At 47.4% G+C, this 234,993-nt stretch overlaps 8 protein-coding genes across 25 annotated transcripts; 4 read left to right on the top strand and 4 right to left on the bottom strand.

Annotated features, from left to right (window-relative positions):
- Window positions 1-3,012: 3,012 nt before the first annotated feature.
- On the top strand, window positions 3,013-6,717 carry LIF (LIF interleukin 6 family cytokine). Of its 3 annotated transcripts, none has more exons than XM_075109889.1 (3): window positions 3,013-3,105; window positions 4,872-5,050; window positions 5,174-6,717. In XM_075109889.1, the coding sequence occupies exons 1-3, from the start codon at window positions 3,087-3,089 to the stop codon at window positions 5,609-5,611; spliced, it is 636 nt and encodes a 211-aa protein (XP_074965990.1). In that variant the 5' UTR covers window positions 3,013-3,086; the 3' UTR covers window positions 5,612-6,717. The 3 variants fall into 3 exon arrangements, with proteins under 3 accessions (XP_074965990.1, XP_074965989.1, XP_074965988.1); XM_075109888.1 differs by lacking the exon at window positions 3,013-3,105 and adding an exon at window positions 3,862-4,602; XM_075109887.1 differs by lacking the exon at window positions 3,013-3,105 and having other exon boundaries at window positions 4,517-5,050.
- Window positions 6,718-24,513: 17,796 nt separating this feature from the next.
- HORMAD2 (HORMA domain containing 2) lies at window positions 24,514-47,228 on the bottom strand. Its single transcript, XM_075110316.1, has 12 exons — window positions 47,140-47,228; window positions 46,131-46,275; window positions 44,722-44,785; window positions 43,664-43,700; window positions 42,372-42,392; window positions 41,601-41,627; window positions 40,191-40,258; window positions 37,183-37,334; window positions 36,354-36,607; window positions 35,396-35,504; window positions 34,229-34,293; window positions 24,514-25,140 (listed from the first exon to the last, which is right to left on the bottom strand). The coding sequence occupies exons 1-12, from the start codon at window positions 47,188-47,190 to the stop codon at window positions 25,036-25,038; spliced, it is 1,098 nt and encodes a 365-aa protein (XP_074966417.1). The 5' UTR covers window positions 47,191-47,228; the 3' UTR covers window positions 24,514-25,035.
- A 3,484-nt stretch (window positions 47,229-50,712) lies between these two features.
- LOC142064838 (acyl-CoA dehydrogenase family member 11-like) lies at window positions 50,713-70,440 on the top strand. Of its 3 annotated transcripts, none has more exons than XM_075110313.1 (15): window positions 50,713-51,119; window positions 54,514-54,746; window positions 55,383-55,482; window positions 56,404-56,521; window positions 57,334-57,476; window positions 57,576-57,725; window positions 58,254-58,348; window positions 58,624-58,723; window positions 60,242-60,382; window positions 61,201-61,293; window positions 61,712-61,819; window positions 66,979-67,150; window positions 67,400-67,466; window positions 67,769-67,941; window positions 70,328-70,440. In XM_075110313.1, the coding sequence occupies exons 1-14, from the start codon at window positions 50,820-50,822 to the stop codon at window positions 67,893-67,895; spliced, it is 1,947 nt and encodes a 648-aa protein (XP_074966414.1). In that variant the 5' UTR covers window positions 50,713-50,819; the 3' UTR covers window positions 67,896-67,941; window positions 70,328-70,440. The 3 variants fall into 3 exon arrangements, with proteins under 3 accessions (XP_074966414.1, XP_074966413.1, XP_074966415.1); XM_075110312.1 differs by lacking the exon at window positions 70,328-70,440 and adding an exon at window positions 68,012-68,299; XM_075110314.1 differs by lacking the exons at window positions 66,979-67,150; window positions 67,400-67,466; window positions 67,769-67,941; window positions 70,328-70,440 and adding an exon at window positions 64,940-65,620.
- A 2,467-nt stretch (window positions 70,441-72,907) lies between these two features.
- On the bottom strand, window positions 72,908-154,642 carry MTMR3 (myotubularin related protein 3). 9 transcript variants are annotated; one of them, XM_075110305.1, is made up of 22 exons: window positions 154,467-154,606; window positions 153,792-153,835; window positions 153,584-153,701; window positions 122,351-122,428; window positions 117,215-117,295; window positions 116,745-116,834; window positions 115,415-115,531; window positions 107,977-108,059; window positions 105,443-105,609; window positions 101,498-101,594; window positions 99,861-99,974; window positions 93,131-93,336; window positions 92,776-92,907; window positions 90,616-90,727; window positions 89,277-89,472; window positions 87,488-87,673; window positions 85,892-86,062; window positions 84,713-84,858; window positions 82,628-84,044; window positions 80,073-80,183; window positions 79,457-79,545; window positions 72,908-75,474 (listed from the first exon to the last, which is right to left on the bottom strand). In XM_075110305.1, exons 5-22 carry the CDS (start codon window positions 117,215-117,217, stop codon window positions 75,303-75,305), a joined length of 3,609 nt encoding a protein of 1,202 aa, XP_074966406.1. In that variant the 5' UTR covers window positions 117,218-117,295; window positions 122,351-122,428; window positions 153,584-153,701; window positions 153,792-153,835; window positions 154,467-154,606; the 3' UTR covers window positions 72,908-75,302. The 9 variants fall into 9 exon arrangements, with proteins under 9 accessions (XP_074966406.1, XP_074966404.1, XP_074966403.1 ...); XM_075110303.1 differs by lacking the exon at window positions 153,584-153,701 and adding an exon at window positions 127,733-127,805; XM_075110302.1 differs by lacking the exon at window positions 153,584-153,701 and having other exon boundaries at window positions 154,467-154,642.
- Window positions 154,643-164,862: 10,220 nt separating this feature from the next.
- Window positions 164,863-193,985, top strand: ASCC2 (activating signal cointegrator 1 complex subunit 2). 2 transcript variants are annotated; one of them, XM_075109869.1, is made up of 19 exons: window positions 164,863-164,969; window positions 167,906-168,001; window positions 169,099-169,257; window positions 169,603-169,773; window positions 171,328-171,457; window positions 174,127-174,194; window positions 175,861-175,971; window positions 176,897-177,009; window positions 179,066-179,140; window positions 179,699-179,806; window positions 181,085-181,153; window positions 181,881-181,955; window positions 182,213-182,399; window positions 182,990-183,204; window positions 184,839-184,958; window positions 188,484-188,708; window positions 190,446-190,560; window positions 191,125-191,201; window positions 191,722-193,985. In XM_075109869.1, exons 2-19 carry the CDS (start codon window positions 167,921-167,923, stop codon window positions 191,888-191,890), a joined length of 2,268 nt encoding a protein of 755 aa, XP_074965970.1. In that variant the 5' UTR covers window positions 164,863-164,969; window positions 167,906-167,920; the 3' UTR covers window positions 191,891-193,985. The 2 variants fall into 2 exon arrangements, with proteins under 2 accessions (XP_074965970.1, XP_074965969.1); XM_075109868.1 differs by having other exon boundaries at window positions 164,882-164,969; window positions 167,902-168,001.
- Window positions 193,986-195,000: 1,015 nt separating this feature from the next.
- Window positions 195,001-198,246, bottom strand: UQCR10 (ubiquinol-cytochrome c reductase, complex III subunit X). The gene is made up of 2 exons (XM_075109905.1): window positions 198,069-198,246; window positions 195,001-195,273 (listed from the first exon to the last, which is right to left on the bottom strand). The coding sequence occupies exons 1-2, from the start codon at window positions 198,207-198,209 to the stop codon at window positions 195,226-195,228; spliced, it is 189 nt and encodes a 62-aa protein (XP_074966006.1). The 5' UTR covers window positions 198,210-198,246; the 3' UTR covers window positions 195,001-195,225.
- ZMAT5 (zinc finger matrin-type 5) lies at window positions 198,247-216,060 on the top strand. 5 transcript variants are annotated; one of them, XM_075109902.1, is made up of 7 exons: window positions 198,287-198,334; window positions 198,762-198,883; window positions 203,200-203,432; window positions 205,133-205,195; window positions 205,426-205,506; window positions 212,057-212,168; window positions 215,814-216,060. In XM_075109902.1, the coding sequence occupies exons 3-7, from the start codon at window positions 203,306-203,308 to the stop codon at window positions 215,941-215,943; spliced, it is 513 nt and encodes a 170-aa protein (XP_074966003.1). In that variant the 5' UTR covers window positions 198,287-198,334; window positions 198,762-198,883; window positions 203,200-203,305; the 3' UTR covers window positions 215,944-216,060. The 5 variants fall into 5 exon arrangements, with proteins under 5 accessions (XP_074966002.1, XP_074966004.1, XP_074966001.1 ...); XM_075109901.1 differs by lacking the exon at window positions 198,762-198,883 and having other exon boundaries at window positions 198,247-198,334; XM_075109903.1 differs by lacking the exon at window positions 198,762-198,883 and having other exon boundaries at window positions 198,249-198,334; window positions 203,231-203,432.
- Window positions 216,061-221,392: 5,332 nt separating this feature from the next.
- CABP7 (calcium binding protein 7) lies at window positions 221,393-229,364 on the bottom strand. The gene is made up of 5 exons (XM_075110369.1): window positions 228,623-229,364; window positions 224,807-224,950; window positions 223,217-223,329; window positions 222,485-222,638; window positions 221,393-222,364 (listed from the first exon to the last, which is right to left on the bottom strand). Exons 1-5 carry the CDS (start codon window positions 228,729-228,731, stop codon window positions 222,237-222,239), a joined length of 648 nt encoding a protein of 215 aa, XP_074966470.1. The 5' UTR covers window positions 228,732-229,364; the 3' UTR covers window positions 221,393-222,236.
- Between the last annotated feature and the right edge of the window lie 5,629 nt (window positions 229,365-234,993).

Raw genomic sequence — 234,993 nt, 5'->3', positions numbered from 1 at the left:
TTGCAGGGGCGCTCAGGGGACCCCACTGCCCACCTCATGCTCCTGCCCCCTGGGAAAAGCCACCCCATGGTGGGGCTGTCCCTTGGCCACGGTCCCCAAGGGCACTGCTCACCCTGCCACGGCTGCAGGGTCCTTGCACCTAGCTGGGATGGAAAGCAGCAGTGCGCCTGCCTGTGGGGTGACACCCGTGGGGTGACACCAGTGGGGCACAGGGACTGGGTGAGGTGGCCCTGGGTCAGGGAAACATCATGTGTCAAAGGGGAATTCAGCCCTTGCTGTTATTCAGCCCTGGGGTGGGGGGCACTGGGCTTACCCACCCCTTCCTCAGCACCCCCTCCGGCAGGGCCCCCCCCCCCGGCGGGCCCCCACCCCAACTCCGGCTCTGGCCCCAAACCTGTGGGACCCCCTGAGGGCTGCTGTGACAGCTGAGATCTCGGTGTCCCCCCGCACGGGGACAGCATGGGCCGAGGACCCAGACGGGACTCAGACGGGACTCGGCATGGCCGGGATGGGATGGGGATGGGGTGGTCGGGGGGGCAGTTATGGGATGGATATTGGGCCGTCTGGGGTGGAGACTGGGGGGTGGGGGCGGGAAATTATGGGATGGGGATGGGGCAGGAGGTCCTGCATCCCTGCAGTGCTGGGCTGGGGAAAGGACGAGGCTGGGATGGGGCTGGGAGGGGGGGCAGTTCTGGGTGGGGATGGAATGGGCGGGGGGGCAATTCTGGGATGGGGAGTGGCCAGTTCTGGGCTGGGGCAGCAGGGGGCAGCATGGGGACAGGGATGGGGCGGGGGGGACAGTGCTGGGACGGGACGGGGCAGAGGGGGCAGCTTGGCGGGGGGGGGCGGAGGGGCAGCGTGGCAGCGGTGGCCTTGGGACCCCCTGGGCCTGTGCCCACGTCCCTGGCCAGGCTGGCGGAGGGGATGGTGGCAACAGCAGGCAGCATCGTTCAGCCGGACAGGGCTGGTGCCTCCTGCCCAACCTGCCCCCCAGCTGCACTCCTGAGGCCCCCAAACTGGGGACACCCCTCCTGCGCGCAGCCCCCTGCAATGGGGAGAGCTGGCTCCCCCCACCCAGCCCTTCGAGGTCCCTCCTTGGGATCCACCGGGACCCCCCCCCGATGGCGCCATGCGGCCACGCTCCTGCAGCGCACCTTTCGTGCTGCCCATCCCCATGAGACATCGACACAAGATCCACGCAGGGACATTCCCACTACCCAAGTGCTTGGGAAAGGGGATTTTTTTCTTCTTGGGCATCATAGGGAAATCTCCCCCATCCAGCCTGCCCAGACCAGGGATTCAGGTTTTCCAGCTGGAGCATCCTTCCCTGCAGAGGGGAAATCCCCCTCTCTATCCCACCTAGAAAATCTGTTATAAATGAAGCCCCAAAATCCTGCCCAGCTCCAGGATGTGGCCTCGCCCTGGGCAGCCCTGGGCTGAGCTGCCCTAGGAAATTCAGGGAAAGGGCATAAAACTGATGGCAATGCCTTCACACAACCACCTCCCCAGGGACATTCCCCAGTGCTATTGATTAAGAAACATCAATTCCTCAGGTAATTAAGTGCCACCAGGCCACCAGACAGCCACCAATACATGATGCACTGCTCACTGTACCCCAATAAAACCAGGCATGAGGCTGCAGGGGGGGTGAGACAGGGCTTGTCCTCCCCCCGCTCCCCATCCCCATCCCCACTCGCTGGTGGGCATCCCAGTAAGGCAAGACTGGGCTGAAATGGACTTTGGCTGCCAGGGCACCATTGCCAGTGGCCGCGCTCAGGAACCAGGCTGGTGCCCAGGGTCACCCATGGGGAAACTGAGGCAGGTGGTGACTACATGACTGACACACCCCCAGCACAGGGGGGTCCTTGTGTGTCCCCCTCCCCAACGTTACCCCTGCCATGGGGCACGGCTGGGGTTGTGGCCGCTCTTGCATTACTGTTCCTCGACTGTCACCCTGGCAGGTTCACGCTGCCAGCACAACCAGGGCACAAACTTGCTAAACCTGATTAAAAGTTTCAGCTCGGCCGTGCCCCTGGTGAGAAAAAATATATACAAGATAAACAAAAATCTCTTTAACCTGGCTTTCACCCAAATCAGGGACCAAACAGCCCCGCAGCATCCCAGTCCTACTGGACCCCCCCACGAGGGTTTGAACCCAAGCTCAGGTGTTTGCTCCCACACTGGTTTTTAGCACCTTGACAACCATCCCAGCACCCTCCTGCCTGCACCCTGCCTGCGCGGGCAGGGGGACAGCCCCGCAGCCGGAAGGGTTAACCCTGGGGGGCCGGTCCAGCCTCTCCCCGCTGGGTGGGTTTGTCCTTTTTCCCAGAGAAAACCCACCCATTACTTTTAATATTGTTGCCCAAAGGGATAAGCTACTGGCCGGGCTGGGGGACGCCGATGCCACTGCGTCCATCCCACTGTGACCAGGAGTCCCACACCCTTTGGGACACCACGCTGCTGCCTCCCCGCACCTTTTATCCTTCAGAAATGCCAAAAAAACCCCAAATCATATTTTTCCCCTTATTTTATTGACTGCTCCGTCAGCCAGCGGGGAAGCCCCGGCCCGGAGAGGGGGACCTGGGGGTGAAAGTGCTTGCGGCTCTATGAGTCACGGGGCCGGGTGCTTGCCATCATGCCTCAATGCCGCCGGCACCCACCACCCCCCGCAATGCCCCCAAAGCCCACGTGCCGCTCCTCGCCTCCCTTGGCGGTGGGGGATGCTTTAATTCATATTTCCCCCCCCCCCGCCTTCCCACCCACTTCCCCAGCACCTCCCCGACCCCATGCGTGAAAAAACACAAAACCCACAATCCCGGTGACATCAACTTTATCAGAAGTTTATTTCTAAGAATCATTCAGGATTTCCAAAGCCCTCGACTTCCTGATTTCCAGTTGCAATAGAATTAACGATAGTCGTGCTGCTCCCCCCCACGTCCCCCCCTCCTCCCCTTTCTTACAACACAGGCTGGCTGCCGGACCGGTATATAAAAACCCGAGAAGTCCCCCAGTATGAACATGAATTTCTGAAAACTTCCTCTGCCAACACCAATCTCTGTTAAGTCACTCCCAGGACGCAGCTCACAATGAAGTTCGTGCCGGCAGGTAAAAAAAAAAATCAACTTTGGGGAAATTATTTCCCCTTCTCCCCCCTTTTTCCCTCCCCCCCCCCCGCCTTTTCCTGGTGATGCTCGGGCACAGGCGGGTCCCGGTTCGCATCCGGAGCGAGGGCTCCTGCGGTGCCGCGTCCCCCCCCGGGATGAGCATCTCTGGGAATTGGCAGCAGGGAGCAAAGCGCGGCGCTGGCGCGGTGCAGCCAACATCTGGACACTTATATAACTGGAAAAGCTTCCAAAAAAGAAAAAAAAAGCAAGGGGGGGAATCTTTGGGGGGGGGGGGATTTTTTAGCTTTTTAAAAATATTTTTCCCCCCTCCCGCTTTTCTTCCTCTGGGTCTCTCGATGCTGCGAGCCACCACTGCGTAGGGAGTACTGGAGGGATGGGGAGGCTGCCAAGTGTGGGAAGGGGGGGGGTTCGGAGGGAGCGGCCGCCACAGCAGCATCAGTGCTGGGGGGTCCCATGGGGCGGCACTGACCTGGGACCCCTCACCTACCCAGCCCTTGGCTCCTGTGGGTGCTCAGCCTCACTCTGCCCAGCTGTGAAATGGGCAGAAGGCAGCAGCCGGGGGGACGCAGCGAGAGGGGCTCTCGGGGGGCGGGGTGCATCTGTGTCCCATGGGAGCACCCAAGGCCTTGGGGTTGCGGGGAGGAAGGGTCACCCCGTCCTGCGCAGGAGGGGAACAGCGGTGGGTCGGGGATTGCAACACGCCCAGGTAAGTCCTTTCCCACCTGGGCAGGGTAAATAAAGAAAGGCTTGGATTACCCGGCACCGGCGGCACGTCAGAGGCGCTGACAAGTGCGGGCAGCTTCGGCGTTCGTCACAGCCCGGGGACTTCGCCTGGCAGCACCCCCGCGGCATGGCACGCGGCTCCCTCCCTGCCGGGGCGCTGCCAGCGGCAGCCCGGTCACCCGGCGGCGGGGTTCCCCCAGGGACCCCCCTGGGGTACCCTGCCCCGAGGATGCAGAGCACGGTAGCAGGGCTCCGGAGGTTGTTTGGCCTCCCTGAGCAGGGATGCTGGTTTAGGGGCGTCCCCAGGGATGGGGGCTTGGAGCACCCCACTCTCACTCTGTTGACAGGAGGGGGACGCCAGGGCAACCCAGCTGCCGGCGGCTCAAGGGTCCCCTTGTTCCGTGTCCAGGGATTTCCTGGCCGGCATCTCCGGCAGCTGCAACGTCTCTCCCTGGGGTTCCTCGGCGCTGCGCCCACTTTGCAGACAGGGAAACTGAGGCAGGCGGTGGGGCCGGAGGCAGGAGGGAGCAGGGACATGCCGAAGGCAGGTTTCCTTGCAGGCGCCCCCGCTGAGTCAGCCGGGGCCGGGGTGGGGCCTCGCTCCAGCAGCGCCCAGCCGAGGATAACGGAGGGGAAAGCGCTTTGCATATTTGATTAAACCCAACAGGTCGTCACCGGGCCGGTTGCGAAATGTGGGAATGCCGCAGGGCACCCCACCGGGAAGGGAGGCGGGGGAGCCCCTGCCGGGGGGCAGGTGAGGTGGATGGGAGTGGGATGGGAGCCTCAGCATGGCCGGGATGGCAAAGCGGGGGATCTGGGGGCTGCCAGCTAAGCCAGACCCCCACCCAAGTGGGACGGGTCCCTGCTCTGTCTGCACACCCTCCCCTTGGGTGCCCGGGCCTGGGGCCATCCTCGGGGGATGCCCTGCACCACGACCTGCTCGGGCCATTAGCGGCAGCACGGTCCCCACGGACTACCACTGGCTCGGTCCCCGCTGTGACGCCCGCCTCTCTCCCCGCACAGGCGTCGTGCCCTTTGTAGCCCTGCTCCTGCTGCAGAGGCGGCCGGTGGCCGGCCGGGCGCTGCTGGTGACCGGCCCCGGCTGTCCTGGTCACAGCTTGTGCCGCTCCAACGTCCAGGAGCAGACCCGCAGGCAGGTCGCGCTGCTCAACGCCACCGCCCAGGACCTCTTCAGCCTCTACGTAAGTGGTGCTCGGGGATGGCCACTTCACGGGGTGCGTGAAGGGGGAGGGATGTGGAGGCAGCGGCAGAAGGTGGCCGGGAGGGACAGGGGACACGGGGGTGACATTTGCCTCTCCCCCCAGCTGAAGTGCCAGGGAGAGCCATTCAGCAGCGAGACCGACAAGCTCTGCAACCCCAGTGGCACCTTCTTCCCCGCTTTCCGTGTCAACCGGACGAGCGAGAGGAAGGAAGTCATGGTGGCCATGTACAAGCTCTTCGCCTTCCTCAACGCCTCGCTGGGGAACATCACACGCGACCAGGAGGAGCTCAACCCCACAGCCAAGGAGCTCCTCGACCGGCTCCACAACACCACCAAGACCACCCGGGGTCTCATCTCCAACCTCACCTGCCTCCTCTGCAAGAACTACAACATCTTCCAGGTGGATGTCAGCTACGGGGAGAGCTCTAAGGGCAAGAGCACCTTCAAGAAGAAGCAGCAGGGCTGCCAGGTGCTCAGGAAGTACGTGCAGGTCATTGCCCAGGCAGCCCGTGTCCTCCTACCTCATCTCAGCCCCCTGTGAGTGCCCACCCCGGCTCCTCCGCGCCCTGCCCAGCTGCTGGTGAGGACGGCCGAGGCAGCCACACCGTCCCCCCACCACCAAATGAGACCCCGAGCGCCGCTGCATCCCGACCTCCCACCTTTTTATTTATTACCCCAGACCCTGTGCTGGCCCCATCCACCCTTTGGTAATTTATTTGCCCCTTTGTGGGGTGAATGTTGTAGCCTGGTGTGTCCTGAGCGGAGCAGAGCTGGGGCTGGCATCCAGGAGGACGAGGCAGTGCATCCCTGGTCCCAGCAGCCAAGGTGATGCTGAGGCGCGGGCTGGTGCTGGGACGCACCTCGTCTGTCCCCATCCTCCCATGGGGTGTGGGGAGCTGTGGGTGCTGCAGGGGGCTGGCAGCAGGGCCGGACTCTGTCTCTCATGGCCTGTCTCCTTCATCATGGAGAGCAACCTGATGGACATCCTCGAGCACCATCTGAATGCCTTCACTTCCCCGGGAAGAAGGATTGGGATGAAGGACGCCGGGATGCTGCAGCTGGCAGGAATGTGGGGATGCGGTGACACGCTCCCCCTGCACATTTTGGGGCTGGGGTCCCCAACAAGGAGCTGAACTGAGGGTACTGGGGTGGCTGCAGCGGCTGGGGCTGGGTCCCGCCGTCTCAGGCAAGGCCACCCACTGGGGATGGAGCGGCAGCTGCCCACCGGGGAGCATCGTCCCCCAATGCTGGCACAGCAGGGCACAGAGGGCCCATCCCTCCCCTTTCAAAAAGTGCTTTTCCTATGGGAACAGCTCTGAATGTACTTACGGCCAAGGGCTGGGCTTTGCACGGCCAAATGTGGCCCCAGTGCGGGGACTTGGGGACACGGGAATGGGCCCCAAGGCGGTGGCAGGAGGCGCTGGCTCGCTCCTGGCACCAGAGTGGGCTGCAAGGGTTATTTATTGCCTCGGTGGAAAGCCCAGCGTGCACTGAGTGTGCTGACCTGACTTTTAATAATGCTATTAACAATAATAATTAATAATAATTAATAATAAGAATTGTGGTAATATATATATATAGAATTCTATTTAAATATTTATTTTTTTATACTTCTTTTCCCCCATTTTTTTAAATAAACCAACAGAAACACACCGTATTCAGTTCCTTTTTGCTACGTTCCCTCTGCACTCACCCTCAAACACCTCTTCCTCCCCCGAAACACCCTCGGGGCTGCCCCAAAAACCCCTCAAGCATCACTGTGGGCTGGGGGTCACTGACCCCTCTCCCCTTGCGCCTTCTTCCGATCCCACCTCCTATGGGATGGATGACTGTGAAGTAATTTTCCCCTGGGGAATGCTTAAACAACACTCCCAAAAGCACCGGGAGGGTACGGCGAGCATCATGGTGCACTGGGCATCGCGGTGTGGGGACCATCAGGTGTGAGGCGCACCATGGCGTGGGGACCATTGAGGTGCAGAGAGCTTCGTGGTGTGGGGACCATCACGGCACAGGGAGCATCGCGATGCAGGGAGCCACACTCTGGCAAATGTGGTGGTGCATGGGGTTATGGGGAGATGCTGAAACCGGCGGGGAAGAGGCAGAGGGAGGCGAGAGAAGGGGGCGTGTGTGCGCAGATAAAATCACAGACACTTCCCAGGCAGCCCTGGGAGAGGCTCAGCAAAGCTTCACCAGGGCCAAGACCACCTAAGGCTCCACCAGTGCCCCGGTCCTCCGTGAGCGTCTCACATGGGGCTGTATCGGTTAACAAGAGGCTGATTATACAGGAGACGTTGGAGTTGGAGCAGGATGATGAAATTTTCCTCCTCCTCCGGAGCCCTCGGGCCTCTGGCCAAACCTCCCAGGCATGAGACAGCAAGCGGATGAGCTAAGATCCTGTGTGATCATCTCTTGTGTCTCGGAGGAGCCCCGACCAAAAAATCATCACAAAAATTCAAAAGTCCCCCCAAACCCCCTCTTTCTCTGCCTTGCCAGGTTGTGCTGCTTGGTTGTGTCCCCAGGCCCCAGTGGGAGGTTTCATGGCATCGGTTTGTCCCCAAAACGGCACTACTGCCAGCAGCCTCATGCCATTGGCAGCCTCGTGCCTCGCCAGCAGTAGCGGCAGGGGGAGCAGTGCCCAGCTCCAGCCCCACTGTCCCTTCATGGGTGCGAATGAGACCCAAAACAGCGCTGGCTTTCCTGCCCCACGGCAGAGGCAGCTGGGGACATCCCTGGGTGCCGCAGTTGACCCCTGGGTACGGTGTGGCTTTCTGCCATCATCCCATCCTGCCACCAGGGAAGGAACCCTGGCTGTCCCCTGTGCCACTGCCCTGGAGGGTGCCCAGGATTGCAGTCCATTTCTGGGCCCCATTTCCTGCCTGCACCATGAGAGAAGACGTCCTCAAACCAGTAAAAACCCCTCCAAAACACAAGGATGGGGCAGGGCACGGCAGCATCCTCCCAGGGGAGAGCTCCATCTGTTTGGGGTGGGCATCGTGCAACAGGGTCAGGTCCTGCAGCACATGACAGCACCATGATGGTTTCCAGGGTCACCACGACCCACGGTTGGGGACACCTGGGTGTTCCCATGATTATCACTACTGGGCCAGTGTATGGCCAACATCTCATATGCTGGAAGTCCAGGGTTGGACACACAAGCTGAGCCTCTCTGCATGTAAATATCCACATCTCATCCCTGCGAGGGACATGGCAGGTGCCCAGGGGTGCCATCAACGTGCCCCTGAGGGCTCAAGGGGTGGCAGCAGGCCAGGGGTTCGGGTTGAGCACTGCAGGGCCGGGAACGAGGTCCTGCACAGTGAGCGCAGCAGCAAGGAGCTGTGCACATCTGGATTTCTCACGCTTGCGTTCAATGTCCCTCCTCAACCAGATGGCAAAAATAAATAAATAGAATAAATCAGAGCCTCCTGACATAAATTGGGAACTCACGCCCGGGCTCTGCGTTTCATGAGTCTCCCTGGAAGACAGTCAAACGAAGGCGAGGACAATGGGTTCACTTCTCCCCAGTGTCGGGTCATTCCCAGTTAAGGCTCATTAGCAGCGGGCGGGGGATTAACTCTTCCTTCCCTGGAAACGCAGCTCCCACTGAAGCATGGATGAAACTCTAAAATCCCCCAAACCCCCTCCTTCACCCTCCCATGGGGTTCCAGGTTTGGGGCTGGAGGCAGCTCTGGGCTCGTGTCGTTGCCTCGGCTCCCAGGAGCCAGGACACGTCACCCTGCACCCAGCGGACGTCCCACACTCAGGGGAGATGGAAAGGGCTTTCAATGACCTCAGCCAGTGGCCGATCCCACCCAGCCGGTGCTCAGGGGAAGCGGCCAGCCCCGTGAGCCGGACCACAAGCACCAGGGGGGGTGGAACCGCCACTGCGCTTCCCTGGTGGGACCAGCAGGACCCCGTTAGCCGTTTTCCCTCGGCCCTAAGACCAGAGAAAATATTTTGGCTGGGGTGAGAGCCAAGGGGGGCTCCGGGGAGCCATTTGTTGTAATGGGAGCAATGCCTGCGCCCCGATAACGGCGCAGTCTGACCATCGGCACTCCCCGCGTGGCGGGTCAGCGCTGCCTTCGGGGAGTGCAGTACGTGAGGAGCTGCTCCTGCCCGCAGTGAAGTCAAGCCTGGGTGTGACTAACTGACCTCAGACCTTGGCCCTGCGGCGCAGATCATGTGCTAACTGACTCCGCGTGCAACCCAGCCGGACGGGTCCATGCGCTGCCCTGGGGCCACTGGCCAGACTGGACTTGCCATCCGCGGACTGCAGGCACGGTGCCGGGGCACCGTCAGCTCTGCGTACCCCGCGGGGTGGGCGGCGGGTGCCCTGTGCTGCATCCCCAGGGCCCAAGATGGCACAAGCATCCCAGCCAGGGCTGACCCTGCAGGCAAAGCCAGGGGTGGCAGTCAGGGCATTCCCTGGAAGATGCTAGCTGGAGCATCCCGCCTGCCCCTGTGGCCACTGGGGCTGGGGTCGGACTCCCTGGTGCCCGCGGCAGAGCCCCTTCCCCACCCGGAAGGTCCTCCCAAGGCTCAATATTTAGGAGACACATCAGGCCAGTAACAGTCTCCCCAGCAGGCCCCTGACCCCAAGCCAGGTCCCAGCAGGCCCCTGAGGAGGGGAACATCACATCCAAAGAGCCAGTGGCTCTCTCTCACCGTCTTGGGCTGGCTGCTGGCCCGAGCACGGAAGAAGAGCTGAGCCCATCTGAAACGCATTCGTCCCCGGGCACTGTTGCTGCAATAGCAGATGCTTCTCTGGGTCCCCAACCACATCACAGCTCGACAGCGCGGGAACTGCACGTTCACATGGGAAGAAACAGTCCTTGCCCTGAAGAGCTCAAACTCCTAATTGGAGACCAACCGTAACAAATAAATAAGACAATGGGCTGGAGGCGAGATGAACGCAACCTCTGTTGCAGGACTCGGCTCCGAGAATCGCCTCTGTGCCTGGCGGGGGATTTGGCGCAGGCCAGCAAGAGCCGGGGGGGGGTGGGGGCCAGATCCGGACCCCCTGGCGGAGCCACTCGCTGTGTGACATCGCTGGAGCTCGGGGCTGGCTCAGGAGCTGGATGACACATCCCCAGTGGTCCCCCGAGACCCTTGTCGGCAGCTTTGCTAAGAAAGTGTTCAGTCTCGCAGCAGGAGAGCTTGGAGCGGGGTCAAATCCAGCCCCGGTGGAGCTGCTGGAGGGGGTCTTTCCTTGCTGCACCCCAATTTGGGACTGGCTGGGGAACACCCCTATGCCTTGCACAGGGCTTGGGGGACCCTTTTCCATCACCCTCCGTCGAGGACAGGATGTGCTGCCTTGTCGTTCACCGGGAGTGATGCGCAGGGGCTGACCCAGGTATCTGATGGTGGGGGTTATCTCAGCACAGCTATCGCCCTCAAACAGAAGACGGGGAAACTTCCGCGGCCCTGGGTGCTCTTGCCACTGATGGAGGAGCCTCGATAAAACACTCGGCACCCCAACCAACCCTGATAAAACGTGCAGTGTGCAGAGCACCAAGCCAGTGGGGTCGGAAAGGGAGCGAACACCCTTGCTCTTCCATCGCTGCTCTGCTCGGGGTCTCAGGTGATGAGTCTCCCTTGCAGACCACAAGTCCAAAATGTGGGAGGACCTTTGGGGCTGAAGCTATTTGAGGTGTATCTGCTTAGCAAAGGCATTTCAGATGGCCTGAACCTACATAGCCCACGGCCAGGGAGGGGAAAATCAGGGCTCAAGGGGAAGATGTTACCCAAGGAAAGGGATGGCACTTGGGGAAGAAGCAGAGGGCTGGCAGGGGTGAATGTTTGGGAACCAAGCCCCGAGCAGGCTCCCAGAGGAGTGGGCATCACTGGGAGAGACCCACCAGGATGGTGGGGATGGTGGAGAAGTACCAGCACTGGGACTGAGCAGGAGCCGTGGCAGACCCCTGTGGTCCCCAGAGCCAGGGCAGCACGCCACAGCCGAGTGGGCACATGCCACTGAAGCCCACTGCATCCCTCCTGCTGCCACAGCTTGCAGTCGCTGGCCCTGGAGAGCAAAGGGAGTTTTGCCATCTTTGGCTGCACGTCAGCATGGCTCCATGGGAAGATGAGCCCCTGCTGTCATTTTTCTCACCGATAAAAGAGAAAAAGTGAAAAAATAGCAAAGGTGGTGGAGATTCCTGGAGAAACAGATAAAATGCAAAGCAGAAATTTCTTTTTATGTTAGAGAGATGGCAGAAGAAACCAGCTGTGACTGAGACGGAATCTGTCCATCTCCGAAGTGTCCACCTGCTCTTTGCTCTCCCCAAGCTCTCTGACCGCAGGGAGCGGCAGCACCTCCAGCCCAATGGCACTGCAGGAGAGAGGGAGACGTTCCCAGCTAAAACTGGGGAATGCTCAACCCTATCGCACCCTGTCCTCCACCTCCACCGCGTGGCACCCAACCCCAGCAGGACCCCACTGCTGGGAACCCCCAGCCTGTGGCAGCAGCAGGGCAGCGATTCAGCCCTGATGGGTTCCCTGCCGACCCCGCCGAGCTCGGCTGCACCTCCCTCAACCAGGTGCTGAGCTCACCGCAAAGATGCCAAGCATCTCCCCTGGCTTTAGCTGCATCTGGAATACTTTTTAGGGCCAGAACAGTTGACAAGTTTGTTTATTGCAACAAAATGAAGTGCATTGACAGTGCTACCTGGCACAGGTCACGCTCTCCTCTCCCCAGCGACTGGTTCTTTGAGTCTCATTTCCTAAGAAAACAAGGTGTGCGTGCAATCCTGCCGGGCAAGCGTGTGCGGGATTTGACTAAGGGCCCGAGGCTCCAGAGATAGGAGGTTCCTACATGCCTTGTGAAGACAGGAGCCGGAGAGGAGCAAGCCCCAAATGAGCCCCACAGCAGCAGGGAAGCTGCAGCATGAACCCAGCCTTTACCAGCCACTGGAGACTCTCCTCTGCAGCTGGGGCGCCGCGAGGCACGAACCTGCCGGGAACAACACGCCTGACTCATTTGTCTGCTCCTAGAAAGATTTCTGCCTACTTTTTTCCCGGCCTGGCATTTCCCACACAGGCTCTGCGCATGGCTGTGGGGCAGGGAGGGCAGTGCCGGGTGGGCGAAGCCCGTCTCCTCCTGGCATCCGTGGTGCGACGCCTGCCAGGCTCCAGGATGGGACTTTCCATGCAGAAGCTGCAGTTACCCCACCTCGGTGCTGCTGTATGGCAGCCTTGTGGGGGGCAGCAGTGGCTCCCCCCAGTCCCCATCACCCCGGCACGGCACCACCGCTCCCCAGGGCACCAGGAGCCGCAGCCCGTTGAGGACCATGTTTTACCATCCCTGAGGGCAAAGTGAAAGTCTCTCTCTTTTTCCAACCCTGCTGCAATTAATATTAAAGCAGAGAGGACCAGCCCGGCTCCCGGTGCCGGCGGGGAGAGCTGTGCAGCCCCGACCCCGGGTGCATCCTCGCGCGCATCCTCGCATGCTCGACTTGTGGCCAAGTCCGGGAGGAAACAAGCCCCAGCTGTGCCTCTTCGCAGCTACCGTGACCGAGCTCTTCCCTCAAAAGGTCTCGGACAAGCAATGGGAGGGACCTGCCCCGTTGCCCCCGAGCCAGGGCAGAACCAGCTGCACTTCACGGCTCAGAGGTGCAAAGTGCAACAGGCTCCTCGCTCCCCACCCCGAGCGGGTGGCATCGCCGTCCCGCCGTCCCCCGACCTGTTCAAAGCAAAGATAGCGCAGGTCCCGTCCCACATCCCCGGGGCCAGTTTCGCACACGGGTCTGTTTATGTCTCCGCGTGTCGGCCCGCATCTGTGTTTATGTGTATGTTTCCGTATGTGTGCGTGTGGCTCTGTGTGTGTGGTGGTGTTTCTGGGTGTGTATGGGTGTCTTTTCGCATCAGGCTTTCAGCTAACCTCTTAGAAAATGAAAACAAGCCTGGAAGCCTGGCAGCTGTTCCCTGAGCCCGACTCCAGCACCGCTTCCAGACAGACAGTAACCGCAGGGCTGATGACCGAGCACACACGCTTCCCTTCAGACCTTAATTGCGCCGCCAGATATTCTGAAACAAAGGAAATTAAAGACTATACTGATAGCAATAAATATGTCACGGGAGCAACAAGAAGCAGTCGGCTCCCCAAGCATCTGGGAACTGTCCCTTCCCAGTGGCGGCGGTGGGAGAAGGGGCTCGCAGAGCCGCCGGAGCCCTGGGCATGGCACCAGGCTTGGCTGGGATTCAGCTGAAAGTTGGGTGGGCATTGGCAGCGCTGCTGACCCTGGGAGAGGCCTGGGAAGGCTCCAGCACAGACGCAGGCCGGCGATGGCCACGTTGGATTTCTCATGGAAACTTGCATAGGAACCTGCCAGGTCCCAGGATTTTTTTCCCTTGCCTTTGCCCAGATTTTCTCGAACCACCTCCTATGATTTCCTCCAGCTGCCTGCACACAAATGCTGTGCAGCAAATGCCCGGAGCGAGCCGGGAGGAGACCCGCCGCCGTTGTCCCAGCGGGCACGCGGCCGGTGGCATCCAGCCAGAGGTAACTGCAAAGCTGGGGGGGCGGCAAGGTCTTGACACAGGTTTAGGGTCTGAGCTAGATGGGGACCACAAAAATGGTGCTGGAGGATGGGAGAGCGGTGTGAAGCAGGGCTGGTGCAGGTAGGTTTCAAAGCAGGGATGAGTGTGATCTGGCAGCGACCGCAGCAGCAGCCGGCAGGACATGGGAACCCCTCTTCCCCCAGCTTGCGGGATGATTTGAATGCTTCAAGAAAGCCCTGACCCAGCCGGCACAGGAACCAGCTGCCAGAAAGGATGGAAAAGCCCAGCGCTCACTTAGCCTCGAAAAGGTGGGGTGGGAGCTGCAGGGGCTGCAGTAGAGCAGGGCAGAGCAATCTGTTCTCTCTCTATGGAGGGTGGGTCAGGAGACCATGGGCTTCGACCACAGCATGAGGCATTATGGGGAGTTTTTCCTACAGCCAGGCTGGGGATGTGCTGGGTTTGCTGCCTGGTGAAAAGCCCCAGAAAGAGGCAGGATGGGGATGCAGAGCAGGCAGCTCACTCCTGCGGAGGAGTCACTCGCCACAGCAGCTCCAAGCATCGGTCCCCAATTCCACAGACTTTCTCCCAACCTCACCCTCCCGGCCGGGATGTGCAGCTGGTTTGGTTGAGAGCGGGCAGAGGTGAGAGCCGCTTGGAGACAGCCAGGGTGAGGGGTGCAATTCAGGCAGCAGAATGGGCTTGCTGGTCTAAATCCCTTCTGGAGCCGGAAGGATTTTTTGGCATCTTTACAGCAGTGTCCAGCCTATTGTGGGAAAGCACTGAGCGCCAGTCATCACTTTGCCTGCGCTGAAGGCACTGTCACAAGGCTCGCAGAGAGGGGCTGGGGAACCAAGTCATTTTTGGCTGAAAAACATCTTTTCATAACACCAGAGGAGGAGGGAGCCAGCTGGGCAGAAAATACAGGCAGGGCAGTTCCCTAGAAATATCCAAATTCCTCCAAAAAATAACCTGAGGTAATAGCTCTCCCCACCCGGCCCTCCCCAGGCCCCACACGCACCTGGCCAACTCGCCAGATTCATCCCATTTTTGTCTCCAAAATCCCCTTGCTCTCCTGACCCTGCTGTTCACCCCTTTGTGGGCAATTTCTGCCAAGTTCCTTTGGAGCTGGTCCAAAAGGCAGCGAGGCAGCCAGGGTGCCCCTGCAGCACCCAAAGCCTTTTTTGCTGATGGGCGCATTGCTGGGGCAGCGTTGGAGGGCAAAGGCGCTGCAGCTTCCCTTCCCGGGAGCCAGAGGGGAAGGAAATGCTGGCCGTGGCTCACACCGCTGCCAGGAGTGGTTCGACATGCCGGCAGCCACTTCCGCTGCTCGGAATTGCGAAGGCGCTTCCTTGGGGCACCGCGGGCAGCTGGCGGGGAGGGCTGGGTCACCACGTGCACGCAGGCAGCAGATGCTCCGTCCCAGCCCAAAACGCCAGCCGGTGATGGCCCACCAGAGCCCCGGCGCACAGTGGGACACGTGGATGCCAGATGCAAGCAAAGCCCCGTGGGGCCAGCCCGCAGCCCTCACTGCAATGTGCTGGGAGACATCCAGACCTGCTCACGAGCTGGTGCTGGCACAGTTAACTTCTAGGCCCTGAGCCCAGTCTAGAGCCCAGGATTTTGATCTAAGCATGAAGCACATCAATGTCAAGCCAGTGGCAACCCTGAGGAGCAGGGCTGGAGGGAGGCCCTGTGTGAAACCCTACCATTCCCCGGAGCATCTCAGCCTTGAACTGCAGTTGCTTTGGGGGAAGAGTGGAAGAGGTGGTTTGGTGCTGCCCACCCTCGAGACAGGGAGAGCTGAGTGTCCGGGTCCCCGAGGACGACACGCCGCACTGGGAGGAGGATAAGAGGAAGGTAGCTTCTCCTCTTTGACTCTAGACGGGAGAGCACTAGGAAGCAGAGCAGCTTGGGTGAGGGGAAATCCAAGATCCTCTTCCCTCTTTGCAAAGCTCTTTGTGCATTTATGTCCCTGGGTAAAGCGTCTAGCCCGAAAGCCCAAGGCGCAGAGCCACCTCGCTCCTGACATACCAGGGAAGCCACTCTACCACTGCCTGCCGCAGGGCTGGACCTGTTCTGCCCCACCAATGGAGCAGACTGCGGCCCCGTGGTCCCACGCAACCCAGGGATTTCCATATTCCCCTTCTTCTTCCCCAGGTGAGTCTCTGAGAAGGAACTTACCACCAAGAACAGACTTGCCTTGCTCCCAGCAAAGGGGAATCTGCACCCTCGCTTTGCTTAAGAATTTGCTCTTACTCAGAAGGCATCAAGGCTTCTTTGTAACCTCCAGAGGGGCAGCTGTTGTGGCTGGCCTCCCTCTTCCTCCCGGCCCACGCAGATGGGTTAGTTCCTTGCAAAGAGCTGCCTGTTCATGTGTTTCCTTAGCAAAGGTATGTTCCTTGGCTGTGGGAACAGCAGCAAAAGAGCAGGTGGGCCCCCAAGAATGAAGAACGTTTTTCCCTCCTTTCTCGGCTCAAGTAGGTCAGCACAGCCCTCCCTGCATCCTGGAAGCAGAAGGCTGGACCTGGGGGAACTTTATCACCCTCCTTTGCCTGTCTGCTTCAGAAAACGCAGGTAGATAAGGCACAAAATTCTGTTTCCCCCAAGTGCAGTGTGGCTCCCGAAGCACCTCATGGGAGTGTCCTTCCACTAATTCTCCAGGAGACAGTTTTTGTCAGCAGAAAACCAAGTTTCTGAGGAATGGGAAATAATCACCAAAAACACCTGAAGAAGACCGAGAGCTCAGACCCCCAAACGACTCCCGTACGTTTTCACTCCATCTTTGCTCTGCTGTCATATGCCAAACCATCTTCTTGCCCACCTCTCCCCAGCCTCGCATCCACCCCGATGAGCCTGCCCAAGGCAGGCTGTGCTCGCACGGGGCCGGGCAGGCACAGGGTGGCCCATACACACCTCCCGGAATGCTGTATACACTACAGGATTTATGGGGATCAGCTCCTATCTCTGGGATCACCAAACCCAAAGAAACTGACTCTGTTTCTCAAAGGCTGCAGAAATACTGAAGTCAGCAAAATTCTCGTCCTTGCTGCACCAGTAAGTGATGGCTAAACCTTATTTTAGGTCAAAGGAAGACAGGGATGGCCAGATCAGACCTAAAGCCCATCCACCCAGTCTTCTGCCTCTGGCAGTAACTCACACCAGATGCTCCAGAGGAAGGTGCAAAGCCTCCTCGGTGCAGAGACGCAGAATAATCTGCCCATATTTGACTTCTCATCATCCCATATAAGGGCAGAGGAGCAAGCCCACTGGTTTTGCTAGTCCAAAAGGCCAGCATGACGTGGATGGATATTCACACCAGCTCATTCAAAGACCAGGATATGGGGGGAAACGTCCCTCTATAGATAACAGACAAAAAGAGATGAAAGACTTCCTTTGGGGTGATTCAGAAGAAGAGTCCATCTCTGCTCTGAATCATCCTGGGGAAGAGTTGAACTCTTCATTGACCAAATACGGAGATTAGGGCTGTTGGCCTTCAGCTAGACCCCTCAGACACCTCAAATTAGGGCGAATACACCATCAGAAAGGGTTTTGGCTTCAGTGAAACGTCCCTCTATAGGGACCTCTCTTAGATGCCTCCCTCAAATATAAAATGTCACCAGAACACACAACTAAGGTTCAGATCACAGGCGAAAGAGAGACAGCATCCAGCAAAATGCTGAATTCAGAAAAACTTCATTTCCTAAAGCCCTGCTTCACAAGGCTTTCTAGTAACATTCCAGATTAACAAAGGAAATTCTTAACAGAAGTCAGAAATATCAGCAACACCAGAAACCCAGAGAAGCATCTGATAACAGCGCCTTGAAGAACTGAGATCTCTGCCACATCACTCCTGGCAGAGCTGTGTGACCTCAGGACAGTCACTCCCAGTTTAAATTTAAGCTTCTCCCTCTTTACAGCAGGAATAAAGATTTTCAACCTCCTTTGCAAAGAACCCTGTGATCTGCAGATGAAATAAGTACTGATGGATTAATGGAATTACTGTCAAAAAGCAGAGGAAATACCAATTGCAAGACGCTGAAAAATCCAAGTCTGCCCACGGGCAGCATCTCCTGCCACGGTGATGCACACGGGCTGACTACGACACAAGCAAAACCCTCATGACGTAACAAGGAGCCCTCGGCACGTCACCGTAAGATCACAGCAAGTCTGAACAACAGCCACAACGCTTCAGTCCAACACAAGTTTCCTCAGCTCGGGAAATCCAAGCGGCAAGGCCCTTGGATTGAAGGCAAGTGACTTCAAAGGCATCCTGACATCAGCAAACCCACCCTTCGCGTCTCCACCAGCACAGGCCCTCATGTTGCAGGTTTGCGGAGTTTCACACACTGTGCTCCAGGAGCAATTATCAAAGCACTTGAGTCATGAGAAGCCTCATTGACTGGTGCTGAGTACTTCCTTTGTCCAAAGTGGAAGGATGCCCAGGCAGAAATATCTGACTTTCACATCTAACTCTCTTTCCTAACAGAGCTTCTTACACAGCAAGCTCTGTTGCTGGGCTATAGGGAATTTTTGTCCCGGGCTTCTTGACGTTATCCTTTTCAGACAGAATATCCTGACTCATGAAGCCGTGACGTTGAATATACTGCTGTGTAAGGCCTGACACAATTAGATACTTGGCACTGGCTAACTCCTAACCCAGCCAAGGAGAATATATGCATTTTTGAGAACGCAATATTTTTATTTTCTACTTTTAAGAGGAGGGCAGAGGAGGGAAGCCTTAGCAATGCCTTAGTAATGAGGGTCACCCAAATACAGTCAATGTCTCCCACTGGATAGTTAAATAAGTGAAATGGAAAAATAATGGTTTTCCCTTTTCCTTTGCAATCAGTGGCCAAATATGCTGATTCGCTTCCGGAATGAGCAGCTGCCAATTTCAGAGAAGAAAATCTCTTGTAGCCAAGTAGCTCAGCTCTTACATGCTCTCAAACAGCCTGGGAAAAGGAAACCCGGCCAGCCAATTGGCTAAATAATTTCTGAAAATAAATAGGTAACGGCCCTCCGAAACACCACCGACATGGCAAATTCACTCGCAAACTGACGACTCTTCTAAGCAGAAAAATTACACATCCCTGTCAAAGCTTTGCTCGCACTTGGACCTCCTTCACAGAAGCATCGTGGGTTGACTGTGGGTCTGTTTTCCAAGTCACCCGAAGCTTTTAAGCACACAAAGCTTCCCAAAACTTTACGCAAGGAGCAAGCATCTTTGGATGCGCCCATCTGGCCTATCCAAAACATATAGAGATGCTAAGAGTGTTTGGGTTTTTTTTTTTTTTATATTCTTGCCCTAAAGCCTCAGGTTAAGCTCTCTTTGCAGTACTTTGAAAATAGAAAGTAAAGGCTGCCAGGTGACTGGCCCAATTCTTTTGTTATTTCAGTGTAATTCCACTGCATCAGCAGGGAAACCAGGTAGAAGCCAACCAACCACAAGCCAAAGGAAATATTTGGTTGTGTACAGGCAGCTACACCTTGTCTAGATGTCATGCTTACCAATACCTTCCATGCGTCTGAAGTCTGCACTGATTCAGAACCTCTTTACCATGGAATAACACCAAGATTTTTTGGGGGGAGTTTTGCCTTGTGCTGTGCTACAGCTTCCTGCTCCTCTTGAAGTTGGTCTACATGGAGGTCAGTGCCAAGGCCAGAGGTCCTGGCTCCTGCCCCACAGCCCCTGAGCTTGTTTTCACCATTCCCCTTGCACCATCGCTATCCCGTTGGCCACAGGGTGAGCCTGGTCAGGCAAAGATTCTGCCTGAAAAGTAACCCCACAAACAGGTTGTTGACCTAAGTTTTCAGGAGAACAGGCAGGGAACGCAGCAGTTGTAGGCTACCTGTGCTCTCCCTTCCCAGCTCCCTCCTTAGGGGACACAGCTAGGAATCACCCAAGCCCTGCTGATGCCTGATCTTATGGCCTAGTAGGGATGATCAATGGCAGGTAATTGCCTCCAATGGACAAGATCCAGTCTTGAATAAATGTAGGGGGAAAGATGCTGGGACTGGAGAGCTGTAGCAGAGGACAGCTGTAGATGTGTGAGCAGAGCTCAGCAAAGGTCTCAGAGGCCAGGGTAGAACTACAAAGGGAACAAAAATAACCTTTTTTTTTGCATATAAGCGGAGTTCATTCACTCTGGAAATACTGGTCATTAATGAACTGCATCCCATTATGCTGTTTTATTAATACTGTGGAAGCATCTAGAAACATCTGACAAGATCAAAGCCCTGTAATGGCATCTCCTGCAAGGGCTGGTGAGATGTGGCTCCTGCCTGCAAAGGCCAGCAACCTCTAAGAGGGACGCAAAGAGTGGAAGGGAGGCAGTCCTTCAGCAAACCACTGCATGCCCCTGCTGGGGCACATGGAGAGGTCTCCCGCATCCCAGTGCTGTGCGTTACCCATGGGGATATGCAGTTTCAATTTGCTGGTTAGGCTGAACTTTTAAGAAAAAGTATTCAGGGACAAAAAAGCAACTGTCCCCCGGGCTCTCCTGACCCGCAGCTGAATCTCTACCACCTGCTTGGGTTGACATTCACATTTCTGAGGCTGGCAAAGGCTTGGGTAGATTCTAGCCAACTCAAAATGCCACTTTGTTTTCTAGAGACACCATTTTCCTGTGTTTTAGACAGCCTTACCCTCTGTTACTGAAAAAAAGGTCTGTGATTCAAGGTCAATTTACTGCACAAAGGACTTGGTTTCCTGTTATCAAGCCTAGACTTTCATCAGAATAAACATCCCCTCACTGCACGTCCTGTAAAGAAATACAAGTAATATGAACAGAATATATCATGACATGCTTGTAAAAGAAACCAGTACCTTGTATTTGCCTACCACATCCCCCTTCTCCCACCAGTAAGTGCTTTCTCAAAGTCCTCCAGGCAGGTCTTGGGTGCTTTCTTGTAAATAGCAGCAACAGGCCTTGAACCTTCCTGAACTATGCTTAAGGGTGCGTCTTCTCCATAACAAAGATGCCCTCCTTCAAAAGGTGTTAAATGCAGAGCTAAATCCATTATCTACTCAGACAAGAAAACAAGACGCTTGCACCAGCAATCTTTAGCCCTTCCAAAACAAACCAGGCAAAGTAAACAGGGACAGTTGTATGATTTGTGTTACAACCAGACCATAGGATCACTGTGTCGAATCCACGGGTATTTTACAGCTAGAGCATCTTAATCCCTACTTCCCTAGCATATAAACGACAAACTCCACAGCAAGGTATTTAGAAGATGTCACAAGGTGGCCGATCGATTCTGCATTAGAACAGTAGGCCATTGATGCTCCAGGAAATGCCATACAGGCATGTCTGGCACACAGATACCCAGGGCGGTGTTTCCTATGGAAAACTCCTGTGAGGCTTTGGAATTTCAGCCTCTGCTTAAAGGAAAGATATATATGTGCGCCAACCTGACTTAAATTAGCCTTGGAAACTGCTTATGAAAAATGTGCCAGCTCAGATGCGAATCCCTCTTGCTTACCTGCTGATGACAACAAAAGCCTGATGAAATTTTACTCACCCATTAACAAAAAAGACTGTCCAGCGACACATGTGGGTGGGATTCCAGGAGGGTGACATTATGCTTTTGGCACGACGATCTTGGCCCCCCAGCACGGCAACGCTGTGGCATGACAAATGCAGGCACTCCACTAGGGCAGGCCACAACCACATACTTTACCTGCTGACTCAAGAGGAAGAATGCAGAACCTACAGAAATTAAAGTTCCAGCCAAAATCCTGAGATGGTAATCTCGTAGATTCTTCAGGTAAAGATTTATGATTAGAATTATACTCATGAAAATACTAGCTGATTTCTAATCACATTTATAGCAAGGTATATCCAAGCTATTTCACTGGTATCACTTCAGAAACCTACTGGAGGAAAAAAATGACCGCTTAGCTCATTTTGGATAGTGTTACAGTACGATTTTTGTATTACCACCATGGGTAGAGGTCCCTCCACGCTCCAATGAAATCAATAGCAAAACTCTTAACCCTCCTGTTTTAAGTGTGAAAGAATCTTCATTTCTCCTACTCCCATGTCATGTTTCATTTCTTCTCTCTGCTCTCCTCCCAAAACTGAAAGCAGCAGCAGTCAGATCAGATGATTTCCTAGATCGCAGGCAGCAGTGGAAATCCCGAAAGAATCCTCAGTTTTCAGGTGAAAAACGTATGTTGACACCTGTCCATAAGATTACTGTGCAGTACCAGGGGCTGGGGTTATTTTCTTGTTGAGGACAGTGTATTTAAGGATGTGGTTGAGACAATGCATTTTCCGTTTGACTTCAGTTTGACTTTCAGTTTGAAACAGAGATACTACTCTTCTTGTTAAAGACTATCCCAGAAACAAGGAACGATTTTTAGAAGCACCGCCAACCTGGTTTTGGCTCGGCAGGTTAAGGATATCCACATTACATCTATTAAAAAGCCTGTGGTCACGATAAATGAGAAAGGGTTCCCCTTCTTCACTGATTTTCTGAAAAACCCTGTGAAGCATTCACTTTCCCCTTACGGAATGTTCCCAATATTCTGGTTTTTTTAAAGCGGCTTGTAATCTTAATTGTTGTTCGTATCTTTGGGAGATCAAAGGGAGGATGTCTGTGATTCTTTGTATTACTCACTGTTGCATTAGCACAAAGATCACATATTCATTTATTTTGGTTTAAGAAGTAACAGTCTCCTTTCACTGCACGCACATAATTACTGTAAGCATTCAGGGGACTTGCCAAATGATGCATGGGGGAGGAGGAGAATCTTTGAAGAAAATTGTTCAAACGTAATTTAGTTCACTAATTGGCAAGGGACCGTTACTAACGAATTGCTTCTGTTTTATGTCAGTAGTGAATCAGGTTGATGATGTGTAACATACATTAAGTCAGTTAATGAGTATTAACTAGAAATGCGACTGAAACACAAGAAAAAGGTTTTTTACCTTTTGCTAGCCAAGCAGAATTGCTAATAAATAAAAGGATATGTGTAAGTGGCTTATATGATTCCAATCTGCAGTGGAAAGACTTTTCTTAGAATCTGATGGTAACCACAAGTTTGTGGGAAAGAAAAATCAGACGCTTACTGTGGCAGTTCATCACAAGTTACTTTATTTCTAACTGAGCCTGAAATGAAAATGACTAAAAGTCATTACCGTAAAATAGCTGATTAGAAGGCAATGTGAACTGAGACAGTGAGTCTCTGGCCATGGCTACAAGACCAAGACATCATGCAGCCAACTAAGCTGTGGATTTACTTCGCGGTGTCTGTGTGCACACTCTTACTATGTGGTAACACAAGATAGCTTACTTCACTTTCATTGTGGGACAAGACACTTTGCAGCTTCCAGCACGCACCAAGCAAGCTGGCATGCCCCTAAGCCTTGCGGTATCGTGCGTATAGGAGAAAGACTAACTTGAGTAGCCATAATCACAGGCACATTTGATTTTCTCCCTACACGTACAACACAACCACATGACAAGGCTCTGGGTACAGGCAGGAGTCAGTGGGCCGAAGGAATATGGAAGCCACACAGGCTAGCAGTGCCAGGGCAGAGCTTTCAGGTCAAGGCAGGTCCTGAGCTGTAGCTGTTCTGTGAAGAACACAGGCCTCCCATGGATGTGCAGGCGTGAGAGCAAATATCATTACAAAATCTGGGTAGAAGGAAGATTTCTGGTTTGCTCTGGCATGTGAACAAACTGGCTTATTAGGCCACAGGTGCAAAAAATGAGAACACAGGACTGAAAGTAAGGATAAAATGGCGAACTCTCGTGTTCTGCAAGCTTTGTGAAATAAGCATCAAGCCACGAAACCTGCCCGACACTGCTGCAGGCTCAGGGACAGTCAGTGGTCTGTCTGCCTTGGGCTGGGTAAGGACTGCTGTGGAATTAGCATTAGGATTGCAATGCATTACTCAGCTACCTGGAGAAGGAGGTCGACTGAGCATCTAGGGGTGCTCAGCTTCAGCATTATCTCTACCCAGTCAGGCAGTTCTAGCCTGGCTTTCAACTCTTTCAGATGGCCAGCCGGAATAAAAGCACAAGAGAGAGGCATTAATCCCCACCTTTTATCCAGTCAAGGGAAGGTCACCGTTTCAGCAGTGAGGAAGGCCCCTGATGTACAGAGCCAACCTCAAGCATTGCCACAGCAGAAGACCTCACCCTACCAGTGGCGACACGGAACCTGCTGTGTCAAGCAGTAGCATCAGTGGCTGGCCGAGGTCCTTCAATCAGATGCCCTAGGCACTGCACTATGGGTCAGCCACATGTCAAGCGATCCCCACTGCTTTCTACAGAGCTTGCTACTGACATACACCAAGAAAGAAACACCTTATGTCCAAAACCACTGCTTCAGGTCCTGCCCCAAAATATCTTTGCTGCATATCTGAAATGTCAGGTATGCTGCGACACTACTGGGTGCACATTACTCTGTGTACTCTAGTGCTTTTATTTCCCCGTCACCAAAAGACTGGAACAGTGCAGGCGATCAACATTACATTGGGAAGAGAGTGTACTACATTCCCTTCTTCACTGTTTCATACTGCAGCATCTCTTTTGTGAGATCTATAAAGTAATGCAAAGGCTGTTCCCTGAACATCTTTTTGAAAATGTCTAAGACCAATGGAGACCATTTTGCTCCTCCCACTCCAGTAACAGCCATTAAGACTTGACAGAGTTCCTGCCAGGCACTCTACACCACACAAAGCACCACACCTTTGCTCCGAGGGACGCAGAATCTTTTTCTTTTGTTGCTGTTGTTCTCCTTACCTGTATTTACAACCACACGGTACTTTTATTAAAGTTGGGTTTTAAACGTGGTGTATTTCGACACAATTTATATCGCACAACTGTCTAAGCCCCTTGGCACATGGTGGGATGCTGTTTTAGAAATAAGCTGATAATATAGTCATAGCAACACTACTTGCAGAGTCAGAAAAAAAAACATCCAGCACCAGCAGAAAATGTGTATAGATTACTTTATCTCTGTATTCAGTATAGATAAAAACCCTTTGAAAAAAAAATCTATGCTCCGGAAACAGTAGATAGGATGAAGTTAAGCACAATCTAGTAACTCATGAGACTTGTTGCTTGCTGGCATTGATACCTCAGAGAGTTCATCTTGAAATAGTGCCATTATATATTGATGGCATGCTGGCAAAGGACAGTCCAGCCGCAGAGGAGGAAATATAGCCAGTGAGGGGGGTGTCAGGGAGAGAGAAGGAAAGAAACACACAGACACCATTCACATGGAATCATAATCAACTTCAGAACATGAAACAAGTGCTGTTGGTTGACATCATCATGACAACTATGGTGCTTGCTGTCTCTTTGCAATCCCGAGTTCGTACTAGACAAATAAATGTGCAGAAATATACGTGGTCTGTGGAAGAGTTAGATATTGGAAAAGAGTAAAGGTCTTTACTAGTCAGAAGACAATGCAAACTCACACCTTCCAAAATGCATTGTGTGTCAGAATGAACTTCATTTCCTGCCTTCCATAAGCAGCTTCTCTGGTTCACTGACCTTCCTTTTCTTCTTGGGTCCTATTACCTCTTCCTGGCTAAACGCAAAGTTCAGGCTGTTTATCTGTAAGAACCGTCAGAAACAGTGATCATTCTCATGGTACAAGCCCCTGCTAGATGAGTCAAGAAATACAACATCCAAAACTACAGTAGTTTTCCTGGATCCTCTTGAGTTTGTTCAGTGTGATCCTAGTCTCCAGAAAAGCAATTAGGCAGGGAATCAAAATTGGAATACTGAATGGAACTGGGACTGTAAGATTTGTGAAAGCAACAGGCTTGGCTTCAGGGAGAGAGAATGGTTTTGGTGGGACTCATTTCCCCCCTGCTGAAAGAAAACATGAGGAGCAAGGAGACCTCTGAGAAATACAATAGCTTACAGGGCATAGCTTTTTTCACCAACCTCGGATAATCATAAAAGCATGTGAAAGAAGGGGGGCACATGTCAAACTTGTGGTCACTGGAAACAGCCTTTCAGGAGGAGACATACAGTACCTCTATTTGTGTGTCAGGGAAATTCAACACAAGTTGATCCATCTCAGACTTCAAAGTCTAGCTGTGAGTCTGCAAAAAAATCCTAAGCAAAGCAAGCTTTTTTCCCAAGGCTTAACTTCCCTCTAGAAAGACACAAACCTCCCTCAAAAATATTCAGGGGCCTACAAACCAAAAGGTTAAAAACCACAGAAAAATATATGTTAGAATATAAATGGGTCAATGGTACAGGCAATTCAGACAGACCACAGAGAGGTGGACAGCCAGAACAACAGTTGGAGCGTTGGCTGTGCCAAGTGACAAACTCACTCACGCTCGTTATCACATAACATATTTGCATTTTTACAATAATAATCTGGAGCTACAGAGAGTAACGTGTGTTTTTGCCCACCCAGAAGGGACAAAGCACACAGTCTAGCAGCGTAACCTCTCTTGCTCTCACTGGAACTGAGCTGCAGGGACACATCACTGCTTCAACTCTGCCTCCAACAGAAAGTTCATTTGGGTGAAAGTAAGGTGAATGAAGAAGGAAAAGAGTGCTAAGTGAGTTCCTGCTCCAAAACAGGAGTACCTTACTCCAGTTTCACCATAAAACATGAGGAATCCCCTATCTGAAGCAGGATAAACACAAGGAGTTAATAAAGAGCTATTCCATAATGCATCATGAAGAAAAGCACAAGGTCTCCAGATTACAAGATGTGGTTATTATAGAATTCCCCACTCACGTCATCAAGGCTTTCTTTCTATCTGACCTTGGTATGAGGCTTCAGTAATCTCTACATAGTGATGGTCTTCCTAATGTGTGCAATAATTCCGATTGTGGATTAACAGCAAAATAGTTTGAAACAACCTCACTTCGCCTCTCTATCGTGTTTCAGATTGTTTTTCCTCCCCTCTTTCCTCCTCTTCATTATGAGCAACACAATATTGCTTAATGCAGAAAGGACAATTTCCTTTCCACAAAAACAGAGAAAACAAGAATCTGCCAAAGTGGGACAGGCAGGTTCTTAATCCTGCACACAGAACAACACAAAACTTCCAATGCTGCCCAAGGGCGTATTTGCTCGAGGAAAGAGCAGTGAGTGGATCTCTGTGTTACAGCTCCTGACCTGATACCCAGCTGTTCAAACTGGCATTTTAGGCAGCTATTTACTTCCCTCTCCCTGGCATCGTTTTAACCTGTCTGCTTCCTTTCTTGAAGTAAAGGGCCCAGAGCGGGGAAACTGCATCCAAAAACTCTCCAGTGCTAACACAGCTGCAGGGTTTGTACCCTGTCCTGCTGGCCACACAATAAAGCAAAGTGATGATCTCCAGTCTCCCAACCCCCAGTCACCTGAATTAGGCAGCTCTCCTTCTGTTTTAGCCTAAACCACATAAAGAGAGCATCAGCTGGAGTCGGTGCTTTCATTTCCTCTATTGAGGAATGGATGTTCTGCAGCACGGGAAACTACTCAGTGAAGTTTTTACCCCTTTGCTCCTCCTCTGAAATTTTCTGCATGGACAGGATACTTTTGAGGGGGGAGAAAAAGCCACAACGAGCAGCTGCTCATGCAGAGTCCACTGTAACTCTCCGACAGTCGTCCTCCTCTTTACCACAAGCAGTACAACCACCTAACAGGAACCTGAGACGACTGAAAACATCTAAGCAAGCCATCAAGGACTCTAGACAAGCACCATTCCTCTGTTGAATGAATAAGATGTCAACTCTGTGAGGTATTTCACCAAAGCCAACATGTCCTGTCCTGCCCCTGCCCAGCACAAGTTGACGTAGGAACTTAGAGCCAGTAACAGACCCCAAGTCCAACTTCCAGGTCCCGTCCTTAAGCAAACACTCAAGCTTCTTCCCCAGAAATGTTGCTCTAAATGGGATTAAGACATATCCTACCTATGTTTATTTGACTTTAACCAGAAAGTAAACCTCTTAAACAGTGTGGTGAAAAGCAGGAAATCCCTCCCATTGACTAAACATACAATCAAAGCCTCCAGAAGTTGATTAATTCTAATTTTTCCCAGGTACTGGGATGCTTGACTTAGAATAACTGATGGGAGAGCTTGTGCTATACGAATGTTGGGTTCTTTTGTCTTACACAACCACTCCAGGCCCTTGGCTCCACTGATGAGCCAGGTGCTATAAAAGCACGTAGGACAAGGCCCAGGCCCTTGCACGCTTCCCCTGCAAAGGGACCGCACTGACAACAGGACAGGTGGGACAAGTCCAGATCAAGTAGCAAGGACAGGAACAGACCCATGGCCTGCTGACTCTGAGCCCAAGGTATAGTTCTGGGTCTAGGTCATAAGTGTGAATACACAGTGAATTTGCATCTCCTGTTCTACAATACTGCACTACATGTAAAAATGTAATACTTTGCCTCACAGTTCTTCTGTGAAAATACAGCTAACTTGTGAATCATACAAGTGTTACTAATTTCTGGCATAAAACTAACAGGACAGCTGCACATTGTCTGGAGAAGATATCAGGCTAAAAATAGATTAGACTTAGATTAAACCTTTCCCAAGGCAGACTGGTGCAGAATGAGCAGACCACAGCTACACTGCTATTCTTAGATAGACAAAATCAGGACCTAGTTTTGTGCTCTGCAATTATCAATCCCCAGTGTCCCCATGTATTCCGGCCAAAAATTCCCAGCATAAATCGAAGCAAATTTACAGCTCTTCTGACGTGTGTTTTGCTTACCAAGGCATCCTACATAGAAAAGCTAAATTTGCACAAGAGCATTCGACTGTGTCCCTCTTTGTCCCTGGCCTGCCCCATGCTGAGGTTTGGCACTTGGCAAATTTTATGCCCTCAGAAGTGTTCCCTTTGTTAGGGAGCATTTCGTCTGGTACCTCATACCTACTCTGACAAATTCAGAAGCACATCCATGTCTAAAGAAGTCCAGTTCCATCAAGCGAGCCAGAAGAATGAGGACTGAGATACAAGACTTAACTGCTGTAATAAGGCAAAATGATCCTCAGGTGTCAGGGGACATCTATCATCATCAGGAAACTTTAATCAGAGAGAGCCAGTGCCTGATGGATCCGGTGATTTCAGCTGCAGCTGACATTGACTCAATAGCACAGCAAATGCTTGCCACTTTCAAAAATCAAGCCAGTGACTCTTTAAATTGATCCTCTGAAACCTGAGGCATCCCCGGTGAATGGCCATTTCGTTAAATGGGAAATTCCATTTAACATAAGGACAAATTTTTTTTCTACTGCGAGGGTTGATCAAATACTGGCAACAAGCTGTCCAGCGAGGTTGCGGAGTCTTCATCCTTGGACATATTCAACATCTGACTGGACAAGGTCTTGAGAAATCTGCTCCACTTCACCCTGCTTTGAGCAGGTAGGTTGGACATGACGGTCTCCTAATGTCCCTTCAGACCTCAGTGATTCTGCAAAGGCAGCACGGTGGTTAAACGCTCAATGCAGGGCTCAGCACCAGTTCTCGGATTAGTTTCCAGTAAAGTGATTGCACTGGCATCAGTGGAATTAATCCTGATTTTTAATCTGTACAAGTGGAGGAGAATCATGCTGGCTAGCCTGAAAGCCAATTTACACAGGTGGAAGAATGAAAGACCCTCACTGTGGTGCTTCTGTGGAAACTTGCCACATTTTTGTCCCCAGGAAGCCATGCCAACACATCACTGACTACCACTAGTCCTCTTCCTTTTCCATAGCTCGCTGTTAAGATTTTTGACATTCAACGCAATTTCTTTTTCCGTGAACTGGAAGTCCCACAGGTCTGCTCTATACCTCATGTATTTTGTAGCATCTAAAGGACTAATGAACAGATTTTTCCAGAGTCTAAAAAACCAAAATTCTTCAAAAACACCTGTTGAAAAAATATGTATCAATCTCTCTCCTTAAAATCTCTTTCAGGGCCCTCAATCACACTATACACTGCCGTGCTGGCCATTTTGATTGCCAGATCACAATCCAATACGCCTCCCAAGACCAGAAGCCTTCCCCCATAAGATTACAGCATCATAACCAAGGAGGTGAAAAGCAACGGACACGCCTTCTGCCTACTAGGCCGCTACCCAGCTTAGTCCCTCATGGGATATTAGATCTGTCCAACCTTAATTTATGCAGATTTCTCTAGGGGGTCTGGTTGCTAGCATGTATGTTATGAAAAGGCAGCCAGCACGGAAGCTCCACGTCTTCTTGCGGATGTCCCTGGGGTAGCTGTCAGGGAAACTGAGGGCGGAAGGGTTAAACCTCCCCAGATCTGCGGGGTGACGGGCCTCACCTCTGAGTGAAGAGGTCACTAGGAAACTGTTTCCTACACACTAGACAGGGATAACTCATGCAAGAGATGAACGGCCCCACGATACAGCTAAGGATCTGACGTGAATTGAGAGAAGCCAGGAATTTCCTGACCTCCCTGTCTCACTCCTCCCAGAATGGCCTGAGCTCACAGGAAGGAGAGATGCAAGCTCATCTCTGAATCTTTCTCTCTTCATTGTTTGGGTCTGTGTAGCCTCAGCTGGTTTGGAGGAGAAAATGTTCTGGGAACTTCTCATCAGATACAGCTCTCTTGATAGACAGTTAGAGATAAACCTTTCTTTTTTTTCTTTTCTGCAAAAGTTCAAGATAATGACATTGCCACAGAAAAATGCTTTCCTATTGCTCTGCAAATGGCAGGCTTCACCCTTCAACTGCTTTCTGTCATGGCAATTTTAAAAGTGGTTTGCCTGGGAAAAATCAGACAACAAAGGTCTTGATCTCCAAGCTGTTATTCTGCAATTGGATCCACTTGCACTGACCTTCACTTTCAGACAGAAGCCGCGTACAACACGGAAGCTCCACAAAGGCACACAAATCTCCATCAGGGTGCCCAGGGCCCTGGGCACCAACAGGACACTGATCACTGGCACACATGGCAGATCTTCCTCACAATGCGTCATCCGTGAAAGATTGTCTTCACACTGACTTCCACCGCTGATACAATCCCTTGGAGAAAGAGAACGTGGCCAGGTAGCCAAGTCTTCTGCATGGGAGCAGCAGCTGGAGGCCAGACAGGCTATCCTCTGAGGTCTAAACCAGCACTGATTTACAACATTTAGGAAGGAATCGCTCCCTAGACACCTAACTTTCAGACATCTCCAGTTACGAGAGCTAATCCACATGGCAGGAGTATGCCTACAGCAGGCAGTGAATCGCAGTGCAGAGACTCCTGAGCTATCATTGATCCCAACTGATTATGTCTACACAAGGCCAAGTGTCATCACACTTCCTCACATCCCACAGCAGCCTAGGAGCACAAGCACAGCCAGTCTGGCAGCATAAGCAGTCTCTGGCCCTAGCTAATGAAGCCAGAAACTTGGGAGGCAGAACAGACTTGTGCTGTGCTGATATGGCCACACCATTTCCAGCCCTGGCACAGGCTCGGTCAGGGGCAATTCAAGGCTCTGCACGGCTGCTTCAGTGTGCAGTGAGACCGTGCTCTAAGGACCACCCCAGAACTTCAGCCCACAGTTTCCTGATGGGAGATTAAAGCCTGCAGAGGCGTCCACATGGTCAGGTTTTACTCATCCTCTAGCTCTGTTTCATTCCAAACTCATTCCACTGCAACATGTTTGCTTACAGGAAGACAAAGCTTACCAAAATTAATTTGCAGGACAAGAACATTAAAGGATTCACAAAAGGATAAAGGATTGTGCTGAAGAAGTCAAGAATTCATCTTAAGTTCACTGTGGGACCCCATTCTCGTCAGCAGATTTCTATAAGCTAGATCAATGGGCAGCAATTCCCTATTTTACGCAACTCTTCACAACTCCTAGAATGCCAGTGGAAAGTAGCAAGACACATAAAGATAGCACACTGGGCCAAATCCTTGGCTGATGCAATGAGAGAAACTCTCCTCAAGTCAGCAGAGGTAGGCTAATTTACATGCTGGTGTCTAACTCCGGATGATTAAGTACAGAGATGCTTTGCTGGGAAAGGGCAATCTCTCATTTGATCCTAAGTATCATCAATCATGAGATTGCAGATAACAAGCCAGTTGAGTACATGTAAATTTTTCTCCAATCTGAAAAGCCCTCTGTCAGAGGCTCTCCATGGACATTACTAAAGGCCAGTTACTGGACAGGAATAGCTGCTTCTTTTTTGGCAGATCTGCATCCTTTGCCTCTCCCATGTCAATTAGAAAAAATAAGCCTTTAACACTTTCATTCCTGGTTTTCCTGAAGGGCTATAGGTCAGGAAGATAATGACCAATAGTCAGTTCCAATAGCACAGTTTTTATTTTTGATAACCCAGGAACCAGAAAGATTATAGCGGTTCACTTCAGATGAAGAGAAGTAATAGGCTCAGCCACATTTCCACTTGTGACTGCGGGTACCATTTCTGAACTCAGCACTACTTGAATATCAAATCCTTGTACAAATACCAAATTCTGGGACACTCCAGATTGTTTTAGACAGGTCTGAAAATCTTGGCCTGTATGTTCAACTGTACAGAGAGTGCTTTAAACCCGAGTCCCTGAGGCACTGGTCCATGGACAGCTGAACAGCTAACACTGCCACCAGAAGGGCAGGTCTCCCCCCCCGGACCCTCTTCGCCTGTTCCTTGCTGCCCAGTCTTACCCACTCCCTTACAGTGGTGCTGCTCCATGAGCGATTGTTCTGTGAGCTAGTTCAAGGGGATCTTCTTCTTGTGGAATCCTAACGCTTAAAGTCACGCACTAGTCTAGACTAGCAAATCTAAGGAAGGGGACATGTCTGCCCAATAAAGGGAGACCTCCATGGCCTGGTCTAGGCTGTTCCCCAAAGCCCCTCCACACACCAAGCTGATTAAACTCTGAAATCAAGGAAAAGACAAGTCACTTTGAAGACCTCATAGCTCCTTAAAGCAGAGAGCTTCTCTGAACACAGCTGGCAGTTGGAAAATGCTATTACTTGGCTGTACTGTAGTCCAGATAGCAACAAGGTGCTCTCACTCCCACCCCAACAGGCCTGCTTCCACCCATCTTACCTATACTTGACCCTGTTAGATAATACCCGACTCACACTTCCCATCCACCCAAGCTTATCCTCAGTTCTTAAGACAAACTTCACTCACCAGTTTGGCTTCCTGATTCAAGTGGAATACACAATGGTCATTTGTTTTAACTACTTCCCTCAGAAAAGAAGGGAAAGTCCCTCTCATATGGAAAATACTGTCAAATTTTTATTAGCACTGGCTTTACAATGAGGATCTGCACTTTTTAGCGAGTGACTTGACTTTGTTTTTCCCTAAACTGACTGAAATATTAGCCAACTTCTAAGGTATGATGGTTTAAAAAATAGTATCAAACAATACATTAAAAAATCCCTCTGCCATGCAGAATCTACCAGGCAGAGGGTTTGGGATTATTTTTTTTCAGGTCTTTGGACACATACAATGGATAAAGTGACTCTTACATTTTTCAGCAACTAATGCTGTTTCCACCACCTTCAGACACTCTCACTATTGCTACCGTATTCTAACGAAATTCACATGCTGCAAGAGAGAGGTGTCTGGTGCTCTGCTTACAATTGTGACAGACTCGAAAGAATGTCAGAGCATGAATCAGTGGGACAACCACGAGTTACAAACAAAAAAGGCTCCTGTTTTCACACAGACGACAGCATAAACAATGATCAGAAGGAAACTGGAGGATGTGACACAAAAAAAAATGTGGTTAAAGTTTGAAAAATACCAGCCTAGGCACAGAAGTTCATTTCTAAGATCCAGAGTCAAGGCAAATACTTCACAGATGCCTTTTGAATGACATGTTAAGTTGTAGTCTCCAGTTGCTGTCTGGGTTAGACACCCTGGGATTCTTTTCAACAGAGGCGGGGAAAATTTTAGTAGCAATTTCCTACTCTCATTAACTTATCCTGTAAAGATTCACTTTCTGAATGTTCAAGCTCACACAATTTTCAACTAATTTGAATGGAAGGAGGATCAAGTGGCAAGTCCAGTGGTATTCAGAGATTTGCCCAGTCACTGAAAAAGCCTCTGCAGAAGCCCACGAATTGGAGCCCTGATTCTGACTCAGGGTTTGGCCTGGGCAGCCTTCAGGATGGAATTAATTTCACATAATTTACTTATCTAAAGTTACATGTCTGGTCTACCCTAGTTATTTGGGTTGCCCCAACAACCACTGAAAAAGAGATCAGCACCTCCAGGGGATAATTCTTCCTGTCCTAGAGAAGTAGCCAAAAAGGGATAGGATCCAGTAAGTACCTGTGACTCACATGTAAAGATAGACTGGAAGCAAGAAAGGAGAAGTGAAGACCATGTTAGGCAACAGACAAACACACCTTTCAAACCTAAAACAGGGTGGTGATTTCAGAAGCTTAATCCAAAAATGCACACAGGTAAGCCAGCCTGGCTGGGACACTGATCCGTTTAGTCTGCACATGTAATTCACAACTGCCAGCTCCAGAGGAGAGTACAAAATTCTTGTACTGGATGTATGAAATAAGCTGACCATGGAAAGTTTCTTCCTAAATGCTTCCAGTCCATGCTTATATCCCTATGCCATAATACTTTGTAGCCTCTATGTATTTTGATACTGCACAATAAATCCATTAATGTTAGTTGAACCCTGTGCCATCCTAGATGACATAATGCTCCACAGCAATGAATTCCACCTTGCCTGATGCATCTTAGAGCCACTAAAATTTGCTCACCTGCTGAGATGCCCTTGAGCAAGGCATTCCACCTGTCTCCTTTGTTTCCAGCTTCTTCTTTCCACCTACAATCCAAACATCAAATCAAAACTAGCTCCAAAGTTAAAACCCTACATTTAATTGGGAAAAAAAGAAAATAAAAAGAAAAATATCCAGAAGCATGACTAAACCGCTGTAGCAAAATCCCATGCCTGATCTGAAATTGTGTAGTTTTTGCTCTTAGGCTCTGCCAACACTGGCAGTTTATTCCTGGAAACATAGATTTTGGAATAAAGTGTCATCTGAATGTGCAATATGTCGTCTTGCAGCAGCTCCTATCACTGAAACTTAAAATCCATTTTAACCTGGTTTCCTAAGAAAACAAAGCTTATGTCTGCATGTGCTCTGTCCAAGTGGGTGTGTGTACAGGGAAGGAGGGGAGCTGTCCCCTGACTATTGACCTTATTAGACAGTTTCAACAGATTTTGATGGGGGGGTCCCAAAGCGCCTCAGTTTCATGAAAACAGGCACTTGATTAGAGGAGGAAGATCCTGTTAATATCCCCACAGTGGGAAAGGTGGCAGTATGAGTTCACCCCTTATTAGTCATTGGAGGATCTGCAGTAGAAAGACCTGAAAAGGTGAATTCATAGGCAGACAGGCTTCTTTATTCCACTGCTTGGGGATCTCAGGAATGCTATTTACCATTTTGTCACTAGATGGTATTGTTCCACAGGCTATCTGAGAGCCTCAAAGGTCAAATCCAGCATGGTATATCAGAAGATAGGTTGACTGAAGTGAGAGAAAAGGCTTTTTTTCATGTATTTTCATGCATGTTTTCACATATGGAAGTCACTAGCAAAATTAAACTGTAACATCTAAAGGAAAGAGCTTTGGTGAAATGTAGATAATGTAACTCAGTATTGATGAACTGTGCATTTCCTCCATATCTGAAAAAAACCTGCTGAGATAAAGAGGTGGAAGGATATCGATAAAAAATCAAATGTTTCTGTTAACAAAGCAAGCATATTCAACAAGCCCCCTATTACAGTTTAATCTGATCTGACACAAAATTCAAACAGCCTGACAAAACTCTTGACCCATTTCACAGTAAGTGAGAAAGCCTAAATATTATGCTAGGATACAGTCATGAGCACAAGCTCCTTCAGTTTTGAAACTGGGCATTTACCTCTATCTTGAAGGTAAAAAGAAGATGCTGCTGTTTTCCAGCCTGGATGGGTGTCACTTTTGGCCTTTCCACACTCACTTGAATCTGCTCTGACAGGGAGAGGGTGATGCTGTAAAGCAAATGATGCTTTGTCTTAATAGCATAACCTAAAAAAATATGCCAAGGTGGTAAATCCATAAACCCAGCACTGATAGGGATGAGATTTTCACAGCTCCTCAGTGTCCAGGCCTTCCTTCTCCCAAGCCTTCAGGTCTTTTGAGAGAGAAATTTTCTAAGAAAAAAACACAATTCCGACCTAAACAGCTTCCTATCTTTGTGAGTTAGTTATGCTGGGGTTTATTCCACTGACCACCTAATATTAAACCACCAAGCCTGAGCTACCAGTCCAGGCTGCTCCTTCTGTCATTTTGAAGAGGTACCACATGAGGACCATTCATTCCAGCCTACCTTGGTGTCTAAGGAAATTACCTGAATTACCTGCTAAAGAGGCCTCCCCCTCCACTAAGTGCAGAGGGGTGCCTAGAGAAATGAGGCACAACACACAACTTTTATATGGCTAGAGGTGAGCGGAAGGAATCCCACCTAACTACACAGCGGAATATGGCTCAGTCCTGAGGAACGCCAAGTGGAAATATGATTTTCTCCATTTTGTGCATGTTTGTGTATAAGTGTGCGTGTGTGGTGGGTGTGTGCACACGCATGTGTCATGTCTCTCTGTACGATCACTGCCCTCTTCTGGGAGAATGTACGAGACTCGGGGAGTCAGTGGGTATGCTGGAATGAAATTCAATTTATGTCCATGGACTTCCAGCATCAGCATTCAATCTGCTCTAGCGCTGATGCCCTACACAAGCCAAAATCCTTCTTGAACTAGGATTCTGTGAAATGTTCTTTAAGAAGAGTTTTGCTAGACAAACTCCATTCCTCCAGCAAGAGCTGAAAAGAGCTGTTTCTATACCTTTGTGCTCCCCTCCTCTTCCTCTTCATCACAGTCTAACCCTTGATGGGAGATCTCAGTAGGGCCATTCTTCTGGATCAGGTTGCATTCAACTGTCCCCATTCTTTTCTTTTCAGTTGTCACTCTCACTTTCATGAGGTGGAAACCAGTGGAGACTGACCCTACTTTCAGGTTGACAGGATCGCCATCAAACAACAGGTCACCAGAGCTGCCATCTTCCTTAAAGCCTGGGGGCTGGTAGTCTTTGGGAGTTACTGCACAGGGCGAAAGAACCCACCAATGTCAGAGAAATAAAGTTCCATCTCTCCTTAACCTCATTTATATAGAACAAGCGTTTACCAGCCTCAAGTATCAACATCAACTATTAAAAATATTCAGGGGGTGGGGAGGTGGTTAGGAAGAAGGAAGAGAATGCAAAGATAAAAAATGAGCTGATCAAATGTTATCAGGGAGCTCAAAGAAATAATGACTTAGGATGCTAAGATACCACTAATGTGCTCAACTTTCTGGAGCAGAACCTGACAAATGCAGGATGCCTGCTCCTTGAAAAAAAAACAAGCACAAAAACTGTGAAGGAGGAGGATGTCTCCCTTTCACACTGCACGGCTGTACTTCTTACACAGATGTTCAGCCCTTTCTTAAAAAGAATCTGCCATCCCTGTGTGTCAGAAGGCTTTACCATGTTTTACACCATTTCTCACTGTTATCAGTTAACAGCTTCTACCATTTCACCCTTCTATGCTTTACTTACTTTACAGGGGCTCATGATTAGCACAGAAACTGATGGAAATGGAGTTTCTCCCCACAGCACACACTGTTCTCCACCTACCATCATTGTAGTAGAGGAGTTTCATGGTCAGAGTAATGTCGTTGGGAAGCGGCCCCAGGTTTTGCATTAACAGGTACAGTTTACGGATCAGGAGCCTGCCGGCCTGTTTAAGGTCCTCGCTGCACACCCCATTCACAAAGTTCATTTGGTTGCTACAAAGAATAACAGATTTGTTTTCCTCAGTCATGAATATTCACGATCTAATTACAAATACAGTGCACCCACTCACTTGTCTGAAACAAAGCTACAATGCCTTTATGTAATTTCCAGATAAACAGGGAAGTGAAACAGACTCCAGGGATGGGGTGGCATCAGCAAAACAACATCTCTAAACTAAGAGGCATGGCATTTACATTTGAACAGACTTTGTAGCTGGGGCAATGGACCCCATTATACAAATGTCATGACTCACTTGTTTGAACATGATTAAATTGGATCAAAGGACCATAAAACAAGTGCCTTTCACCTAAGCAATTTCAGGAATGAGAGGAATGAGGTGAGAATCCCATATAAAGCCGATTAATCACAGGGGCTATTTTCAAGTCCATTTTGCAGTTTGAAGAGAAGTGAATGGCATGTTCTCACTTCAATTCCATGTAAGAAAAACTAGCTCAGAAGCCCATTTTTCAAAAGTGACTAAGGGGCATTCTTCTCACCTCCTTCACCCATGCAAATGTCAGCTGGCTAGTCTAAGCAAGCAGTCTAGACTGAGATAAACGTCTAACAGAAGTGGGATGAATCGCCCTCTGGAGGAGTTTGTTTCTTCTGACTACAGAGGTAGATGAGATGAGCAGCTCAGATCAGCCTGCTAACATCAGACAGCTGAAGATGGACTAGATGAATCACTACGTGACTAAGGAACCTAAACTTCCTGAACTTTCAATGAGAAGGGTCATCAGAAAAATGCAGCTCCTCCTTTGGAAGACAGCTGGCAGGTGGATGACTATATACAGGTGGGATGGTGCCTAACACAATCAAACAATCAAAAGCAGTAAATAACCCAAGAGAGCAGAGAGGATCCCAGGGCTGAATATGACTGACTAAACCACTGGAAGGAATGGCTTTGTTAAGACTGTTTTCCCCTTCCAGGTGAAGCTTCTTGGCTCGTAATGAAAACCAAGCGGCTGTTGAATGGCTTGAATTTGCAGGGTATACAGGGTATGGTTCGGTAGGCTCCAAACTGCCAACAGCAAAACTCTGTCCTGAGCACACTGTGCTATTAGATTAAATCTTGTGTGTTCAGAAACATACATCAGGAGAGAGGACCAATGCTGGCAATGCCTAAGATGGAGTAAAGAGAAGGTAGGCCTTAGGCCTTCTCTTACACATCATCTTTATAAGTCTTAGGATTAGCGGAATAGAGATTGTAAGGGGAAAGAGTATAAGCGAAAAAAGAGATGAGACTTCCATAGGAATGAACAGGTCGAGTGCTGGTTCAATATGGGAATAACATTGTGGATTTGATGCAGGAACATGTCAAAAGGTAGAAGCTGAGGAACTGAACCTCTCTGAAGGACTGGGATCAATGGCAAGGAACTCCTCCAAAATCCATCTAAAATAAGGCAGAGACCATCTAGGAGAAAGTTTCCCATTACCACTCAGATGCAATGATGCAGACCCACAAAACATCTCTACGGAATGATTAACTCAGAGTTTGCACATGACAATAAACCTTGCAGGTGTATAAAAGCAGTTTTATCAGCTGAAGGAGCTGATAGCAAAGATGACTCAATAGTCTGATCAATGCCAGAACATCAGTTTACTAACGACTGCAGGCACACACATGATCCTGTGATAGAAGTGTCAGTCACTGAGGAAACAGAACAGAGCCCAGGAATCTGATGCCACAGGCTTTAAAGCCTCAGACCAGTAATGAGATTTTGACAGAGCAGATATAAACACACCACCAAGATTACTTAGCCTCTTGGCCAGTATGACAGACACCAAGGGAGGCTGAGTTCCATTTGGGGACTGCTGTTATTTCTAGGAACTAATGAGCTCTCTGAGTAAGGCCAATTAAAAAAGCTATCTATCTTCTTTCGGATCCCAAAGCTCTCCTCTTTCCCTCAGTGTAGTGAGGACAACTGACAGCAGCTTCAATGCAGAAACAAGGTATAGTCCACGCTCAGACACAGTTCAGCTTTTCCCAACAGAAAATCACTTTGCCACACACTACAAATTACTTGGCTGTGTTTAGAGAAAGAGCGGCAAATGGCACACTCCTGCATGTTGTGGAGGAGTTTCCTGAGGAGCGTACAACACAGCAGAGCTCTCTCTTGCTGTACAGGCAAGTTCCAAGGCCCAGCAATCCATCTTTCACCAATGGCAACTGCAGAAGCGAACTAAGACCAGGTTAATAATTTTTCTTTGCTTTGGTTACAGCCAACAGCCTTTGGTAGTATATATTTTAAACTACACAGGACCATGGCTTACTAAACACAGCTTTAAAATATCTAACAGACAGACAGAGTCAAAAAGATGCAAAAAAGCTGCTGCTTCCTGCCAAACATTTTGCAGCATCAACTCAGGCATCATAAGTGAAAGTTCTCTCAGGTCACCCATGCAAGACTGCTCAAGCAGAATACACGTATGCAAATGCCCAAGGAGAAAAATCCTGGGTACAGGAACATGATGAATGGGATCAAACCTGAAAAAGCTCCATTTGAAAGCACAAGGCTGTCTTGTAGAAGTGGAAGAACACTCAGTTGAGACAGCAGCAAGCTCAACAACGGTGCCGGTTTCTGCATTGCTACCCTGATTAGGCACCATTTCTATAAATGGCCCTTAACTTGGTTCTGGTGCACGTTAAGTGCCTCACTGTACTACCTACCAACATTTTTACTCATCGGCTCGACAGTTCATATCCTGTAGGGCAACTGTCCTCAACTCTGATGATACAGCTGCTTAGCAACTCAGACATGCTCTAACCATAAAGTGCAGTTTCTTCTTATTGCTTCAAGAACACAGTTTTCACAGTGCACTTCTGAGAAATAAAACTGAACCATTACCTGATGATGTCCATCTGGGGCACCTCCTTTTTGTACTTGAATTTGAACTGATACAGTTCAGTCACTGTCTAGAGATTTAACAAGAGAGGGGAAAAGGAGAAACAGGTCTCTGTCAGTAACAAGCATAAAGACACGTACTGAACTTAGCAGTGTCCTTTCACAACTTTATGCCAGAGCACAGCATTAGTTTAATGACATGACGACAGCTTGCACGGGCTTTGGCAAATTTTAACAACCACAGCTTACCTAGCACTGAAAGAATCACAAAAAACCGACAAACTTCCTGCTTCCTCCTTCCACTTCCTCTGTGGGCCTGACTCCCCAGGCTAAATCTCTAACCAGGCAGCGGGGCCAGCCAACCATCACAAGGTACTTATGTCCCCCTGTACTAAAAGGAAAAATGCGAGGTTTCCCAGCTGACAGAGTGTCACAGGGAAGCCTGGCCCAGAGTTCGGTATGGAGAGAAGGGCCTGAAGGACTCTTCCTACTAGGATATACAAACAACACTGCATGGGCAAAAGTTTCCGAATTTCACTGGTCTCAGAGTTTTACGAGGGGAATGAAAAAAAACCTACGTGATTTTCCACTTAAAAAGAAAGGATTCGCTATGATTTTAGAGAATAAAATAATTAGGAAGAACAGACTGCTTTACCACAAGACAAAGGATCAACTATAGTCCAATTCCATGCCTATAATTCACTTTTTCCAGAGGCAATGAGGTCAATTAGTAAGAGTTCAGCTGAGCCCTTAACTCCGAGCCTTCCTTATAAATCCCAGCCTTGGTATGGACTAAACTCTTGCTCTCTCCCCACATGCTGAGGTGTGACACAGCATAACTGTACTCAGGTAAGCAAAGATTGTGCAGCCGTCTCTGTGCCAGCTCTGTGAAGACAGCATGGATGCAGAACCTCGCTCACATATCATGCCACCCAGTCTGCCTCCACTGGCTAGTTGCAGACGAAATAGAAACACAACAGAGAACACTGAAAGGATAAGTAGAGGCACTACGTAACATATACATCCCAGGTCTTCTCTCCTAAACCTCTCTGCCTGAAAAACCAGCTCTCTTTTCAACACTATTGTTAAAAAGATGGTTCAGAAAATAATTATTTTGAATTTCCCATTTTTCTCTTCAGGAGAGAAAATCAAAAATTGCCAAAATGCCCAGTAGTTGCCTGTTACATCCCTGCCTGAGGCCCTAGATGGGCCCAAAGCCCAGTGCCTGGTAGGAGCGTTTGATCACAATCCAGCTCACTGAGCTGTCATTCTTGAGTGAAGGCAGAAGAAGAGAAAGAGGGTCACCAAGCAGCTATGTCAGGGTAGAATTTAAGCCTGCAAGTCCAGTCTGAATACAAATCTACTCACCCATGCCTTCAGTTGCCTCAGAGATTAATTAAGACTCTTTCTTACCTCCGGTTCCTTGGGATTGGTGTAAATCTGTTATAAGAAAGCACAGTGAGGGCATTCTCCCCATGGATAACTTGAACCAGTGAAAAGTGACTAACAATGATATTTTCATTTTACAGCAGAGATTGTATTACCTTTAGTGTGGGATCAGAGAAAGGAATGGCTGAGAAACAGCCTTCCTCTATCAGCAGTCAATACTTACCACTTCAAAGACAGGTAGAACACGCTCATCTGTGTAATGGGGGAGGAATGAGGTTCATTCCCATTCCCATTCCAACCCTCACAGGCAACTATTGATGCCTGAGATTTAACTGCTCAGATTATGTGCGGAATAGATGCATAACACAGCTCTTGGTGCTTTACAAAGGAGCAGGGCAAAAGACTTGCTATGTAGAGCACCAGAGTGTGGTTTCTTCAGGATCAGATTAATAAGGAGGACTCTTCTGCAGGGGGAAATGGAGAAGACGCAGCAGCTTCCAGGGGTGGAGGCAAGAGTTTGAGGGAAGCAATGACACGAAGCACATGTAAGTGCTTCTAGGAGTCTAAGGATGCGTGTAAGGCCTCAGTCAGGATTTTGACATACTGAGAAAAATATTCCCACGCAGCCTAGGAAGTTCATATTTACCATATTTAAGAAAGGTCACCGGTCTATTAAAAACTACGTACATTTGACTTCCCCTTAAAAAAGGCACAAATGTGTTAACAGAGCCTTGACTCCATATCTCTTTCAAGCAGGGTGGGGGAAGAAAGAACGCCTTGCATTCATTTACTTACTGTGAGGACAGCAATGTGCAACTGAGTAGGGAAAAACAAAACACAAAATCAAAATCTAACCTTAGAGGGCAAGGAAAAGAAAGACCTCTCAAAATCCAACTGCCTACACATGGTGAAGGAACAGATACATTCGACAAACTGAATTAGAAACCTTCATGCGGATTCTTCATAGCACAGCATCAGCAACACCTAGTGGCCAGTTTGCTTGGCTTTACTTGCAGTTTCCCAAGAAAACAACTGCACGCTCAGACTTCTCTCTCGGGACTCTTTCTCCGAAGCCTATGCCAATTTAAAACTCTTTTAGAAGAGCACCCACCCCTGCTGAAGACTAATATTTGCTCTCTGCTATGAAATTCCCCAAAGGTATTTAATTTATCCTATAGCAAGAAAATGTATATGGGACTCCTTTTGAAAACAGTCCTAGAACATCTCCATTTTCTCCTTAATCGCTGTCAAGTAACAATTAATTTATGTCTCTCATAAATAGCAGAGTACTAAACACCTCCTAGAACTGTCAGCAAGCAATAAACTGAGTTCACAACATTCTGAATTATCTTATGCACACTGACAGTTGCACTGATGTACAGGAGCCCATCTGATCATCAGCGCCGAAACCAACACCGCTTCATCTGATCTGAATGAGAGTTGGTTTGATGAACAGAGCTGATAGAGATAACAACAGCTGGTGCTTTTTCCTCTGCAAAGTAGTTTTCATGTGAGAATCAGCAAGGAATATGATTACTTACCAGCTGATTTTGTCCTGAAACCAGTTATATACCTTACTTGATGACCTACTTTCCAAAAATAGTAATAAATTCTGAATGCAAGAGAAAAGGTAGGAGGGTTAGAGAAGTTGAGAAGAAGGGAAAAGACTAGGGGAAAGGCGATGAAGAAAAGCAGAAGTGTGAAACAACCTGTCTCAGGAAAACAGGGATGGAGATCAAGATCTAAGTTCTGACTGGCAGTGTCTCTACCCACATGTTAGAGAACGCAAACGTAGAACACAGAGCAAAGGGAAATCCCTTTCGGGCTGCAAATTAGTTCACACACCGTCTACAGGCAAGTTTGGAGAGCAACAGCGGTCAATAGTTGGGCTCAAGGAATAAATTCCCAAACCTCACATGTATATACTCCGGGCAGGGTCTCCCCCCGATCCCACAGCTGTGAACCTGTGTTGTGTGCATGCAGGATCACTAAAAAAATACACAGCAGGAATGGAAAGATAGTTTTGTCCATACTTTATGAAGAAATAGGAAACTCTATTAAAAAAAAAAAGAAGTTAAAAAACTTACATACTGTCTCTCCAAAGCATCAAAACAACCTTGAATCCTGCCAGGGAAAAACATGTTAATACTAACCAGCAATATTTATCTCCTCATCTGTAAACACATACACATTAGATACAGTTTAAAGTGCATTTTCTTCTGGACTTAAGACAACACAGTTAGCAACACTTTGGGCTTGTACAGTCCTTTTCAGGTCAACCATCATAAAGGCGTTTTGCTGCCTTTTGCATTGTTTGTACTTCTAGGGCCCTATCCTGTCAGCCTGGGCCCCACTTACATCCTGACAAAGACACAGATTCAGGGCCTGAGGCTGGCTCTGAGCGGTTCTCTGCTCACTGCTCTGTTTTGGCTCCCCAGCCTGCTCTCCAGAGGCTCTTTCCCCACCGGCAGTGTACTACACAGCTTGGCTGAAACTTCAATCCAAACGCAGCCTGACATGTCTGGTCTTGCACATTTTTTGTTTTCATCTGATGCACAGTTTACAGCTACAGACTTTCTCAAAGTAGCAAATATTATTTGAGGTAGCGATGGTCAGATATTTACTCTCCAAGTCAAAGCATGTGCAGCTAGGTATCTCCTTAGCACATCAAAGTCAGGCTCTCTGCTTGTTGGGAACATGCCAGCTCAAATACATCCTAAAGAAAGGTGTAGGGTACTTAGACACACAGTATCCAGAGAGATAAAATATTGTACATACTAAAAACCAAGCTAAAAAAATCCCTATAGAAGTGAAACAAGGGAAGACTAAACAATAACAAAATCAATCTCATTATTTTCTTTACCCTCTCTCTGTACCTACGCTGCCTGTGTGTGCTCTGGGGCCTGAGCGTGGCCTCACTACAGCCAACACTTCAAGAGACCTTGAACTCACATGATCTTGGTCAGCTAATTCTGTTCTGCTTACGCACAGGGCCAAGCACTCACACTGCAGCAGTGGGAGTAGCTCTGGCACAGTCGATAGTGCTACTGGGCACAATACTTTCAAATTCAGGAAGAAGAATGTGAGGGGTAGATGTCTTGCTATTCAGCACAATCTTGTCTTAGTTTCGCTGTTACTCACTTACCACTTGACTATCTGTAGTGATCCCAGACAGCTTTTATCTTCTCGGAGAATTTTTAGACAGAGGTCTGCAACACCAGATTTAGCACACAGTTACAATCCTTATCACAGCTGTTGGGCAAACACTGAAACTAAGCCAGTTGCCCTCCCTTTTTTGGATAAAATGCGTTATCTGGAGGTCCTTTCTGAGCGGAAACATTGGTTTTCCACTGAGTCCCAGGTGGGCTGACACAAGCTTATTGCTGCATTTTCAAATGTCAAGACTTTCCTCAGATGCTCTGGGTCCTCCCCAGAAAAAGCAATAGATTTATGGCTTAATTTCGAAACACGAGCAGCTTCCATCCGCTCCTCCTTCCTCTTCTTCACTCCCATCTATTCCGCCATTCCCTAACAACACCTTCACTTCTGCATTCAGACTTCACCAGCATCTGGCGTGAGGTAAATGACTGTGCTCGCAATGAACTATTTCTGTTAAAATTTTCCAAACAGTGCATTCTACCTCTGTTTTCAGGCATTCAGAATGGCCAGAGGAAACCCATCCTGCAAATGAAGAGGCGAATCAATAACATTTTAGGATTAAACCAAGGAGCCCTCAAAGGCATGAGCAGGCCAGATGTTAACATTCTAGATCAAAACAACACTTGAAAGACCTGACGTTTTATTAGAAAGACTAGTGGCTTTTCAGGGTTAGGTGATCAAGAGCCAATCTGGGATTTCCTGTGCCCTCAGCCAAGTCCACAAAGTGCGTGTGACCCCATGTCAGGATAACTAATTGCATAAGTAAAAACATGGAAACAGATGGGAATGCACAGAGACATTTACACCCTACTACCACATCTCGAATGAACATAAAGATGTTGATGAATCAGAGCGTCCCTAATTCTTGTGGTCTTAAGACAGGACTTTGGTCCTTAAAGTCCTTTTTTTCCTTAAAATTCTCATTCCCAAGTGCATGGCCTTAGGGGAGATAGTTTTCAGAGAGAAAAAAGCCTCAAACAAAACAAACAAATCTACTTTCAGTCTCGCAAGGAAAGCTGAAAATGTGAAGCTCAAGAGCTCAAAAATCCAAAGGAAAATAAAACATACCAATCAGAGATAATTTTTTAAAACATAGTGACTTTTAAGTCAATCTCCTGACTCTGAGACCTGATTCACAGGCTGGCAATACCAAGGAATTATTATAATCCAGAAGAAACCCTAAGAGAAAAGCCAACAGCTCCACATTGTCTTCTGTGCTCTCTGTCTATCTGATGCAGGACCACTGTCTGCACTGACTTGAGAAGGCCTGTCAGCTAACTTCCTAATGAACTGAACTCATATGTGTATGAGCAGCTGGAAGCTAACATATAAAGCAGATTATAGGTAAAATACAGCAAATAGAAATAAGAATTCAGCACAAACTGAAAGTGTTACCATCTAAATAGCGCGTTCCGTAAGAGCTCTCTGGGAAGAGCCCTCTCATGTATGTTATACAGGATACAGAGATGGCCAAAAGTCTTTTCACCAGCACCACAGACTGCTGCTCAGTAACAATTTTGTTGGGGAACAACACCGGCTCCTGAAAAAGAAGGGCAAAGCCAAAAGTAGCACCATTTTGGTGTAACACGGGGATTATATTTAGAAACAACTCTCAGCAAGTGGAAAAAGAAGGTAACTTAGAAACATAATTTTAACATTTCTCTCATCTTCATATTACACAGAGAATATTAATGTCTAACCTGGGTGGAATTAAATGTTTTAAGTATCGTTATTGGTAGATTTGGCCTGATTTACTCAGAAGCAGACTGCACTGGTCATTCCCTCCCCTTTTATCACAGCTGAATGTTCCCACCCCCTCCACGGCACCAATGCTGGCACTTAACAGACAACCACCCCTAAAATTAAAAAAAGGTTATAGTTTTCTGCTACCTTAGCTCTACAGAGTTAATTCTGGAGTCAAACAAGTGCCAGTGCTGGGGTGGCATTCACCACAGTACCAAAGTTCACTGCCTGCCATAGCTTTTTTCGAGATTTGGCAGCAGACCAAACGGGCCAGCACTGTACATAGAGCTAGTCTTTAGAGTGATTTTAGCACAGAGCTGTAAACAGTATATGCCTATGACTGGAGCTCACGTAAATACTAAACACTGTGTGATTTTGACATGAACGATCTCAGCGGAAAGTATACTAGGTTCAGTTCCTCTATTAGTTCGTTGCTTTTCTTCCTAATAAAGCTTTGTGCACACCTAATGAGCCTACATTTGTTTAGTCAAATACATGTCAAAGCCCCGTGCTGTACCTTCCTGGACTCACCAAATTGGAAACAATCCAACCAAGAACAGTGAAGACCCCAGAAAGTGTTCCCACCTCACCAGGCACAGGAGTGCCAGATTCAAAACTAAGAGCTAAGATTGCCAGTACCATCACATTTCAAGTTTTTTACCTTAGAGGACTTCTTCTTTTGCCTAGTCTGTAAAAGCTGATGGGTAGCCATGCTGCACTTCAAAGACCTGCCTTCCACTTGTAATTAAAACCTGGAAAAAACAAAAAAAGACATGAGACGCCTGAAAAATACAGAGTCGTTGCTATTTCTTATCTTCCTTAAACTAAGAATGAGGTTCTTCAGCCTTATTCAGGTCTAAAAGCTAATTGCCAGTCGGGACAGCTAAAGCAAACCAAGGATACTCTATGGCACTGTCTGAGAGTCTGCAGAGTGAGAAAAACTCCTTATTCACTGGTCAATAGTGTTTGAAATTCAGGGCCACAACTCTACCTGGTGTCAGCTGGTGCCACTTCAAAATGTATTTCTCATATTCCAAACCACAAATGTTAATTCCTACAACCATTAAAAACTGTGAAGGGGGAATGTGAAAGAACTGGAAGTCTGCCAACAGCAGCCAATATTTTAGCAAGGGTAAGCAGGAAACGCACTAACATCAATCTTGGCCAGAATAAAGGAATACTTCTTCTGAGACACCTTGAAATTAAAAAAAAAAAAGGGGGGGGGGGAAGGGAAATCCACATTGCTTCAATGAAAGTAAGCCTTGTTAGACAAACCCTGGTTAAAGAGGAAAATCTTTTTACAAGAATGGAAAGCTGATTGATAAAGGCATTAATGTGGACTTTTCACACTTTGGTGAGGCGCTTGATTTAGCACCATCTGACAGCTTGATTAAAAACTTCCATTAGATGGAATTAACAAGGCACACGTTAACTGGTTTGAAAAATGGCTCCCTGGGAGATCTCAACATGTAGTTGCTAACAGGGAGACGTTAATGAAAGGAAACGCCACAAACAGGGCCCCAGAGGAGCAGTGCCTTGTCCGCAGCTAGTCAATATTTCTATTAACAATTAAAATAATAACATAAACACCGTGGGTTGACTGAAATCGTGATGTAATGCAGTGACCAGCTTGACTTTTATCAAAACAGTTGATCTCATCTTGTTCTGCATTTGTACCTTTTCATCGTTTTTCCATGAAAGCCTCATTTCCATTAGCTGGCAGTCATTAAGACATGTTGATTGGAACATGTTGACAGCTTTTATGCTAAATTTAGCACTTCATTTAGTAATGAGGACAGACTAGGGCTATAAACGTATATTTAAACAAATATACACCTGCAAAATTTTTATATGTTAAATATTTTTTTTTACTCATGATTGGCAAAGCACTGTGAACAGGACTGGAATGCAATTAGAGCAGACAAAGGCATTGTTCCAACGTGAGGTTATTAGCTAAATGCAGCTGATTTAAGCTAGCTCGAGAGGTAAGAAAACACGTTTTCTATAACATGCTACAGTTATAATTGATTTATGGTGCAAATGAAACATCACTTAGACTGAGCTTATCTACCGGTTGTCCCAGTACAGGGTATATAATCATAGAATCATGGAATGGTTTGGGTAGGAAGGGACCTTTAGAGCTCATCTAGTCCAACCCTGCAGTGAGCAGGGACATCTTCAGCTAGATCAGGTTGCTGAGCCCTGTCCGATCTGACCTTGAATGTTTCCAGGGATGGGGCATCTTCCTTAAATCCAGTCTACATCTACCCTCCTTCAGTTTAAAAGGCAAGGACCCAAGCATCCATGGATCCAAGGATCCAAGCATGCTCCAAGTCTCAGCATCTCCGCCTCACCGTGGCCAAACCCGCGCTTGCTCTGGGACTGCGTAAGAGCGGAAAGGCAGTGCCCTGGCTCTCTGCAGCCCTGCCACTCTCAAGCCACTGTATCACCGAGTATCAGGACATCAGCATTAACTGGTCGAAGCTCTCACAGGCCCGGGGACCCCCAGGGCCTGGTCCCCTCAGCCCGCACCCCCGCTGCCCCTCACGCCCCAGCCCGAGCCATGCCGGCCCCCGCATGCCCTGCCGGAGCAGCCCCAGCCCCGCACCCGCCTGTAAAAGCCTTTAAACTCTTTCGGTTTTTTTTCTTTTTTTTTTTACTTCTGTTGGGTTGAAGCTCAGGCTGGGCCGGGCCAGGCCGGGCCCCACCCGGGGCCGCGTCCTGCCCCTCAGCCGCCCGCACCCACCGCCACCCCGCTGAGGTGCTGGGGGTCCCTGAGGGGGGGTCCCCCCGAGGCCTTGCGGGGTCCCTGGGGGGTTCCCCCCGAGACGTGGAGAGTCCCCTAAGGCTGAGGGCGGTTCCCCTAAGGCTGAGGGGGGGTCCCCGAGGCGGGACCCCCTGAGACGCGGGGAGAGGGTCCCCATGAGCCGCGGGGAAGCCCACCGAGGCGCGGGGAGGTGTCCCGCGAGGTACGGAGGGGGTCCCTGAGGGACGGGAGGCGTGGGACCGGTCCCTGAGGCGCGGCCTCCGCCCGGGCCAGATACCTGCGCCGCCAGCCCCGGCCCCGCGGGCTCCCCCTGCCGGCCCGGCCCCGGGCGGCGCGGTACGGTGCCGCGGGCCCCTCGGGCGGGCGCGGCGCTGGGGGCGGGCGGAGGGCGGGGGCGGCCCGACCCGGCGGCGGTATGAGACACCGTCCTGACCCTCCCCCTGCTTCTGGCCCTGGTCCCCCGCCAAGGCGTCCGCTATGGCGGGCCCGGCCGAGGGGCTTAAAGACCGCTTAAATACCTGGGGCGGGAGCCAGAACCGCCGCCTCCCTCTCCCTCTCCCTCTCCCTCTCCCTCTCCCTCTCCCTCTCCCTCTCCCTCTCCCTCTCCCTCTCCCTCTCCCTCTCCCTCTCCCTCTCCCTCTCCCTCTCCCTCTCCCTCTCCCTCTCCCTCTCCCTCTCCCTCTCCCTCTCCCTCTCGGCTGGTGTGAGGCAGCCGTGCCCAGCCTTGGGGGCCTCCCTGTGTCCCCCCCCGGCCCTGCCGAGCAGTTTAGTGCCCTGCCAGAGGGGTGCGGGCAGAACAGGGGGACCCCGGAGGAGAAGCAGATCAGGGCCGTGGCGGGGGCGGTGGGTCAGGTCCTGCCTGCTTGAAACAGCTTCAGAGTAAAACGCTGCTTGTATTAGCGGCATATCACCCCAAATTACATGCAGGTTTTAAACTACTGAAAGCCAGAAGACATGCTCTTAGAATATTCTGGTATTTCCCTAGGGGAAGGGAGACTTAATACCCCAACTCAAATTAAAGGCATCGGGGACTTCATAAGAAGCAGACTACTTTGGAGCTAGCGACCCAAACCGTGCGAGGAGGATGAACTCCCTATTTCACCAGTACGTTAGTTACAGAATAACTTGCCTAAACCATTTCTTCCCATTTCCAGGCATTTTGTCATTCTTTGGATGAAGAAATGTATTTTTTCCCTCCCATCTCTACCCCATTACCATGCCAGGCAATTCAGTAGAGTGCAGGTGGCAACACCACCACCGCCCCCCTCCCCTGCCCCGGCTCCCCCAGCTCCAGAAACACCACTCTGGCTGGTTATGATGATTTGCCCAGTCGATACGGGAGGACACAGGGTTTTCTGAGCACTTGTGTTTTTCCAGGCTGTTTCCTGATCTCTTTCCAAAGACCTTTTCCCTAGTTAAGTTGACAACAGCTGCTGGAAAGCTCCTCCCCGAGGGTGGATCTTTCAAGAAAACTTCACAACATTAAAACAAAACAGGATTGGTGTTGCTGTCAACTGAGGAAGGGTCTGGAGGTGAGAGGCTTTGGTGTGACACACTAAGGGCTTTGCAGGATCATGTTTACCTGTCGCCTGCCTTGGTGGAGATCCAGCGCTACCTGCAAGCCGTGGCAGTCGGGTCACGTTCTGCCTTGCCTCTGGGAGATGTGCCAACCACCGAGTCGTAAAGGAATCCACATGACTGCGGGGCAGGGGCAACAGGTTGGCATGCAGGAGAAACAAGTGTTAGAAGATTTGGAAATGCCCCTTGCAAGGAGAGGAGCCGAGACCCTCTTCCAAGAGCAGCCCCAGACTGGGAGCCAGTATTTGGAAGATGCTTTGCTTCGGAGTTACTTGAAAACGCACCTTCCTCCCAAGGTCTGGCATGCATGTTTGTGTTTCTGTGTGCACACACTACAGTTCTGGCTCGGTCACTGTTTAAGACTGTGAATTGAACATTTCCTTGAGCTCTTCTGTGCCTTCAAGCGTTTAACTGGGCGGGGGGGGGGGGGGGGCGGATTTATCAGTGTTCTTTAAAACTTGCTTTCTTTGAATCAGTGCAGGGGTGAAAAATATTGCCACACATGTCTCAATACATAGACAGAAAGTGGCTTAGTGGACTCTGGTGACTGGTCTGGGTATTGCAACAGGAGTGTTGTTTTGGGATTGTCAGTGTGGGCATTTTTGGTCTGGTCATCCAGAGAAAGAAATTTCAGAGGAAGGGGAAAAACGAAGGTGCTTCCAAACTGCTGTGCAAGCCCACTTCTCTCCCGCTGGGGAAGGGGGGCTTTTAAGGAAATTCCTTTCCGAACGAACGGTGCTGTGCTCAGAAGATGCAAAGGCCTGTTGGGGTTTGCTTGTTCTCAGCACAGGTTACTGGCTTTCCTGGGTTGATTTTCAACCTCCCTTCAGAGGGAGGGCTCTGTGCAGATTGCAGAGGTACAGAGACGTGGGGTAAGACCCTGAGCTGCAGGTCTCTGTTCTGTGAGGTCCAGTTCTACAGGAACAGCCGAGGAGACGGTTCATCTCCCCGTCTGTCCTCTGTTGTCACCCCAAGGACCACAGCTGCCTCCCGCTTTCCAAGGATCAGGTCTCCTGGAGCAGTGTGTGACCTCTCTCTGTGATTTATTCCAGCAGAAGCCATACAATGACCGGTAAAGTGACTGGGTGAGTAGAGGGGCGGAACCTGGCTTTCAGAGATGGTCCTCCTACCGCTGCTTTCTGTCCAGGTCTGTGAGTCCTTGCAGACATGGGGTAGTAAGAGTGTGGTGGCAGCGCTGGTAGCTTGCTTTTGTCACAGCCATCCCGAAAGACAGGAATGAGGCGTCCCTAAGCGCCACTGTGGCCTTCTTACCAGAAGAGAAGACAGGGGAGAGGAAGTTGCCTTTAATTAGCCATGAAGATCTTGCTCCTAATCTGCATCTTTGGAAGAAGCACGATTCAGCTCTCCCAAAGAATCAGAGGATCGGTGCTGTCTTTCACCAAGGCTGAGAACTGCTCTTCACTCCTGCCCCAAAGAGACAAAAGCAGCTGCAAAATCTACCAGAGAATCAGCAGCATCTCCGTTACGTTTCTGCGCTTGGTCCCAGTGGGGCAGTGTTGCCTCACTGCTGACTGCTTCATGCAGCACCCGCTGCTCTGCAGCCTGAGAGCTGGCTCTCTCTCTGAACACCTACCTTCCTCCCCAGGAGAGCAGCGACAGATACGCTTTGTCTGTCCCACTGAAGCAGACACCACACTGGAGGCTGATTCCTGTTGCACTATTCGCCTGTGTTCAGTGGTCAACACAGACATTTTCCTAGAATGGAGCAACAGATCTCTTTCCTTGTCTGAAGCTGATTTCTGGAGAACGCAGAAGAAAGCATCTGCTTTTTCTGGGAACCACCGGGGAGAGGTGTCTGTTGTTCTTCGCTCTCGCTGAAAATACGCCCTTTAATATAAAGGATCATCTGCACTCTTAATGTGCCGTTATTTGCACATTTCTGACATACCGATCCCAGGGACATCAAAGGACAGATTAGGGTGAATGAGACCACCCAGCAGACGCTGCTAGGTAGCAGTGTCAGCCCTGACCCTGATGGTTTACAGATGCCCCCTCCATATCCTGGTGTACGTTTTTTGGAGCGCCCAGGCTGCTGTGTCACATTCAGCAGGCACAAACGTAAGAGCTCTGATTTTGTTCTTGGAAATAAACACATTCACTCGGGTAACATGGTGGTTTGTAGGGCTGAGTGTGGTCAGGCCATGAGCTCGCAGCTAGGCAGTCGGGGTATTTTTAGAAAAGGTGGATGGGGTGAAGCGACTGTTGTAGTTTGAGTTCACTGTAGCGTGCTGACCAAGACTCATATTCTTCTGCCCACAAAAACTACCAGGTAAACAGTTCAAAGGTTCTTGTGCTTCAGGGATCAGCAAAGTCCTTGAAACTTGGATTCTCAGGTTATGCGTCTAAAACAACCTGCAAATTGTTGTCAAGATATGATAGGTGTTGGAGGCATAGACACATCCCAACTGAACTCCACTAAGCGCAAACAGGAGTGCAGCGTGAGCTGTACCAGTTGACGAGGCTATCATGTGTTTTTGGCTTGTTTTATGATTTTTAACGCCAAGTATTTCACCGTTCACCTGAAGGAAAACCAGCTGGTGTGAAGATGGAGACTTCCAGAGTAGTAACTGGACAGTGCGTGTTGGATCCTCATTACCTATGCTGAACGGCAGAGTGATGGAAGAATCAATCATACGGGACGTAGTTTAACGAAAAGTCAATACAGGGGGAAGCAGGGAAAGGAAGAAGCAGTGTTTGTATTTCATCAACACAAATTAATGTGTTTTATAATTGCACCATTTTGGGTACGGCAACTAACTACAGCATTCATCTCCCAATTGTTACACTGAGGAGGAAATGAGCATCTTTTGAGAGGGTAAAGAACAGCAAAAAATATTCCTCTGATTAAAGATCAGGCGCTTCTGGGTCCACCTGGCCTAATTTTAATCATCTATAAGTCAGGCTATTGAAGTCTAGGTAACTTCACTAGGCTTCGGCCACAGACAGTGAAAAGCGCTTCCAGAAGGCAATTCCTGTCACCTTAAAATAGGTATCTAAAAGGGTTGGAAAAAATCACTCCACTGCAGGTGCTGGTTTCCCTCCCGTTAACTATGGACAGATTCCACCCAAGTCAACCAAGCCTGGCTGGAACGAGGGCACGTGAATCCTTATCCAGGGCCACTCGGGAAGCTGGATGCGGGGTGGAAATTTGAATCTCGGCACCCTGGGTGCCAGGCTAGAGCTCAAATTATTGCTCCATCTCTCCTTTTCTAATCTGATAGGCAGGTAACTGCTGAGCCCGGTGGAAGATCTCCTGTACAGATGAAGGCTTTCTGGTTTTGGCAGCTCTTCCCCTGGCATTCTTCTCCAGCCAGTGAATCACTGAGTGGCTGAGGTTGGAAGGACCTCTGGAGATCATCTCATCCAACCCCCCAGCTTGTGTGCACCTGTGTCATTCTCTGCCCCAATGCAAAAGCTCTTCTGTCTTTTGTAAAATCCAGAGATGCTGCCAAAAGTAACTTGAAAAAATCATTTTTGGGGAATATAAAAGTGACAGCTGAGCACAGCTGTGACAGCAGAGGCCAAGAGACAAGCTGTCCTGCATTACAGAATGCATGGAAGGGCCAAGTGGCAAGAGACCGCTAGCACCGCAGGACAGTATGGTCAGTCCCTGCCAAGGCTCCTTCCCCTGCTGGGGTATGCTGAAGAGCTCTTCTTGTTGCTCCACAGGTACTGGAGGAGGTCAATCAGGACCTGGAGAGATTTGGAAACCGTCTGCTAACCAAGATCAAACCTCTAGGATGGGAATGTGAGTTGAACCCCCCTGTGTTTCGGCAGTACGACGCCTGGGGGCAGCGGGTGGATCACATCGCCACCTGCTCGGCCTGGAGGAGGATGAAAGAGATCGCAGCAGAAGAGGGGCTGATTGCTGAGGCCTATGAGAGGAAATACTCCAGCTGGAGGTAACTGGGGGAGAATGGGAGTGACGTGGTGCCTTACTGGTTATTCTTAGCAGTGTATATTGAGCATCCTGTAGGACTGAACTTCTTGTTGTATAATGGGTAACAGATGATGCATGGACAGAAGCACACCCACCGCTGCACTGAACAGCGGTGTCTGTCCGCTGTAATTTTCCACATCGACAATGATAAGCTGTAACTAATGGCCTACAGTTGATCATAATATTCCTTCATGACACCATCCTGATTCTGGGGCCTGGCAGTTCCCTGCACTGCTCCAGCTTTACATGCATTAGTTGTAACACTGCCAAAGGTCTGGGATTTTACTTGCAGTTTCATTGTATTCCAGCCTCTGGAGATAGACCCACATTTCTGATTTTTAAAAACTGCACTTAATGTGCAGCAGCTGGTAAGCAACGCCTTCCACCCAGCCTGGCACTGGCAGTCCCTCTGGGACTGAGAAACTCTGCTGCTCCTTTTCTCTCTTCCTCGCTGAAACAGTTTTTACCCTCTCAGAAATGAGCAGTCTGATTCTCACCTGTTCTGGCTGTATTGTGTCTCTTCCTAGTCAAGATGTTTTATCTTCCTGCTGTTGAACTGCTGCATAACCTGTCTGTTTTCACTCTCTTTCTCTGCTAGCCGTCTGCATCAGGCTGTCAAACTGTACTTATTTTCAAGCTCCTCTGGAGGTTTCAACTGTCCGCTGGCCATGACTGATGGGGCAGCCAAAGTCATTGAGGTATGAGCTCAGCTGGTCTCTGAGGGCACAGCCCACATCCTGGCAGCACTGGTTAGAGACTGGAGCCCTGGCTGAGGACGGAGGAGAGCTGATCTGCCATCTGGCTCTGGGCACGGCCCGTCCTTGCTCTGTGACTCAGCTCCGTCTCCCACTGCCTTCCTCCTTTAGTTACAACGCCTTTGTGCCCAGGCTACCTTTTTTGCTTACTTACAACACTGGTACAATAAGGCCTTTACCGCACATGAAACCTGGGGCACTGCAGGTAGTTGGAAAGGTGTCCCATATGTTTTTACCATGAGATAGTTTTCCTGCTTCTTGTGTGGAGTGGCAGTTAAATGTATTGGGCCAGATCCATACCTCATGTAAATTAACCAAGTTAGCAAGGCTCCCCCAATCTGAAGATCTGGCCCTCCATCCTGCATCTTAGCGACACCCCTCGCACTATGTCAGTGGCTACTTAGGATGCAGAGAAAAGCGCGCCCTTAAGTAGCTAGTCCTAGGCATTTTAATTCGATAAAAAGGAAAAAAAACATAAGGCAGTTACCTCTTTCCTGCAGCTCTCTGCTCGCTGGTGACATTCTGCTGATACCCTGACACGTGCTGTTTTGAAAGCTCTCTGTCCAGATGTCTGGCGGTGCAGAAATCTGAGTGGGGTAGGGACGCTCAGTGCTCTCCTTTGCAACAGAGGCCTGCACCTTCTGTCTGCACGGTGCTCCAGCAGCCGTGCAGGAGCCGGGCGGTGTTGCAGCCTCTCAGCAGTACCTGCAGATGCCCTGCAGCACAGGACGCCCGGTGCCGTGCTTGCCTGCTTGTGGACCGTCCGTTCAGAGCCTAGGACACACCACTGTTAGTTAAGGCAACTGTCTAATTTCATCTGCTGTGCTATGATCTTCTTAGTTGCTTTTCCTTCCCCCAAAACAGTCGCTAGGTATTCCTGGATCTCTGAAAAATGCTTTTGACCATCTGACATCCCGTGACCCCAAAAAGTTCTGGACCTCTGGCCAGTGGATGACCGAGCGCAGGGGAGGCTCTGATGTTGGTACGTGCTCTGAGGTGGGAAACAACTGCAGCAGCAGCTAGAGATGTTAGCGAGAACTGAGAAAATGAAGGGGGTGGGTTGCTTCCAAAGCCAGGTAGCTGGTTTAGGAAACTTCAGCAGAAGTCATCCAAATCCTCTGCATAACTCTGCATTTTACCCAACAAAGGCCCGGCTTCTGTCCGCTGACGCATGCACTACGCACACACAGGTACAGATCACACACTGATGTCTAGCTCTATAATCTAAACCTTGAGCAACACAGTCAGACCCATCCCAGCTGGGGCTGATCTTCACCTTTTATTGCTTGCCTAATGTTAGTAATAGCATGATGGGCCAGGAAACCTCAGAACTCTGCTGTGGAGGCAGAAATGTGGACGAGGAGGCACCTGCATCTGCAGTTGGTTCCCTGGTAGAAGAAGTGAAAGGGTCAGCTGTGGAGTGGAAGATGGGCATCACTGCAGGACTCCCGATTCCATGGCACCCTTTGTTGCTCTTGGCCGTGGTAGCTCCTACAGAGATGGAGGCACTAGACTATCGGATTATACACTGTGGTGTGTTCTGCTTACAAAGCACTGCCATTACCAGCCTGGAGCAATTGCTGGGAAGGCTCGCAGTTAAACAGAGCATATTTTCTTTCTAGTACTTAGCTCTGGCTGCATGTCTTATCCAGGTTCAATGAAAGAGAGTAGCAGCTAATCCGTACTCCATCTTGATAGCAAGAGGTGACTTAAAAGAGCTGCTGCTTAAACCGAAAATCAGCATTGATCGACACAGAAGTTCCCATAAAGCCAAGATGATCTCCTTTCTCGCAGCTAACGGCACCGAGACAGTGGCCAGAAAGCAGCCAGATGGCACATATCGCCTCTATGGTTTTAAATGGTTTACATCGGCTGCTGATTCTGATGTGACATTAACCCTGGCCAGGGTGGCAGATGCTGAAGGACAAGTAAAACAGGTCTGTTTGATGGTGGAATGGGTGAAGGAACAGGGGCATTCTTTTTCTTCCTTTTTTAATTGTAATGAAATCCTCTTCACATGCTTTTCCTGGCCCCAGGGTTCCAGCGGCCTGTCCCTGTTCTTCCTGAAGGTTCGAGATGAGGAGGGGAAGCTGAACAGCATCCAAGTGCAAAGGCTGAAGGACAAGCTGGGCACGCGGCAGATGGCAACAGCAGAGCTATGGCTAGACGGAGCTAAAGCAGAGCTGGTACGTAAGGTTTCACCTTCCTCTTGGGACTGGGCTGGCTTGGCACAGCAGACCACTTATGGGGGTTTTGCCAGCGATACCAACTAAAAAAGTTCTTCTCTTCCACCTCTGTGGCTGGCTGTTCGCTCCACAGAACCCTTCACCGACATGGCTGTGTGTGGGACAGAGCTGAGAAGAGCTCAGAAAAAAGATGTGAGAGAAGAAAAAAAAAAAAAGTCATTTTAGGCTGGTTGTTTCCCCAATCCAGTTGCACTGGCCCAGCTGAGGGACAATTCCATGTGGCAGGGACCAGGACTGATCGTGCTGATGTGGTCTCCAAAGCCACCTCTCTGCTCATGCCACAGACCTGGCTAAAATGAGACAGCCGTATTTTAAAGCAAGCAGACTTTGTGGTGCCTGGGGACAGAGAGAGTCGGAGTGGACGGCCTATATCCATCTGCCTGTTGACACAACTTTCACTTAGATATGGGTCAGCTTCCAGGGCTGTGCGGAAGGCTTCCATCAGCCTTTGTTCTTTGATGCTTTCAGATCTCTGCAGAGGGTCGTGGAGTGGCCTCCATCTCCAACATGCTGAACATAACCCGGATCCACAATGTCATTGGCGCTGTAGCCTCCATGAGAAGGTGAAGGCAGCATGGATCCCCCCAGAGCTGAAGGAGCAGCTTATCAGGACAAGGGGACTTTTCAATGCTCAGTGTTGCAGCTGATTGACACCTAATGCCTTTGCAGGCACAGGTCTGGAAGCCAGCAGTGCTGGAGAAGGTTGGCCAGTGGGTGGGTGACCTGGGCTGGGGTGCTACAGCTGAGCAGGGTTCTTCCAGTGGGGGTGGCTGGAAGGGAGAGCTCAGAAGTGGAAGGTTGCTAGTCTAACTGCTTTCCCTGGCTGTATTCTCTCTAGGATGATCAGTCTGAGCAGGGAGTACGCCCGTAGGCGGGTTGCCTTTGGGAAGCTTCTCAAGGACCATCCCCTACACATGCAGACAATAGCCCGGATGGAGGTAAGGCTTTTGGGAGCTGACCTGAACCTGTTGGCGAGGAAAGAGGTCAGGGAACCTCAGCTGCTGAGCAGCACAGCCAGCCTGCCTCTGTGTGCAACAGTCAGATGTAGAAGGCTGTTCCTGCTACAGTGAGATGCACGCAGGAGGGGAATTGCCGTGTTCTAGCGGGATTTGATCTGATGATAGACCTAGTTTCTCTGCTGGACTTCAGGTTATCCTAAACAACAATTACCTGGGAGTACAAAACTCAGAGAGGAGTGCTAAAGTCCACGCATGCACCTACTATGATATGCCACGACCTCTGAAGCTGGTCGTTGGCATCAGAGTCCAAGCATGACACCACAGCCTCCTGAACTGCAGTTAACAGGCTCTTGTCCTAGACTGATACAGACTCATCCAACTTCCCTGGAAGCTCATGCACCAGGAGGTGGGCTGTTCCCACTGTTCCCGGCAGGCCTGAAGAATTCCTGAGGGGTCACCATGCACTTTAGCTTCCGAGACAAGTGTGTCTTCACTGGGTACCAGCACAGTGCTTGTCAGCAGAAGATGCTGAGCTCGAGCACAGCCTCTAGATGTGAATGTCATCTAAGGCAATAACAGACAACGGGAGAGAGAGCAGCATGAACTGGCACTCTGCCTCTGGGCTTTGGGAGGAATTTCACGTGTGGGCCTTTGCTCACTGCAGAATGTCTCACAGCTTTGCCACAATGCTGAGCCCACTAAATCCATAGGTCACAGGTCCCAGCCCTATTACAACTTCAAAAAGGCGGCACACAGTGTTCCCCCTCTCACCCATCCAGGCACTACTTCTTTTCCTAAGTGGTTTTAACACCAGTGCTTGCCCTTGGGCTGCACTAGGTTCATGCAATTTTTTAAAACAGTATTTAAAGATCCTCTTGCAAGATGGGGGAGAGGGAAAGTGGTCAAAATCTGTGAAACCTAACTTAAAGCTCCAGCATCTCTTAGCCTGTGGCCAGAAGTCCGCCTCTGACAGAAAGGCCAGATCCTATGTAGTCCCACAGCACATCATTCTGCACAGGGGCTACACAGCACCATATCCTGACACTTCCCAAATCACACTTGCCAGGGAAGTACGTTGCTCAGCAAGAAATCTGTCAAAGACCTTGCAGACCCTGGTGCTCAGATGCTGACCATCAGGTGTGCGGCCTCATGTCCCTTACCCTGGGAAAGGCTGTGGATTTATGACCTGGATGCCTGATAGGAGCTTTGTTAAGCCCCCGAGTAGGCCTGACGAAATGGCATTGGCCCTTTGCTCATACTAGATTGTAGCGTCCAGGAGCAGCAGCTCCAGATTACATTTAATATTTCATGCCTTGTGCCTTGCCTGGTCAGTGGGCTTTGAAGCTGTGGGCCTGTACAGGCAGGAGTGGCATTTTTCCCAGGCCTGAGTATTGCGCGTCCCTTCGAGATGGTCTCACGGCACCTCAGCAGACCAGGCTGGAATCAGGCTGAGTCAAAGGTTCTTGCCAGTGAAGCTCCCCGCTTTTCTGCTTGCAGGTGCAGACGCGAGGGGCGTTTCTTCTGCTTATGGAAATCGTTCGTCTGCTTGGACTTGTAGAAACCAACATGGCGAGTGAGCAAGACCAGCTTCTCTTGAGACTGCTGATACCAGTCGCCAAACTGTACACTGGGAAGCAGGTATGGGACAACCAGTTTGACTAGCCCGGAGTGGGGCTGAGTGGCACAGAGCTGGAAAGAGGAGTGATTAACACAGCCAACATGAAGGGCAGCAATAGCAGAGGATACCAGCAGTGACCCCTAGCTGCAGGGCCTGCAGCAATTATTGCTGTGCACGGAGGCTGGACTTTGTGGGTAGAGGACTTGTCCCTTTTCTCTCAAGGCCTCAGATCAGCGTCTGATCAGAACAGGTAGAGCCAGCACTGCCTGTGAAGTACTTACTCCATGTGCCACAGAGGAATGCTGCTGAGGCTGCCCCGAGACCAAGGTGGGGCACTAAGCCACGGGGGGTATCTGTCCCCTAGTTATGAAAAAATAGATGAGAAGGTCTTAGCATTAGCCTAAGCTTCAGGCGTCTGTCCCTCTTCTAACTGCCCTCAGCTCATATACACCTTACACACCACGGGCAAGTAGAAGCTAAATACAAGCTTACACACCACAGGCAAGCAGAAGGTAAAGACCCTCCTGGACTAGAGACATGTACTCCCATGTACCAAGAAAACCACAGGCTTATCCTTACCTAGAGAGGACTGTATTGAGACAGGCTCTCCCTGGATCTTCTCCCAAGGTCTAACTGCTCCTGCAGGTCCTCTCTCAGTGTTACTCAGTCTTCACTCCCCCGGCTGCTCGTCCTGCATATAATGAGCAACCTGCCTTCAGCAAATCAGTGGGATTCAGTCAGTCCCATCCCAGCAAGAACTGCTGCATGATGGTAGAGGTTTCTGGCCGCTCTTTCCCCTTGTGCAGTGTGGATCACGTCAGCTCTCTGCATTTTGCAGGCTTCTGCTGTTGTTGTTGAGGCAATGGAGAGTTTTGGAGGACAAGGTTACATGGAGGATACAGGTTTGCCGGTCATAGTCCGCGATACTCTGGTAAGAAAGCAGCAGGAGAAGCAGAAGAAGCTCCTGTGTGTCACCTAGTCCCCTGAACAGTACTCCGTGGTTGCCTGCTAAAGGCAAACTCAAGGGAAAGCACAGCCCTCCTCCCCAGCCTCATTCCAGGCACAGCAGCTCTTTCCTCGTTGCCTTCCCGCTGAGCCCCGTCATCACCAGGGAGGGGACGTGATTTGTTCTGGTGCTGGGGTTGTTCCCTAGCTCCGTAATGGAGCTGGGCTCCCAGCTCTCATCACCGCTGCTCCTTTCCACTTGTGGTGAGGCAAGACATCTGTGGAGATTGCCCTGATATCCCTTAGCTCTCCCCATGTCCATGTTTTCTCATGTTCCCCTTTCTTTATTGCAGTCGTTCCAGAAGGCTCCTTCATGCTCTTCCACAGTCTCTTCTGCCCCCTAGGTGCTGTCCATATGGGAGGGAACAACAAATATCCTGTCACTTGATGTCCTGCGATCCCTCACCAAGAGTCAGGGACAGGTGATGGCTGTGTTCTTCTCCACAGTGCAGGTGAGCCCACGTCAAAAGCACCAGCCAGCCTGAGCTGCCCACCTTGGCAGTCTTTTCTGGCGGTTGCGCTCCTAGCTGAGGCTGGTAGGGAATATGACCAAACTGAAAGCTTCAGACAAGTATTCAGAAAGTGTCTTACCATTCTGCTCTAAATAGCACTTACAAAAGCAGAACGCAGGCAGTGCTCGTTTTGTGTGCTGCAAAAAAATGCAGACACTCTTTTCATCTCAGCAGTGAAGAGTTTTGCATTGTCAGAGTTCCTCACGACGGGGACCAATATAAGTCTATTTTTAATGTGAGAGAGTCACCTTCCTGAATCCAAAATGATTTTGTGCGTTTGTTTCTTAACTGGAAAAACACCACAAGGCTGCTGAATATTAAACCTTCACTAAGGTTACCGACTGCATTATGACTTTCTATTTTTATTCTCACTGAAAAGATGGAAAAAGCCAAAGGAATTCCGTCGCTGCCTCTTTAGATTTGCCATTCTCTGGCTTTACCTGCAGGCTGCTCTTGTAAAGGTGCTCAGATGACAGGCAGTCACGGAGAGTTCAAGGCAGCTCAGAATTTCATGAAGGTAAATGAGCATCGGCTGGCTTGATGTGTCCTGTAAAGGGAGACGAGCCAGCCGGCAAGGCACGATCAGCATATCAGAGGGTATTCTCTGAGCGATTAGATTATTCATCCAGATAGAACAATGCAGATTACATTAGCCCAGATCCAGTGAGGCAACCCTGGGCGTCTGGAGCACTGGATCTGACTATCCATAGCCTTTGCTGTCTCACCCAGACCCCTTGAGAAGGGAAGGCCTGGGCCAGGGCCACTGCACTCCCTGCAGCACTGGCAACCCGTTAGGTCTTCCAAAAACACACGAACAAGAGCCTGACTCCTCACCAGTGGCTGCGGTTGGCAACTTCTGTTACATTTCAAACCCCCAACTCAGCAGTATTCTGTACAGAGCACCTCGCCGACCTCCAGAGATGAGTGTCTCCTTGCCAGCCTCTCAGACAACTTTTGATACAGGAAAAATACATCAAACAATTTGACTACCCAACAGGCCACCCATATCAGCTCACAAGCAGGACAGAGCACACCTGCTAATTAGAAAGCTGATGGGTCCAGCTGTTCATAAAAAGCAGCTTAGTCTGTCACTGAAGGTAATGGAGTGGAGAAGGAAAGGAGCGGTAGTAGGCTCTAAAAATAACTTGGGAAGAAGCCGACCTCCGCAGGCTTACACTGAGGCTAATTTAAATGCGTACCCCGCAAAGGTGCCGTTCTGCAGTCCTTGGAGCACCTCGCTGGTGTAGCTGAGAGGGTCCCGCCAGCTTCTTAACAGCTCGGCGGCAATCAGAGAAGCGTTGAAGAGCACAGCAACGTGATTCAGAGCAGGTACCTGCACAGCAGTAACACCAAGTATCGAGACTTTTAATTAACAAGCTCGTCATTGTTCTTGCACCCCCCCAAATCATGCTGTGTATGAGATTGGAGGGCGAACAGGTGAGCACTGACTTTAAAGGTCTCCAAATTCTGGTACGTGCTGTTGCATTTGCTGTTTGTGTCACACTGAGGCTGCCTCCGTGTTCACAAAACGTGGCACTGGAGGGGCTGGAACGGGCTGAGCTGGCAGAGCAGTGGTGGTGCACTGATTCAGGATGTTACAGATATTACTTGGCAAATTTAACCTGGACGCATCAGAAAGCTTTTGCCTTCGGCAGCCAGGCACTGGAAAGGCAGACTGGGAGGTATTTCTGCAGAGCTGCTCTGCAGCATAGGGCAGGAACATGCCGAGTTTCTACACCAGCATCAGGGTTTCACTCACGAGTGATAAACAACCTCTTTTTGAGCTCCAGGTGTCCAAATTCTTTTGGTTACTGGGAGTCTGGCTCATTTTGAAACATCCTTCCCATTCCTGGCTAGTGAGGAAATCATTTAGCCCTTTGTAAAGGGATTTTTAAAGCTCCAATCCATTTTCTTTTTATTGATGCACACAGAACTAGTACAATTGATTTTATATTTATCCATCAAAGTTCTCAGTCTGCAGGATTTGTGCCCAGTGACAGGCTGCTTTGGAGAAAGCAGCATTAGTACTTTGTTAGTACAGCACAGCGCTTTGTTCTCTGAAGGTCGTGTCTCAGGATAACTCCCCACCCCGACCCCACTGCCGCTTATTTTTGCTTCTACCCCGCATCCGTTGCCTCTGCTGACAGTGGGATACCTAATGCTGATGGTGGTGCGATCTAGGGCAGGAACCCAGTTGCATAATTACCCTCAGGAAAAGGGAAATACAGAGAACTTCCTCCTCCTGGCACAATGTGATCATGAGGAGTAGAGTTTTTAGGGTTCTGGATACACAGGCAAGTTTGTTACGAACTGCCCTGTCTGGCATGGTAGTAAGTCTGCAAGGTCTCAGGAGAACTTGTGGCGAGAACAGCAAGTGCGAGAGACAGTCCTGGATTCCAGCTGAGCCGTGGTGGGAGTTGCGGGCGGATACTGCATGGGGACAGTCATTGCCTGTTACCCTAAAAATTTATGAGCTGGAATTTGGAGGCAGAGCATTGGGTGTACTTTACAATTCAATTACGATCCGAAAAGTGACCCTAAAATAGCACCGGCAATTATTTGATGATTGCATTTTGGTCACTTTGGGTTAGGTTGGGTCACATCACAGTACAGTTGTGCTTCTGAACGCCAGTCCTGCAATCCTCTTGCAGAGCTCAGAATCAACTCTCTCATGCATCCAGACTGACTGCGTAGGGCTGAAACTCTAGCTGTAAATCTGACATACAAGCTAAGACCTACGATAGTGTTTTCAGGTCCTTTTCAGACCATAACCACAATTTTAACATAGCAGGAAATAAATCTAGGTTATTCAACTGAGACTGCTTATTTGCTTGAAGCGTTAATATGAGACTTGTGCTTCCACCCAGTTTTGGATATTTTTCCTGTTGCCGTATTTTTAAATACTTGTGATTAATCTTCTCAGTAAAAACCATTCTGACAATCTTGCTTGGGAGCTAGTGAGAGCAAACAAATGAGTGGCACCCACAAATTCCTCAGTACAACCCAACCGAATCAGAAATATTGGAGCTCCAATATTCTTTTGCTCTCTGATGATTTCAGTCAGAGAAGACGCGTACACCCAGCGCAGCAATGCCGTGTGTGTGTGCCGCCCCGCAGTTACCCCCTGCAGGAGCTGGAGCAGATCAACATGCAGGAGAGAAAACGGGAGCTGCCTCTGCCTCGAGCATCGTCCCTGAAGCTGCTCTCCAGCCTCTGCTCTCAAATGCAGCGGAGGATGTGGAAAACCCCACCTTGATCTTTGAGAAGATTCAGTGCTTTTGGTTAGGAAAAGAATGAGTGTAACCTGGAAAAAAACAGTGTGAGTTGTTGGAGAGCAAAGAGAAAACAACGTCTGCTTCTCCCTTTTGGGTTAAAATGATGTCTTACATCCCTGGTCCATACCGCCCAGGTCTTTAAACCTTAAAAAGCGAGGCAGCGTAGGCCGTAGCTGTTCGTGCCCCGGCCGTTAGCACGAGGCACTGACAGAAGCGCGTATGTCGGCTCTGCGCTTGGCCTGTGTGATGCTGGCTTCCACCCAAGCTGCTGGGAATACGTTTATGCCTTTGGGATCTTTGATCCTTGTTAGCAACAAGCTCCGATCTACTTTTAAAACATATTATTAGCATTGTGTGGGCTTGGAGGGTTCTTTCGTCTTTGTCTTGGCACCAGACCTAACCGCTGTAATGATGATGGTTTTGTATTTGACAACATACGCTGTGAATATTCACCTACAGCACAGAATGGCGTCCACTGAGGATTGTATTTTTCTTGTATTAATAGTCAGAAAATACCGGGCAATGGTTAGGCAGGAGGTGTCGCGCACAGACGTACTGCAGGAAACAAACCCGGGTTCAGCTTGTGGAGTCCGGAGTCCTGCTGTGCAAATAAGCCGTATTTTCACATACTAGCAAGAGGAGCTGCGTGATCACTTAGGCACCGAAAGCCTCAAAACCATAAAAAATTAGTTCTGCGCGCAGCAGATACTTACAGGCTTTAGCTTCATAAATAACCTGCAAACGAATCTAATTAACAAAAAGCACCTCCTACCACCTGCTACGCTACTTAAATATGTCACGGTTCCTTTCTGTGATTCTGTCCAAGGTAATCCTTTAGTTCTACTGCAGAGACCCAGGTTTGAATGTTGTAAGGATGTTGTGGCAGCACAGAGGCTCCTGGGCTGGGCCCGCCGACAGCGCAGGCAGCGCGGGCAGGTGCCCGGGGCAGCCGGGCGGTCGAGGCCTGCTTGGCTGCAGCAGAGCCCGGCTGCGAGCGCTGCGCACGGGGTGCGGGCTCTGGAGGTCGGCGACGGCTGCGTGGGTGAGAGCTCGCCGCTTCTCCGCCTCTGCGACTTCGGCGGGAGCGAGCTGGCACCGGGGCCCGGCAGCTCCACGCAGAAGGCAGGCTCTTCCCGTTCCGTCCCTCGGGAGGGGGAGTAACACGGGAAGCACAGATTAGCGGCTGGCCTCTGCCGCTTGCGTCCCGGCAGCCATGGGCATGCTGTATCAGAGAGCAACCGTTTTAGACTCGGCAGCCTACGGCTTGTGCTTTCACAAGATACTTGGGACACTGGAGAAACAGCAGCTTAGCTCAACCAGGGGGAGCCTTTAGGTGCTGCTTTTAGGCAGAGTTAAATGCCTGATGACCACCGAAAGAGAGCCGCTCTGGTCCTGGTGCCTTGCCCACTGACATGACTTGCAGAGAAAAGCTCCTTTAAATCTGAATTTTCCTGCCTGGACACAGCACTAGCATCCTCGTGGCAGTAAAATATAAAACCAGGAGAATTAGAACCTGATACAGGTATGCAACTGGAGAGAATCGGGGACGTGATCTGGTTCCCACATGCAGCTGGAAACACGGCAACACACTGGGTCTGGCTCACTGCAATCCTCCGTCCTCGAGGCAAGGCTGTGACTTTCCTTTTGGCAACGTCCCCTTTCCTGCTGCTGCACGGTGCTCTGGCCTAGGGCGCTGCGAGTTACAGCCACCTTGATTTAAGCTTTTTGTTAGTGGCTGCTGGGTGTGCTCAGGATTTCAGCAGCCCTGTTTCCTTGCAGAAGGTAAGTATGCTGGGATTTTTCCTGTGATTGTTTTCTTTGCAGAAAAAACTGGAGCTGGCTTCGAGCACTGCAAAACTGGAACATGCCGTGAAGCAAACGCGGGATGCCATCAGCAGCCTGGTACAGTTCATGCAAGCAGCTGGTTCAAAGGGGGCAGTGACCATGGAGCTAGCAGCAAGAGACTTCTCCTATGCCCTAGCAAGGATCTATGCAGGTAGTGAGAAAGACAGAAGCGATGGATTTCAAACCAGGAAAGGGCAAGGAATCAGTCCTAGAACGGACTGATTTCACACCTCCTGGGTAAAGGGTGGAGTTCTAAAGAAAGCTCAGTCCCTGCCATCTTTCAAACTGACGCAGCTCAGCCTGACAAGCGAGGTGGGGAAGTAGTCACCACCCGCTTCTCGCGAGCCCTCGCTGGTCTGGCTGCAGCCTGGGAATACTGACGTCTCCTACTCTTCCACAGGAGCTCTTTTAGTCGAACATGCAGCTCGGCCTGATGCTTCCTCCACAGACATCGCCGCTGCTCGCAGGTGAGCAAAAACCTCCTCTAGCCCTAACCAGTTCAGGTGATTCCTTGTGCAATGCCGGAGGCTTTGCTCTGCCTCTCCAAGCGATCGGACCTCCTGCCACGGCGACACCCAAACTTCCTATCACCACGGATGGAGACGAACAGTGTTCTGGGCTGGCTGCTGCCGGCACCATGGCTTTTCCCTGCCACGGGCATCTCCGCTCTCGCAGTGACAAGAGGGATCCGAACTGGGCAATCCTCAAGTTGAAACCAGCACTTGCTGCGTGACGGGGCTCGGGCAAACTGGCTGCGTTCTGTGTTCAGGTGGTGCAACCAGGAGCTGTGCCCTGTGGCCGCGGAGCTGGAGAACAGCAGCTACGAGGCTGAGGAAGCACTCCTGGACAGCGCGCTGGTGTACGAGGGCAGCCCTGCCTCCAGCAGCAGGCTGTGACCCACCAGAGGCAACTGGGAAGTCCAACCCCCGGGGGAAACAGAAGGTGGGTTCCAAAAAATATCCAAATTGCAATTAAAAAAAAAAAAAAATCCTCACACAGCGGTGAATTACAGGCACAGTGGGGACATTCCACCAGGGGCGAGAGCAAATCGTGCGTAGGAACCCCCAACTGCACCACCTGCCCCGGTCTGGAATCCGCCACCTCGGCGCTGAGGTATTTGCTGACGCAGGCGCAGCCTCTCAGATTCAGTCTGAGATGCTGAATGTTCTCACCGTGTTTTAGGCAAAGACAGAGTGATCACATCCACATTCGATTGCCAACTGCTGTTCTTTTGAAAGAAAGGCAACCAAAATCGAACTGAAAATGATTTGAAGCTGATTAAATACAGAAAACCACCGTTTTCCCGTTTGCCTTCTTGCTTTCCAATGCTACACACGGTCTCCCACTCTGGCACCTGCCAGGGATGGTTTTTTTTCCCAGGGCAGGCTCTTACGCCCACCGTGGCTGTGAGGAGGGTCCGTCCCTTCGAACAAGCGCCCTCCACGGGAACTCCTGCGCTGGGCTCAGGAGCCCCCAGCTCAGCAGCTGCTCCTGGCAACTCGCTGGGTAAAACAAAGGCTTTGTAACCCAAACTTTCCAGGGTAGTCGCGGGGCACTGCCTAGCCTCGCTCATGCTTTTGTTTTTCCTTTTACATTCTACCTTGTCTCAAACAAGCTTTGCTTTTCCTTTCAATTAACCTGGAGTCGAGGCTTTACCTTCCCGCATATTGTTGGGCGCCTTGTCCCTGCTAAAGCTGCTCGCGCAGCTGTACAGCCGAGATGGGCAAGAAAAATGTTCTCAACCTACTGCATTTCCATCAGGGGATACAGCAGATGGCTCTTTGCAGCCCCATAAATGGTCAGTGTCAGCACCAACGCTGCTCCACAAAGCTCTTCTGTAACAGCTGCGGGGAGGAGGTCATTTCAGTTACATCAAAATTGTACAAGCTGGCACCAAAACTAAAGAAAAAAAGAATTTTCTTAATTTTTATTATGAAAGCTTTTTTTTTTATTCTGTGTGCCCTGCAGAAAGCTTATTCATTCCCTACACATGTGTCCTAATGATGCTGCAATTCATACTGACATAAACTCTGACTTTAGATTTAAATCCAGTAATCTTCCCTATACCGAAATACCGACCGCGTGCTTCTCCTCCCCCTCAGCCTGCCGGTCTGCCTGCTCGGTATTACCCTGATGACTAGAAGTTTTTAATTAAAAAAATCATAACAACAGAAGAAAAGCAGTAACAGAACAAAGAGAGTTGGGATAGATGGCGGCAAAGTGCTACAGCAGCTGGGCTACTGATCGGGAGGCGAGGAAAGGAGCTGTTTGCTGAGCACAAAGTTGCCTGACATCTCACGAGGCCAAAGCCCGCAGCTCCAGGAGGCCCAAGTAGTTGTTTAGTGGCAAAGGTCTGACAGGGGTCAGAGCACAGAAAGCTGTCATGCTGGGTCAAGAGCGGGAGAACGGGCAAGACGTGGCTCTAACCTGAACCATGACGGTGGCAAAGTCTGTCACCAGATCAGCCCGCGGGAAGGGCGGGGGGGGGGGGGGGGGCGGCCCACGATGAATGCAACACAGAGTGAAGGCGCTAGGACTGCGTGCAGAGCTGCTGGCAAACCACCGGATCCTCCGTGGAATCCCACCCGGGATTTCACATCGCCTCTTCCCATGTATTTTACATGTTTTTTCTGAACACTACGTTTACTTCTTCCTAATATACGAGCTACAATTTGCCTAAAAATGAGCCCCACAAACAGGGAGCCCTGCATATGCACCGATACAGAAAACACAAGGGACTGTAAAGTTGTCACGGTGTAGGAAAATGACAAATTTATTAAGATCTAAATATCCACTCCGAGGCTACAGCAGAATAAATGCTGTTACAAACAAAGAAGCACTAGGGTCTAACGCTTTATACTGCTGCTAAACAGCTCTCTGCTCTCATAGGTTTGCATGTTTTAAAACATTTAATGTTCTTGAAGTAATTAATCAAGACTTCAGATGTCATTTTAATACAAATTCCACCAAAAAAAAAAAAAGTACAATCAAATGCATCACCTGTTGCCACTGCAAGGTAAAAATCATTTAATAACATAACCATGGGAAATCAGTTTAAAAAACATATTTGTTAAATAGTAAGATAAAACTTTAGCAGCATTTAAAAAATTTGAAAGTCTGAAGGATATGGTAATCTTAAATCCCAAAATGCAACAATCCGAGCTCCGACACCTGTATTACGTGTGCAAAATGAAGGAATGGGAATTTGCTACTCCTCTGCCCAGAAATGGCACGTCTAATTGGCAGAGGGACGGCAAGACGGACCAACACCTGTACAGACAGGGCTGTATTAGAAGGTTATGTTTCTCTTTCTGCATCCTTGCTCTAGTGCTGGTGGATGCCTTCTTTAACCAAAAACAGCTAAATATGAAAAAAGGAACTTCCACACTGCCTGGCCTTGGCCCGGGCTGCCCCCTTGGTGCCGCGCTGCTCTGCCGGCAGCACGTCTGCCTGCGCGGCACTGAACCGCCCCCGGAGCACCGCTTTAGCGAGAAAAGCCCCAGGAGCAAGCACAGAGCCTGGCAGCGCCGCCTGCACCGCTGCGCGAGCAGAAGCTGCATCGCTCACCTTCCTCAGCACTCATAAAAAGAGCCTAAATTGCTGCTTTTTGCTTTTTAACCAAGAAGGGTCATTCCATGGACCTCGGGAGCCAGTTCCAAGCGATGCCAGCGATGGAACCTCGCTGGGGGCGGCTCTAAGGACTGTGCAAAACCTGACTCGGATCCTATGTCAGAGTGCGCCTTCACTGAGCGCTGCCTGAGCATCCCCTTCCAGCACAGCCCAGTAAAACGCTGTCCGCTAACTGACTCTGGACATGGTTTTCTCAAAACCTCCCGCTGAGTAATACAGGATCTATGGGCGGGACAATTACACACTAACCACAGAGTATCTGCGCACGCCCCTCTGTAAATGAGCTCTGACCTGTTCAGCTTTCCTGCAGCCGGCTCTTGCCCTTTGCAGCCTCCCAACAGCTCAAAACCTTTCCCAGCACAGGGTCAGTCCCACACCGACGGCCCTTCCTGGGTAGCAGCATGGCTCCTAACACCCTCTTCTCCTCCACCACCAAAGAACCTTTGGTTTTCCATCCCAGGTGCTGCCACCACCATCCCTCACCCATACAATTAAGCTGCGATCAACTAAGCGCCGCCCAGCCTGTAAGATCGCTGCTGCTGAGCAACTTCTGTGCCACCACGCGCCAGGACTTGTGCCACCTCCACCGGCAAGGAGAGGCTGGCCTTGCCGCCGTCCTACCTGGGGACGAGGGGGGCCTTCAGTTCTCAGAGATTGTCTTGTTCCTCAGCCACTAATACTCTTTGCTAGACTCCCGATAAGCCGTACAAATCGCCTTTGCATAAGCAGATTGTTTTACAGCATGTAAGACGGTACTAAAGCTGCATCTTGCGATAGCAGCTCTGCTCTCCTTCCATGCTCTCGTGCTGTTTGAGAGCTGTAACAAAAGAGGACAGGACGTTCATTAGGAAGAATTGATCACTGGGAAATGAGCTTCTACAGAACGCGTGCTCCTCCAGCAGCGCTGCCAGTCCGCTGACGCCCCTGCCACGAAGCCCTTCTGCACAATAATGGCTCCACACTACATGGAAGTTAAAAAGTTCTCCAACTCCCTCCGCCAGTGGCAGGAGAGACGCGCGGGGTTTTGCTCAGCATTCCCGAAGCAGAGAACGCCCGAGCAGCGCAGGGGCCAGGGCCGGGAGCACCGGTGTGCACGTAACGTCTGCAGCCGCGCCACGCTACAACGCGGTTACTGAAAAAAGCACTTGGAAGTAACTCAAATATGAAAGAAGCTATATAAAATCAAATTCTGGTGTATAATTGAAAACCTGCTGTTCCTTTGCATGTTCTGAATAGTGCAAAACATTATATATGCTTCTTTTTTATTCTTGAAGCTGTAAATACTACCACCAGCTGTGCTTACAGCTCTGTCCAGAATCTGCAGGTTTATTTGATTAAATAAATACTGTGAGATTATAAAGCAATTGTGCACAACGTCTTGTGATTAGAACTGGCCTGTCCCAAAATAACTCGCAGTTGCTCAAGGAGCTCCTCAGTCTCCCTGAGAATTCAGGGCAAATCCTCTCTCTTGCCTTCAAGTAGGTAAGGAAAGAAATAACTGATGGAGCAGGAGCTTATGTGAGGGGAGTGCATGGAGCCGCACGGCTGGAACGAGGAGGCAGTCCTCGGAACATGAGAATAGTCAGACCTCGGTGCAGGAGTGTCATAGGACAAAGAGCAGGTGAGTTCTCCACCTTCTGGGAAAAGATTAAAAGATACTAAACCTGAGTGAGTTTGGTTTGTTCCCAAAGAGCCACAGCTCCACCATCCAGCATTGAAATAAGGCAGAAAGTGTGCAAGTGAGAACCCAGCTCCCCACCGCGCTGCCACTGCGAGGGCCGGCGCTGGCGCGCTGCAGGGGAAGGGTGACGCCGAGCTTCCCTTTCCCAGCATCACTGGAAGCAGGGTGAATGCCCTGGCGGCCCGGGGCGCTCCTACATCGGGGCTAACATCATCGATCAACGCTTTGAAATATGATGGTCAGTTAAGGGGAAAAAGAAAAACATGGCACTGAGGAAGAGGCTCCGACAGAGCTCTCCAGCCTCAGAGACACGTGCTGATTGTACTGACAGCGCCTCGTGCCGCTCCCGGTTTGTGTCTTTTCCCCCTCCCTGGGACTCTCGCACCAGGAAAACCAAGCTTAACATTTTTTTTCTTCTACATTCAGGAGGAACAGTTTGTTGTTCCTTGCAAAGACACGCAGTGGAAAAGAAAGCAAGAGGAGGCCTGCTGCAGCCTCCGTGTTCAAAGGCCTTGGTGTTTCTGCTGAACCTCAAATATATCCCCTCCAACGGGCAGGAAAGAAAAATAAAAAATTAGAAAGTGTGTTAGCAAATGCTCCCATGCAAAAGTCTAAACTTTATTCACTTTTATTTATATATTTAACAATTCTAAAGTATTTACTTCTCGCTTTGACAAAAATGAAAAATAGAGGAGCACTTTACTCTCTTTAGGAGAGAAGGGTTATATATACAGCTATGGAGAGATACTGGTTCCTCCTTTACATACAAAGAAAAATAATATTAATAAAAAAAGTGCTTCATTGATCAAAAAAAGACTAAGAGCTGCAAGCATTTATTCACACTGTACATCACAGACCCCAAAAACCCGTATCATAACCTCTTGGCACCTGTCATTAGGAACTGCAGAATCTTAGACTTATTTTTGACTGTCTACTTGCACCACAAACCCACACAATGTTAGTGTGCAGAACTACACCACGTCCCCTAACGTCAAACCTCTAATCGCCCTCTCCATGGAAGAGACAGAGACAGGAGCCGCGTATTATCCTTTCCCTGCTCCAGCCATCTCTGCTTTACACGTAACAGCAATGCCTACACAGTTCTATTCCAGATATTCGCTGCACTGGTTTAGGAACAAATACTTCTAGAGACAGCTTGACCGGAGAACCCATCCTTTACTTCACTCTTCCCTCCTGATGGTTTGAAAAAGGTTTCAAAACCCTTACTAGGGGAGATCCCAGGATGCTTCGTGACCAGACCCCCTTCCCGTAAGGAGATGGGCTGCTGCTGTGCTAAACCAGCCTCCCGGACATTCACTTTTGTCTTGCAAATCTTCAGCTTAGGCTGCAGCAGTGTAACAATCCTTGCAAAGGGTGTGCGAAGTTCAAAGTGAAAAATAAAATACCTCGACATTCCTTTTCCCCATCAGACCTACCAAATACTCGGAGATGGTTTTCTCTGTGCGATACTTGCTTTGGATTACGTGATTCTGACATTCCAGGGAAGGGAAGCGCTCCTTTCCCAAGGTCGCTTAGATTTTGAGCTTTTTGTATCTGAAACTTTCAAATAATCCAGCAGGATTTTTTGTTCTTGTTTTGAATATCATAGAAGTTGTAACTCTGCCTAGGCAATGCATTGTGAAGCAGGATCCACATTTCTTCCTTGCCAAACTGCACCAAGTAGGCTCTATTCAAAAGGAAAAGGGGACAAGTACCTACACTTATTTGAAAACACATATTCGAGAGATTCATACTTTAATGAGGTGACTTTGAAAGCAACTCAGATTGGGACAGCAGGAAGAAGGGGAATCCATGATGTATTTCAGGTCTTTACACAATCCTCAGGCAGGCGTTTCCTATCTGGAGCATACTGAACACAGACTGACAAAGGAGGAGGCATCCCAGGAGTGTTACAAGCGCCAGCACACGCCTCACAGACCAAGCCCAGCGAACACACCAGCGTATCACAGTCGCTCTTTTGTTGTTTTGGATAGTCTCATTAAAGCGTGACTCTGAACAACAGCACGACGGCCAGTTTGTAGGAGCCATGCCAAGTGCTCTGCTCCAAAGGTAGCTTCGCATCGAGTAAACCATCTTACAGATGGGGCAAGGACAGAAGTCGGAGGTCGTCTACTTTCCCACTTGGTTTTAAACGACGAATTGCATTTACAGAACTTGAGAGAGGCGCCAGTGTAAAACCAGTCTCAGCTCGGCAGCCTGTTCCATCCCCTCCTCACCTCTCGCAGACAAGAACGCGCTTTCCTTAGCCAGCGCTGTCCAGGTGTTTCCACTGCAACCCCCAGCCGCAGGGCTGATGGTGACAAAACACAGTGATTGGGTGTGCGAGTACAGAGCCGTCGAGCATGGAAATCCGTGATTGATTCCCCCTTCACGCAGCGAGGGTAACTAAGCCCGCTCTAAGAACAGAGAGGGAGAGTGCTCTCTTGGGAAAGAGATTCCCATTTCTTCTAGCAGCAACAGGTTCCCAAACAGCAGTTTCTTGTTTGGAAGTAACGGGAGTGATTGAAAGCACTAGCACTGACGCTACAGGTATTCACGCTTTGCACACTGGCTGGACTGATTCCCCTCTTCTCCTTTCCTCTACAGATTTGTCTGTCTGCAACACAGTTCAGCAGCAGGACAGTTAAATGCAGAGGGGAAATCTGGTTCTGGCGCAAGCTCCCTTCCCACTTCCAATCTTCCAGCAAACAAACATATATATTATTATATATATATACACACACACACACGCGCACACGCATAGACACATACACACAGATAGGACAGAAAGGAAAGGGGGAATCGCTGGGAGAGGAGAATCCCACAATTCAGCGGCACATCCTCGAGGTCTATCCCGCTGAGCAGTGTTCCACACCCCAACCTCCAAAGCGCACGGCTCCTGCGTCCTCCCAGCCTCAGCCCGTTGAGAATCCGCGTGTCTGTTGGGGAAGAGTCGGCACGGCTGCTCCCCCGCAGCTTCAAGGCCGGGACTTTAATTTGATGTAGCAGTGATGGGTTTATCCAGTTCGAGATCAAGGCTGGAACTGCTGGGGTGCAAGCTGCTGTAGCATGATTTGCAGACTCTGCTGGGTTCAAAGAGCTGCTGACTGGGAACGGGCACCTTCTGGTTACAGCAACTGGAGCAGAACACATTTCCGCAGTTCCTTGCGTCAGGAAGAGAGGAGAAATGGAAACGAAAAGATTAGAAGCAGTTTGATAAAGTTACCCAAGTTCTAAAATTATACCATTCACAGGACTGTGATGAGGTCAGCCCTGGAGACGGCAGCTGCTCCTCCCTAAGCACCAGGATGCGTGCAGAGACACCATCCAACATCCGCGCCCTGCACTACTCACTGCTAAAGCTGAAGCAGAGCTTTAGGGACCGGACACCAGAAAGGAGCACAAAGCAAACTACAATACAGAATTCCAGCTCATTATACATCTCAACAGTGATGGCTCTTCTGCACAACACTCTCATGTCAAGCTGGAAGGAACCTCCACCTCCGTGACACAGGGGTAAGCGCTCTCTCATGTCCTACAGAGGAGCTCAGGCATGGTGCTACTCCTCCCTGTCACTGCTACCTTGGGGGCACACGGCTAAGCGGGGGAGAGCGAACAAGGGGCCTTCCTCCACAGCCACGGGGGGGAACGTGGAGTTCTGGCCCCTGCTCATATCACTGATCCAGCTCTGTGTTAGGGACAGATTGGATGCTGCGGTCCTGGCAGGAAGGAGGAGTCTCTGCTCCTTAACTCTTCTAAAAGCGTGTGCTAGTAAGCACCAGCACTGAGACATTTTCTTCTGTTCCTTCCAAGTGCACTGCTGGAAAGTTTACGCATTGGACAGATGAACAAAAATGAAAACCAGTTTCGGGTGATGCAGTCGTTCCCTCCCATTGCCCCAGTAGCGCAGTCCCTTTTGCGGCGTCCCCACTGGTCCCACACTTCGGCACAAAGTGAACTGAGTCAACAAGGATCATGCAAAGCCACAAGACGGCAGCCAGGTATTACATGCTCAGGAACGACAGCAAGGCTGCGGCAGGGTGAGCAGTCTCATACGCATTCCTGTCAGATGTCAGCTGGTGGAAGCACACTGGTGCATGCACCTCACAGGAGGCAGGGATAAAATGTAAATCTTGAAAAGAAGGTAATTACCTTCTCTCCTCACAGCCCCCCTGAAAACCTGCTGCTGCTCAAGCTGGCCTGGTGAGCACTGCAGTGCCCCAGCCTCCAAACTCATCACTTCCTACGAGGAGTTCAGAGCAGCCCTCCAGGGACCTGAATTTTGCAAGTTTACCTCCACACCTGACGCCCTTTCCATTAACTCTTTTGCATCACGATTTTGTGCCATTATTGTTTTGTGCTAGAAAAGATTTGCTGCTGCCAAGAGACTGACAGAGAATTCTGCCTACACCCAGCAGCTTTGATTAATCCTTCCTTGCCAAGAGACAAGATTTCCAGATGCTGGTTGCTGATGGGGAAAGAGTCGGCAGAGAAATCCCATTTCGCACTTCAGTGGGCTAATTTTCTCGGCTCTGCGCAGCGGGTCCTAGTCTCAAAGCTGTAACCCCAGCACTAGGAGGCTCACAATGGCTAGCCTTTCTGCAGTGGCTTTGAAGTCTTCTTAAGGAGCCTCTTAGAAATCACTATCAGAAAAACCAGCAGCAGTAAAACCAGTCCCGTGAGGTGTTAACATAGAAACACCCTGCAGAAAAGCAGTTCTGACAACCCACATCTCTGCTGCTCAAAGAACGATTATCCAGCAGAAGCTCGCTGTTGACAGATGAGGTCAAAAAAGAACCAGAGGCATTAAAACAAGTATTTGTTTGTTTTAGCTCGCCAGCTTCCTAACATATGCTTGGGGTTTTGTGTTGTTTTATCCTTCTGTGATAGATAATAGCGTTCTGCAACTGTTCTCCCCTGAGCTGTGGAAAGCTCTGAACAACCCATTCTTTCTATCCTGGCAGTCCTCCTCTTTGCTTGGGAGATTAAAGAGAGACGTTAAAAAACACACTGGAAAAGCGACCTCACTCCTTTGAGGAATGGGGACTTAAAATACTGCCACCGACACCCCCTCTTCTTACTAAATCACAGAAGTTTATCCATTTTTTTTGGTGATACGAACCCTCCATCAGCTTTGCATTACTTGTTATTGCCATGGTATTTTCAGTCCTCTTAAAATAAGTGGCTTCTTTTGCCAACACATTGCACAGTGATTCTAGAATTGTTTGATAACATGGACCTCTCCCAAAAATAAGACAAAAAGGGAAAATAAAAAAAAAAGCTATGGCTCAACTTGAAGGACAGTCTCTTCTCTATTAGAAGTGAAGCATTCTCTGTTACTCAAACACAAGACTTAACTGATGGTGAGTGTTAGTGTGATCCACATCCCAGTTTAAGCTACCAAAAGCCAAGTCCTAGATGCCTTTCTGTGAAGAGAGAGGCCTGTTTATATGGCTTTAAACACCCAACAGCTTGTGCTAGCCACTCATAACTCATCTCTAGTGATTTCTAGGCAAGTGGAAAACAAAGAGGGGGAAAAGACCGAGTTAGTTTGGAGAAGTTACCAAGAAAACACAGGCAGAGGCTGTTGTAAATGCTCACCAGATTTGATCAACACGTTCAACGTCCCTGAAAGGAGGGGAGAAAGAGCTCAGAGGGGAACTAGCAAAAGCAGCAAATAGTGGCAATGAAGGAAGCTGGGTATTTTTATCTTGCTCAAGGCCTTACAGCGTCGGAGTTTCAACTCATTTTCATGCCCAGGCAAGATGCTAAGCAGACTGCTATGGATCACTGAGTTTTTTGGAAACATATGCCATGGAAAGACTTGGTTTTCTTGTTGGTTGCCATTCCTTGTGGGTCTTTACCGTCAACAACCAGAGCTTACGTGGACAGCCTGGTCAACCCAGGTGAGCCATCTGGAAGCTGAACAAACAGAGACACTAAAGGGAAATTAGCAACCAAGCTTGAAACCCTGACTCAATTTTAACTCCTCATGGTGTTGGGGGTGTCCTGCATGTATCCATGTGCTAGGAGTTCTCCAGAGCTCAGCCCTAGGGAACCGACAGATGCCAAATGTCAGCCAGCCTGGGGAGGCACTGCTGAATGGGGATGCTTCACAACAGATACCACGCTAGGAGAAGGGCAAAGGAAGACAACATTTTAACTCCTGTAGAACCCTTCAGATGTGTACAACCATATGCTTCGTAATTCTGTTTTTCATCTGAAGCCTTCAGACACATAAATTTGCAAAAACGCAGTGGACATGAAAAAAAGCCAAAGCTGCTCAACTTCTATTCATTCTTCCCTGGGATTGTTTATCTACAAGATGACTAAATGGAGCAAAATATAAAATGGACACAAACCAAGATAGATGCTTAGAATTTTCTACAACTTCAAAAAGCAATGAAGCATCAAAATGTGGTAACTGCCATTTATTTAAATGGCGGTTCTTGTAATAGTTTTCTCGTGTCCAGAAATCAGGAATAGGAATTTATTTGAAATAGAACTTAGGAATCTGAGATTCTCTGTCTTTAACTAGAGTATGATCTAATCAAAACGCCTCTGCCACCTGTTCTTCATTAAACTCCTGCTGCCTGCGTTCTCTGTTGTAGCCTCTGCTGGCAATACGTCTGGCAAAGAATAATCCAGAAAACCTTTATTTCACATAGGTGTCCTTTTCAGATTCTCTTACAAGAGCTATTTAATGAAAAGGGAAAAATAGTTAGAGAAGGAAAGGAGCAGGTTTACAACCATAATGGGAAGAAGATGCTATTCATATATTTGCCGTATTGAATTACTGAATGCTAAGACGACAAACCAGTACTTTTCATTACCTGTACCCTCTTAAAAAGCTAAGCGGCCAGCTGACTCCAAATCCAGTTTGGGGGAAAAAGGAGGGATCTGTTTAGGCTGGGGTGGAGCAGATACCAATGGAATGGGAACTGGAAAGACTCTCCTGTTCTTCCAAAGCTCCCTGTTCCTTCAGGAGCATGCACAGTCTGACTCAAAACTCTTAGTCTGACATCCACCCTTGAGAAAGGAACTATGTGTCAAAAGAAAACCCTTTCCTGGTTTAACAGGAGAGGGGACAATCTGAGCCATGTCCACATCTCCCTCGCTCCCGTCCTCTGTTGATGCACAGCTTACCTGCAGTGGTGCTTCCTACTGGCAAGCCAGAACGTACTGTCACAGCCGTAGCAGTGTGCAGCAAGGTGGTCTGGAAGCCATCGTGTCACCTGGGAGAAAGAAAAGACAAGTTTGTCAAGGAGAGAACAATTAATTAGAAACAAACCCATCTTATTTGAGCTCACAAATTCAAAGCAAAGCACCATGAGGAAAGTGCTTGTTCTACTTTAAGAGCACAAATTCAGTTTGCAACAACTGAAGACAGATGACAGAAACCTTCCCCTTGAGAACAGATACACTAAATTCCCCTCAGACAAACAGAAATTAAGTCATGAAGTCCAATTCCCTGGTTTTTTTTTCTGTGCTTTAGAAGTATCCAGGCCAAGAATATTCACTGAGCTTGTGTCCACCTAAGGCTCCTTTAGCTAACCATCCCTTCCACAGCTTCTCAGAGAATTCAAACGCAGACAGCAGAGGGCTCATAGGCACAGGTACTGGTATTTAAAGTATGAGAGACAAGCGAAATGTAGGGAAGATAGTTCTCAAGAAGTGGCACGTGACCAAGGGCTGTAGGATAATTGGAATTATGAATATCCCATCCTACCAGAAGAATGATTTACAGGGATTTAGTCTGTACCTCTGTGTCCTGTTTATCCACCTGTTCCCAGCTGGCTTCAGAGAAAATCTCTGTGCTGCAGCGAGACAAGCAGTTCTGATCCAGATTGCTTTCCGAGTCGGGTATAGAAGTCTGTTGGCAAACAAACACAGCTGAACAGAGCCTTCCCATATTCCTACCTCCATACAAATAAAAACCTGGCAGTTGTGGGGAGGAGCGAAAAGGGCACCTCCTGCCAAGAGCGAGCAGGCTGTGTCTGCACTGGAAGGGCAAATGTCAGAACCAGACACCTACCTACAGTGCACGCGTGGCAGCAAAGGCAAGAGCACCTTTTTGAATGGGACTATAAACGCCACATGTTGAAGCAGTTTGTGCAGTGAGTTGTGGAAAAAAAACAAGAACACCCCAACCAAACCCCACCAAGCGAAAAAAAACCACCAGGTCAGGTTTTAACCCTCTGATGACAGGACGATGTCAGGCAGAATGGCCCAAAAAAGTCTGTTTTGTGCGGTGTTAGCACAAAAGTTCTGGCAACACTTTGGGTGACTAACCAAAAAAGCTGCTATCTGTGGCTCCAATTTCATGGTCGTACTTCCCTTCCAAAGCTGTCTCGCTTTCAAAGCTAATACTAGTAACATATACATGCTTTTGTTGGCAAAAATTCTAGAAAATAAGCCAAATCACACATGGGAAACTCAGAATTTGAACTATATATATTCTATATATAGTTTTTTGGGGAATAATGCTTCCTTAATATAGCCTAGCCAAGTAGAGTTGTATTTTAACTGACTTAAAACTCAGCTAGCCCTTAAAATACATCAAAAATTGCAAAAAATCTCAACTTAATGTCTTTCTGTGCCTCAGGAATGGGCACCTCTGGAGCTCCAGAAGAAAATCTGTTACTCCCAAGCTGAGGCAAAATAGAAGGTAGAGATCAGATTCTTAAACATGGTGAATTTTCTAGACGACATTGCGCTCTCACATCCAGCCTTACACTGCAGTTTGTGAAGGCCCTCAGGAAACGGGAGTATAATAAATTAAGCCAAAGCACCAACTTTCGCCAAGGAATCCAAACTTTTGCCAGTGACAAAAGCCACACCCAACTGAAATGGCACTGAGCTGAAACAGATGCCCAAAAGGAGCACTTCATGCTGCTATCTCCAGCGTGAAGAGCCAAGAAGGCTCTAAGTAATTTTCACAACAAATGTACCTGGGACTATCCAGCACCTCTGCCACTTCTACACAATATTAAATTAAACAAAAGTTGGAAACCTCTCGTAAATGGTTTTTTCCCCCAATTTTGCAAGCATATAAAACACATTACAATGCGCACGTAGGAAAAGGAAATTTTTGATGGGTGCTATGTCAACCTGCAGGCCAGTGCTCTGCCCAGTGGTCAAACCCACAGGAAGATACAAACTCTGTTTCAGGGATTCTACGTCTCCTCACCTTCCCCTTTGTGCCCTTTTCCTCCATCCATGCCCACCTGCTTCCTCACGTAGCTCCCCCCTCTTTGTTTCTTTTATTGAACTAATACACTAGGCCTTTGAAAAACCGAGTTTTGCAGCAACCTGCAGAACTGCTCTGTGCTGCAAGGCCTCTACTACCTGTTCTCTGAATCACTGCTACCTTCCAGCAACAGTGTGAGGCCAGTGACTATTTCTTTTGACTTTTTATTATTATTAGTCAAAAGAGGAGAAGAAATTAGGTAAATTACATAGGGGAGAAGAAACTTAAAAGCCCACCCAAGACATACAGAAAACTTGCTAGCTATTGAGATCTTGAACTTGGAATTACGCTTATTTAATTTCTGATCTTAAAATTTCGTTTGCAACCACAACTACATAGTTAATCGCTACAGAAATTAGCGTACCGTATTTGAATCACACCTCAAACTTAAGTCTTTACTTTTATGATTTTAAACACTTCCAAGTAGAAGACAGTTTAAAAGCGCCCCATAATTCTTAATTTAGCTGTCACAAAAGCTTTTAATTTACTCCAGCTATTAAGCCTTGAGCAGGACAGCCTTCTGAAAAGGGGATGCTTTGAAGATTATGGTTTTGAGGTAACAGAGAGGCCACTGCTGCATCTTTCTTACCCCAAGCATGAAAAGCACTAAGAGATCAGCCCTACGTTCCTCTCCCAATAAATGACACATTCACATCCACAGAAAAATATCTTTGTCTGTAGATGAAAATAACTGTAAAATATATGTGGGGTGTTTTGTTTGTTTGTTTTGTTTTGTTTTTTTTTAATAAGGCCAATGAAGGTGTTTAAGTATGTCCAGGTATGTGCGAGTACACTGTGAAACACCCATCTTGAAATAAACTTTTGCTACATTTATGGTCAAACTGAAATACAGTGAAAATATTAGTCATCATTAATTGCTATTTGCTGTGTACTCAGTCAGTTGTCTGCCCGCACCAGAAACACCTTGAGAGTTTTACAGAAGTCTATATGGCCAAAAAAATCACCACCTGAGCAATGAACCAAGAGCTGGCAATATGGCCAGAGATCCAGAACGGGACTAGTTAGCCCGCTGTTTCCAGCAGTGGCTCCATTGCCATTTCACTTACCACTTCATCGCCATAATCACCATTGAGACGTAAGGAGCTATTCAGGAACTGGCTCTCCAACCGGCTCTTCAACTCTTGCACTTGCTTCTTCAGGGTCTCCACTTCTTGCTGATGGCCAGTTTCTATCTGGCGCAGGCGTTGCTGGATAACATCGGTGTAGACAGGCATCCCATCGTCGTCCAGGTGACTTCTGGCAGGTTGGTCTGGGCTGCTGGCTGCCTGCTGCTTACCAAGATGACTAAACATCCACTTCTGGTGCAAATTCCTCAAGTGAAACTGCGCAGAACTACAGCTAGCTGTGGAGACCTGCCGACTCAGGGAGGCTTTGATCCGACCGTCCTCTCCATTCACACAGTGTCCATTTGTCGCGTGGTATTTCTGGGTGATACTAAACCCCACAGGCTTCTCTGTCATCTTGTTCTCAGGCTCCAGCTCTCCGTTACACACAATCTCATCTTTACATTCAGCTAAAGGCAAGGCACAAGGGGAAGGCATCGGGATGTGTGTGTTGCTGCTGCCAGAAGTCCTATATACTTTTGTTCCCAGTTTTTGAAGTTCTAGCATGCTCTCCCCCTCTGGCCTATTTTCAATAGTTCGAGAAAGTTCGTCAGCACTGTTGGCGACTGAGTGAGGTCTATGGCAAGGACCCCTAGGAACAAGCTCTTGCTTTGTTTCATTCTCTGTTAGGGTTTCCGTAGAACTTTCAATGTTGGATGTTCTTGCCTCATGCGGGATTGTAAGAGGTAACGGAAGGCTGGCCTGCACTGTATTGTACAGGCTTTCTGCTTCTCCTTCAAGTTTGCTAACACCTTCCTCCTCTGTGTTCTTTTGAGTGTCTCTATTTACAAAGCCCTCCAAAGGAACAGTCTGTAGTCCTTTCACCTGAGGTAACTTCTGGATAGTGTTAATGAGATCGGTATGCTCATCCTGTTGTCCTTTAAGCGCAGAAGCACCTTGTGAAACTGGATGTGGATTGGACGCTGGATTGTTCATCACAATAGCTTTATCCACCTCAGCCTTTTCACAGAGGTCACTGACATTCCCAGGTAGAGTTTCAGTTCTCTTCTTGTCCAGGGCAACCTCATTCCCTTTACCTACTGTCTCTAGGCTACCCCTTACATGCTCCTCCAGACCAACATCCTCTTTAGTGGCCTCTTGTAAAATGTTCTCCATCTGTCCCTCTGCCACACCAGCTGCAACAGAGAGTTCTGCTCCAACTGGAGCCCTGCCTTGTTTACTCAGGCTATCTCCATCGAACAGATCATCCCCAGGGTTACCAAGGCTGCTCAGCTCCAGAGACCGGCGGTGCTCTTGCCACTTTTCATTGAGGCTGGGGTCGCTACTACGTCGATTGGTTGTAGGCACGCTGCTATCACAGGCTGTCGTCAGATTGTCAAATGATCTTGTCTTTGGTAACCTATAAAGGTACAAATACTCAGAATCCAAAGTTGGGATTTTTTTGTTTGTTTTTTAAATGCTTAGCTACTATGGTTTAGTAACTCCCCCCCACAATTAGGACAGTAACCATCCACTAACTGACTTCTGTGAAGTATTATCTAGGAGCACATTTTGACCATCTGTAGCACAGAGCTGCTTCAGTACTTTCTTTGTTTGCCATCAGGAAAATATGTTCAATCAGACTTCAAACATTCCCAGAATAATCCCTTTACCGCAAAGCACAAATGCTTACAGTCCGGTCGCACCTCCTAATTAACATGGGCTTAGAATGATTGTACAAAAAAAAGCAAAGAAAGAGTTATGTAACACAGAAAAAGAACTCAAATTCAAGATAACCAAATGAAAGCTTATATCCCACAAGGATATAAGGAATTCTACAAGGCAACGCAATACCCAGAGCTTAACTCCATTTGCTAATCTTCTCTCTTACGCTATCACCTCTGAAACTTAACAGCTTTCAAAACTGAAACAATGACACACTGCTTTTGGGTAGGTCAGTCCAACAGACCCACAAATAAGCCTGTGAAAAATACTTCCCTCCCACCACAAGCATTCTCCTCTTTATAGCCCACAATATTCTCTGTTGATCTTACTTTACAGGATGGGATTTCTGGGCTCTAGGCTCACCTGCCCAGAGGCTGATCGTCAGGGCTAGAGCCTGGAACAGGGTATGGGGCACAGGTGTCATCAGTGGGTGTAGAGGGGGAAGAGCATGGCAGGTAAACAGCACTCCAGAGCATTAAATTACGCACGTGGCACACTGGATACAGCACCTGAGAGGGGAGAACACACAATGTTCAGGAAATAGTAAACTGCTCGCTCCCAGAATGCAGAGAAGTGTTCAGATCTGATCACAGTAATTTACTATTCAGGTCTGCAGCTGGGAGGCTTTGCTAGATCTCTAGATAACTCAGAAAGCCAGTGAGCAGCTATGGCATTTTTAATCAGCTACACTTGGATATAGAATTATCTTTTCTTTCAGAGACAGAGGCTGAGGCATAACAATGCCAGCTTTCAGCTTCTCGTGAATGAATTACTCCAATGTGCTCTGTGTGAATCTACACCTTAATAATGCTTCTGAGCAGTTTAAACTGCTGAAAAATTCAGTGGCCCATTGTTAGCACTGAGATGTCCTTGTGCTTTGTATTATACCATGCCATACAAGAGCTGAACTAATAACCTCCTTCTACAGGCTCCAATCAATCAAAGCTAACCCTGCCTTTAATGGAAGCACTCATATGTTAAAAATTAAGTACATGCAGAAATACTTTGCTGAAGCGGCGGCTTGCTCTTAAAAGGGATCTCTTGACTGTGGAATATGCTTTCTGTTTCAGTTTAAAAACACTTTGGGTCACTCTATCAATTCCACTCTTTTCCCAGGCAACTTCCTTGTGGAAAAGCAGGCAATGGCAGAGAAACAGTCAGGTTTCCCTGCTGCTGAGCAGGAACTGAAATCTTTTCTGTTGCAATAAAATAAGGCAAAATATTCAGTTCCAGAAAACACATTTCCAGCATAGAGAAATTTCTGAGGTTGCATTTGACATTCCTCAAATACCAGCAAACTTCAAGCATGACTGGAAATGTCAGGCCGAACAGTGTTGAAAGGTAAACACTGATGAGGAGAGCTGAGAACCCTTTTCAGGAAATGCCTCTCTCCACACTGTAGTCATGATGACAGTTAAGCCATTACTATGTCCCATGGCTACAAGCTTGGGTATTTTCTTTGGGTACGCACTTTTGAGAACACTGCACCTGGGAGCCCCTACAGGGACGCTCCCCGCATGGTGGGGAATGAAGGATACCTACAGATTCCGACTGGGAGGAGTAGAGCAGGTTTCTGAAGGCTTTGTTTGCTGCCCGCAGCAAAGACCAGACAGAACAGGTCCGTTCCTGAGTGTGTTTTTCTCCTCTCTCTTTTGCATTGTTGCACAGGAATGTACCAAAGAGGCAGGAGTAGGTGTGCTGCACCAATTTGACCTGCAAGACCAACACAAATATTGTCACATGGCAGAAGATATCGGCTTAATGCAAGAATCAACATTCAGGCTTAAGAAGCAACAAATCTTTCCTTCACAGGCAATACACTCCCTTCCTAAATACTGATATGCAAATATGCCCAGCATTTTTTGCATACCTCCTTATAAACTAACTGCAAAAGAACTCAAGCATAGCAGAATCTTTTAAAACCATTACTTAAAACAAAATCAGGAAAAAAATGAAATAAAAGACAATATATTTGTTCATAATTAAGTATAAAAGTCTTGCTAATTCAAACTCGGAGCCCTGGAGGACAGGCAATGAGGAGAAACGTGATACCTGTTACAAAACACTAACGCAGAACAGAAAGGCAAAGAATGGTGGGGAAAGTGTTAGTTACTGTACATTGGTATAAATGCACACAACACACACATCCTGATCATTATTCACTCTACACTGTGGTCCCAGTCTGATAAAATAGCTTAATGTGACCTTAACTTTAAGCATATCAATGACTTCCATGGGATTATTCAGACGTTTAAATGATGACAAGTGCCTCAATACTCTAATAAATTAAGGGGTTTACTCTGAAAAGTCCAGACTACTACGGGTATGTTCACACACGGCTCCTGTAGATTCGCAGTGTGCTGTGAAGCCAGATACAACCGTACGTATCTCATTTCCCACCTGAGCTAAGCTAGGGCTGTATATGTACTGGGTTACACAGCCAAGCTGGCAAGTGATAACTCAAGTCAGCCACAATCACAGGAATGTGCTTTAAGTCTCTTAAGGGGTCAGACACCTCAGAAAAACTTTTATTCTTCAGATTACTAGTCCTGCAGTCAGTGACGGCCACCTACCCAGAGACCTGCTTTCTGGCCTGGAGAACTGATTTTGACCATCCTAGGCAAACTGCTAATAGGAGAGCTGTCCACGTCAGAAGAAGATAAACACAACTTGTATATCCTACACATTTTCAGCAGAAAAACTGAACGGAAATGTAAGGGGAAGTGTTTTTTTTTTTTAGAGGAGGAGCCTTCAACTCAAAACAAAATCAAGGTAGAGGGAAGTTTTACTGCCAGTAACTACAACTTTTTCATGCTGTTTGGATGTATTATACCAGAATCATTTCAGCACCTCTTAGGCAAGACTATTAAATTCGTAACTTATTTTTTTCTTTAAAGTTCAGAAGAAGCCCTCAAGGGTCCTGCTACAGTTTTAAGAGTGAACAGACCTCAGGTCCCATGAAGCATGCAAGTACTTTTGTCTGCTGTATCTGGGCAGTTGTCTCGTCTCCTTTATCAGGCTGCAGCATATCAGACAAATGGGAAAATCAGAAACCCCGCCGGGCTCTACAGTATGTTAGTACTGGGTAGCGGTTTAGAAGCAGTCTATAAAACAGCAATCTCTCAAGCCACAACTCACAAGGAATGCTTCGTTAAACTCGAAAGAGCAAGGGAACTGCCTCTGGAGCTGATGGACGCAGTCCAGCCACTGTAAAAACACTGGGCAGCGCTCATTTAGGTCATCCGAATTCTCACCATGGCCACAGCGATCTGCAAACTTGTGGCCAAAATCCAGCCACTCCGTCTCCACTAGCACCTGGAAACCCTGCAGAAATGAAAGTAGGGATGAGAAGTTCCTATTTTGCTTTGGTTCAATTTTCTAAGACAGCCTGCAACTCATGGGACTCACTCTATTACTGTGCTCTCACTCACTCCCATTTCCCTTCAGCCCTGGCCTCATTACTTATCTTTACTGCTTTACCGAATGCCTCTGTGTTCTGAAATACTGCACAATGAAATTAGGACAGATATTAATTCCCAAGCCTACATGAACAGGAAAGGGAATAAGTCCTCCGTGACTGGCACAAAAGATCCTGATACCCAGACCTCTCTTGGCCAGGCAAGGGTGAGCAGGAAATTCACCTTCATCAAAACCCTCTGGATCATGTAACCAACACTTGGACAGGAGAGGAAACTTTAAAGCTCTCCCTTGGAAATGATGGGCAAATCTGTCTGTCATAAAAGGAAACAATTCATCCATGACAGGACATCCATGCTCCGAGAGAGCACTTGTTTGTGTGTACACCAAATGCAGCACAGTCATGAGATGGATTAAAAGCTAAGTCGCATTGTTTCTTATGCACGTGAAAAGGGCAAAGAACATTTCAAAACAGTGCCTAGCCAAGCACCTGAACGCGACACTTCATCTTACAGGACCCAAAACCTGTCACATGTTAGGAAGGTTTTGATTTTCAGTGGAAAGAAAAATTATAGAGCATGCTTGTTTAGTCAATGGTTGTAATTAGAAGAAAAATAATAGCTGAAAAGCCTGAAATATGGCAATGCTGAAGACTCATTTTCCTTAACATTTCTGATCCTTGTACAGACAGCTACAGTTTATGCTTTCCTCTGATGCAGTGGTGACAAGGCGGCAGGCAAAGGGTGCGTACAGAAGAACTCTGCACTTTAAAGAGCAATGGCGGCACTCTTAGGAGGGACCAGGAGGAGGTTCTTTGCCAAGAATAGAGCAGTATCTTTTGACCCAATGGATGGTGACTTCTAGAACCCAAGTGAAAAAGGATCTGAAGTTTCCACAGTTTCATCCAAAAGGCATTGCTGCTGGTCCTCATGTGTCCGAGGCTTTAAGCAGCAGTTTATAGCACAGTACTCAGACATATGCTTCTGTTTTAGACAACAAAGGCATCTTGCGTGTGGGCTGGTAGATGGAATCCAGCCATCACATATCACACAACACTGAAAAGTGATGGAGAAAAAAATTCAGGCTAAAAAACCAAGAGAAACATAACTAAGTAACAGAGGACAATGAAAATGTGGAACTGCAAAAACATGCAGTTGGGAAATGTAGAAGAGAAAAAGCCTTTGTATCAAGAGTTGGCTGAGAAACTGCAACGGCGTAATGGAAACTGCAGTAGGTAGCACTTGGTACTACATATTCCTGAGCTAAATACAGGGAAGCATAGACCATGACCGGGCAGTTATGGCAAAGGGGAAAAATATAATCTGCTCTTGAATTACAGACTATATTTACACCTATACACAACTGTATCTGCAGACTACAGTTCGTAAGCTCCTGCTAGCTTTAGTGCATTTTCTAGAAAAAAAACCCTGAAATAATTTATAGACAGACTTCCTCAGAAAAGGGCCCAAACTTGGTAACCACCTCAGGCACTAACACATGGATTACAAACCTCTGTGGTCCTGTAATACGGATCGAGCAGCAGTTTGGCCAGCGCCACTATCTGGGGGGTTCGGTCCCAGCCGTCTGAGCAGTGCACCAAGACTGGTCGCTGGTCTCTGTCCACGGCATGAACTACGAGTAGCGCAGATTTCAGAAGCACGGACAAGTGCTGCAGCCATTTGGTACTTTCCAGAGCTGATAACCAACTAGAAGAAAACAAGGGAAGACAGCTTTTGCTCTCTGAATGTGCTTTCAGGTTTGGATCTTTGAATTTATCAAGTCAAAGCTCCTATTTCAATAAGCTGTGAATGTAAGTGAAAAATATTCAAGAATGACATCTCATTAACATTCTCCCAGATTTGTGAGAAACAAAGCCATGCAGTTGACCTGAGGAACAGCCAGTCTCTGGCATGTGTTTTGCTGCATATGACTTGCAAGAAGCTTAAATAGCATTTTCCAGACAAAAACATAACACGGCACCAGCAACGGACAACGTAAGCGCTACTGGGTAATCATTACTTTCAGCAGCCTCTGCCGTTTCCCTTCCTCTGAGCCGAGGAATCGTGTTACCAGCAGCCCCAGTACCACTGGCACATCTTGGGACTCTGCCATACACCCCTGACAACTCTGTGCTTCAGTGAAAGGATGGAACCTGAGGTGCCCTTGAAACCTACATCTCAACTATTCCCAGGCTTTACAAGATGTGCTGTACATACCTTAAGAATCTCTGCCCTGTGAAGATCTACATACCCAATTTAGTAAGCGTGGCCATTCTGAATCTACTCTGAAAGCACGGAAGACTCTTAGCAGCAAATTCAAAACAGGGAAGTGGTCGGAAAACAGGACTGGTGCAACTACAGTGTCCTAGTGAAGACTCAACCTCAGAACCTCCTGAGATGAAGGGCTGTTAGAGGCTAGTTATCCCCCAGCATCGGAGGGCTATGAAATAAGTCTCCTGAAACAACACTCTTAAGTGGGTGAAGTACATGGACCACCACTAGGATTTTCTGAAGGAGAGCCAAGCTGTGAAGATTCAAGAACAAGGAATAGCAGGTAAACTTAAGTGCTAGCACTTATAAGCCTGCCTGCAAGTAACAACATTCTAGTATCAATACTCAAGGCTACATTATATAATCCCAGATCTCATTTTCTATGTTCACTTCAATGATAATAAACTGATGACTGAATTTAGCTCAAATTCTGTGGAAATTAAGAAATATAGCTTAGCATTATTACACAGAAAAGTCACTGAGGGAAAAACCACTGAATTTCAGTTTACTGATCAGCAGCAAGAGAATGCAGTTGCAGAAACATGTAAGTAAAGGCAAAAAAACCAAATGTCCACTCACTTTCCTGGGTCTGGCATCTGTGTGCAGAGCAAACGCAGCGACTGAAAGCTCTTCCGGATAGAATGAATGTTTGCCATCCCCATGAACACTACTTCGCAGTTTGGATAATATTCTGTAGGGAAATAGCAAGAAAGTGGGAAGAAACTAAAACCTACAGTAAGTTTAATTTCCAAAAGAAGCTGTTTCATAAAACCAAACCGCTGTCGCTGCAGGCAGATGAAATGATCTGTTCACGAATATTCTGTAAGGAGAAACCAGTACTTGGAGTTCAGTAGGTAACCCAGACATTACAGCACAGCAAAACTGGAGAGAGTTAGCAAAGTGTTTGTGTATTTATTTTCAATGTTTCACTTGACATTACAAAAAGCAGAGTACAAACCTATGGGACGAGTGATATTGCTGTGCTCAGGGTTATAGAATGTTTTTAAAAAGACAGAGAAACATCCTAAGCTACTGCAAAGCATAAACGATATTTAACTGATGATTTACGGACGTTCTTTCATTTGGTAAACTAATGTATATTTTTACACAGATTACAGATTCCTTTCCTGACCACTTGAAAAAGCAGAAAGGTTACTTCATTCACTGCTTTATTCTGAGGTTTCCTATTATGAAGCACGAATATCACACCCATGAGAAATACTCAAAGCTCGGGAAAACAGAAGATAGATGGAATTACTGAGCCTGCCTTCAGAGGCTGCTATGGGATGTGCTCATGCAATGCTACTCTACTGGGGAGGCAGTATCTGTACAGACAGGGTCTGCCAGCCAGAGGGAGCACCTAAGAAGGTGTAGGAAAATACAATTTCGATAGCCTTTCCTGGATTTAGATTTCCTGTCCTGGTGCTTCCATCTGCCCAAAAATGATGACATGGATAGCTAAAATGACCTTTTCTACAACAGAAAAAAATTAGTCAGGATTCAGAATACTGAATATTGAGTGCTTGCACAGGAAAATGCAGTAGTCTCTTAAAAGAGCATGTTTTATGTCATTTGACTTTTTAACTGTTAACAGCGCAACAAACTCTCTCCCAACCAGAGCATCCTGTTAGTGATGGACTGCGGAACTCCAGTCAGAAGTGACTGGCAGTATCAGACAATTTAAGTGGTTTTTGTCTTTTTACTGAATTATGTTATAAATAAAGTGTAACATAACTGAATATTTTATATAGAGCATAAAGGAAGCCTGGCAATACCTGGAGAAAACTTAGCAGCAAAAAGGAAGCACTTAATGCAGGTCAGATTTATTGAAGGTGACAAGCTGTTTGGAAATTTTCTACAAAGAATTCAAGAACCAACATACAGGAAGAAAATTAAGCTTCTTGTATACTCTGCTTTTCTGTTGTGAAATTTTACTCTCTGATGACAAGTTATTTAGTAGTTTTGAGGTGTTAAATGGAAAATTCATCTCTTCTTACTGGTGGCTACATATCGAAGTACAGCAATTGCAGCAAAGACCAAAACAAGAACATATGGTCAAAAGAGCTTTTGTTATCTCATCTATAGCTTTTTGGACTGGTATTTTGTTCCAGAGTCTCCACCCATGGAATTTTAACAGGCTGCATTGGTATCCAACAGCAACCACAAAATAATATCTTGTTTATAATACCAACAATTTACAAGTGGCAAAGAACACAGAAAGCGATAATTGCAAATGTATTACCAATGCAAGATGAATCAGGACTTCAGCTGCTTTGGGTTATGATATAAATGCTAAAAGAGGTTTCAGCTGCAGAGAAACTGCTGAAAAGTTGTCTTCTGCACAACCATTCTAGAATATTATCCTCTGCAGTTAGTGGATTTTTACAAGTTTGTTCAGGTTTTTTTTGAGACATTAGCACACTGGACACCTTTGTCTCGCTCTGGTTTATATATATGACTCAGCAGGGGAAGGCTAATCAGCATATTCCACACAGTTCAGCATTTGCTGAACACAGAGCAGAAAACCAGCTGGTAACAAAGAAACAGACTTAATTTTAACAGCTAAACCTGTCCTTTTGAAGGGCTGTGCAATAGCTGCAACAATCCAGAACGTTCATATAGATGAATAGCACATCCACGCAGTCTGTTAAATATGCAGTACTGAAATGTATCAGTGTAATTATATTTGAGCAAATCCTTTTGATTAACTTGACAAAACTGAGAAGAACCACCGCTTACCTGGGCACTCACAGCCTCCACCTTTGGCTCTGTTCGCCACAGCTGCTGCGTAAGATCGTGCATCTAAGATCAAAAGCTTCTGAGGCTGTATTGCCAAACTCTCTGCTCCTGAAGCATTAGAGATTGAGGAATCTGGGGAAGAGGATATGCAGCTGATGAATAACTGACGGGATACTTCTCACATTGTTTACAACAATGATTCACTCAAGTCCCACAATGCATCCGCATTGCACATACAGAAACTGGAGAACACCTGATTAAATACAAAGGATTGAATCTGCTACAGTACATATAAGAGATTAAGCTTTTATATAAAGCTTTACCCTTTACAGAAAGGGAAGAGTGATAAACTTACCAAATTCCACATCAGAGAGGTCCCCTCCATTGGGGAAATCTCTGGAACAATTTCCATTCATTAATTTGTTACTGTTGGATCTCGAATCTGAGGCACAGGCTTTGGCTACAGACTGGACAAGGTGTTCATCATCTGCGTTCCTCCAGCCCCACCAACTGACCTCAGGCTGTCCACAGCGGGAGATAACTGCCCCATTGCTCTGGTGCCTGATAAAGAAAAAAATAAAAAGAACAGTGGTGCAAAACACAGAAGGCATGAAAAATTAGGTGGTGCACTCCCATAGTTTCATTCCTGTTGGGGATCTCTCTATCATTCAGCACTTATCATCAGCCTCTGATTCAGTGGCAATGTATTCCACGCGCTTCCCTTCAAAACGCAGACTGTGACCACAGTCACTGAAAGATAAAAGTCAAAGCCAAGGTCAGTAAGAGAAAACAAAGCATCTTCTTGCCTAATATTGTTGTCTGTTGGCCAGTGAAAGCTGGGGAACATTTTAGAACAGTAAATGAGGCATTAAAGAGGTATTCAACACCTGCTGGGTAGTCAGGTCTACTGCTGTAACACCAGACTAAACAGGAAAGTTCAATTTAACTCATGCTAATTTTAAAGCTCAGAGACAGGAGTAAAACCACAGGTTCACTTTTTGATGAGATTTTTAAAAATCAAAACATATCACTATTAAATCTGAAGAACATTACAATTGTGGCAGGAAATACTGGCAGAATTTGGCATGCCTTCTGTATGATGAGGTCTAATAGTAACCTAAAACCTTACTCCTGTACATTGATGCTATCCATTTCTAGGCATCACCCATGAATCACAGGAGGTGGTCCTTGAGCACTGCAGAACCCCATCTAGAAGCCCGTGCATTTTAGGTATAGTATCACTAGCTGAAAGGGAAAGAGCCGTTCGCATCTCAGGACGCTGCACATCCGCAGCTGTACGCCTCCTGAAGTCTGGTATTAGCGTCTCTTGGAAAGGAGTGGCTCTGCCATGCCCTTTTCAGCTGCTTCTCCTCTACATGTGGGTCTTCTCCATCCCTCTTCCTGACACTATTTGGGTGGCATTTCATCTGCCGCCCCTCCAACACCAATCATCTCTAGCAGAAGAGCAACAAGCAGCTGACGAAGAGGAACAGTATCTCTTACAGGTAAGCACCAGTGTGGTGCCGGGTGAGAAACAACAAAGTGCACAAGCAAGTAAATTTTGCTACAGGCACCTAAGTAGCACTGAAAAAGGAGATATGGTTTATTAGCAGAATATTTTTCTTCTAAAATGTGATATAAATTTTAAGCACTCTGTATACTGATAGAACTTCAGTGGACTGGCAAATGGAGTAGAGAGATGAGTCTATCAATAAAAAAAATATATATCAGGGAGATAACTGAAGAATGGCCTAACTTGAACGTAGCCATCTTCTTCTGGGGAGTGACATTAAAAAAAAAAGAGATTTTTTTTTTTAGAAAATGTCTACAGAGTTACAGTTATTTTCTTAAATTTGACCTGGCTTCTTGTACTAGACCAAAAGAATGATTTGAAATAATTAGAACTTATCCAGCCATTGCAAACATACTCTGAAACAGATTTAAAAACTCTCCCCTATAATCCATTATAAAAAAGGGTACTGGAACATATTACCACTGTAATTTCACTTGCTGCCTCCATGCTGGCACATCCCACTGCTGCCAAGAGAAATGTAATTCCCCATTCACTGAAGTGTTTACATCTGGCATTAACAACGTTCTTCCTGACCTTCACTAGCAGCCCCCTGAATTCCGAGGACCTCAGCCACGGCAGGAAAGGAAGCCAGCTCTCGGTATGAAGAGCTGCAGGTGGAGCAGCCGAAGCAGAGAAGAGACACAACTTCTCTCAGGCCATCCAGCAAGGAACAGGACACCTAGAAACGTTTACTCCCTGCCTCACGTCCCATCTGAAATATCCCACCACTTATCCATATGCTGTTCTTCTCCATTTAAATGGCCTGCGGATATACATCCCTTTAAGCAAAGGTGCCCCTAGGCAATGCTGTTCTTGCTCAGGAGTCCCACCAGAACCCTGTATTTATGAAGTATGCACATGCCAATTACAGTTCTGTATGTTACGATGCAGCAAAGGATTTTAGAGTCTTCCTGCAAACAAACTGGCCATCTCAGCTTCAGGTCAACCAAGAGTTGTTTAATTCCCTCTAATAAGGCGACTGCACAGAATGGTGAGGGTTAGCAAATTAAGGGTTAAGCAATTTTAAACAGTCAACTTGGACAGCCCTGAACAGAAAGAAAGCCCAACCAAACCTATAAATCTTAATTTTTTCCCTCTCACCACTCTAATAAATGTTTATGGAGGTGTGACAGGCTGGTTTATAACTTGTCAGAGCTGCCAAGCCCCCCTTCAGGTGCTGAGCAGCACCACTTCTGCAGCGCTCCTGCGGGGCACAGCAGCCGCCAGCAGCGACTGCCTTGTGCTACTCATTCCAAAGCAACACTTATATTGGGTTAAGGCTCCTTGTTGCAAAAACATAAAATTATAAAATAAGTTGTGACATTGTGACATGGTATTTTAAGTATTTTTCAAAACTCTCTTGGAATTGTTTCATATAAAACTCCTTCACTGAGAGGAAGCAACTGACACACTGTGTTAACTGAACCAAGAAGCAGTCTGAATGCCACGGCACTTATGGCAGGTGCCAGCCGACTGCACGCAAAGGAAAATGTATTTCTGCTGAAATGAACGGCCTTCCAGAAACAGCTCTATTGGTATCAAATTAGTTCAGAAAAAAAATACATGCCAATCACTGAAAGGCCACCTAGTTCCCCACCACGCTTGCACAAGTAACAAAAGAAAATAAATCATCATTATACATGTAAGAAAACTGCTCTGAGCACTCAGATAAGCTCATTTATTTTTCCATACGTTCTCCCAGATTTCATTACTACCTGTCTGCAGAATCATTTTCATAGGTTCATAGGTTCGTAACAGTTTTATTTTAATCTCCAGGTTCTTGCCTCTCATTTATACCATAAATAATAAAGAATCATTAGGCCAAAAGTTGAGTTCATTGATAGCTGTGAAGCTCTAACTCTCCAAAGCTTGCACAAATGTGCAACGTTCAGATGTACCAGCAGAAATCAGCAAACAATTCTATTTACGGTAATGTTGGAAGTCTGAGGAATCGCACTCATTCCAACCGGACCGGCCACGGGAACGAAAAAATAGCAAATAGTTTAAGTGTGATTCTGAGGTCCCTAGAGAGAGAGCTGGGGATAAGATGGTGTCACTCAGATCTCTGTAACCAAAAAAAGATTTAAGAAAAAAGAAATTAAAGCAAACCCTCCACTGCAAATCTCCTAACCCTCCAGAGACAAAGCAACATGCAGCCTCACAGCACCTAAATAGTAAATCACCATTAGATAACTACGAAGCCCTCTGTAAAGCACTGTATAACTGCACAATGAACAGTACACCTCTGCACACACTTAATCTTCCTCATGTTCAAGCAACCTTTTGAGTACAACAATAAATCCACCAAGTCCCTGTAACTACAAAGACGGGGAGGACTAATGAAGGTTTGAACAGCTCCCTCCATAGCATTACTTAGCTATAGTACTTGCAACTGAGAAATATCATTGCTGCAATTCACGAACATAATTCAGCAAGTATGCTACATGGCAGTTTTCTGTTTACCTTGGCCTCCCGTGCCGGCAGAAACGCTGCCTGCATGGGTAATCACCTTCAGCAGTGGGCGAGACAAAGAGACACCTTCAACACAGCTGATTTCCAAGTAGGTTCTCTTGAGTTCCGGGCACTGCTTGTATCATGCATGAAGTCCTCTCTACTGTCTTTCCACAAAATCCCTAAAGGCTTCTCCCAAACATCAGTCTTCTGGGACCAAGCTGGTAAGCTACAAAAACCATGTTACAGGCCAGGTTTACCTACGTAAATATGTGCCTAGATTTTTAAAAAATTGAAAACACAGAAAAGCTTCAGAAGCTGGGTGTGAGATTTTTCTAGAAATCTTGATCATAAAATAGAAGCAATGCTCCTGACAGGCCAGTCTCAACTGAGTATTTTTGAAGCTGGCCTCTGAATTCACGCCACTAAGCTCTCCAGGGCTGTGCACACTGTCAGAGCTCTTGAATGCGTTACAAGAACGGACAATGAGTTTTTTGTGGCCAAGCGTACGTGTCTCTGGTCTCCCTCTGTCCCCGTCTTCAGTATCTGAGAAAGTTATTGGATGAATTTTTAAAAAAAAATGTTCATTACTTTTTTCCCCCTGAGGTAAAACAAAAGGAGCAGATTTCTAAAATGTCATCAGTACTGAAACTAATATTCCCCAAATCATCTCTGACAGATAAAAACGCTGAATGAGCTTTTGTTCTTTACTCCTCCAAAAGTAAGAAAAAAGCTACTTTTAGGGCAACACATACATAGAGGGAAAACTATACATGCATTTCCAATCATACGGATCATCAACCACTAGCTGACGTGAGTTCTATTAGAGCACAGAATGATGAACTGGATGTCTTGAAAAATCTATTACTAAACGTCAAGGTAAGGAAAAAGAGAAATCAAAAAAGATAAAAACTTTTCTCCCACTGATTTTAAGATTACAAATTAAAAACTATGCAGTAATTTAACATACATAGTCTCATCAGAACTGCAGAAAACCGAATGCCAGGAATTCAACAATTTTAGTCTATGAGGTCTTTTAAACATTTAAATCACTCTCCCATAAATCCCTCAGAATGCAAGCTGTACCCAAGAATGGAAAGACAGTCATTTCCTTCTCCTGTAGGGCGATGAAAGAAGGAGGGGTGCTTCCCCGCGTTAGGTGTGCTTGCAGGTGAGGTGTTCCCCCGTTGTACGACAACTGCATAAAAGGCACAAAGCGGCCTGAAATGCAGTATTCAAAGTTGAACACAAAACCATATATAAATCACGCTATTCTTTTATATGTGTATATATAATAGACATACATAGTACCATAATAATAAAATACCTGAAGTCTTAAAAAATTAGCATATGCTGGAAAGTGTTTTTTCCCCCCTCGGAGCTGAAAACAGAGGATGGAGCAATTCCTTAACATTCAGGAATGGACTATGCTAACCCCTTTATTATTTCCAAGAAAAATGAGAAAAGATAGGAGGATTTAAAGACAATGGTCTGCTGCCACCAGCTAATTTGTTCTCCTTCCATAGGACAGGAACTCTTGAGCAAGGTAAATAATGTTTTGTGGCCCACTCAACTCTTGTACACTTGCTCCTCCCACCGAGGCTCTATGAATTTGTCAACGTTACTGCGCTCTATATGTGGCTGCCACTCAGAACGGCTTTTCCTTTCTCTCTCTTTAGAGGGAATGGGTGGCTAGGCAGATTTAATGGAATTATTGCTACTAATTATCTTTTTAAAAAAATCAGGTGACAAAGGGATTAAAGAGATTTTAAACATTTATGGGAGGATAACTACACCAGGGAAGTGGCCAAGGTGTTAAATGACAGGTTCCAGAACACCTTTGGGGGGGGGGGGGAGGGAACCAAACAAAAGAAAACCAGCCAACCAAAACCACCCAGATGCTGAAATATATTTCTTACTAAAGAAGGTGCCGGAAACCCAGTATCTCAGAAAAGCATGTTATGAAGAATTGCTGGACTGGAGAGATTAAAACTATCTAAAATATGTAGATAGAGCTAATACACACATTCTTTTGTAATTTGAGTTTTATATTTCCCTTAATTTTGGTATCTATCCTTAGTTATACTGCAGTCTGAGCATTAGCCAGACAAGAATTAGAGAAAAGCCAAAGGAGTACCTAACCAGAGATGCCATTTAACATTCCTTCAGCTGTGCTGATACCTTCATCTTACATTTTTTCATTTTCATATTAAAAAAAATAAAATCAATCTTAACTGAGGTGACTGCCCTAGGAATGACTTGCAGGAGATGCAAATGCTGAGTGCTCCTACAATGTGTTTGGAATTAAAAACCAGAAACCATTACTCCCACTCAGAGTGAACGTATAGTATGTCTGCCTTACCTAGTTTATGGCTTGACAAGGGCCAATACCTGCTGCTGTCTCACACATTCGTGGAGTTTTGAATAGGTATAAAACAATACATGTATAGGTAGCAAATATAAGGGCAAAGACCCCAAGCTATCAGGTCTAACAGGTCATACTTTGCTGTCAGTTAAATACAGGTCAATGTTTTCTCATGCGAGGGGTCCCCTGTCATCCCTGTTTGGTACCTAAACCCTTAGGGTGGTCTGCGTTTTGTTCCAAGGTCGTCTTCTCTATACCACTTCTGGGATCCTTCTGGGGTGGAACAGCAGGACCTCACCCCAGAGTCCCAGGTGGATGAGCTTGGGTACCACTCCACCAGGCAGCATGGAGGGGACCTTGGCAGGTTTTCTTGCTTCTTCCCAGTCCAGTACTCCAACTCTCCCCAGCAGAACCCTGGGCCTTCATGCAGCATCCCTCCACATGTTATACGTGCAAAAATACAGCAAGATGAAAGCCAGACCTCTCTCTACATTGAATAAATTATAAAAATATTAGCAAAAGTGCTAACAGTATTTTAAAATAAAGTCTGTCAGGCCCAGTGAGGGGACATTTGGGGCTCAGAAGAGTCTGAACACCTTTCATTACAAACCAAGATTCCCAGTTAGTTCAGCTTTCATATGCTACAACACCCCATTTACAGCCTGGTGAAAGCTGTACTACCTGCAAGAGCCTCACCTGTACACGACAGCAGGGATACGCTTCCAGGACCGAAAGCTTGCCACACTCTCTAGCTCTTTATCCGTGATCCAGGCGGGAACTATGATTTCCTGGGGGTAACTACCACAGAGCCTGTGAGAAAAGTGGTGCAAAGGGTTGAACATAAGCAATACAGAGAGGTTACACGCTTCCCAGACAGCACACACAAATAAGCAGTATACGGAACTGGATAGCTGTTCATCTCAGCAAACCGCCATTCTGTTAATTCCTGTTTCACTGTATGTTAGGAAACTCCTCCTTCGCACATACAAAAAGCACTGAACATTGAGGTGCACAAACGCATTTCAGAATTGGAACATTCGAGCTGGAGTTCTCAGGAAATTCACATGTAGGCAATTTTTAACTCCAGCTGCTGAAATAAACTGGACTACCGAAAAGGAATTCCACATCTCTTTGTGCTAAAGAATTAGCCACTCAATTCCTGGGTCACAAAACACAGAAGCAGTGTCACCCTGGGCTACTGGATTCAAGACAGAGAACTTGTCTAAGTGTGGAAAAAGTACACTGGCTAATCAATCCTCGCTGAAGGCAGGAATCTGAGTGCACTGGTTTATGTTTGGCTAACTGTAATTTTCTTCTGCTAGATGCACCTTCTACTCCACAATTTAACTAACAAAGCCATGATTGCCAATAAGAGCAGTGCAAGCAGCCAGAAGTGACTGTATATAGCGCTGAATCATAAACTGGTTCACCCCAGTCCATCCCCTTGAAGAGATGCCTTTACTGCACAAGAAGGAAAGACATGAACATGTGTCTCAGTTCTATTCAGAAAAATATAGCAATCATCCTGAAAAATGCTCTTTTCTCAAGTGCTGGCCACAGGAAGGAAAGGAGTAGTTTGTGTCATTCTGCTTCCACGTGACATACAAAGTTTCTTCCCTTTTTTCTTTAGTATTAAGCATGTAAGGGATAGCTATCTTTAATTCCCTAGATTTGCAGAGACCAAGACAGATATTCTTGCAGTGACAGCAACTAGCAGCTGCAAGTCATTATCCTGCAAAGGCAGAGCAATGAAACACATTTCAGAGTGTTACTGCTGCTTTTGCTGTGAATTGGATTAGGGATCAGCCAGCACACTCTGTCCTACCCACTGTCACTGGAGGAACACCTTTCTCTCCTCCAGCAACTAGAGAAGAGGACATTGGTCTATGCTTTCAGCACCACAGAAAGTGTTTTCTCTTATTTTCAGGGTCTACAAGCTTACCTCTTCAAACCAACTTTTTTTTTTTCATACAAGTCTTTGTCATAAGTTTGAGAATAAGACACAATAAAAAAGTCTTTTGTAGAAGTTCAAACTCCAATCTTTGCTCACTTAAGGCTTCCCTTTCTTCCATTAGAATGCTTATTCTCTAAGAAGTCCTCCAGCAAGCACATAAAAATCTCGTGTTTCTAAGCCTATAAAAATTGTAACAGCTAGTAAGATATTAAATAATACTTCAAAAGCATATTTTTTTCTAAAAAAAACAAAAAATCAGAATTCTAAGTGTCCCTTATTAGGAACTGTAGAACTTGGGAAAAGTTCTAGTAATATGCTATAACAAAATTGGTGTTTTGAGATGCCATTTGGCTGGGAATCAGCAGCCCACATAACTTACTTGTACTTCTCATTGATGTTGGAAATCCTCCAGGCATTGTTCATATCAAAACCCATTCGTTCCACTTCATTTTTAAACCTTGAAGTTACATGATCTCCTGGGTATCAAAAGCAGAGAGAAAAAATAAATGCAAAATAAGAAGTGAGATTCCTATCTTTCAATACAGAGGAAAACACCACTGCAGTCATACTTACTAAACACTGAAAAGAGAAAGGAACAGTCCCAAACCACCACCTACATTTCACAAGCCTAGTTTGAAAATCCATACCAGGAGAACCACAGCTGTACTGACAGCTCTCCTTGGCCAACTCTCCAGAAGCGTCAAAGTCCATTAAGGACTTTTTCGCCGAAGTGACCAGCGCCCGTAAATTCATGTAAGAAACAATAACGTCGCAAACTGGAACCAAGCACATCGGCAAAACCAATTTAGATCCATCAGGAGTCTTAGCGGGGAAACGCTGAAGTTCAGAAGAACCTGGTACCAGCAAGAACACGAAGCTCTGGTCTGACTGATAGGTGAAGGGCAATATACGGAATGTGGTCCAGAACTTGGGCAATCTGCATTCAGAACGCAATTTCAGCCACAGGTTTCCTGTATGACTGTAGGAAAGCCCTGCAATTTAACCTGCGTCTCAGTTTTCCTCCTGTGAACTGGACATTATTTCTCCATGAGTCATGTGGAGATATGAAGATAAAACGCATAAATGGTTGTTTGACACAAATATTGGTCACAAGATCCTCACAAATTCCTGGATTAATATATTAAAGGAATTGGAATGAGCTCCATTTGATTCCTAGATGCTTTTTTAAAAGTATCAAAATGCAATTGAAAAATATACAATGGCAATAAAGAATAATTATTCTGACAGACAAAATCTAGAGAATTAGAAGGTACTCTATCAACACGTAGAAGAGAATAACGTACAAAATTTCCAGGTTCACAGAGCTAAGAAACGGGATGAATCTAATCAGCATGTGAGCGACACCAGATAAAATGATTCTGTACGTCTGTCCATTGTATGTCTCTAAGTTACTGTATCATTAAATCATGAGGCAGCGCATCACCCAAAGGGGATGTGTGGAATCTGTTGAAAAATTAATGCTTTAAGTATTACATCTTTCCATCATATATTTCAGAAAAAGTCTTTCAATACCCAAGATCTATGTAGATACATATTCATCTTAAAGATGTAAATGTACATGTCTGAATCAAGTTTTTATGTGATGTTACATAACAATTAAAGATATAGAGAAATAGGTAAATTAAGAATGAAGATAGCAGGCTAACTATAGGACTTAGTTAACTGTAAAGAAAAGCTATAGCATTATTCATTCCTAGATCCCAGATCATACACCAAAAATGGCACTTTGCAAATCTAGACATGCTTTACAATATGGACAACGTGCAAGAGATCTGCATAGTGAGATTATTTTTCTAACGCTTTTTGAAAGGTAAAATGTGAGAATGACACTATGCAAAGGGAGAATATTCACTCTTTAAGGCACATTATGGTAAAATTTATGGACCTGACTGGCCTTCATCACTCATTGCCTTTACAGCATGTCACTGGTACACCAGCTCCATAAAGAAATAAATAATTCTGCCTCCTGCGTCACGGATTTTCTGCAGAAGGCTGGTCTCAGTATCACACAGGCGCTGTAGTTCTGCTCTACCTTCCCGATCGCCAGATCAGTTAGACTGGAGCTTGCCAACAATCTCCCGCTTCTCACACGAACTCTGCATGAGCTTGAATTTATTATTTTCTAGCCACCTACTCAAACAGATCGCCTGCTTGTGTCCCTGTTTTACAAAAGCTGGATGGCTCCATAGATATGGCAGCTCTGTGAGGAGCCCTTTGATCCTTTGTCAAGTGCAGAGGTGAAACTGGGATAATACATTCCAGCCGAACAAACACCTCTGTCATGTTCTTCCCTTAGCATTGACTTGGGGGGGGGCGGGGGGGGGAACACAAAATAAAAACCCCCAAATACAAAACAAACAAAAAACCCACACCCCATCCCCCCCCCAACCCAAAACCACCCGCACCAAACCAAGAACCCCCCACAAAACTAGAAACCCAACCCTTTTGTTGAAACAGCAGCATGCTCTTGCAGCACTGAAGATGGGCTCGTTATCAGCTGCTTTGAGGAATGGTCATTAAAACTTATGTTACATCCTTAAGGATTTTTCTGGATAGCGAATGAGAATACTGGAAATGTCCCCAGTCATCAATGCTACATACTGCTGGTGGGTTTTAAGATAAACACAAAACTAAATAAAAATGTAATGTTCTGTTTGATTTCTCCCTCTTAATTTTTCAGCTACTGTGCATGTCATGAAATCATCGATTTTCCTCTGAGAAATGAAACCCTGGCCTTAACATTTTGTCCGTTCCTCTGGAAATGCTGGTATTTTAAGAGGCATTTTGAGCCAACACGGGTAATGTTTTTGAAGCATCCCGATCAATTCTTAAAATCAGAGAAAAAGCAAGCTATACATTTTGTGGACTTCTGCCTTCTGACTACAAAAGCTGATCTTGTGAGCCACAGTTCATATCTCCCATTACATACATTGGTAACAACTTACATTTTTTTCCCCACAGAAGTTAATACTTGGATAGACTTTGAAGCGGTTTAGTATTTTTGTCCATATCTACCAAATACTGGGCTCCTTGGATGCAAAGAAATAAATTACAGATTTATTTCAACTATAAGGAGAATATCTACCACCAGAAATAAGCAAGCTACAGGGAAGAAAAAGTTACTATATTAAAGAAAATTATTTGATAGCTAAAGGTTAGTAAGGAGGTAAATGCTGCTTCTTAGCCTAACCTAGTGCTAGGCTGAAGCCTGTCTGATTCAGTGAGGAAGAGAGAAGGACTACAAGGAGATTTAGCAAGCCATCTATATGTCTGCTATCTTCCAGTTCCTGAATTTAGTTAGGAGGGAAGAGACCTGAGCTTAAAATTCTGCTCTGAGGACTTTTTTTTGCCATCTTTCAGTAACTGCTAACAAAGTGTGTAAAGTGCAGGAACAGGAACCAGAAGCAAGGAGCACCTCCTCCCACTTGTGTGCTACCTGTTGACTGCTCTTCCTCAGGCACCAAAGAGGTTTAGTCTTTGCTCAGCCCCAGACCAGCTTCGGTAATAAGGACAGAATCACACTAACGCGTCTCTACCTGATAACTGGAATACTCTTCTCAGATATGTGAACTGTGAGCGAAGAGAGCCTGGAACTCATATTTCCTTATATTCAAACAAGCGCTACAAACACCAGCATCCCAGTTTTTAGCTTTTATTTACTTGTGGGCTTCTAAAACTTTCATGCAAGGTTGATATTTCACTAAAGTAGGTTGCTGTCTTGCAACTGTGAATGAACCTCAGGAGCAGCTCAGGGATTTCCTTCTCCTTGACCTCTTTCTCCTCAACATCCACGTTGGAGACCACCGTTCTAGGCAATTACAAAAAATGCGGGCACAATCAATACAAAATGTTTTAGATTGAAAGTTGCCACCATAGTGAACAAAATGTTGATAGTATTATCCATGGCTGACTAAATCAACTCCACTGCAACGATCTCCTCAGGATACTCAGGTACTGCTTTGCACATCAATCCCAAAGTAGGGATAGGGTGGGAGCTAATCTCGCCTTTGCTCAGACAGAACAAAGCTGCGACTGTGCAGCAGACACGCGAGACTTTAAAGGACACCTCGCTGTAAGTGAAGGTATGCTATACCTATGTACTTACCACATACAGTATATTCACCAGCTGGTGAAGAAGTGCAAGAACTTAATACAAAATAATTCCATACTGGAATTTTCCAGGTTCAGTTTACAATAGCACAGATTGAATTTGTTTGTAAATTTGTTGAAAAGTCTGGATTTCAGCAAACAGGCAGTTACTAGTCAATGCATTTGTGATGATCCCCAAAGTGTTTCCACATACCTGGCCGACACAAATCCCCATGCTGTTCCTTTTCACTAGCATATACCTCCATACACCAGGCGTGATAGGCAAATGAGAAAAGGTCTTCTATCTTCGAAGGAGGGCGGATGGCATTGTTCAGTCGCTTAAGCCAATCTTGACACTGCTCAAAAGTAGAAAACTGACACCTGTCGCAGACACAAACATTTATCTATTAATTTTCAGTAAAAAGTGCCAGACTAGAAGATCTGACAGGCTATGTGAAAGCAAAAAGGGAGATCATCTTGATAACTTAGTTCTGCTTCTACATACATTCTAATGTACGTAGAAATGAAACCTTTGGATATTAGCAAAGAACTACTCACTTGGGAAGTCAAAATAAACTGTAAGCAGGAAAGGAATGTTCTGTGATTGAGAATAAACAAGTGGTAAGCCCTACTAGTCATGAATGAGGGAGATGTGTATGCATACGTTTACTATGAAACCAAGGACATCATCACTGAGTTCAGTCTGCAACTTTCAGGAATGCATTACAGCGACTTGCTGACTGGCTGTCTCAGAGGAAAACAAAACCATCACATACGTTACAATCTGTGCATCATGTTCCCATAAACAAGAACACATTTTTCATCAGACATAGGAGGAATATCCATTTCATTAATATACTTAATTTGAGAATAACAAGGACAGATACCAGTATCTAAAATCTTATATTATTCCCCTGTCTCATATGCTAAGATTCTCTTTCTGGCCTTGGTGGGGAGCACAAACAGTGTTTTTGAAACTGAGCTTTGCTCAGTATTGCAAGAACTAGAAAGACTATTCCCTGCACAGGAGAAACTAATCTTCAAAGCGGTGTATTAAAATTACATTAGGTTGTCTTTTCAAAGAGGATTCCTGGACCCTTTAGACTAAAGGAGTGGAAATAAGATCAGTGATTTATTTTGCTCTCACAGATTTTATCTCAAGATTTTATCACTATAAAATATTCACCAAGTATTTACATTCAGCTCAGTCTGTGCTCTACCGCATTCATGGGTCATGATAGCATCTGTATTCTCTAAGGGCAGGATTTATTACCCCTACCTGCAAATATCTAAAAGTCAGTCAGCGGAAGGAAAAAGGCATGTCCAACTCACGAAATGTGTCTAAATAGCTGCGAGAAACTGCAGCCTGGGGGTGTTTATTTCCCATCACTGATTATAAAGCAAGCTGAGACCACTAGCTTAGGCTGGATAATTCTCTATTAAATATCCAGAGTCAGACAAGATACATCTCACCCTAAAGACCTCATCTTCTTTCTAAATTCCTTTTAAAAGTTTACATCGCAAGTAACAGGTACTATCTTCACTTGAGCCCTATTATTCCAAACAGAAACTACTTTGTTCACAAAAACGAACATGAACGTGTCCTACACTTGGTATCTCAGCCCCCTACTTCATGATCTTCCAATGGCCAGTGTCACCAAGTACTGATTCTCGGAGATGCAATTTTGAAGGGAAATTCATAAGGAAGGGCATAAATACAAATAATTTGTATTCATCCTACAATCAACGAGAAATAACAAATTAATGTAGAGGGGAAGGGTGACTTTTTTAAATGTCAAGAGCTACAAGTTAAGAGGAAGTTAAATATTTAATTCAAATTAAACTAAATATTACTTCTAAAGTAAAATCAGCCCTCATCAAAATACAGCATTTCAGGAAGCAGCTGGCCTGTTAAACATTCTGAGTGCTCAGATATGACTGTGGCTCATGTCATTATACAAAAAGGTACTGCCAGCAAACATTTAATCAAAAAGAAATGTTCCTTTCTTGTTAATTAAAGTTTGTAGATCAAAATTAATTTCTGCAGCAGAAAAGTAGGAAATAGCTGTAGCTCAGGCTCAGTAGCTCAGACTCCTGGTGCAGACTCTGAAGTGTGCTGAAGGACAGACAAATACTCCCTCCTACATGATGCTGCCTACTTCACTGGGTTACAGAGTGGGTGGCAGACCTGGCTGTACCTTATTCCCTCCCTTTTGTTTCCAATAGACTACTATGTCTTAAAGATAGCAACTGGACCCTCAGAGATGTTCAAAATGCAGGGTGGCTGATGCTCTCCAGACTGAAGGTGTCGGGTAGAACTGCACAAGCCCACACCTTACCCCTCCCAAACCCAAATCTTCATTGAACACTTTTCCAAGAAGTGTGTCTTTCAGCGGTTTTATCTAGTTCTGTATCTTATAACCAGGTGAAGCAATACATTATAACTGACTGCAAGGCAGGGAAAACACAGTTAGGCTAAAACTGATTTCAGAATAAAAATCAAGTTCAGCCACACGGGCTCAGCGCAAGATTTGCTGCCATACTGTATCATAGCAAGCAAAAATGCAGACCATCTTACTCTCATCCTCTTTACAAAAATGCCCTGCTACCATAAAATCAGACAAAAAGAAAGTCTTTTGAGGGAAAGCAAGTCCACTATGTAAGAAAAACCATCCCCTTAAAACACCACAGCTGTCCAGAGCATATGGAAAGCAGTCACCCCCCATTCAATATTCAGCCTATTCATACCTTATAACCTTGCAGTCTTTGCAAGTCAAATGAAGTTGAAATATATCACGGCACTCAACACTTTCTATAAGCTGCAATGGAACCTGCAATTAAAAAGATTATATTATTTTATTTCAGACAGCACCAACACTGTAATTTCTTTGCATATCTCATGAGGATTTATTATAGGACTGTGTGGAATCTGAAAAGAGAGAGAAAAAAAAGCCAAGGAAGCTAAGTATAAGTACTCAGCCCCTCTGAAGTACGGTACCATACATCAGTAATTTCAGCCTCATTGCTGTATAGTTCAAAAACCGTAAGGGATCACAAGAAGACAGCTGAGAAGACTACAGCACTGGTGACAAACGTGAAGGGAGGAAAAGCAGCAGAAACCTACAAGCTTCTCTTTTAGGTCCAAATTTGGGGATCTTAGGAATATAATTTTAGCTATTGGTGTGAAAACCAAACTGCTAAGCAAGATCCCCCTTCACAGACGGCTGCAGTCTAGATGCTTGTTATATGGAAATACCTGTATTTCCTCTACAGGAAAAAAACCATTTGGCCTGTCTAGATCAACACTCAAAGCAGACATATTTAGAGTAATAATGCTGAATCATTCATTTTTAAAGGTGTAGTTATATGCACTTATGTTTTATCGCACACGTAACTAGCAGAAGCTGGATCGGGCAAAATACGTAAGCACATGCAGCGAGTACCTTTAAAGATAAGAAGTAACCACAAGATGAAAATGTTAGGGTTTTTAAATATTTTTGGACCTTTATCTGAGACAGGCAAATGTACATTATTGTCTTAAATGAATAAAAGTGAGTTACATATGAGATAGTGGAATACTGTCTAAATTCCAAACACAGACAATTTAGCTAAAACCTATCAAACATGAAGTATAAAATTGGTTTAATTGTTTATTAGATTATATTGAACATTACACAAGGCAACAAAATCTCTGCCATCGAGATCCTTCAATACAAAGACTATCAGAGAAACATTCAAATACTCTGTTATCATCTTTCCCATCAGAGGAGTATGAACCAGCAGCTTAAGTTCTGGCTTGGGGCTTACAAGTTGCAGCTGTAAGACCCTGCTCTGCCAGTTCCTTTGCATGTGTCTCTGGGCAAGTCCTTGGAGGTGACCTCCTATCAAGGACCTGGGGTGAAGAATCACAACAGCTTCTGCTCAGGCACCACAAAGCTTAAAAAAGTACCTGATTTCAGTGGAAGGAGAAAAGGAAATGGAGCTAAAAAACAGTAGGCAAGGGAGAGAGATGTCTCAGAAACACAGACCACAAAGAAAACTTACTCTGAGCATGAAGATGCCTAGAGAGAGCTAATGGTAAATGCTGTGCCCAGGAGTGATGAAAACTCTCCTGCCTCTTGGGAAGGCGGGCACACAGCTACACAGCTGCACCTGAGGTTTCCCCGCCAACTCAAAAATCAGAGTCCAGAGTCCTCTTCTGAATGCAAAAGCTCAAATAAAGCCCCAGAGCAAAAAATCCCCGAAGGGCAGGAAGGTATTTGCTTAATACTCAGCCTTTAGACTTGCCCTTGTCAAACCACAGCGAAGAAGCACTGCTGGACTCTCCTTCACTGGAGAAAGTACTGACGCTCACCTCCCATGACCAGCGAAGCTGGTATGGGTTAAGTTATTCTTTGTTCCTTTTGTTGTAACTGGGCCATTAAAGAACAGAAAATTCACGCACAAGGAGACTAGGCAAGATGGTGTCTGACTCGACAGCCCTGTAGTTTGGGTACTCAAATAAGGCTGGAGCTTGAATTTTAGTCCATGTTTTCAGCATTATTACTGTTTCACAATCTGTGATAGTCTAATATAAATTATGGAACTAGCAACATGAAGGGGCACATGAAATGAGGACTCCCTCCTGGGAGATAAGCCCCCCTCTTTATTTGCCACCCTTGAGCTCAAACTGACTGCAGTCACCTGCAGAGAATAAGTTCCATGAAGATGCTGGCAGATACCAGTATAACAGAGTACATGCATTACAGACAAGGTCAGATGTACCATTGCTGTAGTTAATCTTTTTAACTGCTAATTTCTTCCATACCTTCTCCTAATTGATTACAGTCCGCAAGGTAGATAAATTGTTGTGATAGTTTTGTCTAATAAATCAAGGGACTGGAATGGACCTCAGACTGGTGAATCTTCCATTCTTCCTGACTCGACAGCCTCACATACACCCAATAAATGATTTAAATCTACCACTGACTTACATGGCACCAACATGGAAAGTAAGGTACCTTTCCCCAGCTAGATGAGTTAAGACTCTAGAAGACTAGGGTTTTTTAGTCAAATGCTGCTATGTCTGTTAATTTTTTTTTCCCCAAGCCCTCTTTTATTGCATTTTTCTCATGTTCACCTTCATTTAAGCAGTTCTTCACCTTGCTCCCTCCTCCTAACAGTCTGGTTCTGGCTCCTCTTCCTACTGTCTGCACTCTAATGACATACTATGTATTCTTCTACTCCTGCATTGTTTTTAATTTCCCTCTTTCAAAGTCACTCTTTGTTCTATGCCCTTTCAATTTGCCCTCTGCTCAATAGTCATTCTTTTTTCTCTTGACAGTCTACGTGCAGCTCACCATCTATTTCCTCAGAATCTGCCGGTTTTTTTCAGGGCAATCTTCATATCAATCTTTTTTATTTTCTTTTCCGGTCATCAAAATCTGTCCTCTGATCCTCCTGCATTTTCAATCTCCTTCCTGTCCATTATTCTTCTCCCAGTAAAACTCTAAAATTATCTGCCTTCACTCCCCGTTCTTTCCCACCAATAACCTTCCATTTTCATTGTTAGGTTTTTTGGGCTGATGCATGCAGCAAGTCCGACACCCAATGCAGTTAGCTTGCTCTTGAAAGAGCTATCAATTCTATTTGCAGGCATTTCACCATATAATAATGGCTATTGAAATAAAGCAGTGGAGAAGCAATCATTTTTTGCATTTCTCAGAACAAACATGCACTGTTATCCAAGGCCAATCATACTGCATTATAGAGATTACTAGAGCATCGCACTCTTGTAGTATCTCTTGACTGTGTCTTCTTTAAAATTATCTCATTTTAAACAACAGCAACATTCTACAACTCAAAATTTTCCTTTTTGAAAAAATGTTTTTAAAAAATATTTAAATTACTGGAACTGCCTTATCTAAAAGCAGTACAAGATATATTTAGAGAGATACACCTCTGTGGTTAGGAAAAGCACAAGTAATGTTTACACTGCTGGAACAACCCACCCCACAGCTCAAGCCCTGACCACAAAACCAAGCAGTACGCAGTGGACCACCGCCAGGCTGCCAAACGGCAGCCCCTTCACGAGTGACTAGGCTATATGCTCTACCCTGTACACGCCATTTGGCCCGAGTCCCTCCAGGATACCATGTGGCACCCAGGGGCCATGAGCTGTAATTAGTACTTTCTTCTTGTTTTCCCAGTTCAGAGCCTGAAATAATGTCAGGGTTATGTGACAGATTGGTTACTTTAAACAGCACGAGGCCAAGGCTACGTGCTCTATGTCCTGAAGCACAGTATAATACGACATATGGAGGAACTGAGGATGCAGGGTCAGTTCAGAAGGTCTTCAAGGACTTCTCCTGGGTGGCGGAAGTCAAATCCCCCCGGGGCAATCTTGTTCATATAACCTACAAGGAGCACCTGAAGCAAATTTTGCTTTTAATTACAAGGAATTACACTTAGGTTTTGTCTTGAAGGCAATCATTTAGTCCCCCCCCGCTTTCACAATTAACATGCTTGCAATGCAAACAATTTGGGCATCAGGACCAGAGGACAAAACTAGGACTAAGCTACTGTTCAGCACAGGTGAGTCACAACTGTGCTACATATGTAAGGCAGATACCAAACCAACCATTTTTCCATTAAAGGCCAAGCAAGAGAAAGCTCACACTACAACTCACTTAATCACCAAGAATGAGCGTCTCCCTCCCAGCATGACTTTTTAACTGTGTCCAAAAATCTACTATTGGAAAGAGGCTTACATACAAGTCCACGGTTTCATAAGCCACACTAAAATTTTAATTCTCCCATAATTGCAATTATCTTACAGGGAGAAAAATTATTAGACAGAAACACTCACCAGCTGCAAAGTTTGAAATTTTCTTAATGAAAGCCAGTCAATACAGATTGGCCTGGGAACCAAACTGCCCATGTGCACCGAGAGATTGCTGTTGAGTCTGCTTTTTTATCCCATGGATAAATGCAATTCACCACTTTTGAATGTCATAATCCCTCCAACTTAAGCACGGTCTACTGGATTTTTTGTTTTTGCATTTAAAACTCCACATTCCTACTACTACTGTGATGTAGGAAGGTATCCGTGGAAGAGATTTACGCATGCAGCCGTTTTCTGCAGTGTTGCAATGTGAGCATTTTCAGCTTTTAAATGTATTTATTTCCAAGCACAGGTGTGGCAAGTGATCTAGCAGCATTGTGCTACTTACTGAGGTTTCACAAGCATCACTTTGACAGCCAGTCTATTGAATTGTAAACAAAGAGAGAACAGTGAGATAAAAAAAACCAAACACCAGGAATCCATTTTTAGCTGGGTTCCTTCATGCAGTTGCCTTTACTATGGGGCAAGTAGCTGACATGCATACAGCTTCCTCTGGAGGACCATTTCCACAGTAAGAATATCGCACCTACTTCAGGAAGAGACGCCTGCACAGGACAGCTGCACATTCAGACACAGGGAACCACCTGGTTTTACAAGTACTATAATATACATATTTGCTAAGAACCCTCTTTCTTACACAGAAGTACTTTGCTGAGGTAACAAGGTCATTAGTGTGGCTGGACTTAGCCAGGATAGTGATTCTTCTGAAAATAATTCAAAATAATTAAAAAACCCCAACATTAGTAAACTTCTATATATTTTTCAAAAGGTCGTCTTACAGGTGTTTTCTGAAGAGCTCTAACAATGTAAAAACAGTAGAAAAGAATCAAGATGAACCCAATCAAAAATTACTCAGTGAAGATTCGATTTAGAAAATCACCATCTGATCAGTCTTGATCAGCAATAACCAAAGTGATTATTACTCTGAAATTTAACAATTTAAATATGGTTCCTAATTATTGCAAGTATGTTTTATCCTTCAAGATATCCCAAATCCTGTCTGCCTTGGATTCCAGTAGAGTTCATACTATATTAGTGGTGATCACATATGGTTACAGAAGAATAATCTGTATTCTGCTGTACCTCATACACTAACTGAATCTTTCTGGCTAATGATGACATATGAAGCAGGACTAATGACCCTGGAGACAGAGAGAGTGAGAGGGCAGAATACTGGATATGAAAGTCAGGGAAACAAAATTAACATGGTAATATTGACAAACTTTTATGGACTTTTTTTCTGAATACAAACAATATTATTTAAGAAAATATCAATTCTTGTTATGGCTCAAAAATATTAAATTGAAAATTCTTAAAAATTAATTCCCCCAATTATCCCAAGGACAGACAGCAAGCGCAGTACATGCATTAGTGGCTTCTCTAATAAAGTAATTCTATCATTTCCTGGCATTCCTCAGGACAAACTCTTGATTTCTAGGGCTACTGTTGTTTCTCATGTCTCAGCTCCCTGTTTTTAAATATTCAGCCCTTTGCTTTCTCAGTTCTGGTTGGCAACTTCATATAATGTTCAGACTCTGAATTTAAAAAAAAAATAATCTAACAGTAAGTAATACAACACAGGTTTATTGTAGCAGGCCCCTTGGCAGAATTCAGCCCTAGAGTTCATGTTTGCACCACAAAGCAGCAAAGGAATCCTATAAAACACATGCCTCGTAACAGCTCTTGCCAGCAGCACGTAGAGATGGATCTGGCTGGTTACGGCACTCAAGGCAGCCCAGCACCTAGCTGACCCCTGGCTACCATTCCGATGCATGGGGGAACATATAACTTAACTTTCAAGTCTCAAGTTATAATTCAGGATTGACTACAGAATAAAAAAGTGAAAAGCAAAGTTATACCACCTTTGCATAGGCACACCCTTGTATCATCTCCTTTGCATGGTTAGCAGTGGAAGACAATAGCCCTCAAATTTCCAATTAAATTCTTGCCATCATAATTTTTTTGCCACCCTTTTGAGCAACTGCCATGTTCAGAAATAATGCATTTATTTGCTGAAAAACCCCATATCATCATGAATTTTAGCACTTTAATGCTGTACACAGATGTTGACCAGCCTAGCAGACATGCCCGTTCAGCCTATTACATTGACAATTCAGGAACTAAAATAGCACTTAAAGCAATTATTGGTGACTATGACAGAGGCACATTTCAAAGACTCTAGATAACATAGTTATATAATTAGAGATGACAAAAACCAGTAAAGATTGAATTGCAGTTAGTAAACAACATTTTTAGAGCATTAATAATTCAGTTCTGGCACAAAACAACAAAAAATAATTTAAGATTGACATGCCACCAAAAATTGAATGGGTTAGGTGCGCAGAAGAACTCGCTGCTGTTGCAGAGCACTGTGTCACATGTGTCTCAGTCATGTTTGTGCTGGACGCTTGTCAAGTCTTTTATTTCCCTTGCTTCTCTCGGCTTTGGAATAACATGCAGTCTTGGTGTTTTACTGCATAGTTCAGGATCTGTGACTGACACGTGGCAATTGTGAACAGCTAGCCAGGGTCAGGACTTGTCTTGCAATAAGGAGATTGGGAAAACACCCATCATCAGGAAGAAAAAAATGCTTTGATTCTTTGGATTTTATTTTACTGGTTTGATTACAATTATCCACAAAAATACTTCTGTGCCATGTATAACATCCTATCAAATTCTGTATCATTCACAAATTGTATTACAACTAGTAAGACTAGTGTATGTCAGCATTCTACTGCTGCAAAGGACTATACAATGCCCCTTTAATTTATGTCTATGATCATGAGTAGCTGGATATGTAACAATTTTTAAGAAGGGATACTTAAGGCTCTTTAAAGAAACACGTAGGCATCTGAAGATGAGGTCCAACTGGTAGGCCTCTTACGTCAATGCCTGTACTTGTACTCTTCAACTTCAGACATGTAACTTCAGTAGCTGGACCTACTTCCACCTTTGGAAGTCCCAAGGAAGGCATGAATCTAGCTTAGGTGCTCCAAACAGCCCTTTGGAAGACCCTTCATCTCTCTACAGAGCTTAGGGAGAACAAATGGCTGACACAGTGAGCTGTAAAGTTGAGTGATGTGAAGTTTCTTTACAAAGCCTGATTTTCAAAGGTGCCAAGTTATCTTTTGACGCCTAAATACGTATCTGTTCTTCCCGAAAAATGTGATTTGAACACCGTAAAGAGATTTTTCCTTACCACTAAACTTAAAAGGCAGGATTACTGTACTTTTATCCTAAATTCTCCGACCTGGATTGAGTTCAGGAAACCTGTATTACCATAGTAGCATGAGTAACACTTACATTCACAACAGACTCCTTGAATTTGATGTGAAGCCTGTAATTAGAAAGTGCAATGATGGCATCCTCTGCTCGTCCTACATACTCCGTACTCTCACCGTGAAGTTCAATGAACGGGACCTTCAGAATGGTAAGAAAAACCTTTCAGAAACCTTTTACCAAAAATATGTACCTCCTGTAAGCATACACACAAGCACACAACATCGTAAAAATCAAAATGAAACACTGCTCAGAATTCAGCCTAGCTATTACTGCTAAGAAGGAAAGTGTTGGGTAAGGTTGGTTCAGAGGTTAATTGTAGCCTTTTTTTAAAACGATTCCTCATTTTCTCTTCATTTTCCTGAGTAGTAAGTGCTTGGTCAGGGAAAATAATTAATTTTTATGAAAAATCTGAGCAAGATATCCTCAGGTTTTGGCAAGCAGTCTGAGCAACCCCTTGATTTATGCTCTCGCTCCTTACTTAATGGAGAGTGGCATTTCCATAGTGTCATTAAATTCATCCAAAAGCAGGCAAAACATCTAAGATGAATAATCTTCTATGCTATTCTATGGTCCCCACCATCCACTAAGCAAGCTCAGGTAACCAGCTTAGACTGGGTATCTAAACGCTACACAGCTGCAGTCCGTTGACAAATCATACTTTTGGCTTCATATTTCTCACTGCAAATATAAAAATGCACTACACGCTGCTGCTTTATGAAGTTAGAGAACCTGCAGTCTTATTACATTGCACATAAACTGCAACTGTTTTATTAAAAACGTAACTTAAGGCAATTTATCTGAGCTGGGTGAAAAGTGCAAATGCTCAACTTGAAAATAAGCTGAGTTTACACCAACATAGCTGAAATCAATTAAAAATATTTTCTATTAAAATGAAACAAACTACTTCAGTTGATATAAGAGCATCTGCATGGATGAATCATTTGAACTAAACTGATTTCAAAAGTACTTTGGAAAATGAAGAAACTAAGAAAATCACAAAACGGGTAACGTAAGACTTTTGACTTCTCAGTATCAATAAGCAATGGCAGCATTTAACTAGCTTACTGTTATTTCTTTAAAAAACAGAGCTCTAAACTCTGGAATATAACCTAGCTCCTGCAATTACTACAGAAGCAATGGCTGTATTTTTCAGAGGCTCTAAGGAATCTCTTGCAATATAATACACAAGTTCTCTGTCCTACCAACAGTACACGAGTATTTAAAAAGAAAGTTTATTTCTCCTATTACAGTGCTCAACTGCAAATGAAAATTCTACGGGAGAGACCAGAGCGTACAAAAGTCAACCACGGATACTGTGATCTTAACTGGCAAGGAGCAGTGTGGTGATTACCTGAAGGTTCTCATCCTCTCGGATCAGCTGCTTCCTGGGAAAAATCTGATTAGCCTGGATGCATTCAAGGCTGTGCTGAGTCTCTTCATCCTGAGAAACAAAGCATTACAGTTTACTTCAGCACTGTCACTTGCTGCCTTCTTCACCACATCGCAAGCTATCAATGACCAGCAAAAAGCTCAAACAGGATGAAGCATTTAGAGAATTCGGGTATCAGTAACTTAAACTTTGAAAGACAAGCACGCAAACAACTAAATATGATACTAGAAACAGGTTTCCTTCCTGCTGCCTGATTATTAAAGACAAAAAAAAAAGACTTGTAATAGTATTAGGAAAAAGCATTAGCCTAGCCGAGTCTAGCACTATACTTAAAGTTCAACCACCCCACGTGTAAACATTAATTCTCTAACAATGTTCAGATTTTAGCCTATTCTGCTCTGTAACAGACCCTACAAACCCCTTTTGCTTACCATGACAGGCCCTGGATAAGAGGAGAAATCCTCGTCTTTACTCACAATACTTGGAGGCTCTTCTTCACTTACTATTAAAATCTAGAAAAGCAGAAAAGTATAATGAAGAAGTTAGATCAATTTTCTTTTGGCAAATAAATACAAATTAACTTTTAAAGACTGAAAATTCAGCTGTTAGAAAACTGCAAGCAAACAGTAATTATGAGAAGATGAAACCCGTATAAACTAACTCTCCTGTGAGACAAAATTGTTTCAAAGTGTGTCTGGGTCCTTCTGTTCATTCTGAAAAATCATCTTTTAATGTACTTCTGGGAAAGCGCCTGTGTGAATGCAGCAATTAGACCACTGTTTAGATAATTTAAATTAAAACACGTTCATCTTTCTTGATCATCCTGAATTTTCTCCCAAGCCATTTGCACATGATGATTCACAAATATAGAGGTTATAAAACCAAAGGGGTCGTTGTGATCATTTAGCCTGATCTGTTATGTAACACAGGTTGTCAGATCCTCTGGAGGTAATCTTGTTTCTACTATGGCATATGAATGCTAATTCCTATATGGATAAAGTTCCTCATTTTGTAGTTATTACTCATTTTCTACATCCACGGATGAATCAAAATATCAATTTTCTTGCACCGACCTTTCCAAGAGCTCCACATCACTACACACTAGTGACTTGCTCTCTCCACTATCTAACAATCCCCTGAACTTTCATCATCGGCAAATTTTCTGGAAATATTAAAGAGCGTAGAGTCTTGAAGTTTATGCAATTGATCCTATTGGGAACTTCATGATTGATGTGAATACAGGAGTTACAATTTCATTTTGAGATTTCTCTTATATTAAATTTTTAAAATTCAGGTAGGTTCTTCTCTTAAAAAAAATTCATGTATTTTACAGGATTTGCAATCTCCAGCACATAAAAGATACAAAGATATATTAGTCAAGTTCAGTCAGTTCTCAGTTCATATGTCACCTTACTTATAAATGTATTTCAAATTATCAGTGCTGTCGTTGATAGAGTAAATGAGTTCATATCCATCCGCTCACGTGCACACTGCCACTGCAGGAAGCACTAACTACATCCTGTATATTGTACAGGATATTTACAAAGGGAAAAGCAGCAGCAGATGCACAGTCTGAAACTAAAACAGCTTTCTAAAAATTATTAATGAGAATAAAGCATTACACTGTTCCCAAAACCTCTGTTAAATAGGAACATCACGATAAACAAAATGCCTTTATGTCCCCTGAGTAGGAGAGAAACAGCATATAAAAGCTTGCAAGTTGGTTCAAAATTGCACAGCTTGCAGAAGGACATATATGTGTGTGTGTCTGTATATAATATATATACACACACATATATAAAGGAAGAAATTATGAGCAGAATCAAGCTGGAACTGCCACCGATCTACCAAAAATTAAGGCAAAAAGATATAAAATTCCAGGTTTAAACAAACAAGAAAATCATGAGCTAGAAGACTTAACAGAAGTCTGACTATCAACTACGGAAACTGATAAGGAAAAATAAAAAAGCACAGAAATTTTCACGCCTGCAAGAACAATGGAGAGTAGGAACATTCTTTTAAGTTATCAGAAACAAAGGAAATCTAGAAATGCTATCTACCAAAACACCAAGATGAAGATAATATTATTGTTAATATTGGTTTTAAAAAGGCAGCTTTTTTTTTTTTTTTTTTCCAAAAGAAGCAGCAGAGGAAAGATGGTTCATATATAACCCATGCTGTAACTGAGTATATTCAAAGAATCACAGTGATTAAAGCTAAAAAGGCCATAAATTCATCAGGTCTGATTTTTAATATATCAAAGGCCATAAAATTCCAGCCTCTGTATTCAAAACAAGAGCTTCTGCTTGATTCCAGCATGACTTGGTATTTTATGTATGTTGTGGTTACCTTATCTTCCAAAACCATGTCTACTCTTGACTTGAAGATACCAAGAAAGGAGGGGTTCAGCAGTTCTCTCAAACACATCTGGTTTCTGGTTCTAACCTTTGGTGCTCACAGTACGTTTTTCAGAATGTGATGCACCATTCTCCTTGATCTACGAGATTTAAAAAATGAGCCTCCTACTCAATCAAATTTAAAAGATGGCTGACTAAGCAACAGGCTTATTTGTCTAGTCAACCTCTATCTCACAGCTCATCTGTCAAGAAAAGCACAGACTGAATTAACTTTGCAGTATATCCTCATATAATGAAGAGTAATGATTCAAGAGAAGATGGGTTTAAAAACTCTAAGGTTTAGACAAATCTCCTTCTCCATCCTTGAAACAATAAGTTTACGCATTCAGCTATCAGGTCTACGTCCAGCCAGAAGAGCAATGACGAGTTAGGGCAGATCTGCGTGAACGCTTCCGAGGAGGACACCTCAGTTAGCGTTTCTGCAGGCTGCTGGAGGCAGGCTGTTCGCACAACTGCCCTCTGCAACCAAGCACCTCTTCACCAGCACCAATTCTGCTCTTCCAGAATAGCAACCTCTGTTAAAGTCATTAAGACCAAAGATTTCCAGACTGATTTATCTGGACAGTTTACGTACAACTGGAACAAAGTTTTAAACATTAATGGTAAAATACCTTGCTATTTCAGAAAATTCTTTCAACTTCAGGTACAACTACCAAAGAAACACCGACCTAATAAAAAAGATGAACCTTACTACAAATCTAAAACATGCTTAGTACCACTGACAAAAAGTTTTACTATATTAGGCACTGTGCCGTAACAAAATTGTTCTTTTATGCTTCAGATTTATTACATATATTTATTTAAAAATTTACTATATAAGCATCTACATATTAATAAAAGCAGTATTATCTCAAAAAATTAGGTCTTGTAAAATTCTTACAGCTGTACTCCTAAAACCCAGCATAAACCATCAGAGACTATCCAAATTACTGCAGAACAAGTTTATTTTAACTGCTACGTTCAGCTGCAAAACAGCTTCTGTTATAATACCGTGGATTTTTACATGAATGTGGGAATCCTCCTTTTTAAGGTGAATTTTGGAAAAGCTGTGTGAAAAAAAAATGGCGTTTTCAGTTTTAATCAGGATTATCAGATATAAACAGTGATGTTGCCAAGTTAAATGGTACAAGAACATATGAGACTCATTCTAAAACAGTTTGCACACTCACACTGCTTCCAGGTATCAGTGCAACACGCCATCAACTTAATTGCCACAACACAAAAGTACTTCTAAAGATTGCTGGCAAAAGCAGGAAGAAACATTGAATTGTTAGAATGAAGTTCACTGACCTGACGGACAGTGAATATACCAAAAGAAATAATTCATTTCCCATCAGGTCAACAAGCTGATCCCATTCCCTTCATCATCTCACAGTCACTGGATCAAGCACAAGGGGAAGGAAATACACCCCTGGGATGAGGGCTGGGGACCACACGCTCTTCTCAGAGTTAATTCACTCATTCTCAGCATGGGCTGCTGCTGAAACTACACTTTCAATCTCAGTTTCTTTCTATACCAAAACTTTCTAATCCATTTCCATCCATCCATTTAGCAAACCCTCCCAGGTTAGTCATGTGCATAGAAAAAGGATCACAGTGCCTGTGTGACACCCAGCACAGGGATTTGTGATCCTCACTTTACGAGCCCTGCCTTAGCGGGGTGACTGAGGACGTTCTTCATATTGGGAACCCCAAGGAACCACTGCATGGAATTCTACCCATGGTCATTAACATACTGTGCCACCTGGAAGGACATCTTGACATAAAGTGAGACTGGCTGAATAGATCTGTTCTCAAGTTGACCCATACCATCACCTTTGACTACCAGTAGAATGGAATAAGAATTCTCGTTGTGTTTAACTGCAGCTGGCAAATAATCAGCTCTTTCATGACAGTGAAAACCATTTCCCAGAAATGAAATGGAGATGTTCAAATACAGCTTAGATAATAACTCACCAAGAAAACACCTTCATAAACAGCACCCTCAAATTCAGGCTCCCACTTACAAATAGGATCACATATAAATAGTGTAATGAATAGAGATAGCTTATAAATAGTGTAGTAAAACTTTGTTTTATTGTTAAAAATAACTTTTTTTTTTTTGTCAGGACTGTGGCCAGAAAAGGTTATCAGTTTACCATACTGCCCCCTTTCAACTGTAGTTTCACATATATTAAATTACACTAAAAAGAGGTTAGTCTTGTTTATTCTCCATCCTTATGTTCTGCATGAAAGGATAAATGATTAGTAAAGGTTGTAACCTCAGGCTCTGTTCAGCCACTACAGGAACATCTTAATTACCTTTTGTTTCAGATGTGCCTTCTGGTCTAAATTATGTACATAATTAAGACTAGCAATAACCATCTGTTTTCCAGTGATTCTAAACAAAAAAGATTATATAGAGGATCATTTAAATTCACATATATTTAAATGTAGTTGGACTTACAGCAAGGAAAAAGAAAAACTCAAGGGGAAAAAAGGAAAAAGGAAGTACTAAGTGTTTCACTTTCTTCCCCTGCCTTCCCTGTCCAGATCCTAAATTCCATTTGATTTTGATACTAAAATAAACGGAGTGGACCCTCAGTCTCAAACCATAGCTATTTACATTCTGTGTCACAGTTGCCCTGTAGAAGTTTCAGATGGGAATCCAAAGGTTTTGACAACAAAGCACTGGAAAATTTGAGCATGAAATATTCGAGAATGATCTGGCTTTAGCAGATGACACTTCTCTTACAAAGTGAAAAAACACTACTTCCGCCTTTCACAGGTGGAAGGAAATTATCCTGAGATAGGATAAACACTTCATTTCCCACATTTCCATCCCTTGACAGCAAGGTTTCCCCTTTCGTGGCACTACCTGGAGAAGTAACTGAATAGCTTTCACAGGTGTTTACTGGGGAAGTCACTAATACGGACATTTACACATCACTTAGGAATAGGAGCAGGACAGACAAAGAATCATGTTTGAAGACTGCATACAACTAAGAATCAGAAGGTTTTTGGTGGTTTTTTTTCATAATTAAAGGTTGCAAATTCCAACTCAGTAAAATATTAATTTTGTCTAACATCTTTAACAGAATAATCAATGATAACCATAGAATCCACCTTCAACAGGTGGCTACTCTTATCAAAATAATACAATTAGCTTACCAAAGAATGAGAGATAAAACAGTTCTCTTTGCCCCAGAAAGTTTCGAATAATACTCTTCCGATACTTCACATCGGCAACTGCAAATAAAGAGACAGTACTTTAAAACATGAACCTTCAATTAAAAAAAAAACCCTACACTTTGATTCAATTGAAAAAACCCGATTCTTAAATAGCTAGCAACTTGTTCAAGAAACTCAACTGCTATGTTAGTTTGTCTTAATTAAAGAGGGAAAGGAAAAAGTACTATGTAAGTTGTAACTACTGAGATCTTAATATGTCCAAAGATAGAATTTGACGATTGGCTTCTGACAGGTACACGTCCATTAGTTAAGGCCTCTTTTCTGGTAAGGAATAGCTCAGAAATCGTGGCCACAAAGCAATTAAAAAATTTTCAAAGCTTCCTTGGTACACAGAAGTGAAAAAATATTACTTAGCAATACAAGCTACAGCAGAGCTCTTTCACAGAATATCCAACTGGTTTTGTACTGATCTTCAAAAGCCTGTTTTAATTTTATGCTAAAAATCACTTTTTCACCCCCCCATAAAACAGATGAACACACCTAAATACTGGTTATTGCCTAAATACTTTTGGGCAAAGCTGCAAAACAGCCAAGGTGAACAGTCCTGATATAACATTCCTCCCAAGGCCTATCTTTTTGACTAAGTGCTGTACAATTATTTCCTTAAAAAAAATCAAGTATTTTGTCACAAATATATATTTGTCAAAAATAAATTACATGGATAAAAGATCTGATTTGCCTCATTCTCAGGCAGTGACTTCAGCAGATATTCACAGCCAGCTCCTACAGCATCTGCACAACTGCTCCAACAGCTTGAGTCACGTGAGAGACCAAGTTCTATACTAAAATACCTAAAACCTAAAATTAAAGTTCCAGGCTAAAACCAACCATTCCTACAGCATGCCAGCAGCCAAACTGGTGGAATACCCTCCCTTGTGTCCAGTGTACCAGAGGATTTGCTCTTCACTGTAACTTGGAAACTACCCCATTAGTGTACTGCATGTGTATGTGCCTGGAAAGTTTAACTTACAGGAACATACAGTCCTGCTGCTAGAAATAGTTTGCTTGTGCTCTGATGTGCCACAACTAGTGGCAATTTTCATGTTCTGACCCATTATAAAAAAAGGTCTTTATTTTGCCTTTATTATGTCCTTTAGGTTATGGCTTGTAACAGGAAAAAGTAAAAAATACTTTCAGCACACAAAAAAAAGGATATATAATTTTCTACTTCATCAGTCCTAAAGAGATATTTTAAGTAGTACAGCCTTAGGCACATCTAGCAAAAGAAATCCTAACTTTTCACAGAGTGGACACACTTCAGGGGAATCTCATGCCTCTCAATATTCAGTTATTCTTTAAAAGAACTGTGATGGGAGGATGCTCTGCTTTAACAGCGAACACCCTATATGAATGGCCCCGGTTGTTAAAAACCACTGCTAATCATGAATTACAATTTTATAAAATAGTTTCTGAACACGACATTTGGTTACCTGCAACAGAGATCAACTTTTTTTTTTTTTTTAATTTTAAAACGTCTCTCATCTCTTCACCAAGAGGCCAAATGCCAATGCAAATAGCTGTATGGGTTGACAATCAAATACGACACATACCTCTCTTTGAGGTACCAGCTTGATCACGCAACAAGTTCAACTTTAGAGCTGCTTGGTTGTACAAAGTCACCTTTGACAGGAATACTTCGCAAGCTCACTAAACAAAAAAAGGCTATGAAGGCAGAGTACGCAACCCTAGAATGACTCTTCAGAGAGTTTTCTGGCCACGTCTGTGTCTCTGCTTTTAAAAGGGCAAAATACATATTTAAGGTAGCAGGAGGTAGACTTACTTTGTGCGGTTTAGCCTCAAGAAAAAACCTTCACAAAATCTCCAACAAGCTTTTTATTGAATTTAATGAGGTTTGGAAGAAGCCACTGAATCTCAAGAGTTTTGTAGAGAAGTTTAAAAACAGGAGAAAAATGTTCCAATATAAACGTTAATAATTCCGCTTTATTCCTGCCAGTATTCAGAAAACACTTCACGACACGCTCATCAGCATTCCTCTTCCAAGGCTGCTAGTCGCAGATAAGCACCTCAAATGTTATCACTTCCTAAGTCAACAACTTGTGCCAAAATAAAAAAAAAAAGCTGACTGTAAGAAGAAACATTGCTATGAATTCTACTACCACCTCAAAAACACTAATTACTTAAGGTGCAATCCCAAGTACTAGCGCCTAACTTTTTAATTAATACAGCTAAGCACATCAAAGTTTGCTGCCCCCGAGGAGGGTGACGCAGCCTCCCCCCACACGCTCCCACCATTTCCTTTGCATTAGCTCTTCTGTTTGAGCCACAAAGAACCGCTTCAGCACCATTAGGAGAGCAGAGGGCAGAAGATGGAAAGGGGAACAGGACCATTTCAGTAAATCCTACAAAGTCAAACTTGTCTAGTAAAGGAATGGGCTTAGCACCCTCACATTCTCATACCTGGTTTGGATATTTTTTTTTAAGCACAGGTGTGGAAGGACATATTAACATCACACAGTTTTAAACATGTAAGAATTCATTCTGTCACAGGGCTCCAGTACTTAAGGTAACGCGAACAAGAACACTTAAACTAAGCTTTTGCTTTGAACCACCTTATTAGGCTCCTGCTCTGTTGACTATTTTGGGAACTCAGGCATTAGGGGAACACTTTAAATAGCACACAGACCTTGTCTCCACTGTTTTTTTCTTGGAAGATGCTATGGAGAAGTAGCATAGTGGAATGATATATCAATCATACTGTAACTGTGAAACCCAAGTAATAATGTACTTGTAGGGGGAAATGTAGAGTAATGGCTGAGCACTGCAAGAGGTTTCTAAGTTGTAGAACCTCCATCTCTGGAAATATTCCAAAACCGACCAGCCCTTGAGCAACCTGATCCAACATCAAAGTCGGCACTACTCTGAGTAGGGTGTTGGACTACGCAACCTCCAACCCAGATTGTACCATGAGCCTGTGACAAGGTTTTTCTTGACATTTATTAAAATAAAACATTGGCAACTAGTTAGGAAAAACTCTCTTCAGAAGTTGGAATAAACACATTTGTTTAATCAGAAGACTGGAAAGTTCTCACATCAGTTTCTTAGCTGAAAGGCTGTATCTAGCAAGAACTGAAGAGGTATGCTTTGATAAGCATAAAGTGAAATAACACAAGAGAATAGCGGCTTTGGAAAAAAACAAATCCAAGTTTTCTCTAGCCACAGACAAAACTATCCTTATAAACAGACAGACAAGCAAAACCAAACCAAACTTTCTTCCGGTAACTGACTATTTTGAAGGTGTATTTTTTTTTTCCTCCCTTTGCTGAAATACGGCATTTTTGCATTGGTTATGCCACACCATGTCACAACCTCAGTATTACACAAGTGCAGCTTCTGATTAGAAGTTCCCTATTTCTGTTTACATTTCTAACTTCGCAATATTACTGCTCCCATATAACCCAACACTGAAGTGACCGAACCTCCTCTTGCACCACGTTATCACACACTTACCATTTCGTCACTTCTTAGTCTGGCCTCTTTCTGCTCAGCTTTAGCTCGCATATTGGCTATAGATTTCTCTTGTCCTCTTTATGTCCTTCCTGGGGGATTTTAGCTTGCTTTCCCCTAAAACTATTTTAACCTTATTCTTAGTGGGCTAAGGAATAGGAACAAAGTACTACTATCAGCTACCTACTGCTTGGGGTGATGTGGTTAGCTTGGGGCTGAGCTAAAAACCACAGCTGGGATGCAAGCAGTGGGACTGCTACCCTGCATACAGCTGCTCCTGAGGCCAGACCGTGCAAGGTTATAAGTTTATAGAGAGTTTTAAAACACGTACACAGAGAAGAAGGAATGTTGATATTCAAGGAGGTATTTTCTTGTTTATACTGCCATGCAGCATCTCCTCTATCGTACACTGCCCCAAATTAAGTTACATAATTTCCAGCTTGGAGAGCAGTTGAATATGAAGCACAGACATAGATGCTCAGACACACGATAGAATAAGCGGAGATCAGCTGCTGTACCAGATGTCTGACTGACCCTTTAACACAAATGGAAAGTGTCCTACGTAAGAGCATTTTTAAACTGTCTTATTCCATGTTCCATTCTACTTATGCTTCTGTGAGTGAAGAATAAAAGCAATTATTAGTCCAAAGCATCAAAGTTTTGTCAACATCTGTCACTGCACTTACTCATACATTAATGGTAAGTAATTTAGTTTCCTGCACAACCCTTCATAGGTAGGCATATTAGCTTCCTTCATCTTCCCACTCAGAACAGGCGTTAATCTGTTTTTAAAGCAATTTGATTAAGCTGATTATCTTTGCATACTAGTTAAAAAAGAACCATTATACTCTCCAAAAATTAAATGCAGAGGCAACTGTTAAAAGTTAAAATGAAAACCATCTCGAACAGCAAGCAAAGATTGAAATGATGGAAGAATGTGGTAGGAAGGGCAGGAAAAACACTGCTGAGGCTGCAGATATTTAATAGCTAATGGTAGTAAAGAGAAATTTGATCTTACATTAGGTAAGGTCCATTTCTCCTTAACTGATGTAAAGAATAAAAATCATTGGAACTTTAGGTGGGATTAGAGTACTAATTATTCCAATAAATAAGAGGGGTTTTTTTTAGGAAAGAGTGTTTCTGAATAAAAGATTATGTATTATATTCTCCTTCACTGATCTAAAAACCACCCTGGCCAAAACACTGCAGAGAGCTTAAAACCAAAAATCTGAAGAAAATTATACTTTTTCTTATAAGATTTCAGGTCTTCTTTTCTTTGAATTCCTTTTCAATTTGGATAAAATCCTGAGACCAAAATGCTGCAACTATTCATATATAAGCCAGGATACAAATTTACCCATCAGAGAAATTCTGACCAACCACTGGAGGTTTAAAGTTCAAACTAATAACCCATTCTATCATTGTCCTTTTATTTCAATTACTCTGTATTCCTCCATTTTATGTGCATGACAGACAAGTAACACCTACCAAGAAGGACCAACGAGCTACACAGATCGGTCTGAACTGTGGAGAGATCTGCAAGGACCTGAATCTAGAAGTCATATCTGAAAGCTGACAGGACACAGAATGCTGACCAGGGCCCAGTCTGGTGGGAGCTGAGTAGATCTGTGAAGGTTCTAGGCGAGAAAGGTGAGCAAGTGTGTTGGGGAGGGAAAATTACATCAAAAGGTAACCAAAAAGCCATGAAAGGTAGGGCAATATTAGACTGATGTTATGATACAGAAAAAGCAAGTGAGCAAGACTGAGACCAGGCAGCAGAAGTTTCCATTTGAAATGACAGAGCTAAGTAGGAAGGGAATACTTTGCCTCACATACTTCCCGTCTTTCCACTAAGGTCCTCACAGCCTATCTGCCGTGAGTCAGCACTCCCTCACTTATTTCTTCCTTCCTAGAAGAAAGGTAAAAAACAAACAGGGACAAGACGTGTTAATCAAAGTCTCAACAGTTTTACTCATCCTCCCAAAACTCCTATTCAGCCCCCTTCCCTCCTCTGGTAACATTTTCCTTTAACTGAGTCCACTCTTAACTGGAAGAGCACTGGAACAGAGGCAGCTGCTGTCCTAGGAGAGCAGCACTACGCAATACCCATAAAACAGGTTCCATACATGTAGTTCATTGATCATCAATGCAACACTAGAGAGATCTACAAGTAATTAAAAAAGAAAGTTTTGAAAACAGGAAGAACCAAGAAGCAAATTTGATTTGAAGACTCCTCTGGAGTTTCAGATGACACTCCCATTAGATTTTTCCCCCATTGAATTGCTTTAGGACAACTTACACACAGTTACAGCTATTAGCTCCTAAGTGTGTAAATTGACCTCATTATTTTTACCATACTTTGTCTGGCACAAAGCTTTTAAAACCTCTTTAACAAAATACCACTCAGTGCTTTTGTCATAAGACAACTTCTAACCGGACTAATTCTTAAGTTGCATTGAAAAAACCTGTTCTGTCAAGGAGGCCCTTTGGGTAAGATGCATATACACCTTGACTGTCTCTGCCTAGGACTAGAAGGCACCTGAGGGGCTCAGTGTTCAGTGACTCACACAGGACTACCTTATACAACTGTCAAAGTTAGTCATTTCAAATGGCCTAACTCTAGCACTTGGTAAAATTGTGGCATACTCCAAAAATTCCTTTTTTTCATGTGACACTTAAAGTGGTTTTACTTTTAAAATAGACTACATTCACATTCCCTCAAACATGGTGAGCCATCAGAAAAGGTACTGCTCCCACACTCCTCCCAACAAAATGCTCTCCCTTCCTTATCTTACACCAACTCTGACGTTTCAGACCCCTTGTGACATAATTCCTAGATGTAAGACGAAACTAATCCACGAAGAAGTCAGGTTATAGCACCACTACTCCTCAAGGCTGTATATGAGTTTGTTTCCAGACCAGACGCTGATAAAAAGAAAAGCCTGAAAGCAACTGCACAACATTTAGTTTTTACAGAATTTAAGGTTGCTTAAGAATCGCTTCAGCACCTGCAGAAGTAACAATTCCTTTACAGAACTAGTCAATTAGCTTGCTCATCTCAAACTACTTACATATTTACTTCTCAAAGCATTAAGTAGACTAAGTTTAAATGGCAGAGTTTACAGTTCAAATACCAATTACCCTCAAAAAGCCCCGATCTGCATTAGAGCTATTAAGCATACAACTGTATCCTGTACCAACAGGAACTGAAGTTGTCCCTGGGTATAACACACAGAAAAGATATTGGGGCCAGCATCCGTGAACTCAGGGATGAAGAACTCATCTCTTCCAACCAACCATGGCAGGGGATAAGTACATTTGATCACAGCATTAGTAGCTACTGTTTATTTACAGTATAAACCAGTAACTTAATTCAATACAAGAGAAGCACTGAGTTCAAGTATTTCTTTATTGGTACATGCAAAACAATCCTGATAACACAACTGAACCGAGTAATCATATTCAAAGAGCTGACCCAGGTAGACAGCTAGCTTTATTTAGTCTCAAGAGGCCCCTTTCTATGAACTGGCCACCTAAATTTCACATTTCAGGAGTTCATAAAGAATTAGGCTAGTTTTTCTAGGATCATAAACAGCTGTTTTCCAGACAGCAGTCCAACTACTTGTTTGGGCATGATCCACAAGACTGCCACGGTATCAACAGAACTCACTATTCAACCAGCCACTTAATACATGTAAATACTGTAGTCAAAATTATGAAGAGAAAACCATGTCTGCTTGCACATGATAAGGAGACCAGCAAGAGCTGGGTAAGGAAATACTAGCAGCTTAAGTGAGCATAAGGAATTTTATGCCAGCTCCTACTGAGGCAGCAACTTCCAGTTTAAAGCCAGACACGTGATTTAGCAGAATAGGTTGCTGCCTTCCTTACATCTGAGCAGCTAATCCCTTCCAGACTAGAACAAAACAGGTCATCACATCAATCAGTTTCCACCTTCAATTCCTCCAAACTTTCAACAGTATGCCCTGTAACCGGGCAAGTTTTCTACAGCAGGAGAGAAGACTCACCCTAGCATCACCCTTCCACTAGGCACAGCAGTAAAGTGTTTGGCTCCCTACACGCGTTAAGATGTACCCAGAACTCAGATACCTTCCCCAGTTAAGGAGGCTTCCTACATTTAGATCACAAGGGACAAACAGTGTGCTAATCAACCAGCACGCTGCCTCCAGAAACCTGCTACTTGATGTCCTTTCTTTGGTCAGCTGATTCAATTCACTAAAACTAGGAGAAAAAGCAGAAGAGCAAACACCTTTTCTCCTACAGTTAAATCTCTTCAGTATCTTCCAAATATTGAGTTGTATATTCCCATCTTTTTTCCATTCATGGAAAGTCAGTTACTTTCAGAAGCAGAAAAATACCTGGCAAAATGCTACTTTCCATTTGCAAGCTGCACTTAAGTAAGACCTGGAGATGGGACTCCACAACCAAAATAAAAGGCAAGCAAAGAACGATAGCCTTAAAAAGGGTCCCACAAACATGTAGGAAAAGAACACTGAGCCACCTGCATATCGAACTATGTGAGGAGCTCTGAATAGCCAAGACTTTAGATCCCCGGTATTTGATGGGGCTCTCAACAGCATCTGTACACGTCCTTTGACAGGGGCACCATGAGGCACAATAAGTAGCCTTGCATCTCTTAAGATCGCCTGAAGAAATCTGAACCTAGTCTTAATATGTTTCAATTTTGGTAACTAGTTTTGAAGATCAATGACATACATTGTGAGTATCTAGTATTAACTACAGAGGTCTTCCAATAGACTAAGTAATTTTGTCAAACTGCAAAACTGATTCCTCTAAAGGCACAACAGTGGTGTGTTAGAGCCAGTGGCTTTATTATGTAAATGTTTTAAAGCTTATTTATTTTCACATCCAGTAGCCTTCCAGCTACTAAACCACCACAGTATACTCTGGAACCACCTTGTTTAAATCTTGAACATGTCAAAGGCAAGAACAATTACAATTTCTAAAGTCCTGCTTACAGACTAGCAAAGGACGATGGGGTCTGTCATGACAACTCCTTCAAATCTTTTCTCTATATGTATAACAAATCTATCACAAACGTCCATAATGCTGGAAGTCCACGAGCCTGTCAATTTACACCAAAGTTGTACAGACATTCAGCACCAGGAAAGAATTTAGTTGGATTAAAAGTATATGCTTATTTTAAAAGATCTAAACCAGCATGAAGCCAAAGTTAAACATATTAAGGCATTTCTGAGAGGCACCAAAGAAGGTTTTGTGGTTGTTTTCAAAGCACATATGTATATCAACACAGAGCTTCAGTTAGAATTAAAATTAAGTTCTGCAATAGAACGCAACTCTGCTAGTGAAATAAGGTTTGACATATCCCCAGTTAGTATTTACTAGCCACAGACAGTCTCTCCCCTTCCCACTCCTATATTTAGTTCAATAGTTAAAAATCCATTGACCTAAATGTTCAAGATTCCTTAGGAAGGTACCAGCAGAAATTTGCCTTATTTGGAAAAAGGAATCGATCCTATATGGTAACTATATCCCTTTGAAATCACTGTTTCAATGCCTAGATCAACCAACAGGAATGAGTTTCCCTAGGGAACATGAAGATTTAAGTCTGGATTTCCTACCTGCTCACTTAGATCAACCCACACCAAGTTCTGTATAGTTGATTAGTTCTTACCAAAAAGAGGTGTTACTCCAGTAACATATTTTATACTAAATGCCCTTTAAACAAAAGCATGACAAATTAATAATGCAAGACTGTGACAAGCGTCTGCACGTACAGGCAAATGCACTCCTGCAACAATTCAACACTAGAAGCACTGACCTACAGCAACACCTTTGTTTCTAGTGTTGAATTGTGGTAGGAACGCACTCGCCTGTATATTCAGACCCTTACGTCCTGGTGAACTCTAATGGGACTATCCAGAACCATCTGGTTTAGTGTGGATTCATTCCCGTCAGGCAAACCCTGACTTAAACCCTCTCTCACTTGTTTTCCTAGAGAAGTTCCTTCACATTGGTTGATATAGCAAACCCTGAGAGGAAAAACACTAATAGTACAAAGAACTAACAGGTGTGAAGTCATCTAAGTGTTTTATCCTTTAGCGAACATTCACTCTTTCCCTGTGTGACTCAAAACAAACCTAATTTAATTACAGCCAAGTCTTTACTAGAAAAGAGATAAATCATTAATTTAAAGAAACAAGAAGTTTGGGCTCTTCAGCAATTTACCGAAACACAACGCACCCACAGCTCCCCACCAGAATTGTAGAAGTGAGTGCAGTTCAACAGCTTATTCTTCTATTGATGCACCAGATAAGGTAATTTTCATATGCAATATAGTTTAATCCCATATTTTAAAAAAGATGTACATCAGTATGCAAGAAACTTCCCTTATCCACTTTTTGTTTTGCATTTGAATTTTTATCAGCCAGCAAGACTTAACCTTCCTTTAAAGAAATATGAAAAAGATTTACAACCATCCTTTCAGTAAATTTAGCATGTCCCCTTCGAGTTGTATTTTATAAAGACATGCAAGAACATGTGCATACTGGGCCATGAGCTTGCTTAAAGATATGAAAATAGTGCAAGTTATGCATTTGTAACACTAATTCTTACCTGTGACTTGCAGCCGTCAAGCTTCAATTAAATGCACAGAAGTGGCATTTCACAGTAAAAAATAAGTAAGATCAATTAGTCTATTTTTATTCTTTACCCTTTGATTTGAAGTACCCTCTATTAACTGACTTAGTAGCAAAAGCAAGTCCGTATTTACTGAACATGAACTCAGATGTCTGTCTCAAACCCATCAGGGTACAATACCCAGGTTGCATTTGCTTAGGTACAAAAAGTAAATCAGGAAAGTTTTGGCAAAAAAAAAGTAGGTACAACATAAAAAAGGAGCAATAAGAGGTTTAGTAGTTGAGTTTGGGGTCCTAATTTACAGCTTTACTCATGATGAAATTAAATGGCAAAAACCCCTGACCTCAACTGACATCATCTTGTTTCATGATGCATAAGCAGGATGAAGCTGCTGATGACGTATGAACACAATACTGAGAAACGCCATTTCCTCAGGTACTCAAGGATCTCCTTAAAGATCTTATGAGATGTCAACCTTGGTCAAAGTTCAAACTAAAAAGGGCAGGAATTTCTTTCCTTCCCATAACTATAAAAATACAAGCTGCCTGCAGTAAAGCTTGCCATCAGGCCCAGGACCACCAAACTTTGCAGTCCCTTCTGGAAGGAACTCCAATTCAACTCCAGAGATTCCTGTATTGTGAACAGCCACAGGAACAAGATTCAATATCCAATTACAAAGAAGTTACTTCTGCCCCTTTAAGTCTAAACAGGAAAGTATAAAGAACCAGGACAGATACACATGCAAAAAAATATTCAGAATTTGGGATGAATGGGACAACTGAACATCAGTCCATCCAAGCCCCTATGTGACTTAGATCCACTTAGATCAAGTTGCTCAAACTTGTCCAGCCAAGGTTTGAATAGCTCCAAGCATATTCTCTCTAGACAACCTGTTCCAAAATTAAGGTTGAAATCTTAAACTAAGTTCAGAAAAATACTCTGAGGCAAATAAAGCCTTTGCACTGAACAAAAACAGAGAAAACAAGGATAAGATGTTCAGAATACTTAAGTCAACTTCCATTGTAAGCCTTTATTTCAAGAGGGTATGCAGTTGCTGTAACACACCTACACGTGAAGACAAATCTAGAAGCAAATGCTCAGAGCTGAGGTTAAAAAGCATTTGCAATTCAGGTAAATAACAGCTTGCTGTAGGAACAACCTCAGTATTCAGACCTTGTATTTCTGAAAGAGCTAGCATACAGTTCTGTCCCTCTAGATTCAAATGCCAAACACTGGCCAAACGCCTTTCCTGGATGAGATTACATCTTTATGTAGGAAAGCTTACTTGGCAAGCTTAAATTAATCTGTCAACCAAGTACAAGGATCCAAGGTATGTACATTTACAAGGACCACATCTGTGTCATTATCTTGGAAATATACATCTCTGCATCAGTTTCAGGTCCAGCTGACAGAACTGTTTTCAAAGTCTTCCCCAACAGTAGGGGCTTCCAGAATAACCAGTGAAATCCATGAAGTACCACCTACAGCCGAACTTCTGTATTCTCCACCTGAACAACTTAAAGCTTGACATAAACTGAAGATGTTCTTTTTCACAGTTACCATTACTGTGGGTGGCGAAAAACAGACCTTCCAAGAACAGGTAAGAAACACAGCCTGTTTTGGTATTTTACTACTTTACATGCAATAATTCAAGAAGTCAGAGCACTGGTGCATAAAAGCTGCTGTAAGGGAAGAGATCCTCGACGGGGCAGGCATGCTTTGGTGATGGATTTTTGGACTAGAAGTTACGGTTGTTACAGGCAGTCGCACAATAAAGTAAACACAGGAAGCAAAGCTGACAGCCTGAAACCCATGTATTAATGACAGTAGATATTGTCACTACTCATGCATGCTGTGGAAATCAATCTGTAATTGCATCTTAAAGTGTCTATATACAAAAAGATTGGAGTGAACACATTAGGAAATGTAGGCACTATGATCACTTGTGAAGCTTTAGTTCAGCTTCTGTTGGAATATGCATGATCCCTAATTCCCTTCTCCATTCTTTCCTTCCCATAAATGCCCATCCTCACTCAGTGAACTAGGTGGACAGTACTCCCTGAATCCAGAACTCTTCATTATATTCATTTTTATTAAACCTTGATTCAGAACTCTACACTGACTACAAGTCCACCTTTTCTACACTGCTCATTTTATAGCACCTCTTCTGCTAAAAATCCACAGCGCTTACCACAGTTTTCACACTGTTCCACACAGTTAAGCGGTAGTCTTTTAGAAGACTGAAAAACTAAGTATAGGAAGAGTTCAAGGCATCAGAAGGATCTTCTAGTTTTGGTACCCAGAACAGATATCTAAAGTCTAGTCTTCAAATACTCCCAATTTTTATAGCACTCTGCTCTGTATTTGGGCAATACAACTCCACTAGCTGGGGGTCTGAGCTGCAGACATGAGCACTCCCACCTGGAGTTGTGTATGTAACACCAAAACCATAACTATGCACACTTGTAAAAGCTTCCAGTAACTTGCCAGGCAGCACCACAACCCACAACAGGGCAGTGACATATCTCGTTCTCCAGGATGGCAGCCACCTGAGTCACCAGACCACCACCTACAACACCTTCTTCCCAGATAAAGTCACTATTTCCTCACCCAGTGCTTCTCCAAATATCAGGTAATTTAAGATCTTATTGGGCCACCTGGAAGTTCTGGATTTCTTCAGATGTCCAAGGCTACTACAGCCCCTCCTTAAAATGATCTGTTATTACCTGTGGGGATGAACTACTGATGTCACTGCACTCACAGCAACAGGCAAAAGTTATCAGACAGTGCATTACGCATTGGAATATCTAACCACCATTCCTCCCACAGAAAGCTTAATCTGATTATATTATTTTATTGGCTCAATTGCACAGCACAGATAAACCTCTTCTGGAGGGAGATGAATGCCCAGCAAGCCCTCAGAATAGAAGAGTACTGATGTTTGGTATGGTAGCTTGATCAACAGCCACAGTCATATTTATCAGGAAACCCAGGTCATCAAGGACTCGCAGCAGAGCCAAAATGAGTCCATATACCTAATTCCCATAGCCTCCTTTAAAACAGTCAGCCCTAAAGCTAGCGGTAGAGTTGTCCACTTTTATTATTTGAACATAATGTTAGCAAAAATCGCTTAGCAAATTAGATAATCCTTTTCCCCTTTGAAGTTCTCTTGCAGAGGAGCATATAGCAGTTTAACCTTACAAAAGCACGTACGTGAGAGGGAAGAGCACACGACACTAACATGTAAGGGATATTCCAATTCTACAAGTGCTCAAGCTACTTTAATGCTAAAACTAGAAACCCAACAAGGTTCAACAGCCTCTTGTACCAAAATTTTTATACAAATCAGGAGCAGCTGTCCTTCACCAAAATGCTTTTCCTTCCATGTGCTTTCATTGTGGCAGGTCCCCCACCTCACTTGTTGGGCTGCCACACCTGCCCTGAAGCACTGCAGTGCTAGGCTGAACACCACCTTTCTATACAGCCATGCAATCAGGCAAACGCAGTCTCCACGTGAAGGAAGACCTTCATCTGGCTTTGGGCACTAGATCTTTCTCCAACAACTTTAGAAGCAGGCTCTTTTCTTTAAACCATTAAAGAAAAAGCCATTAAATCGGTTTTAAGGGCAGTACATGTAATGCACCACATGCCACCTGCCTCAGTGAGGCATCACTGCCGTGCTTAAACTTTGTCTGACATAGCTTTAACTCTTATCTTATCAAAAGGATGTCAGAAGTCTTATGCAAGTTCACCTCTAACGTAGTCGTTATCCTCTTAGGAGCCACTGAATGAAATGTGAGTTAATGAATAACACAGTAGGAATTATATCATTATCCCCATGGTGGAAGAGAGCCATCTAATTCTTGGATATGATGTCAGACTTGAGAACCGGCCAGTGATACTTACGCAGGCTTCCACTGCTCAATCAACTGCTACACCAGTGGTGTTCACAGTGAAAGGCCCGCAGACTGCGCTGACAGCTCAAGCAAGGCTGCCAGAGGGTGAAGCAAAGCTCTGACAGCAGCCTTGGGAAGAATTAAAGCAGCAAGAGTGAGGAACTGAAGCCTGTCATTTTGCCTCCACCAAAGGGAGGACAGGAGGGGGAGGTTTTTAGCAGCATACATTTAATATATAGGCCTTGTATAGATATGGAAATCAATGCAGTAATAGCATGTCAGCTCTTCACATTTTCCTCTTGTTTTACCTCTGCCTTTACAGAGTCTTAGCCCCACTCCAAGTTACCACCTGTCACTGGCAATACCCAAGTCAACCTGCCTCTTGGACACCATCAGAAACCCAAGACACTTAAAGGGACATCTGAAGCAAGGTATAGATCCTTCACCAGTCATGGGCAATCCCACCTTCTGGCCCTCAAGGCTACCTCACTTCCACTTTTAGTTGAACTAATGCTTTTCACTATAGAACCTGATGCCTTATGACTCCAAGTAGACATTCACCTGTCTGTGAAAAACACACCCATCTCCTGCTAGTATGGGCAGCAAGGAGGACAACTGCAAGAAAGACTTCCTCAGCCTACTAAAGTCCTCCTTCAGGTCACCAAGACATTTGCCTGCAATAAAAACCACAGCTTTAGACTGCCTGAAGAGTTTGTATGTTTAAAAGAATGTCTAGGTCTGCCAAGGAAATCAGGCAGTTTAAGACCATATTTAGAGGGATGATACTTTATTGATTCTATAACCATGGAAGTCCACCCTCATTCCTATCAGGACAGCTGTGCTAGGCAGTGCCCTTCAGATAGTGTGACTCTTGTTCCTTCCTGTCCAGAACACCCCTATATTTTCTTTAAATTAAGCAGCCAAGAGCAAGCTCAGAGACAGAAAGCAGCAGACATTTCAATAGTTCATACCAACCCATTACAGACACTTGTAAGTATTACTTACCAGGTGTTCCCCTCTAACAACTTGACCAATGATGAATGAACTAGTACACAAGCAAGCTGTGGAAAACCTAAGTGAGAGGAAAAACCAGAAAGTCTGGGAGACCAAAGCTAGAAGATGGACTTCTCATGCGGACAGAAAAACAGAACCATCTTCCTGACATGTCATACCCAATGAAAGGGCCTGGCGCAAGCTTTGCAAGCAGTTTTCTCTGCATGGACTGCAGACAGAGACACATTCTCTTTTGAAGGAGTCAGGTTTTCCCACAACCTGCAGTTTGCAGTCACTTCTGAAGAGCCACGCATTGCTGAGTTTGCATAACGCTTCAAAAGCGAAGGATAATTGTACCACATTCCAAATCATACTGAAAGAAACACTATCTCCAAGCCTAGCACGTGCTGTTTGACATTCTCGCTTGAGTGCGCACGTGTAAGATGTGTTCATCTTCAAGTCCTGGCATCACAATTACTCTGTCAAGAATGCAACACTGAAGTATATTTGGAATGGGTCTGTTAATATGATAGGTAGCTTCCATAATGCCATTAAGGTATCCTGGACTCTAAACCCACTATTGTTCTATAAGCATTTACCCTATTCTTCAATAATTGCTCTGGGTACAAGTATTTAAGATCCAATACTAATCCCATGGCAGATTCCGTAAAACTGATAGAAAATTCAGTAGGATACACTATCAAAAGTTGGCTCTGGGGCAAGTTTCTATTATACTAGAAGCTTCTGAACTGGTGTGGAACAGCATCACCACACAGCTCTGCCAGTGAACAGCATCCCCCCGCATGTGAAGAGCATTTGTGCACAGGCACTGCCCAAGCCCTTGAGTCATCATCTCCACACAGGCACTTACTGCCCAGCACAATGTCTGAGGTGCTTCCCCAGCAGTTAGTGCCCACTCACCTGTCAGCAGAGCAGCAAGGCCTCAGCCTGCAGCACTGGAAATCACTACCTAAGGGTAAGGACAGTAACAGAGCAAGGTAAGAAGTTTTTGAGATGGTATGCAATTGAAGAGGGTAATGGGATAGAACTGGTGCCCTCACTTGTGAGGCTGGAAGCTTTAACAATTCTGACTTGTACAGTGATACTGCTTTAAGTTTAATCAAGGGCTTACATTCCCCACAGAGCCAAAGCTGTCCTTGCACAAGACACAAGTTCTTCAGAGCTTTTCAGTGGGGCCTTAACAGGCTGTACCCATACTATTTCTATGGCAGTGCTAGTTAACCAAGATTTCATGCCAAGAAAACTGGCTAAGCTGCCTGCAGCCAGAGGAGATCAACCTTTACTGGAAGCATCGTTAGCACCATGTCCACAGCAGCTGTAAAAAAACCTACCCTTCAGTATGATTCTTCTCGTCTAAAGCCAGACTGTGTCTGACCTTGTCTCTTTTTGAAAAGGCCCACATTCTATCACTTTATTGCACAGTTCTTACTGATTTTTGGACACCCACTTCAGGAGACAGACACATGCTTGATTCAACTGTGTGGTTTGGTGAGAGGACAGGACAGCAATATCCAAGTGTCCTTAACTCTGCAGTTTCCAGCTTAAATACATCTGGACAGAATCACTAGAAGGAAGCAAACAATGTCATCCAGACTCTCTGTGGAAGCATCAGTAATTAGAAAACATACGCGCACACCACATTCTTTGCTGTTCAAATGGAAAGAACAAGCAGCTCACAAGACATTTCCTATATTAACATAAAAAATAGCTGCAAAGCCACTACAATTCTTCCTACACACCACAAGCTTTTTGCTAGCATTAAGTAGCTGCCAAAGTGAGAATCAGTTATGAAGTTGTTCTATCGCCACCACTTTCCAAAGCTTAAAAACTAAATCAAGTATTCCAGTACTGGAATTTTCATGACCAGGAAGTTGCAATAACACTTATTGCATTATAGTTATTGGTTCGTTCTCCCAATATGATAACTCAATCAGTTCAATGCTTTGAGTTAATTATTGCTTAACAAAGGTAAATGCCAACAGAAACCTGAAAACCATGAAATAAGCAGTAGGAAACCAAGCTCAACTAAAGATAAACTGAATACTTCATGATCACCTGCAAGTGTCAGTAAATTCCCACACAGCTCTAATATGCATGACAAATTTAAAGCCCCGATGATTAGACTTTCAGAAAATGGCCACATGAGAAATACACAGCAAGGTAAAGACTCAGACTTTCTACTCTATCTAGACACTTGGGATTAGCAATGAAGAAAGACTTAAAATATCTAAAAAAAAAACTAGGACATGGATGCAATATTTCCAGGATATTCTGTCAGACTTTGATTCTCTCAGCAATAAAGCATAAATGAGCAGAAATTATTCTCTGGAGAGCCCACCAAAACCCCAGAGATACTGGTTCTCTAGAGCTTCTTCTGTACCCGTCAGAAAGCACCTTCAGTCACACTCCTCCCATCCAACTGAGGGAAAGGAGGTACAACATCAAGGATCTGGTGGAAGACAGCAGTAAGAGTCAGCCCTGGCACAGCCTCATTTTACAGAAGGGCTACCAGTTGCCAGAGAAGTTTCTCTGACTTATCCGGATGAGGTTGAACTTGGAAATGTTCAAACAAGTACCTCATGTGAAATTGCTAGTATGAGATGTTCAACTTATAGATGAAAGCCTTTGAACTTAGTAGAAGTGGCTTCTGCGAAACAATGAGCTCCACTCAGCAATAACAGCATGTTACAAAAATAAGCAAATAGACAACTAGAAAGAGCTATTCAAGTGTCAGTCTTCATGAGACTAGCTAGGACAAAGTACTTTTTGTTTCTACCTTTGCAAAAATAGATTAAATGTGCTAGCAGACTAGCTTCTGCCTTGCAGACTGATACATGATCTCACAGAAAAGATCTGCCAATACTCACGTAACTTACACCAGAGCAAGCACAGCAATGCGTATGTTCTATTTTCCTTCTAAGAAGTTTGAAGCAAATCATGCCTCTTCAGCATTACAGTAAGCTGACAGGTAATCATTTTGCTTACAGTCAAGATAAAATAAAGCCTCAGAAGTAAGAGCTAGAAGTCCTAACTGTATAGGTCTTAACACGAATAGCAAAATTTTTAGTCGTCTTAGAGCCAGGAGGAATATTTGCTTGAGCACAGTTACCAATGAAGGCTTTATTTATTGCCTCTAGGAACAGGCCCCGAAATAGAGACATTTGTGGTTTGTACATTTTTCATTTAACCTTGCTAAGTTCACCAGCATTCTTTTTTGCAGCTCAGTGACAAAAGCAGAGTTACTGAATAACTTTCCAGTATGAAGTTTCAGTGCACTAGTTCTCACCACGGAATTAAATACACAGCCATCTTAACGTCCACAAATCCAATAATGCAGTACACCATAACCCATGACTACGCACATTTTATCTGTGGAAAACACATGAGCATTTATCAAGTAGCATATCAAATCTTACCACAAATACTAAACAAAACAGCAATTCAACTGTTTCAGTTAACAATTAATAAAATAGTTCTAAGAAAAAGGAATGCATCTGCTTCCACTTCCTGCATAAATCTCGAGTACAACTCGAGCAGCGCCACAGGTACACAGCCCCGTGCCAGAGAGCAGTAGAGGCAAACCCTAGGAGAGCTGCATGTTCTGCAGGTGACAAATTCAGTTTGACCAAGATGCAACTCCTGAAACTATTCTGTATTTTTGAGGTTTAATTTGAAATCAGTAGTCATTGCTACCTTTTCAGCGTTTAGACCTTCCTGTACCAGTTAGCCCTGTGCCATGAGGCAGCCAGTATTCTTAGCTCCAGTCGCATGATCCGCAAAGCAGCCCTATTACTCTGCACCTAGCCTAGACTACAGCACCCTAGCAGCACTCTACCTGCTGAAGGCTGTCGTAAGCCAGCAACTTAACTTTAAGGCAGGGGCTGTTTTACCTAGGGAAGCAAGATAAGCACTGCAGAAGCACTTGTAAAATGCTTCACCTGCGGCACCCTTGGTCTAGAAGCAGTGTATTAGAAAATCCCCCTTCAGAGTCCATCGGTCTAGTCATGCTGAACATGGCACTAAGACTGCAAGTTAAACTCAGAAGATGCAACAGACTGAAGCAACACTGAAACAAAGGTTAAGTTGCAGATTTCTACCTCAAATCTGCTGCAAGGAAGGCTGTGTCGCTTTTGATGATGAGTCAAAATACTGGAAGGAAGAGGAAGAACCACATTTGAGTTGTGAACATAACTCAACTCCCATCCCACCAGCTCAGTATCAGCAATGTGTCTGTGAAAACTTTACGCCAAGCTACCTCAAAATACTGAGAGGATATAATTCAAGCCTACGGTTTTACACAAAAAAAATCTGCTACTCCTCCATTTGAAAATTCAGTGAGGCCTGAAAGAAGGGCAAACCTAACTGGACAAATTAGAAGACTTATTCCTTACTTCTGAATTGAAGCCTTCAGGCTCCTCCATTCAACCTACTTCATCATCAAGCACTTAATTTTTAAGATATTCCATATACCCAGTATGTTATAGTATTCACCCATTCCTCCCCAAAAAGGAAGCCTGTAAAATTGACATCAGATGTAAAATACATCACTGCCAAGATAAAGCTGAAGTTAGACACTCTTCATCTCAGCAGTATTTGGACAGATCTCCAGTATTTCACAGGCAAAAAACTCACTAGCAGACCAACTTCTAAATCCTAACTTAGAAGTACAACACTGTACGTAAATAAAACCAAAGAAGGAAAAAGGTGTAAGAAGATCGGCACAGCTGTCTGTCTGCTACAGGTCATTTACTTCTTTCTCTAAAAGAAAAAACCTACCTACCCAGTAAGTTTAGAGTGACACACACCTTGGTATTTAAATAACTGAGATCTAGAGATGTAGGACATAGGTGAGTAAGTAGGAGCTAGCTCCTTCAACAAATGCAGGTTTTAACAGGATAAATTCCTATTCTATACTCACAGAGTTTAAAGGTTACAAAAAGCTCTATGTTGGAGGAACAGATCAGCACCAGGCAACAAGATTTTTACAACATGGCAAACATGCTCCAAATTCCAGGTAGAGGCTGAGCTGTCACTCACACCGCACCATCTATGAATTCCCAGCTTTGCAGGAAGATTCACAACTTTCTCTTCCATGTTCTTATATGCATACGTTATCAGTATCTTGTTTAAACTATGAGTTCTGGTTGAAGTTTCATTAAAAAAAAAGTAACCAAGTCATCAGCATGATTTTTGAGTGGTTACAGGTAAAGCAGCTCTTCAGAAGTCAGCTAATAAGCAGCAGATTCTTCAGACAAGTTTCAAGCCATCATATTTGTTCCAACATGTACAAACTCTGCTAAGTCAAGTCTTTCAACAATATTTAGCATAAAGTCACCCAGGGGAGAATACAATGGCAAAACCTGACTAATTGCTATTGAAACTTGTTTTTTTTTTCTTCTGCAAACATGATGGATGCACCAAGTTGTTTTACCACTACTGATCTTCATTCAGCTGAACAAGCCTTCTCCTAACTGGCCGCAGGGTATTCCTTCACCTTTTGCATTTTAGTTAGCTACAACCAGTTAAGCAGATCTTAAGAACACCAATCCCACATGGGGACCCTACTCTTCCTCCTAAGTTTTCCAGAGTCAAACAGGAAGCTTGAACTTCTACCAAACAGGTGCTACACCACCAGTTTGATGTTTACTGTTCATTAATTCATGAGAGTTCAAAAGCTGACCTTTTACAAGCAGTAAAAAAAACCCCAGCCGGCTACCTCTACAACTGCACTATGAATGTGCTTCAACATCTTCAGGCTCCTAAAAATCCAGCAATAAAACCACCCAGACTCACCAACCTACCTGAACAGACTTGAGTATTCTCTGCACCTGCAGAAGCAGCTACCACACTCCAAACCCAGTCTGAAAATTCAAACTAGCTCTAGGAATTCTTTAATTGTCTTGGCAAGAGTCAGTTCAAAAATTGTGGAGTTTAAACACGTAAGTTTTTGGAGGGATTTTTTGGCATTAGGCCTTTCTTTAACTATAAGCTTAACTAGATTCTCCCCAGCCTACCTGCTTACTTCCAATACAGTAATTCTTGCACAAAAAACTTAAACCTCTTAAACCCTTCTTCCCCTTTTCATGATACAAGTCACTTAAGACCAACTTCTTTTGACATGGCATGTTTTAACTTAGCACTCCTTACCTTTGGTAAGCGTAGTCAGTTTAGCTCAATAATAAATGTTACTGGGTATCTGCAGTGTATTTTCAGAAAAATTATTTCTTAACCAGTACATTGCTTGGTCTGCTAGGATTGACACATGGTAGCAAGTGTTATGATGAGGCTAAAGCTGAATTTTGTTGGAGGAAACAGAAAAACCAATAACAGTTGTTATAAATACTTAAAAACTGAAAGGGGAAGTGTTAGATTAAGTCATATTGCAATTTTGGGGCCCTTGAAACATGTTCAAGCACATGAGGCTTAGCCCTACCTCTAATGTGAATGCCAAACAATTCAGGTCTAGGAGTAAGAAGTATGCTAGAAGCAAAGGAACTGCACTCAGCAAGGGCTGGCCAGATAATCACTACCTCTGTGTGAGTAGTGGTCTAGTCTCAGACAGCTGCCCATACTGCTACGACAGTTTAGAAAGCTGGGCAATAACTTGAAATAGTAACGTTTAGAAAAATAAGCTACAGGGCACAGCAGCACACACCTTACTCTTTAGTGAGCTGCCAAAACTGTTTCCTCCCCAACCAGAACAAATTGTCTTATGCAAGAGGAAAAGTCTTCATACCTTGGTGCTGAATAAGAACATGGCGGTCAAAGGAATGATGCAATAGCACTATTAAAATTAATAGGACTGCTCCCTGGGTGTGACCCTCAAAGGATGGGAGCACCTAAACTTGTACCTTATACAAACAGCTTATTAAAAAAAACCTGTATTAAAAAATGAAAACAAGAAATAGCTCTTATGGTCCTTGTTACACCAATCTTACACTTGTCCAATCAAGCAAAATCCTTTCATCCTTTGACCACAGCTCCCCAGGCTGATTCCTCCTCATGAGCACCGTACCCACCCAGTTCAGGCATCAGCCAGGGCAGTGACAGTAATGAACCCAACCACCCTCTGCAGGTAAGCATCATATCAAACAGGTTTCAGAATTGCTTCCTACTCCAAGTTGATTACAACAGCAGGTTTGGTATTGGTTTTTTACTCTCAGTGAATTACTAAAGAATTCCCATCCTTAGACCCTTCCACTGTTAGGTTATCGCCAGCCTTCCAAGAGTTCATGGGAAGAAGTGCCTATGTGATAAAAATATTGCAGAAGAGTTAGAGTGACCTAGCAATTGAAAGCTAGACAGCTCTTAAACCAGCCTACCAGTCAACACTTGAGAAGCGAAAGATAATTTGCCTGGTGTAATGAGCTAAGTATAGAGCCACCAGGACTAGAGCTCCCTAATTATTTTTTGCATTTATTTTGATGCAGGTGAAACAGCTTGGGAAGGAGCAGGCTTCGGCTGCTGGTAGAATCGGTTACTGAAGCTACTCTAAGCAAAGCAACAGTGATCTCGTGCTTAACATACCAAATTCCGCAAAAGCAGCACCAAGAGTCAAGACCAGCATCGTCTAAATTACCATCCTCAGTTCATTACCATATTTCAGCATTTTAGGGAACCCCATTCTATTTCAGAAAACCCCAACAACATACTCATCTTGTCTAGTCATAGAATCATAGTCCTCTCACTTGTTCAGTGTTTAGCTGTCACTCTCATCAAGTATCAGCATTCATCCTGCCATTTAAAAGCTAAAATTCCAGTTCGACATGTGCAAGGCATTTTGGTTCCAGCTACTAAAGCCTGCAGAACTGCAGGGGGAAAAGCAACCTGGCAGTCACCAGGCATGTTGGTACCACTATGCAGCTATACAAGACATTACTATTTTCTGAAATGATCTGTTAATGAATAGTTATTATTCTTTAACAAGGATTTACGAGTATTATGTATACAGCTATATATCCACTGATATCCCCTATGGTCACAGATTCTGAAACAAGGACCTATGATTAGCTGTACCACCACAGTTTTCCTGCACAGAAGTTTCCATACAAATACCCTAATACATGGTTTGAGCATTTGTAGGTATACTGAACATATAGGTACGCTATCGGTATATTGAAGCGGTAGTCCTCTTCATCATGAACTAGGAGTTTTAGAGCAGAAATCCAATCTGCTTCCTTAGAAGTCTAACCGACCAAATGCTTCTCCTTGGTTTTGCCAGAACATGACCCAGCAACAAAATATTAAATGCTTAGACATGGACCTCCAAAACTGAAAGCTTCCACGTGGCTTCGTTCCGCAGTCCCAATTTACTCATCTGTTACGTACAGGGATGCTCTGCAGCAATGAAGTACACTAACCAAACACCTCCAAATCATGTGATACTCATGCTTGAGTCTGAAGGGATTACGAGATTCCAGTCCAAAGTAAAAGAAAACAAGCAAGCTATTGTATTCCGCATTAGAAAACAACTATGCCTTGACCATAATACATTAGCCAAATCTAGAAGGAAAGCCTAGCAGACCTCAAAGTATTTACCTTGCTCCATCTTCCTCCTTCTTCCTCAGAGAGTTTGGATTTTCCCAAAGTGCAAAAAGGTGCATTCTTTTGGAAGTTACTCAAAGAAAGGTTCACTGAACATAGACAAAGATGATAATTTAATTATAATGGGTATCCAACCAGAATATAATGCCCTGTTCACAGCAAATTCCTGCTACCAGCAGTGAGAGGAAATTAAGAATCTGAATTCTCAAGTGTACTCATGACTCACGACTAGTATGTCCACCAATCAGCATACAATTAAAGAACAGGAATGTTTAATTGTAAAGATGAGCACTTGTTTGATAAGGATTAGTCATTAATTTGATGAAAAGCTTACCCACTCTTAAGAAAACATGCACAATGCTTAGACGGAAAGAAGTAAAAGGTCTGCAAGCAGATGCAATAAACTTGCAAGTTTACATTAAGTACACTTCACTTGTTTTCAGCTTCCATTTATTAAAGGAAAGTAATCAAAATAACCTAGAAATGCAATCTGCTTAGACATTTTAGTCAGGTTTCTTGGATCAAAAGTTCAACAATGCCTACATTACACTAACATATTTGTTCTCAGAAGTGAAAAAAGGAAATAAGGAAAACTCAGATAGAACAATAAAAGCAAAGCTACCAGCTCACAATACTTAGAAAAGGTGTTTCTACTGTAGTCACACCATAGTAAGCTTTCTTGACTGCAGAATGGGTAGAGCAATGTCCTCATATTACTTTTAAAGCAAAGTTGCTCTGCAATATGGCAGGTGAGCTTTCTTCTCATAGCTTCTCATTTTGGATCATCTCTTCTTTCTCAGGAGACAGACAAGTATTTTAAAAGCCTGAACTCACAGCAAACCCACAGAACAGTAAAAGTCAGCTTTGATAACAGTAGTTTGGAAAGTTAGAGAAGACACTGAAGGCTAGAGGTAAGCAAAACTGAGGGTGATTCTCAGCTGCAGCAAATCCAAAACTAGGTCTGAAAAGGTCTCAAAGCAAACACCCTATCAAGGATGCAACAAACAGTATAATTACAAACAGCAGAACTTTACAGCATCTCATTTTATCTCAGGGTTAAGTTTCAATGATAGCAATTACAGGCTTACAAAAAGCATTGCAGTAAGTAAAGCTTCCACGGGTACATATTTAGGTCAATTACGGCTACGAGAGATGAAATCGGACAGCCACAGCAACTAGCTTACTCCCTCTCCTGATCTACTTGCAGAGAAAACAAGGGGAGTCAGGTGGCAGGTCCCCTTCTAACTACCACATAGGAGATTCCAGGGGAATGCCTTCCACAAACTCCAAACCTAGCTGTAATCACTTTCATGAGCAGCTTAGGACCTAAACTCATTTTGAAAGCATGTAGTGGTAGCGTAAGAATGATATGGCAGAGCTTAATACTAGATCAACGAGCAGACTGGATCATTCTACCATCTTCTGTACAACAAAATTGAGGCTTCACTTCAAGTACTGAAAGTTACCTTACCCATATAAGATCTACTGTAAGATGTTAAAGGTATTAAAACTCCACAGTCATAAGCAGTTCCAGTGTCACAGAAGATGCAAATAAATTGTTGGCAATCTCTCTGGGTGTTCACGTTTTTTGTTACTATTTCTTTAATTCACCCTTCAGTTTCACTCATCTCTTCAATACTTTCAACTACAATTTCTAGCAACTAAATAAGTGAAATCAAAATTCTAGTAGTCTACCCTTAACCTATGAGGTGCTAAGCTCTACCTGACAGAAAGACTTGAGGAAAGCTCCAATTTTCCATCTATTTTCCAAAGTCCAGCCACCAGCTGTACAGAAACACCACCCCCCACCCCCCCAAAAAAAAAAAAAAAGAATCCTACTTGCACAGAACAGTCAAACCACAGAGTAACTGAGGAGTCATACCCACAGGACTTGGAAGGCTTGTGATCGACATCACCCTCCCAGGGTCAAGCTGGGGAGACAGCAAACACAACGTGCCCTGTGGGCAAGCCCTGCATTCACTCATCTCTCCAAGGGTAGTCAGAAAGGCAACCAAGAGAAAGCAACACCAGCGAAAACAGTCTCATTCTGTCAAGAGCCTGCCTTTTCCTAGTTGATACAGGAGCCCAAACCTTCTTTTAAAGGCAAAGAAAAAGAGAAGCTATTTTTGTTTCTTCCTGAAGCTCTGCCCTTTCAGGTAACACTACAGAATTAATGCTTTGATTATAGCCTTGGTTTCTAGTCCCAAAGCTGGAGAAGCAAATGAGGCCCACAAAAGGGCAACAGAAAACTGTTCTAACAGTGTTTCTATAAATAATGTCTATACATGTGTGTAGTGTAAACCTCTGGTATTAGAATGAAAAACTACAAAGACTTAATTACGGCAATGCAGCAGTCTTCCTCCACAAATTCAACTTGAATTGCATTACTTCCCCCATACTGACTATATATTCTAGGAACTAAACCTTGTAGAATACCAAACAATCAAAAATACTTAAAGATATTGTTAGACTCATGTGCACAAGAGACCTCATCAAACAGACAGGCACCGTAGCCAGAGATCTCTATTTCAAGCTATTTTGTTTTCAGGAGTCTCAGTTAAAGCATGATGCATAGCTTTTCACTCATTTTCCCTAATGAAAACTTTTCCATGCTCTTAAAATAGGGTAAGAAAGACCACAAACAAGAGAGTGTTTAGTAGAAACCTTACCCATGGGCGTACTGTACTCACAGCATGAGAGAAGCACATACAGGTAATAAGTTACTTTGACAATGCTGTTTCCTTGAAAAGTAGGAAGCTAAAATTAAAGCAAAAAGTATTTTCCAATTCTTTTTCCCAGTAAGGGCCAAACAAAGGAGGACATGAGAGGGTAGATCCTGCACATCTGTTAAGAGATAGCACCACTAAAGAATAATTCTCGTTCTGAAATTAAACCAATACCAAAAACCCAGGTCAAGATATCCAGCGTTCCCTGAGTACATTCAGCAGTGAGTAGTAAACTCACTGTGTTTGCAGAACCACCCCAGCTCAAGAAACCAAGGTCTGAAACCCTGTTTCTCCCTCTCAGGACCCAAGAGGCATGCTCATCAGCCCAAGCCTTCTCCGGGACAGCAGGCAGAAAAGCACATTTAAATTGATTCTTTCTGTAACCAAGTTAAAATGCAGTCACAGCTTCTTATTTTAAAACTCTGCCAGAAGATTAAAAAAAAGACAGTACTATAAAGAGCTTGATCATTCATGTGCTTGCCCATGAAGCAGAACTTTCTAGTTCCCCTCACACTGGAGGCTTCTGACTCTCCCCAGAAGGACACACCAGCCACCAACCTAGAGGAGACTCTTGGGAGAAGACCAGGAAGAACCCTACAGAAACTATCACTCTGCAGAAAATGCAGGAGCAATTGGACTGAAATCAAATGGAGGGGAGCACAGAACATACAGCCTGAGATCAATATACTCAACAGGAAGGAAGAAGACAGAGTTAAAAAATATCAAAGCTCAATTACCAGAACAGTCTTTCCTAAACAGAGATTCGCTGCTTTCTAGGCCATGTTCTGGAAGTTCAGAGGCCCACGGCAGCCTGCCTTGCCTTCCAGTCTTAGAAGTTCAAACATTTGAATGTTCCCTGTTACAGCCCTTACTATAAAGGGCACACCCCAGTCAGGGTGGTGATCTGTTCTGACTGTCCTTCCCAGCACCCAGCTCTTCCTGAGGACCCACGGACTAACACCAAGTTTCTGATTTCATTCTAGCTTCAACCTAATTCCATAGGTGACAAGATAATGTTCCATGCTAAGCTCAGGCTTCACAGCTAGTACTAGTTCTAATGCTTCACAAGATACATAATAGCTGAAAATCCTGAAGTTGACCACCACCATGCTATTTGTACACTGGAGAATAATTCAACGAAGAACTGATGTCACAAAAGTCAGTAAAAGCATCAGCTAGATCACCATCTCCAATGGAAGTCGTAACAGCATGGCCAACTTCATTTTCACAGTAGTTAATCAGTCCATCAAAACGAACACTGAAAATGACAGCGAGATGTGCTGAGCAAGGCAAAAGACAACTTGCTGTGCTTTCTCGAAGGGTTTGTTTCTTTCATGTTCTGTCCACTTTCAACTAACACTGAGCTGCAAAGGCATACTTTAAAGTATTTGCAAGTCAATATTTTTCATTTCATTTATCTAAAAAAGGGTTTTAACACCATTTAAGATCTAGCAGCATATGATACGAGGACACTATTTAAGCTATCATTCCATTGCTGGCATGACTAGTAGCTAGCACAACAGCCTGCCCCCGAGCCATCTCCCCAGTGCTGCTTTACAGCTTTTCAATTCGTTCCTGGTCAAGAGGAAAAGTAACAGACTTATTTCTCTAAAATTAAGTTCCACTAGAATCTTGTTCAAAGTATTAACTTTTCCAGAAGTGGTAATACTTCAATACAGCAGCTCATACGAGCTTAGTTGCAGTATCACTTAAAAGGCTGTCCAGCTTCAAGTCTTCTGAAATCCAACGCTCCCAAGGAAGGGCAAGAACCACCTATTTCGGCAGTTGTGTTCAAGGTTTTGGTTTTTTTCTTCCTATCAGAGTTTAGAAAGATTCCATCAGCTACATCATAGGTATTACATGTCATTAGTTGCTTCACTCATGCGTATATACATACACACACAAACTTCAGAAAAGCTGCATCATACTAAGCTTCCTCTGTTGCAACTATTTTCAGCATTAACACCCACGAGGAAGGACAATGCCTCAGAAGTATTCGGCTGCCCCCCAGTAAGACCTACAGAGCATCCTTCTAGTTAGCATCATAACTTTCAGTTAACATTCACACATCAAATCAACTGCTGCTTTCTAAACTTTAGATTTTCAGTCAGAGCTGTTTCAGGAGATGAACCAAGTCTAGGTATCAGCAACTGTATTTTAAGTTAAGCCTTTAAAAACAGTACTTTTTGATAGACATCAGTGACTCCAGAAATAGCTTATCGATTTCAATTAACTTTCTGGAAAGCCTTCTGCTCTGCTCTTCTTCCCTAGTTCACTTGGCATGGCGTGGAGCTGCAGTTCCAACACACTTCTATGTGCACATTGCTACTTACTGAAGGTGAGCAGACCACCTTTACCTCATACAGCAACACAATCCAGACACTTCCTAGCAGACTAAAGGTGAGAGATACCACTGGTTTCAACAAAACAATGCCACAGTCCTTCCCTGCTACTACAGGCTGCTCCTCCCTCTAGTTCTGATCAGCAAAGACTGACTTGAGGCTTTCCTTGTGGGATAAAACATTACCTCCAAGAGTCACTACAGCCAGCCAGCATTCACCTCCTTTACACCACTACCAGAAACTATCAAATAGGTGAGGGGAAGAACAGGTCTGGGCTACTCATGCTCTAGCTTACGATTAGATTTCTGTGATATTGAGCATATTCTGTCAGTCCTTCTGTTCACCTCAAAGCAAGGGGACAGTCTTGGCTCTTTCTGTTACCAAGTACATTCCAAATGAGGGCAGTTGACACCAAACACTGCTGTAGTTTGCGACCTTCGCCCATCCCACGAGCAGCAGACGCAAGAAGCTGACATGGGTGCAAGTCGATACACCAGCCTGGATAGGGCAATCCTGCACCATTCAGGATTAAAGCATACAAGGTGAAAGTTGTCATGCATTGGGAGTTGGTCTCCAGCTCTTCACTGGGCATAGTAAGCGACAGTAAAAAGCCAGTATTTTTAATTCCTGAATTAGCACTAACTTCACTTTTAGGTTCTTCATGCAAGCCACTTCATCACCCTAAAACTCTGAAGCTCCACAAAAATATAGTTATATTTTAATGATCCAGTTAATCCACAAGAATTACAGCATGAATTTAGCACTAGGCACGTTCCTGAAGTCTTCCTGACAGCACTGGGAAGTTATGACACCAATATCTGGAAGAGGGGTGAAATTAAAAATCATGATGTTTGTTTCTCAGAGAGTTAAAACCCATATGGGACCTATGAAGTAGATCTTTACACCACCAGCTACTCAAGCTAGAAACAAATGCAGAACAGTTGCACATTATGGCTTAGACAATGTAGTACTCAGAAGCTTATTTTGAAAGAAACATAACTTCTATTAGTTTGATTCAGCCAATGAAAGCAACCATGAAACAAGTGCATACTTAAGTATCTGGACTTTTCGTTCTGGTTTACAATAGCTGATGAGACTAATGCACTATTGGGAGTCACACGCTCTGGAAGACACTGACGATATCAAATAGAAGAGCACCATCTCATTATATCCAGTTACACATGCCAGTAGGAAGCTACCAGAGCAGGAACGGCCACCATATCCCTTTGACCTCTGCAAGTGAAAAGATCTCAAACTTTGTGCTGGATGCTAACCCAGCTCCTCCAGCTCACTCTATGGAGACAATTCCTTCTTCCTTGCTACAGCAGATTTGTCAGGCTTCTCCCTGTTAATCCAGCAGCCTAACAATATCCTTCTCCTTAAATTACTCCTTTTTTATGGGTTAATTGCCAGCAAAGCATGGCATAGCCACATTCCTCCTACTCTCGAAAGGCTGACAATATACTTCTCTCCTGGGTTGCATGTAGGTGGAATGAGATCTGAGATAAAATATTGCATCCTCTGTCTTCAGAAGCTTGGGCATGCTCTGTTTCCACCTCCTCCAGTGGTGGATGGCCATTTTTACAAAAAAAAAAAAAAAAAAAAAAAAAGACCTTATCAAGCTGACCTATTCCACCTACTTGGTATCATTTGTGGGCTGCGTAGCATATTCCTTAAGCAGAATAACATTGATATTTCAATAATTTCTAGCACAGTTATTGTAATGGATATTAACAGTACCCTAGATAGGCACCTGTAACACTGGCAGCAAATGAACTAGCTTGATTCTGAACTTATCACTCCTATAATTTGAAGCAGGACTAGAGCACCTTTTAGTGCAGCCACTCAAAAAACCCCCACTGCTCAACATTATTCTTTCTGCACATTTGGGCCTCCCAAAACTCCAAAGCAGGCACACTTGTCACTGAACCATTTTAGAATCCCATGCCCCACTTTTGCTTATCTGCAGAGTTTCGACACTTAGAGTTCATAGTATTTCCTGTACTATGAAAGAAAGCACTTTTTCTATCTTCCAAAACCACTGTGATCAGTAGCAGCTGAAGCAATGCAGATATCAGATGTCAGCCTCCTTCCCACAATGTTACCTACAAGAACTCCTTCGTAAAAACTCCTTCACCTCCACCAAAAAAAGTTAGTTTTCAAATACTACAATATATGCTTTAATAACAGATGACTAGCACCTCAGCTCTTTATCTAAAGCTTAGGCCACGACAGGTACTACAAGAAACATGCCATAGTTCCGTCAGCCACACTCCCATCCCTTCCCAACAGGCTCACCTAGCCATTTAAATATGCCTTTGTATTCACCATAAAGCCAAGCTGTACCACTACGCTCAGCACTACCTGACATGATTCACTAGACAAGCTCTTCTCTTCTGAAAGAGAGCCCTATAGCACATGGTTACATGGGCTCATCACACAAGAAAACAAGCAGGTGAAGCAGACAGGAGAAGAGCACCTGTCAGACTTCAAATCTGCAAGAGTTACAAGCTCATACCCAACCTTCCTTCCTTCCTTCCCTGCTGTGAGGAAAGTGTGTGTGAAAAGGAAAGAAATCAGTTTCCTGTACAGTGAGATGCAAAGGAACCCGAGGTCTCATCTGTTGATTAAACATCATTCCCTAAAAGAACAAACAGAAGAGGGGACAACTGCAATGCAAGAACTTAAACTCAATGTTGGGGAGGGTGCAGGGAGGCGAAGCACTACTCACCAGAGAAGGGCAACATCTGCTCAGATGCCGTCAGAAGAACAGGACTGTGAAGAGGAACGTGGGAAAAAGGCACAATTAAAGCCCCCAAACTAGGTATATGAAAAGCCTTAACAAGTCCCGCTTCTAAAGGGAAAGGGAGTTTTGCCCCCAGCACAAGGACAGCTGAACGCGACTGGAAGTGCAGCCGGAGCAGGAGGAGAAGCAGAGTACGCCGTGAGGCGACCCCTCGGCGGGGCTGCAGGGGCAGCGGGGAGGCGGCCACCCCGCCGGGCGGACAGCTGGCGCCAGGTCGGGCCCGCAGGCCACGGGCACCAGCAGCGGCCAGGCGGGGAGCCCACCCTCCGCGCCACCCGGCAGCCCAGGCGCCGCGGCGGACGCTCCGCGCCCGGGACGGCATCCCGCCCGGGGGAAGGCCGCCACCACCCCGAGCCGCCAAGTCGGGCGAGCGCCCCAGCCTGCCACCGCCTCCGCCTCCTCCTCCTGCCACGGCGGCCCCGGCCAAACGAAGCTGAGCGAGCCGGTGCCCGGCGCTGCCCCTCGCCCTGCGGGCCGAGGGGGCGTGCCGGGCCGCGGCCCCGCAGCTGACAGCCCGGCCGCCCTCCTCCAGGCCCCGGCCCGGCAGGCCGACCGGTCTCCCCCGCCAGACATCCCTTACGCCCCCCGCCGGCTCCTTACCGCGGGGCAGGGCATGGCGCGGAGCCCCCACACCCCCTCCCGGGGCGCGGCCGCCTGCCTGGGCCGTGGTCGCCGGGATCCGGGCTGCCTCCGCCACCTCTCACGGCCACAACAACATGGCGGCCGCACAGGACGCGGGCACGACGGGGCCAGGCGCGCTCCCGCCACCGCCTCTCCCCTCCCTCCCTCCCCCAAGGGGCGGGGCCGGGCGCGTGCCCTTCCCGCCCTCTCCGGCCCCGCCACGCCCCGCCCCGGGGTTCGGGGAAGCCATGGCGGGCGGCGCCCATCGCCTCAGGGCTGCCCGGGCGATCAGGGGCGGCCGGCACAGCCCCGGCCATCGCCGGAACCCGGCCGTCCCCAGAGCCCCAGCCGTTGCCACAGCCCGGCTATCCCTGGGGCCCCACCAGAGCCCCGGCCGGCACAGCTCGGCCATTGCCAGAGCCCGGCCATCTCCGGAGCCCTGCTGTCACCACAGCCCGGCCATCGCCACGGCGCAGCTGTCCCCGGAGCTCCGGCCATCCCCAGAGCCCGGCCATCCCCAGAGCCCGGCAGCGGTTCTCCCTCAGCAGGTGAAGCCGACTCGCCCACTCCTCCTTTTCTAACCCTGTGAGGGTGCTTAACCGCCCGTAGCTGGCTGAGGCTGCCCTTGGCGGCCCCCCCGGCAGCCCAGAGCCATGCTGAGGCAGGAGATACGATGTGATGGCAGAGGCAGTGTCCCAGGAGGTTTTGTGGCTGCCTCGGCCAACCTGTGAGGCAGGATAAAGGTGGAGGTGGGCTGGAGTTGGGTGCTAAGGGGAGAAGGGGAGTGTGGGAGCCCAGGGGCCTCATGAGCCGAGGAAGCCGAGGTCTGACCATGCCACACGGCGCCCACTGGCAGCAGGGCCTGCAGTCTGGGATCCTCCTTAGGAGTCCTCCAAAGCCTGTGCGTCCCTGGGAGAAACACCCTGTCAGGCTATAAAGGCCACGGCTGCACACAAGGCCTTCTGGCCGATGCTTTCCTCCTTTGCTTTGGTGACATTCAGCTCAGCTGTAAGAACATGTGTGGCCCCATGCCACCAGTAGACGCACTGTCCAAGCCACCCTGAGCAGCCCGCAGCTCCCAGAGCATGAGGTAATGGAGAGCAGGGAGCCAAGGCAAGGCGTGAGAGCCAAAAAAGACATGGAAATTGAGAGACAAGTGATAAAGCAAAGGGATATGAGCATTAAGCAATAGGAAAGCACAAAAAGGCTGGAGAGACAAATGGCAGCAGTGTCAGAGGTAGCAGGGTACGGTTGATGGGAACCACGGAGTTTCCAAAATGAAGCTTTAAATCAGCCTTGTGCAATGGAGTTCCTTTTGAGCAGCGAGATTTATATCTGGCTTTTGTTGCAAGTGTGATGGATCATTAATGTTTTATTTTCATACATATCTTAAATTTACGATACCGTATGTAGGTCAGGTTGTACTTTTGAGAGATATTTCCACCTGCTCCTCACGTTTGCCTTGATCTGAAATGAAATGGCTTGTTTGCAAGTAACTATAAAATGCACTCCTAAATTATCCACAGGACTCTCCCTCTGAGTTCAAGGCTAGTCATTGTGACAGATGGACTTCAGTCTGTCATTAAGTCATGTTTAAGCTAGAAGTAGCATTAATGTTCAGAGAGAACAACACAAAATACAGGATCCCATGTCTTTAAACTCAGATATAAGCCACACAGTGAGTTGTTTTCTAGTTTCACTCCCTTGGTCGGGGACAGTAAACACTTGAAAGGAAGTTAATCAGCCCCTCTAAAGGGATTTTTTCCAACAACAAGCCATCATCTGAATGCAAATGTGATCTGAATGTCAATACCTACCTTCAGAGGAACTTTGAAGGAAATACAGGTAACTGAAGGGAAAACCAGGATTCCTGGCCTGTTTATACCCAAAAGTAATGAAAAAATGTTCAGCTGGTATAGCTGTATCTGACAAGGAAGTATGTTGACAGCATTAGGAAACAATATGAATTTTGAAAACTCCCTGTTAAGTAGTTGCCTTTTGGAGTGTGCCTGGACAGAAATCAAATGTGACCTACTTCAGGAAGCTGAATCCTGGAGACCCGGGGTTTTGGTACAGCAGAACCTGCTGGTTGTTCCTTCTGGTTTTTAAAGAGGAGGAACTAGCTAGAGTGCCATCACTGTGATAGGAAAAGCTGTGCACTTCCAGCTGCTTATTTCAGTGGCACAAATTGTCTCCTTTGGCATTATCTTTACCGATATGGTTAAACACGTTGCACGGAGACTTTCCACGTCTCCACGTCTTGTGTTCCGAGCCTCTCCATTTCTTGTGTTCCAGTATATCTTTTAATAAACATTAGGTACGGCCCCATGTTAAATGACTTTTACCTCTATTTTCTATGGCGATCGGGGCAAAGTATGATAGCTAATGAGAATTTATGGAAATGGAAATTACTGTGCTCGAAGGGAGAGCAAGGCTTGTGAGAACCTGACACGCAGCTCAGGGAATGAGGGGTTGCCAAGCCCACAGTTCTGATGGACCTCGACTGTCTCCCCATTCACCCAATACAAAGTCTTCATTTGTCAGATTGAGGGTGGCAGTGAATTACTGAGGAACTACCAAAGCACTGTCTGTTTTTAAGCAGGAGGAAGAAAAGCAAAGCAGTCATTTAGACACCTGTTAGTCTGACCTCAAGAACATTAAAAGCTTAGAAAAAAATGTAAAGGAAAAAGTAGTTGGGGACAGACAAGGAAGTGGAAATTAAGTAAAACACAACATAGCTTTCCTAGAGGTAGATTACATTTGACTAAAATTATAACTTTGATAATTGTTTTCTAGAAAATGGACGTACAATGGATCTAATCTAACTGGGTTTATAGGATATTAAATACAATGCCACATGGCAAATGTATACTTTATCTGGGGAGCTACTTGGTAAGAAAGAAAGTAAGAAGCTAGCTAAGGGCAGATGACAGTAGTTTGGGTGGAAAGGAAGACTGTGAGGGTAGAGCTGAGCTCCTTCAGAACTGACTCGGAGGCATCAGCACGTTCAAAACTTTATTCAGTAAATCAGTGGAGAACAGGTCTGTAAGAAACAGCTACATGGAAGTCACCTCAAACATACACAGCCTGTGGATGCAGAGGGAAGAGACAGCAGGAAGCAGCTGGTCTCCGGCGCTCTCCCTAAACAGCATTGCTGACTGCCCCTCTCGGAGACAGAGCACTGGACCACAGGGACCACAGGCTGACCCAGCGAGGCATGTCTTAACGTTCTTTTGATCTTGCACAAGATCTTCAGGCAGGCCTTGGAACAATGGGTAGGAGCGAGGGGACAGCATTTAATGGTGGCACAGAGTTGGGAGGCACCGGCACTATAGAGGGAATATCTGTAGTGCTGGAAGAGTTGGCTAACATTGCTGGCACATTGGGAATGGGATGAAATTTGATAGTGGAAAGTACAAGGTCATGCATTTGGGAATTACTAACAAGAATCTCTGCTGCAAGCTGGGAGCTCATCTGTTGGAAATGACAGGAGAAAAATCTGGGTGTATTTGTTGATCTCAAGATGACTGCGAACCCCCTATATGAAGCAGCTCTAACAAAAAGCATCAACTGACGTATTTCCAAGAGAAGGGGAAAATGTTAATACCATTCTACAAAGCTCTGCTGCAACCTTCTCTGGAATTATGCATGCAGCTCTGGCCACTTTTAATCAAGGGAGACAAACTTAAAATGTGACTGGATAATAATTATAAGGTAATCCTGATTTTTCTTTCTTATGTAAGGATCTTGAAATAATTTGTTTAGCCAAAAAAACTGAATGCCAAGAAGGGATAAAGTTGTTCTCTATGAAACTTCAGGGAGTAAACACAGGAGTAAACACATTTCCCTTAAGAGCAGGGGTGATGTTAGTGTAAGAGAAAACAAGTATCCAATGGCCATGAAAAGTCTGGGCTGAAACACGAGAACGCCAGAGCTTCCAACAGCTCAAGTCCTGAGGCTCTGTGTCATCCTTCCAGAGCTGCCTTACCCTAATGCAGTTGCCACCAAGAGCTGAAAACAGACCCTAGAGACCCAACAAGTCCTTTCCCAAACCTCTCTTACTGTTTGAAGCACAGCCATCGAGTTACTAGTTGGCTTCTTATGAAAAGGGATACCTGATGTGGAAAGATATTCTTTGGGCTGCAGTGGCAACCCAAATGTCATTTTAGTTATTGGCTATATTCAGTAAGGGCATGTTTAAAATCTGTGTGTGGTCATGGTGGAGGCTGGTAGCATCCCGTTCTGGATCACCCCGGCCCGGTCCCTCAGATCATCACTCAGCAGAGGCCAGCTCTTGTGCACATCCTGTACGTGAGATGCAATCCTTGAGCCATCTGCCCCGGCACAGCAAGACACGGCAAAACCAAACGTCTGTCGGGTACTTCCTTTCCCGCGTTACCATCCAGTAACCTTTAATGCGCTTCAGTCTTGTGACCCAAACAGCCAAACTCAGATGCTGGGGGCTGTTTCTGTTATGATGAAAAACTGATGGTAAGGTCAGATATGTCTTAAGAAAAACAACACACCAAGTCCTGATTCTGTAAGGTCAGATCACGAGACGTAGGGTAATTTCCCTTCTAAGGACTCCAAACTGGAATCTTTGGCCAGTTTTCCACCCAAAAGCAGCTCTCTTCACCCTTTCTCTCCCATTTTGTTTGTTTTTTTCATCTTTTACCTTACTTTCATGGTTTACTCTCCATTTTTTCACAAATGCCTGAACAGGGTGCTGCACTCAGACCCATCTCTGACCACTGTATTTTTACTGCATTCCTCTTTGTGTAGGTGCTTCCATTCTTTCTGCTCCCATCAAACAAGCAGTTATGTCATTGTTCCTTTAATCCGAATAGTAGGCGGTGAGGACGTCAGGGTCAGCACAGCGTGAGGCTTCCCCTGACTAAAACATGCCAGGTGAGAGCACCCACTCCTGAGGGGCCCCGAAAACCAGATGCTCTGACTTATCCCCTTGAAGAGTAGATAAATAATTTGAAAATAATGAGATTTTTGTTACCTCCATACAATTTTTGTCAGAACATTTTCCAACAGCCTCATTTTAGAACGTTTAGAAGGGAAGCTAGCACAACGAAGGTGTCTTGGCTACGGCTACACATCAGGATGATTGCTCAGGGACTAATTAAATACAGTGTTTTGGGGCTGTGGTGGTGCAGCCCCCTGGGCCACCCTGAGATCCTGGGATAAGCCCTATCTTGCTGTTATCTTGGTCATAAGGACTTGGGTGCCAGGCAATCTCTGTCCACACCTGGGCCATCTGCTCCCTGCCTTGTGTACCAGAATTGTGGCCAGAATGTAAAATATTGACCAAAGCCAATCATCTCAATCCTATAACTAGCAATCCAAAAGTGACACCTTTCGAGCTCTCCGAAACCGCAGTGGGCTGCGTGACCCTCTGTCTCCCCCTGGGCTGGGACGCCTCTCAGGGTAGATTTCGTGAGGATTGAAAGATTGTCTGATGATGATTTCACAAGGACTCAAAGGCTTGATGTTGCAAGGTTCACCAGCCATGTGCTGATAACGCCAGCACATAAATGTGAGTAATTTGTGAAACTCACGAAAAGGGAAATTTTATTTGCAGGTTAACCTTGGGGGGTGGGTGTGTGCAATTTGAATATATATATATATATATATATATATATATATATATATATATAAAAAATCCCATTCACATAAACCCTTGACCAAGTCTGGGACTAAGATTGGACCTAGCCGCACGTAGACTTCTCTCTGAAAGGAGTTTAGAAAGCAAGGGGGTCTGTTCTGAGCCTTGTGACTCAACGGGAGGGTCCTCCTTATCCCCTGCATCCGTGATCCCTCTGTGAATCATTCTAACTTCAGCATAACTGAATTTTCCTTTGTGCAGTTCTATGTAAGTAATAGAGTGAACCTTGCCATTCTCAAATCTTTAAGTTGCTATGTTGAATGTAAAAAATTCCAGCAAATTGCTGGATTTAAATTGGCTGATGCTGTTAAGAATTATACAACCTAATACTGTGATCTATCTCAAAAATATTAATAAATCTTAAATCGCTAACTAAAGTTGTGTAACAAATCATATTCCCCACAAATTGGTGTAGTCGGCCATATCAACAAATCTGTATTTGTGACAATTCGGTGTAGCTGTCAGGATCTACAGGGATTTATTTGCAACAAGGGGACTCTGAAAACTTCAGCAGAACAGCTACAACATTTCTGAGCATGTACGGAGAACGGCATGGGAGGCAGCGCTTCCAGGTAGGGCCACAACCGCCCAAGCCTGGCTCCGCAAGGACAGGGACATGCTACGCCTGACTGAGAAAGGCAGGACAGCGCTTCATTATAGAATTCCTATTGAGTGTACTGGTTCTGCTCGGGCTCGTCAGCACAGAGCGTTGCTGTGCCGATGACGGATGGCACTGTGTTTGTGCAAGGCACTTCTGTGCCTGGAAGTAAAAGCTAAAGACATCAATATTGAAGATGTGCCAGCAGTTCGGTGGAGGCAGTGTTCAGAAGTCTTGTTTTATGTCCGCTTATATTATTTTCTTATACTTAAAAGACTAATAATCCATATGTTTGCCTAGTGAGCTAAAAATAACCAAAATGTTCAAAGTGTTTTATACCGAACGTGTCTTTTCTTTGGGAAAGTTGACTGACACAACTTTAAGCTGTCCTGTACTATGTTGCTACAACGATGCTGCCTGAAAAATGCTTTTAATAATAAAGCATATATCTTTTTCTTTATTTTCTTTCTTTATTATTATTAATAATAAAGCCTATAATTATTTTTCTTAATAAGCACACTGCAGATCCTTCGTCCTGAAGCTAGTTATTATCCTGTTTTGTAAAAGACAAACACAAGGCAGCGAGAGGCTAAGAAGCTGTCTGATCAGAGGAGCTGCTTCAGAAAATATTATTTTAACCGATTATCTTAAGTGATAATTCTTTATAATGTAGAAGTATGCTGGTAACCCACTCAGGACTGTGCCCGCTGTGGTGCGCTGGTGTCGGAGAAGGGACGTCCCACCCACAGGCACTTGCACTGTTAAAGCTCTTGGAAGTTGAGCAACTCCTTTGTTCCACCAGCCAGGGGAATGCAGCGCCAGCAGCCTCTCAGGGAAAGAGGGAACCGGTGTTCTGCCCCGGTGCAGATGCAACGCCTGGCAGAGAATGGACTACAAAGTGTCTGGGGCCACCCCTGGGGTCTTTGGATAAACTAAATCTGATGATGAGACGTTATGCTGAGAATATACTTAGTGGCGTTTAATTGGGGAATGATGGAAAATTGAAAAGATGTTTAATAAATTACTGTAGGATCCATTCAGTCAATAGCTTAATGATGATACTTCTGTCTCTATGACTATGAAGAACTTGCTATGGAAGGCTTATGACTTCCATTAGTCTGTGATAAGCCAATGTACATAGCATTAAGATAAAATGTAAAAAAGGAAAAAGTGGAGCTGGGCTGAAAAATTGCAAAGCCCAGGGCCACACTGATTCATCGTTACTGCTGTAATTGCATTTCAGCTGCTTAGAAAATATAATGGCCGATTTCCACAACTTTGCAGTTTAATACTACAGCTACGTCGTTTTTTAGATTACACTGACATTTTCCTCTGGTCATTTCATAACTCTGTCATTTTATTTCTACTTTTTAAATGTGTTTAGAAGTGACAGTCCTTCCGGGTTTCCCACACCCTTGGGCCTGCACATAAGCAGCACGGGGGCAGGCTGCCGTCTTTAAACCCTCCATGATGTCGCTTTGGAGAAGAAGAGGAGACAGTGGGCACACCTGGCCTGGCCTGCATGTGGGCAAGAAGGTCACTAGGTCCAGTAACCGCCGAGACAACTGTGTGTGAGTAGGGGAAAAACAGCTCTCTTCCATGACTGTGCAGGAACAGATATCCTAAGCAGCCCCTAAGCTGCCATTTGGGACTTTGAGGTGGAATTTGAGAAAATGCAGGAACTGTGGAAACCTTGGTGCTGTTCTGGAAGCAGAAGCCACGCTGCAGTGTTGGTGACACTCTGACCAAGGAAACAGACTGACCTCCTGGGGTCACGCCAGCGTCTCAGCCCTCCTCTCGGTGCTCTGTGTGCTGCTTGAAATCAAAAGGCTGCTTTTGTGTCTTATGGCCAGCCACGTCAGGAGTGTCCTTACTGCAAAAACAACATCAAGGAGATTATGGGTGTAGATCCGTCAAAACCCTGACAGCACTACCAGAACGAGGGTGCTCTTCCCAGCCTTTGACTCGTGACATCTGATAACCTGCACCAAACAACTTCCTCCCATCTGTGAATCATACTGAAGAAGGATCCTTTTAAGAAAAGCTTCTTTTCCAGAAGATCTTGTCTGGAGAATTCTCCACTTCAGATCCAAAGCCCACTTGCCCAGTAACTTCAGATGGCTCGGGGTCAAACCCTGAAAGAGGGATTTTAAAGGAGCAGTTGGTTTTAATACTTTGCCTTATCCATGCAAGAGGGGCCAGCAGTCACCCTGCACGGCTGGGTTCGGGAAGCTCCAATTTGCATTGAGGTTTCAGATTTTACTTTTACTGTTGTGAAGTGTTGAAGGTCTCTGGCTTCTTGTACACAGGTGAATGGATGCGCTTTTTGGTTGGCTTGTTCAACTTCTATTCTTTTGCCAGATTAATCTGTACACGTATAACTACGGAACTCAGTTACACACACAGTTAATATCACCAATGTTTCGGGCAGAGGCTCCAATAGTTCACAGTGCTTTAAGGAATCAAATACATAATGCACGATTGGTAAGAGAACAAAAAAAGTACCCCAAAAGGAGGAATAGTGCTTCAAAACAGCTTGCTGACAGATTCGAAGCCCAGTGAGTCACTTGGAGCCTTGCCACTGCTGCTCTGGAGGAAGGTTGGCACAGGAGGGGAAATAAACAGACGCCCTTGCAAAGGAATCACGTTTCAGTTGCCAAATGTTATCCTCCTCTAAACAATCAGAGCAAACCCTGGATCTGACATAATTACTAGAGTTTTGTTCTGGTAGGTTGTTTTACAGAGTGTGTTGGTGCTGGGGCTCCAGTCTGAGGGTCACATCGCATACGTGATGTTTGACAAATAGAAATAATAAATCATTCATTTAAAAATGAGTAATTCAAAAGAAATGGCAGAAGAATGGTGAAAATGGCAGGTTCTAGACAACCCATCATGACATTTAAAGTATGAATCAACAGTACCCTACCAAATGTGAAAGCAGCACGGCCTCTCCGCATTGCACAAAGGTGTCTGCCTGCGAGGAAGTAACTGTTGGCCAGGAGAGCTCTGGGAGGAGCCACCTTCTACCTCTGCAGAGCTGCGGGAAACACTCAAGTCCCTCCTGCCCCTTGGGTCCCTCCGGCAGGGTCACAGGCACCCCAGCGCCAGCGCACACAGTCGGGAGTTGGGAAGTGGCAACACCGACTGCCCAGAGTCTGCGAGGGCTTGGACTGGGAGCTGGAACCTCGTTACAGTCCCATTCCAAATTAGCCACGTAATGGAGGGCACGGCATGGCTTCTGTTTTAGGCCACTTTGCCATCTAAACGTGGACATCAGCCTAGACTTAGCAGCCATTCCCTGTGGTCAAGGGAGAGAGCAGAGACCCTTCAGGGCACCTGAGTTAGCGGCAGTCAGGTGTGTCCACCCCCGTGTCCCTCTGTCCTCCCGCAGGCCAGGGAGCACCAGCTTCGCGGGGTGTCGGTGTGGTGTAAGGCCACACACCCAGCCTGCTCCTCATGCCAGCTGCGCTTGTGTTGATGGACAAGACTCACACTCGTCCTGCAGCGTCCAGCTGTCGCAGGCAGGGATCTCCCTAACGAGCAACGAGGAGCCGACGCCGAGGGCACTGGCGAGGGGGCTGCGTGGGGTCCCGGCCGTGAGCACCTGCGGGGCCTCTTCCCGTCCCCGGATGGGTCAGTACGATGAAGTCCGTAAGGTCAGGGGGACCCGTCGAACCGGCGGGTGGCCTTTCCAAGGAAGAACACCCGCCTCGGAGGCAGGGGCTGGCTTCCCGCCACGGGACGACATTACAGGCTGTGACTTCGAGCCCACGGTCGGACCCGGGCACGGACGGTGCTGCGGGGTCGGAAATGCCCCATGGGTGCCTGCAGCGGCAGCGCCGAGGGCCGGTGGTGGGGCCGGGGGGCACTCGGGGGTTCGGGGGAGTGGGGAGGCCCAGTGGGTCCGAGGGTGCTTGGGGGGGCTCACGAGGGTCCTGGGGGCTCGGAGGGGGGGGCGAGGGTACCAGGGGATCTCGGGGGGGGGGGGGGCTCGGAGGGGGGGGGCCGGGGGTCCCGGCGGGGGCCAGCAGTGCCGGTGTCCGGCGGCACCGGCAGAACCTGCCGGTGGGGGCGGGTCCCCACCAGGATCTGCCCACCCGGCACTTCCGCTCGGCACCGGAAGGGCCGCCCGGCCGCGGAAGCGCGGTGCCGGCGGTGCCGTGGCGGCGAGACGTGGCGGCGAGACGTGGCGGCGAGACGTGGCTGCTCGGTGAGGAGGGCCCGGGCGCTGTGGCGGGGCCGGGGGGGGCGGGGCAGCGGCTCCGGTTCCGGTTCGGGGCGTGTCCGGGGTGGCAGGGCCTGGCTTGTCCGGCGGTGGGGGCAGAGAGCGGCGGGGCGCGCGGTGGGGCCGGGACGAGGTGTCAGGGCCTGGGGGGGCTGCAGGGCTCGGGGAGGACACATGAGCCGGCAATGTACCCTTGCAGCCCAGAAGCGAACCGTGCCCTGGGCTGCGTCCCCAGCAGCGCGAGCAGCAGGGCGAGAGAGGGGGTCCTGCCCCTCTGCCCCGCTCTGTGAGACCCCCCTGCAGCGCCGCCTCCAGCTCTGGGGCCCTCGGCACAGGAAGGACATGGAGCTGTTGGAGCGGGGCCAGAGGAGGCCACAAAATGCTCCGAGGGCTGGAGCCCCTTTGCTACGAGGCCAGGCTGGGAGAGCTGGGGTTGCTCAGCCTGGAGAAGAGAAGGCTGCGGGGAGACCTTATTGGGGCCTTTCAGTACTTAAAGGGGGGCTGTAGGAAGGGTGGGGGCAACCTCTTTAGCAAGGCCTCTTGTGACAGGACAAGGGGTGATGGTTTTAAACTAAAGGAGGGTAGATTTAGACTGGATTTAAGGAAGAAATTTTTTGCAACGAGGGTGGTAAACACTGGCAGAGGTTGCTCAGAGAGGTGGTCGATGCCCCATCCCTGGAAACATTCAAGGCCAGGTAGGACGGGGCTCTGAGCAACCTGATCTAGTTGAAGATGTCCCTGCTCACTGCAGGGGAGTTGGACTAGATGAGCTCTAAAGGTCCCTTCCATCCCAAACCGATCCATGATTCTATGATACATTGCCAGGGCCTGGGGGTGGTGGCAGTGGGTGGTGGGGTGCTGGAGTATGGGTGGGCTAACAGGGCTGGTGGCAGCGGGTGGTGGGGTGTTGGGTGCTGCAGGAGAGTGGCTAGGCCTGGCGGGGTGGTGGTGGGGTGGTGGCACATGGAGGAGGGTGTGTCGGGAGAGCTCAGTTCGGTGCCTGGCTTGGGGGCGGGTGGGAGCTGGGGTGGGTGCCTGGTGTTGGCCTGCTGGAGGCCCTTGATGTGCCAGAAAAGGGGGAAACCAGGGCTGGTGACTTCCAAGCAGGTAAAGGGAAGAGGGCTGCTGGGGCTTCGGCCAACTCTTTAGCAGTACGTCCAAGGTATGCCGCTGTGGTTAGCGAAGCTGCAGTGCAGCACCCGTCCTCTAACAATGGTGCTGTGGTGGGTGCCTTGGCCCCATCAGCCTGCACCTCACCCTGGGTGTCCCCGTGTCTCTGCGCCTCAATGGGTGGTGGGAACAACAGGGCAGAGAACACTTCAGATGCTGTGGAAACAAGTTTCCTTGGGAAAAGTTGTATTCTTTGTCAGGGCTGTTGGGCTTTTGAGTTGCATGCCTGAAATCACAAGGTAGGATGAATTAGTCATGTCCCTGTAGCACAACAGCACAAAGCTGTTGGAGGGAAAGCATAAGCTAGTGATCAGGGATGACTCTGCGTTGAGGACACCCCATGCTCAGGTTTAGTCTCCTGATGAGAATAAGCTTTCTGTCAGGGGCCTGTCTCTTCCAAGATGTTTTTGATTTACACTGATAAGTTTGATGCTTGGCGGGCTTGAAATGGGACACTTGACACTTTTTTCCTTGTTGCCAACACGCACTTCTGTGGCAGTTTACAGAATGACTCCAGGAACTCTAAGAGCCAAATTAAATATATGATGAGAACAGAAAAACACCTTGGCTTATTCTGCTGAAAAGTGTGTTTTTCCAATAAATGGTTTATCATAAAAGAATTGAAAATGCTCTTGTCAATATTCTAACCTTTAAACTCCCTTGGAAAGACATAAGTTTAAGTTTTCTAAGCTGTCCAATATATTGGCTTTGCTCTAGTGTAACTTTTTCTATTGTTTTCCATGAAACATCAAACTCTAAAATGTTAGATGACACAGTTTTTGCCTAAGTCCACAGCTGACAAATTCTCTGGAACCAAAAATGTTACTCTCTCGCTTGCTGTCTAAGCTGTGATCTTGCTCCTCAATCAGTATTGTTGGGCTGTAGGGACCCTTCTCTTGTTTGAATTGTTGTTCTGCCCAGGCAATGGGAATGCAATTAAATATGCATCTAGGGAGACTTGTGATCTTAGATCTTAACAGGAACATATCTTATGAGTACCATTTCACAAAAATCATAATACTCTAAAACCCCAAGAAACGAAAAGCTCTGTTAACCTGCAGTTTTCACTTTTTGTTAGTATCTGACCTTTTTAAACATTATACATAATAATTTCTTTTTAATTACTCTCTGAAATTCACTGTAAGTCAAACCTGAAAGTTAACTGAAATATTTCTGAGCTTAAAAATGCTGTTGCAGAATAAAATGTGGTTTTGTGAGCATGTGGGAAATTGGCAGGGGAAAGGAAGGCTGTGTTTCATAGGCTCACCCTTCGTGCCTTCTCTGGATGAGTTCTGAGTGATTCTGCCACGTAAGCACCAAAATTACTCTTTTAACAGTATGGTGGCAGGACGTCTTTTGATTGCCTCTCCAGTTTGTAGTGTGAGGAGATAGACTACAAGCATTAAAAGAGACTGCAGAAGCATAGTTCAGCCCAACCTTTCAGGAACCAGATTTAAATATCAAGCTCCCATATTAATGGCCCAAAATGCTTTTTGTTGTCCTGGAAGGAATCTATGGCCTCTCAGTAGGGAACAGGGATGAAAGTACAGCACCACGGTACAGGCTTCTTCTGAGGCACGTGCAGCTGGCTCTTGGGTGTTCCCTCGAGGTTTGGCTTTGCATAAATGTACTTCCAGCCACTGTGTGTGTATGTGTTACAGTAAGGCTGTAGCCTCTTTTATGCTTTTGGTTGATTGACCTTGTAAAATGCATCCTGTGCTGCTTTTGTTTTTTTCCTTTGCTGAAGACAGGAACAACTCATCACGATGCCAGCCTTGCCTCTGGATGAACTCCAGCTGACTGAGAGGGATCCCAAGACAGGGAAGCTGAGAACTTTACCAGCACTGGTGAGCTGTGTTTTTCCCAAAAGCCAGACAAGACCTTTAACAAATAATTGTCGTATAGTCAGGCCTGGGCAAAACTAGCCCTTGGTCTAGGATATGATGAAATTTAGTCAGCTTCTGCGCTGAAGAAATTGTTTTCTTTGTGTTTTAGTGCATCCAGATAGTTGAGGGTTTTATTTCAGTGACGGGTAAATGAAAGCTTACTGTGTTCAGCATCTATAGTAAACTTTGTTCTCCCAGAACTCCTTTTGAGGAACAGCCAGATTAGCAATGTAAACTTTGCTGCAGTAGAGAGAATGCTTTGGGAGCTTTTGGAGACTCTGTGTGAAGTTTAGCTATGAGCTGTAGGAGTGGGATAAGTCTGTCCACTTACTGCATCCCGTGACCACCTGCCCTGTGGCTTCAGCTTGGTGAAATCAAAAAATTAAGTCCACAGTTACCCTTTTCTCCCAGAAACAAGAAGGTGTGCAGAGACCCTTCAGGGCGTGTTGCAGAAGCAGGACCTGCAGTTAATGCTGCTTGCTTGTGAGGAGGTTTACGCTGTGGTAAACCTGTGGTACCCTGTGTGGTTTGAGGCAGAGCTCAAAGCTGCTGCTCGCTACTCAGCGTGATTCTCATTCTAGAATGGGAGTATTTGGGCAAAGACCGCTCAGTAACCCTCAGGAAGGGTAGTGAAATGTTTCTTCTCTGTATTTGGTGGTCATGTTGGTTTGACTTCATGGAATGTTGTGCAAGAGCCAGTTTGGAGGAAGAAGAGAGAGTGCAGTCTGCATTTCAAAAGCAAGACATGAAGCTGTTGCTGTTTGTTTTGAAGGTGTGGGAGGATTGCTTTGCAAGGCTTTTGGTTAAAAGAATGCAGGGAGCAACATCTACCATGTCATGAAGGTCTGAAAATGTTGCTGATAAATAAGGACACAAATCCACTGATCTGCTGCCTTGAAAGATTAGAAAATGGGAGGTTACCAGGGAACTGAATGTCAATTTGTATTAAAGTGTGATTTTGTGTTGGCTTCCTAAGATTCAGTGAGCAGTGCAAATGGTAACTGGGCATTCCTATCACTTGCTCTGTGTTTTTAATACAGTATTTTGGCTTTCTGCAGAACCCAGAAATAAAAGCAGATCGGTCTTTTGTGCTATACAGACCGCCACCTGTTGTCAGAGACCCCGCTTTAGTGGAAGAATTCTTGGAGCGAGCAAAATTCATTGCAGATGACCTGAACTGGCTTCTGGCTTTGCCTCATGACAAATTTTGGTGCCAGGTAATAATTGTTTTGTGGACACTGGAGAAAAAGCATGAACAATCTAAATGCTTGTAAAAGCTGCGAACTTTAAAGCGTATACAAGCCTTTATGGAAATGATCATTACGTCATTTGTCAAGCATTTTAATTACTACACCGTAGAGTGCAAACAAAGCAGTGTTTCCCTAAATATTTTTTTTCATTGTTGATTTTAAGAGTTTGCTTGTATTTGATACATATGTGAATCCTTTTAGCACTCTTGAATGTTTTAGCTTACTCTTAAATTTAACTGGGTTGCCCAAGAGTGCAACCTATGAATGAGTGAAGTTCCCATCTTTCCATTTTCTTGTTTCTCGTTGTGCAAGGTAATATTTGATGAGACGCTTCAGAAGTGTCTGGATTCCTACCTGTGCTATGCCCCTCGCAAGTTTGATGCGTTGTTGGATTGCCATCCAGAGGTGAATGACATGCAGAAATGTCTTCATCGGAGTGTCTTCCTGACTTTCCTCAGAATGTCCACTCACAAGGAGTCCAAGGTAGATATTTCCTTGCCTTGTTGTTATCTGAACCACGCAATGATTAGCAAGGAGATCCAGGCAATCAGCTAAGTCATAGCAGGTTAGCCACGGGTGGTGGTACGATACATCACTGTAAGAGAAAAAAGAGCATGTTGGCCTTTGTACGGCTGCATGGAACCGAGGCTCCTCAGGCCACCAGTAGCTGAGCGGTCGCTGCCTCAGCACCACTTCCTCTGTGCCACGCAGCATCACATAATCTGTGCTAATACTTCTCTCCTTGAACTTTCCCCAAGTTTTGGGGACACAGTGAAATTGCTTTAAATTACTGTTTTCTTGGCATCATAATTGAAAGACATGCTCGGCCCTAATTGTGTGAGCACCACTCCCACGAGGAGCTGTGGAATTTTCACAAGGCCTTTGGGCAGGATGAGTGAGGGATCTTGTGCTTTAGCAATTACTCCCTTGATATCCTCATTAGTTCATGATCTGTTATTTAGTGATGTCCTGATTTTCTTGCTTATCGCAATGGTGACACTCGGGACATTTTGAGGAGAATTCTTGGAGTGGGAGCTGGAGGACTAGGGTGGGAACAGGTAGAAGGAATGCTGGAGCCTGCAGCTGGCACTGCTTCAGCAAAGTACTCGACACCTCTATGGTGTCTTTCATTCCAGGATCTGATTAAATCTTACCGCTCCAGTGAGGCAGACAAGCATTTGAAACCATTTCATAGTTGAGTAATTTGCAGAGAATGAATAGTCTGTTGTCACGCAGGCAGTCAGCGGGAGTTCTAGAAGTTGAACCCAGCCAGCATAAAGCCCTGTCCCTCTGCTTTAGCAGGGAAAATGTGCATACTACCTTTCACTGTGACTGAAAACACTTGCTATCATAGGCAAACTTGTCTTCTGAAAATCTGAAATCATGTTTTACCTTGCTTGTGTCAAAGTGTCAAAGATGATGGAATTTTTGTCATCTAGAATTTTAGAAGAAATTCCTTCAATGTTGAGAGTCACATGTTTTTGACACAGCATTCTAGCAGTGAGGGTACAGCTACAGTTGCCGGCTTTTCTCCCAATTTGTTGCTGATGCAGTTGTCTTTGGTGCCTTGATTCTACTCTTCCAGGGTACCAATAACCTCAGGCTGTGATCTCACGTGTGTTTTTCCAGTGTCAGTGCCAGTTAAGCTGTTCCTGTGCCTGGTTACTCATTCCTGCTCCTAAGCTGAGCCATTCTTGTGTCAGCTCAGCTGTTTATTTGGCCATATCATGAGCCAGGTCTGGAACAGAATGAACCGTAGGTAGCTTTTTGTTTTAACTCTTAGGTTGATGGATTCCCTTAATCGTGTGGCCTGGCCACCTGAGTGGGGTGGGTGGTGGTGTGGCAGTGACAAGCAGCTGGGAATGTGGGGGTGGAGGGCTCTGCAGAAGCTGGTGTAAGCAGAGTTGCTGCCTTCTATGAAACCAAATACTTAGTACACCTTTGAGAGGTGTTTTTACAGGTGTTATCATAATGCCAGAGCTCTTGCTGAGTAAGATACGGATTATCCTTTAAATAACTTTTTTTCTTAATTTGTAGGATCATTTCATCACTCCCTCTGTCTTTGGAGAAATTATTTACAATAACTTCCTGTTCGACATCCCTAAGATTCTGGATCTCTGTGTGCTTTTTGGGAAAGGAAATGGTCTCCTGCTCCAGAAGATGATTGGTTAGTCAAAGCCATGGAATAACTTGTTGCATTTAGGCTTTTGCTTACTCATAGAGTGCCAAATGACAAGTGGGGTTTTATACCATTGTTACTGCTCTGAAAATGACTTGTTCAGTAGCAACTAGAACCCCTAATTTCTAGATCAGCTTCTAGATCAGATTACTTTTTTTCTTGTGAACTTTCTCCTTTGTCAAGGAAAGTGTGGCCTGCCGCTTAGCTGTCCTGACCTGGGCTCGTGGCATTAGGCATGAACCAAGGCTCAGTTATGCCGCAGAAGTTGTTTCCCATGCCAATTAAATGTGCCTTCAGCTACTGTAAGAGGACTGTAAGAGGACTGTGAGGGCTCTGTAAAATCCTGGTAGAGATGGGAAGGGGCAAATAACTCGGTTCCTGGGCAGGGAGGGAAGAGGGTTGGAAGATGGGGCACAGTCCAACTGCTCCTATGAGTGCTTTTGTTCCCAGCATTGGGAGCCGAGTGAAACCTGTGACATGAGGTAATTACTGGTCTATGAAGTGGGAGAACTTGACATTTCAGCGCAGACATTGATTTATGTAGTGCCTTCGAATCACAAAGCACTTCAGAGCAGTGCTCAAGCTGTGCTTATCCCTAGATTTCTCTGTGTCTATACAGATGGTCTTAGTGGCAAGTGCATATTAAGTAACGTCTCAGCCTTGGACACTAGAACCTGCATAATGAAGACAGGGCATATTGGTTTAGCTTCTGATTTATCCTGTGCTCGTTTCACAAGGGAACCACTTGTGATCTTCAATGCTACGGTGTGTTGACCCTGGCTGGATGCCAGGTGCCTGCCAAAGCTGCTCTTATCGCTCCCCTCAGCTGGACAGGGGAGAGAAAAAAATAACGAAAGGCTCATGGGTTGAGATAAGGACAGGGAGAGATCACTCACCAATTACTGTCACAGGCAAAACAGACCTGACTTAGGGAAATTAGCTTAATTTATTATTAATCAAATCAGGGTAGGGTAATGAGAAATAAAACAAAATCTTAAAAACACCTTCCCCCTGCCCTTCACTTTTTCCCAGGCTTAACTTCACTCCTGATTTCTCTACCTCCTCCCCCCGAGCAGCTCAGGGAGACAGGGAATGGGGGTTGTGGGACAGCCTGCCTCACCATGGTCTTCACTACAGGCTGCAGGGGAATCTCTGCTCTGGCGCCTGGAGCACCTCCTCCCCCTCCCTCTCCACTGACCTTGGTGTCTGCAGGATTCTTCCTTTCACATATTCTCACTCCTCTCTCCAGCTGGAGTTGTGCAGGGTTTTCCCCCCACCCCCTCCCTAAATACGTTATCCCAGAGGCGCTACCACCATCGCTGAGAGGAGGCTCAGCCTTGGCCAGCGGTGGGGCTGTCTTGGAGCTGGCTGGCATGGGCTTTGTCAGACTAGTGAAGCTGCTAGAAGCTTTCCCACAAAAGCCACCCCTGTAGCCCCCCTGCTGCCAAAACCTTGCCATGCAAATCCAATACAAACATCCACCTGAGCACAGATGGAATAGTACCTAACCTTGGATTAAGTGAGCTCTTCTTCCTAAATTCTCACCCATTTTGTCTGCAGTTCATGTAATAAAACTTTTTCCTCTCTTTGGTAGTTATTTTTGTCTCATTTCCGAGTTGACTAACATGGAAGCATTAGAGATCATGTGATGCAACCAAATTTCCAGACCAGAAAAGCTTAGATAAACCTTTGCATTTTTTAATCCATTTATCCTTTTTCAGTAACTTCCACTCTAAATTCATCTGTCAAGCCTCAGAGGTGGGAGGAAGGCATGACAAGATAGTTCTTTTTCAGATGTGAAGCTTAGATTATCTGGGTCTTAAATATTCCAGAGAAGACCTAAGTGTATGGAACCTCATTTGAATTATACATATGCTCTGGAGTGCAACACAGTAATGCTGCACACGAGTCACCAATGATTTGCTCACCTGTCTGCATTGCATTGTGACAGTAATGGCATGAGCAGTTCTGGTGTGTAATTCATAACTTGATAAACTTTAGGTTCTTCTCAGGGTATAAATTTTTCTGAAACCTGTCTCATAATTCTTACTTATGCTCTGTCCTTGCTGGAGCACTCTGTTAGTTTTCATCATCTGAACAGTAATTCACAGGAAAATAGGCAGCCCCTGTGCTTATTTGGTGAGAATTTATGCTACGCCATTACTCAGCAGTGTATTTTGTAAAGATAATGAAGTCCTAGTAATATAATAGCAGGTATTACTACAGCCTCATTACCTTTAAGAAAAATTCTGCAAAACACTTTCCAGTATGTGCTGAACTGTTGTCAGTAATTAAAAGTCAACTCCAGTTGTCAAATAAAGGAACTAGGAATGTTTAGCGATAGCATTTGCATTATTCATTGATCCAGTCTCTAGGGTGTGAATCATCTAACATCTCGTTTGCTCTGCTCTGATGAGCATATTCTCATTACCAGTTCTCTACTTGCACTGAAGAGTTGATGGGCCAGCTTTACAGGAGTAGGCCCTGTGCACAGGTTGAGAAGTGAGCCTCTGCCCGTGTCCTAAATGGTTATTAGCTGTGTCTGGAGGCGGGGTGTGTGTCAGTAATAATACAAGTACGTCTTCTGGTGCAAATTTGCTTGTTGGCATGAATGTCTGAACTAATGGGAAATGGTCTCCTTCCCCCTCTCTTCTCAGAAAATATCTTCACTCAGCAACCGAGTTACTTCAGTGACTTAGACGAAACTCTGCCCACTGTCCTCCAGGTACTGCTTTCCTGCTTGGGCCAGGGCTCTGATTTAATCTGGAGATGTGGCATAGCTTAGAGGGTGGAAGGGAGCAGATGTGGTCATAGGCAGGCAGAACGTATTTACTATTGCTTACTTCTAGTTTATGCTAGTGTGTGTCAGGTTTTGAACCTTTATCTGAAACTATTACGTGATGACTATTTCCTGTTACCTTCCTGCAGCTTCTGGCCTTCTCTGTGGAAAATTCTCAACGAATTTTCATTAGGCAGATCAAAAAGTGTTCTTTGTATCCTTCCCCCCACCAAGTGGAGGAAGCATTGAAACTTAAAATGACAAAATACAGACCGTGAGAGGTAGCTAAGACTTGACATAGAATGGGTTAGTATTAACACTACAGGTTCTCAGGAGTAAATGAAAATCTGTCGGAAGGGGTTTGTCATACAAAAGGTATTTAGCACCTCTTCATGTCTAAGCTTTCATTTTTATAACCAGCTTTTATATTCTCCAGACTCATTAAGCAGGATTCACATTTAACCTGAGAGGGGAAATCAGGGTGCCTTGGTATCTTTGGGCCCTGAAAGTGTCATGTTTATGTCCTCAAAAAGCTCACCTGTGCAGAAAAATAAACAAATCCAAGATACCGTTTACCCCAAGACATCTATAATGTCACTTCACTTTCTGAAAGCCCACATTCTTTTTTCTTCTGTTTGTGAAGAAACTGTCAGAGGTAAATCTCGGAGGTAATACCAAGTTTAAAAAAATATTCTAGGATGTAAGGCCAAACCTTCAAATGAATTACTGGGGAGGACAGCAGAGATTCCATTTGCTTTTCATGCTGTACCGTGTCAGAGCAGTTTCTCTGCAGAACACTGGTTTGTTTACTGTGTGTTTTAGTAACCGTTGCAGGGTGATACCAGTGTCTCCCAAATGAATGGATGTAGTGGCTCAAACAAAGATGTGTCATTACTGATCCATAAAGCTACTTATGTGCTTATGCTGTCACTGAAAGGAGTTGATACCTGTGCAGGGTTAGGAGCTTACGGGCCCTGTAGAATAGTGATATTAACCCCAAGTATACAACTTTTTGCCACCCATTCGCATGTCTCTGGGAGGAGGGTTTGACTCAAGGTGCAAATGTAGAGGAGTTGCTTTTAAGTTAGTCCTCCACTGAAGGTTGTTAGCAATCTGGAACCTAATTATGTCAGCTTCTCCCCAGGTTCTTTGTTTATAAATGAGCTACAGAATCTGCTGTGCTAACCTCAGGGGAAAGGGCAAGAAGGGTTTGGGACTAGCTTGTAAGGAGGAGGTGGTGTTAACTTCCCTGTTGTTCCACTGCTCCCTTGTAAACAGGGATCCCGGGTGGCCTCCCAGCGTTGGCCTTGCTGGCTGATTTTTCTCACATAGCTAAGGGTTTGGATTAGCTGCAATCCCTGTCTCAGCGCCACAGCCACATGCAGCTGCACTTAAATTACTTGCAAGTTGCATGGAGCTTCAGAAGTGCAGTGTGGCCCTTCCTGCTGTAGCCCGCAAGAGTCTGTTGTGGCTTTCATCTTACGCAGCTCCATGCTGTATGGAAATGGTCCCATATTGCATATGTGATCATAGCAGTGATTGTTAACAAGATAAAGCATGTCCTGCTGCTTTCTCCTGTCTGTTTTAACACTGTTCTGATCTCTTGATTTAGGTGTTCAACAATATTTTGCATAAGTGTGGTTTGCGGTGTGGGGGAGCCTCTGCTGAGCCCCAGAAATTGGAAGAAAAAGTAAATGTGACTCCGGGGAACATGCCTCTCCAGGTAGGACTGTTGCTTCTTGCACTTTACGGTTTGTAGTCCTGCAGACTGAACAGTCGTGGAGCAGTAAGACCACAGAGGGACATTCTGTTCCCAAATACTGGTGGCTCATACAGCACGTGGTTCCATGTCATTGTTTCACTGTTTATCGTATGACTTGATGATAAAGCCTTTCCACCATGAGTTGGTTGCTTTGCTCATGTGCATTTCAACGATATCCATTGTATCGTAGGTTCATTTTAAACCTGCTGTCTTTTTCACTTACTCTGGCTTATAGGTAACGTAACAGAGTATCTGACAGAAGTCTCCATGTAAGCCTGACAGTGATCAGTGTTGGATTTCTTTTTCTTCAGAAATGTTTGTTTAACAGTATACTTTAATTAATTAAGAGGGGTTTTTTTTGTGCTGGGTGCTGTATGGACAGGCCCCATGTCAGTGACCATGGTCTACAAAACCTTAGCCATATAGTTTGTGTGGGGGAGTTGTTACAGCTACACTGGAAATCCGTCTTGCGCTGGAACAAACCACTGAAATCATCCCTTTAATTCCTGTATTGCTGCTAAGCAGTGCTTCCAGCGAGATGGGGAAGAATACTATATGTGGAGGATATATTGAGGACAAAGCCACTGCCCGAAACAGGATACGATGAGGATTCTCCTAATTTCACAGGACCTTTACCGAGAGTGAGCGGTTGGGATTGCATTATAGATCTTTAAAGGATAGAAGTTTTAGTAGAGATGTTGTGTCTGCTTCTAGACCCAGTAACGTGTAATGTGTTTATGATCGACAACAGACTCTCTTTGTACAGTCAGGAAAAAGGCTTGGTCTGAACGTGATGTGTCCCTGTTAGTGAGTTATACCATGTTCCTAGGAAAACTTGCCTGGCTTTTTTCTCAGTAATTGCTTTTTCTCGCTTTTTCTCTTTCAGGAGCTGAAGGATATTGTGCTGTACTTATGTGACACTTGCACGACGCTCTGGGCATTTCTTGATGTCTTCCCAGTGGCTTGCCAGACCTTCCAAAAACATGAGTTTTGTTACAGGTACATCTTGGACTGCAGACAGAGCTTGTCTTGGTGAAGTAAAAATACTGACCGTGCTGCTGTGTCCTGTCCCAGTCCTTTCATCATTAAGATTAGACAGATTTAATGCAACTGGAGACTGCTAGGTTCAAACTGACAGGAATACAGAATAATAAATGAATTAATATAGGGGCATCGAGAGTTTCTGTTACGTGTTCACCCTTGTCATTATCTATGAGTGATCCTAGAGCCAGGCGACCATGACCACTTCAAAACCCAGCTAAACAGTACTTTGTGTGCTTTGGAAAGGGTGAGGAGGGACAAGCAGAAAAGAGTTGTGGACAAAAAGAGCTTCCTGCTGTAGGACCCAAAGCAAGGGAAGTAGATAGTATTTCGGAGTGACAGGCCATCAAGGTCTGAAAATAAACGTTTTAGTTTGATGTTCTGACTAAGTTTTATGTTAGAGAATATTATTGAGGTTTGGCAAAAGCTGAGTGCATGGGAGAGGACGACAAGCCAGCACTATCACAGCTGGGCTGACAGCTAATTCCCTGTCTGACTCGGGATCACAGTGGCGATGAGTCAGGACAGTCTCAAGGACCAGACAGCAGAGTATGTTCCCAGAGAGGCTGCGAGTCCTTGAGTGGCACTTACCCAGCTTGCTCTGTGTGTTTTAAGCTCCCAGATCATCTTGTAGAGTCTTGCCGCAACAGCCTTTGCTAGGATGAAGTCAAGTGTTAATTTATTGTCCTTATGTCCCCTGTTTTGTTTGCTCGTTAGTGTGAATGAACACACATTTGTATTTTGCTTTTGTTTCCAATCATGTTGCAGGCCTCTGAAGTCTTAAAGCTGCCAGTGGTTTATGGACCACAGGTTGAGTAATGCTGCTCTAGGGTGTGTAGGTTTCTGTCCTCTTTGGATGTTGTTGTCAAGTTGGTTATTGAGAGAAGAGCAGAGTGGAGGACTGCTGGTGGCTGTTTGGACTGGCAAGCAGCACTGCTTACATGCTTGGTTACACGGAGGAGGAAAGCCTTTTGCTCTTAATGGTACTGTTGATGTCAGAGATGTGCTGAAGTAGCCTTGTTGCTGCTGTCCCATCACACAGAGATCATTTTCGTTATTTCTCAATACAGACTAATGACTGGGTCTTTGGAGTGTGGGGAGGGAAAACTGATTTACGTGTCATCTTTTTGGAACCTCTGCGAGTCTGAATCCATCTGCTGGCACTTGCTAATTTCTCTCACTGAGTAAAAGCATCAACCAGCTTTTGCTACATTTGCCTCAAGGATACTCATTTAACATGTTCAGCTCTTAATATGAGACACGGACATAATGTTCCTAATGGGGCCTCTGCTCATCAGTTCGGCAGGCTTGGCTTTTGTGCAAAGTGCTGTAAACTGTTATTTGTAACATCTAGCTACTGATGAAGTGGTATTGGCTGTTATTCTGTGAGAGCGTTTCTTTGCATCCCTGGTGCTCTGTCCCTGAAGGAAAGGGCCTGTGTGGGCTGCCTGGACCAAACTCACCTTCTTTGCTTCTTCCCTGCCCCATCTTATTGACGCATCCTCTTAGGTTTTCTGTATATTGGATACTTTCATCTAAATGCCCACCTAGAGCAGAGCTGAATAGCAAGACTAGTAAGACTTTACTGGAAATCACGTCCTGTTTCATATCCAGTTTTCAGCATACAGCAAGATAGGGCCATAAGGGTATTGGGGTGGGAGGTGATGTTTCAGAATGGACTCAAGCATATCAGCTCTTTGCAGACTGCGTATTGTTTGGGGTGTTTCTCGGTTGGGCAGATCGTTCTTCTGTTCAGTAGCATGATGCTTGTCAACTGCATTTCTTTGCCTACGTCTTCAAAGACACCTCGATTATGTCTTTGATTCCTTAGAGTGCTACCCTTTGTCTAGTGCATATTTGCTCGTGTTTCAGGGAAGAAATAATAAAATGGGATAATGCTAATGAGGTGCTGCTAGTGAGGAGAATTTAATGAAATTAACCATTTGATTTGTCTTTTAGCAAATGATTTTTGAAACCTCAGTTGAAGTTATTGTTTTGTTGTCCCTTTGTACAGATTAGCTTCGTTTTATGAATTGGCAATTCCTGAGCTGGAATCTGCAATTAAGAAGAGGCATTATGAGGATAACAGGTGAAAATGGCTGCAAAGGCTTGCTTTTTCTTTTCAATAAAAAACTCCCAGGGCTTAGTTAAAAATTCACTTTGGGTTGCTTTACCCACCTCTGTGGAGTCTTTCTGTCTTTTTTTTTCATGCTGCTTCAAAGAACTCTGAAGAGGTGGCTTTTCTAATTCCACATTTTCCTGGGCAGTGGGGTGACTAATGATTTCTTTCACTGCTGTCTAAGAACAACTTGATGGGAGATGCATTCAAATCGTAACAAAGTGTGAAAATATGAATGATATCTCTTTGTACAGATTGGTCTCATTTTAAGGAGCAGACTGTGCTGGTACAGTTGAGATATCCTGTGTCTAGCTGGTGGGACAATTGGTGATTGAGACCAACTTTGTTTAGAGCATGCATTTTTCCTTAATGAGTATGAAATGGCTGTAATCTCTGGTTCTTGGTGCAAATAAATGATTCTACTAATGAAATTCCTCCTCTGGAGGGATAACTCTGGAGTAAAGGTGTGTTAAAGATTCTAATTTCTGGTGCTGATGCCAACAGTGTGTTCTTTTACTCTCTCTGAAGTGTTTTTGCTGATTTGTGGAGAAGAATTTCACATTCCAGGAAGAAGATGATAGAAGCTTTCCACATCCTCATAAACCAAGTCTGTCTGCAGCCCATCTTAGAAAGCAGGTATTGGCACTTGGACTCCGTGGTGCTAGCCAGTTATTTTATTGCCATTGTGGGGGAGATTGTTTCCTCGTTTTCAGATTTACTGGAGATACTGCTATTTGTGTTGGGGTTATAGCCAAAGACTTTGGCTAAGATCAGAAGTCTGTTGTCCTGCATAGCAGGAATATCCCAGATGAAGCTATATGATCCAGAATTGGTGTGGTGAGCTGTGTGTTGACTCCACTAAAGTGGGACAAGGCTGGGGTCCAACAAGCTTTCTAACCTCAGTTATGGCTAAGCTGCAAACTAATGCAGTGTGTAGACACCTTGACTGAGACACCACTGTAAAAGCAATGCAGTGTTACAGATCACTGAAAACAGTAATTTTAAATCCAGATACCGGTGCCTTACCTAATTCTACCCCTGCTCCTGTCGTGAAAATTATTAACAGGTAGCTCTGTGAGTAATCTGAAAATGAAGGCAAGTATAACTGTCCTTACTTTAAAATAGAGAAATAAAGAGAAGTTAAATGACCCAAAATCATGCTGTACATTGGGGACGGAGACAAGAACCTGGATCTTGTGCTTAGAACCGTAGACCAGTGCTGTCTTGGGCTGGTCTGTCTTTGCCTGTACTTGTTACGGGTTTCGTAGATTACTGGTCTCTGGCTCCTGTTCTGCTTGAATATTTTCCCTGGTTTGATATCAGGAGAGTTGTCCAAGAAGATGAGGGTCTGTTGGTGGAATTCCTTATTGAGAGACCTGGAGTTGCTTCCTTGACTTCCCCTGTGACATGGACTGAATCTCCCAATCTGTCTGTGCTAGAAGTCCAAGCCTTAAAGGAGCCATAGTAGCCTTGCCTTACCCTCTCTTACCTGAGTATTGCCTTTCAGTACCCACCAGAATATTGGAAGTATAAAGGAACCAGAGTGTAATGCATTCCAATTCCACGGTATTAAGGACTGTATGAACTTCAGAGCTAGTAAAGGACAGCTCCAGACACTCATTGCCAGTTTGACAAGAGCTAAAGCTACTGTGGAAACGATATGTCTGGCTTCTAGGGAAATACCTTTTTCTTAACACTGATCTACTGTTTGCTGAAGCCATAAAAGAAACTTGTTTCCATTTGACCAGTTGCTCCTGTGAAAGCCAAGAGTGGACTGAAATCTATTTTCAAATGGGATTTTCCCTTGATATGTGAACGTGACTAGTTTGGCTAGTGAGGCAGAATGTAGAGATTGTGCAATGCAGTAGGCTTACCGCTGAGTTTTTTACTCTGTTGTGCCATTGTTTTCTGCAGCTGTGAGAACATTCAGCCTTTTATTGAGGAATTTCTACAGATCTTCACTTCGGTGCTTCAGGAAAGGAGGTGAGTCTGGCTGAAAGAGGCCCAAGGGGGAGGGTCAGCTTGCCTTCCTCTTCCATTCTTTACAACAGAATTGCCTGAGACATTATTATGAGGCATTATGATGCATTTGGGAGTTAGAAATCACTCTAACTAGTTGGGAGAACTGCTGTGAGAGAATTTCAGACCGCAGTACAGACTTTATTGCGAAGGTGAGAAGGATGTTGCATGACGCTGGAGAATGTTAGCCTTCACTCTCTTTAATCCAGGCTTGCAAAGTGGAGGATAGCAATTTAGCCATCCTTGACAAGTTAGGCTATTATTACTAAACTGTGCTTTTCAACTGGGGTGACCAGAGCAGAAAGATGTTAAGTGCTAATACTGAAGACCTGAAGCAAATAAGTGGCAAAACTGGGAATTTGATCTTCTCCTCCTGACGATGCTGTCATTCTGATCATGTTCAAGTCATAAACCGTATTCGCTCTGTAATGCGGCACTGGGTTACAGGTCGCAGCATCATGAGTGTTGCAGCTGGCTCTGATAGCTTGGGGGGAAGTGTTGCTGCAGTATAATGGGGGCAAAATCAGACGTGGCAACCCGTGCTGGAATTCAGTATTGGGTGATAGGTTGTACATGTTCCTGCCTGAGCAGTGAGGAAGTCAAAAGTGGTGTAGCTGGGATGGTAGTGTGACAGGTCTGCTTGTAATTTATTCTTGAGTTTGACTGATTAAACTTGCTTCTGCAACTCCAGATTTCTCCGTGACTATGATGAGCTGTTTCCTGTGGAGGATGATGTCAGTCTGCTTCAGCAAGCATCTTCCACACTGTATCCTTTGCTGTCACCTTGGGGTTTTGCAGAGCTGGGTGCTCTTAGATACCTTCATGCCAGTGGCATTTCCAGTGTTGCTGCTTCTGGTTAAGCTGCATGACTGGCAGTGAGTGATGGAAAGTTTTTCCTTAAAAAAAGAAAGGGGGGAATGTTAATGTAGGCACAGGCTTGTAAGTCACTGAAAATGGCATAGTTGCTTCAAGGTGAGGTGTGAATATGTGCATCTAGAAACATCCTTAATGCTGTTCTCGTAGAGATGAGACCAGGACAGCCTATATCCTGAAAGCAGTGGAAGGTGCGTGGGAAGGGGTTGACAGGAAAAAAGCACAAGTCGTTAAAGACCCAACACCACCAGCAGCTTCTAATGGAGCATCAGCAGTAGTGGAGAGCACCACTGAGGACATGGAAGAGCTCGGGGCTGCGTATGCATCAGGGGATGAGGTGAGGAGAGGTGTATGGATAGGGCTGGGTTCTGCCCTTTCTGTCCTTACTTCATTTGTCCGTGAAGAGAGGATTGGTTTGCACAGTTTGGGAGATTACATGAGATTTTGTCTCATTTCTTACTTTTGCTAGATTTCAGTGTACCCCCGTGTGCCTGGTGAAATGAGAAGCAAAGCTACACCTGAATCCCAGCTTTATCTTTTGAGCAAATTGCTTCTAACTCCTGTTGGCTTGGGTTTCCTGTTGCTGAGGTTTATTTAAATACTGTGCTTCAGTGGTGTAGTTCATGTGCATATTTTTTTAAATACACAGTTCCTATGTTACTTGAAGAAGAGCTTATCTGGAGTATCCTTGCTGACTCAGGGACAGACAAAAGTAGTTGTGTGCCCAAGTCTGTGTCAGAGACCTTGTGTAATATAAACAACCTAGCTGATTTCTCTTCTTTTGACTTCAGTCTTCGACAACTTTGTGTTTAAATTCTGATAACCCAGGCTGCTCCCTTCCCTTTCTTAACGTGCATACCTGCCATCCCTCAGCTGCTGTCTCTTCCCTGTAATGCCACCGTTTCTGTTTCTGTTTGGTGTATGTAGTGTGCCGGTGCAGCTGCTGCGCCCGTTGTCAAGGTGTCAGGGGTGGAGCTGGACTCTCTCATCTCTCAAGTGAAAGACCTGCTGCCAGACCTTGGTGAGGGCTTCATCCTGGCCTGCCTGGAAGAGTACAGTTACAACGCAGAGCAAGTGATCAACAACATTCTAGAAGATAAACTGGTGCCATACTTGGATAAGCTGGACCGAACAATGCAAAGGTGTGGGGCAACTTCTGGCACAGCTTTGCCTTTTAGATTTTTGTTTGTGGGTTATCATTCTTACTGAAGTTCAGACACTTGTAGAGCTCTAAGTAGTTGCATGTGCATTTTCTTGGGGTAGACAGCTGCAGGGAGAGCTTCTCATTGCCATCTGCCACTAGCTTTCTGCCCTCGTTGTGTCCCTGCAGAGGAGTAGAACATTCACTGTTCAGCATTTCAGTAGAGTGGTTGATGGGTTGTGTTTTGTGATGGGGGACAAAAAAAATACTTGTACATTAAACACTCAAATAAGAACCATTAAAATTCCATCACGGGGACATGGGCTTAGCCTGGACTGGGCAGCAGAACATGTCGCCTTCAAAAGTTATTTTGCTGCAGAAGACAGGGTCATAGGTGTCAAAATCCCAGCTGTCCTGTGGGAAGGGGCATTTTCAAAGGAACTAATTCAGCTGAAAATCAACCTGCAGTGTCAAATACAGTATTTGAAAGGCTGCTGTTTTGTCACTGAAGATAAACCAGAGAGAGATTGGAAACGGCAATTTAGATCCATTTTTATCTACCCTTTGACAAACTTGCCAGGCTTTTGCTTGCTTCTCTGGGATGTAGGGTTTATAGCTGGCAGTGGAATGGAGTTGTTTTAGTCTGTCTGCAGCTGCTTGCATGTGTTTGTGCTGCAACAGCAGTTTCTGACTGAGTGTCAGAATGCGAATGTGCTTTTCGTTCACATTTCATGGAGGAACGGGCAGACTGTCCCATTGTTGCATTAAAAAAGGAAAGCATCTTTATCAGAAAAATGATGTAAAAAAAAATCTTGGTTTTGCAACAATCTTCATGCTCTCACAGTCAGATCTGCTGTCTTTGGCACGAATTATATGGCTTTGGAAGGGTTGTTTTTTTCTGCAAAGCCAGCAGTACCAGAAGATAGGGCTGGATTTTTTTTTTTTCCTGCCTTTTGCATCTTGAAGCAAAACTGCCAGTTCAATAGCAAATGTAGAATTTTGATCACTGCTGATTTTAGAATTGAGCACAGCAGTGTCTTCAGATGCCCAGCTGAGTTAACAGCACCAACAAAATGAATGTAAAAATAATGGTCTTTTGACTTTTAAGTTGAACAAACGTAAACCTGGAACCCTGAGAAAGAATTAAGAAGGAACCATAGGGAGATAAATATCCTGAAATCAACAGTGGCAAATTATTGGAATTTTTTCCAGCATGTAATTCATCATACTTAGTGTTTGGTTTTACTGAGTCACTGTTTTGAGACCAGGCAGTCTGTTGAATATTCCTTGTACCTGTACAGTTTTACTTATTCTTAAATGAACAGAAAATTTTCTTTTTGTATTTCTGTAAGTTGCTTTAGTTTCCCAACAAAGATAAGCTTTTGAAAACTGTGCCTTTTATCTTAGACCAATGCCGTGTAGTGGTCGTGCACATACTATGGTGCAGCTGTGAAATGAAGGAGTAGCAACCTGTGACACAGTCAGCCCACACCACAGAGAGGATCTTGGCATGCTGTGGATGACCTTGAGACTGACAAATAACAAACCAAGGTCTTAGGAAGGAGAGGACTTGGTCTTCCTCAGTTCACCTTTGGTTTTATACTCTTTTTTTTTTTTTAATTTTTCTTTTAACAGACAGCTGAAGCCAGACCCTACTCCTCTAGTCACTTCTCGCTATAATGTTTTCCAGAATGATGAGTTTGATGTTTTCAGTAGGGATTCAGTGGACCTTTCTCGGATACAAAAAGGCAAGCGGTGAGTATCATGCACCCTTAACTAACCCTGTCTGTCAAGAGGAATAAATATCTGTGAACCTGCGAATTTACTTCCCGAACAAACCTCCTGCAAGAATTTGTTGGCAGGGGGTAAGGCTTATCAAAAACCTTCCCCACCTGTTTCTTCTGTTTCTCTGGGAAGGTAAAATGAAATATTATTAGGGGGATGGTGTCAGTGTTCTTCCTAATTGGCTTTTCTCTGTATGCTGCTAGAGATTGCTCTGCCAAGCTCATTTGTAATGTTGGGCTCTTGCTTCTTGGTCTTGTTAAAGTTGTACTGAACAACAAACCTTGAAAAGCAACCATCTCTACGAGCTTGGGATTGTGACTCAGAACTGAGAATAATGGTTTGGTGTAGATCCAAGTGAAGCTTCAATATCCATCTACTTCAAAAATCTGATAACCCTTAGTGACCTAGACTACTTTTGTTGTTCCTGCTGCTGTAAGCTTCCTGCAGAAGGGCAGTTCCTTTCCTTTCTGCCTAGTTTGGTGTGTTGTGCACGGCCATGCTCCCTGCAAATTTACATTAGGGCATTATCCTGCTGGCTCTCGTGGATGTCAACTGTATCTCTACAATAGGGATGACTTGTTTTAGTTTCTTTTAATACACTTTCTCTAACCAGCTAAGTCTGATCTTTATGTTGGTATGTATTTATGTGGAGCATAAATAGAAGTCTGGGTGGAGATTGAGCCGCATGACCCTGGGAGCTCCTGGTTCAGGTTTGGTTGCAAAGCTGCATGAAACTCTTGGGAGAAAACCACTTTTGTCCTAAAGCCCAGTCAAACAGTTCAGCAGCAGTGCTATAATGCTTGTATTGGCTCAGCTATGCAAGAAAGTAATTTTTTTTCCCTCTCGGCAAGACAGTGACTTTTGAAGGGTCCATAGCTAGGAATTCACAGGCACCACCTCTCTCCTTTTTCCTCATCATGTTGCCTTGCTCAGAGCGCAGGCAGGCACCTTCTCAGCAGCAGCCTTGTGTGCAGGCACGCTCAGTTATCTCCCACCTCCCGAATGTTTTGCATGTATGGGTGGCTGCTGCAGTGGCTGGACAGGGCCAGAGAGCACTGTCTGAGGTCAGCACAGCACACCCAGTCTGTGGAATAACCCTGCTGGGAGCTCCCTCTGCAGAGCACTTACAGAGCTTTGAAAGTTTTAAGTCATCCCTGAGCTGGGTTGTGCGACCCTGCTCCCAAGGCGTTGCTCTCCGGCTGCTCCCAGGGAGGCTGTGCCTTCTCTCAAACAGTAACAACATTCCTTGAGAAAGCTGTCATCTCTTCTGCTGTACTGTTACGTGACCTCTTGGGATTATCCTCTTACTGCTGCTGTTCCTGGTGTCTCTTGGCCTCCCTCAGGCAATGTCTTCATTTCGAAACAGTTCTTACACAGAGAACATTCTCTCTGCAGGACTCCAGACATGTTAGTTATGTTTTGAGTGGTTTTTGAAACCTGGATGTAACTATCTGGGATCAGCAATGTACACCCTATGCCCAAAGTTGATCACATCTAACTAAATCAAAGGATAAGCTAAGGTACCTTGCTCTCTAGGATTTAACATTCAGAACTCCATATGTATGAAGAGTGTGTCCTTTCAGCACTGGAAGTGCAACTTCCTCAGTAGTTCTTGATCTACAAGCAAGAAATCTTATGCTTCACCCAGGGATCTGGGTAACAGAGTTCTCATAGCCTAGTTTGAGATCTGCTTTGAATTCAAATTGTATCACCATATATTTTTAATTTTTTCTGGGTTTTTTTGTCTCCTTAAAATCTTTTGCTCACCAAATTCTGCTGGTGTTTAGAGTGGTGTTGCTGGCTAAGCATGATGTTGCAGTAGTGCTTCAGGAGCCAGGTCAGGTTGGGTCCCACTGCACTAGCTGCTGTGTGGGTAAGGGTAAGCAGTTTGGGGAAGGGCCTGGTAAGCTGAAGGAGAAAGACACTCCAGGATGAGGAGAGAGACAAGCATGAGGAGATGAACATACTAGCACGATTCTTTGCTGATCCTGAAAAGTCATGTAACCTGTCTTTGCCTGTCCAGCCATAATTGCTAGCTGAATCTATCTCTTGAAGTCAGAACACGTCCTGAACACTGTGGGACTGGAGGAGTTATCCCACTGTTTTTCCTGGAATTGGTGTCTGAAACATTTCATTGCAGCTCTTCTGTAGTCATCAGACCAGCTCAACAGGAAACAATTATCAAATACTTAGTTCAGCCTCATGCTGAACACCAGCAGAAGATGCTATCCCAGCCTGGGTATGTGTGAACTAACCACAAGCTTCGTAGGGCATTTTGCAGCTGAATGCAGGCATGTAACTGAGTGAGTCATGGAAGAGAGGGGAACCACATCTATCTGTCACGTTACTTTGTTTTGAGATTCTTAATGAAAATCAGGCTGCTTAGATCACTTCCCCACTGCTTGCTAGTGTGTCACATAAGCCTATCCATTCTTGGGTCACTGACAGCCTGCCTTGGATGGGTTCTTTCTCTGATAATATCCAGATGCCAAATAGACCACTGATGCATGTTCCTCCTAGACTTTGAGGGCTGCAGATTGTCCCGTGAATACTTGTCAGTGGAATCCCTTACTGCTTTGCTGTAAGCATGTACTTGGCTAGTCTGAAAAATCGGGCTTCAAAGAGTTTCTGCTTGTGCAGCTTGAGACGCAGCATCTCAGTGGCTGCTTTTTAATACCTCTGTCAAAATTCTGTTTCTTGGTCTTTCATTCTTTAAAATTACTATAGTTTACTTGCCTCCTAAGTTTTTAAAAAAATTGTACATGCAGTGCTTTGAGATAGACTAGTGATTCTGATTCAACCTAGTTTGTTCTTTTCATTGTTAGTTGTGCTTATTCTAATCCTTACTTGCTGCATTGGTAATTTTTTGGCTCTCCCCATCCACATTCGTATTTTGCATCTTATATTTGTAAGCTGAGGTTCTTGGCTATAGGAACATACGTGTCTGTGCAGCAGTTACTCCAATGCAGCCCTGGTGGGTGATTTGCAGCTGTGCGTGCTACCGCAGTGAGACGATACTGCAGCATGGTGTTAGAGGGCACTCTGGACCTGGCAGAGCCGTCTCGTAGACTGGAGTCTTAGCCCTAACAGTTTGCCATTCAAGATTCATGGGATTTCTTGTGTTGTTTGGATCTTGGCCAAATTTCAGCTTGAGTATAATTGCATGTGGCCTCCTGTAAAAGCTTCCTTTCTGTCTCAGATGACAGTGGTGGTCTCCAATTCCTGTTCTTATCTGCTGCGTAATCTTGCTGGGCTTCTGTTTAAAAATGACTTTGTTCTAAGCCCGGAGTGGCTGTTTTTAGTAGCCAGACAAACAGCCCTGTTATAAATGAGAGGGGAAATAGGTGGGCTTAAGTAGTGCTTGTGGAGTTTGAGATGAGTCTCTGTTACTTCAGCTCCCACTTACTAACAGAAAAAAAAAAATCACTTTTAGAGAAGATCTTCACATACTGCCTTTCTGTGTCTGCCTCCCCATTTCCATGCTGTGGAATGCAGGAGGGAGAAGGACACGACCAGGAGTTTGCTGAATGACAAACGCCTGATTGCTGAGCAGAAGGAGCGCTACAGGCAGTACAGTGTGATTGTGGAGGAGATCCCTGTGCCTCAAGGAGAAGCTCAGCTCTACAAGGAGGACTATGAGGATGAATATGATGACACCTACGATGGAAACCAAGTGGGGGCAAATGATGCTGACTCGGATGATGAGCTGATTAGTCGGAGGTAGGTGCTGTGGCTTCAGTGAATGGGAAGTTGATGGGAATCGCCACCTAGAGTTGTCTGGCTCTCACAAATCTGCTCCACACTGGGTTTTGGCTCTGTTTCTCAATAAGAACATCCATGCTTCAAACCACCCCTTTTGAAGGAGGGAGATTTGGCTTCCTCTTCTCCTGTTGGTAGGGAGTGTTGCCATGGCATGCACCCAGGGTGTTCTCAGTCTTCCGCTTTCTGTGTCTGCAGGACTCAGCCATCGCCTCAACTAACCAACAAATCCAAGAGGGGAATTTGCCATTGTGTTGAAACTCACACCCAGCGGTGCTTCTGCTTATAGAAAACTGGCCTGCAGCAGGGGAATATGGGCTATCTTGAATAATCGGGATTGAGTGTAGCTGGGTAATGTAACATGGCTGGTTAGCAAAGGAAAACTTCAAAATTTGGAAAACTGTACAACCGGACTTCTCCTTGCCAATCCCCTCTGACATCTCAGAGTGATGGCCCCTGGAACTCAGTCCTTGATGGACTGCACAGCACTCTCCACAATGACTGACAGCTGGAGACAATTAGCTTTTAGGAAGCAAAGGGTTAGTTCGGGATGGGGGCTGTATAACATTTATTTTAGAAATAAGAGCTAGATATAGAAAACACATGTTTTAAAAGCTGGTTTAACATTTCTGAAGGTTGCCTTTTAAATTCTGAAGTATTATGAAGAACTCACTATTTCTAACCTCAAACCAAAATGCATCTTTGGGGTTCTTTTGTTCCTTTTGCCTTTTTTTTCCCTCCCCCTCCTTAAGTGTGATGAGGCTTCAATTTCAATCCTTTTTGTGGTTTGCCTGTTACAGTGTGGCACTCGGGTCTTTTCCCCTACTTCAGGTGCTCAGTGCTCACTGCTCCTGGAGGGGCAGTAGGAACCATTAGTGAATGTTACTGCTGAAAACTAGGTCTCTAGGTTTGAAGTAACAAAGGCTTTTCTGGTTTTACATTTATTGCTTCGACAGTGGAACGGTGGATCTGAATTCAAATAGAGTTTAAGTGCACACACACACCCACCCCCATATATCAAAGATGAGCTGTTGGCATGTAGTAAATTCTGCCTCCACTCCCCCAGGCGCTTTGCTGCTCTGTGTGTTCAGGGTGATTCATAAAGCTTGATGGATTTTTTCCAAGTATTTCCTCCTGTATGAAAATGGGGCACAGCAATGAAACTGGGGCTCCGTGGATAACCGGTGACCTGTCGTCGAGGTTCTGGACCGTAGCATTTTCTGAGTATTAATGTTTCTGTCTTAGTCTGAGCTTGAGGTTTGAGGATTTGTCTTGGTACAGGAGGTGCTCCCTGACTGGCGAGCTAAAGCCTAGCTAGGTATACTCCTTACCAGTACCTTGTGGCTGTGCCTGGATCCCCTCCTCCCAGAGGAAGCAGTTGTTTCCTTGGAGAAATTCCTTGTGAGGTTTCAGGTTTTTCCTGACCTCCTTTTTTCAACTATTATTATTTTCAGTAACAACTTCATAGTGAACATTCCTCACTAAAGGACATGTGTTCGTTAATTGCCCACAGTAAACGTGTCATTAGCTACTGGGTCTCTTTTTTTTTTTTTCCTGAAGAAAAAAAAAGAAAGTCCATGAGATTTGTAGCTTCTCATTTTTGGAAGACATGATGCAAACCAAAAAGGATGTGCTGTTCAGTGAAACATTTGTGGCTGTACTGTCTTCATTGCTGACTGTTTCTGTCTCAATTCTCAGGCCATTCACAATTCCTCAGGTCTTGAGACCTAAAGGACAAGAGGAAGGAGAGGAGGAAGAGGAAGAGGATGGAGAGGAGGAGGAGGAGGAAGCGGCTGAGAAGGAAAGAACAAAGGTGACATTTAGTTTGTCGTTGGATGTGCATTAAGATTTACCATATGTCTTACCTGCTTCACGTGCAGAGTGATGTGGAGCAGATTCCCTCTTTGAGAGTGAGTCTTTTAACAGTAGCACGGAGACTGAGCTGCTTTTCAGAGTGGCTGCTTCTGCAGTCTGCTTGACTGTGAAACGTCCCGAGTACAGCTATCCACTGCTTCCTAGGCTAACTGTACTGGAGCAATGACACTTACCCCATGGAAAGGGCTTAATCTCCTTTATTCCCTAGACGGACAATGCCAGCAGAACACTATGAGAGTCGCTAATGCTCTGTTGTCATGGATGTACTGGAAATAATGATGTTGATGGTGTTGCTGGCAGAGGTAGGATGTGGGAAGGCGTCTCAGTCAGGTTTTCTGCCAGGTTTTGTGTTTAGAGTCACTGACACCAATCCTGCTGGCTCAGCCAGAAGAGGTAATGAACAATGAATTGACTCTGTTCCATGGTCCAGCGGAATCAGCTCCTGCTCTAGCCTTTTGCATGATGCTGATGAGTCTAATGACCTCTTTCCTTCCTATGGTAGGACCATTTTGTGCAGGACCCAGCTGTACTGCGGGAGAGAGCTGAAGCCAGGCGACTGGCTTACCTTGCAAGGAAAGGGTAAGTAAGCATCTCCCTCCGCAGGGTGAAACCGTGGCTCTGCAGTTAGCAGATGTTTTGCTGCTGACTGGAATTGCTGAGGGTATACCTGTTCATTAACATTCCTGTATGTCAAGGTCACTACTGTGGTGGTGTTAACTTCCTCATCCAACTTCTACTTCACTACTTGTTCTATCCCATCAAACGGGTAGGCATGTCCCTTTACCATAAGCAGCAGAGCCCTGTGCAAGACAAGATCTTGGAGAGTACAGCTTCCCAGAGCTTGAACAGCTCCCACAGGGACTTCAGGACAGTTTAATAGCTGGCTTTAGCTGACAGACTCAATGCGTAGAAGGACGCAGCCATTGTGTGGCTAATGCTGATGCTCTGCTATTGCAGAAGCCCTGCGGAGGTGGGGTGAGCTGTGGCTCGAGGCCTGCTGGCTGAACTCCTCACACCCAGTTGTTTCTTGGGATCAGTATATTATGTCCCCCAAGTGTGCAGTGTGCTTGTTGTGATGTCCTTTTTCTGTGTACTCCAGGCACAAGCACGACAGCTCTGCTGTCGTTGGGAATGTGAAGGGCCATGGGCAGAACCGCGAAACAGTGCAGGAACGAAGGAAGAAGGAAGCAAACAAAAGCACAAGAGCTAACCATAATCGACGAGTCATGGCTGACAGAAAGCGGAATAAAGGCATGATTCCTTCCTGAATGACTCTTAGTGCAGGTGTTGCATCATCCCCAGTCCTCTGCTTAGGAGGAGGCAGTTGTGCTCTGTTCCCTCAGCACTCCCTTTGCTCAGGGGACTGGATGTTGTGGTTCAATACCTTGTACTTCAGCTCATGCGGAATTGCACGCCCTGTGGGAGGGTTGCCCGTTCATGGAAAGGAACTGCCCTCCAGACAGATCCTAACTGCTCTTCACTTTATAGAGAGACATGTGTATGACGGTGGGCTGCACCGCGATGCATCAGACAGGCTGCACCAGCCTTTCATTTCCTTTTGTACTATTTATAATTCTGAGAATTTTATTTTCATACTGGCTCCATGCGCCCTCTCTGCAACTCAAGTGGGCTTCCAGGCCATGCAGCGGGCAGCTCTGAGAGCGAGGCTTCCCTGGAACAGCCCTCAGCTTTCTGCTCCACTGAAATGCCTTATCCTGAAGTACAACTTGAAGGTTGATAAGAAAACGCTCAGGCTATTCCCATTGCTGACAGACACACAGGAGTTCAGGTGAATAAGACCTCATCATAAATTTATGTCCCTTGAGTGAGGCGTGTGAAAACAGAACGTGCAAATAAATGATTTAATTCTGTTAGTTGGTGTTTTAGGCTCTTGCGAACCGTATTGATCTTTAACTTGGAGGAATGTAAACAAGCCTTTTAATGTGCTGTGTCTGCAGGCAGTGAAATTCAGCTGCTCTTTTGTGTTGGTTTAGTGTAAGAAGATCCAGCCACCGCCACGGATACTAAAGACACTTGAACATCAGGATCAAGGCATCCTAAACTACATGACAGTAGCATCGAAATCAGAGTTGAAGGCAGCAGGGTCAAAGTCCCCTGGGGAGCTGCCTCCACAATAACCACTTGTCACACTCTGTGAAGCAGAATTGCCCTGATCATCATGTTTGCTGTTGGGAAGGCTGGGAGTAAACAGTTTGTAGTTGCTGAAAGGACTTTCCCTACTCAGGGAGACACACTTATTACTGAGTTTACTTTGTAACCTGTTTGTAAGGTGCTCAAATGCCATGGCATTAGCAGCTATGCTGTGCCTAGGTCAGCCTGGAGTATCCGCCAGCAGCTGGTGATAAAACTGTTCCAGTCGCTGTTGTCATGGAGCACTAGCACGTTTTTGGAGTGCTGTCCCCATCACAGAGGCAAACTTCCAGGTACACAAGCAGGCTTTGCTTGGTTAATCTGCTTTTGAGTACCCTCTCCCACCACCCCCCTCTGTTTTTTCTAGTATTGTATAAAGTCAAGCATGCAAAGGTGCCTGTGGTTGTCATCTGTGTGCTGAGAAAATCAGCAGTGGGTTTTGTAGCGTTAGAGCTACTGTTTGAGGGTAAACCTAGTGCTGCCTTCCCACTTCGGAACGCTGCAGAAGGAGCACTTTGGAAATAAGCTCTGTAGGCACGTACATTGCTGCCTAGTTTTACGCAGAGGGCGGGGACTACAGGACTGTACGATTAGTGCTGCTGCCAAACACTGTTGTGAGAAAGTGCAGAAATGGCCGTCACCGTTACGCAAATAAGGTGAAGTCCTGAGTGCTTGGAGGACATGATTTTTCTTTGTGTATCAGTACTGCCCAAACCCCCTGATGACAAGGCATTGGAAAAAGGGAATTTTATATACCAACTTCCCCCAATCCACTGTTGAGGGAAATCACCTGCCAGGATAAACTAACTCTCTGCTCTTCTCTAGCTACTCTTCTCTGGACTAATAGCTTCATTTACTCTCTGCCAGTCCACCACAATGCTGCCTCTCCCTTCCTAATACTGTATTCATCTTCAGTTCTTGCTTCTAAGAAGCTGCAAATCTCTATCACCCGCTCAGCATAGCGTGAAGCTATCAGCTCTGCAGCCAGAGCAGGTAGTAAAGCAGGCGCTTATACTGTACAAGATTATCCCAAGAAAGCTTAAATGGTTCCTCTTAAGCATCTCTATAAAAGCACAGCTGGGACTGTGAAAGCTGTGGTTGGTTTTTGCTCAGAAAACACAAGCACAATCGTTTTTAAGTCCTGTGTTCTTTGACGTTTTACTCCTGACACCTATTTACAAATCCAATAAAGCTTCTTTCATTAGTACTGGCTCTAATTTGCTCTGCCTCATCCATTGCTATAATTCCTCCTTATTAGTGAAAATACAGGAGGAGGGAGAGATGCAGCTTCTGGGCTGGCACTGTGGGAAAGTAAGAGCAGGAGTCACTCAGCTGGATCTTCCTACAGCCACCTGAGAGCACAGAGCAATTAACTGCATCATTACCCCAAACAGCACCTGAACAGGCCTTCCTGGTGAATGGAGATGCATGTGAAGTGGCCACTGAGAAGAACAGGGGTGGCCTCTTCAGTGAAGTTGCTGAGAAAGAGATTCCTCCTTCCCCTCTGATGGTCAGCTGCTGGAGCAGAGGCTGGAGCTGCCCACCCAGCTCCCTGCAGAGCCAAGTGCTTCCTCTCCCTTCTCAGCAGCTCCCCTTTGATCAGAGAGGATGGAGGCAGGCTTGTAGCACACCACACAAGCCTGACAAGACAGTTCTGCCCCTCAAGCTGCCTGAAGAGCCAGAAGGCACAGAAATAGCTAGGGACAAGATCTACATCCCATCCCAGTAGGTTCTGGACAAGCTAAAAGTTACACGCCATCCCTCGTTTCAGCCCAGCAGACCACTGGGCATACACCAGCACTCGCCTGCAGCAGTTCGGAGGCTCAAAGGGCCAGTGGCGAGGCAGATCTCTCCTTGGTTACAGCAAGGCGGCAGCAGCATCTGCTGCCACTGAGAAAGGATGACAGGCCAAGAACCAGTACAATCCTGCGTCAAAAACATAAATGATTTACAAAAGAGCATGTAAATTATTTTAAGTCACTTTTCTTTGATCAAGACTAGGAGAAAGCAGTCAGCTCCTTACCCCTCTCAAAGTTCTCATCAGGCAGAAACCAAGGGTGGTGTCAGTGGAGCTTTCAAGTCTTTTGAACCATTTTTTAGGATGTTGTGATTTATTACAGTGTCTTGAAACAAAGGTGTAGGGCCATATTTAGGCATTCTCCATCTCCTCCTAGAGGAGGAGAGGTTACAAGCAGGCCAAAGGATAAGTCAGGTGAGAGGCATGAGACATGGACCAATAATTTTTTATTTTAACACAGTAAGTTTGAGTACAGCAGCAGAACTCCTTGAGTCCATCTTGGTTTACATCATATCAGTAGGTGGCTGACATAATCTGGCTCGGAGCTGTTCAGTCAGGAATCCATTTCTATTTCAAGACAACCAGTTTCAGGAGACCAAATCCTTCTCTGCAGTGTCTTTTGCCACCCCAGCCTGGATCCTGCTGCTGAGCATTTCAATCTTCACTTAACTCATACTTGTGCTTGATGTGTTTCCACAGTTTCTGTATGTAAAATAAACAAGCCCAAATGGTAATCTTAGCTAGCTTTTCAGTAGTCCTGGGATAAAGCTTTGCTTTAAAATGCAAGTTATCACAAAGCCTATGTCTGCAACAGGCAATAGCAAGAGAGGAAAGAAGAGTTTGTACAAAAACATATCCATAAGTACCACCAGGTTACATGAGAACACGGGTGCCGTCATCCTGCGTTTCCCTGCTATGCGGCGCACACCCTGCTCCACAGCAGCAACGATCCCACACAAAGGTTTCAGGAGGAACAGCCAGACAGCAGCTGAGAAGCCACAAGCCCACTCTGGGGGAAAGAAGCTGCTTTGTGCTGTGGAACAGGCACAGTGGAACAGTTCATCCTCTTACTGCTTCCTCTGCTCCCTCTGCATTCCTACCCTTTTGGGGCTTAGGGAGACCAGCACCCACCAATGCTGCTGTGCCTCAGCCCCCCACACCCATCCTGCCCATGGAGGAGGCAGCAGAGGGAGTCCTGCACCCGGGTCTGCAGGACAGGAAAGGCACACGGGGGCTCTGTGGCCTTGAGACTAGACAGGAGGAACCTGCAGCCATCCTACTTCCCCCATTCCCCTGCTCTGTGAGCCAGAGATTGTTAAGAGTATTCCAGTCATGCTGCCTCGGCTTTGCACTCAGACTGCAGAAGGTGTTTCTGCTCCCAGAGATACAGGATGCACAGAAAGATCCTGTTCCAGGCACTGAAACCAGCCGGCACGGTAGGTACTGAGGGAAGTGCTGCGTGAGAGCCAGGTACATGCTTGCTTTGCTGTTTGTTGTAGACAGTGCTTTAGATTTTCAAAAAAAAGTTAACTTTCTTGACACTTTGTTTTCAAAACCTGCTTGAGAAAACATTAGCACATAGAAAATTAATGCTAAAATTGAAAAAAGGAGTGCAAAGCTACAGTTCAGATGTGATTTTATGTCAGCTTTTAACAAATGACTGTTGCTAAAAAGGAAGAGACAGAGACCCTGGTCTTGCTCTTACTGGATTTCCTCAGCTCACCCAGCCCCTGGTGAGTTACTTCAGGGCAGTGAAGCTGCCTCTGTGCGGTATCAGTTTTCAGCTGGTTTCACGCCCAGGGTCAGGAGGCCAAAGAGCAGACATTGTGCTGTCAGGGAAGGTGCAGGGCAGCTCTTTTCAGCATCAGAGCCATCGAGATGACCCAGCTATCCTGGGAAACTGCACCCTGGGTGCTTCGAGAGACCCGAAGCCCATCAGCGCTGCAGGACAGGGAAGAGGACTGCTGTGCTGTAGATGGGAACATGCAACACACTAAGTTTTTTTATACTCAGTGCAAGATGGAAATAACACCACCTTTTCTTAGGGCACACACTGCATCACCTCATCCTGCCCAGGACACTGTTACACGTCCTGTCCATGTGACTCAGCGTCCAGGCAATTATTATCCCATCACAGCTCTGCTCTGAAGTATAAGGATGGCTTGATCCATCTCATCTAACATTCGTGCCCAGGACAGCCCGCTCTCCTGTCCTTTACAGCGCTGTAGCCTGGGATCTGGGTAACCTGGATCAATGGGCCAAGGCCAATTGTATGAGGTTTAACAAGGCTAATGCCAGGTCCTGCACTTGGGTCACAACAACGCCATGCAGCGCTACAGGCTTGCAGAAGAGTGGCTGGAAAGCTGCCCGGCGGAGAAGGCCCTGGGGGTGCTGGCTGACAGCCGGCTGGGCATGAGCCAGCAGTGCCCAGGTGGCCAAGGAGGCCAACAGCATCCTGGCTTGTATCAGGAATAGTGTGGCCAGCAGGAGCCGGGCAGGGATGGGGCCCCTGTGCTCGGCACTGGTGAGGCCCCACCTCGAATGCTGGGCTCAGTTTTGGGCCCCTCGGGACAACAAGGACATTGAGGTGCTGGAGCGTGTCCAGAGAAGGGCAGCGGGGCTGGGGCAGGGTCTGGAGACAAGTCTTATGAGGAGCTGCTGAGTGAGCTGGGGTTGTTTAGCCTGGAGAAGAGGGGGCTGAGGGGAGCCCTTATTGCTCTCAACAACTACCTGAAAGGAAGTTGTAGCGAGGTGGGTGTTAGTCTCTTCTCCCAAGTAACGAGTGATAGGATGACAGAAAATGTCCTCAAGCTGCATCAGGGGAGGTTTAGGTTGGATATTAGGAACAATGACTTTACTGCAAGAGTGGTCAGGCATTGGACCAGGCTGCCCAGAGAGGTGGGGGAGTCACCATCCCTGGAGGTGTTCAGAAAACACATAAACATGGCACTTGGGGACATGGTTTAGAAGACCTGGGGCATTGGGTCGGCAGTTGGACTCGATGACCTTAGAGATCTTTTCCAACCTTAATGATTCTACAGTTCTATGTCCCAGCCACCCCTCGCAGTGCTGCACAGTCGCCGGCCTCATCCCCTCCCTCTGCCATGGGTAGGTGGTAAAGTGCAGAGGACTACAGGCCTACGGAGCCCAAATCAAGCTCAAGCCATTTTAACCTTCCTGCATCTCACTCTCTTTGAGGCATTCGCAGCCAGGAGAGCCAAGGACCTGCCGAAGCCCCGAGCCCACCCAGCACCGCGACACCAGCGAAGCCTCCGCACCGAGGCAGCTGCCGCAGGGCAGCGCTGAAAAGCGGCCTCAGCGCTCGGGGCCTCCTCGGGGAGCCCAAGGTCGCGATTCGGCCGGAGGAGCGCCCGCCGCAGCCGCAGGGACGAGCTCTAGGCGCTCGCCCCGGGGCCGGGCCCAGGCGGGACCGGCCTGACCTTCAGGGCCGGGCCTACACCCGGGTGGACCCGCGTCGCGTCGCCGCGCTCCCTTACCCCCTCGTTGAGGTGCTCGAAGATGGCGTCGGCGCCCTGGTCGAAGGCGCGCTCGAAGAAGACGGCGCCCAGGACGATGGTGAGGGCGAAGGTGGAGGTGCGGCGGAACAGCGCGCTGTACGCCTGCCGCAGCAGCGCCATCTTGCCCCCGCGCTCTGCGCATGCGCTGGCGGGGCGGCGCGGGGCCTGCCGGGAGATGTAGGCGGATGCCCCGTCCACCGCGGGGCATGCTGGGAGATGTAGGCTCCTCCCGGCCTAGGCCCGAGGTGAGTGTTACCGGGGTGTTGTTTTCTTGGGTTTTTTGAGGTAAAATCAGCAGAGTTAGCGCAGGCCGCTGGGCTGGAGTCCTCATTTCAGCTCCAGCAAAGCAAGGCGCGTTGGGTGAGCCCGTCCCCGGCTGCAGGAGGGGCCTGGGGCCGGCGGGCCTTGCTGAGGGGCGGGAGACACCATCGGTGTGTCGTTGCTGAGAGTGTTTCTGCTGGTCAAAAGAATTTAACCCAGTAGTTTATGTTGACAGATTTTAACCTACTGGTAATCATTACCCGTTCAACTGGATTATTTACCTGTTATGTTTGATTCGGCATCTGGGTAAAGCGGTATTTTCTGCGTTGTCTAAGTAAATGATAATGTGAAAATTGAAAAAAAAAAAGTAATGAGGAAGACATGAAAGGCAAATGCTCTCACTTGTTTTAGGTGCTTTTGCCTGGCTCAGTGGATGAGCAGTCAGAGGTACAGAGTCAGGCTCCCCAGGGAGGCATCACGGCACCAGTCTGGCGATATTCAAGAAGCACTTGGACAAGGCCCTCAGAGACATGGTGTGAATTTGGGTTTGTCCTGTGCAGGGACAGGTGTTGGACTCAGTGATCCTTGTGGGTCCTTTCCAGACCAGGCCATTTTATGATTTTGTGATTCTATGACAGAGGAGAGGCAAAGAGAGGAGACAGGGGTTTGTGTCAATGTCCTCTTCTCCTAGGGGAGGGTGGGGGCAAGCTGGGGGCGTTCTTCTTGTTTGGGCCAGCTGTGGAGGGTGGCGAGCATCATCAGCGTAGTCTGAATGGGAGATGGATGCTGCAGCTCCTAAAAGCTAGAGGACACTCAGACGGCCGCTCCAGAGGCCTCGTGAGGGGTGTGACGTGGACACATATGCCATTGCTGAAGTGGGAACATGCCCATTTGCACCCTTTCTCCATGTATTTCTTTCTGTTTAACCTCAGGGAGTGCAGAGGGATCCCAGCGTGGCTCCAGCACTGGTGAGAAGGAGGGATGGGTCTGAGTTGGGAAAGGCAGGGCAGACATAGCAGCGTGGGGTAATCTTGAAGTCATCCCATGGCAGGATTGTTGTTAGAATGAGCATCTACATTAAATTTCAGAACAGATCCTCAAGTCACACTCACTCTGTCACTTGATTTGTCTCAGCCGCTCAGGAAGAGCCTGGCTGTGTAGTCATTTCTCTTAATTTATTTATGTTTGGTTCCCTGCATATAGCTGCTGTGGGATCTCTGGGGTAGGGCAAAACCTCTGCTTGTGCTGGAAGCTGGTACAGAGGCTGGAAGGTGCCTAATGCATTCCCATGCCCTGAGTGTAGTGTTATCCCTCAGGCCGGCCTGCTGAAAAGATGAATTATTATTCTTCAAAGTTAACTGGTAGGGATTGTGTCTAAGACAAATCTCCCCAACAGCCTATAAGCTGCTACCACTAGGATGGGTTTGTGTAACGGTCAGGTTGACGTTAATGCTGAACTGAGCCGGTGGCTCTGGATTTACACCGGGCATAAAGGAAATTGGAATCAGTCCCTCTGTCATTGTGAAGGTGCTGGCAGACTCTGCTGGCGTTTTACGTGTTCCCACAGAGATATGAGCACTTTTAAATTGGCAGCTGAGTATCACAAGCTTGACACTTGGATTTAATTAACTTCACATCTGTCTGCATACCCAAAGTGGCTGAAGTGGCCCCAAGCCTGGGCTATAAGAAAGCAGGAAATTGAGGTCAAGGCCCAGCAGCAATTCTCAGGGTTCAGCACAGAGAAAAAGCAGTTGCACCCAGACGAAAACAAGTCTGCTGCATGCCCGTTTCTGGGTCACCTTCTTCCCTCTGTCCACATTGCAGGGGAGACAGTGAAAGAACCCCCGGTGAGTCCTGCATAAATCCATAGCCAGTAGAGCGCAATGTGGAGTGTTTTGGCAGCAATTTGAGAAGGGAGAATATAGGATGGTGCACATGAGATCTTGCCTGGAGTTTTACCAAGCACCTCAGCTGGATGAGTGAGACACCTGCTAGGTGTCTTAGAACATGTTATTTCTTATAAAACATTGCTCCAAGAGGCTTACAGTGGAGGATTTTTTTGTTAATACTTTTAAGCATCAAGATACGACAAAGCCCAAGGATTTTTTGTATTTGGATTTATGCAGAAAGACTTTTAAGCTGGTACAAAGCCTGTCTGAAATCGTTTATGGCTGCCTGTGGGTCCAGGGGTCTATTAGCCTGAATTCAATTGCAAATTAGGGTCTAGAAACGTTAAGAGGAAATGGCTGAGCTGAAGCAGTTCTTTATAAGGCAGCTACATTTACTTTATTTCATAATGACTAAGATGGATTTAATTAGAAAACATCTCTGTTTTCAGCTGAATAATGCTCTTTGTTTACTGTTTGGCCCATTTGGGAAAATGGAAATAGGTTAGCCAGTGTTGCTCAGAAGCAGCTTTTATTCCTACATACTAGTTCAGCGCAAAGCACTGTGGATACCGATACTGCAGAGAGTTGTCAGAATCCAGCCAAGATAATCCAAGCAATTGAATTCTTAAAAAGATGGAAATCTGTGGAGGGGGCGATCTCTGGGAGAATCTGATGCTCCTCTAATTGCTTTTCTTTATTCCGTTCATCCCCTGCAATGGAAATTGCTGGGAGAATCTGGGAGCCGGCACCTCTGGGGTGTGGGATCTGGCTGCCTGAAATCTGTGGGAGCTTTCTGCCCTCGTTGCTGGGGAAGGAGGGGGAATGAGCTGCTGCAATTATTGCCGTCAGGGTGATGAAAGGAAAAGTTTGAAATACGATTTCAAAGGCTGGCTGCTGCTGGGCTTCTGCAGGCAGAATTCCCACTGAGATCTGTGGAAACTTGTGTGGGACCACTGCAGAATCTCATTTGTTTTCCCCGTTCACAGCAGCCACTTCTGCAGAGATGGAGTGCAGGAGCCAGCAGCTGAATCAGGAAGATCTTATGTTACCAGAAACTTGGGGAGACTATGGCATAAGATGCAGAAGGGGGATTTTTCCATACTTAAGAGCCACGGCAGAGCCTGCCAGTGGGCCAGACACTGAGGGTAAGAGCATTCCCTCTGGATGCCAGCAGCCCCACCACAGTGCAGCAGAGCTGGCTGCCAGGCTGTCTGCAAAGCTCTGGGATGATCTAGCAAAGGAGGGGGGAAATTATGGCTTAATGTTAGTTAAGCAGCACTTGGTTTTGGTTTCTTGGGCTGGAGTGGGACAATTTCAGACCTCAGGCCCTACAGAGCTGAGTTACACCTTCCAAGTAGGAGCCAGGTCTGACTGTATTTGCAGGTGAAGCAGTTTGCAGTCGCATCAGGGAGAGATGGCCGGCTGATCAGCACCACCTCCCAACAAGGCATTTCACCTGCAGAAGAAGGAAGGGACCTTAAAACAGAAAGATTTCAGGTTCAGTTGTGTCTCTGAACATTCTACCTTCAGTGTGACCGTTTGCAAGCTGATTAAAAAAAACCTCAGAAGATCTTTTCGTTGAATGCAACTGGATGCGGATGGAGGAGACTACGTTGACTTGTGGCGCGAGGCCCAAGAGACTTGCAGGGGCTTGATTTTGAAGCAGGAGTTCCCGCGAGTGGGGGAAGGAAAGGCGTTTGGCGCAGATGCTCATGAGGTGCCAGGATGGATGGCTGGCAGGAGAGCTTGGCAGAACTGCCTTAGCTCAGCGTGCTTGAGCTCTGAGGGATTGCCTGTTGCTGCTGCTCTTCCTGCTGATTCTGAGGAATCGTTAGGGAGGCTGTGATTGATTCTGACCCTGTTTTATTTATAAAATCTTTATTTCTTGCACTGGTCTCCATGCCATTTTTTAAACACATTTGGCTGTCAAGGTGTCAAAAACTGGAGAATTGCTTTTGGAGTTTATCTCCCAGTCCATCCATCTTCGGCATTTATCAGGTACCTTTATATTCACTCAGGAGAGAACTTACAGCTCCTTCAGAGTATCTGTTGCACCTCTGGCAAGGACAGCTGATGTAGAGACAGGGCTGTACTTAAAATTCACCTGCCCTAGCAGGGCCTGGGCTGCTCCAGGTCCAGCACAGATGAGAGCAACCAAATGCTGTCCTGTTACTTTTTGATACTCCCCAGCAGAGTCTGTGGACTACAAATACAGGTGTGATAAGCCCCTCTCCCCTGTGGTAGGAGAAGGACTGGGCATCTCCAGTGACTATGGAGTTGGGGGTTCTTTCCTCCTGGCTGTAAGGCTGTTGTGATCTTAGTTATTGCAAGTGCTGTACTCGGTGAAGCAGGCACATTTTGCTGCTGTAGCCTGGGGAGGATGAGGAGAGCAGTCCTTGATGTACAGGAGTGAATAGGTGGTTAGGTGAACTGAACGAAGTGTTATGTAATTTAGTGCTTGAAATTCAGCTTCCCCCTTGCAGTGTAGATGAGATTAGGTCTTCTTTTCATCTTTGAGGAGTCACTGAGTTTCTACCTTACCTTGTAGGGATGGACACGGGGGAATTTCCTTCCTCTTGCTTGGGAGCTTGTGGAGGTTGTCAGTGATCTGGGGTTAAAGCCCTGGGGCCCCAGGTGGAGGCTGCAGCATGGGCCTTTAGCTCCTGTTTCACATTGGATGGTTTCTGCTGCACCTTCCCTGGTGCAGGTGGTGGCTGGGAGCCATTGGCTCTCTGGGGTCTCTGCTTTGTGTCATTGAACTCCAGCACACTCAGGGAAGGAGAATTCTTTCAGCAGAGACGTTGTTGCTTTGGGTAATGGAGTTAAGAAATGCAGATCTGTTCGCCCATGTACATGCTGCCTTACCATTCTCTGATGGACAAGAATATATACTATTGGGTCTCACCTCTTTCTCTGTCTGCCAACCCTAAATGATTTGAATTCTTCTCCCTTGGAAGCAGGTGCTGTAAATCTTGGATCCTCTGTCCCCAGGGCAGGCATGGCTGGGTGCCGAGGATTTGTCTGATGGTTCCCAGGCCGTGCTGATGCTGCTCTGCCAGAAGAGAGATGGGGAAAAGATACTTCTGTGATTACTGTGACAGGTCCTTTCAGGACAACCTTCACAACAGGAAGAAACATCTCAATGGAGTGCAGCATCTCCGGGCTAAGAGAGTTTGGTACGACTTATTCCGAGGTGGGTGTGACCGACTGTCTGCCACTCCCTTTCTGGGACTGGGGAGGTGATGAATGAGGTGGTGGTGGAATAGATAAAATAAATCACCAGTGATGATGTATATTCAGATTGTCCGTGCCAGTACATTGTAGGCTTGATACTCTGGCTGTCAAGCAGTCTCAGGTGCAAAGCCTTCATTTCTCTGGATGTCGGAAGGGGAAACTCTAGATGTCAGCTGGGACTTGAAATGAGGTAGAAGAGACAGGGAGGTTGTTTCTGAGAACATGAGTTGCAGAGAAAGCTCTCTTGGCATCATGGGCAAATCTGAGACAGGAGACCTGAGGGAACAAAGTGAGTGAGTTAGGTGCCTTTGGCAAACCAGAGTTGATCTCTGATGTGTGAGGAGGAAGGACTATGGGTGTGTATGTGTGTAGATGGAGAAAGCGGGCTGGAAGGCAGGCTGTACACACGTGTTGCGTGAACGGGAAGCTGGCGGCAGTTCTCTGCACTGGGTGGAGGTGTTGATTCTCAGTGTGGCCATGGGAGAGGCTGAGGATGCAACTGCTTGACTGGAGATCCCAGTTGGGTGAGAGGGTTGGGGGAGCAGCTCAAAGCATGGTGTGCCCAAACCTATCTTAGCCAAGGCAGGGAGCAGAGGAGGAGGGCTAGATGAATTGGGGCTGTGGCAGAGGAGGGATTGGAGTTCTGGGGCTGGAGGAAGGCTTTGTGCCCTCTGCGGGTTTAAGAGGACTCCTCTCACCCAGCTCAGCGCTCTGACCTGGCTTGCCACACAATTACATGTGTCTTAGTACCAGCCTGAGGAATATGGTGGGAATGTGTGTCCTGGGTCCTGAGAGCAGGACTGTGTATTTTTGCGGTAGCAAAGACTTAGTTTGGGTTAAACTGATTGTGAAACATTGCCTGTATGTTCCTCCGGTTCCTCAGGACTAGGAGTTGCAGGCTGTGTTTGTCTCCTGGCTTGGTAGGTGAGGAGTACCCTGTGGAGCTCTGGGTGGCTCTGCTGTCTGTTTATCCATATGTGGAAGTTGGAAAAGCTCGCAGGTGTGGAGGACCAAGAGCCCCAGCCCAGCCCAGTTCTAGCAGGGTCAGTGATGGTGAGGCAGATTGCCTAGCACTTTTCTTCTCAACAGGCTGCAACTCTTGATTTCCCTCTGACTGATAAAATTCCTCATCCCATCTCTGATTAGGGGATTCATTTCCTCTTGTCTCCAGACTCTGTGGCCTGGTATCAGCCAGTACAAGTTCTTCCACAGTCTATGGGAGCTGCTGTGTCTTTGGGGCTCGCTTTCCCCAGGACATCTCTGGGAGGTGAAGGTCTATTTCAGTGGTGTCCACTTGAGACTTGGCACAGGGTTCTGTGAGGCCTTGCACGGAGATTTTTGAGAGCTCTGTGAGTCTGCCTGGTCTTTCTCTGCTGCACAGAAGTGCTGCAGCATCCTTGCTTCTCTGTCATGCATCTTTTCCCCTAATGGGAAGAGAGAAAACATGAAGCAGAAAGCAAAGAAGGTGATATTTGCAAGCCAGTGAAAAGCTGAAACCAGCGGTACAGATAGGGACTGCTAACTGTCAATTTGTCTGTGGCTTAAGTTCATGGTTGTCATGTAAAATGACTTCCCACTAGGCAGCTGACCTGTCTGGGACCATGATACGACAGGGTGTTGCTGTGCAAGAGAATCTTTACCCTATGTTGTCTCCCCTAGATGCTGCCGCTATCCTGCAAGAGGAGCAAACCAAGAAACCTTGTCGGAAATTTCTGCAAACAGGTGAGGATTTCTGAGGTAGAAATAGCTGCCCGAGCTCCAGCAGCTCCTTTGTGAGCCAGCCCACGGTTGTTCTGGAGAGCCCTGCTCTGTATGTTTGTCTTGGAGGCAGTGAAGGGCTTGGGTCTGTATGTCCAGCATGCAGGTGTAATGGATCTTGGGTTTGCATGCATGTTTACAAGGGAGAACCTTGTGTGTGCAGCTCTCATGGAGCTCCGTGGCTTTTGTTCCAGGACAGTGTGACTTTGGGTCCAACTGCAGATTTTCCCACATGACAGAGCAGGACCTGGAGAAGCTGAGTGCCCAGGTTCAAGGTGAGTCCTCAAACAGGAAAATGTCCGGGGGTCTCTGAGGAGGGGGAGTTGCTGCAGGAGTGTGGGCTGCAAAGGGGCACCCGAGGGGTTGTGCAGCGAGAGCTTGCAGTCCCATGCTGCCTTTACGCAGCAAGCTGAGCATGGATCCCTCCCGCCTGCCTCTCTGTGCCGTGTGAGCCTCTAGCGCGTCTGCAAGTGCTGCAGTTTTTCAGATGCTTTCTGCTCTTGATCTGCTGGCACAGACACAAACCTAGAGTTGAGCAATGCTGTTACTACTCAGCAGCAAGCATCTGAAGCAGAGTGGGTCTTCTGAGCCCTTGGGGTTTTGTTCAGTCAGGGAATAAAAACTGTCAGCAGCAGAGGGCACTGGTACATCACTTCCCCTTAAATTTATGGATTTGATTCCCCCCCATGTGTCTACTATTGCCAGGGAGCTGCTGCTTCCACTCTTAGGTAGAGCTAGCCTGCCATCAGTTGTGTTGTCCTGAGGAGAGGACATGGGGTCTTGGATCCAGAAATGGCCTCTGCTCAAATGCCTTTGGGTGGGACTGGAGTTTGGGCAGAGAATGCTCAGATGCTGTCCTGCTGTGAGTCTCCAGAGCACTTTAGAACTTTTTCACTCTGGGAGTACCGCCTCCTTGCCCTAAAAGGGGTGGCAGCTCTGTTTTCTCCATAGGATTCATTACTTTTGTGGTTAGAGGAAATGGGAGTGAGGTGTTAGTGAGAACTTATGGAATGGTTGAGGTCTCTACTGGAGATAGTCTAGTCCCAACCCTACCTTGCTCAAGGCAGGGTGAACTGGAGCAGGCTGCCCAGGACCACGTCCAGTTGTGTTTTGAGTATCTCCAAGGCTAAAGACTCTACAACCTCTGTGGGCAACCTGTTCCAGTGTTTGACCATGTTTGCAATAACTTGTTTTTTTTATATTTAAATTGAGATTCCTGTATTTTGGTTTGTGCCTGTTGCCTCTCACCTTTGCTGGACTCCATCCAGTATGTCCCTGTCTCTGTGGTTCTGGGGAGCCCAGCGCCGGACACAGCACCCAGACATGGCCTTACTAGCGCAGAGCAAAGAGAGGAAGGATCACTTCCTCGACCCGCTGGCAACGCACTTCCTAATGCAGCCCAAATTCCGAGCAGATCTTGTGCCCACACTGCCAGCTGAAGCCAACTGTTGTTTTGCCAATAGTCTGGCAAAAACAGGCTTAAGTGTTGAAAGTGCGTGTGTGTACGTACACACATAGATATGAGATTTGGTGTGTGCGTGGAGTAGAGACTCTCCTGGCCTTCCGAGAGATCAGATGGGGGGAGGCAGGGCTCTGGTGAACCTGGGGGAGCAGGAGAAAGGCAGGCACTACGGAGTTATTCCAGTCCTCGCCATTGCTGAGTCAGTCTGCAAATCCCCAAGGCGACTCTGTGAATCAAACACTGAACCACACTGGCAGTCAATAAAACCCGTCTTGTTGGGCTGCGTGGGAGACGGAGCGCTCCAGCCAGCCCTTCTCGGGGCAGCAGTACCAGGCTGGCAGTCGCGTTCCTCTTCCCCGCTGCTAGCCTAAACCTCTCCCCGACTCTTCTCTGCAGCAGGGTTTAAGCGCTGGGCTCCTGAGAGGTGGCATGGGATGTCAGCCTATTTGCAGGAACCTGTAGTGTTTCCAGTCATTGAAGGCTGTTTATTGCAGGGGAAGTGAAAGCTCTTTGGAGCAGAGCGGAGCTGCAGGGGAAGGCTGGCAAGCTCCTCTGTGCTTGGGCAGGTTTCTTTGCCAATTACACTTGTTATTGAATATTGACTTCTGTCACATGGGTCAGGTGTTAAGTGGAGAATTGGCTAGCAAGAGAGCTGATTCCTGGGAGATTACTTGGAAACCTTGCATTTGTATTACCAAGTCAAACAGTTAATTAAACAATTAGACCTCAAGGAGCAATGGCCAGGGGACGGCAGGGTGCCTTGCGCTTGGCTGAGCTGCTCTAACACAAATGCCTGGTCGTAGAGTTAAATCCTGCTCACCTCTCTTGCAGTGTTGCTCCACGGAAATCCCATGTGAGCTGAGCGAGCAGGCTGAGCATCACACAGACCTCTAAATCTGATCTGCTTGAAGGGGTTTGATGGAGAGAAGGGCTCAGCAGGGCTTGGTGGAGAAGAGGTGCAGCCCATAACACAGTAGACTGGATGGAAGGAACAGCTACAAAAGCCAAGCCACTGTTCAGTGTTTGTGGGGACATTTTACCGCTCCTTAGGCTACTGAAGCATCAGTGTCTCAGTTGGTGGGGCTTAGGGCAGAGTTTAAGGCAAGCTCCAGTGATGGCAGGTTGGACTGCAGGTGCATTAGTCACGCGGGAGACCTGATCCTTGTAGCATGTCCGTCAGGCGGCTCTGTCGGTAATGTCCCTATATGCATTAGCACCTAGTCCTGGTGTTTTTGTGCTGTGAGGCATGGCAGGCGCTGCAGTGGGATGATACAGTATGGCTTAGAGCAGTGGTCTAGATCAGGCTGCCTCTCCCCGAACTGTCAGCGTCCTCAGAGATTTCCCATCTGAAGCCGCAGCCTCTGGGAGATTTTGACAAGCTTGCAGCCTGGGTTGGTCGGGAGTTTGAGATGAGCTGAGAGGCTGGAAGCTCCAGAGCCCTCTCACCGTTTTGTGCAGAGCCTCGTGTGACCGTGCTGGAGATGATCACGCTCTGCCTCTGGTGGGGTAAAAGTGGACGGTCTCCTCAGCTCTGGTGCATGGGTATAGAAGCAGAGATGTTGGACTGTGTTGAACCCATGTCTCCCCTTGTCCAGGGGCAGATGCTTCAGAAAAAGTTGCAAAGAAATCCTGTAGCGAAGTGGTGTAGCTCACTAACCTGTGGTCAGGGGTAGTCTTGCATCCTAAACCACTACAAAGTCTTTTCTAATGTTTTTTAACATTGCCAAACCATGACGGCACTTTCTTTGTCATATAAATACTGAACCTGTCCCTGAGTCCCTGTTAAGTGTTTGGTGTTGGTAGTTCTTTGTCAGTGAGCTCCCCTTGCTAATGACATGTTTTTGTTACAGCCAAAGGAAACATTACATTCTTCTTAACATTTGGCCTTATTAATGCAGGGAATTCACCCTGTTGTTTGTGTTAGTCTTGTGGGTTAAGTAGGAAAATTTCTGGACAATTCGCTGATCTGTACAGCTTAGAGCATGTGCTAGTTTGGTTTCAGCATTTCTGCACCCTGTAGCATATACTCATCAAGAAGCAACAGCTTCCACCTTCAGCAGGGAGAGAGGCATATTCCCAGCTGTTACCGCATCAGAGCATTAGCCTTCTGCATCTGCTGCATCATTCATCAGCGAGACACTTCCAGTCTGTCATTTTAAGTACAGTCATGTCAGGAAAAGTCACTGTCAAATTGCCATCTTCTTGCTTAAAGTTATTGGCTCCCCGCTAATCTGCGTCACTTCTGCTGGTAGTATTGACACAATCCAGCCTCTTTGGTGAGCTCCAGCTAGCTGGAGCTGCAAGGGGAGAGTCAGGGCACAGTTGGGTGAGTGTTTGCAGTATATCCGTGTGATTGAAAGAGTATGAGTGACCCTGCCGGGGGTGGCTGTAGTCAACTGGTTTAACTTAGCGATGAGCAGGAGAAGGAGCGTTCTCGCAGTTGGCTGCCACTTCTTGGCTGCGGGGCGGTAACTTCTTAAGCCGCTCACATTGCAGGGCCTCATCAACCTCATCTCTCGGCCACAGCCTGCTGCTGTTCACATGCTCTGGAGGAGTTTGGGCTGCCACGTCTTGTGGCCCTGGGAGGGAGCTGAGGGTGAATGACCTGCTCGGTGCTGGTGGTTGCATCTCCCATACGGAGGTGCCTCATTCAGGAAGAAAACTCATGGTAAAAGTTGCACGGGGAGAGAAGATAAATCTGGACTCCCACTCTGGCATCATTAGAGAGGCACTTCATGACTACAGCTGCTCTTTTTAATTGGCTGTAATTAGACTTTGAAGCAAATACCCCAGTGAGAAGCAGGGGGGAAGCACCTTCACACCTGTCTTGCTGCTGCAGTCTGGCTGGCTGCACAACCAGGTATGAGGAGTAATTGTGGTTTTGTGCTGGTAATTGTGTTTCAGAGTTGAATCTTGGAATACCTGTTAACATTCAGGGGCTATTTCCAATCTCACGGTGGTTTTGGTGGTCCCCAGACGGGACACATGTGCTTCAGAGGAAGGTGAGACGAAAGATTTGTCTTTTTGATGGGCATGCGTAAGGGTGGGCAGAGCCAGACAGTTGCCCATACCTGCTGCCTTACTTCTCAGCCCAAGGGTTGGAGTGCTTTGGAGCAGTAGGTTGTGGAGCTGTGTGAATGGGGAGCCAGCTGGATGTCTTTCTAAGCTGGACACCTGGGGCCTCATATAGGCCAGCGTGAGTCTGGAGTTGCTACACTACAGCCAGTGAGCTTTTCTGGATGAGACAGTGAGTTGTGGCTGCTCAAGACCACGGGCTCCCTCCCATTTCTAGTGTGGCGCTTTGAATCAGTAGCCTTGGTGCTCCCTGCTCTAAACAGAGAGGCTTTGGCAGTTTTTGGTCTGTTCTCTGCTGGGGCCTGGAGAGGGATGAAAAGGAAATCTTGGAGGTAGGTAGAGGTGGGAAAGGTTTCTCTCTGTAATTTTTTTCCCTGCCGCATCAAAGCCTCTCACAAACATTGCTTGTCCCCTTGCTGACATGGGATGTGCCCAGGCGCTTGCTAGGTGGGGAAACCTGATACAAAGGGAGATAAGGTAGTTGTGTGCAAGGTTGCCAGGGAAGTCTAACCTGGGAACTGAATTCGGGTATCCTGAGTCTGAGCAGCGCCCAGCTCACCATGCCAAGCTTCTTGCCTCCCCAGTGCCCTCACCTGGCCAGGCTGTTGGGCTGACCCAAAATAGCTCTGCTGGGGCTTTGCTCCTTGGGAACAACTGTAGGAGACTAGAACAGTCCCATCTCTGACCGTATCCTTATCGCCGGGTTGCAGAGCAGCACCTCGACATCAGGACCACAGCAGGCTGTCTTTGTGGTGGCAGTGAGTACATCGTCACTCCTCCCAGCAGCAGCAGATGAAAAGGCAGGATGACAAATTATCCATCTCCGGCTGCTCATTGTGTAGCACATTTCTGCCATCCTTATTAATATTCAACAGGCAGATGAATAATTGGTTGCCACCACTAGGATGAAGTGATCCTTCACTCTGCCCAAGCAATATTAATTTCACACCCTGACTGGAAACGTATAATATTTTCCTTAAATGTGTGACATATGGTGGGTAGGTGTGGAGGAGGCCTCTGGTGGGCACAGCTGCAGGTGGGGTGGGACCGCTGGTGGGCTGATCTCTAAATAGAATCAGGGTTTCCCCAGAGCGCTTGTCCCCAGAGGGTTTGATGAGTGGGGCAAAGGGGAATGACACACAGCTGCCTTGGCTTCCTTTTCATTAATATCAGTGTTTGATTTTCAAAGCATCACATTCCCTTTTCTGTTAGGTGGGAACTTTCCACTAGGCTGAAGATCTAATAGCTCAGAGCATCTCCTCAGCCCACTCCGGCTGACATGCTGTCAGGAGCATGACTCTGTCACTCGTGTCAAGGACTTGTGCTAGGCCCCGTTCTCTACTAGCATCCCTTCCTGCTTTATTGCTGGTGTGGAGGGGGAACAGGGAGCCTTGCTAACTGGGCAGCTGTGGATTTCTGCCCAGTAGGAGGGACGGGTGAGTGCTGGGCTTCCCACTGGCTCTGTGGCTTTCTGCCCAGAGAGGACAGTGCTGCAGGATAGGGTGCCTGCAGGTGTCTGCCCCGCACAACCCCCCTGGAGCGATGGATGGTTTGAAAGCTTGAAAGGACCTTGGGCTGCCCTGTCTGTTGGTAGAGAGCAGAGGTTTCCTTCTGTTTCCTTGCTCGTTCCTAACTTGCATGAGAAGATGCAGGACCTTGTTTCCCTCCCTCTGCCGCACTCTGCTCCCATTTTGCACCTAGGCTGAGCAGGGCTGGGCAACAGCCTCCCACCCTGTCTCTGCAGGGGCTGGGGATGCATCACACAGCATGTGCCTTAAACAGACCTGACAGCATCTCTAAAATCCCGTCTCTCAGTTGTACGTGCACTCTGAACCTTTCAGACTCTTGTGGCCTGCCAAGTCTGCATTGATCCGGACAGACGTCCCTGTCACTCCCACCTAACTGGGCAGAGGTGGCAAAGTCCCTCCTGACAGTTGGAGGGACATGTCTTTGGAAACAGCTCAGGGCTCAGGGCCAGCAGAGGCTCTTTCAGGCGAGGATGAGGATGATCTAGCCCAGGGGGAGATGTCAGACTCCCCTCAGTTAAGTGCCCAAACTGCCGCTGTGCTCGCTGGCTTGGTTCTTGTTCCTGGCTCTGGCTGGCTGGAGCTGTCACCAGTGAGGAGGCCAACCATCAGATGGCAGGTGGACAGCGGAGGAGGAGGGGCTGCTGCAGGCAAATTGCAAACTCTCCACCATAAGAACCTATGCAGGGTAATGAGCAGCGGGTTTAATGGAGAGAAAGGACTGCAGCGCGAGTGTCTGATAGACCTCTCTCTCTCAACCAGGGGAGCAGAGATTGAAGGAGCTGCGGCAGGAGGGAGCAGATGTCCCACTTGGCACCATAGAGGACTGGCTGGAGAAGAGAGCAAAGAGACTGAGCACAACTCAGAGTAACAGGTACTGGTGGCTGGGAGCATCCATGTGAGGGCTGGCTGCTGCTTCTGGCCTGCACGAGGCAAAGGGTGGATCCCACAAGGGGGTTGTGAGTGGGATAGGAGAAGTCGCAGGTGATCAGAGGTCCCAACTCAATGGGACCCTCCTGAGCTATCATTTACCACTTGTCCAGCCAGCACTGCGCGCCTGCTCTTAGCACACCCTCCGGCCACACGTATGGATCCAGTCTTGCATGCCCACATCAGAGATGCGTGCATGTGTCTCCCCATGTCACCGGGGGACAAGCCAGGCCTTGCTGCCTGTGGCTGCTTCCCTGAGGAAGGCAAGCAGAAGGGTACTGCTGTGCTCTCTGCAGAGTGCACAGACATGCCTGGAAGGACAGTGGCACCACGGTGCTGAGTTATTAATGCCCAGAGTCCAGTGCCAGGAGCCCGGTCTCATCTGTTGACAGCTTCCCCATCCTGTGCCTGCCCTGTCTGCACATCTCTGCCAGTCCCTGCCAGTGGGAGGGTGGAATTAGCTCCTCCTCGTGGCATTCATTCAGATTCAGGTGCCTGCTGTTTCCTTGCTCACCTGACTGTGCCGCAGGCTTAATTGGATGACATTTGGGCAGGTGCCAAATCTCTCTTTTGTTCTTTTTCTGTTTGCTCCTGTCCTCTCTGTGTTTGGTCTGGGCAGGATCTTCCTTCTGGAGCTTGTCTGGGCTTGTTGCTTTCCATTTGCTCCATCCATCAGCTTGGCTGCCCTTAGCCTTGCAGTGGTGCTCACTGACAGCTGTAACCTCCCTACCCCATGTATGCTTCACTTGCCCATTTTGCTTGTCCTGCCCGTGAATCCCTTGATCTTGGGGTAAATAATCTCTTAGAGAAGATAGCCATTGCTATACCCAGAGGAATTTCCAGACCCTCATAGCTACTTGGTCCCTGCTGCCTCCAAAGATGCACAAGACCTGGGATTTCTAGGGTTGTTGCTTTCTACCCAGCCTCGCTGTTCCTGCAGGCTCAGAAACCATCTACTGCAGGAACTAAACACCAACTATTCAAAGCTGCTTTTCCTCTATCTGGCCTTGATGACGTGTGTCTGTATCATTTCTCTTCTCCCGTTGTGCTCTCCAGCCCCAGCATTGCCCTTCCAAGCTACTGTGTGTTTTGCTTTGTCTGCCAGAGGTGGTGTTTCTCATTGTTAGGGAATGCAATGCCCTATTGCTCCTGGTGCCTGCGGAGTCCATGTTCCTCCTGAAAATGCTTTTATGCAGTCCTTGAGGTCCCTGAAATCTGGGGCAGGGTCAAACGGTGCTTTGGGGAATTTGTGGATTTGGATGATAACCTGCCCAGGGGCTGCCTTGCCTGGCTGGTGAGTCAATAAAAACTGTTAGTCTGCACAAAACAGTAGAGAAAGTGCTCTTGAGGGCAGTCGTCTCCAAAAGGAGATTAGCTAGAGGCCCAGCTCCACCTCTGTCTTCTCTGGCAGCACTGAGTGGGAACGATTCAAGCTGGGATGGAAGAGGTCTTGGAAGCATGATCTCCCAGAGAGCGATGGGAAGCTCATGCTGTGTTAAGCCTCAGCCTGCGAGCGTAGCTGAGTTTCTGTCTCTGCCTTCCCAGGGGCTTTCCAGCAGGATACCTGGCAGGCAATCACAGGTGGAGCTACTGCCTTGTGTGGTCTCCAAGTACACCACAGTGCACAGAAGCACCGTGCTGGACTAGAATTGGCCATGTGGCCAGGTACTGCCTTGGCTAAAGGGTAGCACTTTCTTAAAGGCAGTAACTTGAGCGCCATTTCTGACCGTCACCTAGTTTAGCCCCAAGGATGGAGAGTTGCCATGCTACCTTCCGCCCATCGTTCATGCAGCCGCTCGCCCAGCCTGGCTGGGCTCAAGGAGACAATCTTCATTTGGAAGCCTCCACCTGAGGCATATTTTCAAAGTCATGCTGTGGCATTGCTTTCTGGAGAGCTGGGCTGGAGTTGGATGGAGTCCGTGTAGTTCTCTTAGTAGTGGAGCTCTGCCAGGGTGTGATTGATTTTTAACCTGATTTCCAAAGGAAACGGAGCGTGTCAGTGCACATGAGCGTGTGCTTCTGCCATAGCTGCTGTGGAGCCCACTTGCTCATTTCCCTCAGAAGGGGGTCTGAGGCCTCAGAGATACTGAGATACTATAAGTTTCATAAATGTGGAAGTGGGTGGAGGGATCCCATAAATGCCTTCGGAAAGGAAATATTCTTGACCCTTGCTAGATACTGGAGAATCCACATGGAACAGCCATTGTGAATGCTCCAGCTGTAGGTAAACCTTTGATATCCCTTGTATCTTATGAGACCCCAGGGAATTGAGTGCCCAGACAGCATCCTTCCTATTGATTAGTTCTGCCGCTCACAGAACAGCTCATTAGTTGACAGCGGTGCGGTTCCACCTTGCAGCATGCCTGTCCCGCTCCCCACCCCACCGTACAGCTGCTGCGGGGACTCCCTGCCTGCCTGAGCGACAGTGCCTGGACATAACAAAAAATATTCCTGCCCGAGAGGGGCTTGGTGTGCGTCCTAGCAGTCTTGTCTCATCCTCAGCCCTGAAGAATCCCCATCAAGGGGGTAAGCTTCAGACCAAATGACTTTGCTCTATGTCGGTTGCCTAGAAGACACTGCACTCAACTTCTGTAGCTGGCTTTCGGCCACGTCGTCAGCCCTGCAGGGAGAGGAGGGTGCTACTTCTCTGGGGCATTATGTAAAGGAGTTTGATTAGATTTCTTCTGGCATAACAAAAAGATTCATCAGGATCGGAGGTAGAGGCCTGAGAAGCTGGAAGGGTGCTGTCAGGGCTTCTGCTAAAAAACCAATGAGTTTCCTGCACTCAGGAATTCATGGAAAAGGTATGTTTCCCATGAATTTAAACCTGCCCCAGCCAAGCACTGTCTTCAGCTGGAGACAAGGGAGTGATGCTTCTTGCTTTTGCAGTTCTTCAGTCAGGTGTGTCGTTTGCAGCAGCCTGAACTAGTCAGCTTGAGGGACAGAGACAGAGAAAAAGTGTTTCCCAGGCTGTGAGTTGGAGGAGGAAGCCTGTTCCCTCTGCTGAAGGGTGCTTCTGTGAAAAACACCCATCGTTTTGGCAGTTTCTCTGTTTCCGAGGGGTCCTTGTCCTCTGGGAAGTGCACAGCTGGCTTGGGATTCAGGCTGCTTGGAAAGAAACATCTGCTAATTTTGTTTGTTCTTCTCGAAACTCAGCTGTGTGAAGAGCAGAGAGCAGCTGGGGGTGGGAGGGGACGGGGCCAGCCCTGCTCCCAGGATGAGGCCTCTCCAGCCGGCAGCTGTGCCTGGGGCTGGTGCTGCTGCCCCTCTCAGGGGGCTGCACCTGCTCTCCCCCCCAGCAGACCCCTTTACCTTAGTGCTCCCACCTTATTTTTCAGTGACATGCACCGCATTTGGAAGCACCAAATGCTTCAGTGTGCTAGGGGCTGGTTAATTGGCAGTTCTGCAGCTGGATTTGGGGGGGTGGGGGGTGTGAATATACCTGCTAAACCCCTCCTCTGCTGGCCCCCTCCTCCTCTGGGGGCTAGTGGAGGGGGCACAGGGAGGCTCAGCCCCTGAGCAGGGTTTTGCTATGATACTGAGACGGCCCCATCTCCCCTCTGCCCCTTCCATCTCCCCACCTCTGCAGCGCTCTGCCCGAGAAACCAGCACCTTTCCAGTACCCGCCAGGCTGGCCTCCAGTGCAGGATCTGCCCCCATCCCTGCAGGCCCCCCCACCCGGAGGGTGGCCAGTCCCCCCCAACCTGCAGTGGGGCTGAGGCACAGGGACCCCAGAGGTCGTGCCGGAGATGGACTTCTTCCTTGCCTGCTCTAAGAAAGGGACAGAATTATTTATATATGCTTTTATATCAATAAAAGCCTTCCCCCCTGTTGCAGCCTGCATATGTCGTGTTATTTCTCGCCTGGCAGCCTCCCATGGGTTGAGCCAGTCAGATGGTTGTCTCCCTGCCACTGGAACAGGGATCTGCGCTCAGCAGAGCTCCAGCTCCATGCAGAGGGGCTGTCTGCTGTCGTCTGGAGTGGACAGCCCCCGTTTCCAGGGGCAGGATCCGTCCCCTCGGATGGCTGCTTCTGTGCTGCGCCCTGTGCTGCCCGCTCTGGAGTTCCGGAGCTGGGCTCTATGTGGCCGATCCAGGCTGGGGAAGGAAGCTGTAACCAGGCTTTTTAAATTGATGTTTAATATTTCCTCCAGTGTTTATGACTTATGTTTGCTTCTGTTAAATTCAGAGTGTAAGACTGCTTCGGTTCAGGTGCCAGAGCTCCTAATGAGGAGCTTGGGGAGCTCCCTGTAAGCCCTCTGTTCCCACTCCTGCTATGCTGAAGGTGAGAAGCAAGGAGGAAAAAATATCTCAAAGCTTCTCCTTCTCCAGGAAACTAAGCAAATAGTGAGTGGGGCAAACACTTCCGTGGGTCGCACCCTGCTGTGGGAGCTGGCTGGCCGGGCATATGTGCTGGAGGCTCCAGCTGGGAAGGGGTGAGGAGGGACTCCACGGCCCTCCTGCTTGTCACGGGGCTACACGGTGAGCCGAGGGCCAGGCACAGTGGCCGGGAAGGCCAGTCTTCCTGCCTCCAGCTTCTCTTTGCTGCTCTGGAAAGGTTGCCCTGGAAAAGACTAAAGGGGTGCTTTTAGGGCACAGCTTTGGTACGGCCAAGCCCAGCCCAGCCAGAGGCAGGCTGAGCCCAGCCACGTGGCTGCCACAGTGAGAGCTCTACAGAGTCACCTCACCAGGAAAGGGAGGGATGAACAAGGCTTGGCTTTCTCGGGAAGGCGGGTGGGTGCTTGGCTTGCCCGCGGAGCTGCCGGGCGTGCAGGGGATGCTGGCCAGCAGCGTCACGAAGAGCTCCAGCACCAGGTCTGTTCAGGACGGCTGCACCCCCTGCCAGTGCATTTCAGGTTTGGCCAGGCACAGAGGCAATAGGTCCAGATTCATGAAGAGCACGGGCAGGAGCCAGCTGCCTTTGGCCAAATCACGCCTGGATCACACCGGTGCTTGGCTGCCCAGGACGGAGAAGAGCTCCCTCCTCGGGGTGTGCGGGCAGAGGGTCGTCAGGAGCCATCAGCCCGAGCACACCCCGTCCTGGGGTGCAGCTTTGACACGAGCAGGGGCTGGATGTGGCCGCAGTGTGGCTGGGTGCGGAGCTGCGTCAGCCCTGCTGCAGCGGGGAAACCAGCCGTTGCCGGAAGCCGTTTGAGCTTTAAGCCAAATTGAAGGGTGTTTTTATCCTTCCCGGTGTGACTGCAGTTACTCTGCCAAGCCCCAGGCTTGCTGGTCTTTGGAGAGTGGGAGACCAGGCCTCGGGCTCAGAGGATGTGGCATCAGCCCCGTGTCCCATCTTCACCTCCCTTCGTAGGAGCTGGCACAGGTGGGTCAACAAGAGCACCCATGTGGCACCTATTTGGGGGTAAATCAGAGTCCCCTGGAGGAAGGGGACCCCTGTCCTGAATGCAGAGGTTGCACAGCTGCAGGAGGCCAAATCGGGAGGGGGAACCCAAAGGGGCTGTGGGATGCTCCGGAACGGAGGCATGAGCTGCCGGGCTGTGCCTTTGGCTGTCGCAGGAGCAGCTCTGGCTGCTTTGATGTGCATCCCCACGCCCCCAGCAGGGAGCCCCGGGGAGCCAGGGGCTGCTGGAGGGGGCTCAGCCCATCACCAGTGACTTCAAAGGGTGACAAAGGGCTTCACTGCAAGCCTGAGTCACGGCAGCGGCAGCCAGGCCGTGCACGCAGGCACCGTCGTAACGAGGCCACGGCTGCCACCACCGCTGCCGACAGAGGCAAATCAAAGAACAACTGCTCCTGTCTCTCCTGCGGACATTTTGCGGACGGCGGTGAAGCGTGTGCCGGCTGTTGTGCAATCAGCCGTCAAAATACTTTGCAGTTCCTCACCCGCGTTTGGAGAAGTGCTTTTATCAGCCCTAGTCCCGTCCCTGCTCCGTGTAGTCTGGTCCAGGCGTCTTTTGGAGCATCCCTGGGAGGGCGGCTGGGCTGGGAGGTGGTGCTTTACCCAACACTCACAAGCTTCACAGCTCCGAAACCGCGCCCCAGCTCCAGCTTCAGTTTGGTGGAGAAACACATCTCGGGCCGAGCGGGCTGGAGCACCAGGCAGCTCCCCAGGCGAGCTGCAAAACCGAACCGTAAATGGGAAGTACGGTGTAAAACACAAATGCAGCCGCAGCCCCTCCGCGCTATTGCTCGCTGCCGAAGAGATGAGCTGCTCATGGTGCAGAAACTCCCGGTAAAGCCTGAAAGGCGAGAGCGGGAGCGTTCCCTGCCAAGAACCAGCCTGTCCGGGGGAGGCCAGGGGGGCTGGCGAGGGGGTTTAATTAAAATTGGGTTTTCCTGCAAAAGCTTGTGTGATCTCCAGCTGTTGGGGCTGAGCTGAGCATCACTCGCAGGGCGTCATGTATTCATGGAGCGTGTAACTCCCAGGTACTTGTAGGAGCCTGTAAATTACAGGCTTTTATGGGGGTGTATTTTACAGCGTGGTGTCTTCAGATGTAATGATGGCATGTATCACCGCCGGGGACGGGACGCAGCTGCTGTGGGCTAACCAGGGGAAGAAGGCAGTTTGCAGAGAACTGCACAGCGGGAAGGAAAATGCCGACGCAGGACGGGGCACTCAGCTCCTTCCCGTGCTCCCAACAGCCCCGAGAACAGCTGGTACCCAGCTCCAAAAGGCTGCTGCGGGGACGTGCGCGGCCCCGGGGCTCAGCGCCCTCGGCAGGTCCCGGCTGCCCCAGGGTGGCCGGCGAGGAGCTGCGGCCCGTTAGCGACGGCACGAGCCAAAGTGCCTTTTATAGAGCAAGAGCAGGAGTAATTTATCGGGAAGCTTTTAGGGAAATGAGCAGCTCCTGGGCCCCTGCCAAGGCGCAGCCCCGCTGGGCTCTGCCCGGCGTCCTCTGGCAGCTCTTGCTGGGAGAGGAGGGGGGACAGGGACAGGAATGGGAATGGCGACAGGGTGGGAAGGGGGATGGGGACAGGATGGGGGTGAAGATGGGAACAGGGGTGAGGACAGGAGGGAACAGGGATGAGGAATGGAAAGGGGCTGGGGCTGGGAATGCGGAAAGAGATGGGGACAGGGACAGGGATGGGCTGGGGAGAGAGGACAGGGATAGGACGGAGCCCATCCCACACTGCTTGCAGCACCAGAGTGAGAAATAACCTATACCAACTTCTTCCCTTCCTGTCCCAAAACACTTCTCGGTACCACGGCAATCGCAGCACTGCAAACCCCGCTGGTTTTGCTCTGTCCAGCAGGGACCAACGGCAGCACCCACACAGGGTCCTTCTCCCTCCCGCCTCCCCTCACCCACAGCAGCCCCGCAGCACCCCGGCACCTTCCCTCATCCTGCAGCAGTGCTCGCATAGGAGGATTTGGTTTTTTTCCCTTTCCTAGTGAGCCTTTAATTAAATTAGCGCGGCACATCGCTGTCTTGCAGCAGCTGCAATGAGCCATCCCCAGCTGCAGCGGAGCGGTGCGAGGCCGGCGCATGGGGAGCGTGGCCGGGACCCCGTGCTGCCCGCCTGCAGCCCGGCTGCTCCCGAATCGGGCGCTGCCATCTCCAACCCTGCCTGAAGAAATCCGTTCTCCCAAGTCCCATTAAAATTAATTGAGCAGCTTTGAAAAGCTGAGCTTGGGGGATCACATTATTCCTTTTATCTAATTTTTCTTTTATGTTATTGTATTTTCTAGCAAATTAAATTGTCCTCTTTTTCTTTTTGCCCCCATTATGTTTATTCACAGAGTCTAAAATAGACCTGGTTAAAAAAAAAATTATATATACACATACACACCCTTCTCCGAGGCCACGTGCGGCTTCCTTTGGAAATGCCAGTTCAGAAAAAAAAATCCAAAGTTTCTGTGGGGAGATGGATGAAATTTCATTACGGGCGCAGAGCCTCCCCCACTTTGCGAGGCAGTCGAAATGATTTCATTGCCGTGGAACACTTCCCATTTTCATTTCTCATTTGGACGTTCGGTTCAATTTGTTTGATAAATTATACAAGATCAAAAAGAAAAAAGAAAACCACCAAAAAAAACCCCAAACCCTAAATCAATAAACGCAGCCGACTCCTCCTGGCATCCCAAAGGTGGGATGTCCCCCTTCTCAGTGCTGGCAAGGCCTGGCCGGAGGGTGGGAAATCCCAGGGAGGCACAAGGAAATGTGTTTTCCCCATGTGGGGAGTCTAACAGGGCTCCAGGGAGAGGAAGGCTGGGGCTGCCCCAGCCCTGACGCCCCGGGAATGGTCTCCTCCAGCCCCGTTCCCCACAGGGAACCCCCCAGCACCGCCTGTGCCGGGAGGGGGCCGCACCCCTGCCCAACACACTCACCGCACCAAGAGCTTCCCCTGTTTTTATTTATTATTTTAATCGATTTGTCATTAAAAATGCATCATGCCGGGGCGTGGGAGAACGGTCCGTTAGGCAGGCATGGGCCCCCCCCGCCCCGAGCCCACGCAGGCGATTGCCATGGCGGTTTGCACGAGCACGGCCGTGTTCTCATCAGTGGGGCACGGGGAGGGGATTACACCTGGGGCCAGACCCCACCGTGGCATAAATAAGGAGTAACAGGGGTGTCCCTTCCCTGTCAGCCTCGGGGCAGGGTCCCCAGCCCAGCCCGGGGATGGTGACACCCTGGAGCCCCTCTGAGCCTCCGGGGCTGCGGGACGGAGCCTGGCTCCCCCCGGATTTGCCATCAAGCCAGGTGAAAGCACTTTTGGGAAGGCACTTAGGCTGCATGTTCTTCCCACCGAGGCACTTTGTAAGGCAAATGGCTTTAAAATATTCATCAAACACCGACATAAAGTATCAGGGCATGGAGACAAGGGGAGGGGGAATAAAACTGCTGGGTGCTTGCACTGATCCACGGCAGGATCCGCAGCTGGGCCGGCCATCACCCCTGCCCAGGCATGGGGACATGGGGGTGTAACACCCCGCCGCTGGCAAGGATCCAGGGCCCCTCCAGCCCCAGGTTTGGGGATGCTCCAGCCCCCTGGATGGGGACACAGCCACAGACCCCCCCAGCCATTGCCTACCTCCCTTGCCAGGACTCGGCCACACACTAGCAGCAGCTCAGCAGCTCCCATGGGTGCTCCCATGGCCCTACACCCACCTGACACCCATCACCCCACACCTGTCCCCACCCCTGCCCTGCTGCTGCCCCCCACAACCCCCAGCATTGCCAGGAGCCCCAGCAGCCCAGAGCACTTCAGAAATCCCAGTTTTATTTCAGATCGGAAACAACGAACCAGGAAGAGAAAGAAAAAGAAAAAAAACAAAAACAAACAAAAAAACTCCAAATAATGAGAAACGGCCCCAAATCCGAACCAGTCCGGTGCCCAGGTGGGTGCTACATACAGGCTGGGGGGCTCGGGGGGTGTGCAGGGAGGGCTCCCCGGCCTCAAAGTCGCTCCGGCTCTTCCCAGGGCGGTCGGATCAAACAAAGTGCATCAAGCAGGAGGTCAGCGTCGTCCCCCCACCTGGCAGGTGGGGAAACCGAGGCACGGCGCGGGGCCGGGGCGGGGGGTGGGCGGGGGGTAATCCAGCCCTTGGCAGCCAAGTCCATGCAAACGCTCCCATCTCACACTAGAAACCATCTCAGGCACGTGTATTGCTTAGGGGATGATTTGGTTTTTATCATAAATATAGAGCTATAGACACTAGTATCGGTGTATCCGATGGGATCCTACGCCCGGGGGCAATCCACCCCCGGCGCGGGGAGGGGCAGCACACGGGGCTCCATGCACGTTACATGCACTTACGGGTTTGGGGTTTTTCTGGCGAGGGTTGGGGGGGGTTTTTTTTGTGTGTGTGTCTTTATCAAAGTCTCCATGTTCTGCAAACAGCCATGCGATCGCATCGCCCCGGGGCAGCAGGGACCCGGCGCAGGTCTTCCCCCCTCGGGTCTGACCCCCTCCCGGAGGGGTTTTTGCATGTCTGATTCAAATATGGATATATATATATATACACACATATATATATCTCTCTATACCCCTCGCTATAGGTGTGGCTCCCCGTTGGTGGCTGGAGGCAGGCGCTCGGGGCGGCCCTGCTACTTCATGCCGCTGCGCAGCACCTGGTTGGCAGCGATGAGCATCACGCTGATGATGAAGGCGATGGCGAAGGCGCAGATGAGGCTCTTCCGCACGCAGGTCTGCCGGATCTGCTGGCTGGAGCAGGCTGAGAGGGGGAGAGCCGCGGGGTTACCCCAATGCCCCCCCTGCCACCCAGGCACCCGGCGCCATCCCCGTGGTGTTGGGGCTGGGTGGTATTTGGCACCCCCGGCCACGCGGCACTCACTCTCTACGTCGACGGGGCACTCCTCGGCCGTGCCCATGTGGCTTTCCTCCTCCGTCATGATGATGTTCTCGATGTCCTTCATGGAGAGGTGCTCACAGAAGGTGTCGTACAGCAGCCGCTTCAGCTCGTCCACTGTCAGCTTCTGCATGTCACACTGCGGGGAGCAGGCGGGGGGCTCGGGCGGGAGCTGACCCCATGCTGGGACCCCGCCAAGGTGGTTGCAGTCACGCTACGGGGTCCCCCAGCACTCTTGGGTGCTGCTGTTTGGCTGGATCCCCCCTTTTTTGGTGGGAAAAGGACTTGTGTGCTGCTGACCCGGGGCAGAGTGGGGCTGGTGGCTCACAAGAAGGGCACCCGGTGGGTGCCCAGCCTCACACCACCTGCCACCCCGTGCCGAGGCGGGGACAGAAAAGGCTGCTGTATCATAACCCTGATCGCGACCCCCTGACCCTAAACCTAACCTTTCTAACCTTAACCTGGAGCTGGAGCCTCACCTTAATCCCAACTCTGACCCCAACCGTAATCCTTAAATGAACTCAAACCCTAAACCTAACCCAGAGCCTGATCCCGATCCTAACCTTCACCCTGACCCTAATCCAAACAGCAGCCCTGACCCTAACCTTAACCCTAACCCTGACCTTGGCCCTAACCCTGACCCTACCCCTGAGCCGTCCCCCGGGGCTCTCGGTGCGGGGGCCAGGGGTGCTGGCTGGGGGGAGGGGAGGTCCCTACCTTCCAAAAGACGGTGTCGAAGTCCGTGCCATGGAACTTCTCGGGGATGCCCGAGGTGGACAGTTTAGGCCCCAGCAATGTCACGAACTCCTCGAAGTCCACCTGCCCGTCGCCTGCAGGACATGGAGGCAGCCGTCACCCCCTGCCTGGGCATGAGGACACGTGCAACTCGCCCCACCAGAAAGGTCCCTGTGGGGCTCCTGGGGCGGGGGGCAGGAAACAGGACACCCCGTCTGCACTCGGTGATGCTCGGAGGCACACCCTTGTGCAGCCCGGGGGCCCCACTCCAAGCCTTGGCGTTTTTGGGGGTACCCCACGCCTGGGCTTGGCCCTGCTGGGCACACCCTGCTCCTGGGCACAGCACCTGGGAGGCTCAGGCAGTGCCTGGAGTGCCCCGACCGTGCTCATCCACCCCACAACAGCCCTGAGTAGCAGCCGGTATTACAGGACCTTGGACTCTGAGACTTCAGCAGCCAGGGCCCCCCAAACTGGCTGGGGACCCCCACTAACAACCGGAACCCCATTGCTGGCCAGGGACCCCCAAAAACAGCTAGGGACCCCAACACCAGCTGGGAACCTCCAGCAAAGCTGGGGGTCCTCCAACACTGGCCAGGACGCCCGCACTGACTGTGGTCCCCAGTGCCAGCTGGCACCCCAATGCCATCTGGGAACCCCCTAGTGCTCTCTGGGGACCACCAAAGGTGGCTAGGAACCCTCAAAACCAACCAGGTACCCCAACATTCACTGGGACCTCCAGCAAAGTTAGGGGACCCCCAAACAGCAGCAGGGATGCCTAACACTGTCTGGGGTCCCCAGTGCCTGCTGGGACCCCCAAATACCATCTGGGGCTCCCCAGTGCTGGCTGAGGACCCCCAAGGCTATCCAGGACCCCAAACACCAGCCAGAACCCCAGTTCCAGCTGGGACCCCAATGCCAGTTGGGGACCCCCGTGGTGGACGTGACCCCAGGGGGTGCTGGGAAGGGGCCAGGGCAGGGTGTGCTGGGCTGGTCGTATCCTGCGGCTGCGGAGGACGCTGGTGTCGGGGCTGTCAGGCCAGCACTAACGATGAGTAATGAAGGGAGCAGCACCTTGGCAGCGCTGCCGGAAAGGCTTTTAAATGGGGGGAAAAAAAAGGAAACCAATAAATTAACGAGCTCTTTAAGGTCCCAATGAGTGCGGGAGCGACAGGGAGAGGCCGGCAGTGGCAGCAAGTGCTGAAGGCACACGGCCAGCCTGGCCTGCTGGGTGGTGAGGGACCAGCCCGGGGTGCTGGAGCTGGCCCGGGTGCAGGAGCCAGCCCCAACAGCCTGGTCCCGGCTGCTTTGCTGAGCTAGGAGAGGTGCCATTCCCTCCTGCAAGTACTCCAGGATCATTAAATCCTCCTAAACCAAGCTGCAGTGGTGATGATGATGGTGATGGATGACCAGGAGGCTCCAGGCATGAGGCAGAGCCTGGATCAGGCCCTCATGCCTCCCACGCCGGGTCTGGCAGTTGGGTGGAAAAGGGACAAATGGCGTATTTCACCCAAGGGTGGGTGCTGGGGGTCCCGTCCCCGTTCCCATTGCCATGCCGGGGCGCCGGGGCCCTACCGTCCATGTCGAGGCGCTGGATGATGACTTCCAGCTCCACCTCGTTGGGCATGTAGCCCAGAGAGCGCATGGCTGTGCCCAGCTCCTGCTTGGAGATGAAGCCGTTGCCATCCCGGTCGAACACCTTGAAGGCTTCGCGGATCTCTGCGGGGGGGAGTGGGGATCAGTCCAGCCGCCCCCCCCGACCCTGGCCGCCCCCCCCAGCCCCGGTCCCCGCAGATCACCACGGGCAGTGCTGGTGGCCCAAATGACCCACCCACCCCTCTGGCCACGGTGGGGTCCCCCTTACAGAGGGGAAACTGAGGCACGGCAGGAGGAGCTGCCACCCCTGCAGGGACCAGAGCACCCCAGGCAACACTGTGTGGGGGGAGTGTGCACGTGTGCGCGTCCTGCAGGTGGGTTTATGGGCTGGGGGTGTGGGTGGGTGATGGGTGCGCTGGGGTCTGGGGGTTGTGGGGTGGTTGTGCAGGGGGGGTGTACCAAAAAGGGTGTGCGAGGCAGTGCGGGTGCCTGTACAAACACATGCACAAACACTCACATACACACACGGTGTCTCCAGCAGCTCGTGCCCCCACAACCTCCCCGAGAAGGGCCTGACCTCCCCAAGGGGACCCCAACACATCCCAAGGTCTTTGCTCCAACCCTGGCCACCTGCTCACAGCACCCACCATGCCCTTGCCTCCACCCGGAGGCCCTCTGCAGCTGAAAACCCAGCATCCTGACCCAAAAATACCCTCCTGGGACATGCTTGAGTTTGGGGCACCCACTGGGGTGGGGGCCGCGGGTGGGGAGACCCCCACGGTGCTGCAGCACCCATCTGGGAGCAGCCCTGTGCCCCGGGTGCTGGCACTGGGAGGGTGCTGGGTGCCAGGTGTGCCAGCACCCACGTCCTCCTTGGGGTCTCTGCACCCATCACAGGGTTACATGGGAAGATCCCTGCAGGGTGGCAAGGAGAGGCTGCACCAAGCTCGGAGGGCAGCAGGGAAACTGAGGCATGGAGCTTGCCACTCGCATGACTATTGGCCACCCAAAAGCCTCATGGTGCCCATCAGCTCCATCCCACCTCCCACTGCACTCAGGGCTTTGCTCCTTTTGGGGGGAGTTTCTGCCTTTTTGATGCCCCCTGACACACGGAGCACGAACCAGGCTGATGGGAAAGAAGGAACCAGGCAAGTTCCTATCGGGAGCACCGGGAAGCTGGGCCAGGACACCGGTGCCCTCTTCCTTCGCCAGGTGGCAAAGCTGCTGGCACCAGGCAGCGTGAGTGCACAGATCTCTGCTGGCTGCTGGAGGGGTTTGAGCTGGGGGAGCCCGGCAGGAGAAACGGGCTGAGAGCTTTGGTTTGGGGGGAAAATCCCACGTAGGCTTGTGCTGTCAAACCCCAGCGCCTGGGGATGTCCCTGCCTGGATGATGGCCCATCAGTCATGTCTTCTGAGGTGTTCTGGGGAAGTTTCGGGGGGGGGGGGGTTGGCCTGCCAGCCCAATGGGTAAAGCTCCTCCATGGCCAGCATCCCTGCCTAGGCAGGGGGACGCTCCTGGTTACCCCTGCGCTTGCAGGGAGCCCCCCTCCAGTCCAGGCACCCCCAGAATTCATACTTTGAGGCTCCTCATCCCAGACCACCCAAATGTCACCCAGCTCAGGGTGTTGGGTCAAAAGGAAGGACATGCCCCGACAGTGGCCAAACTGGGGTCCCACTGGGAGTGTCCCCCCACCAGCCAGGGCACCCCAACTCTCCCCAGCCGAGCCAGCAGCACCCCTCCCCTGTTAGCACCGTGCATCTTCTCGGCCCCAAAGTGGAGCCCCAAGGGGCAGCTGAGGGGCCAGCGGGGCGGCTGGGTGTCACAAACATTCCCCCCCCAAAACAAAGGGTGACCAAGGGGACGTGGGAGTGGGTGGCAGCACGGCCCCCCCCCGCAGCAGCGCAGGTGTCTGGCGCCTCGCGGGGTCACCTTGGGGCTCCCGCCGCTGCCATCGATCCCCGCGGCCACGCGGCGTGGCAGGCGTGCGGCCAAGGTGGGGTTCTGGGGGGGACTCCTGGTCTGGGAGCACCCTGGGGCCTGTCAGCACCCGCCGGGGCTGTGCAAGGCTGGGTGCATCGCCACAACACCTGGCACACACACGCGCGCGCGCGCACACACGGTGGGCGCGCGCGCACACGCTGCAGTGAGGCTGCGCACACGCGCAACGATGCACGGGCACATGCTGCAGCGAGGCTGTGCACGCACACCCCCCTCGCAGCGATGCTGTACTTACGCATGCACGCGGACACCCGCGCCTTGCAGCCGCGCGCTTGTGCGTGCACACGCGCACACGCAAGCACCTTGCGGCAAGGCTGTACTTACGCGTGCACACACGTGGAGGCACACACAACCACGCTGCAGCGCTGCTGTACTCGCGCGTGCACAGGCACAAACGCCTTGCAGCGGTGTGCTTGCGCACGCACACACACACAGAAACACCTTGCAGTGATGCTGAACTCGCGCGTGCATGTGCACAAACACCTTGCACTGGTGCTGTACTTGTGCATGCACGCACACAGCCACAGAGCCACAGAGCAGCGATGTACTTGTGCATGCACACATACCCCTTGCAGTGATGCTGTACTTGTGCATGCACACACACGCGCGCGTGCGCTCTCTCTGCAGCAGGGCTGTGCACATGAACCTGTCCTGCTCTGATGCTGTACGTGTGCACACACACCCTGCAGCGAGGCTGTATGTGTGCACACACACGCTGCAGTGATGCTGCCCACGTGTACACACGCGCACACACTCCCACAGACACGGTGCAGTGAGGCTGTGCGCGTGTGTAAGTGTGCGCACACGCGCACAACGTGCCACAGGGCTGTGCGAAGGCGTGCAGGTGCACACACGCACGCACAAACCCTGCAGCGATGCCGTAAACGGGCACATAAGCGCACACGCACACAAGCTGCAGAGCCGTGGGCACACGCGTGCGCCCACGCTTGCACACGCAGCGTGAGCCTGGCTTTCTGCCTGCTCAGGGCTCCTGGCCAGGCTTTGGGGCAAGACCCCCCGACCCCCCAGCCTAGGGGCTCCGTGCCTCAGTTTCCCCACGGGGACCCCCACCCCCACCCCCAGGGGCTCTGGGCCTGATTCTCTCCCAAAGGCGCAGCGGGGCCGTGTGTGGGGCCGGACCCTGCCTCAGTTTCCCCTGCGGTGCCGGTGCCGGGACGGCGATGGGGGCAGTGGGTGCTGCGGCCCCTCTCCCCCCGCACCCAGCAGAGCGGGGGTACCGGCAGCGCCCGTCCCGCCGCCCTGGCAAACTTTTGGGGTGGAAAAAGCCATTCTGATGATAGCGAGCTGAGCCCGGCCCCGCTCATCGCACGGGTGGGCAGAGTTCCGGCGGCCGCTCCTCCCGGCCGGAGCTCCGTGGCACCGGGGCTGCGTGGGGCTGCCGTGACCCGAGTGGGGGGGGCGGTGGGGTGACACGGGTGACAGCCGCCCCCGGAGCCCCCCGCGCCACCGGCCACTGTCATATTATGACAGCGCGGAGGGTGGCCCCGCCACGCCGGGGGGTGCAGCCCCGCGCCGCCGCCGCCGGTCCCTGCTGTGTCATATTGTCACACCGGGGGGGGCCGGGGCCGGGACCCCCCCCCCGCCACCCACCCTCTCCCGCTGCCCGGCTCTCTCCCACGCTTTCCTTCCTCCCCTCCTCCTCCTCCCCCCATTCATCCATCCATCCGCATCCCGCTCGCCTTCAAAACCTCCCCAGGGTGCCGGGGTGGGCCCGCGCCCCCCCAGCCCCCCGCACCCCACCCGGCCTGGGCCCCCCGGCCCCCCGGCCCGCTCACCCTCCAGCTCGTCCTCGGGGATCTCCACGGGGTGCTGCTCGGCGAGGATGTTGGGGACGGTGTAGATCCCCCGGTACATCAACGCCGCCGTCACCGGGTGGAAAGGCATCTTCGGGGCTTCCCAAAAGCCAAAGTTTAAACCCAAATCTCCTCGGGGGGGGTGCCCCAGCCGGTACTGGGGTACGCTAAAAACAAGTTACCGGCTCCCGCCGCCCCCCGCCCGGCGCCCACCGGCCAGGGGGGCCAGGGCGGGCGCTCCCCGTCCTCCGGGGCCGGCGGCGGGACGGGGCTGGCGGCGGAGCCCCTCACCGGGGAGTCAGGGCGCGGGGGGGGTCCGGGCCGGAGGAGGCTGGGGGCGGCCCGGCTCCCCCGCCCACATGCCCGCCCGAAGTGGGAGCGGGAGGCGAAAGCATCGGCTAAATCCCGGCGGCGGCGGGGGGGGGACGGGGCTGGCCGTGCCGCTCGGGGTCCCCCCCCCCCAGCCCCGGGCCGCTCACCGCCCCCGGGGGGCCGCTGCCGCCGGGCCACGCTCCCCGGCGGGGCCCGGCATGGCGGGGCCGAGGCCGAGGGCGGCCTCTCCTTCCTCCTCCTCCTCTTCTTCCTCCCCGCTAAGTGTCCCGGGCAGGGCCGCGGCTCAGCCCCCGCCGCCGCGCACACGCCGCCCCCCCGCCGCCGGCAGCCGGAGCATCCTCGGCCCCGGGGAGCGGCGGCGGATCCCGGGGAGCGGCGGCGGGGCCGGCGGGTTTTGAACGGTCCCGCCTGGCAAATGGGGGGGGGTGGGGGGGGGGGCGGGGGGAGCGGGGGATGGGGGGTGTCTCCCCCCCAGCGGGGGGCGGGGGAGCGGGGGAGGTGCGGCAGAGAGGGTGTCACGGCCACCCGCCAGCACCCCGGGCCGGATCCTGCCCCGGTGCTGCTGGGGCACCCGGCCGGGGGTGCTCAGTGGAGAACAGCAGCCCCGGTGCCAGCGCCAGAGATGGCGGGTCCCTGTGGCACCCCGTGTCCCAGCAGTTGTCACCCCAGGGTGCCCACACGCAGCACCCTGTGCCCGGCCCAGCATCACTCCAAGGTCCCCCGCACGTGGCACCTCAGGCTGCCATCACCCCAAAGTCCCTGCACGCAGCACCCTGGGCCAGGGCAGCCATCACCTTGAGGTCCCCACACATGGCACCCCAAGCCCAGGCAGGCATCACCCCAGGGTCCCCATGCTTGGCACCCCAGGCTGCCATCACCCCGAGGTCTCCAAATGCAGGACCCCGGGTCATCATCACCCCAAATTCCCCCATGCAGCACCCTGGGCCAGGGTAGTCATCACCCCAAAGTCCCCAGGGTTCTGCAGGGTGGCAGGGCCACCGTGGCAGGACCTCCTGCTCCCACACCAGGGCAAAACCGAGCTGTGGAAGAGGAGCGCATTGGGGCCAGGAGTTAAGTCCTCCATCCCCACACCCCTTTCCAGGTGCCCCCCCTCCCTTCCCCCCAAGCCCAGATTGCTTTTTTTGCCTTCTTTCTCACTTTGTCATTAATTAATCACAGTTAGGCTGACGCGCCAGGGAGGGTCCCTGCCGTGCCGCATGTCCCCATGGCATCCATGTCCCCATGGCATCCGCCTGCACCCTGGTATTGGGCAGGGATGCTGCCCGGGAACTGGGATCTCTCTCCTCCCAGGTCTCACTGTCTGCCTTGTCTCCCTGGCTGGGGGTGGCCCCGGCAGATCCCAGCCCACCGGCAGATGGGGGTCACAGTGTCCCCTGTGCCTTGGTGGCATCTCTCTGGCTGGGCATGGTCACACAGGGAGGCTGCCAAAGCCCTGGCTCCCCACTGGAGGCTGCCTTTGGAGGGCCTGCAGTGGGAGGTAAGGGGTTGGGGGCAAGAGAGATGTCCCCAGAACCACAATGGGGTGGTGAAAAGGGGGTCAGTCGGCACCTCTCAGGTGCTCATCCGAACCCCAAAGGTGCTCAAGAGTGATGGGGGAACTGAGGCACAGCTGGACAGGCTGCAGGTGTGCTTCCCGTGTTGGGACTGACACAATAACCCCCAAAATTTTGGAATGGGGTTCCTGCTGCTCCAACCTTGTCATTAAAATCCCTCCGACATCCCACAGCTGCCCCGGCCACATGCTGGGTGCCAGCCGTTGCCTCCTCTGGTTCAGCGCTGCTGGGAATTTTCGGGCAGATGGCAGCTCCAGCCTGCCCCGGCGCTAAATCCCCCATCTCCGGCGGGAGCGTGGGCTGGGACCCCGCGCCGGGGCTCCCCAAAACCCATCGCCCTTCCCCAGTCGCCTCCCGGCAGCGCTGCCTGTGCAGCTGCCGGTTGATTTTAACCAGCTGGGGTCCCCTTTAAGCTATTTTTTAGCTGGGAGAAATTTCCTTCTCCAGCAGTGGAAAACCACCACAGCCACGCTCCGAGCTGGGTGATCTCAGGGAGGATCAAATCCCCACTGCTCCGGGGTGTCGGCTCCCAGGGCAGGATCCTTCCTCCCAGGATAGAGGGGGCTTTTTCCAGCTCTGATAAAACATCATCCTCCACCAGGGCTCAGGACAAGGTTGGGACACATGGACCTGCGCCCCATGGGGAGTCTCCGGTGTCTAATACTGTGGTTGATCTCCCAGCACGGCCCTGAGGGGAATGATGCTGATAATAATAAGGGATTTCTGGGGTGAAAGAAGCCCAGAAAGGCAGAGTAGCCTAATTGAAAATCCCCTCCTTTCTTCTTAGCAGATCAGTTTTCTCCTCAGTGTTAACGAAGACACCCTCCCAATTAATTTTCTGTCTGCCCACTGGAGGCCCTGGGGGTGGAAACTCATTAATTTCTCACCACCCAAACCCTGGCAGGAATAACACCACAAATTTCTGGGCTTTTCCCCACAAATGCCCCCAGCAGCCCTCCACTCACGCAGCAACAGTGGGGACCTGCTGGAGCATCCTTCCCCACAGAAGGGGGAGGCAGTTGGTCCGTCCCAGCCCCTGCTGGCCCGTCCCTGGGGCCGGAGGGCATGAGCATGCAGCGGCAGAGGGGGAAAATGAGAATTAAACAATGGCATAATTGCATTTGAAGTCATGATTGGTTTTTTGCTCATTAGGGATCATCAGCGGAATGGTCTCAGCATTTCCCCTGAGCCCGGCTAGAGACACCCCATCCTGCTTGGCCGCACCACCCTCTTCCTCACAGGATGAAGGCTGGGACCTTCCCCCATAAAATCTGTGCCATTGCCCACCACTCTGCCCCACAGCAAAGGCTTCAGTTTGCTCACTTATTTTGGGGTGAGAAGCTCTGAATTGGATTCCTCGGACCTCAGTCCATCACCAGGCACTGAGGTGACAGGGTGGTGGCAGCGGCATCCCCAAACCCCAGGGATTTCAACTTAAAATCCCCGGCACAGCTGGGTGATTTACACATTTCCCGCACTGCTGGGGTGTTGCAAACATTCCTCTACCTAATTCCTCCATCATTTTATTAGCAATTCCTCTTCAAAATCCTCCCTTTGTTTTATTGGGGGCTCGGGCCAGCCTTGCCAGAGGTCAATGCCGCCTCTCCCCTCTGTCCCTTTGACCTGCCCATGATGGCAGCACCTTCCCAATGCTCACGGGTGGTGCTCTTATTAGCTGATCCCACTAACCGGGCAGGAGAAGCGCCATGAGGCCCCGCGGAGACCTTGCTCTCAAGAGCTCCTGGGTTGGCATCCCAACACCATTGTCTTTATTTCTCTCCGGAAGATTGGGGGGAAAAAATGAAAAGGACTAAAGCCGTGCTGGCACAGAGGCGGCGCCAATTTATCTTTAATTTAATCTTCTCCTCCTCATTTATTACTGAGCCTGCTTTCCCAGCCTCCCCTGGCAGGGCTGGGGCGCCCTCCTCGCTCCCTGCCCTTCCTCTGCCGAGGGGACGATCCAGAGAAGGGACAATGACGAGGAATCCGGCGTAGCAGTCCCTGCCCTCAGCGCATCCTGCCAGCTCCATTCATCCGGGCGTTTGCAAGGCCGGTCTCTGCCACGTCCCCCAGTTGAAAAACCCAATTGTCCTTGCGGAGGAGACAGGGAACCTGCCAGGGATGGGATGGGGATGGGTGAGGGTGAGGATGAGGATGGGATGGGGATGGGGTTGGAGATGGGATGGGATTAGATGGGGAGGAGACGGGGATTCCTCACAGGGGTGGGGATGGGTAAGGGATGGGGTTGGAGGTGGGGTGGGGATGGGATGGGGATCCCTCACAGGGATGGGGAAGCTCACAGAGATGGGGAAACCTGGCAGAGATGGGGATGGGATGGTGCAAACCTGGGCTGGGTGCTCTCAAATCCCCCAGGACAACCCCACGGGTAACTCACCCCGGGGCAGTGTGAGGATGCTGCGGGTGGGGGTGGCACCACAGCGTCCTCTGGGATATAACATCACCTGGACTGAGCGCAGGGAGGGGATGTGAGCGGCCCAGGGTGGCCGTTGTGTCATTTTAAAGTCACCCGCTGGCACTGAGCCCTCGGAGGCGCTGGAGGCATCAATCTCCCGGGGCTGTTGCTGTCAGCTGGGTATTTAGTGAAATGTTTCTTAAATGAACGCTTGATGGAAGAAGAGGGATGGCTGCAACGTACCGAGCCGCAAGGTTATCCCTGCTGCCGCGCCAGCTGCCAGCTCCCAGCACCCGCTATTAAACCCGGGGAGGGCGGCTGTCATAACCCACCAGGGAGGTTTCAGGCCGTGGCCATTCCCACACTGGGATGCATTTGGGAGCAAATCACACCTGTCATGGGGAAATGCCAGGTGAAGGTCCAGGCAGCTGGTGCAGGTGGGAAGGAGAATGGGAAAGGCCTGGAGAGCCCTGTTTAGTTTGGGTTCCCAAGGGGGAAAAATAGTCCCTCCATAGAAGGAGGCAAGACTTCTGCTTAGGAGAAATTTTTGTTTATGAAAAATGGGAAAAAATGAAACGAGCATGTTCTTAGCATCCCTCTGGATGTGGCCCGGGATGCCAGGGGCAGCGGTGACTCCATTTGCCAAAAGCCCAAACGGGGAGATAATTCCCAGAGACCTCAGTCAAGGCCTTACTTAAACTCATTAAATGCATAAAAAGGCTCTGTGGGAAGCGCAGTCTGCCCAGGAAGGGTAGCACAGGGTGGGATTGGGCTTTTCAAAAGGGGCACACGAGGTGGGAGCGAAGGGGAGGGCTCTGGCAGAGCTGCGCCCAGCCCCAGAGGCACCACGCGAGGGTGAAGCCATCCCTGACCCCACCTGGCCGATCTTCAGCCCGTGTCCTCAGTGACAGAGGTGGGAAGAGGAAAAAATGCAACAAAATCCATGTTACAGTGCCTGTGCATCTGTGACGCGGGTGGGCACTGGTACCGGGCAGGTCACTGAGTGGCTTTTCAAGCAATGTTGAAGTCAGACTCTGAAACAAAACCCCAGGCTGAGAATTAAAACTGTTCAGAAATGGTTTCCACACCTCCCTGCCAGCAACCCTACAATCTTTTTCTCTCTGTATGCATCACCCCAACACATCTTCTTGCAGGGATATTTGCCTTCAGGACGTGGCTGTGCTGGGCCAGGATCCACTCCCATCCTGCCGTCGGCACGCAAGCGATGCTCGCCAGGAGACACTGGCAATCAGCCGTGCCGTGCCGGCACAGCGCCATCAGGTAGCGACTCCAGCTCAATCTCCCCAGGATGCTGTGAGCTGCTGCAGCAGGATGCCCTGGCACCGTGACGCCAGCACCCGGGGGTACCCACTGCCACAGTGGCAGGACCTGGTGGTACCTGGTGCCACGATGCCCAGGCCAGCAGTGGGCAGCATCCCGGCAGGGCTGTGATGATGCCCGGTGTCCCTGCAGGAGGTGACACTGTGGCCAGGCAGGAGGAGGTGATGGGAGCGGGACTCCAGCGTTCCTGTCCCAGATCTGGCCCCAGGGCTCCCCGAGCAGGTGGCAGCAGATGCCCTGGCAGGCCAGGAGGGATGATGCTGCCCGAGGTGATGATTGGGGGAGGGGAAATTAATGGCAAGGCTAAAGGGGTGGGATCCTGGCTGGTGGGACCCTGCCCGAGGTGGGGGCTCCCTCCCCAGGGCCGTGTCCCAGTCAGGGCTGGCTGTGTGCTGGTCAGCAGTGCCTGCTCGCTGTCCTCCGTGCCCGGAGCGATATCGGCCCTCATGCTCTCAGGGCACCAGCTCCCAGGATCTCCTGGGCACCAGTGGGTCCCAAGCACGTTGTATTGTCCTACACCAAACAACACGGTCCTGTGACTGGCTGCGTGGTCCCGCACCCTGCTGCATGCTCCAGCAGCAGACCGCAAGGTCCCACTCCCCGCTACGTGGTCCTGCACCAAGCCATGTGCCGCTGCAGCCTGCTGCACCATCCCGCACCCCATCGCATGGTCCCACACCCCATCGCATGGT

Source organism: Phalacrocorax aristotelis, chromosome 15 (genome assembly GCF_949628215.1).
Source record: "Phalacrocorax aristotelis chromosome 15, bGulAri2.1, whole genome shotgun sequence".
Taxonomy (NCBI): Eukaryota; Metazoa; Chordata; class Aves; order Suliformes; family Phalacrocoracidae; genus Phalacrocorax; species Phalacrocorax aristotelis.
The sequence above is the reverse complement of the archived record's forward strand: the minus strand, read 5'-3'. Positions and strand labels throughout refer to the sequence as shown.

Excerpts from the sequence above, each read along its gene's own strand:
- LIF (XM_075109887.1), top strand. The coding sequence starts at position 4,637 with ATGGCCGGGATGGCAAAGCGGGGGATCTGGGGGCTGCCAGCTAAGCCA. Across the intron at positions 5,051-5,173 it reads AGGACCTCTTCAGCCTCTAC|CTGAAGTGCCAGGGAGAGCC; the intron begins GTAAGTGGTGCT and ends CTCTCCCCCCAG.
- HORMAD2 (XM_075110316.1), bottom strand. The coding sequence starts at position 47,190 with ATGGCTACCCATCAGCTTTTACAGACTAGGCAAAAGAAGAAGTCCTCT. Across the intron at positions 46,276-47,139 it reads AAAAGAAGAAGTCCTCTAAG|GAGCCGGTGTTGTTCCCCAA; the intron begins GTAAAAAACTTG and ends CTTCTTTTTCAG. Across the intron at positions 37,335-40,190 it reads CCCCAGATGGACATCATCAG|CAACCAAATGAACTTTGTGA; the intron begins GTAATGGTTCAG and ends TATTCTTTGTAG.
- LOC142064838 (XM_075110313.1), top strand. The coding sequence starts at position 50,820 with ATGTTTACCTGTCGCCTGCCTTGGTGGAGATCCAGCGCTACCTGCAAG. Across the intron at positions 56,522-57,333 it reads CAGGGGAGGCTCTGATGTTG|CTAACGGCACCGAGACAGTG; the intron begins GTACGTGCTCTG and ends CCTTTCTCGCAG. Across the intron at positions 60,383-61,200 it reads AACTGTACACTGGGAAGCAG|GCTTCTGCTGTTGTTGTTGA; the intron begins GTATGGGACAAC and ends TGCATTTTGCAG.
- MTMR3 (XM_075110302.1), bottom strand. Across the intron at positions 115,532-116,744 it reads GAGAGGATGAGAACCTTCAG|GTCCCGTTCATTGAACTTCA; the intron begins GTAATCACCACA and ends ACCATTCTGAAG. Across the intron at positions 84,859-85,891 it reads ACTCCTCCCAGTCGGAATCT|GTGCTGTATCCAGTGTGCCA; the intron begins GTAGGTATCCTT and ends CTCCCCTCTCAG.
- ASCC2 (XM_075109869.1), top strand. The coding sequence starts at position 167,921 with ATGCCAGCCTTGCCTCTGGATGAACTCCAGCTGACTGAGAGGGATCCC. Across the intron at positions 168,002-169,098 it reads TGAGAACTTTACCAGCACTG|AACCCAGAAATAAAAGCAGA; the intron begins GTGAGCTGTGTT and ends GGCTTTCTGCAG. Across the intron at positions 175,972-176,896 it reads CGGGGAACATGCCTCTCCAG|GAGCTGAAGGATATTGTGCT; the intron begins GTAGGACTGTTG and ends TTTCTCTTTCAG.
- UQCR10 (XM_075109905.1), bottom strand. The coding sequence starts at position 198,209 with ATGGCGCTGCTGCGGCAGGCGTACAGCGCGCTGTTCCGCCGCACCTCC. Across the intron at positions 195,274-198,068 it reads TCGAGCACCTCAACGAGGGG|AAACTGTGGAAACACATCAA; the intron begins GTAAGGGAGCGC and ends TTTTACATACAG.
- ZMAT5 (XM_075109901.1), top strand. The coding sequence starts at position 203,306 with ATGGGGAAAAGATACTTCTGTGATTACTGTGACAGGTCCTTTCAGGAC. Across the intron at positions 203,433-205,132 it reads TTGGTACGACTTATTCCGAG|ATGCTGCCGCTATCCTGCAA; the intron begins GTGGGTGTGACC and ends TGTCTCCCCTAG. Across the intron at positions 205,507-212,056 it reads GCTGAGTGCCCAGGTTCAAG|GGGAGCAGAGATTGAAGGAG; the intron begins GTGAGTCCTCAA and ends TCTCTCAACCAG.
- CABP7 (XM_075110369.1), bottom strand. The coding sequence starts at position 228,731 with ATGCCTTTCCACCCGGTGACGGCGGCGTTGATGTACCGGGGGATCTAC. Across the intron at positions 224,951-228,622 it reads CCCCGAGGACGAGCTGGAGG|AGATCCGCGAAGCCTTCAAG; the intron begins GTGAGCGGGCCG and ends TCCCCCCCGCAG. Across the intron at positions 222,639-223,216 it reads TCGACACCGTCTTTTGGAAG|TGTGACATGCAGAAGCTGAC; the intron begins GTAGGGACCTCC and ends TGCTCCCCGCAG.